General features: G+C 45.4%; 11 protein-coding genes across 23 annotated transcripts; 6 read left to right on the top strand and 5 right to left on the bottom strand.

Moving 5' to 3' along the window:
• The first annotated feature begins 17600 nt into the window (after positions 1-17600).
• Positions 17601-64106, top strand: CLINT1 (clathrin interactor 1). Its single transcript, XM_038149958.1, has 12 exons — positions 17601-17780; positions 43116-43220; positions 43881-43977; positions 45414-45522; positions 46381-46545; positions 49068-49242; positions 54120-54363; positions 54858-54939; positions 59113-59190; positions 61800-62095; positions 62734-62938; positions 63634-64106. The coding sequence occupies exons 1-12, from the start codon at positions 17740-17742 to the stop codon at positions 63972-63974; spliced, it is 1938 nt and encodes a 645-aa protein (XP_038005886.1). The 5' UTR covers positions 17601-17739; the 3' UTR covers positions 63975-64106.
• A 14360-nt stretch (positions 64107-78466) lies between these two features.
• Positions 78467-92574, bottom strand: LSM11 (LSM11, U7 small nuclear RNA associated). Its single transcript, XM_038150404.1, has 4 exons — positions 91829-92574; positions 87805-87944; positions 86970-87053; positions 78467-85422 (listed from the first exon to the last, which is right to left on the bottom strand). The coding sequence occupies exons 1-4, from the start codon at positions 92238-92240 to the stop codon at positions 85036-85038; spliced, it is 1023 nt and encodes a 340-aa protein (XP_038006332.1). The 5' UTR covers positions 92241-92574; the 3' UTR covers positions 78467-85035.
• A 456-nt stretch (positions 92575-93030) lies between these two features.
• On the bottom strand, positions 93031-99392 carry THG1L (tRNA-histidine guanylyltransferase 1 like). 3 transcript variants are annotated; one of them, XM_038150622.1, is made up of 6 exons: positions 99188-99392; positions 98206-98382; positions 97600-97769; positions 96810-96898; positions 96132-96239; positions 94783-95560 (listed from the first exon to the last, which is right to left on the bottom strand). In XM_038150622.1, exons 1-6 carry the CDS (start codon positions 99361-99363, stop codon positions 95399-95401), a joined length of 882 nt encoding a protein of 293 aa, XP_038006550.1. In that variant the 5' UTR covers positions 99364-99392; the 3' UTR covers positions 94783-95398. The 3 variants fall into 3 exon arrangements, with proteins under 3 accessions (XP_038006552.1, XP_038006550.1, XP_038006551.1); XM_038150624.1 differs by lacking the exon at positions 99188-99392 and having other exon boundaries at positions 93031-95560; positions 97600-97674; positions 98206-98272; XM_038150623.1 differs by lacking the exon at positions 99188-99392 and having other exon boundaries at positions 97600-97765; positions 98206-98344.
• A 78-nt stretch (positions 99393-99470) lies between these two features.
• On the top strand, positions 99471-108170 carry SOX30 (SRY-box transcription factor 30). Its single transcript, XM_038150634.1, has 5 exons — positions 99471-100363; positions 101535-101774; positions 103017-103190; positions 104313-104790; positions 106695-108170. Exons 1-5 carry the CDS (start codon positions 99757-99759, stop codon positions 107062-107064), a joined length of 1869 nt encoding a protein of 622 aa, XP_038006562.1. The 5' UTR covers positions 99471-99756; the 3' UTR covers positions 107065-108170.
• Positions 108171-111760: 3590 nt separating this feature from the next.
• Positions 111761-143520, top strand: ADAM19 (ADAM metallopeptidase domain 19). 2 transcript variants are annotated; one of them, XM_038150286.1, is made up of 23 exons: positions 111761-111928; positions 112204-112283; positions 115272-115342; positions 124652-124730; positions 125780-125856; positions 128023-128215; positions 128653-128718; positions 129999-130070; positions 130858-131024; positions 131926-132010; positions 132256-132395; positions 133501-133678; positions 134499-134588; positions 135777-135972; positions 136223-136331; positions 136816-137008; positions 137508-137588; positions 138092-138200; positions 138302-138437; positions 138663-138729; positions 139300-139506; positions 140846-140992; positions 141730-143520. In XM_038150286.1, exons 1-23 carry the CDS (start codon positions 111868-111870, stop codon positions 141802-141804), a joined length of 2679 nt encoding a protein of 892 aa, XP_038006214.1. In that variant the 5' UTR covers positions 111761-111867; the 3' UTR covers positions 141805-143520. The 2 variants fall into 2 exon arrangements, with proteins under 2 accessions (XP_038006214.1, XP_038006215.1); XM_038150287.1 differs by lacking the exon at positions 111761-111928 and adding an exon at positions 116492-116686 and having other exon boundaries at positions 112067-112283.
• A 278-nt stretch (positions 143521-143798) lies between these two features.
• NIPAL4 (NIPA like domain containing 4) lies at positions 143799-152821 on the bottom strand. Of its 5 annotated transcripts, none has more exons than XM_038150290.1 (8): positions 152602-152821; positions 150674-150922; positions 148707-148763; positions 147629-147719; positions 146346-146506; positions 145664-146247; positions 145196-145240; positions 143799-144265 (listed from the first exon to the last, which is right to left on the bottom strand). In XM_038150290.1, exons 1-7 carry the CDS (start codon positions 152804-152806, stop codon positions 145229-145231), a joined length of 1359 nt encoding a protein of 452 aa, XP_038006218.1. In that variant the 5' UTR covers positions 152807-152821; the 3' UTR covers positions 143799-144265; positions 145196-145228. The 5 variants fall into 5 exon arrangements, with proteins under 5 accessions (XP_038006218.1, XP_038006221.1, XP_038006217.1 ...); XM_038150293.1 differs by having other exon boundaries at positions 145703-146247; XM_038150289.1 differs by having other exon boundaries at positions 143799-145240.
• Positions 152822-157491: 4670 nt separating this feature from the next.
• On the bottom strand, positions 157492-207543 carry CYFIP2 (cytoplasmic FMR1 interacting protein 2). 6 transcript variants are annotated; one of them, XM_038149924.1, is made up of 31 exons: positions 207314-207542; positions 201075-201215; positions 198981-199070; positions 198824-198901; positions 197213-197314; positions 196342-196523; positions 195950-196046; positions 195181-195309; positions 194155-194259; positions 191303-191394; positions 188377-188494; positions 186787-186906; positions 186342-186467; positions 185286-185452; positions 184855-185002; positions 184368-184521; positions 183701-183857; positions 182876-182972; positions 182257-182333; positions 181287-181395; positions 180872-180991; positions 180044-180243; positions 179480-179567; positions 172453-172596; positions 171521-171611; positions 170735-170865; positions 167571-167643; positions 166960-167054; positions 162798-163036; positions 162234-162381; positions 157492-161672 (listed from the first exon to the last, which is right to left on the bottom strand). In XM_038149924.1, exons 2-31 carry the CDS (start codon positions 201189-201191, stop codon positions 161505-161507), a joined length of 3762 nt encoding a protein of 1253 aa, XP_038005852.1. In that variant the 5' UTR covers positions 201192-201215; positions 207314-207542; the 3' UTR covers positions 157492-161504. The 6 variants fall into 6 exon arrangements, with proteins under 6 accessions (XP_038005852.1, XP_038005853.1, XP_038005848.1 ...); XM_038149925.1 differs by having other exon boundaries at positions 161505-161672; positions 191303-191391; positions 207314-207543; XM_038149920.1 differs by having other exon boundaries at positions 161505-161672; positions 201075-201212; positions 207314-207543.
• FNDC9 (fibronectin type III domain containing 9) lies at positions 172610-179449 on the top strand. Its single transcript, XM_038149927.1, has one exon. The coding sequence runs from the start codon at positions 177990-177992 to the stop codon at positions 178650-178652; it is 663 nt and encodes a 220-aa protein (XP_038005855.1). The 5' UTR covers positions 172610-177989; the 3' UTR covers positions 178653-179449.
• Positions 207544-209033: 1490 nt separating the features above from the next.
• On the bottom strand, positions 209034-235980 carry ITK (IL2 inducible T cell kinase). Its single transcript, XM_038149926.1, has 17 exons — positions 235810-235980; positions 225038-225142; positions 223994-224075; positions 222665-222793; positions 221976-222016; positions 221474-221625; positions 220966-221031; positions 220736-220790; positions 218626-218705; positions 217842-217978; positions 217064-217138; positions 216200-216371; positions 215301-215517; positions 214495-214559; positions 214292-214410; positions 212917-213074; positions 209034-212401 (listed from the first exon to the last, which is right to left on the bottom strand). Exons 1-17 carry the CDS (start codon positions 235978-235980, stop codon positions 212330-212332), a joined length of 1896 nt encoding a protein of 631 aa, XP_038005854.1. The 3' UTR covers positions 209034-212329.
• Positions 235981-243814: 7834 nt separating this feature from the next.
• Positions 243815-245686, top strand: MED7 (mediator complex subunit 7). The gene is made up of 2 exons (XM_038150073.1): positions 243815-244207; positions 244724-245686. Exon 2 carries the CDS (start codon positions 244742-244744, stop codon positions 245432-245434), a length of 693 nt encoding a protein of 230 aa, XP_038006001.1. The 5' UTR covers positions 243815-244207; positions 244724-244741; the 3' UTR covers positions 245435-245686.
• Positions 245687-246922: 1236 nt separating this feature from the next.
• Positions 246923-268274, top strand: LOC119706680. Its single transcript, XM_038150605.1, is given in 17 exon segments — positions 246923-247290; positions 248686-249030; positions 249597-249647; positions 251592-251671; positions 251931-251987; positions 252417-252531; positions 252818-252857; positions 253225-253250; positions 257780-257852; positions 257854-257969; positions 260998-261342; positions 262547-262909; positions 263445-263525; positions 265649-265716; positions 266312-266384; positions 266848-266878; positions 267632-268274. Coding segments are annotated over 17 exon segments (1986 nt in total). The 5' UTR covers positions 246923-247241; the 3' UTR covers positions 267705-268274.
• The last annotated feature ends 13442 nt before the right edge of the window (positions 268275-281716 follow it).

Below are 281716 nucleotides of genomic sequence, written 5' to 3'. Positions count from 1 at the left end.
GCCCATGATGCTGGAAAGCCTAACACAGGAACAGTGGAGCAGCTCTGGATAGCAACAGCCCAGACCATGCCCAGCCTCAGTGGTGGCCCTGGAACTGGAGGCAGGAGCTGCAATTTCAAATCTGGAAGAAGACAAAATGAAGCCACAGCCTTCACTCCGCAGGGCTGGGAATGAGGAAAGAAAGGAGGAAGTAGCAATGTTGAAAGTGTGGAGTAAGAAAAGAGGAGGCAGGAGTTGCTAAATCCCAGGGTGAAGAGCAGATGACAGCAGGTATTTCTGTAGCAGCACTGTTTCAGGGTAACATTTAGATTGGTAGCTTCTTTCACCAACCCCACTGACCCTAAAAATGGGTAAAGCACAAAATAAACATCTCGGCCCCAGGTCTGATGGTCTGGGTTGAGTCTGCTACAGACAAGGGCATTAGTCAGACTTCCTGGGATTTCATGGAGATGATTGGTGCTCCACTCACGGTACAGAGCTCCAGACAGACACTGTTAATAGCTAAGCCCAAAGCATTTCATTTTGACTAATCGTCCAAAGTTCAGCGCTGATCCCAAAGTCCTTGGTCAGCAAAACTCACTAGAAATGTCATGTGGTTTGGGCTCCACCAGATTCCCAGAAGTCTTTGGGCTGGAAATGCCATGAGGATTAGGCAAAAGTGAAATCTTTCTCTTAGATTATCTAGATACTATTTGTCCCTGCTCAGCAGAGCAAATATGTTTGCTTTCCATATTTGCCCATCAGTTTAAAGCTTTTTTTGTTACTGCTGCCAATTTTGGGGTACTTCAAAGCCTGACAAATCCTTCCTCTCTTCTGTACCATGTTCTGTACCATTTGCTGGAAGAACTGATTAATCCCTTTCCACCGTCATTCTTTAACAGCAACCTTCACTGTGTGTTTAGGAGGAATGACTCCAAGGCTACAACAACCCAGATAGAACAACAGTTCAAAATAGAGCTGCCCACTAAAAATAATCAGTTTTCATTCTGGCTGATTTCCATGTCACTCTCTTTCATCAGACTCTGCCACTTTTCTCAAAAGATACAAATTTTTTCTGTCTCTAGGGTTTGTGCTTCTATTGTACTCTGCTGGGTGGAATGAGCACTAAACATTTTGTGTGCATAGACTGAGAGACCCTTCCACTAGTTCTGTTCTGTGACACAGCCAGAGGAGTGAGGAGGGTTTGTTATGACTTAAGCCAGGGAGAGATTTCCTCTTCCCTCTGTAGTTGTGCCACTGTGAGGCCAACTAGGTGACAATAACCTGCCTACCAGACCAACAGCACCTTTAACTCTTTAATTAGGCTGACAGACCAGGCTCATGTGGGTGAGCTGTAGTTTGCTTCCTGCAGAATCATTTGGATTAGTCTGTCCACCCATCCATCCATCCACCCATCCATCCATCCATCCATCCATCCATCCATCCATCCATCCATCCACCCATCCATCCATCCATCCATCCATCCATCCATCCATCCATCCATCCATCCACCCATCTATCAATCCATCCATCCATCCATCCATCCATCCATCCATCCATCCATCCATCCACCCATCCATCCATCCATCCATCCATCCATCCATCCATCCATCCATCCATCATCCATCCATCCATCCATCCATCCATCCATCCATCCATCCATCCATCCATTATCCATCCATCCATCCATCCATCCATCCATCCATCCATCCATCCATCCATCCACCCACCCTCGTGGTACTGCCTGAATTCAGGATCACCCATGGGGTATTTCACTGGCAGAAGGGCTGGGGCAGTAACCCCTGCCAAGGCAGATGATGATGATCTCCTGGGAACAGCAACATCTTCCACCAGCACAGCTGCATTTGTTCACAGCTGTGTAAATTTTGACCAGCTAAATCCAGCTAGTCGAAAATAGACTTCCAGATGAATCCCAGGCCCCTTGAGCTTGACTTGAGTGAAGTCCCCTCTATGTTACACAGCCCTTCAGCTGCTGGGAAGAGCTCCAGCAGTTAAAAACTACTGAACATCAGCCCTTGTAAAGATTCTTGGTGCTCCCTTCTCCAAGCAGAACTAAATTTTCTCTTAGATCAAGCTGAGTAAAAAGCATTAAAATCATTGCAACGTTTTAAGAGAGAAAACATGATCAAGAAATAGTGAGTAAAATTGATAATTACAGAAGGCCACACAGAGATCAAAGACAAAGCAGAACTCTCAATGTTATCAAACTGCCCCTCAACCTCTCCAGCAGTGGAGTTAAGACCTGTGGACAGCTACAGGTAAGCAAGTTTATAAAATAATTATTGTGTCAATGGAATGCCAGATTTTTCCCAAATATAGTAGCAAATGTTTCAGTTGCTGGCTCAAACTGCAGAGCCAAGGAAGAGAGATGTTTCATGGCTATCCTACTCTCTTCACATGCATGTCCACATTCTCACAAAGACACAGATCCTTCCCTGGGACTGGGTTGGCAAATAAGAACTTTTTCAAGGCTATGTTCCAAAAAAAAAGATGAAGAAAAATTCAGAACTGAGAAAGCACAGGGAAATAAAACTGTACACACAGGTTTCCCCAACTGTTAGCTATTTTTCTCTCACCAATTAAAGGAGGAAGTAGATTAAAAAATAATAAAATAATTTAGGAAATATCCCAAGTGTAGCATTTAAGACGTATATTCAGAGGGAGGTTCATAAACCTCTTGTGAGGCAGGAGAATTAGTTTTCTAGCTTGCCAGTCAATACTGGCAAAAGTCAGGCAGAGTGAAAATCGTTGCTGTGATCACTATCAGGAGGGAAAGAGGTGAGATGGAAGTAGAACCTGTATCTCCTCTGTGATGTGACTACAACTCAGTCTTGATGGAGCCACAGGATGATGTTGGTTCTTGTCAAGGGATGCTGAATCAGACTAACACTGAAAACAGAACATGCAGAGACTGGAATGAACATGAGCCACTCCAAGTAGAACTCATCTGGAGCACATACAGGGACAGCTGAAATTTCAGAGCCTTTTGTTGGAAAATGTCTACTGGAGGAGCAGGGGGCATTTAGTGAGAACTGGCTTTTTCATGACAATATTCACCCATTATTATGCCAAGGATGATTTCCTTTTATACAGAAAATGAAAAAGGATCTAAGAAAAATGTTAATGAAACAAAAAACTGTAATTGAAATATTTTCCCCTGGAAATAAGGAACTGAGCCATTTGCCTGCTGGCTGTCAGTGTTCTCACTCATCCCACTGGAACCAGCTCTCCACATCCCACCTGATGCCTCTTCCCTTTTGTGCAGACTGGCCTCCCAGAGCTGCAGAGCAGCTCAACCCCCTGCCTGAGATCACAGGCAGAACAACCCAGTCTTTCCAGTCTGCCCCAGCTCCCCAGGTATTTTGGCACAAGTTCACTGACAGAGGCCTTTTCGCTTGCAGAGGGTCAGAACTGGAAAAACTTGAGATATTTGAGGTCAGAACGAAACATGTCAGCAAAGCTGAGCTGAAAGGAATCTTGCACAATGTCTGTGTAGTCTGTGCCAGGAAGCAGTTAGTCCTAATGTGCCTCCAGTTCATTAGCATCAAATCGACTTACCAGAAAAAAAAAAAAAAGAAAAAGAAAAAAAAATTAAGCTGACAGTCCTCATTCCTGAATTGGCTTCTCAACACAGAAATCCCCTCTCCTCCCTGTAATGGAGTATCCCCCTTGCACCTCAATGCCAGTGCCTCGGGCAGAGGGTGTCTCCTTCACATGGGGGATTACACTGCCTCAGTGCCCTGAGCTACCGAATCCCAGTGTTCTGCTGGGCTGCACAGCTCCTTGAGCATTCATCCCAGCGCTCTCTCAAGTGCAGCTGGTGTGTTTCTCAAGAGCCAGTCGGGGCTGATCCCATTCTCTGGAAAAGGACACACATTGTTGCTCAGCAATGGGTGTGCTGGGAAGAAATTCTAGCTGTGGCAAGATTTCAGCAGGCTGTTGCTGTCTGCAGTAAAACTGAATTCAGCAGGCTACGGCCAAGGCTCGTGTGGGTTCCTGGTGCCGGTTCACTCCTGGTCCGAGTGCTGACTGCACCTGGGCACTGACCTATTTTCACAGGACATTCTTCCCTTGTCTTGAGCTCTGTCAGTGGGCATTACAGACACATTCAGTGTGTGACCCTTTCTGTCTGATTCAAAAAACCAAACTGAACCTCAAGTGAAACCATCCTGCAGCCAATTGACTGCTCAGCTCTGTGCATGTGCAGATGTTCCAGAACAGTAAGAACTCTTGCTAAGAGACAATCAAGAAATCAAGAATCAAGAAATTCTGCTAAGAATCACAGAAACCTTAAGGTTGGAAAAGACCTCCAAGATCATTGAGTCCAACCTGTGACCAATCCCCACCTTGTCAACCAGACCAGGGCCCCGAGTCCAGGCATTCCTTCTACACTTCAAGGGATGGTGGCTCCACTACTTTTCTGGACACTCTGTTCCAATGCTTGACAACCTTTCCCATGAAGAAATTCCTCTTGGTGTCCAACCCGAACCTCCCTTGGCACAGCTTGAGGTGATTTCCCCTTTTCCTGGTTTTCTAGAAAAGGCCAACCACCACCCCCCCCCCACCCAGGTACACCCTCCGGTCAGGGAGTTTTAGAGAGAAATAAGGCCCCCCCTAAACCTCCTTTTTGTCCAGGCTGAGCCCCAGCAGCTCCCTCAGGCTCTCCTCATCAGCCTTATTCTCCAGATCCTTCCCCAACTCCACTGCCCTTCTCTGGACCCACTCCAGCACCTCAATGTCCTTCCTGAATTGAGGGGCCCAGAACTGAGCACAAGACTTGAGGTGAGCCCAGTACAGAGGGACAATCCCCTCCCTAGCACTGCTGGCCACGCTATTTTTGGTACAGGCCAGGTGCCATTGGCCTTCTTGTCCCCATGGGCACACCTGCCTCTTTTTCAGCTGCTGCTCACCAGCACTCCGAGGTCCTTTCCCACTGGGACACTTTTCAGCTGCTCTGCCTCAAGCCTGGAGCACTTCAGGGGGCCAAAGTGCAGGACCCAGCATCTGGCCTTGTTGAACCTCACACCCTTGGCCTTGACCCATCCATGCAGCCTGTCCAGATCTCTCTGCAGAGCCTTCCTGCCCTCCAGCACATCAGCACTCCTCCCCAGCTTGGTGTCATCTGACTCCCAGCAAGGTCTCACCCAGCAACACATGTAACACTTTTTTATTAAAATTTTTTTGGTTGTTAAAGTTTTCAGTGTCAAATTATTCTTCTTGAACACAAACAGTATTTTCAAATTCCACCGAGCTCAAAGAGCATTTCAACCACCTCATTTTGTTCATACACATTTATTGAAGCCCTGTAAATAATTAGTAACTTTTTGCAGCTTCAGACTGTGTAGAAACCCATCCCAACATTTTCCTATCCCAACATGTCGTTCTGACTCTTTTGTATGCTGGCTCACTTGCACAACACAGCTCTAAGCATGTAAAGTTAAGTGGATAAACAATTACAAGAAGTTCAAGTCGGGTTTAATGAAAAGTACGCCATGTAGAAATCCAGGGAAATCAAGTTTTTCACATATTTTGTAAAGCTGTATGGATAAGGAAATTCTGGTTATTGTTTGAGTTCAAGCCTGACAAGAAAAAGGGAAAGGAATAGAGTGTTGTTTGGTTAAACTCTGCACTGCAGCCTGTGTCTGGGTTGCCTGAGCAAAAGAGGGTAACCAAGGAGTCCTTGTACTGCCCAAAGCTGTAAATTCTCTCCAGCACCAGATGGGACTTAATTCAGTCCATGGAGTGGTGAGAAGATTCCAATGCTGTTCCTTGCAGGAAAAATGAAACGCTTTCAACTGGCTGGTCACAGCCTCTGGGCACTTCTGATTTTGTTTTCTTTGTTACTTTGCTGTGAGTGAGCAGAATTTTCTTTCACCAAGTCACTTGCATTTTTTACATGACACACATTAAAGCCAAGCTGACCAATACACGACCCCTTGGGAGCTCTCTGGGCTGGTTGCAGAAGCAGTGGTGATATGAAGATGGTTTCAGCAGTTCGGTTATTCCTTCCTGACACTTCATATCCATGGCACACATCTACACTTGGGCTCAAGCACTTTTTCAGTGAGCCTTCATACCAAGATCAGAGTTTAAGGAAATGAAACCAAGTATAATAATAATTCTATTCATTAAGGCTAAGGCTTGTGATGGTACTTAGCCATGAAAAGATGCAGCCAGTGGGATTTTCAAATTGCCTAAGTAGATTATACATGTAATTCCCATTGACAGCCAATGGGAATTGGGTCCCAAACTCCCTTAGGCACTTTTATAAATCCTATTAGGTGTCTGTCTGCATCTTTGTCTGTCTGCATCTTTGTAAACCTGAGCAAGCTTGTGTTCCCATGCTCCTCCAGTTGTTTTCCAGGGTTTTAGAATAGAACAAAGTCAGATCTCCTAACTTATTTTGTAGAAGTCAAGATTTGGAGTATGAACTGCAAATCAGGTGATTTTTTGCTACCTTTGGAACCTCTGACGTTAGAGGACTCCTGCTGAGATGTGTTCAGAGGTTGCTCACTAGTGTTGAGTCATTGCTGCTAGAGCAACCCTTTTATCATCAGCTCCCAGTCCCTTCAGCACTGCCAGAACAGGTCAGGGAGCCCAGAGCAGAGCCAGAAAGCTCAAGCCCTGCAGAGCTGAACCTAAACACTCAAAAATGCTTCCTCTTTATTTTATGGTGCCATAAACAAAGATACAGATCACAATGACTTGAATTCACGTTCACTTGAATTTTGCCATGGCCACAGCTGGGTTGTGTGCTCCTGGCTGAGGGGCACGTGGAATATGTGCAGAGTGCAGACTAAGCTGATTCCCTGGAAGCACAATGGTGCAATTTTTAAAAGACCACAGCCATGGTTTTCCTAAGTTTTTGTGAATGCATCCTTTAGTGGAATGGCTCTGTCACAGTGTGGAACCAGGCAGACCAAAATGAAAGCAAACATTCCCCCCACTCTGAAAGGCTCCAGTGTGATCACAACAATACCAGTTGAACTCTACTCTAAGCTAGAGCAGTGCTGGTGACTATTTAGAAAATAATTAACTGAACTTTACATGACATTCAGATGTTTCTTGGCTCAAATACCAGTCTATTCCTCTGCTGAATTCTAGGGATTCTGCAAACAATGAGAAACATTTGCCTATTGGTAGACTTGCATACCATGCTCATGTGCTGAGTCACTGTATCAGCAAGGACAAATGCTGAAAAGAATGTTAGATAGAGAAAGCACTGCTGGATAGACTTTGAGTGTGATGAAGATTTGTCATAAATATCAAACAAACATGGGGTGTTTTTATGGGAACGTGTTACTGGGTTTAAAGGCAGGGGTTTTTTTTCAGTTCATGGAGATTCTTCAAAGAATGTGGATTTTTTGCTTGTTGAGATGAAACTGCTAATGTCATTGCTAGAAATGTTAAACAGTCTTTGGCTGAAACAAGAGTTAAATCCAGTACCCTGTTCATATCCACTCATGAATATGAAGAAAATTGTGCTAAACAGTTTTCTCTGAGGCTGGGATGATGCAAGACTTGATGGCTGATGCTCCTTCAACACTGGTGCTTGACATAATAATGCCTGATAACTCTGGAGAGTGGGCTCAAACTTATGTCAGGGTGACAGTGTAAACAGATGCGCTACATTTTTCCCTGAAAATATGAATAAGGAGAAGCTTGTTGCTTGGCAGCCCAGAGAATGTTCCAAGACCAAACTGCCAGCTTGTAAAGAGAAAGAGAAAGAGAAAGGCAGACAGATTATGAAATGGTTTGAACAATGGGAGTAAAAAATAAATGAAGACAAAAATCTGTGCAGCTTTGTCACCAGGACATTTTTCCTCTTATTGATGGGTGGAAGGGCAGATGTCTGTGTTCGTGTCACATATATGTGGGCACACAGTGCTGGTACCGGAATTTCACCTATCTGAGGGAAACTGCATTCTGAATTATCATGGAAAATTGGATATTCAATTTATTCTAGAGAACAACATCTTCTAAAAATCACCATGACAGATCTGTGAGAAGAGACAGACACAGCAGTGAACTAGATGGCTGGTAAAAGAGACAAAGGTTTCAAATCTGGCCATGGCAACTAAGTAAACTTATGAAACACTTGCACATAATATATGTGTTCTTAAAAGTGTCTGTTGTCAGCCACTGTTGCCTGTTTTGCCCAAACAACAGTTGCAGTGTTTCAGTTTCAGAAAGATGTTTTTGTTATGAAATAATATGTGTGCAGGTGCATCCTAAAACAAATGGCTTCGAGGCCACCAGTGGGGCTGGCTTTCATTTCTGAATCAGAAAATAAAAAATTACCCAAAATAGACTTCTTGCTAAGAGGGATTTACTCGTGATAATAACTGTGGACTCGCTGAAATCAAGAAGATGGCAAATAAAAAGTACACAGAATGTGCAAAGTATAATGTAATCTCAAAAGAAGAGAGATGGTACCTAGTAAATATTGGTATGGAAAGACAAACTCTGAGCAGCAGATGCACTCGAGACACTTCCTCACTCAAAATGGAAGACTGTCTTAATGACTGCAGCTTGCAAGCTCCTTAATGGAGCCTTGACTGGGTTAAACCATTTAACACAATCCTTCAGGCAATAAATAGCTTCTACTCACAGGATTGTAAAAATATCTCCAAACCAAAAGCATCCTTCATGTGCAGTAAATACAAGCTGCAAATTAAAAAGCTTTGATGTCAGACAACTCAGAAGGGTTAGAGAAATGATTTGGAGTGGCTCGTGCAGGATGTGTTTGTGCTGCAGAAGAGCTCCCAGTGGCTCAGCACTCCTCACCAGCCAGTGGAGGAGCCAAGCAGGTTTGCAGGGAAGCAGACGTCACTTAGAGCAGGGACTCAGTGGCAAAGAGCTAAATAGTTTTTGAAAGATCTGATTACTGAACAGTTCCCTTTTATTGGCCATGTGCTTTCTCCATGGATGGATTCATTGGATGTGCAACAATAATTGAGTTTCATCCCAGGGGTGAAGTCCATTTGGCGACTTAAGTGCAGTCACTTGTCAGGATGGATTTTTCCACAAATGTACATTTTTCAAGTTTGCATGTCTTTTGTCAATACCTTGGCTCTCCAAGGGACAGCATGTCAACTTCCTACACTCTTACATTTGACTGGTACTGAAAATCCGTCTGCTATGGTTCTCTGAAGTCTGTTTGATGGGGAAGGCTTTTTGACAACTCCTGCCTCTCTAGAGCTCTTACCTCTTTGTTTCTGTGGTAGGTTGGTAGGGTTTTTTTTTTCCTTTTCCCAATAACAGAACCTTTTATTCTGTCCAGCAGCATTTATGGTCTCTTTTTTTCTGTTCCTCTCTTCCAAAACAGCAAGGAGTCCCCAGACTGATGAAGTCTAATGAATAAGCACCTCAAAGCTTAAGGGCTGCCAGTATCTCCTCTCTCAACTCAGCCCTCAGCCTCCATCCAAAGGTAACCATTTAGTTCATGACACAGTGGGAGTCAGTAAATAAAGGTCACACCAATGGGAACCAGAGAATTGAAAATATTGGAAATCAAGAAAGAAGCACAAAATTAACCCAGCCACTGCATTCTGGTCTCGTGCAACATGTTTGTTTAACTGGTTGGTACTGCATGCAAGGCAAAATTTTTGATTTATCTGGCATTTATTCCAGGAGGAGGAGAAGGGGAAATGTGCATCACTTTGTTCCCAAAGCGATCCTCAACATCAGAGGAAGAGTAGATGGTGGCCTTCTCTTGCTTTGATGGGATCTAAGAACTGAAGGTCCACACAGAGTAAATTCAATACTGAATGAAGCTGAATGAATTGCCCAGAACCTCACAGAAGAACTTTGGAACTGGAGGTGATTGATATGTTCAATTTACTGTCTTTCACCTGATGGTGGCCAAATAATCCTAAGAAAGAAGCTGTAGTAAATAACTATGGATAAGGTTACTCAGGGCTGCAAAAAATGTCCACTTGAATCCCAGTGGAACAGATCTGGCTCTTTAAGACAAGAACTACATGCTGTTTATTTATGATATATTCTTCCATCTGACATTTCTCCCACCTTAACAATAAACCTTATCAATTTCACCTTTGAAACTGAGTTTGCTCTTTCAACTTTCCTTTTATTTCATTAAAACCTCAGTAGCTTTGCTGCTGGTGATGGTGTTTGCACTTTGCTTTTGTAAAACACTAATAGCCAACAGCAGCTTTTAAAGCCTTATTTTTGAATAAAAAGAAAAGTGAACCAAAACAACCACATTCCATGCAAGCAATGGAAACAGGGAAGAAGGAATTAGGGAAGCATGGAAGTCAAAATTGCTAAAACACCGTTTCTTCCCCCTAACAGAAGTTACTCAGGTGGGAACTCTTCATGACAGGACTTGCATTTGCACTGTTTTCCTGTTGATACATATAAATTATTATGTGAACTAATACAGAGAAAAGAAACTCATTAAACAGCACTTTCTTGATTATTATTTGAAGGTAGAAAAATCAGCAGCACTTTTTTCCATTCTTTTCTTTGAAACACGACCTAATTAAAAACTGTGGTGGGTGGGGAAAAAAAAAAAAGCAGCATTTTAAGGCATTGTCTCCCACTTTGAGATAGAAAGCCAGTTCCTCTGACTAAAACTGGCTGGATAATTCCAGCCTGGAGAGTCCCAGTCTGCCAGTCTGTGAAAATGTCTCCACCTACTGTGTTCTGATCCAGTTCCAGCTAAATATTCTGAAAAGGGGATTTTGAAGACCATCCTGTGTAGTGTTACCATGCCAGTTTTAATTTCCAGCCAAAATGAAAATGAGACTAATTTTTGTCTGTTCAAGCACAGCTTTCAGTTCTCCCTGGGTTTTTTGTTAGCTTGCATCCATGAAAATATGTACCATGACCTTTAAGAGAAAAAGCTGCAGTGATTTCTTTGACCATGTTTCTCTGCCTTTCCAAAGAGCAGCTGCCCTGGACCACAGCTTGAAGATGACTTTGAATTGCCATTTCTTTCAGCTGTTTTGGGGCCATTTAGATGCACCAGGAAGGAAGACTACAAATCTGTCCTGTCGCATTCACAGCTGACAGAAAGCCATAGTAGGGCTTTATCTGATTGGTTATGTAAGACATTTATGGCACCAGTTAATCGGTTGGGCAAAGTGAAATGAGGTCTTCAGACAGCAGTAAAGGAGACCTGTGTTCCTTTTTGTGTCTTGTGGTTGGATTCTCCTGTGTGTAAGACAAACTCCTTGAGGAACATGGGTAAGAATGCCCTCCAAGGGGATCCTCAGTATCCAACTAAACTCTTACTACAGCCTTTCCACTCCTACTACATCCTTTCAGAGCTCTCCTGTGGTATCTCTCTCCACACAGCTGTGCATTTTCACCAAACACAACTTCAAATCCTTAAAGCCAGCCACCCCTGTATCTCATCTGATTGAAACTGGTGCAACAGTAATTGCAAGGGGATTGAAAGACACAAATACAGAGACAGGGAGATCTCAGAAGATTTGTATCCTTAGGAAATCAGGCAAACAAGACCTTTCTGGCTCGAGGATCTGGCACAAAGCTGAGTGACTTGGACTGCAATCAAACTGACAATGTAATAAATGAGAACACTTACAGGCTGCAACCATCCCCAAGAATTCTGACCTCACTAGTCTGGCATGTGCTTCTGGTTCAGCCCTGTTCTGCTACCAGTTTTCTAACTCTGGCCACTGTCACAGGCATTTTGGAACTTGAAACCCAGCCGACTAACCAAGACAAATCTGTCAGCAGCTGACTGTTACAAAAAGCAGACAGTGACCTGTCCTTTTCTCCTCCTCCTGTATAGTTTCAACGCCAGAGAGGTGAATTGTTGTCAGTAGACAAAAGAACTTACTGAATCAGCAACAATCCAGGCTCTAGAGTCTTAGAATGTACCCAGGCTGGAACAGAAGACTGAGGAATATGGACATGAGTTTCCAGGAGAAGAATAAAGATCACGTGTGGTTCATATGAGAGAATTCTACTGAGGATCAGTTCTCAAACACAAACTCCTAAATTTATGGAAAGTACCATATCCACTTGAGGTGTCTAAGGGTGTGACAGAGACAGCTGTGGTGACATCAGGACATAATTCACACGGGGTTTCCCTGTATTTTAAACTTCTAACAGCAGTAACATTTTAGAACCTGTATCTCCAAAGCCTCCCCAAGAACAGTGTCAGATCACATCACATCATCAGCCTGAAGGAAAGCTCAGAACATCTAACATTACCCATTAACTGGCAATCCCCAAACCCCACGTTTCCATCCTAATTTGGAGACATGCATACACAGCCAGTTACTAATGCGGGAGAAAATGAGAAACCAAAAAAACCCCAAGTAGCTCTGCAAAAATTGGAACTAATGAAGATTGCTTCCCGGGGGACATTTGTCTCACAGTTGATTGGTTTGATAATTAAATGGTAATATTTTGGCAGGGGGAATTCACCCCTTTCTAGACATCAGGGAATCCACAACAAAAAAGCAACGTTGTGAATGTCCCAGGCACAGGAAAAGCCAGAATTTACTGCTTACTGGACAATGGAGAACCTGAGAACTCTGACCTTAAATGCTTTTCATTAGAGGCTGAGCACATCTTTTCAGGAGCAGTAATACTAAAGTCTCTCCTCTTCAGTCATTTATTTTGAGACAACTTGTAAGAATTCTGCATAAATTTGTAATTCACTTTGAGAGCAAACCACCTCTGCCTCATCTAAGTGAACTGGTTCAAGCATTTCAAAAGACTGTGAGGAGACAGAGTGAAAATTCACACTATGGAATCAACCTTCATTTCTTTAGGCTAGAAAAAAAAAAAGCAGCACTGGGTAGGATGCAGCATGATGTTAACATTCAGCACAGCCTCCCTGCAGGGACTTCTGCTGGCAGAAGAAGCTGTCTGAAGGGCAGGGTTGTCCTCCCAGTTCCTGAGATAAATCATCACCTCTGCCTGGCACTCCCAGTCTTCCACAAGCACAACACAGGCAGTTGTAGTCTTGGTTCTAAAGCTTAAAATAGAATCATCTTCACTTCTTAAAAAACTTTGAAGTTTGCTACCTACATTCCCTTACAGTGAGACAGGTCCTGGCCATGCAAAGGCTGTTAGCAAATGGGTGGATCTTCTCAGCAGGCCAGTGTGAGGAGGGGTAACATTGCAACATCACTCACAGCATTTTTTTCACTCCCCCCACATTTTCCACCATTCCCTGCCAATATTCCCTGTTACTGCCTGCTCCTGAAGATTCTCTCCTGAAATGAGTGTGGTGTGGGCTCAGGTAGTGGAAGCTTCACATGCAGTTCTACACCCATGGAAGGGACTGGAGGATTTTACCAGAGGCAAAATGGCAGAGCAGGAAGACAGGTTCTGAAACAGCCCACCTAGGGACTCTCTGGAATATGATGCTTGTGTGGCTGGGATGTGTTACAGAAAGACACATTTGGACTCAGAGAAGCTGCAATTTTTCAGAAAAGCCTGGATGGTAACCAGCCTACAAACGGGAAGCATTATCCCAGTGTCGCTTCTGCCCTGCTGACTAATTCTTAGAACAAACAAACTTTATGGAATTCAGATTTCAGCTGCGTGAGTGGGTAAAAAGTAGAGCTTTATGAAATCATGGAAACAAATACTGCTTTAAATGAAAAGTTTTTTTCAGTCTGTGCCATAGCCTCCCTACGCTGCCACAATGTGATTTTCCTTGACATTCCTCTTTTCCTCCCTTGAATTTTAATTGTAAATTAATCATTGACTTGGACATGTCTCTACTGTGCATTAATATGGTTGATATTAACAACAATATTGCTCTCCAGGCATTTGGAATGTGCAAGACTTTTTGTGCACCAAATGGCCCATATTAACTTCTGGAATAGCCAGGTGCAAACTCTATTGCAGTGCTCAAATTAGTTCAATTTCTCTAACTGCTTCTCCTGTAATTGATGGCTCAAATTATAATAAAGTACAGTTCCTCTACATGATATATGTTACAACTAGTACCTGTTATGCTGAATATTGCATTGCTTTGAAACTGCATTACCCTCTCCCTTCACCGATCAGATCTTTTTTTTTTTTAAGGAATTACTTATGAACCAGAAAGTGTCTTCACATCATTCAGAAATTATACATATGCTCATGCACTTTATCAGCAGCTGACAGAATGGGGATGGCAAAATTACTGTCACTCATGTTGCATTCAATGTCACATAAAGACCTGCTTTTTACTATACCTTAAAATTGACAATAAATGCCAGTCATCTCTCCTTGCCCCATTACTGCATCCAGACATAGCAAGCAATACTCAGAAGATACCTACATCTTTTAAATCCGTTCTTCAGCCTTTCTTTTTCTGCACATATTGTTATTCTCCTATGCCTGCACTTAAAATACTCTTTATCATTCTCTTTCTTCCCTGAAGTATGAGATTACAGTGGGCTGATTTTTTTTTTTTTTCACGTGGAAACAACAATTTCTATAGAACAAACAAATCAGCCAAATCTTGATGGCTTTTGACCCTTAACTGTTCCAATTCAAATGTTATCCCTGATGGGAAAATGGTGAGGAGTGGATTTGATTTTGGGGATATTTGCACTTTGAGGTGTGGCTGAGTCTGGACCCTGGAATCTGCCTCTGGCAGCCCCCCATGAGTTGGCAGCTCTGCCCCAGCACTCAGTACTCTGCAGCTGCTCAAGGAAACCAGCTCTAACAAGAACATCAATTTCACTGCACCACAGCAGAATCTGGGGAATTTGCAGTTCATCAGAACTGTATTTAGAAATCTGATCTTGATCCAATATGGACTGAAGCCACACTTAAAAATAACAACATTTCCAGCCAATCAGAAAAGGTGTGATTCTGCAAGCTCCAATTATTATACCTTCTGCTATTTCTTCAGTAAGCAGAGGTTAGAAACATCATCAGCTCCTGAAGACAAATGTCAGTGTACTTACCAAAAAAACCAAACCAAAAGGCTGCTATTAAACAGCAGGAGTCCTCCCCAGCTTGCTTTGCCAGGTGTTACAGTAGGAAATTTAGCAACTCCCTCCTACCAGTCCTTGATGGCCATGTGCCTCACATTTGTGGGGCAGCAAAAGTGGTGCTGAGTTCAGTTACACACCAGCCACAGCCACCACAGGTTAAACAATCACCTCAGGGTTCAGTAGCATTCAAAAATGAAAACTCTGTTAAGAACTCTTAGGAAGGGAACTGAGAAAAAAGTCACAAAACATCTCTAGGCTGGTCATAGCCTTCTGCAGAAATTAAGTACGTTGCAAGTCTTAGGCAGTAATAAACAGCGCAGTAAGAAATCAACAGATTTCTAAATTTGCAACTGATGAGGAAAAGAGTGCTAGGGAATTGTTATGTACTAATTCTTACACTACTTGAACTGGTAATGCTATGAAGCAGACAATTTAAAACACACAAAAGGAACCATTTTATCACGTGACAGAACACTGAATTCATTGCCACGAGGTGTAGTGCATGTTCATCTAAAAAGGCTCAAAAAGCAATCAGTTAAATCCATGAAACAAAAGTCCATCCAGTGCTCCTAAAGGGAAAGCTTCAGCATGAATACTTCAGAACTGAGTCCCAAAGCCAGAGAAAAATGAAAATTTGAAAGAGGTACCTGAGGACTGATCCATCCACATCCTTTACATTAATGAACTTCCAGTACTGCTGTTAGGAAGAGGATGCTGGATTTGATGATCTGTTCAGGAAATTCTTATATTCAAATAGATTTCATGGACATGTTTAGGAGACAGAAGTCATGAAAATATCTTTGTGAAAAGATACAGTGGGATGGCAGAAAAAGTGCAGGAGTTGAGCTGTTTAGCTTTCCTGACAAGTTTAGAGAACAAGTAACATTTAAAAGAAGTGACTTATTAGAGCAGCAAGTGCCATTGCAACTGTTCTTTCTTGTGCCTTGTTTTGCCAGCTCTGGCAGAATAACTAAAATTAAAATATTTTACATTTGTGTTTGGATAAAAATTTGCAGATGTATATTGTCTTTTGGCAAGAAATATTTATTTATGACACAAACAAAAAACATACATCAAGAATGAAACTGGGTCATTTAAAACTCATATTAAATACAATTGGTAAGAAAAGAAATGTATGTAATGAAACTGACAATCCTGATTGTAAACTCACTTTGATGACTTCAGCATTTTCATTGTAACTGATTCCTGCTCAGTGCCTGCATGGACAATACTTGAAGATGTTCTTGCCTGTTTGTCGGAACCCAGGACATCCCTCTGGGTGTCCTGGATGGCCAGAGCCGCTGGCAGGGGGCTCTGAGACCCTGGCATGCAGCCAAAGACACACGCGGGGTTTTGATCTTAGCCCGTGGAGCAAATTACCAACTCTGTATGAAGAATTACAAGCCACACACACGAGTTTAGGTATTGTAGTAGAAGTAGTCACGGAGTAAAAGGAAGGATTTTTGAGTGCTGTACAGGGGGATTTAAGCCTTGTACGCAGGGGTCCAAGTTTTGTACATGGGGGTCAGGGATTCTAAGATGGAGGGACTTGGGTGTGCCCTGTCCTCCTTCTTTCTCCTTCCTAGCCTCCATGTCTTTGGTGAAGTTGGCACTCACAGATTGGTTTAGAGTAGAAAGTCACCATTCAATATAGATAGCAGGCATTGGGGAAGAAGTATAAACATGTAACACGTAATGTGTGATATAAAAGATGGCACCAGGCCCCTAGGAGGGCAGTGTGCCTTTGTCTGAGCTGCTGAACAGGCCACAGCAGCTCAGGAGAAGAATCTTTTAGATAACCAACAATAAACAATCTTGAGACCGGACAACAGAAGACTACTGAGTCTTTCTTTGAAGGCACGGGTTGGAGGAGAGACTTTTCCATCTTTCGGGGTCACCCCAATCCGGGGGTGAGACCCCACACCTATTGACAAGTGTGTTGAAACAGCCAATATTCTCCTGAGGCAGCTTTTAGGTGGGTGATCGCTCCCTGGGTTTTGTCAATCAGCTTAATCTTTCTCCAGAAGTGCACACAAGGTTCCAGCCTGTGCAGTGCCTCGGTGCTGCACCCCCCCCCCCCCCCCCTCTGCTTTTCCAGCAGTTTCTTTCCAAAATCTGGGACTCGGGGATCTGGAAATTCCAGCGGCAATTCGCTCCAGACCGTACACCACGATCAGCAGATGGATGGCCAGAAGGGCAGAATGCTGCTCTGAAAGCCGAGCAGAAAACCACATTCTGGTCCGACATGGGTTTTACACCAATGTTTTGACTTTTACCGACTGTTCCACAGCCTTTTTCCATCCTGTGCCTCGCCGGGCTATGGATGCAGGCTGCATGCTGAAAGGTGTGAGGGAGGTGTGAGGGCGGGTTTGAGGCGGGCTTTCTGTGTCCCCCAGACGGGCACAACCGCTCGGTGTCCCCGCCATGTGAGAGCGGCCATGCAGCCCTCAGGGCGCGGCCGGGGGATCCTCATCCCAGCCGGTCACTTTCACCCTGGTCACTTCCACCCCGGTCACTTTCACCCCTCACGCCTGTTCCCGGCAGGCCCCGCGCGCGGAGGCGCGAACTACCACTCCCGGCAACCCTCGCAGCACCCAGCAGGCTCCGCGCCCGGCCCCTCCCTCCCGAAGACTCCATTTCCCAGCAGCCCGCGCGGCCGCCCGACCCTTCATTTCCGGGAGCGGCGCCGCGTCCCTTGCTCGGCGGAGGCGGCGGCGGCCGGAGCGCGGCGAGCGGGGCCTCCTGGGGCCGGCGGCGGAGGGAGCGAGGCCGGGCGGGTCTCCGGGAGGTCGGCTCCATGCTGAACATGTGGAAAGTGCGGGAGCTGGTGGACAAGGCGTGAGTACGGCGGGGCGCGCGCGGGGGGCCGGGGGCGGCTCGGCCGTGGCCCCTCAGCCGGGCCCGCGTTCCCCCCGCCCCCCCCAACATGGCCGCGGCCCCTCCCCTGCTGAGGTGGCGGCCTCACACCCCCTCTGTGCCCGGCTGACCCCGGCCCCGTTGTCTCTCCCTGCTCCCGTCCCTGTCCCCCGGTGACTGCCCGGGGTCGCCCCTGAGCGTCCTCCTGGCGTGGCCTTACGGTCCCTCCGAGGCTGCAGGCAGGCAGGGGTTGCTGTTCAGGTAGTCTGTGGCCTTTCCATTATGGCTGGCTACTTTCCCGCCCCTTTCGGGCGCATGTGGGCCCTTGCAGCTCTTGGCGATCAGCGCTTCAGCTTCGGGTGCCCCCTCCTGTGCCAGGGTCCCGGTCTGTGGGTGCCCGCTTTGGTGTGTGAGCCCTTGGAGTCTGTCTCTGCTGGGTTGGCTCCCAGCGTGGCCCTTAGGCCCCTGAGGGGGAGCAGAGAAGTCTCTCCAAGCAGGAGGGAGATAAAGAATCACCTGCAGGTTTTTCAGAGAGCTTCCCAAGTCACCACATGCTCTTCAAAGTGTTCCCTCCTTCCTAAGGACGGATTGGCCTGCCATTGCCATTGACTCACCGGGCCGATCAGAGTGGTGTTGGGCTGAGATGCCTGTTTGCGCCCCTTATGCATTTAAACAGCTCAGATATTTAAAAGTTTGTTTCCTTGAATAGAGCCTCCTCCCGCTGAATACCTGTCTATGGACTTGGTTAGCGTGATCATTGTGTTGCAGATGGAGAGCATGATGTTATTTCTTTGTGTGTCAGCCACTCCTTCATTTTTGGCATGAGAAAAATTTGGTACGGTGGAGAACTTAGCGAAGGTTGTTTTCCCTCCTCAAACAATAAGCCTGTGGGAGAAAGCTTGGAGCACTTCTCCATCACTCATTCCAGTGATGGGACAAGGGACAGTGGGCACAAACTGAAACACAGAAGTTCTGTGTGAATATGAGGAAAAGCTTCTTTACTCTCAGGGTGGCAGAGCACTGGAACAGCCTGTCCAGAGAGGTTGTGGAGTCTCCTTCTCTGGAGATATCCCAGACCTGGCTGGATGTGATCCTGTGCAGTCTGCTCCAGGTGTACCTGCTTTAGCAGGGGGTTGGATTGGATGGCCTCCAGAGCTCCCTTCCAACCCCAGTAATTCTGAGGGTTGAAGATGTCCCTGCTCGTGGCAGGGGGTTGGCCTAGATGCTCCGTAAAGTTACTTTCCAATCCAAACCATTCTGTGTTCTGTGAATTGTGGAATGCTAAGAGGAATAACTGGCTGAAGGTCTGTAGGTTGGGGTATACCAGATGATATTAATGACAAACAGTTGTACCTGCCCTTACAAGTCAGAAGTCTTTCAAAACTGAGGTTCTGTTTTAAACTTTTTTAAAAATTTCTGTTTCTCCAAACAGCTTTTAAAAGGGGCCTGTGTGATGTGTAGACTTAAAGATGGCAAACCAAAGTGTCTGCTTGTTCATGATAATCAACTGTTTTGCTCAAGGTGCTTTGTACTAGACTGAGACTTTTCCAGGCCAAGATTTGGATGACATTCAAAAACCACTGTGATTAAGTCTTGTCCTGAGGAAGTTATTTACTTTTTACAGCTTCTTGTATACAAAGTCAGCCCGGGGTAAAGTAGTTTTAACAATGTGATGGATGAGGTATTTAGGAGTACAGCCCTGACTTGAGTTCCAGGACCTTTCAGGGAAATAAAGTTTTTCCTAAGTTTTACTTGTGTACTTTTTTTGTCTGTAGGATTAATGATCACTGTGGCATCATAATACTGTCACTGGTTTTCAAATGTTTACTTCTAAGGATATAAGTAAGTCCAACACTACATCAAAATCTGAATTGGAAAAGATATTCTATTTCCAGAACAGGTGCAAGAAGTGAATGTTTCCAATAATAAAAGATGGGTTTTTTTAAATAAACTTCAGTTTTCTGGGAATAACATTATCCAAATAAAGCAGATTATTTATTTTAAAAAGGGGGGGAGGAGGGGCAGGAGGAAGGCGGAGCCTGCAGAGTAAATAGTATTTAGAGACATCAGGATCAATAGTCCCATTGTGCGTGGTGCAGATTTGTCATAATGTCTTCTGTCTTAGGGCCATGACTTACAAAATTCTCTGCAGAGGAAGCTAAATGATATAATCTGCCTCATAAATAACAGCTGATGCTGTGGCAGCAGCATACTGAACTTTAGCAAGAAACTGCTCTTCTTTCCTTAAAAAGGGAATATGATTATATGGGGATATTGAAAATGTGCAAATAGCTTGAAATTTTCCTTGATAGCTTTGATAGTGGTTTTGAGCTCTGCATCTTGGTTCCATATTCAGCTGATACTTATCTTAGAGTTTCAATTTACTCATCTGGGGTTTATTTTTTTTATCCTTATTTGTGCTTCAGTGGCTGAGAGCTTGGTTAGGTCAGCTATTTCAACATGAAGGACTTTTCTTACACAATTCTCAGGTTCTTTGGTGTGTGAAGGTTCTGTAAGTGAAGATAAACAGCTGTGGGTTACTTAAAATGCTAAACCCAAGTAAAAATGGTAACCTGTTAACTTTATTCAAAGTCTTAGAACCAAAAAGTAAGTTAGCAACTGCAAAATACATATGAGAAATTCAAATTTGTATTTCATAGTTTTGAAGTATTTGGTCTCTGTATTTGTTTGGTGATTGGAATTGGGCAATGAGGTTCATCAGGTAAATTCTGTTTTGTAATTCTCTTCACAATCGCCTCTTATTTTTGTGGTAGCATTTTCTAGTAACCCCAAAGTATGGATCTGCATCCTGTTGTGCATGAGACAGTTATTTAGCTACTGAGTGGTAGTCCTGTTGTATTTGAGGTTTAGGAGGAAGACTCTGTGGTAGAGTATTAGATTTACTGTTCCAGGATGTAGTGGAATCCTTTTGTTCTGTGTCTTGTTCTGCCCTTTGTTAACTTCACTGCTTTTCAATGCCAATGCAACTCCCTCCTTTAAATATTAAGTACCTTGATTAGGTTTGACTGAACAGTAATACCTTGTTTCTGGCTGGGCATTGTAAATAAGGTTGCAGTTTAAATCAAATAATTATAATAAAACCTGTATGTACCTAGTAAAATCTGCTTGTCATGAGGTTTATTCTTGCAATTTCAAAACAGCTGTTAAAATTCTTCCACCCTCTAATTTCTTAATGAATACTGCAGTGTGTTCAAGAGTTCAAGTATGTGAAATTATATTGAATTTCTGTTGACTTTCTGGTTAGTTTATATTTTAGAAGGTGCAGGTCTACATACTCTTATTTCTTCTGGAGTAAATTCTATTTCATATTATTATGTGAATAGATTAACTTAAGAAGGCAGCTTTTCACTTTTGTGTTCACTTGTATGGGTTCTTTTTCCCCAGTAATTCCAAACTGAATTTGGAAAGTAAACTAAACAGTTGGAAAATAAATGCAGCCCTCTGTGCTCAGCTCGTTGGCTCCAGGACAGTGAACGCTGTTTAAATGGCAGAGGTTTCTGATGGCTCAGGGCCAGGGTGGTGCTTGGTGCAAAGCTGGTGAGTCAGGTGGCAGTTCTGAGTCACTCCTGAGGCAATGGCAGAGATTTCTTGTTCGATTCTCTTTTGTCACAGGCTGCAGTGTGGCTGCGTTGCCTCAGCGTTCCAGGCAGGAGGTGGCCAGTTGCTGTGACAGAGCACAGAGGCACATGTCACACACTGGAGCCGCTGGTGGGAGTGTGAGCTGCAGGAACATTTGGCAGGTGGGAAGGAGTCTGGTCTGGTCTCGCTCCCTCCCACTGCTCTGCAGCAGCAGGGGATCCGCAGCTTTGTCTCTGGATGCTCTGCTGGGAGCAGTCCCAGGTATTGTGGCACCCATGGCACAGTTCAGGTTACCCCGTGCCTGCTCTGAAACAATCATGCAGTTGTGATGAAACTTGAGGCCAAGTGTTGCATTTACTGCTTGTGAGCTGTAGGAGACTGAGGATCTGCAGGCTGCCTGGTACTGTGTAGAAGCAGCTTACACAAAAAAAGTCATATTTTTATTGATATAGGTGTACAGCACTTTGATAATCCAGTCACCAAGAGCCTTAACCACGTGTCTTCTCACTGTATGATAACAGAACTAGCAAAAGCTGTTGTGGTCACTGAAAGTGAGTTCAGGAGTCCTGGCTGTGGAAATACAGAGTGTTATGCAATTTGGTAACTTCACTTTTAAGTCTTACTGGACAAGTACATGTTGTGCTTTGTGTTCCCTGTGAGATTTCTAGGAGAGGTCTCTAAAGAAAATCCCATGACTTAAAAAAAACAAAAACCAAAAACCCAAGGAATATTAAGAATTCCTGTTAAAACAGATTTTAACTTGTCAGAAACTTGGAGATATTGGCCTGGCCTAGTGGCCAAGTTCAAAAGCCAGGCAATCATCTTTTTAGTTCTGTTGAATTTCCTCTTCTTGAAGCAGAAACTGCTGATTCTTATTTTACTGGAAGGTTCCTGTATGTTGTTAATCTGCATGAGGGGTTCAGCTCAAAGCGGAACACAGTGTTTGTGTGTATATAGGTAGCAAGGCCAGCTGGGCTCCTCATTGCAATAACTTCTCTCTTAATATGTCACGTTAACATTTTTGCTGCCTGAATTCTGTCACAGACCTGTAGGACAGGCAGCAGGCAGGCTGGAAAACCTTTGGACCCCTTGAGATCAGATTGCTGCCTATGTAACAGTGTGGTGAGACCTTACAGCCACTTTCTTTAAAATTCCATTGCCATTCTTAGCTTTTGGGATCTTCTGCATGCATGACCTTAATGTGAGAGAGCTCCTTTTAAGCCCCTTTCCACATCAAAGGATAAGAAACAGTCTCATAAAAAAGGGATGAAGGTGACAGACCTGAATGTAGTTAGGACAGTATTATCCAGGTGTTCATTAGTTCAGGTCACTGAGGTAGTTGTCACTTACTTTTACTTAAAAATTAAAGGAGAGAGCCTGTGAATTTCTTGCTAGTAATAGGAATTAACAGGAATATGACAGATGCCATACTCCTGTTTGTTCCATGCTCCTTCCAGCTCATTTTTGTCCACCTGAGCCCTGCTTTGCTACTACTACTCTTAGCCACACCTTCCTAGTGGCCCAGCAGGAGTGTGTTTGCACTCCCCTGTGTTGCAGAGTCTGAGGTGAAGTGTTGCAGAGCTGTTTCATGCACTTCACAAGCTTGATGAATTGCCCAGTATATAATAGTTTAATTTCTTTTTAAATGGAGAGCAAATAGTCTTGTTTAGAATTGATTGTAATAAGGAAGCTTTATAACACCTTAAAGTGTATTTTGGATGTAGGCACTTGGGTCCTCTGTTATTTTGCCTGATGCTACATCTATGCAAAGAGAAAGGATTTTTATTGTTTGGGGAAAAGGGAGGATTTAAGGAACTGTTGTCATGAGCTCCAATACAACTAGGCAGGGGAGAAGTTCTAGTTGATAAACAGCATGTTTTCTTTAGTGCTTCTAATTGTACAGTCTGTAAAGAGGAGGGTAAATTATTGGTAAAATGGCATGAATTGCTGTTTCTATTGTTGTTTCAATTTCTTGCTGTTGTAACCTAAAGCATGTAATGAGACCCTGCACTTCACTCCCAGGTCACAGATGAGGGAAGCTAGTAAGATAATTCTGTCAAGTAAACCAAGTCACATTGTGCTGGTAACAGTTAAAGATCTGCATTTGTTGACTTCCAGCTTCATGTTGCTGTCTGCTACCTCATGCTATGTCTGCAGGATACTAATGTGATAAATGCACCCCAGTCATTTACCCCACAATTACAGACCTTACAGTTGACTTTTGATTGCTCTCTGCCTTTGGAATGCTCGTGTTTGCCCAGAAACAGGCAGGATCCCATGTACCCTGAGCTGGGGGGTTTCAATCCTCCAGCCTAACTGCTTTCTCTTTTTAAGTGCCTGCAATTGTTCTTATTTACAGGCGATTTTCTTGTGGTTCATGGATTTGTCCACCCAGACTACTGAGCTCTTTAATGAAATGCTGTGTGCTCATTCAGTAATAGCAGGTATTACTGTAAATGATCCATCATAAAATACATCCCGCAGAAGGGTAAATGGCTGTCTAACATTTGTCCATTGCTGTCTGAATCTCCTGTAAACTCCTTTGCTTCAGTCCCAGGATCATTTAGTTTTCTCTATATTTAAGATTTATTTTGGTTTGCATAAGCAAGATCTTCAGGGCAGTGAACACTTCCATAGTTTTATGTAAGGGACAGTTAGTTAACCCTCACTGCATGAGTTATTCTCCTATTGCTGCTAAAGAGGTGTCCTGCTGATAATTGCTTTAAGAACAGCATTTTGTATTATTATTACAAGCAAGATGATGATGATGATTATCTTCAGCCCTGGAAGGGTTTGTCCTCTGCCTGGTTACCAGAGAGCTGAGAGAGAGCAGAAAGTCTTGGCTATACAAAGGAGGACTGGATTTGAACGTAGCATTTGGCTCTGCAGCCAGGCATGGCTGTGTCTGCCAAGTACTTGTAACAGCAAGTTACTTCTTTAGGCTTTTCTCCTTCCCTTAGAAAACTTCCAGAAAATTATTGCTATTAATAAGGAAGAAAAAGGGTTCTAGTCTTTGGGCCATGTAATTGAGTATGGGAGATAAGCATCTGTGAAAGTATTATGCTCTGTTATCTCACATACATAGGTACAGTGTTCTCTTGTTTGAATATTCAGCTGCTGGAGTAATCCATCAAGCAGGCAAATATGACAGCAGGCTGATGGATTTATTAAGAGTTGGCATAAGGTAGTTGTGGCCAAGCACACAGTTTCATCAGCACACTCCAAGTGGTGCTTTTGTTAGTGCTCTTTCAAATGTGTTATTGCCATTTTACACCCTGTGGTAGCTGACAATAGTCTGTATTATGTTGTGTAAGGCTAGCTCAGGTGTTGGCTTTATGTTTTTTCAAGGAACCTAAGTGATGTATGTGTGACAACTTCTGTGCTCTTGAAATGGTCCCTAAAGCAGAGCTTTGTGTCTCCTTGCCAAGCAGGACCTTGCGTGATACTGGTCAAGGAAAAGAGCCTTACCTACATCACTGTGTGCAGCTGTGGTCAAAAGGATCAAGGTGCTTAACTCAGTTCTGTGCTAATTCCTCTTGGTTGTGTTGCCAGTTAGTGTATTGCAAAATATTAGCTGGTTTGCATAATTATTTCATATACAAGGTATAATTACTTCCAAAGCATTGGACACACTACTGCTTTCTCTCCTCAGGCTTTGCTATTTCAGTGTGCAACTGAAAGTGTTGCAGTTGTCCTAAAATACAGTCTTAAAATGCTGATCTGATTCTTTTATATTTGTCTCCATTCATTTCAAGTGTTAAATGAATTTCTGTATTTATATGAAAATCATGTTTATTTCTAAAAACAAAGATGAGCCGTTGGAGAATGAGTGAAGCATTGCTTCCCAGGATGAGGAACACAAAAATGTAATGATTGAGAGTTGTGTGCTTCATTCTGGAACTTTTGGAATATCTTTCATTGATTTATTCTGAAGTGTGAGTACAGCTCGTCCAAAGTCATAATACAAGAATTCCAATTTGAACTCATCCCCAACATGCAGAGTGTGATTGGCCTGTTGACCTGTTCCTTCAAGTACGTTTCAAATACTTTGCTGGCATGTGCTTGATGAGGAACTTCAGCTTCCAAATTACCACTGTGTGCTCTGAACTTAAACTGAGATGGTATTTAGAGAAGAGGGGCAGGAAATTGAAACTCCTTGAGAAGAGCTGTTCCCTTTAATAGTTTTTATTACTGATATAAAGATGTATAATAGCATAACATTTTGTTAAAAGTTGGTTGTTTCACAGACTTTGTTTAAATGCTTATTTCAATTTTTTGTATTTATAAGGCAAAACTAATGTAGGGCAAGAGAATGAAAAGCAGAATTCATAGCAAATGTACCAAGTGAATAGATTTGCAGTTGGTCTTTTTCCAGCTCCTTGGTAGTGATCTGGATCTTACTGACATAAGTCAAATGTGGACCCAGTTAGACACGAGGATTGACAGCTGCTGTCGTGTTTTGGTTTGGAGCAGGAGCTTTATTTACCTGTTCATTCGGAATGAGGAGTTGTTACACACCTAAAACTTGAACAATGCTTGGTAGCCTCTTTAGAAAGGGCAGTTGTGTAGAAGGGCAGAACTCTCCAGAACAAAATGGTCCTCCTATTCTGCCTCTCTGCAAAACAAGATCTGATTCTAACTGGGATGTACTTTTTTTTTTTTTTTTTTAAAGATATGCTAAGGTAAGGTCATTTGAAATTGGTACAAATTGGTACCTTACTTCTTTCCAGAAAGCTGTATAAGAGTACTCTTATGCTCTGAGTACTCTTGAGTATTTTTTCAGTACCAGTTAGAAAGAGTAGTCATTACTTATTCTTGCATTGTGTGCTGTGTAGTGATGGTGTTTGGGTTTCTGTGTGAGGAATTGGAAAGAGGAACAGACCCAACTGGAAGCTCTTCCTCTCCCAAAAGGACTTTTTAGATTATCTGAGTTTGAGTTAGAGTAGTTCCCTAAATTTATTTGCCATACAGTTGTGTTGCACACTTGAGGGAGCGGCGTTGAGATGGGAAAGGAGAGGAGAGGGACCCTAAAGTTCTCAAATAAGTGGAGGACATTGGACACGGGGTTAAATCTCCCCTTGTAGTTGTCCTGAAATCTCAAACACAGTCAGCACTTTCACCAGTAAGAGAACATAACCCAAGCCATGAAATCAGAGTTTGTAGTTTCACAGTCAGTGTAAGTGTAGGCTGATGGTGAAAGAGGTTTCACAGCCTCCCGTCTGCCACAGCCTGCACACTTCTCTCCCTTTTGCTGGCACTTGCAGACTTTGTGCTTGATGAGAAAATCTCTGACTAACCAGTTGTTTTTGCCAATTTAGTTCTCCACTGGATTGGTTCCCTGGTAAAGTTAACTCCATTGTCACACAAATATTTGTACTGGCATAAAGGAAGGAATGGTGTTTGGGCAAGAATAAGTGGCTGGGGGCAAAGTACGAGTTGAGAGCAGTACACCCTTAGCATGTGATTTCACAAGCAGGTTGAAGAGCTCTAAGATTATTTTTCTACTAATAGAGAGCTAACTCATTTTTATACCTGGCCATTCCCTGTCTCTGCCTTCCTTGTAGTGCTGGTGTGTGGTTCAGTATTTGCTTGTGCTCTCTTGCTGGTAACAGCTAAAAGAGCCCCCGTGGCTTAAGGGCTCATAACTGATTTGGCCACATGTTTTACAAACAGCTGCTCATGGCACCACAAACACTTGTGGTGATGGGGAAAGGACAGGAAGGTCGGCTGTGGAGCCTTTTTCCGTTATAAGACATTTCTACATGTTTTTGTTATTTAGAACTGTGGTGGTTTGGTAGGTGCAAGTTTTAATTTACGTAAAGTTGTTCTATCATATATCACAACTTGAAGGCCCCAAGCCACCCTTTCTGTTTGCATCATTGCTGTGATGGGGAGGGTAAGCATAAATATTCTGGTTCCACTCTTGGGTCACAAACTTCTGAGAAAGGATATCAACTGAAATACAGTTGTGTGACTTGTGTGGGGCTACTTTGAATGATTCAAGCTCAAATTGATCTCAGGATCCAACAGATCTTCACATGAGAAGCTTTCAATTCAATTTCTGCAGCTTATTGCAATAGAAATACTGGTGATATATATTTGGGTTATATCAGAGTGGAGGAGTGGGTATTCTGTGTAGACTGTTACTGTAAATAGATTAAATCTTTCTAGAGGTGTTTGGTTTGCCACTAAGAATGAAACTACCATGACACCAATGTTGTCAGGGTCTGTTTACGGGTTATAAGGAAACCACCTCAAAGTTGTTGAACTTTTTCCTCCTCTCATCCAAAGGGTGTGTCCTGTGCTGACCAGATCAATATTGACTGCATGCTTAATAGAAATTAACTGGTTCATTTGGGATACAATTAGAAATATTAGTGTATATTCGACTTATTTAATGAGACTAGCCTGCAGTTTTTTAAATCTGTTGTAATAATAATGAGATCTATTGGGAGTTAGTTAGGGAGGGGTTTTTTTTCTTTACTCCATTCTGAGTCAGAGCAATAAATATGTTTCTTGCTGGTTGCTCTCCCCATCCTGTCAAGCTGTTTAGGATCATCCTAATGTAGGTTGCAGACTGCGCTCAGTGTTTCCTCTCAAGACATTACTTTATACTTAGTAAACAAATACCTCTCTGTGTGATTTTTGGGAGGTGTGTGTTTTGTTTTGCATACTCCAAGACTACTCAGTTGAAAGGTTCTCTAAGACCATTTAGGATATGAAGAGAAGAAGGCTTTTGATAACCTTCAATAATTTTATTGGAGTTGCAGTAGGTGAATGCATCTTCTGAAAAATAAATTAGTCTTGGTAACTTACATCTACAAATATAGCTGATATCTTAAAGATTGCTGTCACTTTTAATTATTCCTTGTTTTGACAATTACTGAATTATTTAAACTGTTTCTCTATATGATCATGTGAAGTGTGTGGGGGGAAACTCTCTGTTGAGAGGTATTTATTGTCTAAATGAGTTAACTTCTATCACAGTGTTCTAGCTCTCCTTGCTACCAAACAGTTGATTGCATTTCTTGAGACAGCTTGAAAACATAGTGCTAATAGATTCCTAATTGGCAAGTGCAGTCTCAGCCTTCAGACTGCCAGTGTTGGTGTTTTGTTAATTACACAGTAACTGTAACTCCTGTAGCTGCAGACATTAGCTCAGAAAAATCCAGTGATCTTACCATTAGTGAGGAAATAAATAAATAGTGCCCGTGTTGAGCCATTGTGAAATTTGTTTGTTGCAAATACACAGTGTCATTTGAAATTACCATCTCTGTGTGGTCAGGAGCCAGAAACTGGGTCTCTGAGGCGAGTGGAACAGCTCCTGTTACCTTTTTAGGACATGAGTTACTTGATCTCCTGGAGGAACCAGTTTAACAAAGGGATACCTAGGAAAGGAGAGGAAACATCATTATCCTCCACAAATAAACATGGCTTGGAAATGTGAAAGTTAATTTATCTGTAATTGACCAGATTAATTGCACAAAAAAAGACTTGCTTTCAGTCAAAGTGCATGTTTGTGAACTTGTGGGGTTTTGTTTCCAAGCTTTTTAGTTAATGTGAGATACCAACCTAAAAATTTTAATGAAATAACATTAATATGACATTTCTGTTGCAATACTTACTCCAAATGGTGTGTTCTTACGGCTCATGCCCATTTTTAGATACTCAGCTCTGAATAGCTCTGGAATGGCACTGTCATTAACTATTAACCAAAATTTCATTGTCCAGCTGCTTAATACAGCAACAGAAGGATTGCAAGGTTGTAACCTACCTTCATGGAAAATAGAATGACTAAAGACAATTGGTATTAAGCAAGTTTAGTCTGTTTAGGATTATGGTGGCTACCTTTTATTCTTGGACAAACTTGTAGCAGAGAAGAAATGTAGTAATTCAGGTTTATTAACAGATGAAGAATCTCAAGTAGTAAAGTATTTGGGGCTTTTTGTTTGTTTTTTGTTTTGTTTTTTAAAACTTACTTTTGGAAAACTATATAATTGTGCTATTCCTAGAAACTGGCAGTTCAGGACTAAAGGCCTGAGGGCAGAGCAAGTTCAGGAAGAGGACTGTATTTTGTCTCTACCTGTAAAATCTTGGATGCTCCCAGCTTATTCTGCAGAATTATCACTGCATACTTGCCTTTAGTCTTTCCGCAACATAATGGGCATCTTTTGAAATGGTCAGATTATGGTGCTGAGAAGGTTTCCCCTTGCACAGCCCTGCTTATGCTAAAAGTGTACAAAGTACTTGCTGTAAGACTGCAAAGTCTTAATTGCAATTTAATTATAAAATGCTGAATTTCTTGTTCTTTCTTGTTAGCAAGATGGGATGCACGGAAAGGTTTAGTTCAAATAGCTTCCTTCTTGGGAAGAGGGAGAGGATAGTGTGAACAAACTGAAACAGAAGTTTGAAGGACCTTGATTGTGTGTTCTCCTCTGTCTGTGTGCAGTGGAGTCAAGAAATAAGTTTCTGGCATCCAGACATATTCCGTGTAATCTTACATAAAGACAGCATCTTCCCTATATTGTCTGACATGTAATGGTCTTCTGGATTGGATTTCAGTATTGGATATGAAAGGAAATTCTGCAGGTGCATTAGAGCTATTGAGTGTAGCAGCTATTGAGCTCTTCATGGAATAATGGAATAATTCTTGCTTTCAGCTTCAAATAGCAAACAAGCAGACTGAAAGGAACCGATTTTGAGAACAGAAGCTGATCAGCTTCTCTGTAGTGACATCGGTATTCATTTTTCTGGTTTTATTTTGATTATTTTCCAGAAATAAAAGGTCTGAAATCTCATGTTGAGATGGTGCATTTTGGGTCTTTTTGCAAACAATAGCAACGTAGAATTAATTCCTGTAAGCTTAGAAGTAAGCTTAGTAAATGATAATGCACTTCACTTTATAACAGCCAGGATAAAAAGGTAGTGATATCACTCTTCCTGAGTACCTCCTGCTTAGCAATTCCACTGCAGGCCATTTGCATAAATGAAGGAAAACAACTGCTTTATGAACCTGCAATTTGATTATTGTGTATAAACTGTTGTTTCCTCTTCCTTTCTCCTGCTCAGAAGTGCAGTTCAGCTTCTGCTCAGCCTTAGGACATTTTCCAGGGCACAAGGCCATATTAAAAGTGCAGTTGAAGGTTTTCTGGTTTAGTTGCTTCACCTGCTACTTGGACCATGCTTGTGTTGATGAGATACATGTCCCAGGCTTTCCTAGATAATGGGTTGTAATACTTTGCTACCACACAGGTGGAGTGGGGAGCTGTACAGAGTCGTGGCTGTGTAGTTAAAGGCAGGAGGAAGCTGCCAGCCCTTTACAGACAGTCTGGGTGTTGGGGATAGAGAGCAGCATGTGTTGTAGAAGGCTTGGTATGTTCAGTGTGTGTGATTTATGTGCAGTTGGGTTGCTGTTGTGTGACCCTGGAGCCTGAAGGGCCAGGGACAGGAGCTGGTAGGAGTTGGAGCTCTGGAGGTAACAAGGGTAGCACTTCTAGAATGGGACTCCAGACAGATCTGTTCATGTTACTGTACTTTGCCCCTGAATGTGATCAGAGAAGAGCTTATAACAGGTGCTTACTGTTGGCTTAGAGGAGTTACCTGTACTCAGGTTTATGCCTCAAAAATGATCACAGAAGGAAACTGATACTGCAAAGTACAGGGGTGCCTGGGATGTCACGGTGCCAAAGTGTTGATATGGCAGCAGAGAATAATCAGTCTGTGTGTTAAAAGCTTCAGTGCTTGCATTGTTTAAACTTTTTTCAGCCCTCCCTGGTGGAACAGCAAGCCTGTGTTTAGAGTAATGCTTAATTTGTAATAAATCTGAAATTAGAGCAATGTTTTAATGGTACTCAGCTTGCAATGAATGGATAGCCGAAACTACAAGGGTCATTAAGCATGGCCCATTAATGTTGGGGTGTTGGTTTTTGGCAATATTAAACTCCATATAACTGCATGTTCATTCTTCTGTCCTCACCAAAGGCTCTTTCAACTGACAAATAATTGAGACAGTTCTTTGAGTAGGAAAAGTTTGGATTATTTAGAATTCATTGTGATTCGTGTCCCTGAATGGATCTGTGCTGTTCACAGGTGCACTGTCTCTCCTGTGCAATGTTCCTGCTTTTCCAAGTAAAATCTCTTACCTGTAACTATTCAGCTAATACACTTCAAGCATGTATGGCATCAGGAGATTTCCTTGGCCAGTTGGTGCATTACTGTGAGCTTAGAACAAGCTCTTCATGGTGTCAGAAAACTGGTATGAAGTTTTTGGTGAACACATTTCACATTGGTAGTGAGTGAATGGTTACGAAGAGCACAGAACTGCAGGAGCTTTAGAGGGTGAGTGGGGCTTATCAAAGCAGTGGTACCTTTTGGGGATTATCTTAAATCACTAATGCTACATCTTCTAAAATTCTGAAAACTTGAGGTACTTCCTCAAATTTTCAGAGGTCGCTACAGAACATTTGGGAGGGTGTGGTGTGTCATATCTACATAATACTGTGTATTGTTTTTACTGTGAAGTTGGTAGTTTGGTTTCTTACTTTCTCCTCCCTTTCTTCTGCCTCCATTCAAAGTCACTCTCCAAATTTTTTGTGGTCAGCAATAGGAAGTCTGAGGTACATGAGTGAGTTGAAGTCGCACAGCTTCAAAGCTCACTGGTGCCTCATGCTGAGCGTAGCTGCAACTCCCTTGTCTTCTGAAAACATCTACCCCTTTTGTTTGTTGTTTTGAAAGAAGGATAGAACCTTATCCTTCTTGTAAATATTTTTATCTCAGCATCAAAATACTGTGCCCTAACCCTGAAAACTCAGTGACGGGGAGCACTTGTGAGTCTCTTTATCTGTTGAGCTGTGAGCTCAATGTGGTCTCTCAGTTCTGTGTGCATACAAGGAAGGAAGTAGCGCTTGATAGTAATTTGGAGGAGGACTTAGGCCACACCTTATGAACCAGCTTTATATCTAAAACCAGCTTTTTATCTTCAGGGAAAGTTACACTCAAAGTTACATGAATGCTGCAAAGCCCAAAGAAACAGTTGATTGGAGGGTGTAAGCTATGGGTAGAAGTGCCTCAGTCTCTCTTCCCCCAAAATAATGTATTTAAATTTTATGTTGTAATTATCTACCAGGGTTTATTGGGATTGACATTTTTGTGCTGGTATTTTATTCATATAAAAAGCATTCTACAGAAGTGGTTTTTCGATTAGATTTCACTTACACTCTGTACTACTTGATTAAACCTTTGTTTCCAGTAGGAGTCATATTACCTGACTGGATCACGAACAGGGAAAAATTAAAGATAAATCACGTGGTGGAAAATTTGTGATTGCATTTGCTGACTCTTGAAGGTTGAAGTGCAATCTGAATTCTATAATGAGAGGTACTTAAGTATAAGAAAAAAAGTTAAAATTGTTGCAGCTTGTTTGTTACAGAAGAAAAAACCTGAAGTGTAAAGGAACAGAGTGGGAAAATAAGTGTGAGGATTGAGCAATAGCAAATTGAGTCACAGCGTGCATCTGGAAGTCTCTTTAGTTCTGCAGTTACAAAAGGTTACACAAATTTCATATGTCCATTTCTTTTTTGACTATACGGCTGCTGTTGTGTGACCATAGAGTGTTGAACTTTGAAAGAGATTAAATCCACAGGAATAGGAGCTGCAAGGCAGTGACTCTAATCTGATGTGCCAGATGGAAGCTCACAAGAGGCAAGGAGACTGAAAACCTGCACAGGGCAGTAGCAGCATCGTTTTTATGTCTGGATCAAACCCAGACTTACTGTTCAGTGTGTCACTGTCCCACCAAAGTGTCAAGTATGGCCTCAATGGCAGATTTTTTTCCACTTGTTTGTGAAATTGGTTTTTATGCTCAAGTTTAATTGGATTTGTCCAAGACAAATGTCCAATGTCCAATGTCCAAAACAAGAATGCTTTGTGTGTAATTGTCCTCCAATTTCAACTAAAACTGTGACCTAAAAACTACTACTGAAATCCAGTGGAAATACTATTATGGTGCTCTTACTAGGTAAATGAAAAGAGAATATTTTTATTCATTCTACTTGCTGGAGTGTAGCATTTATTTTTGTAAGTTACCTTTTAAAGAATGTTTTTTGAAGTAAGTATAATAAAATGACAACACTATTAAGTCTTCAAAAATGGAACTGCAGAAATATGCATTTGAAGGGAAGATAGTCTATAATGGGTGAAGTTTAGGGCATGGCAACTGAAGAAGGTGAGGGTGGGTCCTTGGAATGAAAATTTCCCAATTAAAATGGGGAAATAAAGAAATGGGTCTGAACTTTAAATGAAGGTACACTTTGTATAGAGGTGATACAAGCCCACAATCAGTATTATCAACGTAGCAAAATTCTTGATGAGTTTGAGAAGTTATTTACTTCCGCATAATAAGATACATAAAGCAGCCATGTGTCTGTTGGTGAACCACAAGGGTTTGTTTTATGTAAGAGTATGAAAGTATTAACACTGACATACTGCAGGGAATCTGCAGTAGGAGAGGTGAAATCAGTCTTAAATCAAGTGGGGGAGGAAGTGTTTGTTCCTTGCACAAATACGCTTTAAAACTGCCATGTTCCCATGCTTCGTGTTCCCAACATCTGCAAAAAATAATTGAGCTGTAGCAAGGGATTACAAAACCTTTTAGGGTATAGCATTCTGCAGTTGGGCACTTCTGAGGGGGAAACTTTGAAAGGGAAGATTTTGTGTAAGGTGCAGTGTTGGTTTCTGTAAGTGAGAGATCTGAGTTCTCTAACAGGCTGCAATTTAATTGTTAAAGTCACTGTTCTTTTTGACAGTGTGTGTGGTGGATTTGGGGCTATTTTGTTTACTTGGTAGTCTTTTGTGATTAGAAGTTGTAAGGCACAGGAAATAGCTTTATAGTTCCTTCCTCCCACAAGTTGTAATTCATTTGTGGCCATCAGGATGTTTTTCTTGGCTTATCTCTTTCTGTGCAGTTTGCCTTGCACATCTGCCACATAAATTATGAAACTGAACTTGAAAAGCTGAAAATGTATTTCAAATCTTACTGTATGTAATGAAGATTGTATCATTGGCCAGGAGGAGTGTGACTGTTCCCTTGCATAGAAGGTCTGGAATAATACCTGGCATTCAGGGACTAAACTGAATGGTGTCGAATTTGTAATGGTTCTGAGGAGTGGCTGAAAAATAAAGAACTTCAAACGGTCAACAGCACTTATGTTGTGCTGTTACCTCTCTGTAACCTGAGGTATTTCACCAGACATTTTGGCAGATGGGTCCCCATCTGTTTCTTTGTTGAATGTGGACTGCTGGCTTCCTATTTGGTATCCATATGTTTTATCTGTAAGGCTCTAAATCTAAGCTGCATGTTTTATAACAAAAGTGACATTACTGACAGGAGCAAAATGAAAATGCATTAAGTTTGTTACATGTTTTTTAGTTAGTTTGTCTTCACCCAGCAAGGGGAGAGAGGCTGGCTGAGATGGAATACATGAGTTCACTGAAGGGAAGAGCAGCACCATCTTTATTTGGAAGGTGATTAGTGCCTTCTCTGAATAATTGTTAATAGCATTAGGTGCATAGATTGCTGAACATCCATTGTATTGTTTGGGACAACAGGTGGATAAATGATGTCCACTGTCTGTGAACCAGTCTGCACATTGAGCTCTCTAAGATAACAACTGACAGTGTCATAGGGTAGTGAAATCTTATCCTGAAATGCATTTTTCTGCATTTGACTTTGTGTTAAATCCTTTCAGTTTGTTGGAACACGTGTTTGGACCAGTAGTCATCTGGAATCTCTGAGAGGCTGAAGGAAGGGATGCTCACAGAAACAAGTGGAGTTGATAGATGCTGCCCCTGGTTATGGCTGCTGCTTGCTCCATGTCCTGGCCTCTGGTGGTTTGGGAGGTGGCACTGTGATGGTCGGGATTGGTTCTTTTTTAGCTCACCAATTCTGATGCTCTCTTTAAAGTATTTCATGCCCAGATGGATAAGTATTAAATGATTTTTTTAATTGGCAAAAGTGTTTCTGGAAAGTAATTAACAGTTTAATAAATGCCAAGATTCCTACACCTGGGAGTGAGGGAGATGTATCCTGTACTCAGACAAGTTGTGTTGCTTTTTTATTTACTGTGTGTTCTCAGTAGTTGAAACTAACTTGTGCACGCAATTTTAAAAAAGATCATTCAACATTAAAGCAGCTGCTTTGCATTCTCAGAAAGCTTTCCCTCTGCTTCCACTCCTCCTTTACAGAAACCTTTTAATCTAGATACTAAAAATAGTTTAGAGGCATGACTCACAGGAGTTAAATGGTGAGATGAGGTGGTGTTCACTCCTCTCTGAGGGCTTCATCTTAATTGCGTGTGTGTCTGTGGGTGGGGGTCTTCTAGATAACTGTATTGTGAAAATATTGCCAGGGCCTGCCTTGTCTCTTCTCCAGATGGTGAATGTTCACTTTATATAGTGAACAATATATATAGGCACATTATATAGTGCATTCAATCCTTCACTCTTTTAAAAAACAAATGCAGCCATAATCTCAAATGTCTAGAAGCAACTCTACATTGTTAGTGTCATTTTGCCTTAAGTTGTCAGCCCTTCTCCTGGTTTTTGGGAAATCTGAGCACAAATTGCTGCTGTTGCATTTGGATAATATTCCTAAAACATGCACCGTGGATCATGTGAGCAGTCACTTGTGGTCCCTTTCTTGTCTTAGTGGGTGACTGTTGGCCTCTCAGCCGAGAGGGAGCTGTTGGGAAAATCAGCTGCTGGGAGGCAAAAGTGGCACTCGAACTGCAGGGGCAGGGAGCTGGCTGAGCCTCCAGGTGTGAGTTACTGCAGGCTTTCTTCAGAGCTTTACCTGGAGCTACCTCCATGCTGGTAACACCCCATCCCTGAGAGAAAGCACTGCAGTTGTCACCTGGGTGCCTTTCCATAGAAATGGGATGTTCAGATGGAGATAGGAAAGGTGAATAAATGAACCGTGTGTGTGTTCTTCTCTGTTAATTTCAAGCAAAATTCCTTGTGCTGTAATTTCATGTTTTCTTAACTATTTTATGCCTTTTATGAACCTTTCTGGTTGAATAATGCAGTCCATTCAGTTTTAGATCCAGAAAGTGCCAGCACAGAGCTGTGGAATAGTCTCCTTACTGGGGTTGGTCCATGTGGTTTGTTACTGTGATGGTCTCCTTCGTGATGTCACCAATTGAGGTGATGAGATTTGATTCACAGTCAGTAACATCTGTTCTGTCATGACCAAATTTAAAGTGTGCTTTGCTTTATTCACTGTGAAAGTCACAGGAAACACAGAGAAGACTTTCTATAAATAAGGAAACTGCTAACAAAATTACTAAAAGAATGAGATTAAACTATTAGTGTGTGAGACTCACTGTTGAAGGGATAATGTTAAACATGTTATTCCAAAGATAAAATCATGTTGTGTCTTTTTTGGCACATTAAATAACAAAAGGTTAAAGTATTTATTTCTTGTAAGACTTTGGCACCACACTTCATAGTGCTGTACAGTAACAGAGCTTCTCTTGTCCTCTATTTATCCAGACCCTGCCTGCTCTGATGGACTAGTTTCTTAAAAGAAAAAAAATATTTAGTGTTGCTGTTTGTTTGAATAGCATTAATGTTCGTAGTGGATGTATGGTACATACACATGAGTAAAGCTTGAATTTTTATTCTTCTGTGCTTAGTCCTTAAGCAGATATTTGCAGAATGGTGTCTCATTGGAAACTGTTAATGGTGGTAAAATGTACAAAGTTTCTCATCTCAGCTTTTAGTATTTTAGTGTTCCCAGTTGTAAAATTAAAAAAAAGGAAAACAGAAGGTGCATAATCCAGTGGTGTCCTTGGAGTAATAGTTAAAGGCAGAATATTATGCACATAGGAGTCCCATGTATACATGATATTATAATTGGTTTGAAATATACATTGAAAAAAAATGTAAGTGTGTAGCCAGGTTTCTTGTTCCTGCGGCCGAGTCCCTCAGCACAGTGGGCAGCTTCCCAGAGGCTTGAGAAGTGTTTCTAATTAGGCTCACCCGGTCCAATCCAATACCCTTATCATCACTATAAAGAAACTGTGGTAATGTCCCCTCTCTGTGGCTTCTGGTTATTTTAGTTGTCATAAGATTAGACCTGGCATTTCACAAATCTTCTGTGGGTGTGATGCCCAGAGTTGTGCTTGTGCCCTGGGTGACGCCACCCACATCAATGGCAGCTCTGATCCTGACCGTGCCTTTAATGGAGTGCTCTGACTCTCGCCCCAGGGCATATTCAAGGCTTTTCTTACATTTGTGCACAAACATCGGCAAAGATCTGTTAGGCTTTCTGATTCCTTAATATGTTTTCAAGTAAGTTCCATTTTGAATGGATGGATAGATATTTATTATTCTTTCATTACCTTTAGTCTAGAAATACCTCCTTTTCTCATGGTGCCTGTTTTTTTGAGTGCAGGTTAGCTGTGCACATGCTGTTTAAAGGTTTCTGCATGTTTAAGAAACAGCTGGTATTTGAGCAGTCATACAAACTGCTGAGTTTATTTGGTATTTGAAGATCTGAAAATTTCATGTGTAACACTATTCCTTTCTTGATGAATGATTGTCTTAGGAATAGTTCTTCCAAAGAACATTGCTCCCAAAATCTGGCCATGAACTGCGAGCTTCCTTTGAGTTGTGATTTCAGGCACTTGAATGTATTGTCAGGGTGGTGAGGGAATAGAACACCACTGACCATGGAAAAAATGTGGAAGACAGAAGAGATGCTGGGAGGGAGCATGAAGTGGAAATATTTGTGTGATGTTCTTTAGGGAAGACCATGAGCAGTGGGGTATTTACTCCTTCTAGTGCTTTATGCTGTGTCCTGAGTTCTCACCAAAATGTTCAATCACATAAACAAAAATTGTTGCATCTTTTCCTTTAGCAGGCTTGCTGGCAGTGTATTGAAATAGTTGCTATGAAATGTTGTTTGAGGGTTAATTTTAGACTAGACATCAGCTGAGAAAATACTCTTTATGTTGTTGCCTGTATGCAGAGCCTTGTATCCCACATCCACGTTTCCAAAGAGTTTCTGATTCAAGGTGTGTGGTGTGGAGAGAATAAGGGTGGGATTGTTTTTCAGTGTGGAACCAGCAATGATTGATGTGGATAATTAGTACAGGCACAACAAAACTAATTGTAATGTTACCAATTGGAAGCTATTACTGGAAGCAGTACAGTTATAGTTGTGTATAAGTGATTGTAATCTCCTCACAGATAATTGACTTCAGTTAGAGCATATGAATCTGTAGAGAACACCTCGTAGTCCTGAGCAATGAAGAATCTTCACTCTGAAACAAACATTTCTATTCAGGATGTTGTGTTTATTTAATTTTTTATTAGCATCTTGGGTGGAAGTACAATGATTTTACTTTGCCGGCACAAAAGTCATTTAAAAAAAATTTTCTTAGTGTGGAATAGAAAAAAAATTCTTTTTCAGTAATTATTTTGTGGCTATTTTATAGGGGAAAAAAGAAAAACTAACGGTGATGAAGCACTAATACGTTACAGAGAGTAGAATATACCTCATGCCCATGAATATTGTCCTGAGCGTTACAGCTTGATTCATGTCTTGTGTGAAATCAGAAGTCTGAGCAGAGTAGGCAGATACATCTGTTGGAGTCTGTTGAAGTGAAACACAAATAGAAGTTTTCTGCAGATACATTTATCACTTTCTGGTGGTCATGTGTATTTATGTCCACGTTGTGGGTTACGTTCAGTACCTGCTGATAGAGAGGAGGAAGACAGGGCTGCTCTTGGTCTGCCTGGTTTGTGTGTCATCTGTGCAGGGTTCCTGCAGTCTGTAAGGTTTTATTTTCACACAGACCATCCACAAGCTGCCTTTCATTTCCCTATTTCAAAGAAAAGTGCTGAGGACAATCTCAGACCTGTAGGATTTTTATGGTCTTCATGCCTGAAAGTTCAAGTGCTCTTAGGCTATTGCAGCTGTAAAGGTTGAAGTGGCAGATGCTGATGGATGTTTTGTACCTTCACAGATTCTCTGATCTGAGTTTTAAATGAGGAGCTCTAGAACTTCTTGTCCCCTCTTGCTGCCTATTTTCCCTAATACCAGCCAAACATCATTCTTACCTCAAATTACACAATTGAGATATGTTCAATACTGCTCTCCCCTTTTACATCTCTCTCCTCTCCCCCTCTTGCTTATTTTTTGGGTTTTTTAGCACACTGTAAGGTCTGCCACGTGGACCCAGATGATATCTTTACCTCAAATATACAAATATCAAAATGTAACTTAGAACAAAATTTGAAGTTATCTACAATTGATTGAATTATTTGAAAAATGCTGACAGAATTGTGGACAAAGTAGGATTTCAGGGTACATGGTACAACAATTAATTTTCAATATATGTCATATGATAGTTAATAAAATGCATGTAAAACATTTAATGGGAAATTGGTTTTTTTTCTGCTGCAGTTAGAGATGGTCAGGTATTTACAGCTATTACCCACTGACTTTATTAGCAATGTCCATTTATTCACTTAAGAGGAATTTAGTCTCAGACTTGAGCTACCTGTTCAGTGTTGCTGTAAACTACAGATGCAAACATTTAAAGTTGCAAGAAGACTAAAAGCATTTTGCTCACTGTCACGTTGTTGCTTGTTCCATAGAGATGTGAGAGTGCCCTCTCTTGGCTTTTGAAAACAACTTTATTTTTTAAAAAAGAAGATTATACTGAAATCACTTGGGAGGGGTACAATAAAGAGTAAAAGGAATCTGTTGTCATTAACCTCTATTAAAAGACTTATATTTAAGACACAGAAGAATGTAACAGTTTGATGTTCATGTCAACCCCTTTATTGCTGTACCCTTTATTTGAATGTAACTTTCAAAATATACTGTCCTGCTTAGTATCTTTGTCCACGTGAGAAGTTTCTGTAAATGTTCTTGTCACAGATTCCAGTGGTGCAGGGTCTCAGTGAACCATTTGGGGTGGATCAGATGTAGTCTGGCAGATAAAGGGGGTTGTCAGCCCTGCCTGAGAAGTTCCCTTCAGTCAGCCCCGAGCGCTGCACGGCCGTTTGTTTGCAGAGCAGCCTGTCCATGCGATCCAGCACGATTCCCTGGAAGCTGCCCAGGATAAACTAATCAGAGAGCCCCCCCTGGTGTCGGAAAGTGTCCTCGGATATTAAATTTATATCAATCACAGGAAGTCTTGGCAATCAAGCTAGTCACTTTTTCCCTTCACATCTGGACATAAATTATTTTTTTGCTGCAAAGGTCACAGGAATCATGGGTAGGGCAGGGAATGAGGGCCATAGAAAACATGGGAAAGGAAGAATAAAACTGTATTTCCACCTTTTTAGAAATGGTTATTTTTAAGTGACCTGGAGTGATGCCAAACTATACAACAGTGAGGTCTTTTTTTTTTCTCCTTGAAGTTTACATTTGTTCCTGAATTAAATGTGGCTCTAAGATGCTTTGGTTTGGAATGGTTCATTCCATTAGATCTCAGCTTGGCATTTATAAAAGAGCTTTCTCCTGGTTGCTGAGAACAATAACTTTTCTGCAGAGGGGTTTAGAAGTCGAGCATGTTTCTGTACTTAGAGAGGCTTAGCTGCACCTTTTTTCTCTTGGCATTACTTAATTTCCCTTGTTTTCCTTCCGTTTCCCCCCTCCAGCCCTGCTGCTGCTTTAGCCACATGCCCTGAGCTCTTGCGTAGCCACTGCTGCCATTTGGTTTTGTACACTACGTTTGCATCTCTTCAAGCATTTTCTATTCTTAAATTCTTTGCTCTAAGAAATTAAGGAAATACTTCATTTTATGTTTCCCCCTCCCAAGTCTCCATTAAGTCTCTCAAACAAATGCTGAAGGAGGGGTTATAAAAACAAGCAGAACCTTTCCATTCAGTTCCCTGCCTTTCCCTGCTCTGGACAAGGGACCCAGTGTGCTAGAAGCTGCAAATCCTGGAGCTTTGGGCTTGTGTTTTTTCCACATATGTGGGAAATAAAGATGGGCTTGGTTTACATTTGTATGTACAGAAAAGAAAAAACAGAAACAGAAGCTTGAGGTGTATTCGGCATAAATGAATTTGTAAAACCTTAATTGCTGTTGTTCCAAACTGCTGCTGTGTTCTTACATGCTTGTTGTAATATAGATAGGTTCTGGGAGCTTGCTGATTATTTATTCAGTCATGTAGCTTATGCTCTCTTTAGACACAAAGTTGAATAAAATCATACATCAGGATCTGACAGCAGGAATTCTCATGCTGAGAATCCAAGATTAAGTCCAGAAATTTTATTCTGTTTTAACAATTACCTTCTGTGTCCCCTTTCAGGCTTAAGGGGATTTCATTCTTGTTTCTGCTGTTTATATCTCCCAGTTCCAAGATCTTTGCTATCCTTATGCCAAATAAAATTGAGCAGGAGTTGCTTGAATGCTGCTTTGTGCAAACTCCTGCATGGACAGAGGGATAACTGTTGGGATGACTATTGAGCATCTTGATTTTTTTTCTTCTCCTTTTAGGTCATTCAGGTTCAGAAGAGGCTCTTAAGCAGCAAATGCTTTCTCCACATTGCATTATAAATCATTAGATCTTTCCTACAGTTTAATTAATTTGTTGTTGTGGGTTGGTTTGTGTTGAAAGTACTCACAGGGAGTTTTGTTAGCTTCTGAAGCAGTTATGATGTATTTTTAAGTAAACTTTCAAACTTGTGACATGCAAGGTGTAAATGTGTTGAGTTCAGTCCAGGTAAGAGGGGAGAGCTGAGACCAGCAGGTCTCCTTTCACTGCTGATTTCATTGCTGGGGTGAGTCCTGGTGCTCCTGGAGCAGACAGCAGTTCTCAGATGTTCTCACTATGAGTGAGGTTTTAGGGCTGCTTGCTCATCTTAAAATATGAGGGAAACGATAGTGTTATCAAACAGATCTGGATGCTTTTAGGGGCACAGAGAAGGTTGCTGGGCTCATATGTTACCTGTTTTAAGGATTAATTAAGAAGAAATCACATATTTGCTATTTTAATACTAACATCACAGAAAAAAATCTTTTCCAAGTAAGGTTTTTCTGTGACTTCTCAAAGAGACAGCCTTAGCTCCTTGCAGTATTTGCATTGCTGTAATTGTAGCTGAGTGCTCTGCAGCTTCTCTTTTGCTGTTTTCCCTTAATTAATTAAATTCAAGCTAGGAAACTTCCTAATGAATCTCACCTCCCTTACTTTAGTATTCCATGTGATTTTTTTTATTCGTTAGTTTTTCACTAACACCTGTTTAGTACCAATGTTCTTGATTTTTCTCTAGTAACATCATTCCAAAAAAATTGCCTCTGATTGAGTTATAAAGCCTCTTACAAATAACTCTGTACCATTAGAAACCTGTAAGCAAACCATACCTAGCTGCAGAACCCATCAGCTTTGACTCTGGTGGTTTGGTTTGCCTTTTAATTTGACCCAAAGCCATTTTTACTGGACTGAATCCAGCTGTAATGTAATCCCCAGTTTCTCATCTGTATTCTTGAAGACTAATAGAATAGTAAAACCTTCTTAAAGATAACTTAAATGTGGTGTATAGTGTCCTCAGGGTAACTTGTGCACTAAAGCTGTTTTCTTTCCCACTCTGTAGAGGTATCTCATTAAGTGAGATCTGCACTAGTGTCATTATTAAGTTTTCATGTGTTTCTCAGTTTTGATGCTAATCTTCATGTGTGTGATTTTTTTTTTCCTTTGCAGCACCAATGTGGTTATGAATTATTCAGAAATAGAGTCTAAGGTTCGAGAAGCAACCAATGATGATCCGTGGGGACCTTCAGGGCAACTCATGGGAGAGATTGCCAAGTAAGTGATAATTTGACTCAGTGATGAAGAAAAGAAAGGTACATTTTATATAAGAATGTGAAATTTGATGCTAAATCAACTCTGTGGTATTCAGACTGATAATGCCCAAAAGTTGCTGTAAATAAAGTCTTAAGTTTTTTAATGCATAATCATAGGATGTATTGAAAACTGTCAAACAAAAAAGGAAGCCCAGGTATTTTTTAAATTCTTTTCTTAAATTGATTTTTTTCATGTATGTATCCTCAGAATTCTTTCAATATAGCTGATTTTTTTTAGAGTATTTATTCTCAAAGCGCTTTCTTGTAACTTCTCCAAAAAACAGCAAAACATGTTGAATTCTTCCTTGAGCTTTTTTTTTTTGGTGTTAAAATCAGTTTGGAAGTTCCATGTTAGGGTATTCATATTCAGCATTATTTTCATTACAAATTAGTGAAGGTTCTTTTACTACCTCAGATATTTAGAATTACTCTTTTCTTTTGTAGTCCTGGGCTGTAAATAACTGATTAGGAGTTAAAACAGGGACAGCTTTTTCCCTATAATGTCAGATGTGACTGGGCTTAGATCACTCCTGCCATCTACTGCCAGCCCCGAGTGTGAACAGGCTCTTGTGGCCAACCTGGGAAAACGACATTTCTGTGCTGCTTTTGTTCTGTTCCTTAGGGCTACGTTTATGTACGAGCAGTTCCCAGAGCTCATGAACATGCTGTGGACTCGGATGCTGAAAGACAACAAAAAGAACTGGAGGAGAGTTTATAAGGTGTGTAAGGATCAGGGCTTGGTGCTCATGCAGTGTCCTGATGGAGTTCTTGTTTAGATAATCTTACAGCACTTTCTCCCCTAGCAACATAGGATTTCTTCCCTAAATGTTTTATAATTCTGTTGGTAAAGTCAAAGGTGTTTTTCAAATGCTGTATATGAAAAAACCCACAGAGTTTCTGGTTTTAGAAGCACATTAAAATGTTACTTAAAGAACACAACAGAGCAATTCCATTTTGCTGCTATTCAGGTATTAGAGTAGTGCTCACAGTTTCAATTTACCCAAAGGAATTGCTATGAGCTCCATGAGAAGGAGATGTTAAGTTACTGTGCTATCAAGAAAACATTTTTGACAGAATTCAGGAATACCTGAAATAAAATGCAAACTGATTTTTATTTTCTGTCAATTTGTAATGCTTTAAAAGTTGTAGTTTACCTTTGAGTGGGCCAAATATGCTTCAGATCTTACATGACAATTTTATGTCCTAATTGTGTTTTGGAAAAGATCAGAGTCATTTGCATTTTTGTTGTCTTTGGAACAGAAACTTTTTGCTTGAGATTGTGTTGTGGCACACTTAAAGTGGTGTTCAGTGTTCACTGAATTATGCAAATATAACCTCCTTTTTTAGAATTGATGCGTTAGACTAGGTTATATTTTGTTTTTCTTGATGCCAGGATTGTAGCAAGGCACAATTAATTCTAAAGCATGGTTTATACTCTTCACAGGTGCTTGATGTTTTGTAGTCATAGTAATTGTTTTCCCTGAAGTACAATAGAAATTAATATTTAATGCTATCACACATAACTACTTAATGTTATAAAGACTTCTTGGAATTGCTTATCAGGTTTGGATTGGTTGAAATAAAATGATAGTTTTAGCTGATAAAGACACTACTTCAGAGAAAGAGCCTTATTTCTTTCCAGATATAAATCCTCAACATAGAGAACTGAATGAAAGTATTATTTAAACTTCATTTGTTTTCTCACTTGTCTAAAGTAGTCCTGAAATGCAGTTTTGTATATCCATTGAATCCTGCAGGAGGCTTCTTAAATTCTTGCACAAGTTACCTTTCAGTGAAAGCCATTGGAAAATTGTGAACAAAAGAGGCAAAAGAAAATGCCTCATTTCACAGGTTAACTTTTTCTCCTTAATTGCTACTGCTTTATCTTAAAACAAGCAGTAGCTGATAAAGGTGACTACTTGTGATTTAGTAGTAACAAGCTAAACTTTTAAGTATACAGTTTTGATAGTCTAAAGAGCAAAAGATTCATGCGAGGAAAAAAATCTTTCCATGAGACTCATATAATAAGCATGTATTTAAAAAGTGAAGGTGAGTATTTACTAATTTGGGGAGGAGGGGTAGGTTTGGGGTTTTTACAAAAAAAAAAGGTAGAGTTTTTGTTCATGCAATCATAAGGTGCTTTGTATTTTTATAGTCTTTGCTGCTCCTAGCTTACCTCATAAGGAATGGATCAGAGCGTGTTGTTACAAGTGCCAGAGAACACATTTATGATTTGCGATCCCTGGAAAATTACCACTTTGTAGGTGAGCAATAGAAAAATCTTATAAGCAAATTAAAACAGTAGTTGGAGTTGTCAGTCACCTGAACCAGCTTAGAAGCTTCCCCAGTCTAATTAAAATGTGACTGTTGCCAGTTGTGTGAAGAGTGCAGAATCCAAGACGTGGGGCCCTAGAGTATTAATTAGTGAAGACAAGAACTTGCAGAAAAGACTGGCTAATAACAACAGAACCAGCACAACATGAGTGTTGGGGTTTATATTAAAATATGCACTAGAGACTGGTCCCCTGTGGTGTCCGTAAAGGAATAGCTTTAATCATATGGGAAGAAAAGGTTAGAGCTCCAAAACACACACATCTGTTTGAAGCTGGGGTTTTTTCCTCCCACCAAATAATATTTACAGTGCAAAGGCAGCAAGGCCAGTGTGTGTTTTGAATGTGAAAAAGGCTGGAAAGGAGCACATTTAGCTTATAGTACTTTCCAACTGAAAGCAATTTTTCAAAAAATCAGTTCTGCCATGAGGCTGAGTTCTTGCATTGGAACTTGCAAAAACTGTGCTAAAAAGACTGAGGAAAAAGGGTGATGTTTTGAGGGGTTAAAATTGTTCAAGTGGAGAAAACTGTCTCAGTCTGGTTAATCTCTCCTATGTTTAAGTACACCATTCAGTGCAGACTCATTTATCTAAATTTTATGTTAATTAGTCCCTTTTAAAGAGATGCAGTGGACCTCATGCAGTAGTCACAAAATCTTTGACCGTTGTGTTTATGATTCAAAATTATGATTTTTGTATCAATTTGGTGTTCAGTATTGCTGCCTCTTACTTACTATTTTCCTTTTTTCCTCCCCTCTTGCATCCATCATCTCTGTCCTGCATTACCTGACAGATGAGAATGGCAAAGACCAGGGGATAAACATCCGCCAGAAGGTGAAAGAAATGGTTGAGTTTGCTCAAGACGACGATCGGCTTCGGGAGGAGAGGAAGAAGGCAAAGAAGAACAAAGACAAATACATTGGGGTGTCCTCGGACAGCGTCGGAGGGTTCAGATACAGTGAGTACTGGCTGCCTTGGCAAGGTTTGCCCATCCACTTTTTGCTTTCCCAAATAGTACTGTTTGGAGCCTTGAAATACATCTGTGGGTTTTGTGTGAGTTCCCTGGGGTCTGTCAGAGCTGACTTTGCAGGCTCCAAGTACATTACTCCTTGCTCCTGGTCCCTCTCATAATGTGTAGCAGGGGTCTGAGCTTTTGCTGGGGCTTCCATGTGATGTATCCCAGCATGCCATCCATGATCCAGCTGCCAGTCTGTTTTCTTTGGCCTGAGTGAATCCTTGGCTGCTTTTAATAAGGGATGAGTACCAAAGTCCCAATGGCACAAGGCTCTGGTTTGGTGGAACTGGTGATTTCTTTGAGAGAAGGGTTTGCTGTATGAGCTCAGTAGTAGCTGTGCAGGGCTTAAACTTCACCTGTTTGTCTGATGCTTTCTAGTTTTTTTTACTTTTCTTCTCTGTGAGCCTTCCACTTTGATTTGATCCCTCCTGGTTTTGACAGGTTGCTTCTCCATTCTCCCTTTTCCTCATATGCAGAGTAGTTAAAAATTTCCAGGGCAGGATATTTCTTGTTTTATTACATTCCTTTAGGCTTTTGCTACCTGCTTGGAATTGTGGTGATTCTCTTTTTAGGAAATACTTATGAGTCACTGTATTTGTACTTTTTGTACATGTCCCTTTGTTCTTTCACTGAATTTATCTTTTGACTTCTCTGTGCAGAGTCGTGATCTATCCTTGTAGACTGGGTAGAATCATTTCTGCATGTGTTCTTTAGGTATCATTCAGGTTTTTTAATTTAAAGGACTAGTTTCTGTCTTGTATTTAATTTTTGTGGTGAAGGATTTTGAATTATTCCTTCATTGTTGAGTAAAGACTTTTAAAAAGTCTTTCTAGCAGCACAAAGCAAGCCCTTTCCCAGGTGAGATTTCCAATCAGAAAGATCCTAGTTATTTAAACACAAAATGCTTGTATTAAGATTTTTTGATAGTTTACTTTATCCTGAAAATACTGAGCTTCTAGTTGGTGTCTATTTTAATTTTAAAATTTCTCTTGCACAGGACAACCCCTCTAAAGGAATCTGCATTAAAATGCTTGAGAGCCTGACATAAAATGAAATAAGGCCATTTTATTCTCCTGCAAAATTTAACAGCAGTACATTTCTGAGTAGTGTCTCCTTTTCCAATGATAAAGAATTCACTGAGTATCTTATGGATTTGTAGCAGGTTCTCCACTGGAAAAGTTTTATATATCTAAACAAATGTCATTGGAGATTTGCACCTATGTCTTTACTAAGAAAACACACACTATAAGATATGAGGTTATCAGACAGGTATAATTCAAATTTTGCACCTTGTAGTGCTGAAATCATAATTTTCTTTTTATTAAAATGGCTTAATTGAATACACCTTGAACATCACAAGAGCTGCAATATCATTAGTATGTAACTTGAAGTAGGAATTATATCCCTGTCCTTCCTTTCTGCTACTCAATTTTACTCTGCCTAAGTAAAAAAAAAAAAGTCACTATTTTTAAAAGATGCACAAAAATTGGCTTGTTTCATGTGTATGATAGCCCAGAGTATAAATGTTTGCCTACAAATGTTGTCTAGAAACTGAACTGGTTTGGTTTGCTTTATACACCTATATTTTGAGCAGAAGATCTGATACAAGATCACAGTGCAAGTTGAAGTGTGCAGTACTTCTGGTAGTCAAGTCTTGGTTGAAATGTTGTTTTTTTAATTTGAATTAAACTCCAGTTGGTTGTGTGTGTACAAACAAGACTTCAGTGTTTTAGACGTCCTTGGTGGGGTTGGACAACAAATGTGCTTATTTCAAGTAAAACTGGCAGCTGTCTGTAATCTAAAATGCCAGTATGGAGGTCTGGAATACAAAATGAGAAGAAAAAGTTTTTGATTTCTTGATAATAGTGCTCAGGAAAGATGCTCAGGGTATTCAGTGGCCCCTGAAAAGGTGAGTTGCTTTACTGCCTTTTCTTTTTTCATCTCTCTTTAAAAAATTGAAATTTTTTTTTTAATTTCCAAGTGTGGAAAATGAAAAGTTACTATGCACATTCTTTCAGTGTTTTGCTACTGTGGTTTTGTGTATTAATGTCAGTGTATCACCCAAGTGATCACTCAGCTCAGCCAGGAATGGCATGTCCTGCACTAAGGGGCTGTTCCAGAAGTGCCATGTGCCCTTTCTGCTCAGCTGCTTCTGCAGCCAGGGCTGCTCGTGCCTCTGGTGCTTCTCCAGCAGAGCCCAACAGGTCCTGACGTGCTGGGCATTGAGCTTGTGTCATTGCCATAAACAAAAGTCTTTGAGCCTTCATTCCTGCCATGTAATGATGGGCATTCCATGCTGTGCCTTGCTGTGATAGAGCTGATTCAGCTGAGGGAGCTCTGTTTGCTCTGTAAACTTGTACAGCTCGTGTGTGTAGGGCAGGGGGGCTTGAGAGGGATTCCAGAAAAGCCACAGGCTTTTTTTTTTTTTTGGTACCTTTTAATAGTTCTTATCTTTGTCTTACCAGGTGAAAGATATGATCCTGAGCCCAAGTCCAAATGGGATGAAGAATGGGATAAAAAGTCAACTTTTCCTTTCAGTGACAAGTTAGGGGAGCTCAGTGACAAGATCGGCAGCACCATCGACGACACCATCAGCAAGTTCCGAAGGAAAGACAGAGAAGACTCTCCAGAAAGGTGCAGGTACTGGAGTTGTTTTACCCTGAATTTCTCTGTGTGATTGCTCTTAGGAAGCAGTTTGACATTTCTGGATATAAGCAACAATCCTCTGCCATTCTTTTTGTCTGTAGGGGGAAGCATATTTGGGTTCAGTACCTGCTTCCTGGGCTTCTGCAGCTCCCCTTGGCCTTGGGGAACAGTGTGGCTCTGGCAGTAGTTAACTGCTCTTGGCTGCCTTCCATTACTGCCCCAGCTGCTGGCAAAGCAGGGAATTTGGCTGAAATATCCAAAGCTTTTCCTTGTCTCAGCAATTCAGTGCTCATGTGCCAGTGTACTGAAGGCTGCCACTTAATGCTGCACACACTCTGAATGCTAGAGTGCCAAGGAAGAAAATTGAAATTGCTTTGACACAGTGCTGCTTCCCTGAGCTGATCTCAGGAAGAACAGCCTGCAGGTGATTTCTTTTTTAAAAAAAGTCAATTTCAGTTGAGGCTTTTCAGGAAAATTCTTGTATTTTACATCTGGTCATTAAATTTCTTCAGTAAGGGAGAAAGTCTACCCTGCTTTGGCTACAGAAAGAACTTAACATCTGTCACACTTCAACAGGTGCATTGAATTTAATTATCTGAAGATCAGGTTTGTACTTAACAGAATCTGAAACTGCTGTAGAGAAAGTGCTCAAGAATATTGAAATAATTCCCTTTTGGGAAAGAACTGAAAAATCAAATTGGCACTGAGGTTTGATTAATATTTTTACAAGAATATCTTTAGATAGGCACACATGTATATGAACATAAACATACACTTGCACACATCTGTGTGATGCAAAACTGAAGCAATTTTGCAGGGAAATAAAAATTAATAATAATGGCAGCATTTCTGGGGGAAAGCCCATGTGGTCCTCTTGCTGGGGCATTAATAAATCATAAAACTGGTATTCTTTGCACACATCAGGGTTCCCTCTTAGAACCTAATATCAATGGACTACAAAGAGAAGGGATCAGAAGAAAAGTAAACAATTTCACATTAACAATGGTGCATTTCTGTGTGCGTTTCTGTACTTATCTTTCAAAAGCAACTTGTCCCATGATGTCTGCAGACCTCACCAGCCACGTTTCACATAGGGGATGTACAGTAAACATTTTTTTGTTTTTTAGTCTTACTTCCTTTGTTTTATTTAGGAATAAAAACTGTCTCTTAGTTGTGCTGGATAAAGTCTTGCATTTTTCAGTGGGTTAGTCCCTTCTGAAGTCTAATCTTTAGCAAAAGCAGTGTATTTTGATGACTTCTCCACTGCACATCTCTGCCCCAAGTAACACTGCTCTTTTTCTCTGGCTGATGTTACATTGTACATTTTTGCTTTGCTCTTGTAATCCTTGTCTCTTCTGTTTGATTTTTCTCCTATTTTTTTGGTCTATGTCAGGTTTTGTTTGTCTCAAATTTTATAAAAGTGATAAACTTGGGACTCGGAATAAAAGGAGGAATTTTTGGGACATACATGAGCAAAGGCAGTTTGGTGCTTGCAGGTTATTCTGCTGTAAGAAGGAATTCAGGCTGCAGCATTCCAGCTCCTCTAACATTGCTTCAAATCCCAGCCTGGAATTTCTTTTTCTCTTCTCTTGGCATGGGGATCAAATACCATGGGAGGGATTTTATCCAAGGGTTTGAGTGAAGAGGTTTGTTTCTACAGAAGCCATCAGAGGACCTAAGAAGGTTGAACAGATGGTTATAGAATGTCTGTATTTATCCTTAAGGATACTGTAAATACATGCCTTAGTGCATGCTCTATTAGCAAAATACTATATTTAAATATTAAAACTGAAGGTGGCATAACATTTTAATTATCATATAACTTAGGCTCAAAGTAACATTCTTTTGTAAATGCCTTGTGAAATCTCTGCATTTGTGTTTTCACACTTCAGCAATTTTTTTGTAGAAAAAAGTGCCAAAAATGTACTGACTAATTTGTAGCCTGCTGCCAAATAATAACAATTAAGTTGCCATTTCACTTGGAGAAGTGACTAAATGGTGATACTCACTCAGCTGGCAAACATGCTGTTATGTTCTATTGTTTCAGTCTTAATAACTTTATAAACCATTATTGCTTGAGTACTGTAAAGCCAATAAAAGCCTTGAAGCACAAAGAATAAATGTGTCTTACACATCTTACCTGTGGCCAATAAAACTTGGAAGCCACGGTCTTCACACACCAGAAGAACTTGGCCAAAGTTGTGGATTTCTGACTTTACTTGCAAAGCCAGTGGTTTGCATAGGTGGCAAAAAATGCTTGAAGGAAATAACTTTACCAGAGAGCTAAATGATACAACATGATGAGTGTACAGTGGATTTCAGTGCAACTGCTTTACACAGTGAGGTTTGGAGAAGCCAAGTCTGCCTTTTTTTTTTAATTTAGATGAAAAATTCTAACAGTGTTATAGGGGAAATGAATTCTTTTTTCCGGTAATATATCCCTGTGCAAGTAGTGAAAACCTCAAGCAATACCCCATGGGGTGGGAAAGCCTCTGGTTTTCTTTCTTAGTGCTTGTTAGTTCTTAGGTGAATAAACCAGCTGTCCTGAGTCCAGCACTGCACACTGAAAATCTTGGTTTTGAATTACCTGCAGACACACAGAGGTGCTTCTGAAACGCTGCATTTTTTTCTCTAAGAATTCTTTAAACTCTGTTAATCCTTGTTTCACCAGTACTCAGAAAGGTTGATGTAGGTAACAGAATAGAAAGGAAGCAAAGCTTCCTGTACTCCCCTGAAAGGAGGCAGCAGCCATGTTTAAAGGCAACTTGTATCTAAAGAATATCTTTTTTATTGGGATTTAATTTAGGTATACTTAAAATCTCAGTAAACTGCTTTTGTTTTCTTAAAAGTTGTTAAAAAAAACCCTCACTGCAAAAAACTTAAAGAAAAGAACTTGTGTCCATACTTTGATTTCTCAAAGTTGTAATTAAATACTTTCTTTGCAGAAGTTTTTTAATTATTTGGTACTTTGCTGTAATTTTAAGTTCTCTGTGCAATTCTCAGATGAAGCACTGCAATTTTACTGAGCACAGTAAACACACTTAGAGCAAACATTAATCTGCAAGGGTTTTTTTGTTAATGTGACCATTAAAGAAAAATAAAAAGTGGCTCTCCTGAGAGAGTTTGGAAGAAGTACAGGTTGTCATAGAAAATTGAATTTTGTAGTATTTATTCTCCTGTCTGGCATATATGTTTAATTTCTTTCCTCAGAGCCTTTAGTCATTTATTTTGCTGTATATCACCAAAGACTGACTTTTTTTCATTCTTGCATTAGTGAGATTGATCTGTAGCAGTTCTGTATCAATCAGACTTTGCTTGTCACTTGTTTCCTCAGCCCAGAGAACATTGTTGGATTGTAGTGTGGACAAGAAATGCATTGCAGGTATTAAATACAGTACATGGAGAGACTGAGCCTTAGTTGTGTTGTCTGGTCTTGGATGTTTCCAGCAGCATCCTCTCCCCTCCTCCAGGGCTCTTGGGATGGACGCCCTGTGTACACCATGATAATGTGCAGATCCCTCTGCTCTGGGGCTCCTGTTAAAATCCTGATGTCACAAGTGGAGGTGTGGCTGTGGTCCCCTCTGGGGTCCCCTCTGTGCACACAGATGGGGCAGCAGGGCTGGGCTCACAGTGCAAGGTTGAAGTGCTTTGCAAAAATAAAGTTAAATGATGCCATTTGAGCTCTTTTATCTGTGAAAGGCTAGCTCGAGCCAATGCCAGGAGCTGCTGGTTGGTCAGCAGCTGTGAAATTTATCTTTTTAACAGTAAAAGAATTGCAGAAGGGAGTGAGCATTTGTGGTGAGTGATGTTACTGAACTGAGCCATCCCCAGTGGTGAGCAGGTAACGTGCACAGAGGAAATGGTACATGCAGCGTGTTCCCAAAAAGCCACCATTGTTAGCAGAGAACAAAGGCTCCCCCCCAGAGTATATTGCAGTTACTGTCACATTCCCTCTGACAAAGGGACAGCCTTTCTTAAATTTTTCAGTTTTAGTATTCTAATGCATTATTAAAATATAAAACCCTTCCACTTTCAACTCTGTTGCTAAGGGAATTACAGTTTCAAAATACATTCCAATGTATTTTTAAGCTTTCTCTACAGCAATTCTCAGTGTTGTGTACAAATCCTGATGGTAACAGGCAACATGACTGGTGCTGGGGGCTAATTACTTTCTTTGTGAAAGACTTAAAATACGAAAGTAGAAGATTTAACAAATGAATCAAATAGTGTGCAACAGCACCTAAACCTTTTTTGCCTAAAAGGGTGATATTTTTATTCTTTTACATTTTGAGAACAATTGTGCGTGCTCTGATAACGGTAACATTGCATTGCATAATTCTGTAAGCAGTCTCTTCCCACAAACATCTTAAAGAATATGAAAGCCTGTTTCCCTGGAAAAGGAAATGAGCTGAAATACAAATGGAGTTGTACAAACCCGAAAGACAGTACAGAATGTGGTTCATTGCTTTCTGTCTCTGGTGTAAGTACTGAGCACACCTGCCAACTTAACTTTCTGTTGCTGAAGTGTTACATAATGTGTGGGGGAGTTCCTGTCAGAAGGTGATTCAATGTACTGGGTTTAAACACTGGTTTCCTATTATCCTCTGTCGTGGACTTGCAGTTCATGCTTTACAAAATAACCTGCTTTTCCCCACTGCTTCTGTACAACAGGTGCAATGCTGTGTGGTGTGATGTGTTATGTAAGGGTGGAACAGTTCCTTTCTCCAATGTAGGAAAAAACAGCATTTTTATCATGAACTGTTGTTACAAGAAACTGCAGTAACCAAAACTCTTGAAGCTGAAGCCAAATGTCCGCTCAAGGAACTGAGAAGTCCATCACAAATGCTGTGCTATCACTTTTGTTTTTCTAGTGACAGTGATGAGGAAAAATCTAGAAGAGGCAAATCTCCCAAAGCTGAATTTAAAGATGAAGAGGAGACTGTGACAACAAAACACATTCATATTGCACAAGCTACAGAAATTACCACCATCAGACAGAAACGCTCAGCAAATCCCTCAAAAACCATTGACTTGGGAGCAGCAGCTCATTACACAGGAGATAAAGCAAGTCCAGAGCAGAACTCTGCTGCTCATCCTGCACAGCCTACGACAAAGGTGAGACAGCAGGACAGCACATCATTTTGGAAGCTGTTTTCATCTATCCTCTAATTCAATTTCTGATTTAGGGTAGGTTTTGTGATGCAGCCTTCAAGGGAGCTGTTTTGTCAAAAATGTTTAGTTTATCACAGTCTGTGGAACAGTATAATTGGAATTATTTGTGATTGCTTTAAGGTGTAGAATTTTTTTAATATAGTCATTAGCATGTTTTGCTCTCTTCAGGACAGCAAAGTGAATTTTGGCATGAAGTGTTAAAGATTCTATGAAGCTGCACACTTGTGTAAAACTTACCAAATTCTTCAGTTACAAAAAACTGTGAGGTTTAGTTCTTCAGTATTTGATTTCACATTTTAACCACTTGGTTATTGGCTTTAAAGCCAAATCTTCAAAGCAAAAGCAAACAGAATCCTTCAAAACCCCAGAAAACTTCTAATGTCATTTGATTGATTAACAGCATCATGAGTTGAGATCTGGTGTCATTTCTTCTCCAGGCTGCTGTCCCCTCTGGCAGCAAGTCCTCTAATGACCTGGTGGACCTGCTGTTTGATGGAGCCAGCCAGCCAGCTTCCACAGGTAGGTTTGGGATCTCTTCCAGTTCTGATGAGAACTTGTTTGTTGCTAGAATAAAGTTAAAGTAGATAAATTGAGAAATTAATACTTGAAAAAATGTAAAACTGCCTAGAAAGAACCTTTTGTAGCAGGGTACTCTGTGTGCTGTTGCATGGAGCTAATAAATGTTAGCACAAAGATTAACTGCTAGATCAGTCTGTCAGAAACTGTGTATGTAATGCAGTTATTTATAATTAACTCTAAAAGCAAGTGCAATCCATTCGTATTCAAGCATTTCTCATAGTGCAGTTCAAAGGCTGGGCAGGTGGAGATGGATAATCCTCATGGAAGCTTTCATCTGAGGTGTATGGCAAACTTGTTTCTTTGTCTTATTTTCTCTTGGCACTCGGTTGATCCAAACCCTAGAACCAAAAAGAAATTGCTATCTAAAACTCATTTAAAACACATTTAAATGTGTTTACTCATTTAAAACACATCCTTCACTCTCTAAATGTGTAGCAAATCTATTAATCTTCACATGGACTTACCCTTATGCTCCCAAAATGCAGATTCTTTTTAAGAGTGTGTTAAATTTCAGTGCATTCCTATGGGATAGGAGTTCAGAGGATTGGTGCTTTGCTTTTCAAAACCTAAGACTTGAAATTTAGACCTGTTATTGTGGTTACAGGTTCCTGGTATCAATGGGTTTGTGGTGGCATGGAATAGAAAAAGAATTTCTGTGCACTTGTGGTCTGATGGCACAGCTGGGAGAAAGTGAACTGGAGCATGAGACCACTTTGAGTAGCAAATAAATAAGAGTATTTCCAAGAGAGAAAGCTCTCAGAGACCTTCCCATTGCAGATGAGGAGTGTCCCTGATGGACAGGCTGGTGCTGGCCCTGCAGAGGGGTGTGTGAATCTCACTGAGCCAAGGGGCTGCTGGGCCCTTCCTTAAAGACAAGGTGAAAGGACAGAGGCTGCACCAAGGAATGGCACTTCAGAGTGGCTGGAGGCCATGAGTGTGGCCCTGTGGCTGCAGTCAGGCATCTCTAAGGACTGGCCACGCACCGCTCCTGGGGGTGTTGTAGGATCACACCAGGGATTAGATTGTCCTGTGACCATTCTATGTGACTGTGATTCCTTTCATCAGTACCCTACCTCTGTAAGTGTTTCATACACTATAAAATATATCAAAACTCTACTGCAGGGGAGGAAAATTGTTGTGGTAATTTAGTATCAGACATCTGTCTTAATATTTTCTTTCTTATTCTGAGTAGATCTTTAAAACTTTGCTCCCTTTTATTTTTGGGAAAGTAGACAGTGTCTTATGTCTGTTCTGAAATCAGTTAATTCCTAGAGATTAAGAAATACAAGTAATTTCATGTGTCTGTTTTTATGCATAAATTCAAGGAACAACTTAATTTTGTTCAATTTTCTATGTTTTTAATTTCATGTACAAAGATTTTCATTGTACACTAGGGTTACCATAGTTCCATGAAAGTTTAAAATCCTTGATCAGAACCACTATCCCAAGTCAATACTGAAATTTTTTGCGCTTAATTTTTAGGGCAAAAAGGTTTGGAACCTTTTTTGTTTTATATACAATGTGTCTGGTTTTATTTTTATAAAAATAAGATTTCATTGAGAATAGATGTTTCCACTTCAAAATGAACCTGCCCATATTTCAAACAGAACTATGGCAGCTTCTGTATTACACTGTATTTAAATCTTTCATCAGTTTGGCTCATTGCTGTAGTCACCCTTTTTTCTTCTTTTTTTTTTTTTTTTAATCTTTTTTCTCCTTTTTCCAAAGCAGCATTTAGAAATGGTGCTGAGAAGAGGCACATTACCAGCTGTCCTGCTAAATAACCTCTGCTGACCTGAGCAGGCAGATGGAAAGGGTTCATGTGTAGTGACAGATCTCGTGTGGGAATCTTTGAGGCTTGCTCATGTTGAGAGGATTAGCGCTGTCCTTCACATGCAGGTCACTTGCTATGACCACTGCTCCTTGCAGCACAGGCTGTGGGAACATTCCCAGTGTCAGGCAAGGCAGAGGGAAAGGGTCAAATGCAGCCTTTGATGTGTCCTGTGAAGGAACTGGCAGGGAAGTGATGTCAATTCAGGGAACTTAGGGTTTGCTTATCTGTGTGTTTTCAGGTGCAGAGATGTGAAAGGGTTGATTGGGCTCAGTGTTACTCAACACAGTTTGCATGTGAGGGGGTGCTTGTTTGCCATAAAAGAGAAGATGTAAAATCCCTGGTTAGACCTGCTGGGGGGAGTTTTTGGTGTTACTGAGCTGAGGTTCTTTAACCTTTCTTTAGAGAATTGCTGCATCCAGCTTAATCTCTGTCACCTCTCTCTGAAGCTCAGTTTCACTCGAAAACAGGCAAGAGATGGGGGGAGGAACAGTTAAACTTGACTGAAGATGTTAAGGGGTTATTTTGGGTTTGAACCTAGTTCTGTTTTTAAAATTAAATTAATCCCTAGGCACTGTCAGGCAGCCCAAGGATAATGGGTGTAGCAGGGAGCATTGATTTTTATTTTTTCCTTCAAGCAAGTGGTCAGGAGTGTGTCATCTGTGTTTCTCATTCAGCACATAAACTCTCAAACCATTAACCTGTTCTGAACTCTGTAGGCACATACATGAGGAAAAAATGACTTGAAAATGTTCATTGCAGTAGACAGGGTAAACAGGATCAGATCGGGTTTTTAGTTTGATATTTCACGGTCCCTCTTTCATTCTCGGGTGTCAGTATAAAACGTGTATAAACACACTGGAGATGTTTATTAGATCACTTCAGAATTTGTTGAAGAAATTCCTTAACTTTGCGTGAAGTTGTTTCCCTCTTGAAAAGGTGTTGAAAGAGTTTCTGTAGTGCTGTGTCTGAAAATTCAGAGACCATCCTTGCATTCTCTGCTCGTGTTTTATATCTTGCACTACGCGCTCAGCAAGAAGACATTTCCCCTTGGAAGAACAGTCGCCTTCCTGGCAATGTCTACAGTAAAATAACATTAAAAAGAAATACAAGTACACATGTATTAGGAAGTGAATGGTTCCTTTTATTACTGCTGGCCATTTATTAAAAAGGAGATGGTTCTGGTTTAATTAACCCAGTTGAGAGTAGCAGATGGGACAGAATGTCTTGCAGCGATAAGACAATTCCGAAATGGCACCAGATGTTGGAAGCTGTCCCTGGTGGTGTTTGAGTGCAGCACAGATGTTCCAGTCCCACCTGGCTGCCTCCTAAGCACTGCAGGCTAAGCAGCTGTGATGTAACCTATATAATGTACGCAGAACACTAAAAGCAAAATAATTGAACTGCTGCAGCTTCTTCTGAGGGTGGGACTGCTTGGAGGTGAAATCTTTAAGGACAAACAAATAAGGTCAACTTCCTGGCTTCCTCTGGTCAGTAGAATCCCTGCTTAAAAGCAATACCAACCCAACCATAACCAGTGATTTTTATAACTTTTCTGAGTTTATTTTTAAAATCAGCTTCACAATATTGTTCTTAAATCTTCTGCTTTTATACCTTGGCCATATCTTTTTAGTGAAAAATTGTTACTATGCTGTATTCAGAAGTCAATAATTTATATGCTGTACACAAATGTCTAGTTGGAAACTTAATGTTCTTGCTGTGGAAAGGAAGCAAACTTATAAAAAAATGAACACACATGGAAGCTCTGTCCCTGAAATCCTAATTCAAGATCATTGCAGAATCATTCATGCTTTAAGTAACACAAAAACTAAATATAAGGTGACATGTAATTTTTCATAAGGAAGCATAATAAATTAACTTTTATACAATAGAAATGGTCTTTTTATATTATGCTACCAGATTTTTAATTTTACAAAGTGCCAAGCTGGTAGCATCGCTCCCCAGTTAAAAACTTGTTAATCTTTTTAATATATCTGAATTTATTTTTAGAGGTGACAAAAACTTGCATGTTTTGGTGCTTTCCATGGAAAACAAAATTGCAAGATCTGCAAGGCAGTTGGAAATAATCCAGTTTATTGTTGCTCAGGCTTGTATAAACATAGTGTGGGGATGAACAGGAAAACAGAGCTGACTTAGGAGCAGAATCAATAGATGCCTTGTGTCAAGTGCAGAACAGCTTTTCCTCACAAATCCCACACGCAGTTGTTGCAATGGATCTTCGCACAGTCCTGTGACAGCTTTTGCCTTCTCTCTGTTCCTAGGTGGATCAAGTGACCCGTTTGGAGGATTTGCTGATTTTAGTTCACCTGCTGCTTCAGCGAGTTTCCCGTCATCCCAAGGTAGGATTGATTTAGGGATTGCAGTGCTGCTGAAGGGTGGAAGGAGGGCAAGAGATGCCATGTGGCATTATTGAAAGTCCCTTCCCTTTCCAGGGTAAAGTGTGTGTGTAACTGGACCACAAGTGCTCTGGGAGGAAGGAAGATGCAGCCTGGCTCAGTGCATGTGCAGACTTTTTACCTGCAGACAGACAAGCTTATCAGGAGACATGGCCACCATCTGAAAAGGTTTCCCTTAAAATCCCCAATAAAATATGCTTGGAAACCTCCTAAAGTGATCCATTTTCCTTTGGTGGAATCTTTGTGGGACCTACAGGGATGCAAAAAACCCTGGAGTGGGGAGAGCTGGCTGGCTGTCCTTTGTGAAGTTAATTTGAGCAGGAGTGATGTTTGTGATGAGGGGTTCTCAGCCAGGGTGCAGGATCAGGTACAAAATGAGGAAAGAACAGCAAAGAGGCTGAGCAGCAAATCTACCTGGGAGGCAGCTTTTAGTCAGCATGTTTCCAGCTCCTCCTTTATTTTGCTGTGTTGGGAAGGCTCTGCTGGGACTGGGTTAGTTAATAGACCTTCAGTTTACTTGGTTGGAAAGAGCTGCTCTGTTTTTTTACGAGCTATTACAGTCAAACCCAAGTTGTTTTGCAAACACAAAGCTGCCCACTATGCAAATAACTCCTGTGTTAATACAATCTAAATTGATATAATCCTTTATCTGCATTAACGTGATTAATCTATTCCAATCACCATTATGCAAGGGACAAGGAGTCCTGTGAAATTATTAATCATTCCTGAACAGTGTAAGCCCCTCTAGAAATCTTTTCCTTCTTGATTAATCATCTTTGAAGTCCTACTGAAGGGGCAAAACCTCCTCCCTTTTACCCCCTCTTCCATTATTGCTGCTCAGTGCACAGGTCTGAACATAGAAGGAGCACACTCAGCATTTACTTATCTATCAGGAATATTTAAAGTAGGTTTTAATTTTTAATATGTAATACTAATTGAAACATTCTAATATAGTGCTTCTTTGTGAGGAAGATCAAAGCAAATGTTCTCGTAAGGCCCTGAGCTAATGAATATTAGCCCACTTCATGCACTGAAGTTGTTTGCAATACTTGGATTTTGTGAACAAATTTACTTTCTACTTTTCTTTAAATTGTAATGTGTTGGTAAAGAAACATGACTAAAGGTTGAAGGTGTATGTTGATAAATATTTACACAAAGTGTTAGAGTCTGCTGCAGTTTCCCATGAGTGGGTGGAATACATTTTGGAAGCAGCCATTGCATAGGGCAGGAAATAGAAACTGGCACTGGATTCATCTGCCCCAGCTCTACATGTTTGAGTCTTTGTTCAGTCAGCTAAAGAAATCCAAGAGATTATTTAAATGTTCACCAGCACTCCAAGTTCATTTCCTATGGCAGAGCTGTTGTTTGTGATGTAGCTGAAGTACCAAAAGTGAATCAGTGGGAAAATCAAAAAGCTGAGCTGGCCAGTGGCCCAAGCTCAGAGTGTGATTCACTGTGTAGCCTGTGAGCTGTTCAAATGGTGTTGCTTTATATTCAGCATCTTCTGCAAATGCTGTTTTAGGCTTTTCTTCCCCCATCAGTGCCGTGAATCAACAGTCTCCCTGTTAATGGGGAAACACGTGTTTTGAGGGAGGGAACATCTCCTCCTGTTTGACTCCAAGGTTTGACACGCTCTCAGTTCACTGGTTTGTGTCACAACATCTGTGATGCTGAAGAGGTGCCTTTGCAGGTGTCTACAAACAGCTCGTGCTGTTGGCTCTGCCCTCACAGAGAAATACAGAGAGAGAGTTCGGAGTTCTGTGTTCTGATGTAAACACTTGTCTCCAAAAACCTCAGCTATTGAAATGGAACAGTGTTTAAGTGATGAACTGCAAGAGTTCAGCAAAGCTGCTGCTGAGAGAAATGATTGATCCAAGATTGACTTTTTGCTTCAAATCAAGGCATTTAGTTCAGGAATCAAATTTCAAAAATCTAATGTGTTTTATATGAGCACTCCATGGATGGGAAGTGCTTATCCCTTATCACCTCAAGCTTGTCCTGGCAACCTGCTCTCAAAGTTCTGGGTTTTATTCCCCTCAGTGTAGTTTTATACAAAAAGCTACAGTTATATACAACCAAATTTGGATGTAGTTGTCTTTATTATGATGGAATTTGCTTTATCCAGTAGCTTGTTCCTGACAGCTGCTCTCTCTGCAAATACCAGAATGCCAAGATCAAAGGTTGATCAATATTATCCAGGTTCTCAGTGTTGTTCTGACTGTAGTCTCCAGTCTACCCCAAGTTATCTTCCAGTTGTACTTCAACTGAAGCAAACCTGTCCCTGCTTGCCTGGCATCCACAGGTGACATCTTATCAAACATCTACTTTCTGTGTACGGGTGTTTCATGTTTCCTTTCATACCTTTTTGAAATTGTTGGAATATTCATGAGAGGGAGTGATGTCCAGATGGAGGTTCTACCTGCAGATGTTAATCTGGACGGACACAGATCAGCTCTCATTTGTTTCAGTTCATGGGATATGGCATTTGCTCAGTGCCTTTCTCTAAGTCTTCTCTGTCATTCCTTCCTCCCACACTGTTGCCTTTTCTTCAGGTACAGCAACAAGTGGAAATGGAGACTTTGGTGACTGGAGTGCCTTCAACCAAGCTTCTCCTAGTGCCAGTGCTTCATCTGGAGAGCTCTTCAGCAGCACAGCACAGCAGCCAGCTCTAGAGCTCTTCAGTGGCTCACAGCCAGCTCCAGGCCAGCCTTCAGCTGCTTCCAATTCTATGGATCTGTTTGATTTGATGGGACCCTCTCAGACAACCATGACCTCCTCACAAAGCATGAATTTCTCCATGATGAGTTCCAGTTCCATGGGTGTCAGTTTACCCATGTCCAGGTCACAGGTATGCTGCTGTTGCTAGTTTGCTAATGACCTTCTTCTCCTTAATCACAGCCTTGAAAATGAGTGCATTCCTCTCCTGGAATGCATTAGACCTGGTCACTCAGATGTGATCAGCATTTTGTCAAAAATGTTTCAATTGCATCCTAAACAGAAAAGTCTGTTCTTGAAAATGGGCTTCATTCCTCTAGGAACTGTAGCTGCTTTTTTGGAGCAGTTGAGTTTGGTAGTGTAAGGCCATTCTCCACAGAATGGAGGTTACAGGTTTCCAGCCTCAAGTAGGTGGAGGTGAGGACTGGTCTGTTCTCCAAAATACAGAAGTGCCTGCTGCAGTGGAGAGTGGTTTGGAAACTGTAAGGGATCAATTTGCTATTAGGAGGAAAGAACCAGCATGTTTGAGTTCCAAACTTGGCTGCTGCTGGTCACTGTCACTCCACATGGATGTGGGACTTGAGCTCTGCTTACAAATACTCTTCTAATCTAACTGTGGAACAGCACCTGGCAGCCCTGCTTTGGGAGAGATTAAGTTCATGGCCTCATGGGTTTTATTATCTTCTGTGGAAAACTAAATACTTGTTGTTCAGTCCTATTTCCTACCAATAAATTGTTTCAAGTGAATCCCAACAAACTTTTCTTTTTTAGCCTCTGCAAAGCGTGAACCCGATGATGCCGAAGCCTAACTCACTTTATAATGCAAGGACAGAGATGGTCCAGAAAAATACAAGCAAAACTCTACCCTCAACTTGGTCAGATCCCAGTGTAAATATCAGTTTGGACAATTTAGTTCCTGGGATGCAGCCTTCCAAACCCCAACAGCCATCGCTCAATACCATGATGCAGCAACAGAGTAAGTGATCACTGCACTGGTGTGCACACTGAGTCCTGTCTGTGTTCCATGGGCTGTCCCTGAGATCCGAGTCTTCTGTCCATTACTGTTTTCCTTCCTTTAGTCACACTTGTTGCATGAACCACAGTGACATTGTGACCCAAGTGTTCTTTAAATGGAGATTGGTGTGTCAGGAGGCTGCGTCTGTACGGGTTCTGCTGTAGAGTTTGCACCATGGCTGTATCTTGACTTTGGGCTTCCTAATGTTTAGAACTTCTCTAGAATATTTATTGATATTCAGTGATATTCATACCTTCTGTAGAAGTTTTTAAAGTCTTCCTGCAGAAAATAGGGAAACAAGTGCAACAGAATCATAGAATCATTAAGGTTGGAAAAGACCTCGGGGATTGCTGAGTCCATCCTGTGACCCATCCCCACCTTGTCACCCAGCCCAGAGCCCTGAGTGCCAGGTCCAGTCCTTCCTTGGACACCTCCAGGGATGGGGACTCCGGACATCCCTGGGCAGCCCCTTCCAGTGCCTGACCACCGTTTCAGTGAAGAAATTCCTCCTGATCTCCAAATCAGGAAACAGCTGCAGGCCTGGCCGTGGTATCCATGTTCACAGCAGTGACCGCACAGTTCCTTAAAACACGTGAGCTCCTTCAGTGTGAGCAGGTTCCACTCAGTGACTTCTGTGCTCTTTCTCTTCCCTGCAGATATGCAACAACCGATGAATGTCATAACGCAGAACTTTGCAGCCGTGAACCTCAGCCCCCAGCCCAGCCTGCTGCCCGTGCGAGCGCAGGGCGGCGCGCTGCTGGGCGGGCCCGTGGGGCTGGCGGTGCCCGGGGTGATGTCGGGTACCATGGGCATGGCCTCCATGGCCCCCGCGCCCATGATGAACCAGGGAATGATGGGCATCAACATGGGAGTGCCGGCCACGGGAATGGGCACTATAGGAATGGGGGTACCCAGCATGGCTATGACCTCTCTGACTCCTGGGACTGTACAACCCAAGCAAGATGCCTTTGCAAATTTTGCCAATTTTAGCAAATAAAGATTGTAAATTAAAATAAATAAAATGAGATTAAAATAAAATAAATGGGCAGACCGAATGAAGGATTTTTAGCTGCACAAATATAGATGGGGAAGGGACAGGAAACACTGATCAATTTTTTTTTTCTTTATCAGTTAAAGTGTCTACATAAAGAACCAAAAGCTATTTTCTAAGTGTTGAAATAACTAGCGTTCAAATTCTGGAGAGGTCAGAGATTCTTCTAAGGAATGTGTTGGATGATTTTGCAAAATAATTTGTATTAAGACCATCAAAAAACCTTTCCTACGTAGAAGAACCAATTTTAACTTTGAGACTTGATGGAAGACTGGATTGGGGACTGGGTAAAAATGTTTGAATCTAATTTTATACTTTTCTTTTTTCTTGAAGAGCTTTGACTTTCTTTTCCCCCTCTCCCTGATCGCTTTGTCATAATTGGATCATTCCTTTTACTACCACTGAGTCCACAATTGTGAAGTCACTCGAGTACTATGATCAGTTTTTTATAAGAATATATATTTTTGTCCAAAAATGGCTTACATATGTGACTATGGCTAATTCAAAGGGACCTGGAATGTATATATACTTTTGCTAATGTTCCAGCCACACTGCTGTATTACCCAAATTTTTATTGTAAAAATTCTCTCTCAGCAATTTGGTGATCAACAGATTTTTGGGGTCTTAACGTGCTTCTAATGTTACAACTGATATCCCATGCAAGGCTGGGAGAAGCTTTATCCAAGACTGCTGGAAGGTTTCCTTTCAGAAAACTCCAGAAAATGCACTTTCTTGGAGTTCTTTTCCAGTGGCACTTGGCATCCTTTGTAGCACCAATGTCCCTAAGGAGCCGCTGGTTTAGGGCATCAGCAGCAGGTGAATCACACTTCAGTGATGTAAATCTAGAACCTAACTTAATCCAATGGCATTGGATCCTGACTTTTATACAACACTTGGTGATTCTTTTGTGTAAATATGGCATTAGCAGCTGTGGAATCCAATAGAGGAGTAAAAAAATATATATATTAATAAAGGAGACCTGTAGCAGTCAAAGATTTTACTGATTTACTGAAAGCAAAAGAGTGAATTAAGGTTTTGGGGGGGTTTGTTTTTCCTTCTGTAATTCTGCATTTAAGTTCACATGAATCAAGATTTTAGAATCTGGAACACAAAGACATTGTTATATTCACAAGCTGGGAATATTGTTAAGAATAAGCACTATACTATAGGTATGAAATTTATTGCCTCCCTTTTCTTATGTTGGATTTCTTTTTTATTATTAAATTGATAAAACTTTGTTTCCATTGTATTCATAATGTTCTGTTATACATAACATTAAAATGTTCATTAAAATCAATGTTGGGCTGCTTTTCCTTTCATTCCATTTGACGTTTATGAGAGCGTTTGGGAAAAAAAAATAATTATAATTTGGGCAAAGTAATTTTTATAAATAATTTAAAATTGTTTAATGACTTCTTATCTGAAGCCTTTCCTATCTGGCTCTACCGTTAGGAATTAAAAATGAAGCAGGCAAGATATCCTGACCCGCTCCAGCCTTGCTAATGCTCCATCTACAACATTTCTAATTAGGCAGAAATTCATGTACTTCAGCTAAGTGGTAATGAAAAGTGATTCATTTGCTGAATAAGAGATGAGAGTGAGTGTAATTAGCTGACTGCGGTTTTTAATCTTTCAACAATTCAATGTGTTTAAATTAGTTTCAAAGAATAGGAGCTTTCAAGTGTTGTTACATCAAAGTAATCAAGGCAGCCTTCAACGGCTGAGCAGGAGAGATGGCTCTGGTTCCTGTTCTGAAACCTTTACACTTACTTGGAATAATCATCTTCAAACCCTCTCGTTGGAACAGATGGGAAGGCTCAGACTGGTTCAGTGTATGCAGAATTGTGGTGGGAAGGAACGTCCTTCCAGGGCTGGGAGATGGGGCTGAGGAAAGCTAAGCCTGGAGTCGGTGTTGTTATCCTGTCGTGCTGGAGGGTGCAGTGCTTCTCAGTCCTCCTTGGAAGGTTTTGGCATGAGTAGGATGAGTCTGTTCCTCTTGCTGTCCTTCTGAGGTGGGTTTGGCCAGTGAAACAGCTCGGAAGGACCATGTCCCTGCTCAGGTTGTTCCCATCTCTTCAGAGGAACCCTTGCTTTTGCTTCTAATTAACATTGGTGATGACGGAGCAGAGTTGTCAGGGGTTGGAGTAACTCCAGTGGAAAACGTGGTCCCTTTGGGTGGGTCTTTGTGGTTGTGCCAATTCCACCTCGGCCAAGGGTGCCCTGGCTCAGGGAACAGCCGCAGGGGTGACCTGGTCTCTGTTCATCCCACGGCTCAGTATCCTCCTTAGGAAGCAGGGCGTGTGGAGTGTGAGAAGCACCTTTGTCAGCCAGCCAGGTCCTCTGCAGGTGGGTGAGAGCAAAGTCCTTCAAACCAAAACAAACATCAGAAAAGAAACCCTGGAAAGATTCCTTCGGAATGTGGGCCAGGTGCATCCCTGTGCATCTTTGCTGCAGTGATGAGAGCCTGCAAGTTTTCTCCCCAGCTCAAGCACATGGATCACAAAGCACAGGTAGCAGTGCTTGGCAGAATGTAGTTTACATCTTTACTTAAGACTGAATATAAAATGAATATTTGCTTAAAACAATATTGAACTTGTTTAAGATAAATACCATAAAATGTTTCCATCTCTGATATTTCAGGTATGAACAAAATAATAACTTTAAGCTAGAAATTACATTTCTGGGTGAAATACAAATGAGCTACTGTGTGAATGGGGACAGATCTACCAGTTATCAACTGCTGCATTATAGAATTCAAAATCATGCTGCTGTGTTAGTGCAACTCCTTTCTTCATTTTTGAAGCCAGGTCCAGCTGTACCTGTGATCTCTCCAGAAGAGTTTGGCTGGCTGGGTGTTGTGTGTCTGTATACAGAAAAATAGAATTCAATATATAGAATTACATGATTCTGTAAATTACTGTGTGTTTGGTCCTGAGAGTTAAACTTTTACCACTTCTGGATTCTGTAGCTTCTAAACTTAAAAAGAGTTCAATTAAAATGAGTGCAATCCTTTGTGAAGGTTGTCTCTACTTCAGAAGGGGAGAAAAGGGCAGCAGAACCCAACTCTGTGTTTGGATTTTTTATAGAATCATTAAAAAAATGCATCTTGATGTGTACAAAGGAGTAATAAATTCCAGCACAGGTGCAAGTTCAATGATAACTAGAGCATCCACCATGTTCTACAAAAGAAATTATATTCAAAACAGCTAAACAAGGGTATTTATAGCAGCATCTGTTTCAGCTCTATCTGTCAGCTAAGAACAGTCTGACACAGCTTAGGGGAGGTGGGGGAGGGATTTATCAATGAAGTGTTTACATAATGCAGGCAGGCATTGTATACTCAAGGTGATACCAGCTATAACAGGATAACAAATATCTAAAGACACTTTTATTCTCAGAGGCCTTTGCTCCAGGAGTCGCTCTACAAAATTGCCTCCGTGTTCCTCTGTGCTCGACTGTAAACACACTCCTAGCAGATGACATTTTATCCTGCCATCGCTGGCTTCTGATTAAGGCTTTTCATGCTGAGGGCATTTTTGGTTTTAATTTTTTTCCTTCCTCACAAGTTTTATTCCAAGGCGTCGCTGACTAAAATTTAGAATTTTTTCAGGTTTTCAATTGTTTCAGGGTTTCAACCTCTTCTTCCTCATCCAGTGATGGAAGTGCAGCTCCTTCTTGGGGCGGACCGGGGCTGTTGCTGTGTGCAGTTAGCCAGAAACCACAATCCCCAGGAACCTTTTTTGCCCTGATGCCATGGACTTGGAGCTGACTTTAATGTTTTAAACGTTTCCATGGGCAAAGGGCTTCCAGGGATGGTGGTGGCAGCCCTGCTTTTGGGAACTGCTTTTAGACTCTGAGCAAAGAAGTTACAAAGACATCTCGCCGAGCTGGGTTAATGTTGTGAGACTCAGAAGGATGGTCCCTGGAATTTGTAGGTCAATCTCTACAGCTGGTTCAATGATCTGGTCACAGTTTTATCTAGCTGGGATGCTCTGGAATTTTTCTTGTCCATGTAAAATGACCTTTAAAAACTGAGATGTGTCTCATTTTCATTTTTTATGTGTTTCTGCATCCACTATTCACCTAAGGAATGAAAAGAGGTAAGAGAAAATCTGCAGAATGGGGAAAATTAAGGTTCCTTTGCAGAACTCAGTGTACCCCTGGATTCTGCAGCTGGGGGTTCATTACATGGAGTAATCCAGTCTCTATTTCTATGTAAATCCTGCGTGTGTACAACACAGCTGAGCAAAGACTCAGCCCATCTCTGTTTTTAAAAATGTCTTCACTCCTCACAAATTTCCAGATTTTTTTTTTAAATCGTGCCATAAGGTACTGGCTCAGTAATTAGCTGGTTCTTTAATCGAGCTACAATTACTTTGTTTCATGAGAAGGGGGGAAAAAAAAGAATGTACACCGAGACAGATCTACTTTCGACATCTGGGAACCTCCTAACAGCTGGCTATCTAATGAATATGCATCTGCTTAAGAGGCTGTAGGCCATTAATAAACCAATAGATATAAAACAGAAACAATCTTTGTCAGCTTCAAATGAGATTGGATGCAATGTGCTGTGAAGTGTCACTGTCACATTGAATCGAGCGGGGGAGGTTAACGGGGCAGGGGCCGGGCTGGGCCCGCCGCGCTCTGCGGGTGGCTGCTGCCGCCTTTCGCCTCCTCATTTCTCCCGGTACCGGTTGGGTTTGAGGCACCGGGGCCTTTTGTCTGCCCCTGCAGCAGTTGTGTCGATGTGGGTCTGACACAGGAGGATGTGGGGTTTCCCACACAAATGATTGGAGCGACGCAGGAATCGCTCACGTGAATAAATGACTGGGGAGAAGTTACAGGAGTGTGATAAAAATGCACCTATTTGACTGAGACCTGGGGCTTTGTAAGGAGGCTCAGAACAGCCCCTGAGCCGTGTCTTACAACAGGATTGTTGTAGGGTGAAATAAATCCCCTCAAAACGGTGACAGTGACCTCATGTGACTGTACAGGTATCCCTGACCCCTCAAGAGTTGTAGCTGTGCTTGTTCCAAGGTGGGAAGCTCATGTGTTGTCCCAAGCTGTACCAGCATTTGGTACCTTACAGTTGTTCTGCGCCTTTGTTTCCTGTGGCAGCTCCTATAAAATGTGAATGGGATTTATTTTAGGGCTCTCCAGCCCTGCTGCACAGCCTGTGTTAGTCCAGTGTGTCCTTGCTGTCCAGGGATGGTCACCCCAGGCAGTGGCCTCTCACAGCAATTGAGGAATGGTACCCAGGTGGCATTTTCCTAAGAGGAAATCCATTGTTTCAGCTCAAGCCCCAGTACGGGAACAGAGCACTGTCAGCTGCAGTAGAGCTGGGCTGCAGGCAGCCCTGGGATGGGGGCAAGGGCAGCATTTATTTTTGGGTTTGGGGACCTGGAGTAACAGTGTGGTACCTCCCCTGGACTCTGCTTTAGAGCCAGACTTACGTCATGTATGATTCAGTTCCCAGGAAATTCTATAAACTGAGATTTGGAGTAGTTTTCTTTGCAGCTCAGTTGTAAAGAGCAGTCTTCAGTTTAGCAGAAATTGTAACACAAAGCTTCTTGCCCCCAGATTTACAGGTTTTGCTACAAGAAAATGGAAGCAAGAGAAGTTAAAATGGGAAGGTGAGTGCTCTGTAATTACTGCAGATCTTACTAACGGCTTCTCAAGAGAGAAAATTTGCACTTTGTATCATCACATTAATATCATTTAAACCAAAATCTGTTAATAAGATTGACTTAATTCCTAGAACAGTGTTTGTCTTACCCTCAGTTTTAAGACAGATTACTCGAAGCCTCTTTCAGAGCCGCAGCCGCCCTGGTGACAAGTTTAACTTCTCAGACTTGAAGTTTCAAGGCTCGGTGTAAAGGGGAGGAGTAAACCTCTGCACTACAGCCGGGCTGGAATTTTCTGTGCTCTCTTCGCTGCTGCACTGCCACAGCCCCTGGGCAGCAGCCAGGGCTGTGCACGGTGAGGGGAGCAGGTTGGGCAGTGAGAGCCACCCGCTGCCCTCCCCGGAGCTCTCCTTTCAGCCCAGCATCGGCAGCGCTCTCAGATTGCCATGGGTTTGTCTTTTCTGAGGCAGACAAAAGAGCACGAGGCAAAGGAGGGCTGTCCTTTTAAGTACTTTCACTTTTCAAGGTCATTTGTGGAGCTTTTATCAATCAGAAAGCTAAATCCATACAAAAAGCACCTATAATGAACCAAGCATATCTCAAACCTTATCCCTGCAGCAGAATACAAATTATCCAGGAAGGTGCTTCTGTGGCCACGTTCACCAAGTTCAGCATCTCTGAGAACATTTATAAAGTAAGCAGAAAAGTCACTACTATTGTGATTTGGCATCTATCAATTTCTTGTCTTTTTTTTTCTGTAATTGATTTATTAATTACAGCATCTTAATGATCTATTTAAAATAAATAAACCATTTACACCATTTCAAAGGTATTTTGTGATGTTCAGCTGATATTAAAATAGCACCAGCCTTATGTGCTTTTTCAGCAAGTGACCTAATTAGTTAATAAAGTAATTGAATATTAAAAAGGATGTTGCAAGTGATTAAAATTTAAGAGCCTTCAGAACATTATTAAAGCTATAAATCATACATCACTGTTTTAATTTGCATAGCTACAGAATTACTAATGGTCCCACATGCATAAGCTACTTGGCAATTAGTCTTTTAACAAACTGTTGGTGATACTATAAGGTTGCCAAAATCTTTCCCCATTTTTGATTTGGAAACAAAATCCAGGATTGGAGAGCACCGAGGGTTAAATTCCTAAAAGCCCGGAAATCTGGTTCTTTCAGTTTTCTCTCTACCTGCCTCTGTTTACCCTTTTTCCCTCCACCTTCCAGACAGAACACATCCTCCCAAGTTCCCCCAAGGTGTGTAAAGGAGTTGAGGAAGTGTCTGCTCCCACCTTGAGCTTCCTGACCGGGCCTCCAAAGTGGTTTTCCAGCCCAGTCTGATGTGCATAAATTTCCCTACCTGGTGCTGGGCCATTTTCCATCTTTCTCTCATTTGCACACAACAGCCACAGAGCCACTTCCCAGGAAAGTGGCACTGGGCAGACAAAGGGAGCTGCTGACTGCCGGCAGTCATACCTGAGCTTTGTCCCATGGACCTTGCCTTTGGGATGTGGGAGAACCACACCAGGTGCTCGTCACCTTCCATTCTCTGTGCTGGAGCTTGCAGTTTATAGGAAATCTCAAATACCTGCAAACAAAAGAGTTGGGAAAATGATGGGAGCTTCCTGCCCTGCGCCACGGGGCGGCCGTGGCAATGAGGGTCAGCTGCCCACGGCCCCTGGCCGAGGCCTCGGGCTGGCCGCAGGCAGGAGGAGAGACAGGATGACAGTTTTCAACTTAATTAGACACAAACTGCACCGGCCGGGTGAGCTGCCCCGCTCTCCGCTCTGCCCGGCACTCAGCATCTCCGCAGCGGCGGCTCCCGGCCGCTCCCGGGAATGACGGCCAGCAGAGCACGGTCCAGCGCACCGGCAGAGCGCGGGGCTGTCTCTGCCTTCAGCACTCGCAGCCTGACAAGAGGCAAACGCTGCTGGGGCAAAGGGAACGAGCTGGTGTGCGGCGGAGCACAGCCCGGCACCGCCGGGGCAGCGAGAGCTGCGGAGAGGGCGAGGCCGGAGCCCCGGCGCAGCCGCTGGGTCAGATCCACAGCCACAGGCAGATCGCACTGGCACCTCCTACCCGGGCTCCCCGGGCGGTTTCTGTGCTCCTGTTCCAGGGCCAGACTCACTGCAAATGTGGGTGCCTGAGCAGTTGCTGATTTCCCCATCATTTTCTTTGAGGCAGAGTCTTCACAGAATCGCAGAATCGTGGAATGGTTTGGGTTGGAAAGGACCTTAAATATCATCGAATTCCAACCCTCCTGCCAACCAACCGACTTTCCACTGGACCAGATTCTTCAGAGTGCCAACCAGCCTAGCCTTGAGGCCTTCCAGGGATGGGGCAGCCACAAATTCTCTGGGCAACCTGTGCCAAGGCTTCAACACCCTCACAGCCAAGAATTTCTCTCTAATTTCTAACCTCAACTTGCTCTTTCAGCATGGAGCCATTCCCCCCTTGTCCTGTCACTACATGCTCTTGTCCTCTCTCTCTCTCTTTGGGTGCTGAGATCTCAGCATCCCAGCCCATCACAGGGAGTGGTGCCTGTGTGGCTCTTGCTCCCCACTCCTGCCCTCACACCCTGCCCAGCTGGGTCACTGCCTGAGTAAGCTGTACCTTCATCTTGTAAGCCTCAAGTCTTTATTTTTTATTTTTTAATTTTTTTTTTATAAATGGAGCAAAAAAAAAAGGCTTAACAGAACAGCATTCACATCCAAAACAAAGACACTGTTTCACCCAGACAGCAGAAGCCTTGCTATAGTTATGGCTATTAAAGTGCTGCATTACCAGAAGAATTTCCTTTTTGGGCAGCAAAAACTTTTCAGGAGTTTCCTTTGAAGCCTTTATTGAGGTCAGGGGCTGCAGCCTTTTGTAATCTCTCCGTGTCAGCCTACAGCAGTTTTGGGAAGCCCTTACGCTGGATATTGTGACCACCAGCAGCTCTTTGCTCATTAGTTTACTCTTGCTAATGGATGTGAGGCCAGGGTGAAGGATGCTGTCGGCAGTGATGCACACTGCTGCACTAATGTTTGCCATGACTGCAATAGAGGGACACAGAACCACCCTCTTTTAAGGGTCTTTTTAATTAAAACACTAAGCTGAGGAGTGGGTGACTTCAGAGCATTTTGACCCAACAAGGAATGACAAGCACGTGGCTGCTTTTAAAATAAACTAATTAATAGCCACTATCTTCTCAGTATAAAACTGTCAGCACATGAGGAGGGTGGGCAAACCCAGATGCAAAGCATTTGTAAGTGAGGCTGTGCACGCACAAATGTTACTGCAGGACCAGCAACACGCTTTGACACACCCTGCTCCAAAGGCAAACAGGATGGGTCTGGAGCTGATCCAATTCACACCTCTGGGCTGATTTTAGGGAAAGTTACATCAACAATCTGTTTCAGTGCACCTAGACTCCATCACCGGTATCACTTCAATGTTGCAACATCGCCGGCCAGCCCTCAGGACCCAGGAAGGGAATCAGAGCCCACCCAGGGTGACACACCCGCCTTTGGACCAGCATACTCTGCCCAGATGAGACACTATTTAAACACCTGGTTCTCAAAACACTACAAACACTGGCAATTTCAGAAGCAACACAGCTGGTGCCCCTCTCCCAGACACCCTTTCCTGACACGCAGTGAGTAACTGTCCCACGTACACGAACTGCTCCTTATTCCATTTGGGATCCCTTCCCTGTGAGACACTCTTCCAAAAGAAGACAACTAAAAGCCATTTCCCTGCTCTCACATTTACGCTCTGGATGCAAGGACATCCAAGAGTATCCCCCACGCCTTTGTTCAGCTTCCCACTGCTCTCATTTCCAAGCCTCCAAGGCAACTGTAAGTTTTTGTCCAGTTGGTTTTTCCACCAATTTTGCGATGTTGCCTAACAGTTGCTCGCTTTTCCTCAAAAGAATCAGCAAGGAGCCCTTGTTCCCAGCAGAGGAGTGCACGATCAGGAACATTTGGCTTTCTGGTCCAGCTTATCCCAGCTCACAGAACAGACCCTGGCTGATTCCAGGCCTGCAGCCCCAGCATCACTGAGCTCTTTCCTCTGAGTGTGGTGAGTATCCTGTTTGCCATCCTTCCTGCTGCTCTCTGCCATTAGCACGATAGCATCAGGTTTTCCACTTAAGCTCCCACATCCTTTTCCTGATCAACACGTTGTACAATTGTTCCATTGACCATGCTCTGATGGAAGAAACGTACTGAGCTTGAGCCTCATCCCCCTGAGGCAGGACAGCAAGGGGCTGGTTTCCTTCTTCCAGCCTGCTCTGGTGCATTTACACATTACCACAGCACCCACATTCTCAAACAACAGTATTTTATAGGATTTACTGCACTGCATCATTGTGTATAAATGATTTGTGATTTCTGCCTGTAAATGTGTGACAAGGTAAGGATACCCACAGAGTCCTGTATAAATGATTTGTGATTTCTGCCTGTAAATGTGTGACAAGGTAAGGATACCCACAGAGTCCTGTTTTACAGCCTGGGCAGCAGTGCCAGCAGTTGCTGTTTCCCGATGTGTTCCAGCAGACCCAACACCAGCTCCTGCACTCCTCCCACAGGCAGTGTTTCCTCCAGCACGGCCTCATCCCTGCTGGACAGCTACAGGACTCTGCTCCTATGCACAAAGCACCCACAGGAGTTCCTTGGCAGAGCTGTGCTGTCACTCCTACCTGGCCTGGCCATGGTTTTGGTTTCCTCCATCAAATGCTGCCTCCCTGCAATGTCTTCAGATTCGTGTCTGCGCATTCTCTGTGACAAATCCGGATATATTTTGACTGTCATGGAGTTCCCTTTGTAGGTTCTGGTGCAAACCAGAAGTTAACTTGCAGAGATGCTCCTAAGCCAACCCACAGGGACCAAGTTTTGACCAATGCATGCCATCAGACCCTGTTGTCAGCCCTGACATGGGGGTGAGGGCTGCCCAGGGAGGTGTCACTGTCCCTGGAGGTGTTCAAGGAATGATGGATATGGCACTCCATTCTCTGGTCCAGCTGACAAGGCGGGAATCAGTCACAGGTAAGGCTCGATTATCCTGGAGGTCTTTTCCAACCTCAGTGATTGCGTGACGGCGTGAGGACTCTGTCCCAGTGACTCCAGGGCTGTTTTTAATGGGGAACTCCAGCCAGTGGCGAAGGGAGCGATGATGCCGTGCGAACACTGCTCACAGGCAGGGAGACACAGCCCTGCAGAGCCGGGGCCGGACCTGGGGCAAGGGGAGCAAGGGGAGCACAGAGGCACAGGGACACACTCGGGCACACAGGGACACACTCGGGCACACAGGGACACACTCAGGCACACCCAGGCACACTCAGGCACACTCAGGCACACCCGGGCACACTCAGGCACACACAGGCACACCTGGGCACACTCAGGCACACCCAGGCACACTTAGGCACACTCAGGCACACCCGGGCACACTCAGGCACACTCGGGCACACTCAGGCACACTCAGGCACACCCAGGCACACTCAGGCACACCCGGGCACACTCAGGCACACTCAGGCACACCCGGGCACACTCGGGCACACTCAGGCACACTCAGGCACACTCAGGCACACCCGGGCACACTCGGGCACACTCAGGCACACCCGGGCACACTCAGACACACTCAGGCACACTCAGGCACACCCGGGCACACTCAGGCACACCCAGGCACACTCCGGCACACTCAGGCACACTCAGGCACACTCAGGCACACTCCGGCACACCCAGGCACACTCAGGCACACTCAGGCACACCCGGGCACACTCAGACACACTCAGGCACACCCAGGCACACTCAGGCACACTCAGGCACACCCAGGCACACTCAGGCACACTCAGGCACACCCGGGCACACTCAGGCACACACAGGCACACCTGGGCACACTCAGGCACACCCAGGCACACTCGGGCACACTCAGGCACACCCAGGCACACTTAGGCACACTCAGGCACACCCGGGCACACTCAGGCACACTCGGGCACACTCAGGCACACTCAGGCACACCCAGGCACACTCAGGCACACCCGGGCACACTCAGGCACACTCAGGCACACCCGGGCACACTCGGGCACACTCAGGCACACTCAGGCACACTCAGGCACACCCGGGCACACTCGGGCACACTCAGGCACACCCGGGCACACTCAGACACACTCAGGCACACTCAGGCACACCCGGGCACACTCAGGCACACCCAGGCACACTCCGGCACACTCAGGCACACTCAGGCACACTCAGGCACACTCCGGCACACCCAGGCACACTCAGGCACACTCAGGCACACCCGGGCACACTCAGACACACTCAGGCACACCCAGGCACACTCAGGCACACTCCGGCACACCCAGGCACACTCAGGCACACCCGGGCACACTCAGGCACACTCAGGCACACTCAGACACACCCAGGCACACTCAGGCACACTCAGGCACACCCAGGCACACTCAGGCACACCCGGGCACACTCAGGCACACTCAGGCACACCCGGGCACACTCAGGCACACCCGGGCACACTCAGGCACACTCAGGCACACTCGGGCACACTCAGGCACACTCAGGCACACCCAGGCACACTCGGGCACACTCAGGCACACTCAGACACACTCAGGCACACTCAGGCACACCCGGGCACACTCAGGCACACCCAGGCACACTCAGGCACACTCAGGCACACTCAGGCACACCCGGGCACACTCAGGCACACCCAGGCACACTCAGGCACACTCAGGCACACCCGGGCACACTCAGGCACACCCAGGCACACCCAGGCACACTCAGGCACACTCGGGCACACCCAGGCACACCCAGGCACACTCAGGCACACCCAGGCACACTCAGGCACACCCAGGCACACCCGGGCACACTCAGGCACACCCAGGCACACTCGGGCACACTCAGGCACACTCAGGCACACCCGGGCACACCCGGGCACACTCAGGCACACTCGGGCACACTCAGGCACACCCAGGCACACTCAGGCACACTCAGGCACACCCGGGCACACTCGGGCACACTCAGGCACACCCGGGCACACTCAGACACACTCAGGCACACTCAGGCACACTCAGGCACACCCGGGCACACTCAGGCACACTCAGGCACACCCGGGCACACTCAGGCACACCTGGGCACACTCAGGCACACTCAGGCACACCCGGGCACACTCCGGCACACTCAGGCACACTCAGGCACACTCAGGCACACCCGGGCACACTCAGGCACACTCAGGCACACCCGGGCACACTCAGGCACACCCGGGCACACTGGGACACACTCGGGCACACTCAGGCACACCCGGGCACACTCAGGCACACTCGGGCACACCCGGGCACACTCCGGCACACTCAGGCACACTCGGGCCCACCCAGGCACACTCAGGCACACTCCGGCACACTCAGGCACACTCAGGCACACTCGGGCACACTCAGGCACACCCAGGCACACTCGGGCACACTCAGGCACACCCGGGCACACCCGGGCACACTCAGGCACACTCAGGCACACTCAGACACACTCAGGCACACTCAGGCACACCTGGGCACACTCAGGCACACCCGGGCACACTCGGGCACACCCGGGCACACTCGGTTTCCCCAGGAGCCGCTCCCCGGGCGGTGTTCGCGGTGCCTTGCCCCGAGCTCTCCCACTCCCCCCTCTCGGCCGCGGGGCTTTCCCTGCCCGCTGCTGCCCCCTGGCGGGGCGCGGGCCCGGCGGCGCCGCGGCGGCTCCAGGCCGGGAGCGGGAGCGGGAGCGGGAGAGTGACCGGGAAGGGCCCGGCCCGGCCCCGCAGCCTCACACCGCGCGGCTGGGGGTGCCTCCGGTGAGCCCGAATCTCCCGTTTGCCCCGGCGGGAGCATCAGCTCGGTGGAGCCCGCCTGGCGCTTCCATGGCTGCGCTGCCTAGGGAGAGGCTCTGGCTGAGATGCCCCAGTGGAATAAAGAGAAGCCTGAAGGCTGTAGCACACAGGGGAGTGTTTGGACAACCATTCTGGAGCATTTAGTGCCCACGGAAGGGAGAAATCCAAAGCCCTGAAAATGTCCCCTATTCTTTCCGAGAGAAAGGGCCCCTCCACAGTGGGAGCATCCCTCCAGCCTCTGCCTCCTGCCTGGGATGGGGCTCCTGGGAGCAGCTCCCTGCACAGAAAGGGAGCACCCGTTGATCCCGCAGTTCCCAGGTTGCAATGGGAATTACTCCTTCTAGCCAAGGGCAAGGACACCTTCCACATCCCAGGTTGGTCAAGCCCCATCCAGCCTGGCCTTGGACACTCCCAGGGAGTGTCAGCAGCCACAGCTTCTCTGGGAAACCTATGCCAGGGCTTCACCATCCTCACAAGGAAGAATTTCTGCCTAAAAGGACATTTCTGATGGAAATGTATCAGCTTGGAAATGTATTACCATGGGATTAGGAAGGTTCCTGGAAGTCACTGGCTATGCACAATCTGGTGGGATGCTGCCTCTGGACCTCCCCAGCTCCTCCAAAACCATCTCCTGCTGGCATTGTGGAAAACCACACACTAAGGTAACAGACCTTTGAGTGGTCAGGCCACTGGTGGCTACATTTATCCACATGAAGTTCACTTCCCTTCAGCATCTCTAAAAAACAAGTATCATGGTATTGTTACTCTGTAGATTAACACCCTTTTGAACACACAAATGACTGGCTTGTTCCCAGTTTTGTGATTTATTCACACCTGGGGGTCTCCACCTCCAGCATCTGTCCTAACCAGGCAGTCCCAGCTCCTTCACTGACACAATACACATCACTGTATTGGTAGAACACAAAAAAATCATGCTTTGAGGCAAACTGTTACATGGATATATTTATTGCATTGCAGTCTTAGCAATTTTAAATATAAACATTTATATCTGGAAAGCAGAATATTGCAAATTCAGTATTATCCAATATGTTCATAGCAGCATCAGCTTCCTAAGAAACAAAATGTTTAGGAAGACAGAGAAGGAATTACAAACAAGTTACACCCTCACTTATCACCACCTGACCCAAACATGGAACTGCAGCTGTGAAACAGATATTGAAGTCACCAAATGTGACCTTGAAGACGTCAGTGATTTCAAGACTGAAGAGTGTTTTTGTACCTGATTCCCCACACAGTTTTCGTGTGCCAAGGTGAGGTTAACTAACAGTCACGAGCCTGGAGAGGGCAGAGGGTTGATGTATCTGCATTACCTGACAGAGAGAGTTTTGATAACAACACTTGGCACTGCTATAGCATTTCCCACTTCCCCAGCTCCTTGCAGGACAGGCTAGGAGTGCTCTTGGATGTGCCACAGCTGCGGAGCGTTAGAGACACGGATGGAAGTGACTTGCCAAGGCCATTCAGTGAGCAAGAGGCAGTGAAGAGAGTGGAATTTGTCAGTCCCCGACTTCCAATTTCACATCAGTCTGGTGGCTCATGCTGCTCCTCTGCGGCTCCCTAAGGAAGTTTTACAGGTGACTCATTGGTTAACAAGTCCCAATCCATGCAACTACAGTGGGTGTGTGCACCATTGAAAAGAGGTCAAACCCGTCTGTTCCCCTTGTAATGCCCATTTCAGTTTTAGAGAAACCAAACATTTCTCTCATCTCGTCCTCTTAGAATCAGCTGAAGACACCTTGGCACAGCTGCACTTTGCTCTGAAGCAGTGGAAATCAGAAGCAATTGCTATAGGAGCAGTTTTCATTTCTTTCCTGAGGGAGAGCACTGAACTTTTGAGAGGAAAAAAGGATGGATATGTTTTCACACAAACTGATCAAACTGCTTTTCATTCTAAACGAATACAAGACTGACTGAAAGTCTCAGGTGTACTAATTTTTTTTCAACAAAGTCATCCAAGTGTACACCAGAAAGCTAGAAGCTAATAAGATAGTTATCCAGGAACATCAGGAGGCATTTTCCTCCCTTGACAAGCCTTCACTTCCACCAGCTAAGAGCAAGAGCACCTTCAGTGACACCTGAAAGGACTTGTAGACATCATGAGACAAACATCTCTGCTATTTCCCCATTAAAACAGTCCTTTCTCCTGCACCCCAGGAATCCAAGGAAAACCAAGCCTTCTCCATCCCCACCTCAAAAGGGCAAATTTGCTTAGTTCCTTCTTCTCCCACTGCGTTTCCTCTGCAAAATGTTAAGAGGCAGGATCAAACATGTCAGTCATTAGGGCTGGAGCCTAGCAGAGATTCCAGGGGCAGTTCAGGTGCTGTGAAAGGCTCACAGCATAAGGGAGGCTGCACTCAAGAGCTGCCTCAGCATCCTCCCCTTCATCTAGAGAGCTCAACTGCCCAAAGCTGGCAGGATTGTGCCCAAGGCACAGGCTAGAAAGCCCCTTCCCATGTCAAGGAGTTACCACCACCCGAGTAATTCCTCTCCCCTCCTTTGTCTTTGCCTAATATCCCATCTAACACTACTCTCTGTCAGTGTGAAGCCATTCCCCTTGTCCTGGCACTCCAGGCCCTTGTCAACAGTCTCCATCTTTTTTGTAAGCTCCCTTCAGGTACTCGAAGGCTGCAAGTAGGTCACCCCAAAGCTTCTCTTCTTCAGGCTGAACAATCCCAACTCTCTCAGACTTTCCTAGTTTGCAGTACTAATTACAATCAGAATTTCACAAATTCTGCAAAAACTTACTTTTCCAATATTATTTCTAGTCAGCAGCAGCCTTTCCTAACGTTCTAACAGACTGTCTTAGGATTGCAATTAGTACAAACTTGAATTTTTTAAGCCAATGTCTAGAAGCGAAAGCATGAACTGAAGTAGTTCTGGGCTGCAGATGCTGCAGACCTCAGCATTCATATTTTACACTTGGCAGTGCAGGCAGGAGAGAAAACATCCTCATATTAATTGGCAGTATTTGCAGCTATGCTCTGAGGCAGACACTGGCATATACCTGAGCAGCTTCTCAGGCAAGAGCTGTCCTGGCTGAGGGAATCACTGCATCACCTCTGAAAAGCTGCAGGACTCTGCCTTCCAGTTTCATCCAGTGGCAGAGCATGCAGGGTAAGTTGGTGCTTATAACTCTGATCTGTTTAATCAAAGACAGGAAGTTTACCTGGAGATAAACATCTTCATAAACTCAGAGTTTGCAGTCTGCTGTCCCTGCTCCATTTTCCTTCAAGATTCTGGATCGAATCATTTACACCTGTCTCACTTAGGTCAGTGCCAGTAAGAAACAGGAAGGCTGAGTGTGGGCAGAATGTTGGACAGAATGTCAAATTCAATAAAAATTAGACACCTTTTTACTCTGCCTCTTTTTATCCTGCATACCTCTTCACCCAGTGATTCACAGCTGCAAGTGGGTGACTGCAACAACAAACCAGGAAAACCTAGCACTCTGTGATGGAAAATAGGTTAAAAAAATTATTTTTTAAAAGTTTAAAAAAATCAGTTTACTCCAAAAAGTAATATTATCCAAGATAAATAATTCTTCCGACCAAATAATTCCAGAAATCTAAAGAGAACAGTATGAAAATGAAGAACAGCCAAAGGCTCTTTGAATTCAAAACTGGATGGGGTAACATTCCTTAGGGAAGGGTAGAAACCAGGGGGCACTCAGGCCTGCTCCTGCTGAGACACTGCCCTGCTGAGGGAATGCTGCAGAAGAAACAATGAATCCAAACACTGAAGGAGAAGAAGCAGATGGGAAACAGCACTCACTGATTAATTCAGTAATCACCTGCAGAGGACACGCTAAGTACTTCACTCCAGGTTAGAAAAAACCCTTCCAGGCAATTAACAAGCTGGACGAGTCAGCTGAGAGAAGGAACCAAACCCACACTATTTTATCAGCTTTTTTCCCCCTTTGGCCTTACCTCTTCTACAAGCACAGCCTAAGAAGTGTTTGATAAAAATGAAGCACCCGTGATTTGATAAAAATGAAGCACCCGTGCAAAAACATATCCTAAGAAATAATCCCAGGAATGAGAAATTATTTTAAAACTTCCTCAAATTATCCCAATGCTTCTTTGAAGTTATTGCAGAAAACTGCTCCCTGCAGTAACTGGGTACCTCACCCCAAACACACTCTAAAAACCACTGCTGAGCACCAGGCTGAGCAAAGTCCCAGAAATACAGGACAGGTGGCACCTGTGGATTCTTTCTAGGGAGGTTTTCATATCTGCCCAAAGCTTTTTCACCCTCATGTTGCTCTCTGTTTCTTACTCTTCATTCCTCAGCACAAAGACTTTGGTGTTTTCGTGCTCACAGCATCACTGCAGCAAGAGAGGAAGGGCTGGGAACAAAAAGCTTTTTGAACAAAAAATTTTGTGTTGAGTTTGGAAAAGGAAAACCATAGAAAGAAACAACCAGAAACAGTTTAAAAAACACTGAAATGCAAAGCTCATTTGGTTCCAAAGGTTGGTGTTTTTTTTTTTTTAACAGATTTAGGAGAATACTTCAGTGAGGTAGAAGAACCCATTTCTGAACATGCCATTCAATTTTATTTAAAGAGCAATGTTACCTGAAGTATTGAACAAGCAAGTGACAACACACCTACAGGATCACTTGCTTCATCACAATCACGATGCTTGAAAGAGGCAAAATCCGTAGGACAGCATTTTAATAATGCATTTTAAAAATACACAATGCCAGAAAAAAGTGGGAAAAGGAAGACATTTTGGAAGATCTGAAGCTGTAAAAGAGGAAGCAGCAGTATTTAGGAAGCAGCTTGGAAATAATGAGAAAGGTGGACAGGAAAGTAGGATACAAATGAAGAACCAACAAATAATTCATTAAATCTAAATTGGAAGAGAGCAGTTTAACCAGCTTCACAGATGAGAGGAGGAACATTTTAACAATGAGGTAGTGCAAAAAAAGTAGATAAACTATAATCCTTAACCAGGTTTGCTCACCAAGGTGATGATTCTGGAAGAACAGGTCAGGGATGATATAAAAATCAAGGCACAAACTGAAGTCTAAGCACCAGCATTTTTCATAAAATGTAAACAAAGAAACTCGTAGATGTGAAGCAACAAACATCTCTAAGGTTTTCAGGAAAAACCCATTATGAAAGGAAACACTGAGACTTCCAGCAGCAACAACTTGGGGAAGTGTCAATCAACAGGAAAGGCAGCACAGCCACAAAATCATTCATGGTAATTGTATCTTAGTTAATGCACAAGGCATAAACCAGGCAGACAAACAGACTTAAAAATATGAGGTGAAGAAAAGCAAGAATTCATTGAGCTGTCACTGTACAGCAGCCTGAGGGTGACCTGACACCCTTTGGTCAAATATGAAAGAAAGAGGAGAGGTCAGAACCAATGGCCTTTGGTACCAATAGAAAAGGCAGAGAGGAGTTATCCCAAGCAGCTGAAATAAGAACAAAGCTGCCAGAAAACAGAGAGGAAAATCCCCACAACCATAAGGAAGAAAATATTCACTTGCAATAAAAGCTGCTGGGAAGTCAGGAGCAGAGATAAGCACCTTGTTTCTAGCTTCACATGTTTCTAGTAATTTGTGAGGGTTCTGGTTAATACATAGAAAGCCAACCAGGAAAGGATGCAGAGAGCCAGGACAACAAGAACAGTCTTTGTAAACCAGAGTTTAGAATGTCCTGAGGAGACAAAGTACTGACAAGAGAAAGGGAAAAAAAAAGAAGAAAAGAAAGGGAAAAACTGCAGAGCACATGATCACAAACATGAACAGTAAAGAAGGGAGGCGAAACAAGAACCTCCATGAGAAGAATCTTTTCAATGCCTAGTCCCAGTTCACAGAAGGATGGGATTACAGAAGTAAAGCAATGTTTCAGAAGAAGCTGCAGAGAATATTTAATTTTTTTTCTTTTCTTTTTGTCCCTTGATGAAACTATTTTGCCTCAACAGTACTTTTTATTCTGTCCCGGGCTGAACTTGGCTTTGAGCTCAGTGGCTGAGCTCATCAAGCCCCATGTCATATGAAATGTTGACATAAGTTTCAAGCTCCCCCAGAGGCAAACAGCTGCTTTGTGTGTCCAGAATGCCTGCTAAATGATTTCTGTGATTCACCCAAACACCAGACATATCCCTAACGACCAAGCAAGCAGAATGCTGCATCTGCAGCAACAGAAATCCATGTCACCCACAGTACAGCCACTCAATTTGAGAACTCAGGGCATCTATATGCAATGTAAGTCCTGCTAAAAAGCAATTTCCCAACTTCAGCGTAAACACACAGAGCTGCTGCAAAGCACAAGGCAGTTGAGATGAATACAGAATAGCAGCATGAAATCTCCTTTGACAACAAAGGGAACAGGCTACATAATGGAACAGCTTCATTTACCCTCAAACTTCTGCAGGCAGCTTTTTTGGAAAGCAGTTTATACCTGCAGAACCCTGGTCTGACCTGCAATAACTCAACAGCCTTGTTAAAATGAAACACTGATGAGTTGAGTTTGACTTCTATACTTCAAAACCTTTTCAGGCACATCTCCAAAGCTCAGCTGGAATTAGATGATGCATCCCTCACATGGACAGGAAAGACCCATGAAGATTCCTGCTCCTGGTTTCAATAGAGGGAGCCTGAAAGGTGTTTAAATACAGGACAGGTGTGCTCAGCACAAACACACCTGAGAAAAACCCAATCTTTGCCAGCTTCACTCTTACACTAAGCAGCAAGTGGGTGAAATATAAAAGGATAGTTTTCCATCTTCACCCACAAACTCCAAACAGGGAGGTCTCTGAGTCAGCTACATCATCTTCTTGCTGGTGACACAGGGCCAAAGCACAGCATTACAAAGAGAGCCTAAGCTTTGATACTGGAAACAAGTTACAGTCCTTCCATCACCCACATCAAAAGCATACTTTACAATTAAGAGGTTTTTCTATCACACAGAGCATTACAGAGCTAACTATGGCAAAGAGGCCAGTAACCATCAGCTGGATATGACACCAATGTTTCATAAACTATTTCAAAATGACTGTCAGAATTATATCTAGAAAAGAGGACATCCATGTAACAGCAGCAGATAAACTGTTGGTTTCATTAGCAATTTCATCTTGATATTACTCAGAATGTGCAAAAGAGCATTTCTGATTTATTGCAGGTCCAGATCTTATCCTTAAATGTGTGCCACAAGTAGTTCCTGTAACAGAGTACACCAAAATTTTCTTACAACCCTCTCCATTTAGCTTCTTTTTAAGAAACAGTGGGATCCGTGCTCAACTCCCTCATATCACAGAAACAACTGTGTTGCTGACCTTCTCCTAAGACCCCCAACAGTGATCTAAGGAGGCTGCTTTGGCATCAAGCCCAGGATGCTCAAGTTACAATTTTTTCCCATGCCTTGAGGTGGCAATGGGAAACCAGCCACGGTACCATCCTACTCAATGACAACTCTAAATAGCAATGGGAGCTGCAGCAGCAAGTCATGCTATCAAATAAATACGCTGACAAAGGCTCAGCCAAGTCAATGTGCTAAATGGACAAGCAAGACATTCTCTCCTCGAATGAAGATCTGGTTTATGTGGCGTGTGAACACCTGCTGATAATCCACCTTGGGCCGCCTTCTCCTCCGGGGCTGGCTCCTCGCTCGGGCCCCACCAGAACTGGCCCCCTCTGTGTGGGCAGTCCTGCTGCCCACATCAGCTTCACTTCTGTCACCTGGGGTCTTCTTCTCTCCGGCTCTGCCCAAGTGTTTCTGCCTCTCACGCTCCTCTTCTGCTCTCCCTCGTCCACATCCAGCCTTCAAGCTCAGCATCTGAGAGTCATTTGTCAGGGCCAGCTCCTGTGAGACAGTCTTTGAGTCAGCTCCCTTCTTCCCCGAGGATTCCTGCAGCTTGAGTCTGTCAAACAGCTGCAAAAGAACAGTTGTATCTATGACCACACTCGTAAAACAAGAGAGGCCACTTGTTCCACACTTCTACACTGTATTTTCATGTACAATCCCAAAGCAGCTCAAGACACAGGGACAAATCTCCACCAGCAATGTTTGGTGACCATGTTTGCTTACCAAAGTCAAACAGGGACAGAAGGTGAATGAGTGTCTTGCATGGTCATGACTGTCTTAATGTGAGCACCAAGGAATTTAATTTCAGGAGCAACACTGCTGTGTGGTAGCCTTTAACTTTGGTCAGGAGAAACAGAGATACCAAGTCGCTCCCACAGCTCACTTTTCCCCATGTTCTTTTAATGCTGTCAGACAGTTTTAGAGAGATTTCCATCCTTGTATCATAAATCCCTAAGACAAGGGGCCTTCATTAGCAGAGTCTGTACACTGGAAAACTGAGGGATCTTTTGTGTTCCCCAAAACAAACTAAAAGATGACGTGTGGGTATTCTGGGAGGTGAGCAAACACAGAAAAATAATAAAAGCTATAGCAGCATACCCAAAGCACTGTATGAACTCATTAATCTAAGAACATATGGTGCTGAAACTGGAAAAGAAATTGCTTTTACTCTGGCAGCACACAAGCTTTTATGAAATAATGACAAATTAGATTTTTGGTTAGCCTCTCTCTTCCCAGCTACAGGATGGAAAGCCAATGGCTGTGAGAGTGAGCTAAAGGAACAATGACAACTTGATTATTTTTAACTAATCTTTAAAAGAAGGAAGGGTGGGATCTACCAGAAAACAGATTTAAATCGCAGGAATTTGAAAGCAAACTCCTCACAATGAAACATTTTAAATGTTTTTGTGATGCTTCTCTGATGTTCAAAAGGCCCAGAGCTGTTGCCATTCAACAGGCACTGCCCTGTCATATTATTTTTCCCTTCATTGTTCAGAAGTTCATCTATCATCTCTTCAGTTGTCAACATGGCAAACAACTCTATTTGCAGCTGGATCCTAGAGACTGGAGAGCTCTGGAGATCTTGGGCTTCACAGACTGGAAGCTCAAGTGACCAAAGAGCTGTGTTGTTTCTCTGGCTGCAGACATAGACTGCCATGAGAAACGTCAGTACCAGAGGGATGCTCTGCCACACTCCCTGGCAAGACAAACATGGATCTGATCAGTCCATGGTGCAAAAAACACACAGAACAAAAAAACCACACAGTCCATGGTGCAAAAACCACATCAAAACCCACAGAGTGAGCTTCTAGAAGTTCAGCTTCAGAAGTTCAACATTAAGCCATGGCAACAATTCTGATCTGATTCTTAAGTGGAGCTTTAGTAACTGAACTACTAAACTACTTAACTGAACTACTAAAATACTTTCAGAAAGATCAGAAAACATTTTGGGTATTTTTTTTTTTTTGCTCAGTTCAAGTTATTTTAGAGTCATCTGTAATAAAAGGAGGTAAAATATTTCAAATATAAACATGGGTTCCAAATCAATGTTCCCCTTTTATTACTTTGAAAAAGGAGATCCTAATAAGGAGCAGCAAACAGCAGATGTCACCTACTCGGGTCAGTGAGAGCTGAGGCTCTGCATAGAAGGCTTTGCCCATTACTGGTTTCCTGTAAGTCTCATCCACATCTGTCAGGGCCTAAAAAAGATAAAAGAAAGTGAAAGATTGAAATTAAAATAAAACATGAAGCAGCTTTGGACCAGCTTTGTGTCAAAGCATTACAAAATTATGTTCTGAGAGAAAATCCACCCCAAGGACAAGCTGTGCTTTGGAGCTGGTTTGTTAATCATCTAAATTGTACTGAAGTATAAAAGCAGCAGCAAAGTTCATTCTGCATTACTTGCAAAATCTCTGTGATCCTTGCCTGCAAAATCCTTCCCTCCTCCCCACTTCCAAACTTTTCACACCTCCAGGCTCACGAATATTTAATAGCTGCTTTTCCATCTACTGTCTTTAAGATCTTCACAAGCCAGAAAACAGGGAAAAGCTTTTGTCACCAGCAGCTCAGTGATGTTAGTGAGAGAAAACACAGAAGCACCCACCACTATAGAAAGATTGGGTTTTGCAGAGAAAGAAAGCTCTGGAAGCTTCTGATATTCCTCATATTCCACCTTCCTGTGTTCTCATACAAACTCTAAAGATGTCGGGAACCCTTCAAAGTTCCTCTCTCACCTAAAACCTCTCTAAGATGGCTGGGAACCTCCCAAATGTACCAGTCCAACACCAAGTACTGCTTGAGTCTGCAACCCAGCACTTGGTACCAGAGCAAATTAGTTTGTTTGTAAACAAAACCACATTAACCTTCCCCATATGTTATTGGCTTAAACCTGTCGCAAATTTCGAGTTTTCAATATAACAGCTAGAAATCAAGGGCTGGAACAGCAATTACCATATTCCAGAATTTGTCAAATGCAACCAAAAACCCTGTGCAGACTCCACGAAGGCCTTTGAAAGTGCGGATGTGGACATTAATTCTGACACCATCTCGGACACAGCGATGGAGCTCCCCCAGCGGGCTCCCTTCATGGACTAGAAGAGAAAGAGAACATCACCATTTTTCACCAAAATAGAGAGAATCATAGAACAGAACTGTAGAATGGCCTGAGTTGGAATGAATGATTAAGATAATCTTCTTTCAACTCCCTCCCACAGGCAGGGACAGCTTCCACTAGGCCAAGGTTGCTCAGAGCCCCATCCAGCCTGGCCTTGAACTCTTCCAGGGTTGGGGCAGCCACAGCTTCTCTGGGCACCCTGTGCTAGGGCCTCACCATTCTCACTGCCAAGAATTTCTCTAATATCTAATCTAAACCTACTTTTTTTTTTCAGTTTGAAGCCACTCTTGCTTTTCCTGTCACTATATATTGTTGTAAAAACTCTCTCTCCAGCATCTATCTATCTAAAAACCATGTAGAAATCCAGTCTATGAACAAATATGGCAGAGCCTGGCACAACACTTGTGTTCACAATAGCAATGAAGAAGCCCCAAGCACTGTAGCACATTTGTGGTTGCCATTACCAGACCACCAAAACTCTTCTTACAATGGGGAGAGCCAAGACCAGAAAATATGAAGGTTTTGCTTTCCACAGCCCACAGGCAAACCAGCCTCAGCTGAAAATCTTTTTGCTACATTTGAAAAACATGCCAAGTAATCCAAACTGTAAATAAAAGTGGTTGAGAGGGAACAGAAAGCTCACAGGGGCAGAGTTAGTTCCACAAAAAAAGACAAATGCCTGGTTTAGGCTACCTCAGATTAGTTATGAGCTGTGAATAAGGAACTGTAGCAGATTTGTTCCTTTTCTTTACAAGGGGATTTCTGAAACAATGAATGACCAAAATCCTTCAACTTACTAAACTGGACCAGTTTAAACTGATGAAAATGCATTGTTTCAGTTAAAATTTCAGCAGCCAGATGAACATCCTTCAAAGTCCTACAAGTCTCTGGCAAGGAAATAAAATTACTCTAAGGAGCAGCCAGCAATTAAACCATGCTAAAGCCCAGGACAATAATGCTTTAACCAGAGCAAAACTGAAGGAATTCAGTAAAGCATAAAGCTTGTCTGCACACCAGAAATCTTTGCAAGTGTAACTTATCTAGAGGGGAAGATATTATTTACAACTTCCACCCATGCCTGGGTACCCACTTGCTGTACAATTCCTATTAAGAGTCAGGAAAAAGACTTGGTCTAAAATCTCACATGGTTCTCCACGTTGGTAAAACACGTGAGCCAGAGATGACCTCTCACCTGGTGCTTTAGGGACTGGACATTCAAGGTTTGACTTGCACACCAGAAATTGCTTCCTGTGAGCGTGAAGTGACTGTGTAAAACAGCTGATCTGCAGGACTGGGCTGCAGGGTAATTCATGGCCACAGCAGGGAAATCTAAATCAGTTTCCTCTGAATTAACCTAATCACATTTATTTTTTGAGATCTGTTGTCTTCTTGCCAGCCCTCTCCAGCTGGAGGACTGCAGGGAATTGGTTCCACACAGAGTATAAGCTGTCACAGCACCTCCCAGCCTTGCTTAGGGGGTCATTCCATGAGCCTCTGTGTCTCCTTCAGCTGAACTGATCCATGAATCCATGTTTTGGATTGACAGATCCATCACAGGAACCACAGATGACACCATCACGGTATCAAATTAATGCTTCCAATTAGAAAACAGTATTTTTTCTAACCAACCCTGAGAACTTAGATAATAATTCAGAATCCAGACTTATTTTTAGTTTTTAAGTTCCCTTTTAAGTAGGAACTCTAGCTACAACTTTTAACAGAATTTTACATCTAACCCTTATTTTCAACTATGCCCTGTCTCTCAGCACCCAGGAAAACACTACATAGCTGTACCAAATCTACACTCTGCCCACTTTTGCTTGCTGTGTAAGGTTCTGGCTCCTCCATGGCAAACTTCCAGCTTCATCTGAGCAAAAGGGCAGAACACATCATCCAAAAACCCTTCAACAACCTGACATTCTCAGAAAAAATAAAACCGGCAACACAAAGCATTCATTTTTGGAACACACCTCCTCTGCAAGGGCTGTAATGAGCAGGCTCTGCACACAACTAAATCTGCTTGTGCCTTCTGCGTTGGTACAGACCAGCATGAACAATGTTTCAACAGACAGGGAAAAAAGTTACCCAGCTGCTTCTCAAAATGCAGCCCCAACCTGGATAAAAGAAGCATGTGCTTAATAGCAGGACTCTGGAAAATGACTCCGAAACTACCGTAAGCAGAGGGCAAGCTCCCCAAAAGGGTGAAAATAAAGATCTAAACTCTGGTTAAATTCAAGTCCTTGTCCTCAAGGCAGACTCTATTAAGAGGCAAGATTAGAAAAACCTCAAGAGAAAAGTTGAAATAAGTCAAAACACTGTCAAACACCTTCCCACCTGCCCTGAACATGAATTCTCTGCCCCTTGGTGAATGCAAAGTGATGATAAATAGCTCCTCCTGAACTGATCCACACAGTCCAAGTTCCCAACACCTGTGGTGCAGACATCCCCCAGTTAAAAGGGAAAGCACACAACTTTGGCTATAAATCACTCATGAAACAGTCCAGGCTGCTGAATAGCATTTTCTGTATCAGTTGTGCCAATCTCCTTTGAAGTCCAGACATGGCTGTGTGGATATTAATTATGTGTTATTAATTGTTCTTAATTTTTACAGTGGTTTTTTTCCTCAATTTTCATCACCAGTGCAAACTGAGATATTTTTTATTAAGATCTGAAATCAACATTTAAGGTCAGTTTTTCTGGAAATCCTGGGCCAACAGAACTCCTGCATTTGTGCAGAACACTAAGCGTGATGCTTAAGACCATACAGCATCTATAGCAATGAACACACTGTGTTTTAGTGTCTAAGCAAGAAAAAGGTTTTTTTGCCTTGGGCATTCAGAATAAAACATTTTGGGCTTTGCCTTCTTAGGAAAAAAAAAATTAAGGTGATGGTGCAAAGATAATTTGATTCCAAAATGAACCCAGTATTTTTAATTAAGTGCACTAAAGTTACATCTCATCTGACATTTGCTACATTTGATTCTTGGTGTGGAGGTACAAGTAGCATCTCTTCATGTTTAGGGGATGTTTACCTTGACCACACACAGAACATTTTTACAAGAAATACGTATCATCATCATCATCATCTCAGCTGCCTCTCGCCTCTATCCACTGCTCTGCCATCCTGTTATCAGAAATGCCAGTATTTCTGCCTGCAGGATGTTTGGTTAGCAACCAAGTAATAGCAGTGTGTTACAGACTTTCCCTGTGGCTATGGTTTGACAACACCCTGGACTGACACAAACATCAGTCATGGTTTAAAATAGTACTTTTGAGGATATAGCAGTGTCTCATCCTTTTTCTCCTTAAAACCAAGAGGATGTATGTAATTCACCAATTAACAGAGCAGAACATCACCACAACAAAGTCAGTGTTATCTCTGCGTGAGCAGCTCTGTGAAATGCTGTTCCTCATTCCTGCACACCATTTCAGAGAATCACGGAATGGTCTCGGTTGGGAAGAGCCTAAAAGCCCATCTAGTTCCAATCCCCCCACCACCTGCAGGGACATCTTCCACTATCCCAGGTTGCTCCAAGCCTCATCCAACCTGCCCTCGGACACTTCCAGGGATGGGGCAGCCACAGCTTCTCTGAGCAACCTGTGCCAGTGCCTCCGCACCCCAGGGTCATTTCCCATCAAACGAAATCGTTCCCCCCGCACCACCCACACCCCACTGTCACCCAGCCGCTTCCGCCAGCCATCGCTCTCTCCTCACCCCCAAACTCCACCGCAACTCCACGCCGGCCCGGCCGCAACCCTCGACCCAGCTGAGCATGACCCCGGCCCTCACACCCTCCGCCCCGCCTCAGCCCCGGCTCCCCGCGCCCGCCCAGCCCGGGGCCGCGCTGCCCGCGCCCTTACGGGGCATCCTGGTGAGGACATTGCGCGGTGCCCGCCGCCGCCGCGTCGCCGTTCCGCCTTCAGCCGCCTCCTGCTCGGGGCCCGCGTTGACCATGAGGCTGCGGAGGCGCTGGATGCGCTCGGGGTCGGCGGCGGGCGGGCCGCGGCGGGACGCGCGGGCGGCGGGGGCAGCGCGGCGGGCGGGGGCAGCGCGGCGGCCGTGCGGGCGGCGCAGGCCGCGCTGGAAGCTCTCGTACTCGGCGAGGTTGTTGAAGCAGGGCGCGGCGGGGAAGGGCAGCGGCGTGCGCGGCGAGTAGAGCGCCAGCAGCGGGTCGAAGCGGCTGGAGCTCACATCCAGGCGGCCAGGGCTGGGCGAGCGGCGGCGGGAGCCCCGCGGCTCCGCGCTCGCCGCGCCCGCCTCGTCCTCCTCCATGCCGGGCTGCGGCCGGCCGCGCCGCCCAGCGCCGCCGCCAGGGGCCGCTGCCGCTCAACGCCGTGGGCATGAGGGCGGAGCGGCCGCCATGGGCGGGAGGGACCCGGGAGGGACCCGTGAGGGGCGCGGGGGCCACGGTCACCTCCCTGCTGCATCCAGCACCGGAGAACGTCCAGCAAAGGCCGCAGTGATGGTGAAAAGTCTGGAGCATCTCTCTTATAAAAGAGACACTGCGATACCTAGGCCTGCTTAGCCGAAAAGACTCAAAGCGGGGGGGGTATCAAAAGGATGGTGCCAAACTCTTCGCGGTGGCAGGACGAGGAGCAGCGCACACAAACTAAAACACAAGAAATTTCACCTCAAAATGAGGAAAAACTTCTTTACGTTGAGGGTGGCAGCGCACTGGAATAGCTGCCTGAGCATGGAGTCTCCCTCTCTGGAGACATCCCGGACCCACCTGAACACGTTCCTGGATAACCTGCTCCAGGAGTCCCTGCCCTGGCCGGGCAGTTGGGCTGGATGATCTCCAGAAGTTCTTTCCAACCCTGACAAACCTGTGATTATTTGCAGTTACCCCCCACTGGTGCAACCCTCCCGCTACAGCCCAGTCTGGGGACCATCCCTGGATGGGGGACAAAACCTCCCTGCCCCAGGCCATGAAATCCACCTAGGCAACCAGTGATTGTAATTTGCACTTAATTGCATAAAAGGATACACAGGTCAGAGTAATTTCACTGAGGAACAGATTTTTAGTAGGTTTTACTATAATGATTTACCATCTCCATTAATGTTTCATAATGGGTTCCCGTACCTTTAATGCTTCTTGTTACAGCAATACATCCGCCACAGGTTGTCCACCAGCTTCAGAGGAAGCACCTCCTTCTTCACTGGATCACAGTACAGGACTCCTGCAGCTACAGAAATACCTGTGTGTTGTGTGTGCCACCAACACCAGGCTGCTGCTTGAGCCTTGGGAATAGTTATTTTCCCCTAAAGCTGCAGAGCCATACAAATGCACATCTTACACATGAGGATACCACAGGGAGTTTCTTTCTCTAGCATTTATCTTAATACAAATTTAAGGCCATGGTTGTACAGATAATCCTGATGTTGGTTCCAAAGTCTGCATCCATATGTGAACAGCTATGTTGACCTATTACATATTATTGTAAGAATGAGTTAATTAGAAAACACTATGACCTAATACAAGCCTGTTTTTTATATACACAATGTACATACATAAAGATACTGTAGGGTGTATGAGGCAGCCATAATATATATAAAAAACCCCCCTATATTCTACTTTCCAAACATAAATCATGGCTGCCAAATTATTTTTTTAATCTTTCATTTGTTACCAGGCTGAGTAAATCCAGCTGTTACCAGTTCTGGAACAGCTGCTTCATATGTAATGTCCAAAGTCAGGCACCAAGCAGTAAAATGGAATTTCAAAGTCAAGTAAATTGCATTTATTTTAGAAGATTAAAACCCAACTAAGTTATTACGAGTAAATAACTGGTGCAATGATTCATTCTGAATCATTATCTTACCATCAAGCCACATCCTCTTCCTAGGAATCATGCAGCCCATTTTACAAACTAAAAACAAAATACATTCTCTCATTGCATATTCTTAATTAGTACAGAGAAGTAGGGGGGAAGTCCTGTGCTATTATAAACTCACAGACTCATTCCCAATCTTAGGAAGAACTCACAAAGTTGAAGTTTACATCAGCACCTGGTCAGGGTTCTTTTTGAAAAAAAAAAAAACACCAAAACCACATTGCCTTAATGTGTAAGTTCTGCGGGAAGGGGAAACAGAGTGGGAATCAGAATCTCTCTGATAAGAGAATCCACAGGACTCTAACTCAGTACTGCAACCAGTACACACTTGATCCTTTCTTTCTATTTTTTTATGGCCAGTCCCAGCTGCTGACCATGTCTTTGCTAGCAATAACTGGCCCAGTTACTGTTCTGGACGTTTTTGCAACCAGCTTGGTTAGAAGCAGTAATAGCCATGTAAACACCTATCATTATAGCTGTATTTCTACACTAAAATAGGTTATTTCCCTCAAATTCCAGTTGCACTGGGACAAACCCCTACCCTTAGCTGAAGTATTTCTGCTCTGAGAGGTCAATTTTGACAAAGGTTAAACCAGAACAGAACTGTGCATGGAGCAGGCAACACACACTCCTCCTTTCCCTCTAACAAACGTGGATTGGCAGCACTGCTCTGTCTGTGTCATTCCCAGGGAGATCAGAAAGCAGCAGCACAAATTGTTGTTGGCTCCCTTTGCAGGCACCTGAAATGTTCTGCTATATATTTTTTTAATAATAAAATTTAAAAAAATATGCTGTGTTGTGCACAAGAGGAGACAGGTGAATTCCCAGGCCATGGAATAAGAGGAAAGATATCTATCCATGTCCTAACAGAATTCCAGCCTGTGAAATATCTTTATTATTAACTTCACTGCTTGGAACTGTCACCACTTACTAGTTCAAGTCCCAGGAATGAGAAAGGCCACATAATAAAACACAGCAGGGAAGGTACTATTATTTATATTTTTTTTAAGTATAAAAATCCTGTACATTTGACAAATACTTTTAAAATCAAGCATAGAAAACTGCTGGGCTACTCCATTGCATTTCAGTAAGAATCAGACATCAGGCAGGTGAACTGTTTGTCACTCATCTGACTAAACACACCAGCCTTGAAATTTAATACTAAATCCCAAATGAAGTATTCTGGTCCATCTCAGTGGAAAACAGAAATCAAACGAATAATTTTCTGTTCAAATATTCAAGCTTTTTTATAGTTCAGCAGTACAATAAAATACCTGATCATTTAAATGCTATCGAAATACAGGAAATTTCTACACAGTTTTTTTACAAATACACATGTACAAGGCAGGAACAGTCTTAATTCATGATGAGTTCTTAACATTGAAAATATAGTATGATTTTAGCATTCCATATGGGCTTTTCCTTGTGTGTCAGACAGCACCAGTGTCTTCTTTTTAGGCAGCAACAGTGCTAAACCCAATGTAGTTGCTGAAAAGGGCTCCAGGTCAAACTCTGCCAGCCACCATTCATATTCCTCACTTGCCAACAACCCAAGCAGAGCAGAATGTAATCCACCAGTTATGCTCATCAGAGATATCAACTATCCTCAGCCAGAATCTCAGGATATTCCTCCCAGAACTGGTCCCCGATGATGTCACAGTGCAGGGGAACAACTTTAGTCTTAGTCCGGGTCACTTCCACTTCTTTTTCTTCTTCTTCCTTTGGCAGTTTTATTTTCTTAGTGGTGACTTCATTAATCTGAAAATACAGTTGGCACATTAGCAGATATAAAAGGCTCCACAGTGGATTCAAAAATTCTAATAAAAAAGAATTTAATAAAAAAACCACAGGACAGGAATTTCTCCCACTAAATCAATGATGCAATTGTAGAATAATAAGCATTCCCAAGTTACCTAAAGCAGAAAAGCACGAAGCCAACTAAGAGCTGAGCCACCTTATTGAACAGAAGTTTGTAATTCCTTTGCCATGGATATACTTGGGACCTAATCCTGGGAAGGGCCTGCCCCGATGATACACACATTGCCATCTGCTGATACATGTTTCATCTCAATGGTCATAATTTGTATCTAAGCCAGACTGCAGAGACTGGTTTTTATATTATGCTCATAGAAACAGCTCTCAAAAACATCTCCAAAACAATGAGTCATCTTACACACAATTACATGGCAAATATAGTTAATTTTAGGATATATTTATTCCTAGACATACACTGGAGATCCATGTGGTGCTCTTACAGTGCAGTCTGGCTGCCACAATGTAACTATTCAAAATATCAGCCCAAAGCAAGTGGCAATAGGGTTTCTTTTACCTTCTGCCATATTAGCACGGTTCCTTTTCTATACATCAAAGGTTCATTGTTGTAGTTGATGTTGAATTCAGAAAATAAGATTTCATTTTTATCTCCAGCCAAAGTTCCCTGAGAGAAAAGAAAAATACTCTTAGAGAAAACAAATTGTATCTCTAGGATAGAGGAGGGGTGAATACTAGAAGCAAGACAGACATTTGTAAAGGTTTTTCACCTTTAAGTCACAAAGTTTAATTACTTCTCTCAACAGAGGAATTAATTCGAAGAGAGTTTTTATTTGATTTTCAAGACAAATGGAAGACAGTTAAGAGATTCCAGGAGAAAACAGGAATAATCTGCTAAAGTCTGCACAAGAAGACAAACACAACAGAAGGGACTGGCAATGAACAGAACCTGAAATCTGCTACTGTTCCTCATGTGTTTGGATACTGAAGATTTTATGACATTCCTAAGATTTCTGAAATTGTTAACTAAGAACGTAAACCCTGCTAATAATTGACCAAAATTACATTATTTGCTAGTGGTATTAATATCTGCACAACTGAAGAAGTTGTTGACTACACCCACAAAAATATTACAGTAAGAACAGACAAGCCAGGGTTGCTGGGCAGGCAAGACACTTTGCAAATCTTATGATTTAATTTTTAGCTGTAAAAAAACATGACTTCAGCAGACTCTTACCCGGAGCCTCTCCTGTGCTTGCACTGGTGTCAAACCACCTCGCTGCACAAGCATCCAGAACACTGTATTATAAAGGTTATTAATATGGCCTAGAGAAAACAGAGAAATGAGTGTGAGGATGGATATTGACCAAATCTGAGTAACTATTCAGGAAAAAGCAGCTTTATTTCCAGAGCTGTAGGCAAGAAACAGCCATGAGTAATGGGGAGTTAATATAATCAGTTTCTAAAGAAGATACAATGTTTATAATACATTTTTAGGTACTGCCTATCATGACTAGAAGACAGATTTCGTAAGTGAAAAGGGCACAACAGAGGCTGAAGGGTGTTCATGAATAATGTAAATTATTTTCATTTGACAATAGGGACTAGGTATTGACAAAGGTCTAGAGACAAATCCAGTGGTCTGTTCTAACATGGAATATTCAATGCTTTTGATTACTACCTGCTGTGAACTTGAATATTCACATCTCTTCATTAAAGATTACCTTGGCTTAGGCAACTCTGAACATCAAAATGAATTTATTAATTCTATTAGCAGTTCTAATATTTCTTAGAAAAGTGCTGAATTCACTCTCAGGATGCAATAAATTTAGTTGTAGTCTGAACACTCCAAATTTCAGCCAGTACCTATACAAACCCCAGAACAAGAGTAATATTATTGAAAACTACCACCCTACCTGCTGTTCTTTCACTGACAGCTGCATATACAGATACACTGGAAGAAAAGACATTTCCGTTCAGAGAAATGAACTCAACTGCACAAACCTCTCTTTTCTAGGAACACTTACAATCTGCTTGCCTCCAGCTGAGGTAGTCCTTCAAATTCTGGTTGCTGGGATACAACACAATCCGTCCATCAAATCCTGGTGGGTACAGAAGCTGCTGGTCCTTAAAGTAATCCTTCCAATAGAACACGTAACTTGAGGAAAACTGGGAGACCACATGAGTCATGAACTTACTTGCAAACACAGAACAAGAGAAAAAAAGAAAGAAATACATGGGTGTGATTATATATCTGTGCTTATCTGAGGTAGTGATAACTAGTGGAATGTAGCATTTCTTAAATAATGGCCAAACACATGAGGAATGGCATAAAGACTTTTGAACAACAGAAGTATGGAGAATTATAACATTTTCTTAAAAGAATGGCTGTTTATAATGTTTTGATTGTTTATATAATAAGTTGTTTATATAACTTTTTTACAAGCTCTGTATTATTGAACATATTTTCCTGAAAGATCACATGTAAAGAATCCACATTAAAAACTTGAACTAACTGCAGTGTAAGCATCAGCCCTCCTCCTAACCTCTGTGAGTAGGTAAAGGCAAATCTGAAGAAGAATTATAAAGAGATATGAAAAACAAGTTCACTTCAGTATCAAAGCAGCTGTTACCTTGCTCTTCTTTTAAACCACCTGCTCTTCTTTTTGAAAACAAAACTATATTCATCACTCTGTCCATAAGCAATAGCAATATCTTCCAGTTCTTGCATCACTGTCTGGGCACACTTGGTCATCAGGTGCAGAGCACGGTCATCATTTGGCTTTTTGAATTCATGCTGCTCAGAAAACCTTCAAAGCAAAAATGGTTGCATAAGAGTCCCTTAAAAATGTACTAAAAATGATAACCCGTTCATTTCCCTCATATTTGCTTTATAGGAATATTGATTTCCAGTATCCTGTCAATACTGACAAAAGAATTCTCTCCAGGTCTGAAAAGCAGGGACAAAAATCCTCGTTATTCACTCTGGATAAGCCATTCTCATTCCCACCAGTATCTGACTCTAACCAGTCTTTTAAAGCAGCTGGTTTATGTATTTTAACTGGAAATTGATAACAAATACTAATTTCTGTAAACTCCCTTCCTCATGAGGTGTCTTTAATGCTCAGTCCAATAAAGGGCAACATTATCAATAAACTTGTCAAAACTCAAGAGCTTTACCAAAACCAGATATAATATCCCAGCAAAGACCTGTGTTATCTACCAGCCGAGGGAACTGTGCCCCGTTTATGCCGAGGGAAGGCAAATGCCACACGGACACTGACTCCAAACACCAGTACACATCCCTGGATAGCAGCTGCTGTCCCTCCCCAGCACACCCAAGGCACTGAAACCATTTCCCTACTCGGCCCATCCCCTACCACCCGGCTCTGCAGCCGCCCGTGAAAACAAAATCCCGGTGGAATTCCGCGCCCTGGAGAGGCCGAGCGGGGGACACGAGGATCTCTAACCCCGCACCTGCAGCACTCACGCAGGCCGGACAGGATCAGCCCAGCGCAGCCCGGGCACCACGCAGGAGCCTGCCCGCGGCACAGCGCTCCCAGCCCGCACCCGCGGGGTCCCCGCAGCGCCCGCCCGGCCCTGCCCTGCCCGCACCTGTGGAAGTTGCGGCCGTCCAGCCGCACCACGATCCAGCAGTTGGGCAGGACCGTGTCGTCGGCCTCGAAGTCCCGCACGTACTCGAACTTGCTCTTGGCCATGGCGAGGCCGCGCGGGGAGCCCGGAGCGCGGCCGGCAGCGATGGCCGCGGCCGCCCGGCAGCAGCGCAGCATGAGCGCCGCGGAAGCGGAAAGAGCGGCGCCCGGCCCTTCTGGGCGGCGCGGAGCAGCGCTCGCTGGTGCCGGCGGAGGGCGGGCGGAGCCGGCGGGCGGAGCGCGGGGCGGCTCCGGCAACGGCGCCCATGGCGGCTGCGGGGCGCGGAGCCGGGCCCGGGGGCCCGTGCGTCCCGGTCCGAGCGCGCCGAGCAACGAGCGCGGGATGCGCGGTCGGGCCGGCCCCACCGGTGGGCGCGGGACGGGGGGACAGCGCGACCGAGCCGGCGGGGCCGGGGCTCGGTGCGCGACCCGCGGTTGGTGCGGGATGCGGGGTCGGTGCGCGCCGGCGGCGCGGGGCCGCGGGGAGCGTTGGCGCAACGGTGGCGGCGGCCGAGGAGCGGCAGCGGAGCGATGGAGCGCAGGGTCAGGCACTGCCGCTTCCGCGCCCGGGCGAGCCCCGCCTCGCCCCCCAGGCACAGGGAGGTCATGGGACCCCTCGGAGGGCTGCGCGTCCAAGTGCAGGAGCACCCGAGCCGGCCCGGGCACAGCGAAGGAGCGGCGAAGAAGAGCAAGTGCATCTCGGCTCCGGCGGCGGTTGAGAAAGAGGCCCGGAGCGCTATCAGGAGAGAAAGGGACCAGGAAAGGGGCAGCGGTGACCGCCAGAATGAGGAGAAGGTCCTGGAGCAAACTGGGAATAAGCCCTGGAGAAGAGCTGCCGTCCAAACGGAGCGACCCAGCGTGACCTATGAGGCCCGCTCTGTGATGGTGGAGAAAAGCGATGCTCCGGCTGGATCCCTGTGCGAGCTTGGGAACCCTGCTCAAGATCAGAATATCCCGGTCTTGTTTCAGCCCTTAGCTCCCAGGTCCCACGTACAGCTCCAAGGCCCTCTCTCCTCGCAGGTGATGCATGTGACTCCAGTGCCGGTAAAACAAGTGCAAGTTCAATTGCAGCCTCTACTGCAGCAGCCAAAGATTGAAACAAAAAATGTTCCCCTCACAGTCCTGCCCTCGGATTCAGGTATTATGGTCAGAGAGCTTGCCAGGGTGACTGCTTATCAAGCAGGAGAGCACAAGTGGAAAGGTCATGTTAGAAAACCATCCCTTTGCATTAGGCTGGGTTTAGCACAACTCTTGCACAGCGTAAGACACAAAAGCACGGGCACACAGAGTTCTGTCGTGGTTTGTTATAATCAAGGCAGTTTTATCACGTTCCTCCCTGTTTGCATGAAGCCCCTTAGGACAGTGTTCAGAATTACACTGAGTTGGATTGCAGTTTTAAGGTCAGGAATCTGCTTGATTTTTAGAGCTATAAAGTAGTCATATATCTCTCTGAAAAAACTCTGGACCTGTTAAATGAAGAGCATTTTGAAACATCTGTATTAGAAGCTTTTTTTATTTTTTAATATCTAGACATTCAAAATTAATTACTTAAGTAAGGTCTTAAAGACTTTTTCCCTTTATCAATGATGCGAAAGAGTGTCCCTTTCCAGGAGGAAATTGCTTGCTCAGGGATCAGTTTTAAGGGGCCTGTGGATTCATCATGTTGCCAGCTCAATTTAAATGCAGCCTGTGTTTACAAAGAGCCAAAGCCAGGGATCATGTAACAATCATTTGGGAACACATGTTCGTCCAACAAAATGAGTGTCCAAATCCAAAAAAAAAGGAAAAAGATGTATTTATATCTCAAAAAAACCCAACTCAACAAAACCAAGCAGAAACCCAAAACAGCAACAGCCAAGGTTGAGAAGGCAGGGACTGCACAGGTGTGGGACTAAGCAGCCTCCCCATCCTTAGTCCTAGTCCCTGCATCCTTAGGGTTTTGGTTTCATAGTTCTGGTGGTGATAATAAATTTGTGGTGGTGTGATCTGTGGTATACAACAATTAGTTTATAAATTCATAAGAAAACAAGCCAGCTGAAATCCAAACTAGTGCGTTAGCAGTCCCTGTTTATTTCCTTTTATTTTTTTCTTTAATTGTATGTAACAAAAGCCAGGTAACTGATTCCTTGTGCAGTGACTCAGCAAAGGGCAGTGGAGGATTTTGTAGGAACTGCTCTCCAAATGTGCACTGAGTTTCATCTGTTCCACAGCTGTGGTGATGCTGTTACCGAATGCTCTGTGGGTGTGATACTGAGTGAGACCTGCTGTATCCCTGGAAGGTGATGCTCTTTCCTTGCCTTGCTGCACAGGGATGCCAGACACTCCCTTCAGCAAGACCAAGAGCGGCCGCGTGAAGCGTCCCATGAACGCATTCATGGTGTGGGCCCGGATCCACAGGGCTGCTGTGGCCAAAGCCAACCCAGGGGCCAACAACGCAGAGATCAGCGTTCAGCTCGGCCTGGAGTGGAGCAAACTCACTGAAGAGCAGAAGCAGCCCTACTACGAGGAAGCTAACAAAATAAAACTGAGGCACAGGGAGGAATTTCCTGGTAAACATCTTAGTTATTTACCTGGGTGCTTTAGAAGTGCAGGGCTTTTTGGAAAATCGATCTCTTGCATTATGGCAATCATCAGAGATAGAAAAAAAAATACAGATATTTCAAGTACATAATCCTTCTGTGTGCTTGAAACTATTAATTTTTAAAGCATCCAAAATGCTGGTGCTTAGAACACTGCAGCTACAGCAGCTTTGTTGAATGCTTTAATAGTCTAATGGCCAGAGAGTGAGTTTTTGTGGCCTGCTGCATCAGTTTCCTTCTCCAGAAACAGCTGCCCAGGAGGCCTGTGGTGACACAGGTGTCCATTTCTTAAAAGCAGGAAAGGGAAATGTCACAGGAAGCACAAATAGCATTGTATTCTGTGGGATTCAACATGTAGACTTGAGGTTCTCACATAATGGTGTGGAAAATGTTTCACAGCCTTTTGTCAGATGTTAAAATTTGTACCCTTAACAATTTCATTTATCCAGAAGATAACAGAATGTAAAACACTTTTAAAAACCTGCTGACATACCAAGTGTTGTGATCCTTTCTCTCTCTGTTGTCGTAATGCTGCTTGTTCATGATCTTGCCTAATCTGTCATAAACAAAGAAAAGAGCATCACTCTCCCTCTCTCCTTGCATCTTTAAAAAAAAAAAGGTGTTTCTTTAAAGTTGCATTAAGAGTTAACCTGTGTAAGAAACCAAACAGCTCAGTGTAAGTTCATAATATGTTCTTATGTCTGTTAGTGTTTGGTTAATGTTGTCAGGCAAAGGCAAACCTGCTCTTCGACAATCTATCCAGGGTTCCCAGTGGATCATACTTTCTGTTATGTCTTGTAACCTGCAGAAATACGTGAGACTTAAGGGTTTAAGGAAGCTGTGAGGAAAGACCACATTTTGAGTAGCCGTGGTTTGCCTCCACACTGAATGCCCACAGTGCAATGAGTGTCATGTTCTCCTTAATGTGGTTTCCTCAGCTGGGCCACATCACTCCCCAGTGTTCGGTAGTTTTTTGTCTCACAAGCAGCTACTACTTTTAAGCAATACCCAAATACTTATATTTCATTTCCATCTCCAGTAAAATTCCCCATTTCCAGCTCACCAAAACAAGTGGGGCGTTGCCATTGCCTAAAGGAGCAGGTTTTGGACTTGTCTTATCAGATCCTTCAGAATTACAGATAACATAGCTTTAGATAAATAATTAAACCATCCAAAATATTTGATGTCTGCATCTTTTTTCATCTCTGACAGGTTGGGTATATCAGCCAAACAAAAAGAAGTGTTCTCCACCACCTGGCTCTGCTGCATTTTCTGGCACTTCCCAGAGTACCATCACTACAAATCCAGCTGGCACACTTCCCTTCTCATCACCAACTTACTCTTTTGTCAACTCCAGTGTTAAGAACAGTATTGGACGTCCAGTCTGTGAGTTTTCAGTAGTGAATTGTTTTAAAAATTCAGAATTTACCTGTTCCAGTAGTGACAGGGCAAGGGGGAATGGCTTCAAACTGAAAGAGTAGGTTTAGATTAGATATTGGGAAGAAACTTTGCTGTGAGCGTGGTGAGGGCCTGGCACAGATTGCTCAGAGAAGGTGTGATTATTTACCAACACTTCCTTTCTACTTAAGATGTTAAGCTACAGCTGCTGCTTTCCCTCATTTGGTTTCCACCTCACAGATACCCTGGAATGATCCTTCTTTTTTACAAAAAGTCCACACTTGCAGTGAAATAGTGAGAGCTCCCAGACCAGTGTAAGAGCTGATCTGCATATTCCTTAGAGAAAGAGCTCTGGCTTCTGTCAGTGCATGGATAGTGGATTTCAACAGCAAATAGCTCAGATCCAGGCAATGGCATTCTCCTCTTTAAGCATCCTGGAAAGGGCTGCTTTCTTTGCAATGAGACAAGAAAATGAAATGCCTGATTATGCTGTGTGGTAATACTTGGGGATATTAAAACAAGAGTCAGCTTTGTTCCGAGGAAGTTCTGAGTTAGTCATGTCTGAAAATTGCTATGAAACGTGTTTTGAAATCTTTCCTTATAAAGGCAGCCCTGTTGATGAGGTGTGATTTGAGAGTGTACATTGAAGTTTGTGCTCTGCAAAACATTTCAAAGTAAAATTGTCTAGTGGGTAAATTCATTGATGAAATAAGGAAACATATTGGGGATTAGGGTGTTTTAGGCTCCTCAGCACACAGATTTGTTATAATCTTGGCTTACTTCACATCAGTAGACTTATGAGGTCTTCTGAGCTGAAGGCAAACTCCAACCCATTGTGGGGCCTTACTAGGACAAGACAGAGCCTCGCCAGAGCAATGGACCCACATCAGCCACTTCCTTCCATCTGTGGGTTTCTGTGCAACGAAGCTTCAACGTGTGGGCTCCAAACCCATCTCTCAGAATGGTGTCACATTAGGCGTATGACATGAGTTGCTGGGAAATTTGAGGGGTAATTATTCAGTCTGTACCCAGAAATGCTGTCATTTGCTGTGATGTGTTGATGAGAACTCTCTGTTCCTGTCTGACAAGTAACTGTTTTGTTTCCTGAAGGTGAGTCTCCCGCCATCCGTCTGCCGGCTTCTTCCATCCAGCACGCTGTGCCCATGACCCTTTTCCAGAACACGGCTGCAAGCACCACATCAGTGGCTGTTGCAGTTCCAACCCTGCCCCTGCGCCCTGTGGTTTCACCACAGCACTTTGCTGAACCTGCTCAGACAGAAGCTTTTGTATCACCTGGGCTCAATTTCTCCCTGAAGAGGCCTGCACCCATTTTCACTGAGAGCTTCAGCAACAGAAACCCAAGTAACATCAGCAGCACCAGTGGCAGGTTTTCTGTCTCTAACAGTGAGATCCCAGGGATTTCTGTTTTTCCTAGAGGCATAGCTCTTCCCCAGGCTACCCCTTTTATTCCCTCACCTGCCTATGTGTCTGCTCCCATTGGACAACCAGCCAGTTTGTTTGGAGGAACTCCTCAGTTTCCATTTTGCCACCCTTCCTTCATACCTGGACCTCGCTGTTTCCCCTCAAGGTAATGAAACCATTTCAATACCAAAAAGAAAAAAATGCTGAAAGGCAGAAAATCTTTTGACTTGCAGACAGCAGGTGGAGCATTCAGAGGGAAAGGAGCTCTTACCTTCCTGTAGCTGCTGTGTGCTGGGACCCCCAGGCCTCAGCCTGCTCGTAATACGTGCCCAGTTATTGAAGGCTCCATAGAAATGTTGCAGTAATTGGCACTCCCAAGGCCATGGAAAGCAGAAGTATCTTCTTTCCACTTTATGGGTCTAAGTGCAGTTGATTTCAGCAGAAGAGTATTAGGTAGAGATAATGTAAATATACTTTGAAAATGGTCAGATAGAATTGGAGTGGGTGTGTCCTGGAGGTGTCTCCTGGGTACACTGTGATTGCCATAAGTGCTAATATTTCTGAAACCCAGCCTGGTGGGAAGTGTCTGCAGAATTCCTGTGTAAGTAGTAATTCCTAGTTCTTCCTTTTCAGTCAATCAGAGGCCCCCTAATCAAAGAATTTCCAAGCTAACACACGGAGTGTCCCGTGGGTGTTTGTGGGCTCAGCATGCACAGGAAGCAGCAGTGCCCTGGTGCAGGTGGGCAGCTCAAACACCAGGCATCTGATGCTTATTCTTTACAGGGCATCATTTTGCTTTCATGACTGTGCAGTGGCAAACCTCACAAATTATTACGATTATTAGACTTAGATTTTGCCTGTTTATGCACTGTTCCTCTCACTAGTAGCAGCAACCAATATGTTCCTGTAGCAATGAGACCACCTGATCTTTAATTAGGGCTAATGATCACCCATCAAAGTCAGAAGAACTTCGTGAGCTGACAAGTGCAATACAGGACATTTCTATTTTTGAGATCCTTTAAGGAAACACAGAATGCATATTCCCAAAATTGCTAAAAATGATCTTTGCTCAGTCTTTGGTGTCTGAAATGAGATGGTTTTGTGAGGCCTCTGAGAGAGAAGAGTTCTTGTAGCATAAAAGACTGTTCTGATTTCACACATTAATGGATTTCTGAAGTCCATTAATGCCAGCTGAATGCCAGCTTTACTAATGCCAGGGTCTTCCTAATACAGTGATTTATAAGTTCTTTGTCGTATAAATTAATTTCTTGCATACAAGAGTCATGATTTCTGGATTGAAAGTGCAGATGTATGCACTAAAAATTTAAATATTAGATTGGAATGATAATTAGTCCCCTTGAAATCTCAATAGATATTGTATCAATGTCTTTACAATGCCTGCACTGTGGAGCTCTGTTACTTCTTGACATATTTTTGTTTTCTTCACAATGTAGTGAATTTCTCTAAAACACTGTAAATTACAATCCCTGTGTCTTTCTGCGTCAGAATAAAAATGCAGGCATCTGCCACTGGAGGAATACAGTTCCATTTGACATAATAACTTCCTGCAATTCACTGTGTGGTTACTTTTTAAAAATTCATTACTGTGCATTCTTTAAATACTAACATTGACAACCACATATTGGGCACGAGGACTCCCTGTCCTGTTTGATAACAGTGTAACAGATGTAAGGTCTCACTAAAAATTACAAACAAGAGTGTTTTACCCCAGGTCTGTCACAAATTTTGGCATACAGAAATTACACAAACTGACTTTTGATGCTTTTTTCAATTAATCTGAGTATGCTGGTTAACTCACTGCATGCTGGTTTGTCTATGGTATTACTTGATTGATAAACACAGAGGGGTGTATGTTTGTTCTCAGAGCAACCTCACGTGTGCTGAACTACTGAACTAGTCTTGATTTTCTTAATTTCCTAGTGCTGAAATTAGGCATGGTTTTAAATTTGTATGTTTTAAAAAGCAGGATAAGCTGAGTAGCACAGAACATCAGGGTCATTGTGCAGCCCTGCATTTCTGAAAGCCAACCTTGAATCTCTTCCCTTGCAGCACATTCCCACTCAGAGCTCCGTTTGGCTACGGGAATTTCTCCAGCTCAGTGCCTCAGTGCTTTGGCTTTTATGAGGAGAGGAACCAGAGGCAGGAGGTGATATTTTCCACTCTGGATGAAGACTATAGTTTCAGAGCATACTCAGAAGAGAGGCTTTGTGAGAACCAGCGTGTCTGCGGGAGCCCTGAAGTCGTGTCCTGTCAGAGCGCCTGCGGCGAGGAGCGAGTTCTGAGCCCCCTGCCACAGCTGGACGTGGAAGTGGTAGAGGAGGTTCTGCCATCCCCCCCATCTACTCCCTCCAGCACTTACATTGTCAATGTAACTGACAGTGATGAGGAAGACGAAGTAAAGTTTTTTCAAGTATTGTAATTTTTGAAACTTATTATAATCCAGAGAGATATTCTAGAATGGGAAATAAATGTTTTCCTCAACGTCATCTTTTCAGTCAGTGTGTTCAATGGGAGGCCCAGGTGGCTTTAGTAAGTTGCACAGGTCATTTTGAAGAGTCTGATGAGCTGTTTGGATAAGAGGAAAGTCTTATAAATAGCAGAAAATGCCTGTTCATGTCTAAATTCTCACTGAAAGCTGATCTGGCCTGCAGGAATGCATGTGGCCAAATGTACAAATTCCTCCTCAAATATGTTTCAGGGTATAAAACAGCTGTTTGTGAGATTATTCTCTAGATCTAACTTCCCTCTTCTCCCGTCTTTCTTTTTATACCCTGTGGAGTGGGATATCAGACATATTTCAATGCACCAGAATCTAGAATGGTGCACAACTGTTGTGATTTATTCTACCAAGCCCAGAGAAAGGGAAGACTGGTTTAACATATCCTGGATATACTAATGAAAAACTACGTGTGAAAGTGATCCCTTCTTCCCTCCCAGCTAGAGCTGATGTCCTGGAGTGGTTGTTAGGGATCTGTGTCTGCAGGTCTGTGTCACTGCAGCCAGCTCTCAGCTGAGCTCTCTTGAAGGCTCTCCTGTCTTGTCTGCAAAAGAAGTGAAAGTTACACAAACACCCCACTCAAACCTGACTTCCTCTGCATCATCCCTCAGCCTGTCTGGCAGCCCTGCAGCCGGGAAAATGTGATAGAAGAGGTTTTTAGTTCCCATTTCTAGGTGATTTTCAGCTCACCCACAAAGTTTCCCATAATGCAGATTCCTGAAGTGCCAAGTGTCTGAGCCAAGTGCTGTTTCTTCTCCTCCTGAAATGTGGGAAGTGGCCAGTGTTGGCAGGACCAGTGTCTTGGTAGCTGTGTGCCCTCCTCCAAGACTTCATGGCAGTGCAGAGGGTAATTGGGACATAAGAGGGACATGTTCTACTCTCTTATAATTATTTTCTTCCTTATTGTTTACCTTAATCTAAACAAAAAAACCACCTTGTGTTCTTGAAAAAGAGATGACGATTTTCTGTACAAAGTTTGTTTTCCTCTTGCTACTGTAAAAGTCTAAAGACACTTGATGCTTCCCAGTGCATCACTCCTATCCATTTACAGAGACAACTTTCTTCTCCAAAATTACTGGACAGTTTTATGGAGTGGATGTTATTAAAAGCCCTCGTGCTGTTATGCCTGTTTCCTTTTTCTTACTAGAATTAACTATTTCAGTATAATCACTGTTGTGTTGGAGAAGGTTGCAGGCAGCACAGAAAGGATTATAAGTGTTTCACATGTGGAAATGGAGTTAAAAGATGTGTCTGCAAATATAATCATCTTCAAGTTCACTTGCCTATAGGAATGAAGCAAAAGTCATAGCAGAAAGTGGTAGCAGTGACCCACCCTTTAAAAGAAGCACAGGGAGTGCTTTGATACCCTTTTGCTATCAGCACATCAGGACAAGCCCTTGTCTAGCTCCTGATCATCTTACAGCACTTCTCCCTCTTTGGCAGGACAGCTGCTCCAAGGCCCTTCCAAATATTCCTGCTGTCCTACATGGGTGGTGGAAAAGCAGAGCTGAACAGAATATTCTGGGTCAGCTGAAGCCACTCTCGACTGTCAAGACACTGGATAAAGGAGTTAATTCTTGAATCTCTAGTTTCCTTCACGGATTCACAGCCTCCTTCCTTTGATCATTTCAAATGATCTGAACCAGAATGAATGTTCTGTAAAATGGGAGATTTCACATTCCACTCGAGGCAGCCGAAGCTGTAACATTTCTCTCATCAGTGAGAGTGTCTGCAATGCAGAGGTTAGGCAGGACAGACCTCTCCCTTCTCCCTTCTCCTTCTAAGACTTTGATTCTGGGTAAAGTTTCCTTCAGTGTCAGCAGGAATCTTCCCAGAGCACTTTGTTCCACAGCCTTTCCTAAGAGAGAGTTCACATGAAATGTTACTGAGCTGTGGTGCAGGTCTCAGTCATTCTCTGCTCAGGTCTGGTTCCTGAATGGGCATTTTCCTCTCCCTGGGTCCATTTCTTTCTAGGTGCCTAATTCCTGATTTACTATGAACATAAAGGGAGAATCTCATCTTTTGCGCTCCAGCTAGCAACAATAGCATTAAATCATCTTGAAAATTGTCAAGCAAGTGCAGAAGCCCCTCTGCAAAAGCTCTGTCATCAGCTTTGTCCTGGGGAGGCTGGAACACCTCACCCTTGCTCCGGGTGCTGCACAGGGGCTGCTGCTCCGTGCCTTGGCCACAGGGGTGTAACAGATGAGAGAACAAAGCAGATTTGAAATTCCCAGCTGATGCTCTTTATCAGACTCTTTGGATCCTGGAGGAAATGAGTCTGAGCCTGTGTAATTCTTAGATAACCAGAAGTCTGACCTTGTTCTGTGAAATCCAGCAAATGGCCCACTGACTTTGGGGAAGAGATTCTAAAGAGGTGGGCACAGGCAGGATCTGACTCACCCCGTGCCAGAAACAGCATTACAGCACCTGAACACTGTTATTAAGGCCAAAATACCCTGAATTTTTCCATGCAACAATGTCTCAGTAATGTAAATGATATATTTTATTTATATATATCTATATATATATATAACCTATATATAACTACTGCACAGGCTGTTGTTATATTTTTATACAGGGAGTTTCTGGTGGTTTTAAATTGAGATATCTATTCTCATATTACCAAGGTCCAAAGGTAAAAATATCACTATAGAACAAATGCAAATATTACACATACTTTATTTTTATGATACTTGAATGCTGTAAACAATCACAAGCAGATAGTTGTTGGCCTAAATATTTTAAAATCTTAACATAAGGCTCATTTTATTCCATTTTGTGCTTCTTTGAGCTGATCTTCTGTTAAAGAAATATATGGAGCAGTCCCTGTGAAGATTTATTGTACTGAGAAGATTTGTGACAATCTTTTAGTAAAAGCATACATGTTCCTCATCAAAGTGTTTTTTTTCCTTTGGGTAGGCAGAAATTTTATGCAGAGATGAAAGCAGGGTAGCTAAATTTGTGTCTAAATTTGGCTTGCATTTTTACTTATTTATAATATAGACATGCACAATAGTGCCATTGTTTTCTTCTATATTACAGGCAGCTATAAATAAAGTAGGGGAATTCGCAGGGAAAAAAAAATTAAGATTTCCCTTCAGGATATTCCATATGATTAGAAAAGAGCTGAAATTTTGCCCCTTTTTGAGTATTTTTTGCTCTTTGGAACACGGATTTAGTTGTGCCATGAAAATTCATGACCTCTCTATGGGTCAGCTAAAATGTCACTAATAGCCCTCTCACTCTGATTATTCCCTCTAGGTGTCCCTACAGTGCCTGACTTTCCTCTGCCAGGGTAACACCAGGAATAAACTGACCTTCACAAGATCAGAGAGATTCAGTTTGGGAAGTGCTGGGGGACAAAGGGGACATCTGTGAGATATAAACCAAAATGGTACAGCAAAAGGGAACAGTCGCCTTTCCTTGGGCAGCCCTGGCAGGAGCCTACAAAAACCCTCAGTATAAAAGATAGTAGAGTTTTCAATAGCATAAATAATCCTCTGGACAAGAGACAAAATTGTTACAGTTATCTGGCAAACCTTGATTTTGAAGGGAGTATTCACTTCCTACCGGCCTGATTTACTTATACACTCTACCCTTATACCCTCTCCACATGCAAATTGTCCCCATTTCTCATTTCCCTGGTGGTTCACCTACACAGACACTTGAATCATAGAGATGAATGGAAAGGGTTGAATGGAAAACGCAGATCAATGTCTGTCTGAAGAGTGTGGCTAAGAGGTAATGGCTCTTCCTGCCACTCGGAGCTGACCCCATAAAAATCCGTGTCAGCCAACCCTGGCAGCCTTGAGTGGGGCTGCAGCTGAGCTGGGAGTCCCACACTGACACAGGGAAGGCAGGTGCTGTCTGTGTGCAAGGAGCTCCCACAGCACCGTGGAGTCCCCCAGTGTTGGCAGCTGGTAACCTCAGCGCGGCCCCACTAACCTGGCCTCTCCTGTCCTGGTGTGACCCCGACCCCACGGGATAATTCAGCAGTCGTGCAGGTTCTCAGCTCCCTGAAGGGCCGAGGTCCAGCAAATAGATGATGTGTGGACTTCAAGCCTTGGCTCAGCCCTGAAGGATGCAGGAGAAGACAGGGATGTCCTTTGGGAGCCTCATGGCAGTGGCTGCTGAACTGCAGCACCAGGAATACGAGCTCTGGATGTTCCCAAGTCCTTCCTCAAGCCTGGCCCTCCCATCAACCATAAGGGGAGAGAGGCAGAGAACATCCTTTTGCTTCTGCCCTTTTATACAAGCACATAAAACCCTATCCTGTATCCCTTCAACTGTCCAGGAGTAATGTATTTCCCAGGAATGGAGAAATTTAGGATGTCTCTGGAACCATGGGATCAGATATGATAAGATTGCACATAAATACAGCAAACAAATAAATAAACAGCTCTTGAACTCCTTCCTTCCCCCAGCTCTCCCCTTTTTCCTAGCTTTGGAGGCACAATGGATTTCCGTGCTGGCGAGGCGCGGGAGGGGAGCTTTTGCAGAGGGAGCCCCAGGGAGGTGCTCGGGTTTCCCCCGGCCCCGGAGCGGGGACAGAGCCCAGCGCAGCCGCTGGACCACCGGGAGTATCCCGGGCTGTGCGGAGGGAGAGCAAGAGAGGAGGGGGCTGCGGGGCGGACTCGGAGCCCTGGGGCGGTGGGAGGGGACAAGCGGCGCCGGGCGGATTTATAGGGCGGTGGCGGCGGCGGAGAGCGGTCCCTGCCCGGAGCCATGCGGGGCCGGGGGCTGCTCTGCGGCATCGCCCTCTCGCTGCTGCTGCGGCCGCCGCCCCGTGAGTGCGGGGTGCCCGATCTAAATGCGGGGTGCCCGGTCCGAGCGCAGGATGCCCGGCCCGGAGCTTTGCGGCAGCCCCGCGCCAGAGCTCCGGCTGCGGGAGCGCCCGGGGAGGGAGGGAGGATGGATGGGTGGGTGAGTGGGTTGGGGGATCCTCCAGCTTTTCCTACAACCAGCGCAGAGCTCCCTCTCCTCTCAAGCCCCGGCTTCGTGCTGCCTGGCCCCGCGGTGCCGAGGGGCCGGGATGCTGAGCCGCTCCTCTTGTCTCCGCAGCCGCGGCCGCTGAGGTGCGGCCCCAGGCCGAGGTGGTGGTGCCGCGCTGGGCAGCCCCGGGTGGCCCCGGCAGCCCCAAGGTAGGTCGCGCCCAGCGCTTGGTCTCTGTTGTGTTCGCAGCCCTGCCTTTGCGGGGACAGGGGGGTGTCGCGCACCTGCGATGCGCGTTTTGGGGTTGCTAAGCTGTGGGGATGGGCAAGGAGCTGCCGTAGCTCCTGCAGATCGCAGGAAAGGCTGTGTGAGCTGGCTGCTGCATCTGGGAACTGCGTTCACCCTGCCCTCTGCCATGCCTTAAGGGCTCGGTCTGTGTCTGTGAACGGGGAGCGGGGCCATACCATCGGTGGCGTTTAGGGAACGGCTGGATAGAAGAATAAGTGACTAGCAGGTCAAGGGAGAGGGTTCTGACCTTGTACTCCGGTGAGACCCCACCTGCAGTGCTGTGTCTGGGATCCCCAGCACAGGAATTATATCGACCTGTTGGAGCCAGGCCAGGGCTGGGCAGTGAAGATGCTCCAAGGGCTGTATCACCTCTCCTATGAAGACAGACTGAGAGAGCTGGCGTTGTTCATCCTGGAGAACTCTCTGGAAAGACCTTGTAGCATCTTTCAGTACTAAAAAGAGCTACAAGAGTGTTGGAGAGGGACTTTGTACAAGGGTGTGGATTGACAGAACAAGAGAGAACGGCTTTAAGCTAAAAAAGGGCGGGCTTAGATTAGATATTTGGCAGAAATTTTTGACTGTGAGGTGACGAGGCACTGGGAGAGGTTGCCCAGAAAAGCTGTGGATGCACCATCCTTGGATGTGTGCAAGGCCAGGCTGGATGGGGCTTGGAGCCATCTTTCCTAGTGGAAGGAGTTCCAACCCAATGGCACGAGGATGGAACAAAATTATGTTTAAGATCCCTTCCAGCCCAAACCACTCTCTGGTTCTGTGAATCCCAGCTGTGAGGGTGCTTCACTAGGTAAGAAAAGCCAAACAGCAGCTCGGGTAGGTTTGGCTGTGTCTCAGACATTGTGTGTTAACACAGATCTCACCCCTGCTGCTGTTCCATGGGTGCATGAAGGGGTGTCTCAACAGCCTCCAGACTCTGACAATCAGTTTTCTGAGGACCAGAAAGCTTCAAACACAAAACACAGTTCCCCTTCCCAGGCTTGGTGTTGTTGCAATCAAGAAGTAATTGCAATTGTGAGATTGAGAGAAAGAGGAAAGTCCACAGGGTGTTTTTTACATGGTGAACCAGAAAAAAAGGGAAGCTCAGCATTATGGGGACATGTTATTTTTCATGAATATAGTGGTGTTATTTGGGAATTTATTAATGGGTCTTTTCCACAATATGAGTCTTTCTAAAACTTATTGTGTCCTATTGCACACAAAAAACCCCTACAATGACTCTCTCGTGTTCTTAGTTCTTTTTAAAATGCCCTTGTGACGCTGCCTGCAGGTTTTGGTTCTGTTATTGATAGTGATGCAAATACATCTGGAGAGCATTTCCCCTCAATAAATTTGCTGGGTCTCAGGGGTCGCACTTGGTTTGTTTCAGGCAAGTTCCCATTGGCTCTGAAATGAGTGTTAGCAACGCTTATATACAGCTGGGATATTTCATTTGCACAGCAGTGGATGGACTGAAGCAGTGGGATTGCTGAAGGAGGAGGGAGGGTGGTATTAGTAATAATGATGTTAGCACAACCTTTGTGAAGAGATTTTATGGTGATGGAGACCCTCAGCTCTGAGCAAGGCAGCCTTACAGTGCTTTCATGTTAGTGAAGCACAAACCCTCAGATGAATTGTGCACCTGTGATTTAGTAAAAGAAGCTCTGCCTGTTGCAATCATCCCTTATTGTATATCCTAAATGTATTAACTTGCTTTGCATCATCTGCGTGGGCCTGATGCCACATCCTGGAAACTGAAGGAAGGATGAGCAAAACCCAGAATATGAGCAGAGAGCTGATGAAAAGAGATATTTGTATTTGCTGAGCAAGTGAGGGTATCTCGGGGCGGACAAAACATCCCATGCAGTCAACCTTGCTTTCTTTCACTTCCAATGTTCTGTTCCTCAAAGTCTGCTCCAACACTGATTTAGAAAATACTCTGGGTTAATAATTTCACCAACCCTCATGATTTCTCTTCCAGCTGAATAAAGTGCATTGTTACATTCATATGAGCTATTTCTCTTCTGGGGAATTTGTTCATCCATTTTCTCTGTGAGAAAGCTTTCAGACTTGGAAAACTCAAGCTGTCATTACGTAGTGGTTTTGCTTTGAGGGAGGTAAAACTGCAGACCTCAGAGCTTCTTCTAGTTGCTCTTCTAAAATCTCATTCTATGCTTTAAGTCTCTGGAATGATTCTTTTTTTTGGGTTAGTGTATGCATTTGCCATTGCACTAAGAAATTGGGGTGCATTCTGTTCAAACCAGCAGGCCCTGGGGAGGCCTGAAGTTCTGTCTGTGCAATGGCTGGAGTCTGGAGGCAGCCAAGGGTCCTGTTCCCTGCCTTTCACTGGCACTTTCTGCGGGTAAAGGAACCAAGTGAGAATCTCTGGAAGAGGCATGATGCCTCTCATCCTGAAATAGGCTCCTAAAGATGCCTTTCTGCTGTGACAACATACAAAGGAAGCTTTGGTTAACTAGCTCAGATATTTGACTCCTCAATCTCTGGGGCAAGCTGGGATGTCCCGTGATGTTGTGCTGAGCACAATCTACAACAGAAGGAGGTGCAGGGAGCTCTTCCCATCCAACTGCCCCTCCAAGCACTCCAGCACCAGGATGTGTTGCCTTGCCTGAGCACTTTACTCCTCCTGAGACACCAGGTGGTGTCTCTAGCTCAGGTACAGCATCCCAGCAGATGCCTGCACTGCTTCCTGCCTCTGCATGGCTGTGCTGTGGGATGCAGCAGCGTGCCTGGAGCTGGGAGCCACCTTGGTGCATCCCTTCTCTTCCCCGTCACTCCAGGTCTGAGGCAGGAGGAAGGCGAGGGGTGGTTTAAGGCCAGCTGCCATTTCCAGTTTGTATTTGTGGATGTGTTCATAAGGATGATGTATGAGTAACAGGCCCTCTCTCCCCTGCACGCAGCATCCACTCCGAGCTGAAGTTACACTGGAGGCAGAAGGCCAGGAGCTCATCTTGGAACTGGAGAAAAATAGGTGAGTGTGCTTGTGCCCTGCATTGTGATCTCACTTAAATAAAGAATAAGGATTACAGTGAGGTCAACAGGAAAACCTCCACTGACTTCAGCAGGATTTTGATAAAGACAGGATGGGGAAGTCCTTCACTGGATTTCAAGGTTATCCCAAGTCCCCTCAGATGTTAATCAGCCAAGGAGCACATTATAGCAGAGCTTTGTCAGCAAAAAACCAGATGGTGACCTGGCCCTCAGTGTGTAAACTTATTTTTGCATCATAATTCTTCCTACATTAACTGGAAAATGTTGTTGATATGAAGCTCCCTATTTACCAAATGGCTCAGTGCTTTAGAGTCAGTGTGACTCTAATGAGGGTTTCATTTGCTGTGATCCAAAGAGGTCCTTCTCTGCTTCCTAGGAGAAATGATCTGACAGTTTCAATTCCATTAGTGCCCTTCATGCTAAAGCAGACTGAAAAATTGGTTTTGCATTAACTGAAATGCAGCCTCCTCTCAGGCATGTGAGAGCAATGCTGTGTGCTGCCATAGGGTGTGATATTGAATTCAGCTGAAGCTGCAGGAGATTAAGGCAGGGAGAAGGATTCTGCTCTGGAGGCCACCCCAGAGCCCCTCTGCCCTGTGAGTACATTAGTTTCCAGCAGTGGAATAGCAGCTGGGAATTCAGCTGCAAGAAGCTTGTCTTTGCTCAGCAGCCCACTTGCACTGTTGGTGTTTTATTTATTTTCAAATGGGTTTGAAGATTTATCTATGGAAATACAACCAAACGTTTGTCTGCTAGACAACAATAACCTCAGAATAATGACCCTGTTTATGTTTTAAATGTATTTTATGGGCATCCCAACCACAGAGATTGAGGGCTCAGCTTTCCTCCTAAAAGAGTGAAGTGTCAGAAGATCTTACTAATTCTGATGGCAGTACCTGAACCTAAATGATATTCAGGGAGTTTTGGAGGAAAACCAGGGTTTTTTGTCACTTTCTGCAGTAAAGCCTGAAATGTGAGGGCTGATGGAAGATGAGTATGAGGTGTTTTCTGTAAAAAGTCACAAAACCTACTGAGAGTTCCAGTGCTGCAAAAACCAGATGCTTTTCATAGGCAGCCATGCACCTGTGTAGAACTAAACAGAAACAGCTATAAATTCTGTATTTTTTAGCATGTTTCAGCTGAGAAAATAAGACCAGGCACCATGAGCACTGCTAAGCCAGTGCTGTCTGGAGGAATTGCTGCTGATGACAGTGGCACCGTGCCAGGTCTGAACTGAGCCTGGAAGCAGCACAACCTCTGATGCTGCTGGGGGTCTCCTTCCAGGACTGCCAGGCCTTGCTGATTCTGCAGTTGCTATGCAAAGGTGAGTATTTCTGGCACAGCAGAAGTTGGCCAGAGAAAGGATCCTTGCTGAGTTGATCTGTTTGAGCTCCAAGCTCAGTGATGTAAGCTCCAGGTGCTGGCGGGAGCGGTGCCGTGCTATTTCCAGCACAGAAAAACCCTTTGCTGGTGTTAGTAAACAGAGTTATAATAATAGAAGGTTCCTATTGTGTTTATTTCCTGAAGTGCATTTTCATTCATTGAGATGTATACACACAGGCTTGGAAGTGTGTGCACACACTTCCACTGCAGGATGGATCTCCTTTACAAGTGCTGATAAATAGCACTTGCTTGAAAACCAACTGGTTTGGAGCTTTTAATTTTTATTTTCAGTGGAAAATGCAGGTGATTCATGGACAGCAGTGCTTCATGTGGGAGTCTTGCTAGGCCTCAAGTCCCTGCTCAAGAAAGGTGGCAGTACAATCACAAAATGCTGAGAAGTGGAAAGGCTCTACTTCTCAGAGACTTGTGAAAGTGCTGAAGTAGTTTAGAGACTTAAAAGAGGAATGATGAAGCCCTGTGTATTTATCAGCATCCATAGAGCACTTTTAAGTGGAGACAAATCTCTTCTTGTGGAAGAGTGTGGCAAGGCAGAGCCCAACCTGGCCCCTCACATTCCCAGCCTGGGTTGCTCCACAGCACCCAGGAGCTCATCACTGCTTGTGCCTGTCTCACAGGGGAAGCTGAGGTTTTGGATGAGGTTTGGAGTGCTCGGTAGCTGCAGCATCCAGGACTTCTTCTGGGAAGAGTTTGTTGCCCAGGCAGCAGGAGATAAAGTGAAATCCTCCAAGTGGGAAGTGTCCCTTCAAAGCTGTACAAAACCTGTAAGCTCCAGGCTGCAAATTCACATGAAAATGAGCATAAGAGAACTGCAACTTCAAGGAAGGTACTTGAGGCTTTATAAACTAAAATAAGCCTCAGAGAACTGGGCCATTTAATTGCTCCAGTTTAGAGGAGCCTTTGGAAACCAGCTTTGCTGCTGAGGTTGGTGCTGTGCTCCCCCTCTGTCCCTGGCTCATTCAGGTGATGTTCTTGGTGGAATAGGCAGCCTTATTGTACATTCCCCACTCTCCTGCTGGAGAGACAACTGATAAAATTGCTTTGAAAAGTGAGGGAAGTATCATAATCTGTACTTTGGTAGGGATGCCAGCTTTGGAAGAAACATTCTAGTTTCAATATGTGGAAGAAATGTTCACACCATCCAATTCCATATTCCGTATGAAAAGGACATCATGTTCATCCACAGAGGTGAAACACAGAAATTATTGCATATCTTGCTTCAGAGCTGTGCCCAACCCAGTGTTTTGTAATAAGCTCATCACACATCTGCATTTGGGCTTCATATATCTGTGAATACAATTATTGCATTAGCAGTTAACATAATATTGCATTATTTCCTGTCCAGGAATTTGATAAGAAGTCAGAAACACACTGGAGTTTCAAGCAGAGTTCATGACACGCTAACATTTCAGGATAATGACAAAATATATCACTCAAATGACTCTGGCTTGTTTTAAATGACTCAAATCCATGTCCTGCAGCTGTGGGATTGGAAAGCTCAAAGCTGCACAAACAACAAATATATGGAGAGTTGCCTATAAAGCAGCTTTAAATTTGGCTGGGGCTTAGGAGCGGAAGAATCTGAGTTGCAAACTTTGGATGAAAAGTGACTTTTTAAAAAAGGCATTTGCATTTGTTAATAAAAAGCAGCTTTGAGCCAAGCAGGGACAGGCTGAGAGCCTCTCAATGTGTGTGGCAGCACTGCCTGGGGTAAGGCTTTTCTTAGTGAAGAGGAGAGCTCCTACTAGCACAGCAGAAACCTGCATGGGATTTAGCTTCTCACCTCAGTGAAGGAAAGGGAGCAAAAAGACCTCTCTTCTCTCTCTTCTCTCTCTTCTCTCTCTTCTCTCTCTTCTCTCTCTTCTCTCTCTTCTCTCTCTTCTCTCTCTTCTCTCTCTTCTCTCTCTTCTCTCTCTTCTCTCTCTTCTCTCTCTTCTCTCTCTTCTCTCTCGGGAAGAACAGACTTGGGAAAGGCCCTCTCAGCTGCCAAGGGTATTGGAGGCTTCTCCAGGGGGTGTCCCTGCCTGTGGATGAATCCCTGGGAGAGCCTGGGGCTGTTTGTTTCAGCTCCTTATTCCACCACTGCACTGGGTGGCAAAACCCCAGTGGAGATGTGCAGGAGCTGCCTGAGGACGCAGCAAAGGAGGTCCAGAGCTCACCTGGTCTGACCTCAGGAGCCAACAGAAAGTTGTTTTTAGGCCACTCTGATAGGGAGCAGCATAATTTCCAAGCTCTGCTGGGCCCACCTGGGTAGGTGACAAGTGCTCCCACCCAGCTTGATGGTCTCAGTGGTGCAGTAAAAGATCTGTCACTTGTATTCCAGTGTTTCCTGCTTTTGCACGTTTCCAGGGCCTCTCCTACCAACTGGGTGAGGAAGTTGCTGCCCATTTCTGAGCAGGAAGGATATATGAGATTATTCCACTGATGGGCTACACATCGTCAGTGTCTAATGGGCTTCCTTCATGGGCAGGGGTTAAGGGTTATGCAAAGGGGAAATTGAGTTTATCCTGCTCTACTGTCTCTTGGAATCATCAGAAAAAACAGGGGTGGGATCTGGAAAGCCACAGCTGCTTTTCAGCTTCCTGATTCCCTCAGGATATTCAGCGATTCCTCTGTGTGGGGCAGAGAGGAAGAGACCTGGAAATGAAGCCTTTTAAATCTTTTGTGCACTGACTCATTATCAGCCAGTTTTCCATTTATTTCATTTCCTTTTTCCTCTCTGGGTAACCTTTATAGTTCCTATTGGTAAGTGAAGGGTTTATGTGATAAATCTTTCTTGGGTCCTGTAACACAATTTATACAGTGAATGTCACAGATGATGTGGGTGGGAGAAGGGGATGGAGAGTCTTTAGTCTGTGATGCTTTCCCAGGCCTTAAAAATGGCTTGTTTAGTTCCACCTCAATAGTTGGAAAGCCACTTTTTCCTTTCAAACTGCTGTGTTTACACAATAAATATGTTCTTAGCAAAAGCTCTAGAGGAAGGGAGCTTAAGAGCTCCAGGATTCATCTGGATGGAACTCACCAAGAAAAAAAAAAAAAATTGGATTTCATTGGTTCTGTGAAGTGCCAGGTTTTGACTGCAATATTCCAGAGGCTTGAAATCTCCCATTTCCCACTAGTGGTGGATATGGAAAGCAGGCCTGCCTGCTTGTATTGTCATGAGTCATGTGTTGGTGGTGTTCAAGATGGGGCCACTTCAGGTTTTGATAATAAATTCTGGCTTTAGGGAACATTTAAGTGACTGAGAGGCAAGAGTTCACATTCCCCTTCTTACCCTACTTGGATCCTGTTGAGAGGCAATGGAGTGGGACCACAAATTGTAGTTGGAAATCTCATGTCTAAAGTTTCTTGGGAAAATCAATTCCCTCCACCCCCAGATGCTGTCAGCCTGGCTGGACAGATTTATTGTGATTTGAGGAAAGGGACAGGGAAAGAGATGTAAGAGACTGCAGGCTCCACTTTTCTTGGTCCCATGACTGAAAAATCAATGTCAATGTTTCTCATGAGAGCCTCATGGACCATTTGGCTTTTGTTTTTTGGGAGGAAATAAAAACCATATCCATCTCCTAGATACTGCTGGGTGTTTCTAAGCTGGCAGCTGTCCATGCAGACTAGCCCCTCTGTAAAATGAACCCAAACAAGGTTGCTGATGGGACCAAATTATTTAAAGTCCTTCTTGCTCTAATTAGTAGCAAAATCAGAGTGCTGCTGGGTGCCTGTGGGTGATCTCAGGCTGGTGCAACTGAGTTCATGGCAGCCCTGAGCTCCTCTTAGGCTTGTGCTGACAAGTGATGTTTTATAGGCAAAACTGCTCCCATTTATCAGGAAAATAGGGGTGAGGTTCTCTAGAGCAGCTGGGAAGTGTGCACTCCCTCAAGAGGATGTGGCCCTGCAAGCAGGGTTCCAGCTTTCCTTCTGCTGTTTTTGGGAGTGTTTGGGTGTGCCGTGCAGCCCCTCTTCCTGCAGCTGCTCCTCTGCTCCTCAGCAGCAGCCAGATGAGCTGAAAGCCACGTCCTCTCCCTGTCCCCAAGTGCCACAGGGGCAGCTGCCTGCCAAGAGAGCTGCCCTCAGCCCACCTCTCCTGCTGAGAAGCATCTCAGTTCATGAGCGGAGTATGTGACCCCCAGTCCCAGCAGAGCCAGGCTGCCCTGTGCTGCCAGCTCTGCAGGCAGGGAGCAGCTCCGGGAGGAGGGCTGTGTGTCAAACAATGATATCATTGAGAGGCTGGAGCGGGACCAGGACGGCTCCAGGACAGCCATCAGCAGGAACCGCTCGGGCCATCTGTACATGATGGCACCGAGCCACTCTCCCTGCACTTGGCTTCCTCACTTGCATTCAACCTGGCTCCCAGGGCTTCCCGGTGAACAAACCCTGCCAAGAGCAGGCCATTCCACCCTGAGCTTGGAGGCTGAGCTGGATGCTGGGGATTGACTGATCCTGCCGAAAGCTGGTCCCTGTTGGAAAGGGGTGAGGCTCCTCTAGAACATCCCAAGCTCTCGTGTGCAGCTTCCCCTGGCTCCAAACCAGCTGCAGCTGCTGTCAGCTTTAGCAAAGGAGAGTGCTCCCATCCCAAAGCAGCTTTTTCTCTGACTTCATCAATTCTTCATGCTGATAACTCCTCTAATGAGAGACTCAGTGCTGCCTTTTAGGAAGATGATGTGTGCTAGTGATCTGCCAGCTGCCTGACTGGATCTCAGAAGTCTTTAAGTGATGTTATTCTGCATCCAGGCTTTTGCAGCTTCAGCGTGAGCTGCTAGAGAAGTGGTCACTACAGAGGCATGTAATGTAACTGGAAAGAAAGAACCAAATTGTGCTATTTTTTCCAGACTTTCTTTCTCCAGCAAGGAGGTGAACTCTGTGTTTTTCTGAAACTTCCATCAGTGCCTTGCAGGGCTAAGCTCCCCTGGAATTAGCTGCTCAGCCTGGCAGGGATGTTGTCTTTCTCTTGTCAGAGAAGGTTTTGTGGTATGGGTGTTTCTCTGCTGTTTATCAAGCAACTGGTACACGTGGAAAAGAGAGTCCAGACTGGCTGATAGCTCTGCTGCGCTCTTGGTGACAGGAAGGTTTGTTTGCTGTTTATTTACAGTTTGGTGGAAAGCTTGGTGCTGGCTAAAGAGGCAAGTTGGGCTGGGAATGAAATTTTACAGGCTCAAAATAAGACACCAAGGGTGTTGCAAGATGTTCTGTTGTTTTTCCTCTTTCCTCACTGCCCTCCCCACCACACCTTGTGCAATCCCCTGTGATAGCTCTTTCTGGCAATGCTGCAAGAGCCACGGGGTCCCCCTGCATTAAGGCTGGGAACTGTCCTCAAAATAGGACTGTTTCAAGCTCAGAATAAGAAACTGGACTTTTCTTAGGGACGCTGTGGTGTGGAGTAGCAGTCAACTGGTGCAGAGAGGCTTGCAAGCTGCACCACGGAGATGACACAGGCTCTCAGCTGAGCAGCTGCCTAAGTGTCCCTAAAAATTCAGGCAAAGCTCCTTAATCCTCTCGAGGAGGGGCTGGAGCCTGAGCGGGAAGGGATGTGCACACCCCTTGTGCTGAGTGGCCTCATCCTGTGCCCTCCCTGGGCAGGAGTCACAGCTCTGAGGAGCCTCCCGGGGATGCTGAAGGGGAGATCAAGTGGCTATTCATGGCTAATGCTTTCCAAGAATAAAGGAGCAGGAGGAAAACACAAGAGTGCTTGTTTGGGAACGAAGCAAGCAGGCTGTGCAAAGCCTCAGCTACTGGAAATCCACGGGCTGGTGTCTGGCTTTAATAGCACAGGGCAGATCACACTGCTTTACTGTCTGCCCCTGACACAGACCAGATACCTGCCAGAGCATTGCTCAAGGCAATTTCCTGCGAGTTAATGCAATCTGTTGATCAAATATTTGTTTCTTGCACCCTTGCTGAGCAAGCTGCTGCAGCCAGGGAGATGAAGGGAGTTATGTTCTGTGGGATGTTGCTTATCTTGGGTTTAGAGACCTGGGACTGCTGAACGCAGCAACCTTGCCTTCTGATCACTGACAGCATCTGGTGATAAGAATTAACACATCAGAAAGACACAAAATGAGCTTTTCTGGGCCGTGCTGAACTTTCAAAGTTCAGATAAAAGCTGCTGTTTTCCTGACATCAGATGCTATCAGACACGGCAGTGGCACAGTTGCTTGTTGTTAAGCTGTGGGTACTTGTTCAGCTGTCTGAGCCTTTGGATGCCAGGTGGGTGAAGCACTTTCAAACACTGATAAAAGGTTTTGTTTCCTGTTGTTCTGGTGTAATTTAATTAGATATCACAGGCAGCCAGTCCTGTTTTTAAACAGAGATGCTTTCAAGGTTGATAGGATCCGACTGACAGGTACCAAAAGCCAAGATGGAAAAATCTTTGTGATAACAGCTTTCTTCATCCAGCTTAAAGAAATCAGGCAAAGAAAAGAAGAAAACTTTTTTTGCTACTTTGTAGCAGTTTAGCTCTAAAATCTGGTGCATGACATGCTCTAAACAGGGATGTAAAAGGATTGAGCTGCAGCTGCATCTGACAATACATTGCCCAGGGTGCGTGTGGCATCCTCATGGGTGGCAAATGTGGCACTTTGGTGGCCTGACAGCACCATGGGGCTGCTGCAGGAGTGTTTCATCAATAGGGCATGTCCTGTGATCCTTCTCCAGATTTTTGCAAGACAAACTATTGTTTTTAAAAACGGCTTTAAATCTACATTTTATGGCTGCTGAGATGGACACAGGATATGACCTTCTTGGTTTGGCCCAGATTTTGACTTGCTGTACTTTTTACATCACTGTTTAGCAAATGCAGATGTTTGAAAAGAAGGAGAAGGCTGTTTCCTCTGGAACAAAATCAAAATGCTTTCTTTCTAAAGCAGCACAGGAGCTCTTTTTATAGACTTTTTGTCTGATCCTGGGTTGAAGACAGGGAGAATATTGTGTACATGGAGATGACATGAACAAATTCAAATTGGGGAATCAGCATTTTCCTATAACAAAGATGTGAACCAGCTTCTGGGCAGCAGTTAAAATGCAGATAGAGATTGATTTATGATTGTACTCAGATTTGGGCAGTGGAGACAGTCTGGGTTTGAGCTGAGGACTCACACCAGCACCCAGATGTGGCCTGTGTTGTGTTTGCTATGCAGAACTTGGTGCTTTGAATTTAATCCCAGTGTATCTGGGGCAAAATTTGGCAATAGAAGGAAAACTCTGTGCAGAGAATGATCCCATTAGGGTCAGTGATTTACTTGGGATTCTGGGTCTATAAAAGTCCTCATGTAAAAATTGAAGTGTTTACTGTTGGAATTGGATCTTGGTGCCTAATTTAACTCAGGGGCAGGCTCTCTGTTAGTGTTTTAATTTAATAAATGGCTTGAAAGAGCACTTAGATGGCTTGTGGGGCCCTTCCAGGAGCGGATGTGCTCCGTGAGAGGTGCTCAGCTCCTGCCAGGGCAGTGGAGAGATGACAGTGGCCAGGTCAGCTGTGCTCCCACCTTCTGACCCTCTGCCATCACACCGTGCTCTGCACAGCTCCCACAGCTCATGGTGATGGTCCTGCCATGGATCCCACGGCTCCTGGGCCACCAGGAGCTGCTCCCTGAACAAGTGCTGGCAGGAGGGACATGCTGAGAGCAGAGCACAGCTGGTGTCCTGTGAATCCCTGTCTCTCACCTGCCCTCTCAGGGTGCTGCAGGTGATTTCACACCACGGGTAGAAAACAGTGACTGCCTCAAATCCACAGCAGTGGTTCACAGCAGCAGGAATATTTACCTTGCTTCAGAAAGAGCTGGATCTAGCTGATTTTCCAGCACCCCTAAGAAGCAGAAATCCAGGTCAAAAGAAAGGTCTCACCATCTTGATTTTTAAATTTGCCTTTCTTTCACCCCCTCCACTGTGTCTGCAGAAACCTCTTTGCACCAGGCTACACTGAGACCCACTACAGCCACAGTGGCCGAGCCCAGAGCACCCCCCTGAGCCACACGGTGAGTGCAGAGATCCCTCCCTCCCGTGCCTGCACGGGACACCAGGCTGGGGCTTGGAGAGGCAGGTGAAACTCTTCCTCCTGAGCCTTTTTTTTTAAAGGGCACAGATCCCCACAGCTTAAAGCTGAAGGGGAGGGCAGTCCAGCTTTCTGATCCGGGAGGTTCCAGTGGGAAAGCTGCTCCATCCCCCAAAAATGGTAAAAACATCTTTCTGTTTTGCCTGAGCTCTGTTATGAGAGCCAAGGTCAGCAGCCAGCATTGCTCCCCTCTCTCTGGGCGCTGGGGAATTGTTTATTCCTCACACTGCTCACCCTCTTGCTTTTAGTTTTGCTACCAAGTTCCCCACCCTGGGGACCTTCCCAGCCTTTGGGGAAAACAGCCCCGTTCAATAAAAACCCCATAAATTACTGATCTCACCCAGGCTTGGCTGCCTCTGCTGCAGCAGCACAAAGATGTGCATTGGTCACAAAGCAAAAACAAGAGATAAAATCCCCATGAGATCATCTTCCCTACTGCTGCCCCGGGGTGAGGGGAAGGGATATCATGAATATGTCAGCGTTTCTGCCCCAAAGCCTCCTTGTCCCTGCCAGAGGCTGCCTTTGTCCCACCAGCAGCCCCGGGCCGGGGGCTGCCCCACTGCCCACGGTGTCACCCTGCCTGGGGCTGCAGCCACATCCCCTGGGACGTGACCCGGGGCCAGCTGCCATCGATGGGCAGCTCCTGTTACGGGCAGAAAGCTTTGGGTGCTGCAGCCATCCCAGTCCTTCCCTGGGGGGTTGAAAGCTCTCAGTTTTTGCTGGCAACAAGGAGCTGTTTGATGCCGTTCGATGCTCCGGCACGGGCGGCGCTTGGCAGCCGAAAGGCCGAATTTCGCAGCGGAGTCACGGAGATTGAGCGCTGATAATCGGCTGCCAAACGCGGCGGAAAGGGAACAACGACCGGAGTGTCGCCAGCGCTCGCACGGGACTCGGCGACGCCTAAATTTAGGCCATGTGCCCTGTCCGTCCCGTTCGGGCAGCGCCAAGCCTGCCTCCTCCTCTCCCTTGCAGGAGCACTGCTTCTACCACGGCGCCGTGCGCGGCTGGGAGCGCTCCAGCGTCACCCTCAGCACCTGCCGGGGGCTGCGGTGAGTCCTGCAGGCGCTGGAATCTGGGAATGGACCCGGGACTGCCCTCAGGAATAGCCCCCGGGAATGCCCTTGGGAATGCCCCTGGGAATGCCCCCGGGAATGCCCCCAGGAATGCCTCTGGAATGCCCCCGGGAATGCCCTTGGAAATGCCCTCTGGAATGCCCCCGGGAATGCCTCTGGGATGCCCTCAGGAATGCCTCTGGAATACCCCCAGGAATGCCCCCGGGAATGCCTCTGGAATGCCCTCAGGAACAGCCCCTAGGAATGCCCTTGGAAGTGCCCCCAGGAATGCCCCCAGGAATGCCTCTGGAATGCCCCCGGGAATGCCCTTGGAAATGCCCTCTGGAATGCCCCCGGGAATGCCCTTGGAAATGTCCCCAGGAATGGCCCTGGGAATGCCCCTGGAAATGCCCCCGGGAATGCCTCGGGAATGCCCCCGGGAATGACCCCAGGGAGTGCCCCCAGGAATGCCTCTGGAATGCCCTCAGGAATAGCTCCTAGGAATGCCCTTGGAAGTGCCCCCAGGAATGCCCTTGGAAATGCCCCCAGGAATGCCCTTGGAAATGCCCCCAGGAATGCCCCTGGGAATGCCCTCAGGAATGGCCCCGGAAATGCCCCCAGGAATGCCTCTGGAATGCCCCTGGGAATGCCCCCGGGAATGCCCCCAGGAATGGGGTGTTGCCGCCTGAGCTCTCCTCCCAGCAGCCTGATTCTCTCTGAGTGGATGGAGAGCTCCCAAAGGCCACCCAGCCTGGGTATAAAAAGGGGCATCTTGGGGAAAATGCAGAATTTGGGGTGTCATTAGTAGCCATGGCCTCCTAAGCAGCTTCAGAACCCTTCCCCCGTGTGCTGCCAGTGTGGAGTGGTGCTGTGACTGAGTTTGAGTCCACTGCAGCAAAAGAGTCTTGTTGGTGGCTCAGGGCTGCATCTGTCACAGGCAGGGACAGGACTCGCCATGTCCCAGCCCAGTGCTCTACACTTGTGCAAAAACCTTCTCCCACTGTCTCACAGCTGGCAATTTTCTGTGTGTTTTGGGGCAAAGTCTTCAAGTCTGATCTCCCTCCTGGGTTGTGAGCCCTGCTTTCTGCTTTTTCCCCAAGTGGTGCCAGGGCTATGTGTGTGTGAAACCTCTATTTTGGGAGTAACGGAGACTTTGGCTGGAAAAGGGGGTCTGTATCCTCAGCCAGGAGTAAATGAAGCAGTTTGTTGTGACCAAGGAGCTGCATTCATTTACACCAGCTCAGAGTTTGTTTCCAAAACATCACACGGGCTTTATTGACATTAGTGGTCATCTGCTCTGGAGCCCTGCTGGAAGCTGTGCTGGTGGGACTGGCTCCAGCCAGGAAACAGCCCCTGCCAAAGCAAACCTGAGACATCTCAGTGAGTGTAGCACAGGCCAAAGGGCCCAGTGAGATAACCAGGGCAGTGCAGCCACCTGTGGCTTGCAATAAACACTCCAAAAGCAAAAGCAGTCGCAGGTGTGCCACACTTCTGTCAGCTCTGCTTTCCAGAGGGACAGAGATGTTCAGTGTGGGGGCTTCCTGCACCCCTGAGCTGTCAGTGTCTGCTGGCAGCTCCTTGATATCTTTTTCTAACTGCTGGGGAGGCACAGGAGCTGAGCACACGTGGCTGTTCTCACTCTGAGCCTGCATGGTGTGGGTGGTGCCCATAAAGCCTCCCATTTTCTAGAGGGCATCACACACAGATTGCCAACTCTCCTGGCTGTAAGATGCTCATTGAGAAATCTAGAACCATCTGGGTATGTGCATGACCCAGAGAGAACTCTGCTTTTCCTGTTGACAAACAAAGTCTTCACATTTTTAACGTCAGATCTGTTAAAGGCAAATTTCTTCTGTTGGTAGAAAAGCTTCCACTGCCCCTAAAGAAAAAGCTGTAAGTTAAACTTCTCAGGTTGCAGCACATGCTCCAACAGCCTCTCAATGTCTGAGGCCCACTGAATGGATTTTAACATATGGAAGGTCAGGGATTTCCCCCTCTGAACTCAAAACATTCCCACCCTTTTTATTAATGAACTGCCTGGCCTGGTAAGGATAGGTGCCTTGCCAGAGTCAGATGGGAGCTCAGCAGCAGCAGCAGCAGGATTTGTCTCCAGTTGCTGTGATAGTAATCAGCTTTCCCTTTTATTGCTTCCCGTTTCAACAGAGGACTCATCGTGTTGAGCAGCAATTCCAGCTATATCTTGGAGCCAGCTCCTGACAGCCCAAACCAGCACTTGATTTACAGGGTGGACAACCTGAGGCTGCAGGGAGGAGTTTGTGGCCACCAGGGCACTGTGGATGCAGCTGAAGATTGGCTCAGGAACTTCACAGCTGGGATGAAATCACCAGGCCAGAGGGTGAGCAGGGCTCAGCCTGAGTCCACGCACGATGCTCCAAACATCCCACCTGTTCCCAGCCCTGCTGTTCCCTAGGAGCATAGCTGAGAAAATGAAATGAAGAGCATTTAGGAGGGTTTTCAGCAAGCTGGTTATGAAATAGTGGCTCCAGCAGGGAAGTAAATGAGTGTTGGGGACTGTGGCGGGCTGTAGCTGTTCCTACATCCCATACAGGAACAAAAGGTGTCCTGAGGACTGGCTTGTGGGCATTTGCTGTAGCTATACTGACCTTGGCTGCCCTAAATCAATCACATTTGGGGGTCCCTGTGTGTGATGGGTGGGATGAACAGCCAATGAGAAACAAACCGGGAAAAATGACCTCTACATATATTTTTTGAAGAGTTTCTTGGGGAATATTGGGGGAGTAACCCAATAACCCAGTGTTGCTGCTGCTGCAGGTGAAACGGGACACTCTGCAGGCTACAAAGTATGTGGAGCTCCTTCTCGTGGCTGATTATGCAGAGGTAAGAAATGGGATTTTATACCCAAGGAGCACTGGGCAGAGAGCATCCCCTGGGGCAGGGAGGGCTGCTGAGGCTCAGCAGGTTTTCTCTCGCAACCCCAGTGGTTCTCAGTGGACAGGCAGGGCTGTGTCTTGTTACTTTTGTGCTGGCAGGCACCATCGGCCCAGGGAGAGATGCAAATTTGGATGAGGGCTGAGGGTGAGTTCTGGTCTCCCAGGGTAGCAGTGGTCAGTCCTAGTTGTGGCTGGGAGAGTCTGCCTTCAGAACAGAGAAATTTGGGGGTTTCCAGGAGTGATGTGCTTCTAACTGCAGTACACTTAATCTCTAGAGAAGATAACCATGATCATGCTCTGCTCTGAGCTGCTAGCAGATATATAAATAGGCATTTTTAAGGCTCCAGATCACAGAATAGGTCTGGGAGAAGCAGAGTGATGTCAGCAATCCCTCCCCCATCCCCAGCCTGGACAGGCCAGAGACACTGACAGTGCAAACCACACAGTGTTTTACTGATTGTTTAATCTCCAGCACAGACGGGAGCCAGGCTGGTCCTATCCATAATTTACAACTTGAAACTCCAGTAGGGAAAACCACACAGTGCTCTGGGCTATAATTTATTCTGAACAAAGCTAAAGAGGCAGAACCTATTTTGGTTTCTCTGTTAGGCAGCAGGACACCAGGGAAACTGAGAAAACACATAATACCCTGGAACTGCCATATGTTGTTCACCATTTGATCCGAGGAACTGGGACAGAGGCTCATGGTGTTGTTGTTAAATGCCCTTTCTTTGCTGTGTCACTCCCAAAAAGAAAAGTTGGGTTTTGTCATCTGTTAAACAAAAATCTCAACATTTTTCCACTTTAACACTTTGAGCCAAACAGTTTGCTAAAATTAACTCATTCATTGCCAGGTGGTTTAAACAGGCAAATTGGTTGGATGAGTGAGATGTGATGAGAGGTCCAGCAGCCTCCACCTCAGGCATGAAGTCCTGTTATCACACATTTTACCTGGTACATTTGCCAGTTCTTTGTCAGCCCCCAGCTCTGGGGGCACTGATAAATTTGGGTTGCTCCTGTGCCACCACTTCAGTAGCATCACTTCCATGGTGTGCCAGGGATAAATTCTGAATATACCTGTACAGGTGGGCTTAAAGTCAGATGTGCAGCGCAGGGAGACTTCACTTCGTGGTTACCTTCTCATTTCCAGAATAATGTGGCTCATTTTAACACATTTCAGCTCTTTGTAGTTGCCTTTGTGCTGCCTGACACGTTCATTTTGTTCAGTTTCAGAAACATCACTTCAGCATCGAAGCAACAAGGCAGAAATTAGTGGAGGCTGCTAATTATGTAGATAAGGTGAGACTGCGTGTGTGAAAGGAGGAAAGCAAGGCCCAGATCATAAAATATGGGAATTAATTGGGCCGGGGAAGGCTGGCTTTTTGGAGAGAGAAAAATGTTTTGGCAGTTCTCCCCAGTAGCTTGGGGAGAGTGTCTGCCGAACAATTGTGTTGTTGCAAATCCAGAACAGGGTGGGGGGATCTCCATTCCTTGGAGCCAGCATGAGCACCTTGTGTTTTACTGCATATCTGTAAAAACTGTTACCTAAGTAATACTTTTTGAAAAAAAGCCATTCACTTGAAATGGTAGAAAACCTGGGAAGTAGAGCTGGAAGGAGCTTTCAGAAGTTATCCCTGCAGTGGTATCTAGTGCTGCTGAAGTAAAACTTCCTTACTCCCCTCCTGCTCCCCTTAAACCCCTTCCACCACTCCCTTCACCCCACTACTCATGAATGCTTCTTCTGTTTGCACTTGACATGGCAGACTATTTCCTTAGTCTTTTCAGGAATTTTGACTATTGGAATATGAAACATGATGTCAATCTTCAGTCTTTGTTTCTTCAGATTATGTCTTTGCCAATCATTCAAAAATGAAAGCTCAATGTCTCTGTTTCAGTTTGAGTTTGGGTGGTTGCACATTTCTGTTGCAGAGCTCAGCTCTAAGCTGAAATGCATTTCCAGAGCAAGCATCTCCTCTGGGCATGTGAATCTCTAGTAGCAATTAGCAGTATATATTTGAGATTTAAAACACAGTAAAATAACTTTGTGGTTCTCATTTTGTCATCTCTTTTCTTTTCTGTATCTTAGTTTTACAGGGCCTTGAATATCCGGATTGCCTTGGTGGGGCTGGAGATCTGGAATTATGGGGATAAATGTGATGTAACAGAGAATCCCTACTCCACCCTCAAGTCCTTTCTGGCCTGGAGTAGCAAAGAGAGGCTGCACAGAAAACATGATAATGCCCAACTAATCACGTGAGCTCATTCCTCCTGGTTCTGACAAGTGGGTTGGGTGGGTGGGAAATCAGTGTGTACCCTGATATCCTTCCAGGATTCAAAGTGGCTTTGTGGAAAGCATTAATTCCACACCCACCCTACTGACACACAGAGTCCTGGTGCTGGGAGCCAGCTGATGATGGCCTGTGACTGATGAGCCACTGATCCAGCAGGGCCAGTAGCCTGGCCAGCAATGCAGATGGCATTGGAAGAAAAATTTGCAGCAGCTCTCAGATCTCCTTTACCTCTTCCATGGAAATTCATTCTCCAGGATGAGTCAGAGGACCTGTAGGGTTGGAATGCAGAGATAGAATGCCTTTTTCCTTGTTTTCTTTGGTTGTTTTTTTTTTTTTTTCCCTTTAACATTACTGTATTTCCTCTCCATCTGGTCATGTCCTGAGCACAATTTCCAGGGCTCCCATTTCAAAGATGCTGTCAGGGTGGTGCAGAATTCCAGCTCAGAGGCAGGAGTGAGCGTGACTGCACCTCAGAGGTGTTACCTGCTACTCCCTCAAGTCCCCAAATCCCAGGCTGGCAAATATCAGGCTTATGGTAAATTATTCACAAACAGTACTCAGCTAAGGATCCAGAACTAGTCTTTTCTGTGCTTGTTGCAAAGCTCAGCAGGAGCACTTTTTGGAACCAAACCATTATTAAAAAATAGGATTGTCTGGCTGGCCCATAAAACAGAGTAGCAGTCCAAGATAAACAGACCTAAAGGCTTTGTAGCTCTGCTATGATGTCCTGCTCTGGAAGACACTAAAAAGACAATGTGTCCCCCTGGCACTGTGTAGGGAGCTGTGCACTGCAGGGAGCATTTCTCTGCCTGCCTCCTCGAGTGCCTCTCTGCCATTTCATGCTCTTTCTGGGTTGATTTTAGGGGTGTGCCCTTCAAAGGTACCACAGTAGGCTTGGCTCCCGTGATGGCCATGTGCTCTGATTTCCAGTCAGGAGGAGTAAACATGGTAAGTAGTTGCCAATCCCCAAATAAAGCTTCTCACCATCATTTAATACACAGGAGAGATGCCTCCTAAAGCCCAGGGAGAAAATATTTCCTGGGAAGTTCTCCACTCACCTGCTTATAGGCAGGAATACCTCCAGTTGATATTTTCTACATGTACAAATGAGAAGTTCCCCTCGCCCCATCGACCCAGAGGTGCACAGGACAGGCACAGGTAAAATGCTGATGTGCCTCTTTGACCTTGCACAGGACCACTCTGATAATGCCATTGGTGTTGCTGCTACCCTTGCCCACGAGATGGGACACAATTTTGGCATGAACCACGATTCTGCTGGCTGCTGCACCACCCCTGCAGCAGATGGGGGCTGCATCATGGCTTCTGCGACTGGGTGAGTTCATCCTCATGGGCTCAGGGAGGAATGCAAAGGGCTTTGTTACAAGGGTCTTGGTGGAGTAAGAGCTAGAAATGTAGAGTGGAAATGGGTTTGTGGCTGCCTGCTGGAGTCAGTGTTTATAGATAAAAAATTGCTGGACATAGCCTGGGGCATGGAGCAGTAGCAGTTTGCTGATTCCCAAGGAACTGATTCCTGCCTGAGGCTGGCCTTAGGTAATGGCAGCATTTGAAAGTGGAGCTCTGAACTGTTGGGCAAAAGGAAAATTTTCCTGTTCCCTTTTCTTAAGAATACCCCTTGGTTTCTGAGAGCCTGTGTTTAGCAGGAAAGAAGTCTTTGAGAGAAAGGGGAAGCAAGACTGGCTCTAGAAGCCCATAGGAATTCAACATTTAATTGTGGATGAGGAAACATAAAAATTTCTACAGTTCAGTCACGAAACATGCCAGATGAACCCATACACTTGAAGCCACATTCACCATTTTCTCAAACCTCCCTCTGTTTGAACAGAGTTGTTTTTTTTCCATAGGCATCTTCTTTTATGTGCATTATTTCCTCCAAAACCATTTGGGTGAGAAGTGAAAGCACAGTGGCATGCAAGTAGAGCACACAACATCCACACACATGCACAGCCACACATGGAGTGCACAGGCATGGTAGCGACAGAAATTAATAATTCATGTCACAAACAATATTCATGTTCTTCAGATAGGAAAAATTAAATATTACTTTTAGCAGTTAGGCTCACAGGCTGAGTGCTGGATTCTCAGGCTTGCTCAAGCAGTTGGGACTAAACCACAGCTCCAGTATTGAGGAGGAGAGGACAGCCATGCTTGTCAGCAAGCACAGTCAAGTGTAACTCAACATATTTTGGTTCTACAAAGTTATTTTGTAAGGCCATCATATTATTAAACAGTCTTGAAGTACAGTCTCACTTGTGTAGTGCAGGTACAGGAAATCACAACCTGCTTTAGCTCAAGTCCAAGAATTTCAGGGAGAGACCTGTGTCCTTCAGCACTTGTCAGGATTTGCATGTGCTCCTTTTTGCCTCTCTAAACCATTGCCCAGACCTGTCTTCATGTTTTTCTACCCTGTCTCTCTTCAGGCACCCATTCCCCAAGGTGTTCAACCAGTGCAACAGACAAGAGCTGGAGAAGTATCTGCAGTCTGGTGGAGGGATGTGTCTCTCCAACATGCCAGACACCAAAAGAATGTATGGTGGAGGGAAATGTGGAAATGGCTACTTGGAAGAGGGGGAGGAGTGTGACTGTGGAGAGGTGGAGGTAAGATCCAGGTCCAACCATTTGGGGTTTAGTGGGACAAATTTTTTAATTATGTATTTTGCAAATACAGGTTTGTGATCTGTAATCAGCTTTTCTTTGTGCAGGAGACAAAAATATCTTCCCTGTATGTAAATGTAAATCAAGGCTCTAAAATATTACATCTGACTTCACAGTGTGTGGTACAATCCACCCAGAACTCAGGGATGGTGTGGTCCAGGGCTGAAGACAGGAGATTAAAACTTCATTTAAAAAGGAAATGAAAAAGTGATTTTAGGTCACAGATTCACAGATTCATTTAGGTTGGAAAAGACTTCCAAGATCATCAAGTCCGACCTGTGACCCATCACCCCCTTGCCAACAGAACCACAGGACTGAGTGCCACATCCAGTCCTTTCTTGGACACCTCCAGGGACAGTGACCCCACCACCTCCCTGGGCAGCCCATCCCAATGCTTAACAACCCTTTCAGTGAAAAAATTCTTCCAGATGTTGCAATTTCATATATAAATTCACTTTACCTCCACTCCTCTTAAGGATGGGGCTTCTCTCAGCACTGAATCTCACTTCTGCAAATCCATCCTTTGCCTCATAAGAGATCAGGGAGCTGGAACCAGCAGCCCAGACTCTCCAGATGTCATAAGCACAAGCAGTTGTATCCCATCAGAGGGAGGTTGTGCAGTGCTGGCACTCAGCTCGTGCTGGGTACCCTGAGATACCCTGGAAGGGAGGGTTTTGCTTTGTGTGTGATCCACTGAGTGAGAACATATCAGTGCCAGCTCAGATCTGCCCTGTGAACTCTGCTGCACCTCACTGTCTTCCAGGACTGCAGGAACCCCTGCTGTGACCCCAGGACCTGTTCCCTGAGACCTGGTGCTGAATGTGCCCATGGCAGCTGCTGCCATCAGTGCAAGGTGGGGTCTCTGGGTTTTCCTGAGAGCAAAGGGAACAACAGGGGGGCAAGTGTGAGGCTGGAAACTGGAGGGGGAAAGGGATAAAACACAGCCAAATATGGTGTTTCACTCCTCACCTGGTTTGATTTTTCTTTGGGTGCAACAGCCATGAGTGTAATCAAACTAGTGAGGTCCTCTCTTCTGGCTGATTAAATTGACTCCTATGATATCTCAAGATGAGCTGTGAATGCAGCTGCAGTGAAGTCACACTGCCCCTCTTAAACACTGAGGGATAAATCAGAGCTGATATTTCTCTCCATTGCCTCTAGAAGAAACGTAGACAGAGCACTTGGAGCAAGCACTTCCTCCAGGGATTAGGCTGGATTCTGTGTTTGCTCTGAGCATGCTTTTCTGGGGTGAATCAGCTGAATCCCTTTAGCTCTGGTGTTTGCTGAAGAACTGCTGGCAAAAAGTATCATTTTAAATCTCAGCTTTCCTTATAGTGACTGTTAAAAATGTGTTTCTGGTTTTGGAGCCAAAGATCTCAAATTTGACAACAAATTAACTCAAAAACTATCATGGGCAAACATTTCTCTTAAGTTCATCTTTGTTTGCACATTGACTGCATGCTATTACTGACCTATCCTGAGCAAAATGGGGAAAACAATTTCCAGAAATCCACCTGGACTCACTTGGAACAACTCCCAGATGTAACTTTGAGTGCCCTTTGTTCTCCATGTGTGTGGTGGACAAGAGAAGAATGAACTGAGTAAGCTCATAAGCAAGGGAGACTTAAGTTATGCATCAGGCAAATGTCTCCAGCAGAAATGACAGGCAAACACAGAAACAAACTTCCCAACCAGGGAGGGTTTTGAGAACAGATTACACAATCATCTGTCAGAAATGGTTCAGGTGAATTGGATCCTACCCTAGGGTACAGTGAGATGGATCAGTGTCCCCATGGGGTCTGGCAGCCTTACATTCCGTGCATGATCTCATCACTACCTGGGGAAGGAACCCAGTCACTAATTGTATTCTACACAGTTCACCCAGCTAATGAAGTTCCAGAGGCACAAGTCACTGCTGACCTCAAAAACCCTTGGACAAGGAGGACAAAGTGACACACGCAAGGTTCTGCCTTATCTACAGACATGAAACCGCAGAGGAGCCAAGCAATAATCCTGGGTTTTCCCCACTGTCTCTTTTTAGCTGATGTCCCCAGGAACTCCCTGCAGGAAGAGGTCAGGACTCTGTGACCTCCCAGAATATTGCACTGGCAAGTCCCCATTCTGCCCCCTCAACTCCTACCAGATGGATGGGGCTCCCTGTGATGGAGGAAGGGCTTACTGCTACAGTGGCATGTGCCTCACCTACAGGGACCAGTGTGTGCAGCTCTGGGGGCCTGGTAAGGACACTCAACCCGCTGTCCTTTGAATCAGCAAATGCTCTATTCCCGCTGTTCCTCACCCTGAGCAAGGCAGGAGCACCTTCCATGCCTGCTGTCAGCAGCAGAGTCTGAGGAGCCTTTTCTCCTGCCTTACTCACGTGGAGGAGGCAGCAAAAAATCTCCTGTGCTCCAACCATTCCAGAAAAAGGACAAGTGAGTGGCTGGCATGGGGTGAGATGAAGCAGCCACTTGGGTCTCTTCCATGCAGGAGCACAGCCAGCACCTGATGCCTGCTTTGAGAAGGTCAATGCTGCTGGAGATATCTACGGGAACTGTGGGAAGGACATCTATGGGAATTACAGGAAGTGTGACATGAGGTACAAAGCAGAGTGGCAGCCCAGGGTTGCTCACTGGAGAAGATGTTTTTATATGTTACAAAATTATGGGCCAGGAGATAAAACTGATCCATGCATTGGTTCACTCCCTCCCTCTGGCTCCTGGGAAACCAGCTGCATCCTTGTGGGACTTGGAGCCTTCACAGCTGAAGCTTTCAGCTCACCATTTTCAAACATCTAGCTGATATTCTTCCAAAGCAACAGAAGAGGAGGGATTTTTTAATCCATAAGATAAATGTAGTTTTCTAACTGAGTCAAAATTTCTTAGTCTAAATTCTGGTTTTGTTGAGGGGACATCCCCCATCCATGGGCACTGTGGGGTGGTACCATCAGTACCCATCAGATAATTCTTGGGGAGGTGCCTGCTCGTTTAACAATGACTCAGCACTGCTTTCATTTAGAGCTCATGTCTGCAAAACATTCAGCAAGCCAGGAATAATCACTTTAGCCTTTCCTTTGAAACCAGAGATGCTAAATGCGGGAAGATCCAGTGCCAGAGCTCAGCTTTCAAACCCCTGCAGCCCAATGCAGTGCCCATAGACACCACTGTGAACACCCAGCGCTGCCGGGGCACCCACGTGTACAGATCTGACAGCGAGGAGAAGGAGATGCTGGACCCGGGCTTGGTGTTGACAGGAACAAAGTGTGGGAGCCACCATGTAGGTACAGTTCTGCCTGGAGTGGCTTGGGGGAGGTTCAGAGTATCACTTTTCCACCCAGAATGTGCTTTGTGGTCGTCAAGCTATTAATTTTTAATGTCCAATGCTTTTCTGGGAGATTTCTGTATTTGTTAGAAAAATAATTCCGTAGAGGTTTCAAGACCAGTGCAAAATCTGGGATTTGCTAGTTGGTTGAAGTTGTCTTGTTTAAAGATGAGACACAGTTGGAACCAAAGACATGTGAGAGCTCCTTCAGGGATTTGCCACATGGGCATGGCCAGGCTGTGGCCAGCTGAGCTCCCACTTCTCTCTGATTCCCATGGACTGGGATTTGGGGCAGTGATCAACTGTTTGCTTGGGAACCAGGTTAATTCATTTCCTGTTACTCTGCCCAGGGAGTTAATTAGCTGTATTTCCAAGTCACAAAATAGCACAAGGCAGTGACATGGTAGATAACCTCAGAGGGTTAACACTGAGTTTTTGGATGCTTTCTGTGCAGGTTTGCTTTGAGGGGCGCTGCCAGAACATGTCCATCATCTTTGATTCTGAGAGCTGTAGCAAGAAGTGCCATGGCCATGGGGTAAGTGTCTTCTTTTTCATCTCCATTACAGGCTGAAGCAGGGTGGACTTCCATTCTTCTGTGGCTGCTTGTTCAGCTCAGTTCTGATACCTTCCTTAGGTTTGCTCTGGACTTTGGCTTCTTGGCTATCAATTTGAATGTTTCTTTCCCGTTTGATGCATTTTCTGGTCCATGAATGTTCCTTTGACATAGGATTTAAGGAGGTCTGATGGAGGGATATGAATTGCAATAAATGAAAAACAAGGAGTAATCTTAAAGAAAAATTTCCTGGGCCCAGTTTAGATTGAATAAAAAGTATCAGACATACTAAAGAAAAAAACATAGCAAAAAGTAACATTTAGGACAGTTTATCCAAAACTGTTTCCTCGAAGAAAAGAGTTTCCAGGCACTCTGCTTCCACTGGAGTGTCTCCTGTAGTGTTTAATTCAGCAAGGGCTTAGTTTGTTTTCACTTGCAGATTTCTTAGTATCTTCCACTTGAATCTCTGAATCTTCCCACTCCAGGTGTGCAACAACAACAAGAACTGCCACTGTGACCAGGGCTGGGCCCCCCCGTTCTGCAACAAGGAGGGGACAGGAGGCAGCTTGGACAGTGGGCCCCCTCTGCCTGAAGGTGAGAGGGACCAGCTCTGCTATAGGGACGCTTCAGAAGGGCTTGAGTTGGTTGGGAGCAGAGAGTTTTCCTTTTAACAAACTCCACTTTCTTGCCCTCAGGCTCTTCAGCGGTTGTGGTAGCTCTGGCAATCCTGGCTCCCATTCTCCTTCTCACAGGAATCTTGTTTTTATTCTATTATCTGAAATGCTGGAGTAAATTTAACATCTGTTCTCTAAAGAAGACACCTCAGTTCAGGTAAGCTGTCAGTGCTGTTCCTTGTCTCCTTGTCCCCACTCCTGCCAGGACAGAAGAGACATTGCAAATGCTGTGAGGAATGTCACTAAATTGATTTGTTGGTATAGTCATTACTGGCTTCTCATTTTTTCACTCCAGTGAAGATAAAACAGTAAATACAGGAAAATAAAGGAGAGAACATGTCAGGACATTAACGCTCTTTTTTTTTCTTTCTCTCGTTGTCAGTGACACCTCTGGAACTGGGCATGCAAACCCTGCCTTCAAGCTGAGAACCCCCCAGCAGCAGAGGAAGGTAGGGGCAGGGTCCTTCCACCTGCAGGGCAGAGATGCAGCTGCCCCAGGGTGTGGGATGGGGTGCCCCCTCACACTGGAGTTAGGGAATGGTCTTATCAAAGGATGGGAAAAGGAGACAGACATCACCCCTGGCTGAAAGTCAGTGGTAGCTGAGCGTAGCACCTGTTCCTGGTGATTTCCTCAAAGGCAGGAGCTGGCATTTGACCAGGCTTGTGTGGCTGCTTGTCTCTCCTGCTGAATCCTCTGTTGTCACATCCCCCATCTCAAAACTGGAGAAATGGCAAACCCTGGGTTTATTTGCAAGTGTCACACTGATGCCTGGATTACTCTGTTCTCTTGATTTCCATTTCTGTCTCATGATCCCAAGTTGTCCCAGTCCATCTAACCAACACCTACCAGACACACAGAGCACACACTGGTGTTACACACACAACACACACTGGTGTTGCAGACAATATTTTCTGCTCTGTGGCTCAGAGACCTCACGTGCATCCTCAGAAGTGTCGCAGTGAGTATAAAGGGTGGTCTGAAGTGGAAATACATGAGGATTTGTGGTTTTTCTGCACAGGTGATTGGCTTCCCTGAAATCCCACCCAAGCCTCCTTCTCAGCAAGCTCCAGGGCTCCAGATGAGCAGGCAGCAGCCCCTCATCTTCCCTGGCAGCCACAGCTGCAGCGGGGGACAGCCCGTGGGACCGGCGCTTCCCAAGGACATTCCCCGGAGGACACCCCCCAGCAGGCCAGCACCTCCTGCTCCCAAACCTCCAGCCTCTCAGGTATGGAGTCATGCTGCTGTCCTGTAGATGCTGTTTGATGGCATCTTTTTTCTGGTGAGGCCTCTCCCCCTGGGGGAGCTGTTAGTCTTGACCCAAACTGACCCCATCTTACTTGAGCTTCCTCTCCACGGGGTTATTTTGAAGGTTAAAAGGAAAGATTTATTTCTTTTGCTGGCAGCTCTGTTCTAAATTTACTATGGACCCCACATTCTTGTTGGAAAGATGGTAAATCACTCAGACCAACTTCAACCCATTTTGCAAAATAATATTATTTTTCTGGGGCCCTCAAAGAAGCAAAGGGCCCAGTTACAGCAGGTAGCAGGAGGCTGGTTCCCAGGCAGTCTCTCTCTGAAGGACATAGAGAAAAACAAACCCTGTGGAGCAAAATCTTAGTAAATGGGGTTTGTTTCTAACTCCATTGTTCCTGTGAACAGCCAGCACTTCAGCAGGAAAGAAAACTCAAACAAAAGCAGGAAGCTGAGTGCTGTCAGTAAGGAATAGGTATCTTTCCCAGCTGCTTGTTGACAAGTTCCCCATGATCTCCTTTGCATTCCCTCCCCAACACGTCCAGTCTCTTTATCTCAGTCAGCCTTATGAGATGGAACACTTTTCATCAGATTTTCACAAGAAACCTTGCTGTTTCAATAGCCATGAGTTGGGGAAGGCACAGGGGAAATAATTAATGTCACTTTTTGCTAGTTGCATTGGCCTTCCTGGATGTTTGCAGCATCTGCCAGATTTGCTCTCTTGCTATTCCTATAGGAGCTCTTCAGACCTGGCAGTCAGTGGAATCCAGTCTGCCTTGTCCTTCCTGGAGTCACAGGGCAAGATCCTTGGAGAGCAATAGATCCCCAAGCCATCAAGCATTGCATTTATGCATAGTCTGAGGAGACTGCAGGGGTTTTGGGTGCCCTCCAAGTTGTGAGTGCAGCTGTGTTTGTTAAATCAACACCTGTAAGGCAGCAGCTTAGCACAGAGCCTGAGCAACAACAGGCAATTGGCTCTTGTGGGGGCAACTTCTCCCCCTGGGACATGCTTTCCACTGAAACTCATTAGATGAATGGAAAATATAATGCTCTGAGCATCCTATTAGGGACAGCTGTGTGCACAAACAAATAATAACTGCTTGTGGGTCTGTGTGTGTTTGTATGGGCACAAGAACACGCTCATATAAAGTGTTTACAGGAATTGTATGGGCAAACAGTGAGTGTATGTGTGTGGAACTTGCTTCCAGCCATGAAGTGCATCAGTTAATGTGGCTAATTAACCTGGAACACAGGTTTCCTGTTACTTCCAAAACATAAGGCTTCAATTCAAAACTATTTTTTTTCTTCTGTAGGATATCTCAAGGCCCCGGCCACCGCAGAGAGCTCTGCCAGCAAATCCCATCCCATCCAGGTCCAGAGGCTGGCAGGGGGGCAGCCCTGCTGTCCCACTGCCCCCTGGGCACAGCAGAGCCCCTGGGCACCTCCAGCCTGTGGCAGAGGTAGGCACTGAGAGGGGAGGTGGGAAGCACCACTCAACCCTGGGGAATAAAAACACTCTGAAGGGAATATCAGCCTGCAGAACACCGTAGTGCACAGCCCAGGTGGGTGGACACAGAGAGGCTGTGGGTCTGTTTTCAGAGAGGCTGTCTCTGTTTTCACCTGTTTAATATTAAGAATTTAGGGAGTTGAGCAAAACAGTGACTTCAGTCTTCCACAGCCCTGAACACTTCCTCAGGCAAGGCATTTGTGTGAGTGGGGCAGAGCAATGGGGGTCAAGGGCTGTGGGACCCAGAAGTGGTAGTGAAGAGCAGCAAAACATGAAGATTCACACAAGACTTGAAGATCCCAGTAAAGAACAAAAGTTCTTTCCAGCCTCTCTAGCTGTGGCTAAGGAGATGCTTTCTCTGCAGGGAGTGTTTCACAAAAATCACCCTGAGTACAGGACTGAATAGGGAATTCTAGGCACTGAGATCAGTGCTCTGCAAACTGGGCCCTTTAACACAAAACCCCTCCACTCCACACAGCACAGTTATGTGTCTCCAGCCTGCAATGTACTGGAGGCCAGCTGTGGAAAATGGAGAAAACTGCAGGAACCTCCTTGTGGGAGAATTCTGTGTGATGCTCTGGGTTGTGAATGCAGACAGGCTAACAGCAGCTCCAGGAGAGGGCGAGGATGGGGCTTGTTCTTCCATCAGTGCTCACTCCTCTTCTGTTCCCCTTTTTCTGTCTCACCCAGGGTGCTGGTGCCTGGAGAGCTGGAGCAGTGAGCAACTTGAACGTGGGACAGCCAGGCTCCCGCGGGCATTCCTGAGGCAGCCTGTTCCTGCCTGGCTCTGGCCTTCACCAGGCACTGGATGGCCAAAAACCCTCTCAGACCTTCGCTGCCACGGACAGTTCCTCAGTTCCCTTCCTCCTGCCCCAGCCCTGCTCCCTCTGTGACTCACCAGGCTGCAGTCAGGCATGGCAGGGGTGTCCCAGGTACACATCAGGCTCAGCTGGACCCTCTCTGCCTTTTCCACGTTGTTTGTACGGTATTTAAATATTGTTGTGCAATATCCAGTGCAGGGATGGGGTGATGGGGGTTTCCACGTGTTTTTAATCAGTTATTTAAGTATTACCAGGGAGAACAAGCTGTGAGTGCAGGTGCTGGCCTTGATGGGCTTTCATGTGAGCCCTGTTGGCTTCCTCAGCCCCCCCACAGCTGCAGGAGCATATTGGTGCTATACAGAACCCACTGCCTCTGGGGAGAGCAGCTGGTGCTGAGCATTCTTCAGTTTATTCTCTGTTTACAGGGGGTGGCAAGTGGGGCCCCAACAGGGAGCCAACCGTGGAACTATAATTTGTGGGGCCACTGTGGATTTTGGTTAGCTTCAGCAGAAGGGATTATTTTTTATTTCATTATTTTCCCCATATAACCCTCTTCAGCAGGAGCATTACAACCCTTCTGCCCCCCCTTTTTCTTTCTTACCTTGGTGCTGTAAATCCCAAAAGCAGCCCCAGCATGGCCCAAGAGCTCCAATGCAGGTCATCAGGACACACTCAAGGTACGACAGGGCAGCTCTGGCCCAGATGCAGAGCAGAAGGGCAGCAGGAAGCTCAGCAGCAGGCAGTGCTGAGACCCCTCTGCAGCGTGCGGTACCGTCAGCAGGAGATGTTTCTGCATGTGTCTGTGCTGAGCTGCAGCTCAGCATGGGCTGTCTGCTCCCCAAACCACTGAGAAACCTACCTGGAGAATGCCCGGGTGGTGGAACAGCTGAACTATCAACACAACACATGGTGCTTTTGTAGGGCAGCTCTCTTACTCCAGGTTTTTTCTCCAGGCCATGGATGGAGAGAGCTGTCTGTGTGCACTTTAAGCAGCTGATGGGTCTGACCCTGAGGACCCTCCCTTATGAATTTAATTTTTTTTTTCTCCTAATAGTTTGGCTTTTGTATGTGGTTGTTTTTTTTTTTTTTTTTTCCCTCTTCAGGATTTTAAAATAAGACCTTCTGTTATGCCAGATTTTTTTTTCCTTGAAATTATTTCCTAGGAGAACACAGGGAAATCTGGAACTGCAGTTACAACAGTCCTCTTGTGTCTGATTCTTATGGACAAACCCTCAAAGAGCATGACTGCTGCTCCACATGTGAGGAACTATTATTGGCATAAAGAAAATGAGTCTTGTTTGCTGGTTCTCTTTCCTTAAGATCTACTCATTAAAGAAATCCCAGATAAACCCTAAGAACTCATTAAATTTGTAGTTATATGTAGTAGTGTATCTGTAGGATGACTTAAGTCACATTAGTTTTCACAACTTTACTACCTCTTTCTCCACAAGGAAACAGTTCACATGGTCTTGAAATTCAGATTATTCCTCATTTTACTAATTTTAGACCTGTTCTTACCTTCTATGTGCCTGGAAAACAAACTAATCTCAAAAAATTCTTTCTGAAATAAGGGAGGGCAAGTAAAAGACAACAGCTTTCTAATCTTTGTCTTTTTCCATATTTGGGGTATATTACATACAAAAATGTGTATTCAAAGAACCCCCAAACTTGTTTCTTGGTATGTAATGGCAGGTTTGGCTGCTGACAGTGCAGCAGTCTACAAACACTGTAATTGTTGATTCAACCACAAGAACTTGATCTCATAGCTGAGCCCTCACTGAGGGCAGCAGCACTTCTGCTCCAACCCCTGATCTTCAGCAAACGGCCACTAAAAGTCACTAAAATTATCTTCACTGCTTTTCATGTGAGCATGGGCTCAAGGTTTCAAAAAATGGCCCCAGAGATGTTCACAATGCTCAGAGAACCACTGGACGTGCCCAAACTCTAATAGAAAACTTTATTGCTGGAATATCACAAATATCTCCAAAAGGTAGTTGTAGGTAAGTCCTTTTAAATTTTCACATGTGCAAGTTGAATGAATGACACCAGGGGAACTGCAGGAGGAGTAAAAGATGTTAAACCTGATTCCTTGAAAGATAATATTACTTGGGAGAACGTATAACAAATACATCTCACTTTCTCCTATGTCCACATGTTAATGGTTTACAACAATGCTCTCTATGCATCTATGCAAATACTTGAAGAATGCAATTCATTGTGCCTTTTGCCTAGTTTTAATAAAATTTGTTGGTTGTCATAAACAAATACTCTTTCACTGTCTATTATTTCATTACCTCAGTTCAAATCTTCATTTTCTACATGGCATTTCTCCAGGGCTGGCAGGATTGCTTTAATGAAATGCACTTCTTGAGTGAAGAAAGATGAGTCCCATTCACAGCCATTTTCTACAATAAAATGCACCAAGCATCAAACTGATTAGGATGCCAAAGCCAAAGCTGGAGTGAGTGACTTGGATTATTTCCTGCCACCAAAGGAGGTCGCTGCAGTTTTACTCTGCTCCAGATGCTCTTTCTGTTGTTCTCAGCTGTCCCTCAGCCTCTTTATCTTTTAAGGCTACACTTGCAAGATGAAATAATGAAAAATTTCCAGCTCCACCTGCAACTTTTTTTTTTTTTTAATTTTGAAAAAAACCACTTTATTTCCCTTTCCACATTTCAAAAAGATAGCACTGAAATGTTATTAAAACAGGAGATTGCATTTTCCTCTCTCCCAAAGCCCCACAATATATTTCCTCAGTGATGCTCACACCAGATATAATCAGGTGAGCATCTCAGAGGACAGCAGGACACCTCATGGGGCTCAAAGAATTTGGGGGGGTTTTCCAAGGTCATTTCCTGAGGAAAAAAATACTTTATATTTACAGCCACCTGGTCTTTCAGACTGAAAAAAATTGTCTCAAGAAGTCTTGGAGACAGCGGTGGAGTTTCTCTGGACATGGGGTTTACCCTGCCAGAGCTCCCCAGCCTGAGCAGGGATTGCCCTTCCTCAGGTGGGGTCTGGGTCAGTCCCAGCAACTTCACCAAGGTCTGAGCATCAGAGCGGCTCTGGGAAAAAAACCCCAAACAAACAAAACTCCTATAAAAATAATTAACACTGCTTCAGGGAAACTCCTGCACCTCACAAAAAAACAAAAGCTGAAACAGATGAAAACACTTCATGGCTTGAGTCCTGCCCCTGAGCCTGAGCGAGCAGCTTTTGCAAAATTCACCGTTTTGCCCATATTCACCAATATTCCTGTCCCCTTATTTGCAGAGGAAGTGATTGAACATGGATGAGCAGAGTCTGAATAGCACCGTTCAGTCCTTGTCTCTCACCTCCTCTTGAGACGCTGGTGTGGATTTTAGAGCTCATGCAAGTGTCTAGAAAGGAAACAAAAAAAGACAAAAACCACTAATCAATGATCCATCAAGGCCTGGAAACAAAGACATCAATGGCCACCCGGGGGAAGGAGTGAAGGGTAAACATCAGCCGTGCCAAGAATAAGAGAAGGAAGGGGCCTCAGAGAGCAGCTTTGTTCCAGCACTATCATATTTCTAGAGGATTTTTGTTTCCAGTGGCTGCATGTATTAAGGGCCAAAAAGGATTAAACACCCCTTGGTCCCACACCATGACAGAGATCCCGTCCAAAAGCCTGGAGAGAGATTTGACTTTGGAAAAGACACTGTTTGTTTTATTTTCTGCTTTTCCTTTTCAAAATTTTCCCCTGGCACTTGGAATATTGACATCACCCACCCAACCTCCAGTCCCCTGCACGTAACACCCTAAGTGCAGAGCATGAATACTTTGGGTTTATCCTCTGGGGCAATGCTGGAGTTGTCCACCTCTATCAGGATGTTCTTGTCATCTCTGGTGACCGGCGCTGGCTGTTCGTTCTGAAGGACTTGGGGTAGATTCCCTAAACTGACGTCCATGTCTTTGAAAGCATGGAGTAAAAACACCCCCAAAATGATGGTGAGGAAGCCACAGACTGTCCCAATGATGTCAACCACAGTCATGGTGACCCACTCCTTAAAGAGGATGATGGAAGTGGTGATGACGATGGTGGTGAACAGCACGTAGTAGATGGGGAACACCAGAGAGGTGTTGAAAATGTCCAGAGACTTGTTGAGGTAGTTGATCTGTGTGGTGATGGATGCCACCAGCGTGATGACCAGGATCCAGGTCAGTGGGTTCTGCAGCACAGGCTGGCCAGCAAAGAAGCCCTTGATGGCAATTCCCAAGCCCTTGACTGAGGACACGGAGAAGGCGCCGATAACGGAGCAGATGGCGAGGTAGATGAGGATGTTGCTCTGGCCGTAACGGGGACCAAGGCAGAAGATCAGGAGGAAGCAGAGAGCCAGGAGGATTGCAGCATAAGCCAGGAAACCTGCAGCAGGGAAAGAAGAACTCAAAACTCCAGCAGTGGGCACGGGGAGAGCTTTGCACTGCCCGGCCCCGAGAGGGAAAGCACGGCTGGCTGCGTACCCGGCTCCTTCAGCTTGGAAGTCATTTCCTCCAGAGTGGTGACCTCCTCGTCCTCTGGGGCGTGTATGACCATCACAGTGCTGCCCACCAGGCTCAGCAGGCAGCCCAGCTTTCCCAGCAGGTTGAGCCGTTCTCCCAGCAAATACGAAGACAGAATGGCACTGCATGGGACAGAAAAGCATCAGCTGGTGCTTTGCACTCCTTTAAAGAAGGAGCAGCAGCTCTGGGAAAGTTAAGAATGCTTCCATGTGATACAAGGACACAATTTTGGTGTAAATGAGTTGGATTCCAGTGGGTTAATACACAATCACAGCTGAACCTGCAGGGCTGCAGGTGTGACCTGTAGATCACAGCTCTTGTGTCAGCAAAGTGCAAAAATGCTGAATGTTTTAGCACATCCTCAAAAATAGTTTTTTAGGGTTGGCAGAATCATTCAGGAGCTGCTGAGCATTATGAAGCTTTTAGTGCTCAAGAAAATTACTTCAAGAGCCAGTGTAACAGAAAAAAAACCTGAAGCTAACAACAAAAAAGCTATGTTAATTTTAACTAAATCATAAGAACCATTAGAAAGAGAAACTCTAAAAGTACTGGAGCTACAGATATATTTGCAAAAATATCTAGTTGTTGTCCAAAAAAAATCTGGGGCAAGACACCAGAGCAGTCCTAACTCTCAGTTTGCTTATGCATTTCATAATACAGTCTTTCTATAAGAACTTAAGTAGCTTAATGTATTTTGGTAGGAATCTCTTATTTAAAAATAAAGAAATGAAATAGGGTTTCAGCCCTTTTAGGAACAGCCAGAAATATAAAACTCTACAACATGAGAGGACCCTAAAAGCTTATAAAATAAAAGGCAGGTGAAAGGCACTTTGAAAACAAGCCTGGTATTTTTGACCCTTTTAAATTTTTAGTACTCTTGATTAGAAAACCAAAACTAAACAAAACAAACAAACATTAAAACCCCACCAATCCTGAATGGTTAAAGAGCTGGAATAAGGAATGAAGTAATCCAGATATTTGCAATAATTTAACCTGCAGTGTATGTGGTTGCTCTACACATCCAGCATTTCCAGAAGGGCAAGCTGCTTAATTCAATGGTTCCCAAGTGATCCCTCAAAAAGGACAACAACAGTTCAAATGATTTTTAGAAAACACTGAGACTTTTTTTACTTTGGGCAGAATAAATCATATTAGTATCCCTTCAAGTCTATTTTTACAAGTCAAGCAGGCAAACAAGAAAAAAAAAAAAGAGGCAAATTTCAATTTATAGACACAAAAATCACCTTATGAGCACGCTCAGAGCCCCCAGAGGCGTGACAATAGTTGCAGGAGCAAAGGCATAGGCAGCAAAGTTGGCAGCTTCCCCTCCACCCACTAAACAAACACAAGAAAAATAAATACCAGTGAGTTACAGAGCACTTTCTGCATTTTCTCTTGGCAGTTTGCAAACCAGAAAGATGTCACTTGGAGAGTGGGGTTTATGCTGGGGGTTTCATCCTGCTGCTAAACAGGGGGGAAAATCTATAAATCTATTTCAAATTAAATGAGGCACCCCAGGAGAAGGGAAGCCCTCCATGGGAAGGGCTGGGGGTGCCAGGGCTTGGCCAGGTCAGGGCTCAGGAACCCCCCAGCCCAGCCAGGCTGTGTGGGGTAACGAGGGAGGGGATGGCTGTGGGAGCCCCAGTGCTGGGAGGCTGCTTGTCCCCTTCACACATGTCCTTGGGGCTGTGGTGTCCCCCCCTGGCTGGGCTGTCCCTGTCCCTGAGCAGAGAGGGCAGAGCCAGGCGGGGGCACCTTGAGCTGCAGCTGCCACGGTGAGAGCCAGAAAAGAGGGCTCTGAAACAGCCTGTTGTAAAATCTGCTTCTCTCTGTGCAGCTTTGAGTCCAATTTTAGGAGACACTGAAAAGCTTTGAGTCCAATTTTAGGAGACACAAGCAGGAAATAAAGGTTTTAAGTCTTGTTTTAAGGGAAAGCAAGTTTTTTCAAGGAAGGAGGTGCTACCAACACCTCTTTGTTATCTCCCTGTGCTGCAGCAGGAAATATTCCTGGAGCCCCCAGGCACTCAGGGGAGGCTGTTTGCCTTGTGCCTGGTACACAGGCAGACCTGCCAGCTGCCCTATTAAAACCTGGCTTTTCATGCTTTTGATCAGGTAAAACTGAGCTAGCAGGTCCTGCCAGTCCTGCAGGAGGATGGATCCCGTGTGGATCACTGCCTCTCCTCTCCCTGAGGAACCTCTGCTGAGGATGGGGGAACTCGGCAGAAAACAGGCTTTAAGCAGCACACTCAGTTTGTTCCACACCTCATTCACAGGGACAGACCCTGGAAAAGCTGCAAGCCCAGGGAAGCAGCTCCTACTTACTGGTTAACAAGCCAGCCCACCAGAGCCAGTCCTTTAGGTAGCCATGGCCTCCATCTCCTGGGGAAGAAAAGCACATGCAGGAGTCAACAGCCATATTCTTCAGAGCAAGAGATGAGAATGTCCCTTTGGAGAGGGATAAACTGCAAGGGGAAGAGTGTGACAAAGAACAGGGAAGAATGGACTGCAGTTGATTGGAGCTAATCCAATTCTGGTCCTAACCCACAGGCTGTTGGACAGAAGGAGTTTGAGCCTGCTGACACGGTGACCCCTGATTTTGCTGGGTCAGGGAGAGCCCATGTTTTTGATAAATCTGACCCAACTGGAGCTGTCAGTGTTTGACTTGCCTTGGAGGAAAGTGATGTGCTCACACAGCAGGGGTGACACGCTGGGACTGAGAGATTACAGGGCAAGATAGGACAAAGGGCAATGAAGAGTTGATCAGGGAGACTTCAGGACACAGGGAAAAATCTTTTGCTAGAGTTCAGCCTGTTCTGGTTCCTCAACAACTCCATGAATGCTGAAGTTCAAATGTTATGCTCTGGTATTCCTCAGAAATTGCTGGTTTATTTGTTTTAGGGTCTTTTTTGCTTGGTCGGGGTTTTTCCCAAGAACTCTTTCTGTCAGCTGTAACTTTCTGTCATTAATCTCTAATTCCTTTCAGAATGTTAAACATTCTGAAAAACAGGGAGGGGTTTGCTCTTGTTTTACTCGCTTAGCTCTGCTGTGGGAAGAGTTCATGGAGGGAAGGAGGAGAGAGACACCTACAGTTGAAGCAATACTGATATTTCATTGTGCGAGCATAATGTCAAAAAGCAAACTCATCTGTGCTCAGCAGCTGCATGTGGCCAGCCCAGTGACAGAGGATGGAGATGGAGCCAAGGCTGCTCAGTGGCTCAGCTGCTGTTGGTAGCTTTGCTGGCTGTCTCTGGACAGTCACTTCATCATTCCATGCCTCTGTGTCCCCATATGGGCACAGAGTACAATGGGGATGGTGATATTTACTTCCTCTGAAAGATTATTTAAGAACTGTTCCTAGGCCAGAACTGGGAAGCAGCAGTAATTTAATTATCATTGCTCTGTTTTGCAGTTATGCAAGTAGGTCAGCTGCCAGGTAGGACTTACCCTGCTGCTGGAGCATGTTTGCAATGCTGATGGGATGTGTCCAATTCCACAGTGCAATTCTGCTCTAGGCAGTGCTGCTCCACCACTGCCCATCCATATATATGTGTGTGTGTGTGTACACATAAACACACGCCTCGCCCTGAGAGGCTGGTGCTAGAGGAAAGTTATCTGCAGGTTGTTGTGCAACAGAGCCCCAAAGGATCCCTTCTGAAAGCACAGAGTTCCCACAGAGCCTGTCTGTCCTGCGTTCACACTCTTGCTAGCGCAATCCAAGCACGCGGAGCTGCGTCCTCGTCTCGGTGACCTGGTGGCAAAGCTGCCTGGTGCTTCACTTAGAGCAAGAGGGGGGTCAGGGCTGTGCTGCTCTGCTCACAGCTGTGGGCTGTGGCTTTGTGCAAAGGGACCCTTTTCAAAGAGCTTTTAGCACTCTGCTTGCTCCTGGCCTCACGCTCAGGGCGATGGGCACGCACTGCTCTGCTGTGGGGACACGTCTGACCTCACAGGACCATCCCTTCCTATTTGTGATGCCAGGCAGGGGGAACACTGCTTTTAGCTGAGCTCCTCCAGTGCAGGGCTCTGTAAATTAGCTCCTTTCCAATACAGAGACTGTAAAATAACTCCTTTCAATGCCAGGCCTGTAAATTAGCTCCTCAGCTCCCACATAGCACTGCTGTCTGGTTCTCACACACAAAGATGCATCCACAAAAGCTCCTCTTTACATTGCTGATGGAAGACTGACTGTACCCAGAGGGGTCCCCTTGCCTCAGGAGTGCTGAAATTTGGATTGTGTGTGTAGTCCTAGGAACAGGTGGTCCCTCCCCCTCCTGCCCCCATGGAAGCCTTACCTGCCCTGGTGCCTCCCTTCTCCACCAGCCTCAGCAGTCCCTTTTTCTTGAGGATGACGCTGCTCCCAATGAGGAAGCTGGAGAAGACAGCCAAGCCCAGGCCAATGTAGAATCCATAATTGTTTTCCAGCCGAGTTATCCAGGAGCTATCTGAAGTCCCATTATCCAGGATAGACTCAGCTGGGACAGCACTGCTGATCACTTGGCACACGACCCGGTGGGAAAGGCATGAAAGGGTGATCAGAGACCCTTGGAGACAAAACAGAAATTACTGGCATGACTATCAACAGTGTCCCTACTCCCCTAGGCTCATTCAGGTGTCCCTCTGCACAGCGACCCATGCTGTCACCCTAACAGCACCCAAATCTCAGGACACCTCTTTACTCACATGTGGAAATGGCAGGGTGCTGTCTGACAGATTTATGGCCTGCAGTTCAAGCATCTCTTTGACATTGAATGAGTCTACATACCAAGCTGGCAGGCCACAAGGACCTCTAAAAATAATTTGAATTTCCAAATATACAAGCCAGAGTCTCTCCACCGAATTCCAATGTTATAGAGTTGAACTAGGCCTTATCAACACTTAACCTTGTTGATCCAAAGGCTTTGGTGCTTTCCAGCCAACTAATCCTCACACCTGCCAGCTCATCTGCAGTTGTAACTTTGGGTTTAATGTGGAGTGATGCCAACACTGTAACTGAGCATCTGTTCCTACTCTGTGTGCTGAGCTGTGTCATAAGACAACATCAGATTCATCTTGGACAATTCATTTCCTCTACAGTTCAATGGTTTTATTCTACCTATTTGCAGGATGCCTGAGAGCTCCTGAAGTAAACCCAGTCCTGCCAGTGTGGAAGGACTGAGAGCAGGCAGTGTTCTGCTGTTAACACCAAAAGCACTGCAGCCCTGTGGCTTTGGCCAAGGCGTGTTGGTGTGTGGGGGTGGGAAATTGCTGAGTTTCTTCCTCCCCTGACACTCCTACCACACCCAGCACATCTTTCTATTGCAATCTTTACTCCAAGTGTAGTAAAGATGGTGTGAGCGTGACCATGAGGAACAGAGCAGCCAGGTGGAGTACAAAAGTCTCTTTGTAGTAAAAGACTTCAATTTTTTCCCCCTCCCTGAACTCACATAGGAATTACAGAGCAAGTATTTGTGTCTCTGCAGGCAGGAGTGTGGAACGGCTAAACTGCTCCCAGCAGTGGCAGGAGCCTGGGCATGGGCCCCACATTTTTCCTGAACCAGGAGCCTGGCTTACATCTTAAGTAGCTGCAATCCCTGGCCCCAGCACACACAGCTGAGGTTTTGGATCTGAACTGGCTATAAACGTTTTTCTAAAGGAAAAAATAGCAGGGACTTTCTAGATGAGTTTCCAAGGGTTCCCTAATAATACTTTTTTTCCTACTGGGAAAAACATTTTTGATCGTGGAAATATTTCCTGGGGAATAAGGGGGGAACGTGCCTCCTCGGCTGGGTGAAAATCTCCCCAAGGTACTACCGGGCACAAGCATAAGGCAGCGGGATGAGGTGATTACCGACTGGATTAAGCAATCCTTCAAGGAAAAGAAACCCAACTCCTGCCTTCTCTGTGCACTCTAGAGCTGGCAGAGCGTGGTGCCGGCTGCTCGAGTTTCCCCGTCCCTATACAGACCTCAAAAAAAAAAAAAACAAAAAAAAACCAAAAAAAAAAAAAAAAAGGAAAAGAATCCCCGAAATGCCAGGAAAAACCCCAAAGCAGAGCAGTGACAGAGGACAGCCCCAAAGCCGGGGGGGTGAGGCCGAGGGGTGCGGCGGGCTCGGAGCCGGAGCGGCCGCGCCGTCCCGGACCCGGACCCGGACCCGGACCCAGCCCGGTCCCGTCCTGTCCCAGTCCCGGCGCTCCTCGGGGCCGAGCCGGGCCGCTCCCGCTGCCCCGGGGCTGCACCCACCGTTGCTGCAGCTGCTGTTGGTCTCCAGCGGCTCCATTGCCTTCGTTCCCCGGCCGCTCAGCGCATCCCGGGCCGACGGCAGGGCCGGGCACACCTGAGCCCGCCCCGCTCCTCCCCCGGCCCGGCCCGGCCCGGCCCCTCGCGGGCTGGGAGCGCTCGCAATGCCCCGGGGAGCCTTGCGCGGTGCCCTGGGCCAGCCCCGCATCCCCAGTCCTCGCCCCCATCCTCCCAGCCCTCGTCCCCATACCCGTCCCCATCCTCCCAGCCCTTGCCCCCATCCCCGTCCCCGCCTGCCCGGTCGGTGCGGTGACATCTCCGGGGGATTCTGTTCCTTCGCACGGAGCCGGGAGGAGGCTCCTGCCGCTGGGTTTCTCCTCTGGAAGGAGTTTTCCTCGTTGCAGGGGCTGGAGAAGGCGCTGGGGCAGCAGGAGGTGGCTCCGAGGTGCGTGAGCCCAGGTGCGGGGTTGTGCGCTCAGGGCTTGTGCAAAGCCGGGGGCTGAACACAGGTGAGGTGGAAAGAGAAATTAAAGGTAATCGAGAGAAATGGTAGCGGCAATGTCAGGTTAATGGTTGGACTCGAGCTCAGAGGTATTTTTCAGCCTTTTGGGCTGAACAATATATGAAGGTATTAAAGTTGTTAGGGAGCATCCAAAGGAGGGCCACGAAGATTGTGAAGGGTCTGGGGGAGAAGCCATGTGAAGAGCAACTGAGGTCACTTGGTTTGTTCAGACTGGAGAAGAGGAATCTCCATCAACTCCCCCTCCCAGGGCAGCTGAAGCCTCCTTTGCTGATTGTGGTGTGTGAATGTTTCAGAGTGTGTGGAACACCAGTTTTGCCTTCATCCCCATCCTCCTCTGCCGACCTCCCTTCCTGCATTGTGCTCAGTGGCTGTGTGTACACAGAAACCTGTTGCTGATAGAAAAGTCCTTTCGTTGCCAGGTTCTGCTGTAGGTCAACAGAGAGAAGTAAAACCAGTAGTGAAACAAGAGCTTTGCTTCAGCAAGCCCACATTTATAGGTAGAAAGGGTCCCTGTCATTAGGCAATACAAAGATACAAGATTTGCAGCAATTGAACATGTATAAAATAAATTGCTCTTACTACAGGAATTGCCCTTAGACCATCAGGCTGCAGCATTGCTAACACCTCATGACGCCTTCATTCAGTGCCTGATCCTATCTCTGAGCCAACTATTTTCTCCAGCAAATGTAATGCTCAAGTGCTTTATGAGTCATTTGATTTTAATCAAGTCTGTTCATCCATCACAGTCCTGTGGGTCACTGGCTGGGAGAGACTGTGCCAGCCAAATCCCACGTCCTCCCCTTTATGACAGGGCACTTGATAATCAATCCATATCACATGGCAGCAGGTTTTGAAGTAGGAAATGAAAGTTGTGGTAATTTATCAGTGTTCCTGGAGCAACTTCTGCTGCTGTTATTTATTATGCAACCAAAAGGGACAAGACCCTGGGCAAGACAATGATGGTGGGATTTGGCCTCTGTTGTGTAAATTTACTGGCTGATGCTGGTTAGGAGCTATTCATGCAATGTGTGAATGCTAGGCTGGGTAGAAAACCAGCTGTGATGGTGAAGTGGGACAATTATTTGCAGTGCTGACTGCCTGTGCTGGCTGGGGGAATTCCTGTCCCCTGTCCCCTCACAGGCTGTTCTGCCTGTTCACTCTGGTGCTTAGGACTCTCCCCTTTGCTGGACCTTTTCCAACACCCTGAGGTCCTGCTCATAGCCAGGGAGGCCTAATTGTGGCGTGGTAATTGGCAGTTAAACTGTGTCCAAAATAATTTCCAAGCTTTTTCAGACGAGTGTTGTTGACATCTGTGCTCACTGGGCACAAAGAGGTGTGAAGGAGGCAGCAAATTTTTATGGAAGGGATCTGGGGTTAAAATAATCCTTTTGGTCATGGTGCAGCTTCATGCATTACTGCCACAGCATGGTGCAGGCAAAAGAAAAAGGCACTTAGGGCCACATCTTAACCTCGCCCTGTCAGCTTGATTTCCTAAAGGGAAAGGCTGATGCGACCACATACACGTGTGTGTATCCTTTTCATTGCCAAAGATAAATTTGAGTTTGTGGGCCACTTCTGCCAGATTTCACAAGGGGTGGGACCTCCAAGAGAAGCCATTCTAAGTCCTGGGAAGAGAGACAGGATGAGCAAAATGTTCCCAAAAGGAGGCGACACTGCAGTGTGAGCTGGCTCTATCAGACACTGGGGAGGGAGTGTGCCACCACTGAGGAAGAAGCTTCAGTAAGATTTTGAAATCAACCATGGATCCAAGTGTGTCACGTATTTCCTTCTTCCTGGCACAGGGACTGCGGGGGGTGCAGTCTATAAAATCACGAAGTCACAGGAGTTGCATTTGAAGGATTTAGCAAGGCTGTGTGCAGCAATATGGGAGTAAAGAGCCAGGTAGGGTTGGCATGGAGCCTTCTGTGCTTAGTCAAGGGCAAGTTGAGACTGATAACAATAAAGGAGGGATGCAGCCAATGCCTCTTTTATTGCTTCATATCCTAATTTTAATGGGAAAGCTGTAATTAAGGGAATTTAGCTCCAAGCTATGACCTCACGGGTTGATACATCAGATGCTGCCTTAAAAATAACTCATCAGAAATCAGGGAGTCTTCCATAGCCGCTCATCTTTTAGCAATGCAGTTCCTCCTGATATACTGGTTTCCAGGCCAAAACCTTGACTGGAATCCAGGGGGCAGAACAAGGCAGCTTTGCATGCAAATAACCTCTCCAGCAACATCAAAAGGCTGTTCTTTCCTCTGCTCTTGTCTGCTCATCTCTTCTGTTCTGGAAAAAGTGATGGAAAACTACTGAGTACCAACTGTCCTCTGTTAAAAATAATGGTGGAAGTATCCTGCTAACAGGTGATGGAAACTTTTGCCCTTGGATGTCTGCTAGGCATGGTTTCTGTGGAAAGTTTCTGAACAGCTTTGTAATCTTCTGGTCTGGCTTTGTATCATTTTAGAGCTCCAAGGAGCTGTTTGCTGCTTCAAAGAGAGGGTGAAGCCTTTTTCTGGCAATGATTTGATAAGGTAGGGGTTAAGGGAATTGCCTGGTGGTGGATGATTGCAGCACTACATGAAAGGATGCCCAAAGTTTGAAAGATTGAACTTTGATGAGCAGACAGCTTTTAATTCTGCCTGTCTCAAGGTAACCACGTCTGCAGTGGCTGAGGCTGTCATTTGGTGCCACCAGAGTTTAGGCAGCACCCACAGAGACAGTTCCCACGCCTGCCACCTTCATGGTGGGCTCCAACCCTTGCAGTTCTGCCCTCCCCATGCCAGTGCACGCACCTGTGGGTCTGAGCTGAGCTGCTGAGTGATCCAGGGTCATGGGGCCATAAAATACATCCCAGTCCTTTCCCCCAGGGTTGCTAAATCCTTTATCCAGGTCACTGTGGCCCCACAAAGCCACATGTCAGCAGAGCAGGAGTAGTGGGCTGGTGATGGGCAGCGGTGGGTGAAGTGACACGTAATCAGCAGATCGTTTGTTTGCAGACTTCTTATCTGGAGGCGTTTGCATCAGAACTCTAAATCAAGCAAAGCTCCATGTGAAAGGCACTCCTGACTTGCAGAGGGGGTCACAGAAAGGGTAATTTTGTTACGCTATTGAAAGAATAAAACAATCATTAATGAGCTGTTCTTTGCATTGGTGAAGCGACTTTTATCTGGAGACGTAAACATATTTAGGAGCATTAGGAAGAAGAAAGATCTTTGATATTGCTCCCTTAGGGTTGGTCGTTCAAAATTCAGAGCTTTGGACCCTGACACTAAAAGCAGGAATTGCTTCTGGCTCCAGTGAGACCATGTGAGCTCTCAGCACTTCATAGGGCTGGTGTGAGAACTGGGGTGTCCATGACGCAGCAGCTAAAATTAGTTAAAAAATAAAAAAAAAAAAGGAGAAAAAAGAAAAGAAGAGAAATCTTGATGGGAGAAAGTATCAAACCCAAACAACCTGCCCAATATCAGTGGCCGATGCAGGAGTAAAGTCCTGCTCTCCTCTCTGCTATTCCCTGTAGCAGAACCGTGTTGAAATCAGTAAATATTGGGCAACTTTGAACACTCAAACAATCCTGCCCAGCAGGGTATCACCCAGAGAGCTGCAGCACAGCCTCTGAGCACATTGCAAAGATCAACAGAGCTGCCTGGTTATGGTATAAAGTTCAATTCCACGTGAAGAATCATTGCATTTGTGTTCCTGTCAAGCTAGGAGGCTGTTCCCAGGAGGAAACTTTGGGAAGAAGCTGTGAAAGGGAACACCAGTTAGTGTTTGGGCTGGAGCTGATGAGCACAGGACTCCAACTCCCATAGACCCATGTCACTTGTTTCTCCCTCATTCCTCAGCTCCCAGATCTTTTCCCCTTGGTTCCCACTTCTCTTCTGCAGTCAACAACCATGGCTGCTCCTTGGGTGCTTTCAACACAAAACTAAGAATGGCTTCAAATGGTTTCAAGTGGAAATTTGGGAAAATAATAGCAAGGAGACTCTCCTGGAATAAAAAAAAGGCCCCTGTAGAGTTGACAAGGCTGCAGTAATGAAAGGAAATTAGCTCCTCAGTTTAGCTTTGGGTAGAGCCTGTCAAAATCTGTTAAAAAAATGATTATATGATTTTCCCTTCCCTGACCCTCTAACACTAGAACAAGTTTTAAAATGAAAAATGTGTTGTGCAAGGAAGTTCTTCTCAAAAATCATTAATTTTTTTTTATAAGAAAATAAATCCATTTTGGTGTTGGCCACAAAGCCTAATATTTTTTCCTTTGGTTTTTACAAAAGCTTGACATTTTTATCAAATTGGCTTTTCTTTTGTGCAAGGTACAACTGAAAGCTCTCCCCAGGTAACAGTTATCACAATGATGATAACACCACAAGGTAAATCTGCCCATTTCATGAATGAGCCCAATTTTTATTTCTCTTCATCACAAAAGTCATCCCACATTTGTTGTACACATTGTTGGTTGCTGTGTTACGGGACATATCACCAGGTATCAGATGCTTTACTCTTGCAGAAGCACTTCTAATGGAGATGGAAGCTTCTGTTGGCTGAATTTTAGAACAACAGCAAAAAATAATAATAATACGAAACAAAAATATCATCTTCAGCTGCATAGCAAATATGGATCAAAAATTTAACACTGTATCAGATCACAAGCGTAAATATACCTCACCATAAATAAAATTCATTGTACAAAATAACTCAAGCAGCTTTTCATACAAATATGGTACATTTGACAACAGTTTTTGAGAATATTTTCTTGGTTTTTTACACCTTCGATTCTTTTCTCTTTTGTTCTCCAATACACATGAACCTACTGGACTGGAGTAATGCAGGAGGAAAAGGACTAATGTTGTTCAGTGCTACTAAGTGCTGTCAGAATTTAAAAGGAAAACCACTGAAGTGCTGAATTTGATCTAGTTTGCTTCCCCTTTCTATTGCAACGTTGCAAGTCAAGTGTAGCATCATCCCAGAAAAGCATGTGCACTGCCAACAGTCACATTTTATAAAGGCAAAGCCAGAGGGAATATTAAAATAACCCAGTCTGACTTCATTCATGACACAGGCCATCCTTTCTCCTCCCTGTAATTCCTCTATGGATCCAACAACCTGTCTTTGGAGTAGACGTTCCAAGTGGTGGCTGGTGAGTGCTGGGCAGTTTGCAGACTACTTTAGCATAAGCAGGAAAATAGAGGTAAAAAAGTCCATTCCCATCAAGTCCATTGTCAGTGGACTTGGGAGGATTCAGACAGGGCTCAATTTCCCTAAGAAAACAACATTAGAAGTCTGCAGATTATAAAAGACTGAAAAATACAGGACTGAAGCACAACTGCAAGGAAGACTCCCAAACTTGGCAGAAAGTCTGCAAGTGTGGGGAATATCCCTGACCCCCTGGCAACCTGTTACTATTTAGCCCTACTCTTACAAATTTTTTCCCTATTTCCATTAACAATTATGATATTTAAAAAAGCACGTGAGGAAAAAAAAATCTATTTTCATTGAGTTGTTTAAAGACCTAAGCCTGGACCTTTCTCATAGACAGACAAAGAGGGTGAGAAAACTGAAGCTAAGGAATACCTTAATCCTTGAGATAATCAAAGGACAGTAACATCAAATCTCAGAAATTAAGACTGTGATTATTACTAGCTGATATCTCATACCACTTGAGCAACAAGGCAAAAGATCTGCATACACTCTACAGTCAAAACACTTTACATTTTGTTCATGCACTTTGATATTTTGCTCAAAACATTTAATCCCTTGGAATCCGGAGGGATTTTACATTTTTGCTAGCAAATGTGAGGGCAACAAATAGATTTCAACTACCTGTTCTTTCAAGTACAGCCTGTACAAGTATAACAACTTTCCAGTGCAACTGTGTTTTGCAGGGTTGCAGGGAATTGTGGCAAAACTACAGGAAAATGTAAACAGATTTACAGATTATTAGGTGAAATATCTAATGGCTCACTCCAGACCTAAACTGATGAAAAGAGGGATTTAAATTCACCTTACTATATCCCATTTTGTCTAGGTAGCTGAGACTGGGCCACTTGGTCCAGTCCATCCTTTTGTAGCAACTTCTTGTTCATGCTGGTTTCCAAGAAGACTCCAGCATTCCACAGCTTGTCAGATGTAATAGGACACTTAATTTGTGCTGTGCCTACAGGTGGCTCTGAAAGCCAGACAGGGATTTGTGCCAACTTTTCAGCAAGACTTTCATACCAAAATAACAAGCACTTGCTATTTAGGTCAGGAAAAACAGGATCTTGGTTGGATCTATCTTCCTTGCGTCTTGTTTTCCACAAAAAAATAAAGTGCTTGATTCTTCTCTTCCTTTTAAAAATATATAACTCTAGATACCCTCACTCCAGTACTGTAGAAGTGTTGGATCATGATGGAATGTCAGAACTGACATCCTTAGTGGAAGAGTAAGTAGAGAGCAAGCCCCAGATGCTCTTCTGCTGCTCTTCCTCTTGACATGGAGGAAAGAACTCGCCGTGCTGGGCTGGGTCCTTCCCTGCCATTCCAAGATTTCAGCCAGACTTCCTGAGATTTCATTTTACTCTCAGATTACTGTGCTGCACAATCTCCTCCCTGCAGCTGAAAAGGTCTGTCTCAGTAATAAAAGGAAATTCAAGATGTGAAAATGCCCAGCACTTGTCAGGTGTGGGGTATTGATTATTGATTATCAAGGGAGTAGGTGATGAGACTCTGGGAGCACAAACTCATGCCACACACCAAGATCTCCTCTTGCCAGCACTAGTTTGCTGGCTGTTGTTTCTGAAGACAAAAACTCCAGCTCAGATAGTTCTACTAATTAATTATAGGCTCCCTCTGAGAGAATGAATGCCCAGGCTGTGCCTTTTTAACATCTGTAACAGCATGCAGTTTACAAGGCATGATGAAGTGCATGGAATAAATATATATATTACCGCATCTGAATACAGCAATTTTTGCTGTGGCCAGGCTAGAGCTGAGGAAACACTGCCAGTGGTGAGGCTGGCATAATTTTCTCTTGGAGCACATGGTTTGATCTCCTTTCACATCAAGCACAAGATTTTGTATCACTCCAATGACACTGCTGAGGGTTAGAAGCAGGTTAGACCAGGAGTTATGAAATCCTCCTTGAAGTTCCACCTGAATTTGTTTTCAATATCAGGATCTTAGATTAGCTGAGTGGGAAAAGGCAACAGACTCCAGTGTTGTCTCTGAACATCTCCGAACTTGGAAAATTCTGGGTATTTTTTAAAGCTTATCCTATATTTTATCTTTTCTAGACAATCACATAATTTCTGAGTGATGGGAAGTTTCCTAAGCCCTGCTGGTAGTCACCATTCTCTGGAGAAAGGTATTTGTTTGCTGTGCCACTAGGAATTTGTCTAAACCAAGGGAAAACAGCGTCCCAGAACACACACAGATTACACACCCTGGCTCTCACCCTTGGCTGAAGAACAAAGATCCCACATGTTCAAGGTAACTACACCTACATCCTGTCAGCACCAGTGATTATTTCCACCCAAATCAATATGTTTCAGAGCACATTCACATGAATGCAGCCTCTTCTGTAGTCCACAGGAAATCTGGTTTATTGGAAGATAAACCAGACACATGGAAGATGTGTCTTCAGGGGAGAACCTCTGCATTAAAATAAGTGGATGTCCCATAGCATGGAAAAAGCCAGGCTGTTTTCTGTTTCCCCAGCTCTCTGAAGTTCTGAGGAGTTATCTGGTGACTGCATCATTGCTATCTTCAAGCCCACATGCCAAAGCTCATGAAAACAACTGCTGGAAAGGCCAAGGACACAGCAGAGAGCACAAAGCTGGGTGAGGTATCCATCCACGACCAGCCTGGCAGGGCTCCTCTGCACCCAGCACTTGATCCTCAGGGCACTGCCATGGGTGACATCCTGCCTTCACCCCTTCTTCCCTCAAAGAGCGGATCAGGGACTTGTCTTCAGCCCCTCCAGCTCCTTGGCTGGTGGCACATGTCACGGGGGTGTTGATTTGTCCCGCTGCTTCTGCGGTGGGAGCGGGTTCCCGGTGCCGTGGGAGCGTGGAGCTCTCCCACCTGAGGCTGCAGTATGGCTTCAGAGAGATGTGTGGACTGGGTGAATCACAGGGAAAACGGGAGCACTTCATGGAAGAAAAGCACATTTTGCCCACCCCCCCCCACCCCCCCTCAAGTCCGAAAGCTATGAGTAAAACCGATCACAGGGATGGCACAGAGGAACATGCACTCAAACGGGGCGAGGGGAAGCTGTGTCCTCGTGTGGAGAGGCAGACCCAGCCTCACTCCCTTGTCAGGCCTCACACCATCAAGTTTACCCCTTCCAGCTGGTTTGGGTTCAGTCCCTGCTCCCTTCCCAACCCACGCAGGGTCCGTGTCCACACTAGCAGGTGGTGGCCAGCGACTGGTGGATGGGGGGCTGGAAGCAGCGCACGTGCTCCACCGTGGAACTGTCTGTTTCCACCGACTTCATGTACTTGTTCAGGATGGCAAAGATCTCGTTGTTCAGGATCTGATACTTCCTGATCCTGTCGGCCATCTTCTTCAAGGGCTGGAGGGGTGGTGAGGGAGAGAAACAGCACATGAAGGGTCTTATGTCATCTGAGCAGCTAGGAAGTACCAGCACCTGTGCCCTGCTGCTGGAAAGCTCTGCTGAGGCAAAGCAGCTCTAACACATGTTCCTGTTCCACTTAGCACCTCGCAGGGACCGGTGACTCGCTTCATTACTGGGTTTGATGACTCAAGACAGAGCATTAACAGGATCACTGAGTGGTCCTAAGTTAACCACTCCAAAGTCTAGGCTCCCAGCTGCTTATTGATAAAGCCAGCGAGATCACAGGATGGTTGCTGGAAATACTAGCTCCTCAGGTCCAGCTTCCCAACCCCAGGAAGAAGGGAAAAGCTTTGGGAGAAAAAAGATTTGATTTTCAAGCTAATTAAAACCTTGGCCTCTCTGCTGAGACTGCAGATGGAAACCTTACAGCAAGGGCAGCCAGTAGGAATAAGATTAACACCAGGCTTTGTTGTAATTGATGAGTTTGGACAAAGCAAGATAGAAAACAGAAAGAAGTGTGCTGGTTTGGGGCCTTTGGGACCTTACCCTTCAACTTACCACGTTTTTTATGATTTCATCTTTCCCATCCTGCCTCTGCACCTTCAGCAGGTGGTAGCAGAAGTCGAAGAGGTCAAAGCGCCGTTGCTGTCCAAGGAGAACAATGATAGAGCAACCTGCCCAGTTCAGACCATCTCCAAAGCACTGCCTGGAGGGAGGAGCAGGGTGATGGGTGGGGAGACATGACAGGAGAGAGTTAGGCAACAGAAGTACCATGGCACCAGGAACTTTCTTGGGTGAATTCCTAGGGAAATCAGATTCAGTCTTGCTCCTAGAAAGTGAGTATACACCTAGAGAAAATGAACCCAGAGGGAGATAATACAGAATTTCACCCAGGCCAGGCTGTGTAGGATGAACCACAGGGTAAGATGGGTGAGGACACAGTACTGGGTTGTTGGCCCTGTCACCTCGGGCACATCCCTTTACCTTGCTCTTTCCTCCAGCTGTTCCGATACAAAGCTGAGCACAACCAAGTCCTTCCACCAAGGACCCGCACTCCCCCTGTACCTCCAGAGGCTCTCTCTGCAGCTGAGGGCACCCCAGGGGCTGGCTGGGGACACTCACTCTGCCGTGAACTCGTTGGTGCCCACGGGGATGCAGTACACGAACTGCATGGCGCTCCAGAGCCGGTGGAACTCCACGCACTCGTCCACGTGCATGACGCCGTTGGTGGGCGGCGGCCCGCGCCAGATGGGGTCCTGCAGGTAGCTGCGGATGCGCGTCAGGATCACCTCGAACATGGAGAGCCCGCAGCACAGCCGCTCCTTGGTCAGCAGGTCCCCCTCCCGGGCGATGGCTATTTGCTGAGGACAGGGACAGCCAGAGGGACGCAAGTGAGGATGTGACCCACGCCCACCGGGTTTAACGCTGCCTGGTCGCTCCCCAGGCACCTCGTGGGAGGTCCAACCTTACCTCCGATGGAACTTCCCAACAGGGAATGCTCATCCCTCAAACAGGAGGATTAATGCGGTGCTCTGCTCTATTCACCCACCTCAGAATCTTGTGGAGGAACTATGTACGTCAGAACGCCAGAGCTGAAGGCAAAGCTCTGACCAGAAATACTGATCCTTAATTCTGCTAGCACGCTGCTCTGCCCTGTTAATGCTACTCAGAGTTTTGTATCAAGATTTTCATTTCATGATTCATTTAATGGGTTTTGTCTCATGATTTCTGCAGATTATGAAGATAAAACAGGAGAGAACAGGGACATTTCGCTTCCCAGGACATTGCCATCATCTCTTCAAAATGCAGATAGCCTATGGCCCTCTTGATTTCTTTTGTAGTTAGGGTCAAAAAGCTCTGAGGAAGATGAGAAGCCACTGCAAACTTGATACTGAAAAACTTCTGGTTTATAAGAAAGCCAAATAATTTTTTCCCAGATGTGGAAGCTTTACACACGTGGATAATTTCTGTGACATCCCTGCACAGATTTAGATATACAAATCTGGAATAGCTCCACTGGATAAAGTTATTTTGGCTTTTACACTAGAGGCAAATTAAAGAGACCAAACCTTCATTTTGGTCCCACTGCTCCCCAGGAGGACAAAAAAAAAAAAAAAAAAGAGGAGGGATTTAAAACAGGCAAGCAGGGCCTTCCCCCAAGCTCACTGAGTGGTGCAAGTATGGAGGTCTTTCTCTGCCCTGGTATCCTCTCAGCTGCCCCATTTCCTGCTCTTCCAGGGGCAGGACTGACTTCCCTCTGCAGCGCTGCCAAAATAACTCATGAAATGGAGCTGGGTGCTGTTGGAGCCATGCCTGTGGCTGTGGGAGGCTCTGGCTCTGCCCTGCTCACCTCGGCAGAGGAGCGGCTGCACAGGCAGAGCCCTTCACCCTCCCACCCCTCTGGAACAGGCACACAGAACAAGCGTGACATTGACTGAGACCCTGCCTATCCCAGAGGACTTCCTGGAGCTTTAAGCAGTTTTAAAGCATTTGCTCCATTTCCAGCTGTCCCTGCAATGCCTATAAAAATGTTATCCCAATCAGTCATGATGGGGACTCGCAGCAGCTGGGACAAGGGGCAGGCACATGTCCTAGCCAGACATGAAGAACATGAATTATGCTTGGTTTACTTGGGTCATCTTCATTTCACTCTGAAAAATGCATGAATGTGCCTGCACATCCCCATTCCTGATTATCAATTTATGCTGGCAGTAACCTCAAGCATTTTTAGTTTGGTTGCTCTTGAAATAAGAAGCGTTTCAATTCTTGCTTGTGCCACAATTTCAAGGATGTTCTGGGGACCTCAGCTTAATTAGTGTTCAACCAATAGCAAATATCAAGGGAAAGCTGTCATCACGTGCAGAGGCCACATTTGGTCTGGGATCCCTTGATCTGTTAAAAGCAAGAACAGTATCACTGGTTCCATGGCACACACCTGCCTGTGTTTGCTTGGCAAGTAAAGCAAAGATTTATTTCATCCAGCTTTTTAGCTAAAGGCTGTACACTGCCCCTGTCCTCACCTGCCCCAAGCTCTTCTGGGCACAGATCTGCACACACTGATCTATCATGGCAAAATGAGGGCACAGTAGAAACAGAGCCATTTCAAATATAAATTAAGTGTTAGCATTACTGTTTGCTAAAACAGTGATAAAAGGGACACTTTTGAGAACAAACTTCTCCAGTGATCTTAGTACACGATTTCTGAAGAGATCTTAATTTAGAAAGGGATGCATCTGGCTTTCAGTGTAGCTAGTGCCACTCAGTTACACACATTCACAGACAGAATTTGGTTCTAAGATTCATCACAGTAAAACCAGTCTTTGATGCAGGACTACCATCCTAGGGTAGATACCTTAAGACAGGCAAAGCAGCTGGAGAGCTGTTGGTCCTGTGTTCAGAGCTGCCTCACAGTCGGGGTCCCACTGATTTCTAAAACCAGGAGAGGAAGGATGCTCTCAAGGTAAATTGCTACAGGATGCCACTGTGCTGACTCACTGACTCCTTCTGTCTTCAGAAGCAAATGCTCTGATTATTTCCAGGAAGAAACCAGACTGACCAAGCACTTTTGAAAACCTCTCACTAAATACCTTTATGGTCAGCATTAAAAGGGAGAGCATTCCTTTAATGAACCATTTTGCCCCCCCCCCATGTTCTTTACAAATGGTTCATCAAACAGCTGCTTCTGGATTTCCACTGCAAGGTAATTATTTACAACAATCATTGGCAGTTTTCCTGCCATTGCACAAATCCAGTTTTGATTTTCCAGTTTTTGAACCCCCTTTACAGCCTGTTTACTGGTGAACTTGCCAGAACCCTACCCAAAACCTGCAAAAACCCATAGATCCCACTATAACATGCATGAGGCCACCTTTTGGGAGAGGCTTCGGGCAGGCAACTTCAGCTTAGATTCTGGACAATTGTGACAAGACATTTATGCATTCTGTAGGAAAAAATCCTGTATGGCCTGTGTCCAAAACTGCATTTCCAAAATGCATGTCCAAAACTGCATAAAAGGAGCAAGCTTAGAAGCTATGGAGGCACCTATAGAAAGCAATTCTTGTGTTCATTTACATTTGAGCTCAAAAAAAAAAAATCTGGTACCCAACTGTACCTGTGTGATGAATATGGGAACAGTTTACAGGAAAATAACTTTTTAGTGGGACATGAAATATCTTTTGTTTTCATCACCATTATAACTACAGCAGAGATAAGCAACGAGTGGACTCTAATAGCAGAATTCAATGATGATTTTGCATGGAAAGAAGGAGAGAGAGAAAGACCAACACAAAGACACGAAAACACAGAGGTGAATTGTTTTTCTCGAGCGTTTCCTTTAAAAGGAAGTGTCTACAGAGTAAGATAAAGTCCTCAGTTACCCAGCCAATTTCTCTGTTTCAGATGATTTCCAATGATGCAAAGTTCAAAATGTCCTTGATCCATGAGAAAAAAATACAGGAAAAAATAACAACCACTTTCTGCCTGCCATAGATCTGTCACCTCCTACACCAGCTGAGTGTTCGTTCCATTCCTTCATCAGTACATTACAGGAAAAGGGTGTTGATTCATTTGATACTTGAAAGATTTTTATCCCATCAACCCCAAGTAAATGGGCACTTGAAGTTTGATTATTACTATCAATGGAGCTCAAATTTTGCCCATTACACTGATCAGTCTAGGGAGATATTTCAAACAGTACTGAGTTTCTGCACAAGAGATCCTTCCCAAGCTGAGACCCACCTCAAGAAGATACTTAAATGGAGCCGTAATTTAAAGCATGTGCTGAAGCTCTAAGCATGTGCTAGGAGGGAAACCATTCTCAGATGTATTCCTTGACAGGGATGAGCTTAAATGGACCCCACTGCAGTCCTAAAACGGGATCCCCAAAAGTGATGGCAATAGATTGTTAGGACAGCCCTGCAAAGATTCTCCTCAAACCACTCCAGCAATTCTCCATCTTTTTAAAGTGGAGATGAAGAGGTTTTTGGAGCTGTTCTGATTCAGAACTGGCTTCTAGCACACTTGCCTTACAGCTCCCTGCCAACTCTCCTGACTGGAGGCAGCAACACACAAATTGTGTGCGGTCCCCAGACCAGCTCACAAATTTCCCTTCAGAATGTTTGCTCGGGCAAGGATTCGGATTTGCTCGTCCATTTGATGTTTTGTGGGAAAAATCAATCAATCAATCAAAAAAAAAAAAAAAAGGATCACTTTTCCCAAGGCCAAGCAGGCCATGTGGGGACTGCTACGAGTTTCCAACAGCCATCCCTTCCAATGCAATCCTTACCTGCGGAGTGCCCAGCCTCTCTATTAGGGGAACCAGGTGAAGTGGGGCATACTTGGCTTCGAGACGCTTCATGCGCACCTCCAAGCGTTCTCCTTCTGTCAAGCGAGCAGCAAACAGTGAAATGAGAGGAGGAAGTGGAGACCCGCAACTTTCCGCCGAGTTTGCTCAGAGCTGCCCCCCAGCAACCATCCGAGGAGACCGTGGCATCAATCAGGGAGCCAAACCACAGCAATGAGGGGCCAGTGATGCGGAGAAGGGAGGGATGGGCGAGTGCAGTCTCAGCAGCAGCTTTATCACACACGTCCAAAGCACGTCCCTGCTGCCGAGCACTCCTGCTGAGATGGGCATTTCATGCTGCCATTCTCCAAAGAGGCTGTGAAATGGCTTCCAAACCTTCAGGGAACCCCCGAACTGACTGAGGTTTCAGGTTGTAACTATGCTACAGGTAATGCACCCCTGGCTTTTGTTTGCACCTGACGTTTGGCTGTATCCACTGAGCTGTTTGGAGGGGGAAGCAGGGTCAGAGCTAATCCTCAGCAGAGATGGGAGAGAAAACAGCCTCTGGGCAGAGACCTCTGAGTCTGCCCACTGCTTCCCTCTCAGCTTCTTACCTTTGATGTAGACCCTGGGCAAAATATTTTGGAAGGGAGCAGCATGCAGCAAATCACAAACTTCTTCCTGGGACTGAGGCAGGAAGAAAGAAAGATAAAGTAAGTTAAAAAATACCTATGGGGGAGAGTGAATGGCTCAGGGGCCTGGGCAACACTACAACAATTCACACCTACAGCACCTATTCAGATCCAACCCAGCTCAGTAGTAATTCCAGTGTTTGAACTGAAATGATCTAAAACTGGAAGTAACACTTCAGCTTCAGTCAGGAAGTTTCCCTAACTCAAATAAGTTACTTCCTGCCTGTATAAGGCCAGACCTTTATGCTGATTTTCTGTCCTGCTTACTAGCCCTGAAAGTAAGAGGGGGATAGAGAATATGGAGGCTTCCATTTCATCTTACCCTGAATGAATTCCTGCAGCCTGTTCTTTAAGAGAGTGCCCAGGTGGAAATTACCCTTTGGCTTAGTTGTTTTAGGAAGTGTACATGAAAAATACACTGACATGTGGCTCTTATGCAAATAGGCACATCATAACTGCTCTGAAATTATTTGGTTGGTGGTGTGGTGTTCTCAGCCAGGGCTACCAGAATCCCAGTGGTGCGGGCACCAGGAAGAATAAAACAGAAGTCCAGAGAGGAATAACACCATGAGATGCCACCTTGGGGGATGCATGCCAATGCACTTGAGGAAAAAATAATCCCAAACACAGATGCACAAGGAGGAGAAACCTAGAAAGAGGCAGGTGGAGACTGAGGAGCGATGGCCGACAGTACATTGTACACGAGTCTGCAATGGAAAACAGCAGCGAGGAAACCAAAGCTGTTCAACACAGAGGCATCGTGTCACAACAAGGCTGCTCCTGCCAAAGCCTACTCCCAGGACATGCTTTCAGTTCTGAGCTCACTGGAGAGATGTAGACACACTGGGAAGCAGATCATGACAGCGCAGCAGGAGGAACCCGGGGCCCGGATGGAATGACTGGGCTGGGCCTGTTTGGGATGCAGGGGTGGACACCACCCTTCCAGCCAGCAGGACAGTGGAGCATGGAGCTGCAGGAGGCTGCACTGGCGCATGGATGCTGGGATGAGAGCAAGTTTGTGGGAGTGCAGTTTGTGACACAGTGCTGGAGGGACAGGAACAGTCTGGGGCCCCTCCACGGGCACAGAGGTGCTGATGCTAACAGAGTGGGCCTGCCACCTTGCTCATTTTGTTTGCAAAACACTGTTCATTCCTAGGTGAATGTTCTTCCACTGCTGTTTTCCTCTAACAAAGTGAGCATTTTCAGCCATTTGCAGCCTGCATTCACCTCATACCTGTCCCAAAATCAGTCATGTTATTAACAGACCTCTTCCCCAAGGCCCATTAACCGAGAGCACAAACTCTGCTGAGAAATTTCATCCCAAGCAACCCCTCATTCCTCAAACTTGAACAATAAAAAGGGGGTAAAATGCAGCAGACTGGATATCTGCATCAGAGCCATGTTTGCCAGCAAATACCACCAGCCTTAGATCACTCAGCTCTAAGGTAACTGCAGTATAAAAGCAACTCCTCCTGCTGCACAAGAGCTCCATTAGAGGGAAAATCTTGTTCTGTGATGGCTCTGTGCATCTGACATCCTACAGCAAGTGGGAACCAGTGCCCACTGCATGCAAAAGGGCTTTGCATTCCGAGCCTATTACTGCAAGGAAAAACAGAGGATCCAAGAGGGAGAGACTTTGTCTGGCACAGAAAGTAGGCAGATGTGGACTTTGATGGGCAGCCTTCCTTAAAGGATCCCCAAAACCTTAAAGGACTCCCATCATCTTTATTTTCTGCTATTCTAAAATGCCAGCACACTGCTGATGTACAGTTCCTGGGACTGAAGGAACATTTCTGCATTGAAATGAAAGATTTCTAAAGAAACCACCATGTCCCTTGAGTGTCCCATTAAAGATGTGATAGGAAAGGCAAATGCAGTACATCCAGCAGAAAACCCAGCACTGGGAACAGCAGGAAGCACTGACAAAGCCACAAAAAGAACAGAAACTGCCAGAATAAAGTTGGCAACTCTGGTCATTCTATAAAATTCTGTAACAGCCAAGCTGCTGGGTGATACACATCTCTTGTCTTCATCTTATGCAACCACTGCTCACTGAATGTGTTTGATACACTATACCAAGAATTAAAAGTCTCTAGATCTGGAGTTAAAATGCAAAGGCAAGGGCAGAAAAATCCATTTTGAGGACATGCAGAAACTTTTAGTTTTCTCTGTGCTCTATCTGTGCCAGATAAAACTTGGAATCTTTGAACTTTCTTATGGCTTTGCTCTGAACAAAACCCTTGGTTTTGCTTGGAAATTCTGCCTTAGGCTAGGGAAGTGATTTTGAAATATTTCTGGAAAAACCAAAACAACCCTGCTCAAATCATTATGACACAGTATGCCCATTTAATGTACAGCTGTGTTCTTGAGCACTCCTCAGCTGGCTCTGGGCTAAATTATGAGATAAATTCATTGCTTGGTAAATTTGTTATATGAAAAACTAGAAGCTGAGAAGGTAAGTGGCACTCAGCCACAGCCTTTGCCCCACACTAGTAAGGGTATCACATGAGCTGAGAGACTTGTTCATGTGTAAAACTCCTGTGCAGGGGGCAATACCAAGCTGTTACTCCAGCCAAATTTTCAGTGAAGATGTCCTAGGACATATATCATCAGCTGATTTCCTTCCTGTTGGATTGCTTTATCCATTCCACCATTACAATCAACCAGGTTGTTTCCATTGCACTGGCACCCCAAAAGAGCAGAGGGATCAAATCTACTTCTCACTGTACAAATATGTATATATAAAAGTGTTGATCCCTGCCCCAGAGAGCTTACAATCTAGAAATTAACTCCAGTTGGTTTTATTTCTAAGCAGGACAAACAAGGGGAAGCTTTAGGTCCAGGAATGAAATCTGGATCTTGCAGTATTCAGATTCAGCCATCCCAGAGGCCTGACCCAGTGCCAACACACACCATCCCCATGCACATGCCCAAAGACTCCAATAACACAGCCCCAGAGAGACCCTGAGAACACAAGAAGCTGGAAAGTAACACTTCCCAAACTCTTCTGCTGGAGAACCCCCTTGCACTTCTACTCTTGAGCTGGAAATTTCGGGTACGATGTTGGTGTGGGGGTTTTGCCTTACCAAAGCCTGCTCGATAAGGAGGCAGAAGAGAATGGCATTGCCCACTTCTCTGAGGCTCTGGAACACGTCAGTCTTCAGCTCTGCATACTCAATGATGTCCTTCAGCTGGTGGTGGAAGAACTCCAGGATTCCTTAACAGAGAAGGAAGGACGGTCAGAAAGAGACTGGAATCACTTCCTGGTAATTTGGATGAAAAGATGATCAGTGTCAGGTATTTCCTTAAGCACAAATTTCAGCTGCTAAATGGATACACAGAGACTGGCATTGGAAAGAACTAATAGGCAGTGCCTTATCCCGATTTCAGTAAGCCTTGGGAAATAGGGAATAAGTCATTTAAACTCCCTGGATTTCTTCATCAGAGGAAAGAGGTTCCAGACTGTGATGGATGACTTGGTGCTGGCTCATGTACAGCAGCCACAGCTTCTGACTGCAGCCATGCTGCAAAAAATCACTTCACCAGATAAACAGAGCATTTAAAAAATACCAGTAAACTCACAAAAGCTTACAGAATCCTGAAAACATAAGAGAGGCTACCAGAAGACATTCCCTTATCAACCATCTGTATGTTCAAAAGGAAATTTCCAGCAGGAGATTTCCTGGAAAGGTTTCCTATACATGTTCCAGTGTTAAGAGCAGAGCAGCTGAAAGTGTCCCAGCAAACCTGGCTGCAAGTGGCACTGGCAGGACAGGTGCCCAGCCTGGATTAACTATGAGTGTGGGCCTGAGTAAATGCTGCAGCAACACGTGGCTCAGCTCCTGCTCAAGGATCCTCCCAGCAGCACCCACCTGGAGAGCCATATTCATGTCTTGGCAAGCGGCAGATCTTGGGCATTACTTCAATCAGAGTCTTCACATACTGCAGGATGGTGCCTTGCAGCTGTTGGAGACAAAGGGAGGTTAAACTGGAATTCCAGGTCTCCTGGCACTGGTTTTGAAAGAGGCTGGTTGTGGACGGGTCCACATCTGACAGCACAGGATGAAACATTAGCTGCAGTCTGAGAAGAACTTGCTTAATTTGGATTTCACTCAAATATGAAATTCAGCCCAACTGTATGGAGTCAAGAGTGCTTTTACAGCTTCCTCCCAAAGAAAAAATCCCAGCTGCATGGATTTTCGACTTCAAAATACAGCTTGCTCTGTTTGCATTGTTTGCAGCTGAAAACCAAAACAAGGCTCAGAGTAAGATGCAGCTGGACTTGTGCTTCTAACCCAAAAAGCATTTCACCAGAGCTGCCAAAGGACTCACTCCCTAGCACAGGAAATGCTCCTTCCACCTGAGGAATGATCACTGGATACTCAAGAGTTTAATAATGAATTTACATTCATGTAGAGCAAGTTTCTGCAGATCAGATGGTTTGGACATACATGGATTAGAGCAGAGCACACTGCTTAGCTGAAAGCCCTTGCTGTCATCCGGAGTTACACACCTGCACCCTGTGAATACATTACATGAGATAATGCACTGGATTCCATTTAGCCAACCATAAAATCTTTGTGCTGAATGCTGTCTGATCCTGCTGAGACACTCCACCATCCCCCAGGAATCACTGGGATTCCTCATCAGTGAAAATCAGCCCATGGCTCCGAGTGTTCCAGCGTGGATCGAGAGACACGACGGTGCCCTGATGCCAACACCCCGATCCCAACGCCCACCCTGCCGGCCTGCCCCCATCCAGGCTTTGGGGTTTCTCCATCACCAGGGCCAGGCTCAGAATTACCAGGCTCTTGACGATCTTCAGCAGCTCCTCCATGACCACGGCGATGCCCTGGTAGCCCAGGAGCCGACAGATGGTCTTGAAGTGAGGCGGCCCCACGAAGTTGCGGTAGGAGCTGTAGATGTGGCTGTAGGCGATGTTGAGGGGCTGGAAATTGGAAGCACAGTGACAGTTTCAGGACCTCTAATTCCTGACCAGACCCGTAATTCTCTTATCACAGTATTATGTTCCATCACTACAAATTTTGAGGAGGAGGAGAAATAATAATACTACTACTAATAATAATGGCCATTCCCATTCTGCTTCTTGTAGGAGAAAAGATTGCTTTTCTTCCTATGTGCCCAGATATACTCTAACCTCAACACTGTCATGTCACAAGGTTTTATTATCCTCCTATACAGCAACACCACTTTCATTTCCAAGGTAATTTACTCTCCCATACACTCCCAATCAAATATTTCAGTTCAGTGGCGCTTTGCCTCTTCAAAATCAAATTGTTCTCCACTAAAATGAAAAGTTTTACATACATTCAAGCAGACATTTTTTTTTCCACTATGAGCACTTGCTTTAAATGAGGCTTATTAAGAAAAGCAGGAACTGAAGCAACTGAGTTGAAGGGCAGATGGAAAAGATACAGAAAAGATCATTTTTGTATCCTGCAAAGCTTTACATTAGCCTCTACTTAACAGACATCCCATGGATCTGTGACAAGGATAAGAATCTGACACTGGTTTGGGAAGAATGGTGCCCAGGACATTGCCCCCAAAAATTCTTAGCAGCAGAGAACAGAAAGTGATTTCCAGGAATGTACTCTATCAGTGTCATCTTAGAAACATGGAAATTGCTGCAACATTTCATTACTGGAGTATTTACAGGATCCATTTGGTGTGAGGCAAAGAGAAGTAGGGGAAATGAATTCACTTGTGTGCTCTGCAGGGAAGTACTGAGAATCAGATTTAGCTGAGACACCACATGCTCAGAGGGCTCTGCAATGGAAGTGTTGGCATCACAACTCAGCCCAGCAGAGGGGCTGCACTCTCCCCCATGACATCTCCACTTCAGCCTCAGGGAACAGCAAAAAAGCCATCCTAGAAAAGATCCTGGCACATAGTGTCCCTTCCAACAAAGCACAGATTAACCCTGGGTTACTGCTTACCTACAGGTAAAACAAAGATAAGGAAACAAATTAGACTGAATCCCAAATGCCTCCCTGTGGATAGTGCAGATATACAGGGATCCCCTTTCCTGCCAGTAATGGAGCCAAGGGAGCAGAGGGATGAAGGCACTGAGGAGGTTTGGGTGAAAGGGAGCAAGGGCTGGAGTAGCAGAACAGGGCAAAAAGTTGTCTTTGCTCCACCACTGCTGCAATACCCCCAGCTGGAGGCTCCTGTCTTCCTCCACTCCTGACTCACTCCACAAAGTTTACCTTTAACATTTCATCTGAGCTGCTAATGGGTCACAAAGTCATTGGCTAAAAATTGGAAGAGTATTTTCTTTTGCTCTCAGCTATAGAATTTCACCAGTGTACTGACCACGCTTTCACAGACTTGTCAGTTACTTTAATCAATTAATTCTCCCTCATTTTGTCACAGCCCTACAGATCTGGTCCAGCAGGTTGTTACCTGCTGTAATTCCTAAGTGCTCTTTGAACCAGCAGAAATAAGGCACAGCTAAAAAGTCCCCTATTTTCTGTGAAATGTAATTTCACCTCTTGTTCCTGGTAGGTGCAAATAGCCCTGAAACACAATATTAAGTGCAGAAAGACTGCCTTGGAGACTCATTCACAGTAAGCAAGACTTTTCTCTCCCATTAAAACTTAAAAAAAAAAAAAAAAGAAAAAAAAGGCCCTGAGTATGTGAGTATGTGTCAGAGTTAAGAATTATTTAGGCAGACAGAAGCCTACTTTCAAAGTCCTTGGATACCAGCTCTTAAGAGAACTGAGCACCCTGCTTACCCTTCTGTCTGCATCCTCAGATAACCAAGTCTTTTAAAATCTGGTAGAGACAGACCCAAAGCCACTGGTTATGCACCCTGATACATTTGAAAAACTGCAATGTGTTTTTTTGAAAAGTGTTTCTGTTTAAACACCAGGTAATGCCCAACTTGGAACATTTGCCAAATGGCCAACATGACCATCCCAGAGGGAAGTCAGTGCTCCAGGGCCCCAGCCCAGCCATACTCCCACAGCTTTTGTTGCTTTAACTTCTGCAAGGCACTGTCCCAGCCCCGGGTGTCCCCAGAAAGCAAGTGCTGCAGGGGTGAGCCAAGTGGCCCAGAGAGGCTCCTTGCATCTTCCTTCCACACCTCCCTGTAGGCTCCCTTACCCTGTTATTTCCCCAGACTCAGCACACTAGCCCATCCTAGCTTAGGGGAATAAAAAAAAATCCTTATTTCAGTGGGCTCGTGAAGCCACATTCATTTCTGGAGGCCTCTCTGCTATTCCATGGCCAGGGCACTTCTGTCTGTGCATGTGCCTTGTTCCCCTGGGATGGGCTACCACCACTGGTACCAGCTGTGGTGCAACTGGTCAGGTTTTTCCCACAGCAGGGCTGATATTTGGCTGTACAGGCAGCCAGCAGCTGGTGCTGCTGCACAGCCCCCACCTGGCAGCACTCCCTCACTCCTCAGTGGGACAAAGGGGCTGGAGAGCAGCTCCCAGCCAGCTTCTCCCTTGAGTGGGGGTCTCAGCAATTAGCCTGATTGGGAGAAGAGACATTTTAGGATGTGCACTGGCTGCAGATGAGCAGGATGATTCACGCCTGCCTGTCTGCAGGATGAGGTGGGCTCCTGGAGCTCTCTGCAGAGCCATACACTGCTCTAACAGCAGGCTTGTGTCTAATAATAATGCTCTGCCAGCAATTAAAAATATAACTCCATTTAAGGGTGAGATACACAGCTTGGGGTAGAGACTGTAGGATGTAAAAAATGACACCAGTGGGTATTTTAAGACAAAGCAGCTGAAGGCACAAGCTGGCTGCACAGCACAGCGCAGCTCACTCCCCCGTGCTCGGTGGCCACTTCTGACCCCTCAGAGGACCAAAGCAAAAGCCTGACCCTGACACTTCCTGCAAGCAGCAGCTGCTGGAGACACTGGGGAGGTTTGCCCCATCCTTGGTTTGGGGCCATAGGGGCAGGTTTTGGGGATGGGATGCTGGGATTTGCAGCATGGGGCAGAGCTCCCAGTGTCCCACAGAGCCCACCCTGCACCCAGGTCTCAGGGACAGCCATCTGAAATTGAGACCATGTGGGCAAGGCAGGCCCTAGCATTGCTTTAGGAGCTCAGGAGGTTACCAGCAATGCTCTGGAGAAGCTTTAGCAACAAATGAAGCAAATCAAACCTCAGTTCTATTTCCACGTCTTTGACCTTGCTGTTGGCCATCACTCAGACCTGTCTGAGCTCACCTGAGGAAAGGCAGGAAGAGTTTTATCTGATAAAATTGAACACAGAGAGAGATAATAGATAGTACTGATTGATATAGAATTCCCTTGGAAAAATGAAGAGCTAATGGAAGAGAAATATACTCAGAGACAAAAAAAGAACTTGCACACAGCCCAAGACAAGTCAGGGCTCCCAGCCAACCTAATTCCAGTGCAACAGCTGAGAGTGTCTTAGAAAGTGGAATGAGTAACTCCAGACTCAGCATCAACTTTTCTGGGAAAGTTCCTCTGGAGCACATTTTGGCTTTAGAGAGGAGCAAGTCACTTGTTCAGAGCCTCTCCCTACCAGGCCCATCTGTCCCCTCCTGGCCCCAGGCTCGGGCTGCTCCCCTGAACAGCACAGGCACTGGCTTTGCCTCTCCCTCCTGCCCTCTCACCAGACCGACAGGGGACATCCCCAAGCTGTCTGCAAATCAGAGGCATTCAAAGAAGAGCAGGTCTTAATCCCATGCAGTTCAGCAGGAGGTCAAAGTCTTTGCAAACCCAATTCCTACTCCCATCACACAGTTTAGAAAATATTCAAAGTCTACTGGAAATTGCAGCACCATCAGGGATCAAAATGTACTCTTTATGGCTCTAACTTAAATCAGTAGTTTAAGTGTGCAAGAAATCACAGAATTAAAGACAAAGTCTCTGAGTCAATGGGAACCACAGGTCAGGATCCCAGATTTCACACCATGTGCCAACATGTCTGTAACCCCAGAGCCTGCTGGGCTCAGTGATGGTCTTGCTGGGGGTCTGTGGATACAGGGGAAAATTAAGACCCAAATAAGCCAGAAAAAAAACCTACCTGGCTTGTTTTTTTCCTGCCTTGGAGACACACACTTCTCTCAGGCAGAAGCTTTTAGGGATAACATTCCCAAATCACTCAAAGATGCCTGCCCATCCTTTTCTATTGGTTGCCATGGTGAGAGATGACGGAGCCCGAGCTGGGTATAAACGAGGGAGTTCAGGGAAGGGATTTAGCAGAGACAGGAGGGAGGTGAGTGCTGGCAAGGCACTGCTGAGGGCATTCTGTCACCAGACCTGTCACCTCTGTCACCACTGAGGACGTGGCTGGAGGTAAGTGCTGGCTCTGGGAGGGCTCAGCATGGGCATGTGCAGCCTCATGTAGGGACAAATTAGCAGTCATTAGAATGAGCTTTTTCTTGAGTAAATGAAAGGAAAGTTAGTTATTGTTAGAGAGAGGAAAAAGGAAAGACTAAACCAGCTCAATTGAATGGAGGTGCTGCTCTGAGCACTCTCTGGCTAGGAGAGAGAACCCTGCAGCGAGGTTCAGAGAGCACTTTGGGGATCTAAAGGAGTGATGTTCTCAAGTAATTTGTGGCTGTTGCTAAACAGCCACACAGCTCAGAGAGTAGCAAAAAACTACAGGACATTGTACCATCAGGGATCATCATCTACTACTCACTGGCTCTGGCTCAAATCAGTTTAAATGTTTAAATTTGTTAGTGTCTTTTTTCTGTCTTTGTTCTTACTATTCATATATTTGTGTTTCCCTAAAGGCACTGCTTTTATATTTTACCAACCTACAGATTTCACATTTAAGATGCTGATATTGCAGTGTGAGATGCTGCAGAAACAGAAAGAGTTTATACTTTATTAAGCAAGGAAGGTACAGAAAATGCAGTGACAACTTAAAACAGTGAATTAACCATTATGGAGCTTTCTAAATGGCATTTAGGTGTAAAATCAAAATATCTGTTGATTGGCAGCTTCACAAGGCAAGCTGAAGCGAGTTTAATCATCACTTTATGCTAATCACACTTGCATTATCATTTTTATTTTGTGGGAAACAAAAAGCTAAAATAATTTCTGATACAGACAAGCAGTCAGAGATTTTTAAAAAAGTATAACTGGAGCAAGAATTATACCCTGTGCTCCAACTGGATGTTTTTGTTATGAAGCAGAGTGATACAGTAGTCTGGGCAACAGCAGGATTTGTCTTTTGTCATTTTAGCATGTAACCTAAGTGAGCCAGGATAGTTTTGAGTCCAATCTAAGGGAAAGTAAGGAAAGACTTCATTGATGTCAGCGTCCTTTTGAGCTTTGACACAAATCAGAAACCTGAGCCTCTCCCCGCATCTGGTTTCAGGGGCACGATGAACATCGAGGTGCACAACATCACTTACACCAGTGCCACCGTGTCCTGGGCCATGAGCAGCCCCTGCCCAGAGAACTACTACCACGTCATGTACCGCCCCAACTGGAACAGCGTCTTTGCCGGCTACCTGCGGCAGAGCTTCCACCGCGAGGAGCGCGTGCCGCACCCGCTCAGCTCCCTGGTGCTGCACCGCCTCACGCCCTCCACCATCTACGTCCTCTGCATCACCTGCAAGAACTCCTACCCCTCCAGCAACCACTGCACCACCTTCCACACGCTGGACAAAATCCCCCTGGTTTTCGGTGGCTCCAAGCACGAGCCCACCGCGTCCATGTGGATGGTGAGCAGCCTCCTGCTCCTCTGCTTCCTCGCCCTGCTGGCCTACGGCTGCCTGCAGTTCTGGTCTGCGCGGTGCCGCTGGGCTGCCAGGCTGAAGCACCCCGACAGCAGCCCCGAAGAAGCGGGGGAAGGAAGTGTCTCACCCGAGGAGCCACTGAGTGATGGACTGAGAGAGGAGCTCCTGGAAGTGCCCATGACCACTGTGCTAATGAGGAGCTCCAGTTTCGTGAAGGAGAGCCCGTATAACTCCCCTCACTGCTTTTTCTCCTATAAAAACAGCGATGATAAAAGGGCCATCCTGCCACAGCATGGCCTTCAATGAAAGCAAAAGAAAACAAAATCTTGCTTAGAGGTTTGGTTTGTCCTGCTCTTCTCCAACTCTTGCCAAGAGGACTGTCTGTGTGTCCATGGCAGCTGTCTGTCCCAGGGTAGAACATGAGGCAGAGACACTGGTCACAGGGAGAAAGATTTTTGTCAAGTGACAAAAACACTCTCATTTGCTGAACATTTTTAAGAAGAAACCAAGTCAGCTCTCTGGGAACAGCCAGGCTTGGCAGACTGTAGTGTCATTAGCTCATGTGCATCAGTGCTGTAGGTTCACTTCAGAGTCATCAATCAATGTGCATAAGAAATAAACTCCACTCAAGTAGTTTCACACTTGACTGCCCCTCCACTAGCATCACAGCCCATGCCTTTGTAGTGCCTGCATAAACAGCCTTGCAGCCTGAGAAAAAAGCTTTTTGTCAGTATTAAGTAGTGCACACACAAGTATTTTAGTAATTCCCATTTTGAACAGAAAATGGGATTCCTGAAGTGGTACCTTCCTTGGAGAGCATCACTGCATCAGAGCACCAACTTGCTCACTTCCCTGTGCATTTAGATGGATTTGACTGAGTCTCAGTGTCAACACCAAGCAAGAGCAGTGCTGACACACCTTAACATGGGCATTTTATGGAGAAGAATACGAAAAATCAATAGCAACAGCACATGAATCTGCTTCTTGCATGTCCGTTTGGTTGCACACAGCAATGTGACCCTGCTCATTCACACCCACCACTCTGTAAATGAACCACTCCTTGCATTTCTTTCTCTTCCTAAATAAATATTTCCAACACCCATCCCTCTGGCTGTTGTGGCTCATTTACTGACCTTGGACCCGTAGAGGTAATAGGGCTGGACGTTGGCTGGCTTGTCCCGCTGGGGCTCCTGTGTGAAGGGGATGGCTGTCCTCACAAACCTGCAGCAGGCACGGGAGATGGGCAGGGAAGTGGTCAGAGCCTGGTTAACTCACACACACAGGGCATGGTCTGGGATGACCTGCAGTTGCAGGCTAGTTAGAATTCATCACTTGAGCTACACCAACAGGAATGCAAAATCCTGCCACAATCTGATGGTAGTGTAAAACTTACCAAAACAGACATTTCTTCTCATTTTTGGCAGGCAGGTAAACAATATCTGAGCAGCTACCAGAGCTCTCCTGCTGAGCAAACCAACCCTCAGCCACTGCAATTACTGTCTAACTGCTGCTTGAATTTGTTACTAACGTTTTCAAGACCAAAAGAAGATGGTGGGTTTCAAATTCATTTTAAGAGTAACTGTTGCATCCCACAGGGAGCACAAACCTCTCCACAATACATGTCAATTTTACATGGCAGGTTTGACGCTGCGGAAAGAAAAGCAGGGTCTCCAGGAGGCCTTGCTTTCCCTCCTCACCTGTTGGTGGATCCGTTGTAGCAGTAGTTGGGCAGGAAGTCGAAGTTGAGCTCCCAGAAGACGTGCAGGGTGATGCGCCCATAGGGCGCGGACACGTTGTGGTTGGCCTCGCGGAACATGGCATCGAAGCTGTCCAGAGTCATGTGCTTGCACAGCAGCCTGTGAGTCAGGCGATTGATCTCCAAGAGCCACTCCAGCTCCTGCAGCACATAAAGCAGCAGAAAATGCAACAGAAACAGCTGATTTAATTGCCAGGGGAATGGTTTTTTATCCACATGCACGCAGAACTAAAGACATCAATTTAACTCAGCGGCCAAGGCCAATTGCACTTCCACTCAAGGGGGTCCTGGTCCAGTATTTTGTGAACCTGCAGGAAGTAAAATTAATTTGTTCCCCACTAAGCACCGGCTGGCTTTCACCTCAGAATCCTCCAAAGGTGGAAACTGGTAATTTTACACTGCTTGACTCTGATGCTCCTGTAACATATCAAAGACAGCAAATCCTGTACACACGAACAATGTCACAGCCACCATCATCCAACTGGGAATTAAAGCAAGATTTCCTTCTCCCAGTTTACAGGACTCTCTTATATGAGCTCTGCAAAGTCTAACTGCTGCCACCTTATGATTTACACAGATACTTAATGGTCTGATAATAATGCAATTAAAGCTGCATAAACAGAAACAGTAAAGACTCAGCAGCACAAAGGAAGATACATGACTGGTTGAAACCTACTGCAGGGGAACTCAAAACAGCAGACAGTTACACTGCCTCCACAGCAGTGTATTAGTCTCCCTGCTCATACTCAGAGTCAATACAAGTTCTTACCACGATGGATGTCAGGTCCTCGCTCTCGAAGCGGCTGATGGCCTGGTCCAATGATTTGTACATGGCTGCAGAGATGCGCTGGGTAATGAGCCTGTTCAGGTCAATTGATCTGCCCAGCAACTGGCAAAAGAAAAGATTTGCATGCTATATACTGATGAGGAAAAGGCATTCTATTTTTTACTCAACACACAAATTAAAACCAAACCTTGAAATCTGCTTAAACGTGAAAGTGGTGGCGCAAGTGCCTCAGTTGAGTCTAGATTATTTAAGAAGGAACGGGGGAAATGTGAATCATAACTAATTTTTGTGTCACAAACAGATTCATCCCTTCTCAGCCCAGCTAGGATGCCCTCCACCACCAAAAGGAAAAGAGACCAGGAGTGATGAGTACTGGAGTCTGCTGCTTGCACCGTACCTGGACGTGCCTCTGCTTGAGCAGCGTTTCGTAGCGGTTGGATGGGGGGTATGGAATGATCACCCCGTAATTCTTGCACTCAGCCCGGAAGCGTTTGTCCAGTAAAACACTGAAAAAGGGAAGCAGTCTCAGAAAAATAGAAACTACACTATAAGCTTCTCTATGAGTCTTTCCAGAGTTGTTTTAGCCCCTCTTTTAATCTTGGCTCTGAATTCCAAGAAATCTCTGCACACTAAATCACAGAGCAGTAGTTGTTATCTGGGGACTGCCCTGCTTGTCTTTTGTGGCTAAAACATCCAAAAATACATAAAAAAGTGCTGAAAGATATCAGTGCCAGGTACTGGGTGGTTTTCCTGGTGTGTTCCCTCCTTGAAGATCTGCTGTGGGAACATTTGGCTGGTGATGGTGATTGTCCTCCTTCTCTAAGGCCAAATGTGACCTAGAGACAGAACTTGCAGTCACATGGAAGACGTGGTTCACCTTTGGGGCCACGAGAAGAAGACTGTCACTAGATTTCATCCATACCCTTTAAAATGGTAAGGAGGATATGCCACAAAGGTTCTATCTCTCTAAAGGAAGAACAAGTCCTGCTGCTTTACTAGGGTGAGGACAAGTGCATATTACTGTTTTGTAGAGATGGGAGGCTTCCAGTCCTCTGCCTGGTACAGAAACAGAAGTCAAGCAAGGACATGCCTGTAAAAAGCTCAGTCTGCTTTTCTGCAGCTCTCACAAACTGTACTCTGACTGCTACTCCGGATGCCAATTATTATTTTTTTTCACTTTTATCTGTGTCTTCTTAATTAATTTTCCCCATCTACATCGGTCTGACGTGGACAGCCAGCTCTGGGGGACAGGAATGATCTATGCTTTGTCTTCTTGCAGTGGCTGCTCCCTGAGGGAAATCTTTTGGTTAACAGCAATTTGGATGCAGCGATATCATCAGTCACCATCAGCAGTCAGGCTCTCCTACCTGCCAGCCATCGCTTTGTAATAGGCAAAGATCTGATCTGCCAGCTTGTACACAAATTGATCAAAGCACAGATTCACCTGGGGGAGGAAAAACAAGACTTGGTGAGGGTGTCACCAGCACAGAACAGCTCCTTCCTACGCACGCAAGATCAATACGACCCAACACAGATCCTTCATTTAATGCAAACATTCATTAAAGGTCACACCATCTTAAAACCACACTGCACTTCTCACAGTGCTGAAGGTAAGCAGAAAATTGCAGTTACATTTCTCTCTTAATAGTTTCTGCATGTTCTTACAGGTCCTGGTCCCCCACCCTCTATCACCCTTCCCTCTCAAGGAATTTCTCTGATGTCTCAAACCCTCTGCTCATCAGCCTCTGCCATGTCCCCAGTGTTTGACAGCTTTTGGCTTCCAAGGTTCCCTACAGGTACAGCTGAGCTGAAGCCCTAATCAAGAGAGTCTATAGGGTCTCTAGAAATGCTGATCTTCTTTAAAACTTCTCAGTCTGATGGAATATTTCTTTCATGAGAAAGGTGCCTATAATGAACTGCTAGGTCAAACAGGGCAGTGTGACCCCTGTGAGCTTTTTCGATACAATAAAAATGAAGAGAACTTACTTCAGCTTCAATTTCATCATACAGGAACTGCTTTTTGAACTTGGTCAAAGCGTAGTATGCACTGTCATTGTAGAGGTCCAGGGGGTACAGCACATACCTGAGGGCAAGAACACAGACCACATCTAAAATTAACTTTGGAGCTTATCAGCATAAACTGCAGCCAGTGCATGTCATGCCCTGCCTGATGTAAAAAAAAGGCTTTTCTCTGACTTCATGCCTATCACTGCCACTCCCTGCAGCCCCTCAAATAATCCTTCTTTATCCCTGGGTTCTGCAGGAAGCAGCTACAACCGACCTGGAAGTGAGCTAATTATGAGTTGTTCAATCAACACTTGCTTCTTCTCTGCCCTTAAAAGAGCCTTCACCCTGCCCTCACTCCAGAGAGTGCTCTGACAATGCCCATACAACCAAGTTTTCCTAACAAGAAGAACATTATGAAGGTGATTACACTTGCAGAACAGCAATTCCTCTCATAATTTATCCCACATACAAAAAGAAGTTGAGGTGGCTTAGCCTGGGCCCACCCCCTTTGGTGACACATCTGTTTCACTGCTGTGTGCAGGTGACAGTGCCACCGTGTCCTGCCCACATCCCAACAGTTGCCAGCTGCTGTTTATGACACATGAAGAAGTGCCAGTGCCAGGAAGTCGCCCCTGTGTCTGCTAACGAGGTGTTCACACAGCACCATTCATGTGACAGCAGAACAAGGAACATCTTTTTACCTCCCACACCAAAAAGACTGCTCATCACCAGCCTACCCTTCTTCCTGAACAAAACCCCAAACCCAGCACGTGCACGGTGCCAGCAGAGCCCATCAGCTCTTACTCCATCATGGAGGGTTCTTTGGTTTCCAAAATATGGTCTGTGAGGATCCAGGGCATGGACATCTCGATGGGGAACTGGATGCGGCGGCCCATGGTCAGCTCCAAGAAGAACTCCCGGAACCAGAGCTGGGACAGGTCACAGCACTGCTGCAGAGCTTCTGGAATGCACAGAGGATCCATGTTACTCCCCTGGGGATGGCAGTGAGGGCATGACACAGGAGGCAGCTGCTGCGGCCTTGCTTCTGGGTACAGAACATTTTTCTAGGATGTCTCTGGTTTTAAACCCAGACCACGTCCATGCTGCCTTGGTAACACAAGAAAAAGGAAGGGATCACCCATTTTGCTCTAGAGGGCCAGTGAGAGCACTGGAATGGCTCAGAGTTATTCTGGAAGACTTCTTCTGTGTCCAGTGGCTCAGCCTGTCTGAGACAGAAGGAAAGCCCAGTCCTAGAAAATAAACTCCCACCTGCAGCTATTTGCTCTTGCTGACAGCCCTGTTCACACAATGACTACTACACAGAAGCATGCCCAAACCAGGCAGAAGTAGGACACTTGGGAAAAATCAAGGAAAATCTTCTTCATAGGTCAATGAGGAGCAAAGCTGATCTGCTTTTGCCTTTCTGAGCATGCAAGGGCTGGGTTCAAGCCTCGCCCTGCCATAATCTCACCGCTGATGTTGAGAAGGTGGGTGAAGAAGAAGGACTGCTTGTGGAACTCCTCAATGGCCAAGACTATTGGCCCATCCAAGCTGCTCCTCAGAGTCTTCTTCGAGCCACTCTTGTCCGCTATGAGGGACTCCAGCATGGTCCGCACCATGTAAAGCTTTGGAAAAAAGGTGACATGCAGTTACCACTCTCCAGACACCATCACACACGGCCTTGGTGTTCTGGGAACAAAAAAGTAACACTTCTCCAAAGTGGTGACCACCCTCTGCACACATAGGCCACTATCCTTCAGAGTTAGAGATAATTAAACCCCTGAAAGAAGAGGCTTTGGGAATTATAAAACAAATTAGGCACCAAAGCAACATTTAACACACAACATGAAGATATTGTGGAACAGAGCACAGAAACAGCTGCTAACCCACAGGGTGGGAGACTCCTACACAGCTCTAAGACCATTAATTCCCCACACAGGACACAGACATTCACATACCTGTGTGCTTGATGGTCCTACTGCTCGTCGTGGGACTTTAATATCAAATCCACCTTTGGGATCCTTCTCACCTCTCAGGCAAGGATCGTTTGGAGGCTCTCGACCTCCCTCCCAGTCACAGATCGTCTTCCGAATTGCCTGAAGGACACTGGAGTGGGGGGAGAGGGAGAGCAGTGCTTAAGCTTGATTTTACTTCCAGATGAAAATACCTATGGCTGGGCACATGTGAGAGGAAAGGTACCTGAGGTGGGATCATACACAGCTGCTATTGCTGGGATGATGCCCAAAGTCACCTCTGGAGGAGTTGCTGGCCAAGGACTGTTGGCCGCTTGTGTACTGGAGCACACACAGGCCCACGTGCTTGTGTATTACAAAGTGTAACAACACTAATTAATATATGGATTTTGCCCTGCATTCTGGGACAGACTGACCTGATCAGAACATTCTTCTTCTTCCTGACAGCCTGTCGCAGAGGCTCCCTCAGGGTCACCTGGGCGAAGTCCTGCAGCGCCGCGTAGATGGTGTTGCGGATGGCCTGGTTGAAGACACTCTCCATCCGCCCCATCAGCACTTGCAGGCCTTTGATCATGGCAATCACCTGAAGAAAAAGTTAAACCCAGGTGTATCTGCTGTTTTTCCATTTTGTGAAGAGGGCTGCAAATCCTCTTCACTGAGAGAATTCGGGACTGAATTAATTCTACTCAAGTAACATAGGCCTGGTGATCAGACAGCTGATTTTTGGGTGTTAGCTGCTTTACAGGTCACAAGAAGCTGAGGAAAGCATTTATACCATCAGCTTCTTACAAATAGCCCTTGTTCCTTGTTTGTACTCCTGATCTCTTGGTATCTTTAATACTACACAATCCCAGGAAACTGCACATGCTCCACGTGTGGGTGCAGCTTGCACAGAGCTGCATCTGCACAGGGCACAGCCTGCCCTGCCCAACAGCACAGTGGAGGAAGCCATAAGGCAACATCCAAACCACCCTGGACTGTGTGTAAGGCAGGAGGAAGGTGAGGGCCTCCCAGAGCCTGGCTTAGAGGATTGTTCTCACTGTTTACAGACAACCAGGCTGAGAGCTGATGTGTCCTGGGGACTGGCTGAGCATCTCTTGTGTTTGCACAGCTCCTGAATGCAGCTGCAGCTCTTGCTCCAGATCACACTGCTCAGCAAGCCCCCTGTTCTGGCTCTGTGTGGCAACATCTTGGGAGTAGGAGGTTACAGGGGTGACTTCTGTGAGAAGCTGCTGGAAGCAGCAGCTCATATTCCCCTCACGTCTGATAGAGCCAACATCAGCTGGCTCCATGACAGACCCAGCGCTGGCCAGGGGCAATTTAAAAACCAGATTAAGGGATGTGGGGGCCCTTAATCCCTTAACATGGGTCACATGGCAGAGCATGCCCTTCCATTCTCTTTCCCTGGCCTGAGGAACATGGACAGGAAACCAGCCTGGAGTGGCTCTGACTCTTGTGCAAGTGGCACCTACTTCCACAAAGGCAAACTTCTCCTCACTGGTGTAGTTGTACCGGGTGGCTCTCTCATACTCTTCAGCTGTTCCTGGGCAATCCTTGTTACAGAATTTATCTGTGGGATGAACCAGCTTCCAAGAGTACTAGAAGAAGGAAAGAGACCATGTCACCATTGCAATGAGGAAGAAGATAGGCTAGAAAGACTGAATCAGGCTGTATGTCAAAAAAACATTCTCTAGACATCACTACAGTTTGACATTCTTGGCTTTATTATCACTTAGTGAATTGGTTTTCTTTATCTGGGAGGCTGCCAGTCATACCAGGCATTTGACATCCATGGACTTGTGTTAAGATGTGGTCAAAACTTTGCAAATTAAGAATTTCCATCACTGCTTGAATTACAGTTTTAGTTGCTCCCAGGCTCATCCCAAACTGCTTTCAGTGATGCAGGGATGCACTCACCACTTCCATGACGTGGGCACTCCACTTGGACAGCAGCTGCAGCCCCCGTAAAGCCAGGTCAAAGAGCTCCCTGTACTCCTCATCCGACTTCTGGCTGTCCAGGCCTGAGCCAGTGACCACCTGGAAGATATCACATTGTGCTACAATCAGCAATTTGCTGCAGGGGCTTCACACAGTCAACAGATTTCTCTCCCAAATCCCACCTGAAATGAATTCCTGACCTTATGACCAAGCTAGAATTGAGTCAAGCATATTCTATCCCTCAGGAAAAAGGACCTTGGCAAGACTCTTTTTACAGACAGTCAAATTATTCCCTACAAAAAAAATTAGTCTGACCTGTCATCTCAGAGCAAATAACTGACTGTTTTTATTCCACTTTCCCATTCCTTTTTAATGGTCTAATACTACTGAAATCCTTGAGAATCCTTTACTGATTAAAGCTCAAATAAGCTCTTACAAATGCCAAAAAAGAAGTGCCTGAGAATGCTACGATTTGTTAAACTGACACTGATGAATGAGGATCACACGTGCAAAAAACAGTCCCAATAGCATCAGAGAGGGCACTGGCATCCAGTAATGAAAAGAACAGGGATGCCCTCGTGAACTTTCCTCAAAGCCCTGACTGACAGGCCTGTGTAATTGAAAAGCCCAATTTGCAAGCCACTGGTGTTCTGACTTTTGCCTGATTATAAACATTTAGTTGCCAGGTTTTTTTTTTCTGCTGATTTTCACAAAGCTGTGGTCAAGGAGCAGAAGATGTTGCTATAGATCTCCTGGTGCACATGATTTTGGACCTACAGGAGCCTTTCATAAATTGCTTTTTTATTGCTGCATCAAGAGGGGTTTGTTCCACCCATGTCCTTCATCCCTCCTCACTGTACATCTGTGACAGACCATGGTCCTGCCACACTGCTCTGTACCAGGCTAGTCCACTAATGGATTCTTTGGTTCTTTTTGCCAAGGTTGGGAGTAAATGCATGGCATGGTATTTCTTGTTAGGACTCAGATGTTTATTAGCTCTTATATATGTTACAGTCTCACAAACTGCAAGTTCTATAGCACCTCACTCTAACAAGTTAAAAATGGAGACATATCTCTCTACAAGGCCTTTTAAGGATAAGCTGTCCAATTAAGAAATGACACCTAAATTATTTTTACTTTTAACCCAATAGCCAACCACGCATGCCCCAGAATGTGGACTTTTTTATCCAATTACACAAAACCATCCAATCCCATGAAGAAGAAGGTGAAGAAGAAGGTGAAGAAGAAGGTGAAGAAGAAGGTGAAGAAGAAAGATCAGCCTCCACCCCAAACCTCCATCTTGCTTTATATATTACTATATTCTAGAACCTTCAACTCTAAGTTTTCCACTTAGTTATCCATTTGACATCACACACTTCCATTCAAACTACACACCCACAATCCCAGTTCTATCGTTCCATTTTGGAAGCCTTCTCCATGGCCTCAGGTCAAATGCAGTGTTCTCTTGGGGGTCAGTGCCTGTCAGCACAGAAAGTCTGACATCCTCCAGAGCCAGGGTTCCAGCAGTCCCCTCGCCAGCCTGGCTGCAGGGGGTGCAGCTGTACCCACCTCGCTGTTGCTGTAGCGCGCGAGCTCCGAGATGAAGCGGATGTGGTCGTCTCGGATCTGCACCATCTGCTCACAGATGTTGTACTGGGGGCTGATGCTGCTCTGAGTGCACGTCCACCTGGGCAAAAGAGCAATGGTGTCAAGGACAGGACACAGCTTCCACTCGGACAGCCCAGGGACAGCTGCTCTCTCCACCTCAACGTGCTCCAGGCGACTCAGCCCGTGTGGTCCCTCTGGTGCGTGGGGTCGTCCAGAGGTGGTCTCACACAGCAGGATGGGGACACTTGCCTCTCAGCCTGAATGTGTCCACTCCATCCACCCTGAAGGCTGCTCTCCATGTGGGCTCACCTACTCCAAGGGCAGAGATGACAATCTCCCAGGCCACCGTGGGACAAGCTTTCAGGGAAGGATGAACTTCAAAGGCTTGTTTGAATCCTTTCTGCTAAAGCTAAGAATAACCATTCCCTTAGAGGTCCTCCCTCCAGGTCTGGGTTGTACTGCCTTCTCCTGCAAAGAAAAACTCTGCAAAGAACTAGCCCTCCCCCTGTTTTTGGTTCTGGTTCATGCTACCAGCTCAGTGAACAACCCTGAGTACAAACAATGAGCAGAATATGATTACCTGAAGTAGATTTTCATTTGCACTGAGCCATATGTACCATGCAACAGTGCAATGTCATCCTAAAAAAGGGCAGCACTCCCCTTCCAAAGGCACAGTTGTTTGAAGGAATGGGACAAACCAGCTCTATTTAATTTAATATCACCTTCCTCCTTGTAATGAGTAAGCCCCAGATACAGAATCAGAATGGCTCCACCAAAATGTTTTGTGCAACCAATTGTCTACCAGTGAGATTCGCATGTCCTACTCTGTCATCACAATGTAGGAGCTCAGATATACTTTTTTTCCCCCCTAAATCATTGTCCATCTTATGATAGTCCTGTTCTCCAATTTAGACTGCCCATACAAAAGGAAGGTGAGAAACCTGCCCCTGATGTGGACATCTACACTCAACTGCACTTGTTGCCAGTATTTGTGGTGGTGGTAGAAGGTCCTGGAAAGGCTGGGTCACGTCATCCCTTGTGAAATCCATCCTCCCCCAGTTCCCAGTTTGGCTCTTACCCGTTTCCACGTGCTGCCCACTGGACAATGGGCAGGTTAGCAGGACTGGCCAGGGCTGGCCCAGCCCTCCCTGCCACACACAACCTATTCCACAGTGCAGAAACAAAGCGCCATGCGGGAAAAACACCAATTAATTCCACTTGCACGGAGACAAGGAGGGAGAGAAAGTGACAAAAACAATATTAGTAAGAAATGGGGATTACATGGAAGCACCTTGGCAGAGTTAGAGTTGGGAGTTCCATGCAGTTTGCTGGGAAGGCAAGTGAGTGAGGAAGAAACATTGGTTAGTACGGCACGGCACACAGACCTGGTGAGACAGATTTCAAAGACAGACATTAAAATTGTGCACAGGTAAAACAGCCCATGAGCTACCTCGGTTTTGGGATGAGAAAATGAGGAATGCTGCTGACACGTGTTTCGTTGAAATGTGCTTTCTGAATGATTTGGGATTAAAAGGAGCAAATCTTCAGACAATTTTTCTCCTTTTTAAAAAGAGTTTTCAAAAATATTCTTTAAATTCACATTGCACAGAATCATATTTTTTTTCTCTTCTTCCCCCCCCCCCCCCCCCCATTTTAATTGAAAACTTTTTGCTCAGGAGTTTTGCCACATTGTTTTCAAACCTCTCCTGAACAATTAATGGGCACTTTTCAACCAGTTTTTGGGAGGGCAGGGGAGGAGGGCTGCTCCTGGCAGGCAGAGAAGCCAGACCCTCTGGAGTGGAAGGGGACGAGCAAACAGAAGCCATGACACTGCAGGTTAGTTCCTGTGCTGCTGAAGAGACAGCCCAGACTGGCTGCTCCTCAGAGACACCAGAGAAAGCAGATTTCCACCCAAGACAGTCCCACAGGTGGAAGGCCACTGCCTGCTGAAAGCCTGGCTGCCACCCACCACTACAGCCAGGCACAGCTCAGACAGGCTGCGCTCACGTGGGTTGCAAACCTTATTCCAAGGATATCCAAACCTAACAACGATTCTCCTGGCAATCACTGAGCGTGATGCAGAGCTACAAACACAAGTGGGGCCTCTCACGTGCCTGCTGTGACTGAAACAACATCTGTGGATTCATCTGATGGAGCAGCAAACTGCCCGTGAGCCCAGGCTGCTCCTGAGCTCTCCACTCCTGCTCTTCTCCCACAGTATTCAGAATCATAGAATCATTAAGGTTGGAAAATATCATCAAGATCATCAAGTCCAACCTTTGACTGATCACCACCCTGTCAACTAAACCAGAGCACTGAGTGCCACATCCAGTCGTTAGAGCCACATTCAGTCTTTTCCAGTTCATTAATTTCCAGAGCGTCTGAGCCTCTGATTCAATCCTTATGGCTGCCATCCTTCTTCATGAGCCCTGCCTGAGCTAGAGGAGACACCCTGGCTACTGCAGAGATCCACTGCTGTGTTCATGCTCTGGAGGATTTTGTCCTGGGGGTGCAAACTGTGGATTAAAATCTCCCCAGAGCAGGGACACCTCTCACACTCACACAGCTCGCACGCGCTCGGCGCTGCCCCGCTCCATGCACCAGCCACCCTTCCTTCCTCCTGCCTCTCTGCCAGCCCCTCCCAGCCCTGCCTGCTCCCAGGGATGGTTACACAGAGCTGGGGAGCTGGCTGCACCCCCAGGGCCGCTGAGGACATCTCCCCATGCAGGGACAGGGAGGGACACGCGGGCACACAGAGCTGGCACGCCGGACTCACACCTCACGGGGACACACACACGGGCACAGGCCTTGCACACCTGCAGGGCTGCAGCCCCCACGGCCCTCAGGACACACACAGAAGCCAAGAGACATTATGGCAGGCACTCACTTGGATTTGTTCTCCTCATAGTGAGCACTGGTCTTAATGTATCTGGCCAGTTCTATCTGCATATCGCCGAATAAAGGAACCACCTGCAGCTGCTGGAAAAGAAAACAAAAGATGGTTGAAACATGGCAGAGAGAGAAAGAGAGAGCGAGAGAGAGAGAGAGAGAGAGCCTGGCCCCAGCACAACACAAGGGACTCCAAAAAGGCATGCTGCACCTCTGAAGCTTTGCAAAGTGTCACGATGTTTGAAGCAAAGTGCAAACCTGGACCCAGGGTCATTTCACACCTAGGAAATGACTGAAAATGATCACAAGGCTTTCTGTGGGAGGAAATCACTCCCTGTGCGTGCTCTGGAGCCCTGGGCTCACTGCTACCAGGCTGGTTATGGCCAGAATGGTTCAGCGCTGTAACCAGCCAGAGGAAAGGCTCTTTTTACAACAAAAAGAGAGAAATATGGTCCTGAGCAGGCCTTATTGTCTCCCAGCCTAATCCTCCAAGAGAACAGAGGGATGAAAAGCCAGCATGTTGCTACTTTGGACACCCAGGATGGTGTCAGCTTCCCCCAGGGACTCAGCACTGTGGTTGCTTGTGATGTGTCTTAAAACTTCTCCATGAAGAGAAAGACACAGGCAATGTAACATGGCTCTGCTTGCCCTTCACATCTCAGAAGGTTTTGGATGCAAAATAAATTCCAAGTGCTCTGAAGATACCTCAAGCTCAGACAGGTCCCTCCTTCACTAAACTTCCACCTGCAAACAAAATCCAACCAAGGGCTACTGACAGCTCATCAATAAAATATGAAGCTTCAACTTCATCCAGCTACAAAAAGCCTTGCCCCAAAATTCAGGGAAGATGGGGGCAAATTCCCTGTCCTATTATCACACACTTCTCAGGCTGAGTTGTACAGAGGATATGTAATGCTGTCATCAAGGATTCCCACTGGCACTTCCATAAAAGGTTTAAATGAAGGGGTAGTTCATTTTCACTACTCAAATTCCTGGGCAATCCACTAGAAATTTAATCAGAAGGCAATAAGCAGATGTAGTGAAGGAGCAGTTGTTCTTTCCTTATTGAGATCTGATAGTTTGGAGTGGTACTTTTCTGGTTAGGTGAGACCACGGTAGATGCTGGAGAAGTGCAAATGGAAACCAAGCTGGAAAGGAGAAAGTTACTCCATGCAATGGAAGGTTTTTTACCTCATTCTCTGATGGCCCACAGCAATGAACAGCAAACCTGCCTGAATGCACCAAGATGACCAAACTCTGCAGATTACACTGAAGGCTTGATTTAGAGATTTAGCTGAATTAGCAAAGCTGAATCAGGGAAAACCCAGAAGACGTTAAAGAATGATGTGATAAATCACCTTTGCAGAGCAGTCTCCCCAGTGACGGGAGGTTTTTTAAACACCTCATCATTGCCCTGTCCATAAGGTTATGGTGTCCCTGGCCCATGGCTCTCGGGGCTGTCCCCAGGAAATGGTGCAAATTGGGGTAAACAGGTCCCCACTCACTCAGGGGAGGATGCACACCAACCTTCCATCAAGCCTGGGCTCACCTCTTCCCTCCCCTGCACACACCCAGCACATCACCCACAAACTGAACCGTGGGGCAATAAGCAGGGAGACATCCTCTATCCAACACCACCACCAATCTCTTCATCCAGGCTCCTCACCCCACCTCTGGGGGAAGAACCAGGGAGAATCCACTGTGCTGGAAGAGTGAGGGGAAGGAGCCCTCTGTGCCCTCCCACAAATCATCATCTTCTCATTTTCCCTGATCTGGAGCAAGTGCTGGTAACAGGAACTGATCTTTCCATCTCAGGGGATTAATAAAGGACCCAGGAAGGACTCCATCTGCTCCATCTAGGAAATTCTTCTGCTGTCCTCCTGCTCTTTGCCACCAACTCATTTGTCTTTTGCTAGATCCCACCATGCCTCCTACAGTTGACCTGCTCCAAACCCAAAATGCCTCCCAGTCCCAGCCTGTGCCCAGAAGCAATGGAAAGGAGGCACCACCTTCCCTGAGGCGCTGTGTGGGTTCTCAGCCCTCCTCTCCACCAACAGGGTTATCCCAAACTCCTCCTGTGCTGAGTGGTCCCAGGGCAGTGCAGCCTGGCCTCCAGGTGTGGAGCAGACCATGGCCAGATGTGCTTCAGCAGAGAGAGGTTGTGTGGCTGCTTCCCACCCTGCCACTGGGAACACCCAGGTTTCATGGCCTTTCCCCAAGATCCACATCTCAGACCAGACAAAAACAGTTCATCAAACCACAGAGTGACCCTTTGAAGATCTCACTGTGCGCCTCCGAGTCCCCAGTTGACACAAACTCCCCCAAAAGCTCTTCCTGTGATACAGGGAGCACAGTTTATACATGAAATAAAACTGCCAGCTGTGTCCTCTGTCCCTCAGCCCAGCAGCTTGCAGAGGGAAAGAGAAGCAGAACCATCATTCACACAGACCTCAGCCAGGTTTGCTGGTGGCCTGAAACCACAGAGACTGCAAACCTGCCTCAGGAATGTGCAAGGAGACAGAAGCCATGTCAGCTGGGAACATCCTTCCCTCACCCATGAAGAGCCTCTCCATCCTCTGGCCCCTGGCAGGAAGCAGCCAGAGCTGCAGCTCCCACTGCAGAGCCAGCCCAGCACTGCTCTGCAGCCACAGCCCTGCAGCACTGAGGGTCAGCACTGCTCCCCTCACCCCTGCTGCAGCTCTGTGCCTGGCCCTGCTCACAGCCCTAGGGTTTTTTGGACCTGTAAATGATTCCTGTGGTTTGTATTTTGCTAGCAGCACGTGCAGTGGTACAGGCTGTTAATCCACTGGTCTGCAATAAACACCAGCCTCACACAGACAGCTCACTGACCTTGAAGAATTTGTCTATTTTGCTAAGGTTGATTCTCTTCTTGGCATCCAACTTGTAAATGTTGCTGACATTCCCATCCATGAGATACAGGCCAAACCCCATCACCTGGAGAAGATGGAAAGGCAAGGTTTCATCAGCATGAAGTCAGCAGCACAAGTCAAAGACACTTCTCCATCACTCAGCATGAGGAAAGACCACTTCAGGTTCCTCCTACCACCTGACCCTCATGAGGAAATGTTTAAAATGTGCCTGTATCTGCCAGGAGACACATGGCAGGCAAGGACACACGATGGATTGCCTCTGTTGTCTGTGCAAAACCACAAGATGCTTCCCTTGGTTATTTGTTCCTCCTCTCCCCACATAACAACAACCCAAAAGTTTTCTCCACCCAAAGGAAAAAGTTTACTTCTAGAGAAGAATTTAAAATATTTTCCTGGATTGATTTCCTCCCCCTTATTAATTCAGTACAAATCATTACAGAGAGTCTAACTCTCCACACTTCAGAGAACCTGAGCTGACTCACACCATTGTAACGAAGTTTTTATGGTAATAGTGACTGCAATCATTGCCAGTAATTGACTGACAGCAAGGGTAAATACACCAAATAAATGGTTATTTTGGCATGTTTATCTTGAGGACTTCACAACCAGAAAAACAAACTTGGGAGCATCTGCCTTCTGCAGGAAATATTGCTGGGAATGGGCATCAAGAAGAAAATTCTGGGTTACAAAGTTGGTGGTGATTTTACAATGCCCTCTGCAGTTGCACAGGTCAAGCCCGTGATCCTGCACTTCCATGCACAACAGAAAAACCCCTCCCAGCCTTGCAGGTGTAGGGCACCCACCAGTGCTCTCACCCACCATGTGCTGGGCACTGTCTCTACAGAAAAGGGATGCATGTCAGCCCAAAGGAGCAAAAAACCCAAGAAATTGAAGAGAGATGTTGTCCTAGGAGTGGATTTCATTTTACTAAAACAACAGTGAAACTATGCAAGGACCCAGCCCCACAAGCACAGCCCAACCTCACCTTTAAGAGCATGTGCTTCTCACTGGGGGTGAGATACATCTTGTTCTCATAGTAATCCACACAGATATTGACAATATCAGCCAGCAACTCTTCATATCCAGGGATAACCTCAAGTTGCTGGTGCAGACACTGAAAAACAACAGAAGCCACATTATCCACATGGGCAGAGGAACAGCAGAAACCAGGCAGGAAACATTTTAAGGATTAAGAGTGGAAAAATAAGAGGTTCCTTCAAACTCATTTGTGTGCTTTTCTTAAGTTTACTAGCAAAAGACTGAGCTTATGGTACCACCAGGAGAAAAACAACCTTCCTCTGCAGGACAACTCTTCTTCAGACTGATCACAACACCCAAACATCAGACAATGAGATGCAAAGGAGGGTGACTCTGAGCAAACTGTCTGACTCCTGTCTCTGTGATACTTTAGCTTGTGAGCAGAACCAGTGGAGCCTGTGAAGTGTGGAGGGCCATGGGGACTGAGCTGCAGTCCCCATGCAGCTGCAGGGGATGGAGTTCTGGCAGAACCTTCACCTCCCAGAGCTCTTCTTACCTCTTTTAGACCTTGATCTTTGTCTTAACATAGAGATCTTCAAAGCCACCCAGAATGACACATGAAGAGACACTGCAAGAATTCCAAATGACCACCAGAGCCAGTGGCAAAGACCCAACAGCTGCTGCCACAGCTGGCTCTGAGGTGCTGTCAGCCTCAGCAAGGTCACTGCTCCTCTCTACCCGTGAAAGGTTCAGTGGCTCAGAGAAAAGGGACCTGCCTGAGTGATGCGGTTGTGGTTTGCCAGGAACATGGAGAGGTTCTGGGACTCCTGGATGGACTGGGGGTCTGCCATCTTCCTCAGGAACTGGGCAGCTCTGGAAGCGACAAATCCAACATCACCAAGGGTCACTCAGCCAATGTGAGACCGTCACCACCCACCTTCCCTGTCTGACCTGCAGCAACGCTGCAGCCTCAGACCCCCCCTGCATCACAGCTCTATTCACCAAGAGGGAACTGAAACACAGCAGGGCTCCGAGATTTGCCTAAATTCACAAAGAGAGCCTGGGACAGCACAGAAACCCCATCTCCAGCCCTGATGTCCTCCTGCCCTCACTGCTGGTCAGACCAGGCACAGTCCCGTCCCCATTCTGCCGTTTTGTCCCCTCTCACCTTTTGTAAGCAGAATGATCATTTTTCACGCTGCACTTCATGTTCTTCAGCTCATCCAGGACAGCAAACATGTTGATGAACTTGCCCAGAGTGAGGAGATAGGCCTCAGACACAAAGTCCTTCCTCCTCTCAGCGTGGCACAGGCGCTTCACCTCGCTGCAGAAGCGCTCGATGGCTTTGCGCTGCGGGGCAGGGGCACAGGGTCAGGCACCACCAGGGGAACCCCCTCCACCCCACCAGCTCCTTGAAAAAAAGCATTTTTTGGCTGGGAATGGAGGGTCTGAGGCTCCTCTCTGCTGTTCCCATGCAATGAAGCATTGTTACAAATCACTGCTGACAAACACGCTCAGTGCTTGACGGGAGAAAGGGGCTCAAACTCTCCAACTGCCCCAAGTGTGGGGTGTTCTGCAAAATCAGGCTGCATTTTTTAGGTGGGACATAAAGGCCTTACAGGATACAAAACCTAAAAATGATTGTGAAACTCAGCTGCAGCTGGTTATAATACAGGTGGTGATGGGGAGCCCACAGCAGCTGTGACTGTCACATGGCAATGGACAATCAGCTCTTCACAACAGCCAACATCCCCAACAAACAGGAGCCTGTGACACCCTTGGCTCCAAACAGTGGGGACTCTGGGTCTCCATGAACTTGAAGGGCTCAGGCGTGCTCTTTTCCAACCTGTATAAAAGATTTTGGGGCTGAGCAAGGGACACACAGATTTCCCTTCACACAGGTCTCAGGTTTCTGCTCAGGTGGCTGCAAGGGAAAGACTACTGGGGGCTGTCCTGGCAGGCAAGGATAGCACAGCCCTGCTTAGGATGTTAACACCCGAGTAAATAGATTATTTTTGCCTCTTTCCTTGACCACTTACCTGAAAATACATGAACTTCATAAGCTTGGTGACTTCTGGCTCCAGGACTTCTACTGTTTTCTCATAAATCTCCACTCGGTTTGGCTGTTCATTACATTTCACCTGCATTGCAAAGAAAACCATGTGGGTCAGCATCAGCTTCGAAGCCAGCTGAGGGTCACTGTGGCACCACCTTCTCCTTGCTTCACCTGGAGTCCTGTCCCCACCCAAAGACAGCAGAGGGACCTGAGAAGGAGTTGGTTCTCAATACAACAAAAGGGGATAAAGCAAAGGTGAAAAGGTGAAAGCAAAAGGGGATATTTCAGATCTGAAATTCTCTCTGTGCGTTCTAAAAAGGCACAATCCTGACTCTGGGGGATGAAAGTCTCCTAATGCATTTGTCTGGCATGGAACACAAGCATGGAATCTGGACCTGCTGTACAATGTGGGAATATTGTAGCATGAAGTTATCTGAGATTTGTGTTGCAAGGCACACAAGGCACCAGGTTACAGCTCTGCCAGAGCCTCGCTGAGATTACTCTGGGTCTGTTGAGGATCCATTAAAAATCACCGGGCTTGTCTGGCTGACAGCAATGAACTGAGTCACTGTCACTGGGCTCCTGGGAAGCTAAATTTAAGAACTTACTCAGTTGTCATCCATCTCACTTCCAAAACAGTTACTTGGAATCATTATCAAACATCCAGGGAAAACAGCAGCTGCCCAGGGCATCCTGCTGCCCTCCTCTGGCTTGGTTTGCAGCTGTTGCTCCCAGAAGGCTGTGATGGGGCTGACAGCTCTGGTGCCCTTTCAGTAACACAACAGCTGATTCTCAGGGCATGGGGGGACACGTCAGCCAGCCTGGCATGGGGGATGGTGCCAAAGGAGCCTTGCCCTCCCTGCAGTGGGCAATCTAATGTCCCTGCCCTGCTGTTCCACACTGCAGTTAGGCAGTACCACAGAATCACAGAATATTCTGGAAGGGACTCACACAGATCACCAAAGCCAATTCCTGGCCTTGCCCAGGACAGCCCTGAGAATCCCACCATGCATCAATGGCTGTGAGGATGCAGTGGGGGTGGGAGGAGTGGTGCACACTCAGGTGCAGGCTCTGTTCTTCACCTGTGAAGCCACAGTCTCTGATGCAGCAGGGAGCTGCACCTGACCCAGCAGGGAGATTGGCTCCTGGCCACATCCACGTGCCCCATGGCAAAGCACAGGGGTCACTGCAAGATCAAACCCGGTCAAGGTGTAACTGAACCCTCTGCCGTGGCATGCTCTGCTCCTCCATCACACACAGCACTGACAGCAGCTTGAGGGGAGCACAGGGGGAAGGGGCAGGGACCCACAAGCTGCTCAGAGAGGCACAGATGTCACAGGGAGGACACTAAACCAGAGGATTTGTAGCTCTGTCTTGCCATCAGCTTAGCCACAGCCTTCTGCTGGAATAGCCAGGGGAGGCAACAGCAGCACAACCAAAGTACCAAATCAACAGCAGGAATCTCCTCATGGCTGATCTCAGCATCATCTGCTTTAGTTTGCTTTGCTTTTCCTCTTCTCCTGCCTCCACTCCAAACTAACCCACACCCAGGAAGTGCTCTGGGAGCACCCCTGCCTGGGAAGGGCTTGACTACCTGAGGGATGGCTCTCGAGCAGCTCCTCCACGTGTAGAGCATCACGGCGTACTCATGGCCTTCTTCCAGCATCTCATTCTGAAAGACAGAGGGGTGTTGGTGGGACAGGGCCGGCACTGGGGGCTCAGCAGCCCGGGGACAGTGCTGGGGGACTCACCATGCTGGAGTGCACCGTGGCCTGCTCGATGTACCTGGCAATGCCTGTCACAAAGGCGTTCCTGTCTTCAAAGTTTGTGTCAAAATTGGCCTGAGGGCAAAAATGGAGAGATGGGGATTAAACACAGCTGGCTGTTTGCTCACCTGGTACAGCCCAACATGGGATGTGCTGGCAAAAAGCAGAATTGGTAGGGCTCCTGGGGCATGGGAGGAGCGTGTGATCTATTTGAGGTGCTGCACCTCTTGGTGTGAAGTAGTTTCATACATACACACACCCTGAGGTGCTTTGGAATCACACAGGGTTGTCCTGCAGGGAGTGTGTGTGGAAATATGTCAGTCAAGACTGACACTTACAATCCTTGTAGAATTAAGCCCAACTTTACTGCAGCCACACCAGAGAGAAAAGCTAGAGCAATTATTCTAGGGATTTTAGCTTGGTAACTCAAAGACAGATGCAGCCTTATTAATTTCTGTTTGTGCCCTGGCTGCTAGGGGAAGACCACATCCTGTCAGCAGGAAGGCCAAGGGATAAACACAGAGAAAAGGGCAGGGAATGAGCTGTCTGGAAAACATAAATATGAAAGTCAGCCCTCATCCAGGTGCTATTATCAGCGCTACTGTTTCTCTTGCAAGCACAAACAGTTGTTGGGACAAGCATTTGTTCTGGAAGCTGTGATACAGTTTTGGGTTAGGACAGGGGAGCAGAAACCAGGCAGGTTGGGATGGAAAATCAGCTCCCCTGGCTCTCTGGAGTGCCCTTCACATGCCCTGTGCTCCATGATTTCCTCTGCCAAGGCCAGCTGATGGTACCTGCTGCAGGGCAGGGCAAACAGAGGCCCCAGGCACCCAGAGCTGCTCCTTGTGATGACAGCAGCACTGCAGCAACCACACTCACTCACCTCAATAACTGATTTCCTGAGTAGGAAAGCTGGGAGCACAGAGCTGTGGCCACAGGGCTACTCTTCTTAGCGCCTCCAGGACATCACATGTGACCAATGTGACAACAAAAGCTGAGATTGCATGAGCATTTCTGGCTAGCAGGGGGAAGGGCTACACACAAACTGAGTAGGATGAGGAAACAGGCTTGGCCAACATCTCCAGATCCAGCTTAGAGGAGGATTTTAGGCCCAGCTGTGTGCACAAACTCATGGCCCTGAAAGGAGGCTGTGCCATAAGGCTGGACCCTGAGCCCCTCATGAGACACAAGCCAGCAAAGGCTAAAATGTATTGAAAGAAGAAACAAGCAAATAATTACATCAAGATTTTTCAGGGAGAGCTGAAATTTGAACAGCCCAGAATGACCTTTGGGTCTGATAACCCACAGAGACACCAAAGCTGTGGAATGAGCCTGGGGTCTGAGCTGCTGTAATTCCAGAGCCCTGCACACAAGGCACAACAATCACAGTGCTGGTGTATCTGTACACTGCCACGGGTGAGCCAGCAGCTCAGGAGCGGCAGGATGGAGAAAGGAACCCCCTATTATATTTAACCCTGGGTGTGTGCTGTAGGGCAGGGTGTGGTGGCCCAGCAGCAGAGGCATCCCACTGTGGGAGCAAAAGCAGGAGCCGAGCCGTGCCCTGGGCCCCTGCCAAGCTTTGCTTGGTGAGTGCAGCTGCAGCTAAATCTGAGTTGTTCAGGGCAGAGAAGTGGTTCTAGCAGCTGCCCTCCCTTGCATGCCAGCAGCTCCAGCTGTGCTAGAGGCACAGGCCAGCCAAAGTCAGGCAGGACTTTGAGCCTGCCCCTCTCGGTTCGATGCACGCACGATCGTGGAAAGGAAGCACAGAAATATGCGCACAAATAAACACTGCTGAGAACTTTCTGCTGTTATCACAAATCTTATCTCCTGCTTCCCACCCATTCATGCACTCTGGTCCTCATTTTCACTTGGCCTTAAAAGTTCCTTTCACCAAACTCTGGTGCTTTCCTTTTAAAGTCCTTGGGAACAGATTTGTGGCTAGATATGTTCTGAACGCTTCCCTCAACACGCTGAGCCCCGGATGTGTTCAGCTGGTTCTCACAGCACCGTGTGGCCCCGTGCTTTGCATCAGCCACTGGAACAACCCTCCCTCCCCTGTGCCTCGGGGAGCTGAAGTACCTGGTACATGATGGAGGAGGGAGGAGGCTCGATGCATGGCTGCTGGTCTGGCAGGGGCAGCTCCTCCAGCAAGTCCACATTGGACAAGGCATCCTCGAGCGTGACGTGAGTCGTCATGGCTGCGGATGTTCAGCTCCCCTGCTAAATCCAAAGTGAAAGAAAGGGTGATAGTCAGACAAGAAAAACCAGCCAGCAGGCAGGACACAGAGTGGGAAAGGACAAAACCAGAGCCACGACTGGCTGGCATTGCAGGGGACAAAAATCCCAATTTATGTTTTCCCTTTTCTTGTGCATTACACCACATCTCTGTGTCATCTCTCTCCTGCAATTCAACAGCAGAGCAGGAATGCAGAATAAGAGAAACACAACTACCCACCCAGGCACTTCTCTCTTAACTCTTTGCAAAACTCTCTCTGCAGCACAGCTGGGTGCTTCAGGGCAGCTTTAGCAGCCCCGGGTGAAAGCGTGTGCCCCAAAATGCAAAGCGGCGCTATCAAGAATATCTCCTGAAGCAGCTTGATTAGAGAAGTATGACGGATGCTGACACTCACATGCTTTCCTCACACACATGAACAGCCCTGGAAACTGTAAACAACCAACTGCATTAAATCCCAGAGGTGAACTGGAAAGGCTCGAGTGCTGTGCAGGCAAAGCTGTGGCACTGCAAGCAGCAAAAAAAGAAGCTGCTGTTAAATTTCCCTACTTTTACCACTGACGTGGCATCCCCTGCCCAGTCCCAGCCTGCCCTGGAGCTGCCAAGAGCTCCAGTTGCAAAAATGAAAATAAATACACAAAATAAAATCAAAGGGAAACATTTCTGAAAGTTCCCTGGTGCTCACCTCAGGCAGGTACCCAGTGGGAAGCACAGAACAAACCTGTGTGTCCCCATCTCCCCTGCCACTCACCTTGGCTGTGAATGCTCAGGCACGGGGGGATGGTGCTGTCACCCAGGCTGAGCCCTTGTGTAATCACAGCCACAGGGCTTCCCCAGTTAATGCCTAATCCTGTGCAATAGCTGTGCCTGACCTAGAGCCTGTGTCTCCCAGAAAAACACCCTGCTGCACTTAGACATTTGGAGAGAGAGAATTCTTTAAATATTGACACCTGATTCCATTAGAAAATCACACCCCCTCCAGTGCTTCTTGTCTCACTCAGAGCCTGTCTAGTTTGAAATGTGAGCCTTTGAGTTTCGTTGCTCTGATCTGCAGGACAGTAGAGCTCCCTAAATCAAAGTTCCCAACGAGATACTCACACATTTCAATATAACACCCTGCAAGCCAGCTAAGCTCTTTGCCTGCCTCATTACAGAGCACGTTTTCAAATCCTTTAATCATCTCTTTGGCTTTTCTCTAAGCTTTTGCAACTTTTTTTGCCAGACACGGTAGCAGGCAGGACACAAGGCTCTGGCAGTGTCTGCACAAGCACCAAAAACAGCAGCAGCAGAACCACAGCAGCTCCTTTGGTCACAACAGCATCTCCTGCTGCTTCCAAGAAAATAAGTTTGCTTTTTATTTCCAGCTCTGGGAGCACGAAGGCTAATGGCTTTGGCACATCCATGGATAGGCACCCAGCAAGGGCCACAGCTAAGGGGGAGGCACAGGGTGCACTCCTGGGGGGGCTTCTCCTTGGGTCATCTGAAAGAAGGAGTCTGCAGAAACACCTATGAGCCTGGCAAAACTCATTCCTGCTCCACAAATGCCTCCCCAAGGCACCAGGCAGCTGAGAAACAGGTTTGGTTGTACCTGCAGCTGAAGCAGCATTAAATGAGTGCCTGGAAAATACCCAAAGTCTCAAGCAGCTTTTCCCCTCCACACTCAAATTTCTGTTTCCTTCTTCACCCCTGTCTGGTAAAATGGTTTCCTGTTACAAATTGTAGCAACTGTCAAAGCCAGACATGACATTTCTGCAGCTTCCTCCCTGCCTGCCTGTGGGCTCCCTGGGCTGCCCTGCATGGGGGGAGGCTCAGCTTGCCCAGCCCCAGATGGACACAGAACTGCCCACCAGGCTCCCCCACCATCCTCCCGCACCTCAGGACTCACCCCTGGGATCCCAGAACAGCACTCCTGGCTACTCACTCATGCTTCATTACACACTTCAGGCTTGAGAAGGCAAAACTTTCCATTTCATAGCTTTGAGGGCTTTGTGGCTGTTTATTTGGGCTCATTCCCCATTTTTCTCTAAGTCCAATTCTGAAGTAATTTGTGCGAGGTGTTGTCCATTTGCTGTAACCAAAGGCACTCCCACAACAACCCTGTGACACCCAAAGAGCTCAGCAACTCAAGGGACAAAATTATTGCTGCCACCCCAGGAGAAAGAGCACCAAATCCAGCATTAGGGTCCTGCTGTGCTAGGCAGTGCACACACCTGGGAGGTTAAGCCTAAAAATCTTGCACTCAAACAGGCAGAGAGGAAGGGTGCAGAAATAAATGAACAGAAAAGAATGCATCAAGTCATTGCAAGTGAGGTACAATCAGCCACAGCCACCCCATGCTTTGCCATGGCTGAGCAGTGCAAGGATCCAGATGCAGCTGGAAAAACTACAGACTTTGAGGGTTTAATACATGAGCTTTTATGGGGACTTCCAGCTTCCAATCCACCCTTTCTTAAGACCAACCAGGAACCCAACAGCAGCTACAGAGAACAGTGTGGTCAGCCAGGACTTCCCCTGGGCCAGGAGTCCCTAGCACATTGCCACAGACAGCAGCCTCACAGACAGTGTGTGACAGAGGGGCCACTGGTCCAGGGCCAGCAGACCTGGGTCATCACCCCAGATGATCCAGAGAGGATGGCAGCTGTAGCCCCACTCCCCCAGACCTGTGCTGCCCTCCCTCACTCTCCTGCAAAGAAAGTTCTGACCCAGACATGCTGGGGCTGTCCTGTAAATCCAGCTCCATCCCTCTGTCCAGAGACAAGGGGGCAGCTGGGAGGTCATCTGGCAGCAGCTCCAGCTCAGGGAGCTCAGGGATCCCTGGGGACACTCATCAGAAACCCTTAACTGCCATCCACCACCTGGGCTTTGGGGTGGCTGTGCTGGGAAGAGGACACTCAGCCCGTGGTGGGGGTCTGGTGACAGCGTTTGGGCACACATGGCCAGGGGGCTGGGCTCCACCCAAGCAGGGAGCAGCACAGCAGCGTGCCAGGAACGGGGCTTTTCTCTGTCCTAGCCCAGGCACAGTGGGGTGAGGCCCTCCCTTGCACACCTGAAGCACATCCTGCCTCTCTGGCCTCACAGGCTGCCAGGAGCCACCTCCAGATCCCAGCTCTGGTCAGAAAAACCAAAGTTCCTCCAGTCCTACGTGTTTTGGCAAAACTGAAGGTGAGCCTGGCAGAAACCAGCCCCACCCCAGTGAAACCCGAGGCAGGGATGCTGCACTGGGCCGTTTCCCTTCTGCTCAAGAGCAGCGGTGCTAATGGGTGCAGTGCTGCCCACACTTTGCTCATTTGCTGCAGAAACTTCCCATCCCCTTCCCACAGCTCAGCTGCAAAGCCTCTGGCCATCTCACACACCTTCTAAGGCCAAATGATCTCACAGAGGACCTGGGGGAGCTGCAGGGAGCCAGCCAGGCAGGGATGGAAAGGAGGAGTTGTGACACAGGGGCTCTTGTGGCAGAGCCTGGGGACCAGATTCAACAGTCAGCACAGGAAAGCTCTGAGGAGAGAGGATGGAGAGCCCAGATGACTGAACTTGCAGGGCATGTCCTGCCTTCCCCACCAAAATGCTTGCCCAGAAGTATTGGTGCAGTATCACCCTCTTTGCAGGGAGAAGCACAAAGGTGACTTTACTGTTTGAGCAGCTTGGGGAAGCAAAGACTTTGAAAAGCAGGGCCATAATGAATATGCTGCATGCACATGAGCTCAGCTCCCAAGCTGCACAGCTCAGGGCTCTGGGGAAATGGCATGGGATGTTTAGGATTTTCAGCTTGCCTGCTCCTACAGCTCAAACTGATGCTGTTGTAGGCACCAAGAGCAGGAAAGGAGGCAACAAAAAACCAGGAATTGCCCAGACAGAGTCCAAGCCCTGTGAGCCTGGGATGGGGCAAGCAGCAAAAAGACTTTTGCTGGGGAGGTGGCAATGGAGAGAAGGAGGACAAACCTGGTCAACCTCTGAGGATCTGAGAATCCAGCTCTGATTCCCAGCCCCTGGGTAACCTGGGAAAGTCACTGAATTTAGTTTTGCCCTGTGCAAATGCTTCCCTCTCTTTCTCCAAATATAGCACCAAAGCAGTGGGCAGGCACTATCCCGGCCCAACAAACACCCAGAAGAACCAAGTGTCAGTTGCATAAAACCCAAGTTTCTGGTACCCACTGTCTGACAGCAACAGGAGGATAAAGGATCCTGGCCACAAACATATATTTAGTAAAAAAATAACTTCACAGTGTAAAACTGTAGTTTGACTCCTGCCTAAAATGCACAGGACTTGTCATTGCAACCACCACCACCACAGTCAGGAGGAGAGTGAGTGAGGCTGGCAGAGCTGGGCCTCTCCTCTACACAGACACAGATGTTAATAACCATAAAATTACCTTCCCATCAAAAAAAGGGAAGCCAAACTGCATGACTCCTGAAGCTGTTTATCTCCACTCTACATTTTCTGCCATCCCATTAGGGCTCAGTTCCAAGCATTTGCACCATCCTTTTCTCTCAGCAACACAATTATCCTGGAATTTATTTCTTTTAGAATAACTAAATAGTATTTTTTTCTGGTGCCAAAGAAAGCGGGTCAAGAAAGGAGACAGGTATATGAAACTACATTTCCTATAGAGTTGAGAAATTTAGAGCAAGTTTATAAGCAGCTCAGGGCTGACAGTTAAAGCACTTCTTGGGAAACCAAATCACACAGGCCAGCATTGTTAATAGTTGACCAACTATTGATCTTCCAAAACCAAGCTTCCCATTTCTCATGCAAAGATGATAACTGTTCGTTAACAAAACTGAATTCAGTGAAAATGAATTCAGCATATTCTGCTTTACTCCAGAGATCTTAGTCAGAAAATGGAAGATTTTCCCCTATTCCTTAGGCTTAATTAATAACAATCAATTGTACAGAGAAAAGGAAAAAAGAGTTTTCCTTTGCAGGGAATTAGCACAGAATTATATGGCTGTGACACCAGAACACTGGGCCAGTCCCCCATCTCTGTGACTAAACCCAGACTACCATCATCACACAAGACACGAAGGGGATTCTTCTTTCTGTATCTCAGGGCAGGAGGGTGCAGAGGCTTCAGCGACTCAGCCTAATTCTTTGAGACCTTTGTGATCCAAAGCTCCCAGGCAGGAACCCCCCATGGGAAGCGGCAGATGGCAAAGGGGGCCACGCTCTGCTGCTGGCAGCGTCCCCTGACAGCACACAAACCCTGCACCCTGCCCCCTTCTCCAACAGCAGGGAGCGTTGACTGTGTGCTTCTTCTTCTTCTCCTCCTCCTCGTTCTCTCCCGGTCCTTCCAACCCACGGAAATTTCCTGCGGAATCCATCCACTCGCTCCCTCCCCCTGGGCCCGCTGGGATGCGCCTGGCAGCGGCATTTCCAGCGGCATCGGGGGCAAAGTTGAGCACAAAGGAGCGCTGCCCGGCCCCGCGCACGGGCACCGGCGGGCCGGGAGCGGTTCCGCGACCCACGGCACAGCCCTTCCATCCCCGCGGCCGCCGCTCCAGCCCTTCGTTCCCAGCAAATGCTGCCTCTGCCGCCGGCGCTGCCTCCATCCCCCTCATCCCCCTGGAACACCATATTTCCACGCCACGGGTGCTCCGGGAGCCGGCCGGGGCCGCCCTTCTATCAGCAGCATCCTCTCCGCGCCCCGTTCTCCAGCACCGCCGCCACCCCGGGCTTGCGCTGCCGCGGCGGGGCCTGCAGCGCCCGCGGGCCCGGGGCTCGGCCCCTTCCCCGGCGCTGGGGATGCGGGCGGGGGGAGGACAAGGGGGATTTGCGCTATTTTTTCCCCGGCGCCGTGCGGCGGCTGCGGGCAGGCTGAGCGCCGCAGGTAGCTCGGGGCATTGTGGGATACATCCCGTACATCCCGCACATCCCGGCCCGCACATCCCGGCCCGTACATCCCGCACATCCCGGCCCGTTCATCCCGCACCTGCCCCGCTCCGCCCGCCCGGGGCTCCGCGGAGATGGGGCTCAGCCCCGGGGGCGGCGGGCACAGCCCCGGGGAAGGAGGGAGGGAAGGAGGGAGGGAAGGAGGGGATGGAGCCGCGCAGCCCCCGCGCAGCCCCGCGCCCACCGCCGCCCGCTCACCTGCGCTCCGCGGGTGCGCTGCCCGGCGCCGCGGGATGCTCCGCGGGGGATGCTCCGCGCCGCCCGCACAAAGAGCAGGAAATGGCTGCAGCAAGTGCACTTCCGCGGCTCTCTCTCTCTCTCTCTCTCTCCGCCGGCCCCTCCGCGCGGCGCGGCGGCGGGGGGAGCCCCGGCCCCGCCGCGGGAAGGGGCTGGAGCGGCGCGGGCGGCTCCTCCCCCAGCGGCGCGGGGGATGCGCGGCGGGGCCGCGGCTCTGCCCCCGCTCCCGGCCGGGGGCCGCGTTCCCCCCGCGGCGCGGAGCTCCGGGCTGGCGGCAGCGCGGCGCCGGCGGCTCCCGGCGGGGAGGGGAAGGCCGCCAGCACCCCCGGGGCACGGAGGGGACACAGCAGGGGGCGGCTGCAGCAGCCCCTCGGAGGGTTGATGCTGGCACAGGGGGTTTGGGTCCCTGAGAAAGCAGGACCAGGCTGGGATTCTCCATCTCGCTGCTGCTGGGCTCGCTGGGTCGCGGGTGTTCAGCCCCTCTGCTCGTCGGAGGACCATTGATAGGCGTCACCTACCATCTTAAACGCCCTGGTGGCAGAATACATACACATCTAGAAAACATACAGAGCCTCGGATGCCTGAGCATGTTGGGGATCAAAACCTGAAGGCAGCGCCTTCGCTCAGAGCTCCAATCCTCTTCTGAGTCAGCACCGCATCTGAAAGGTCTTCCTTTTGGCATTTTTGGAATCTGGCTTTTTTTCGGGGACAAGTTTACAGTCCTGCTTTTACTTCTGTTTAAAGCTCTAATACAGCACTTCAGATGTACTGTGAAATCCAAACTCACAGCTTTCAGAGGGACACTCCCTCATGGTGACTGATACAAACCCTGTATGGAGCTGTCTTGATTGTTGAAAGACAGTGGTGGATACCTAAGGATTGATGAAAGTCTAGATACAGGTCTACATATATTTCTGTGGTGGCCCTGGCAGTGTCCCTTTCCTGAGCATGAACTATGCCAGAATCAGATTGCTACCTGGCCTTTCCTGGATTTTAGAGACCCCTCCAGTTCCTCAGAAGCTGCTGCTGTTGTCCATGAAAGTGTGGGGCTGAGCTTGCTTCCTGTGGGTGTCTGTTGGCTCTGTGGGGAAGCCTGGACACCAGGTTTACACTGCAGATCTGCTGCTGTAATTTGAATGGGTGCCACAGGCTGAAGGCACTGGGCTCTGCAAACTAGAATAGCAGCAGAACAGTCTCAGGAACTAGTTTTGTTTTAAAGGACAGGACCACACCTGAAAAAATGTATCAATAAATCTCTGGGTATAGAACCTTTCTCTGAATAGCATTTCTTCTTTGGGGTTTGAACTAGGTGACCTTTAAAGGTCGCTTCCAACCCAAACTATTCCATGATTCTGTGATATCTACAACTCTATCTCACCCTTGACTAGAACACATTGTAGCCATCATTCCTCTTTTTACTATTTAATACTTGTCAGAAAAATTCAGTAAGTGAGCGTTGTTACTGCAGACACAAAAGACTTAACAGCAAATATCATTCTGAGGCCGTGGGTGAAGGTTAGTTCAAGAAATCTGTCAGAAAAGACTGCTGTGGACTTTTTTGTACAGTTTAATCTGGTCCCGTTATCAGCCAGGCTCAGTGTGATGGGAATTCCATGAATGCTATGATACTATTTTAAATTTCTGCTCCATGTTGTCTTAGCTGGTAGAAGGATAGAATGAGCTTCGCTGCATTTGTCCTGCAGATCTCCCTGCAGGCTGGGGACAATGACAGCGAGGGGCAGCCCCGTGCAGCTACAGCAGCAGTGTGTGCACCAGTGTGTGGAGAGCACAGAGAACACTGGTGGGGTGAGCAGAACACAGGAACACACATGAATTTGTGGTGGCTGCCAAGTGATCTTTAGCAGAGCCATTCACCTGAATCCTGCTGTGCTGACAGGCGTTCAGAGAGGGACAACGCCAAACATCACATAAAAACATGTTCATGAAAAAAATACTTCAGGTAATTCTAGATTTTTTTTCAGGCCTGATTTTAAGGTAACTGTTCACTGGAACAACACCCACATCCCCAGGGGGACTGACCCATGCCCAGAAAAGAGCTTTTCATGGCTAATGCTGCCACGCTGCAGTCCCTGGTCCCCACCGAGAAGCATCAGCTGCTCTTTCTAGGTGAGGTTACTGCTTGACTGCCTTTGCTAGCAGGGGCTCCAGCCTGGCTGTGCCTGTGCCTGGCCATCTCAGCAGCAGCTTGGGGACACGCTGGGACATGGCTCCGGGGCTGGCTCCAGCCAAGGATGCAGAGCCCTGCAACCACCTGGGATAGCCAGCAGGGCAAAGGAGGGACAGGCACAACCTCCTACCCTGGTGAGACACTGCCAGGCAAAGGGGCAGCAGCCTAAACGTTCAGCACGTGTGAAATGCTTTCGAGGGAGGCAGGGAAGGGTGTTCAGAGAAAGGTGACTCACTTTGCAGTGGGAGACTGATATTCTCACCTCTGCTTTGTGGGGAACGGATCTGGTCAAGCCACGTGAAGGGCGCCCAGCTAAACTTGCCTTAGACCCTGCTGAGGTGAGGAAAGACTGTGTTACACTGCACTGGTATCATGCAGTTATCCCACTCTGGCACTGCCCTTTTGAGATTCCTGAAGTGCCCTGTAAATTATGGGGAAACATCAGATATTAGCGCCTCCATTTTATGAAAATTCAGAGAATTTAAAGCCACCATAATGGATATTTAGACCTAAAAATCTGGCATCTATGTAATAAATGACCATATTTGCAGAGATTCTGGATGCTTCCTACCCCCATAAACCCAGAACATTGTGTAACCCCAGAACACAACCATAGTTCTGGGGAACAGAGGTATTTCAGAAAGCCAGAAGATGCCTGTTTTCATCTTGGTGGAGGGTATTTGATTACAGGTGCATGGTTTTTGCATTTTTGCTCACATATAGTGAAAGTCACAGTTGGGACTCAGCAATTTTATTGTTTGTAAAAGTCCACATTGCATGCGTAGAAAGACTGCAAAATAAAACTGAGCATAAACCATCACAATAATATTTTGTGCAACCCACTCTAGCTAATAAATATTACACTTATCCAAATATAAATATAACCTCAGAAATGTCAATGAGCAGAGCAATGTTGCTGCTCCTTAATAGCAATGCCCTCATGCTCAGCAGACCCCTGGGTCCTTCAAGGATTGTGGGGGCAGTGAGCTGAACGTTGTGAGCCTTTAGACACCCCTGTCACAGTGTGAGGGGATGAGTAAGGCAGGAACTGATGCCTTGCCCATTTCCACATGCCTGAAAAGATATTCTGGCTCCTAAAAGCCACCCTAGAACAAGGAGCTTGAAAAATACCAAAAATTAAGCCTCCTTCTATGAAGAAATAGTTTGACACAGGATATGTGATATCATGGGATTACATTATTTCCTTGTTCCATTTTTGTTGGCAAACATATTTGAACCTGACTTATGTAAAGACAGAAAATTGCTGCTGGAAGTTTGCATTTCAGAGATTTGTAAGCTGCTGTCGTGTAAGGTTTCCTCGTGTTCTCACCTGCCCAAACAGAGAAGCATCAAAAACACATATTGCATGTCTGCACATATCATCTGTGAGCCCTCTTGACTTCCCTAGTGATTGTTAATGCTTAGCAAAAAGTCCTGATCTTATTTACAAATTCTGCAGGACACCAACACCCACACTTTGGGTTTGAAATCAGTTATGTCAAAACAGTGTCTCTGTCTTGCAGTGAAACCACAGATTTTAATGGAAATACCAGGAGATGGACTTTGTTTATACTTTCTGCTGTCACCCCATAATGTGGAACTCCTTGAGGAGGAAGAACCCAGGCATGCCATTCACCCTGGACTTTTTTTTTTTTTTTTTGTCAGTGCCTTTGTTCACAGAAGAGATGGAGAAGTCTTTACTTGTGATGATTCTGTTAGTTTTTAAAGTTCTCATGATCACTGGTTCCCTGAGCACATACTCTGCATGCTTTCTCCTCCTGGCTCCCTCCTGAGCCCTCTGGCTCCTTTTCCCAGTACACCAGTTCAGGGATAGATTCCTGTACCTTTCACAGGTAATCAGATCCTGGGACTCTGTCTTGTCCTGGACTGTGAACACATAAGACTCTGCACTGCTCACTCCTCCATATTTTGTTCAAAGAAACTGTGAGGAGGTCACATACTAATCTTCTGATGTAGAAAGACTGAAGAAAAAAAATCAATATAAACATTCAGCTTTGAGTTCTCCCCTCTAAGAACATCTTCATTTGCATCAGAGTCCCATTTTCCCACTCACTGTACAATGCAATTTGAGAGAATTTCAAGACTCTTTAGCACATACATTCCTTGTTCTCTTCCTCCCTCACAAACTCATGTGCACACACAGACACCACTTCAGCTTACCAGGTATCCAAATCCTGTTCCTGTTATGCCACAGTTGCAGGGAAAATCATGCAAAGGGAAAACAAAACCACCTTGAAATACCAGCATCAGAAATGCAGTCACTAAATCCAGCCTGCTTCTGTGTCTCCCAGGCTTATTCCTGTTCAGAGCTTTCAGGTCCAGCCCACTCTGAATTAGAGAGCCAGGGAAATGTCTAAACATTCCTCCTCAGTTAAAGAAAGCTTTTTTTAATCTCCCTCCAGGGAAGACCTTCATTTGTGAGTTCACAGAAATAGAACAGCAATGTCAGATCTCTAAATTTTGAGGCTGTCTCTTCAGGAGAAACACCCTTGCTGGACTGTGTGGTTCAGGACTCCATGCTCAATAGTCACTTCTGGTTTTAAGATGCAAACCACTCTTGGCCAAACCAAAGCCTGTGTCTGTCTAGGCTCTGGAAGGCCTGGGGATATCTTGTGTATCTGGAAGTACCAGCCTCTGCCCTCTCCTTCTCCCCAGGCATATGGCAAATGTTTATGGTGAGAGGATTCCTGTTAATGCTTTGTTGGGGAAAATCCAGCCTTCTCTCTTCTCAGGACTCTTTTGGCTGTGCTGAGCATGCAGTGCCATGATTACACATCAAATTCAGAGATTTCACTCAGCTGAAACAGCAGAAGAGAAAAGGATGGCCGCTCGTCTTTCCCCTGAGCAAGGGAGAGAAGAGAGAGGAAGAACATTAACGTCAGCTGGAGAGGAATGGCAAGGTTAGCAAGGAAAACCTTGGGAAGAAACTGAGTATTAACAAAAATACAATCTACCCCTATAGAAAAAATGCCACTGGAAGAACCAACTTCCTTCTCTGCAATGTTTCTTTTCTATTACCAGTGAATTTGGCTTGGTGGACACTAAGTACCTTGTAATGGCTTAGCTGTCATTTTTACCACCCTTAGAACTCAGCCCCACAGATCCACAGCTTTCTTAGCAAGGAGAATGTGGAATTAACTTGAGTTAGGTGCACTACATGGGCTTCTCAGTGAAGTCAAATAAAAGACAGAGAGTCCAGAGTTTGCTTGCTAGTGCAGATGAAAGCTACAGTGCTTCACTTCCAGGATTTTATCTTCTGTTAGCATGTGGAGTGCACAAGTCTCTCTCTTCCTTAAAGCCACAGGGAAGGGAGTTATTTTCTTTGGGAAATAGGGCTCTCCAGTACAATACTCACCATCCTCCAACAGTGGTTCATCACCTCATAAATTGCCTTGGAGGCCAGCTTGGGTTTGTAGAGCCGAAATCCTGCATTGATTTCTTCCACCACTTCTGCATTGGTGCGATTCTCATAGGGGATTTTACCTTCACTGAAGACCTCCCACATCAGCACTCCTAAAGCAACCAAACAGGAAAAAATCACAAAGAGGCAAATAAAATCCTCACCAGGCCCAGGGCCACTTTCCACCTGCTCTTCTCTGCAGCTCAGCATTGGTGTCAGTTACTTGGAAAAGCATTTTCCCTTGGATTCTCAGTAGACAGCTGAAAAACCAGGCTCTAACACAGCTGTAGAGTTTGAGGATGCCAGCCAGGATCTCTGGTGCTCTCTGAAGCATCTCCCTGCTGAGTCTGTGAAGGGTCTGAGCACCCAGCTCCCACTGTGCTGCTCACAGCCCACCCCAGGAGTGCACAGCTCCAGCCACAGCTTCAGCCAGCAAAGGGCAAGGGAAGCACAGAATTCACAGGCACAGACTGGCAAAGGTTATAATCCTGCATTATTTACTGCTGGCCCCAGGGCTGAGTGGCACCCCATTGACTGTGAGCTGTGCACAGCACACTGCCCCATTCACTGTGTGGGCTGGAGAAGGGCCAGGCCCATGAGTGTGCCAGATCCACAGCCCAGGGGACAGCCTTTGTTATGGCTTTGGGCAAAAACACACAGCGGTGCCCTTATCTGTGAGGGTCCAGAAGGGAGACCAAAGAACGGACACAAATCGTCAAACAATGCATTGTGGAGCAGGAAATGAGGTGAGAAGTGTGAGCAGTGAAATAACATTTTCAGATCAGCATAAAGCAAATAGAGTCAGTAGAGCAAATTTGGAAGGGCCGGGGGTTTGAGTGAGGCATTAGTGCCCCTGGACTGATGTGCAGAGAGATGGAGTGCCTAAATGTCTCTCCTCTCCTCTCCTCTCCTCTCCTCTCCTCTCCTCTCCTCTCCTCTCCTCTCCTCTCCTCTCCTCTCCTCTCCTCTCCTCTCCTCTCCTCTCCTCTCCTCTCCTCTCCTCTCCTCTCCCAGTGACTCTCTTTTTCTTGGACACTCCTGCTATGTCAGCATGAAATAGAGTTCATTATTTGGTATCATACAGAGTTGCACATGTATAATACATTAAATTGGCAATATTTGAAGACTCCTGAAGTATCTTGGTAGTTCGATTTTCTTTCCTTTCTTTCACTTGAATGAGTTAGGCTTGCTTTTCTAAGGCATTATTCAGGCCGTACACCCTTGTAGTCCAGAGGAGGCAGTGTTGAGGAGATTCTACTTGAGGACTGAGCCCCCTGTTTTTCCCAGCTGGGGCTGTTGAATTTTCCCCATTTTGACAAGAGCTCCTTACCGAATGACCAAACGTCAGATTTGGTGCTATAGTTGCTGTAGGAGAAAACCTCTGGAGCAGACCACTTGACTGGAAACTTGGTGCCAGTGGAGCTGGTGTACTGATCATCCAGGACAATCCTGGAAGAGAATAAGAAGGGGGGATGCTGAGTTCCCCATCCTGTGACAGCCCCAAGGGACCGTGCACAGCCCCAGTGCCTTTACCTCGACATCCCGAAGTCGGACACTTTGACCACGTGGGATTCCCCCACCAGGCAGTTCCTGGCAGCCTGCAAGAAAACAAGGTGCAAAGGCATCAGGTCAGAGCTAAAACGCTGTCACAGCCACTCAGGGGCTTTCATCCTGGAAGAGCAGATAATGCTGAAAAAAGGAGCATCAAAGTGACATTGTGCCATACAAGGAGGACAAACCCCTGAGCTTCTCATGCTTTCTGTACATTTTGCAGCATGCTCCTGTTGCCAGAAAAGCTGTTCTCTGCATCACTGACAGGCCCTTGTTGCCCAGAAAGGGTGGAGCAAGACCCTAAAATAGCCACAGCTACTCACAGTCATTGCACGCCTAATGAAACTGCAGCAGTGACTGATGGAGATTGACTGAAAACCCCTTAATTAAAACTGTTTTACCATCAATGCATGTTTATACATGACTTATGCTAGAACAGGTCTTTTTGTCATCTTCACTGATTTTAGACATGAAGAGTGGTCAGTACTGTGGCTCTTGGGGAGCCAAAGAGCCCACTCAGGAAAAAAAGACAAATGTTATGGCTTGTTTCTTCTCTCCCAAAACCAGTCAAGGGAATAGATTGATCAGTGATCAGTCCTTCAGGGCTTGTTTGTGTTTTTTTGGTTTTTTTTTCCCTGAAGCATTTGTTGCTGCTTTTGCAGTGAGGGCAGATACAGGATCTCCTATAAACAGACAGGCAGCAGGAGTGTGGAAGCTGAAATTAAGGAAGAAAGCAGAGGAAAAAGCCCCTCTGGAGCAAAGAAAATGTCCACATGGGAGCAACATACCAGATCTCTGTGGATGACAGAGTTTTGTTCCAGATAAGCCATTCCTTCACACACATCCAGGCACATGCCCAGCAGGGTTTCCTTGGAGAAGCTGCCCCTCTGGCTCCTCAGGTAGTCGGACAAGCAGCCGTTCTCCATGAACTCGAACACCAGGCAGATGGGAGCATCCTCAAAGCACACACCATACAGCTGGACTAGCTTGGGGTGAGACAGCTTCCTGTGGGGTAGGGAGGGAAGGTGGGGGAGAAGCTGAAATAGGCTCAGTGCCTGCTATCCTCACAGCAAGTGTGTTATATACAGCAATTTATGTCACAGTGCTGCTCCCAGCTCACTGCAAAGGCCAGCTTTGCAGATGTGCAGACCAAGGACTAATTATCATCCCATTTTAATGGTAGTGGTCACCAAAAGAGTCTTCTGTGTGGAAAACAATCCAATCAAACAAAAATAAAATCAATTTCTGTCTGTCTTGTGGGTAGGGAAAGGCAAAAAAAAAAAAAAAAAAGCAAGCAAAAACGTCAGTAAAACCAAAGACAAATGTATTCAATTGTGCAAAGCAAAACATTTTACAGGTAAGGCTTTTCAATGAAATTGCCCTTAAGTTTTAAGAGATCTTTTCTGAGAAAAACCACTTTGCTCTCCAAAATGCACCATCAATTATCCTTGCCTTCCTGAATAGCAGAGATCTGGAAGACCACCCAGGATATTGATAGACTTGGAAGCACAGCAATTCACCTACACTTTGAATTGCCTTCCTTCGTAGCCACCAGAGCTCACCAGTCTATTTACTGTTAAATACATAGCAGATAATCCAAGTTTCAATTCCCTACTCATATTCTTGACCTTTGTTCAGTGTTATGAATCCCACAGGGTGTGATTGTCATGGTGAATCTACCACTTACATCAAGACTTTGGCTTCCTCGATGAAATCCTCCTCAGACATTGCTCCTTCACGGATGGTCTTTATGGCTACTTTGGTCTTGTCCAGCAAGTAGCCAAGGTAGACCACCCCAAACTGACCACTGCCAATCTCCTGCACACGGGTGAGCTCAGAGGCATTAATGACCAATTTTCCTGTTGGTTGCAAGGGAGAAAGAGTAAGGACTGAGCAGTAGAATGCCAAACAAAAAGCTTTTGTGGGTTAAACACTGAGGCAGGACTCCAAGTGAGACTTTTTGGCTCTCCCTCAAATTGCCTGTCTGACTTCTGATAGTTCATTTGACTAGTCCATGCTGCAGGTCATGTTCAAGGGTAGGAACAACAACATCCCCTTTCTCTCTCCTTTGCCTTGCCTATCCAGTTCTTCCGGGAGGATTGTTTTTACCATGCTTATGTGCAGTACCCAGCACAACATGGGGCTTGAGTTTCTTTGAAGTCTCCAAGAATTACAATAAAGATGATACCGGCAAAATTCTATTGACAACAATATTCAAATGAAGGCATCTTTCAGGAGGGACTCAGCTTTCATCAAATTACTCTATGCTCCCATTTCCATCCCCTGTGTTCAGCATTCATTTTGGCATTTAATGTTGACTTCACTGAGACCCTGGGGTTCCCATCACCTCCCTCAAGGCACTGCACAATCAGTTCAAAGGTGACATGACAAAGATGACAAGCTGGTGAACAGTGCAGTGCAAAGACCTGAAAAAAGCCATTTATTGCGGCTGCAACCACACAAACATTCTTCAATATCCCTGGGGATGTGCAGGATCACCCAGCCAACCAGCCAAGAGTGTGATTCCCATGGAGTGGTGGCAGAACCTTACCGTAGCTGAGCCCTGCGGTGATGGGGGCCTGTTTCCTCCAGGAGGAGACCGCGTATCGCAGCCGCGTCACGAGACCTGGGGACAGGGGACACGTTCCTGTTACTGCACAGCCATGGCAGCCTGGCTGACACCACCCCAGAGGGCAGCTTGGATTCTGGAAGCAGATTTATTGCACTGAGTTCTCAGCTCCACTTGAGGGCAGCTGAACCTCTGTGCAGGCTCTGGTTTCCTGCCTGAGAGAAGGAAGCCAGTTCTGAGTGCTTTCAGCTTATTTCCTATTTTCACATCCAGAGCTTTGAGTCTCTGTAAACTCTGATGAATTTCCAAATGATACTTGGTATTTATAGGGCATTTTTGAAGCCCAGTGCTTCCCTTGGTACTCTTGGACTATAGGGATGGGAGTCACCATGTCTGGTTATGGATACTGGACATGTCCTTGACTTTGTGTCAAATCAAGGCCCAGGGATGGATCACCTCAAGAAGGCCCTGCATTGTAATTCCAACAGATAGCTTGGCCTGGCAGTGATAATACCCCTAGGGCTGTCTATAATATGTCATTATGACATCTGTGTTGGCCATGGTGAGCCTTAGAAGGACAACCAGAATGAGGATGTAATTCTGGAAGCTGGCCTGAAATGCCCATTTCAGAATAAGTGGGACAAAAGGTGAAGCCATTTAACACTTCATTGTAAGGACAGAGGGCTTGGGAGCCCTCCTTCATTCAAAACAGTCACCTGGCAAACCAGCAACATCTCTGCTCAGCATCAGCTTCACTCACCTGCTGCATTGTGCTGGTGGTAGTTGATGAGGTCAGGGATGGAGTCAAACACGTGCTTTTCTGCCACGTAGTATCGCTTGGGAAAGTCAGTTGTCTCATTGATGTGATAATGCTTTATAACAGGATTGTTGTCCGTGCTGAAAAAGAGGAGGTTTTCTTTGAGAGAAAATAGCTTGCAGCAAAAAGACAGGGATTTGGGGTGTAAGCAGAAACAAGTGAGGAAAGGGGAGAACCTTCCCTCAGAAAGAATGGGGGAGGAGCAAGGAGGGACCTGCAGTTGCTAATGAACTCTGGGTACTTGTATGTTCTCCCTCTTACTAGCAGAAGGTCTCATCTCGAGAGGAAGGCTGAGGTTTCCTGATAAGAAAAGGTTGTGTACTAAGTTTCTCTGACTCTTCTTAGTGAAACACAACTTTCTGGCCCATCAGTGAAACCCCTTCACTTGCCTTGCACTGCCCGTCTCTGGTGAGTCCAGCACACAGCCCATGTTGATCCCACTGACACTTCAGTTCAGGGGACAATGCCATCAGAATGACAACCCCAGTGATGTCCAAAGGACTATTTATGGGCATATATTTAGTTTCAGGGAGAAGTGGAGCCTTTAATACACTTTGGGACTGGCAGCTGACTCTTCTGCCTTTTTTGGAAGTGTTTTCCCTCTATCATTTTCACGAGCCTTCTGCTCACTCGTTATAATGCCAAAACAACTATTCAGAGATTACACATTCATAGAAGCCATTTCATTGATGTAATTGATGTGAAGAGCTGCTGAGCTCAGCTGTACCTTAATGCTTTGGTGAAAACAGAGACTGTGTACATGCCAGGCTGCCTTGAATCTCTCACCATGAAGGCCCCTTCTCTACCCTGGAACAGGAGCAAAGGAAAGAAAACTGGTTAGAGACATAATGGAAAAAAAAAAAAAAAAAAAAAAAGGAAGTAGGCTGGGGGCAAAGCTGTGCTTATTTCAGCCCTGTCATGAAGATGTGCTAAACATATAGGAAAATCAAGAGCCATCACCCCACTGACAGAGCTTGGTGTGTTCCATGCACAGCTCCGGTGGCTGCCCAAGGCCTGCCTGTCTCTCTTGGGTGTTAGGTGCTTTTACCTCAGCTTCCTCTCAGAGGAAATGAGACTTAGGCACTTGTGCTGAGTACATGTGGGTGTGCCTCTTTGTCCCTCCAAATCTCTCCTCTGGAAATTCTGAATCCATTGACTGCCCTCAGCCCTATCTGACAGAACACATGTTCAATGAAATGTGTGGCCGAGTGGAAAGGCAAACCCCTGTGAGTGCTCCCCGTGGACTGAGCAGCCACAGAACAAATCACAGTTTATCCAGCACCAGAGAATCCATATGGGAGCGTAGGAATGATAATTTACCAATGTACCCCAAATTGGAAAACCTTGGACATGATCCTGCCACCCATCTGAATGCTAAAATGTCTCATAGGGCATGATCCCACCGACCCAGATGGATCAGATGGCAAAGGAGATTTAACATCACAGTTTGGCTGGAATGTGCTGTACTGACCTATATATTGGTAATAAACTCACATTTTTCTTCTGTTTCCAGATAAAAAAAGATTTTCATCTGGCATCCCAAGTGCCTGATTTTTTTTCATTCTCTCCTCCTTTGCTTTACGTGGTAGGTTTCCTCCATTTTATGTCTTCTACCCACCCACAACCCTTGATGCAGAGCAAATCCACCAAGTGCACCCTGCCTGGGCCTCCTTCCCTAGAGCTTTGATCAGCTCCAGCTGAACACAGAGGCTGAGCTGCTCCTGCATGCCCCTGTATGAGCTGCTGGCTGTGCAGCTCAGCCCAGGTGGGATCAGCCTGCTGAGCTGTGAACTTCCAGGGTTGGCCCTTCAGTGTCTGCACAACATCTGCTGCATCTGCACCACACAATAGCTGGCACAGGAAAGCTCTGAAAAAGGTCTCTCTGCTGCTCTAGAAGCATTTAATCATGCACAGTGAGGGCTTCAGGACTGGAGGTGGGCAGGTTTTGGAGGCAGCATCCTGCCCAAGCTACTCTGAGCTCTATTCTTGCCCTTCTGTTTTCAGCTGACACCAAGCCTGGCCAAAGGTCACTCACAAACTTGGCCACATTTTTGGGGGAAGCTGTGAGGCTTGCAGGGCTTTGAACCAAAAGTCTGCAGCCACATGGGGGTAGTTACCACAGAAAGGTTGTACTGGTAGGACTGAAAGAAAAAATAAGACCACTAAACCATGGGTGGACTTTTCCTCTAGTACTTGTACAAGAATTTTTAAAACAGCACAAAATTGCTGCTATTTCCATGAAATACTACTGTTCCAGGAAGGAACACTTGTGTTTATTAACAGGGCCACCTGTTAATGTAAGAACTGATTTAAAAATTAAGGTTGTGTTTGTGTGGAAAATTTGAACAAGAAGCTTATTCTTTGTATTTTCAGTACAGTCTTCACTGGAAAACTCTGGCTCAACTGAAAAATTAAAGATGTGTGCTTACACGCACACATACAATTAAAAAACAAAATCCCCAGCCACACTTTTGGCTTTCACCCAAAATACTTCAGCACAAGATTGGTTAGATTTTCAGAGAACTACTGGCATCCACAGACCTCCTGCAGAGGCAGAAAAGATGAGCTAAAATCACAGTTTTCAGCAGGCACATGCTCTGAAGCAGTGTTTTCCCCCAGTCCCAGTTACTGGGTGTGTTTGGATGGCACAGCTCCATCCATGCTCAGTCAATGTGGGGATAAGGGGGGTGTGCTGGTGGTCCTTTATCTCACATCACACACTTAGGACACAGAGGAACCCAGGGTTCATCTCTCTTACACACAGCAGCCCTTGCAGGCTTCATTTGTCATTAATTAATTATTATTTCCCATCCACCCCATACATAACATTGATTTACCTCATCCCTGAGCAGTGCTTCTGCCTTGCTTCTGCTGATGTTCTTGTTGTACCACCTGAAAACATCAAAAGGCTCCCAGTCAGTGTTTCTAGGCCAGGAAAGTTTCTCTCGAGAAGCTTCTGAATGGAGCATCCCCAGGCTGGAATGTGAGGTGGGCTAGGGGCATTTGAGGCTTGTAGCTTCAAATCCAGGGCACTCAGAGGTACAAGAAAAACACAGGCACAACTTACTCATAAACTTGCAGATTCTCAGGTGATTTTTCCACCAGGTAGCTGCTTGGCACATAGCCTTCATGCCTGTTGAGAGGCAAGACAAGTGTGAGTGTGCTGACAGACAGGATTTTCTCTGCATCTGTAGGAGTCAGCCTTGAAAGCTTTGCCTGCTCATTGCATGATAAAAGTGCTGGTGGGGATGTATTGAGTGGGGTTACTGGAGAAGAAAACAACTGATTGGGCCTCTAAACTTGGAGAGTTTCACAATTTTCCCCCCTGTGTATCACTGCAAATATCAGTCTGAATTGTTTATTGCTGTAAAATTAACTTTCAGATCCTTTTCTTCAGCTGCCTGAAGCAACAGCAAATGGAAGAAGGTTACCATAAAAACCTTCCATCACTTTTTCCCTGTAAATAAGAGGATGCTTTGCAAAAGCTGAACAAGAGGGAATAAACATGTATGTTAATGGAAGAACAAACTGGAATTAGAGAGGATTTGCACATTGGCTGTTGAAAAGGGACTTACCCATTCTTATCTTGAATCAGCCACCAATGTTCCTCAGAGCTGTCAATCACATAATATTCCTCATTATATTGTAACGTCAGCTCCTGTGGGTTCTGGGCTTCATAGTCATATATGGCTATGACCACTGCTTCCCTTGGGTCCAGCAACAATTTCTGCACAAATTAGGCAAAAGGCTCATCACATTAACATTCATATTGAGAGTAATAGTCACAAAAAGCAGTGGCATGCTCTCTAAAGTGGTATTTTACTGGCAGCCCTGGTGTCCCCTGTGCTTAAAAGCCTCAAAGCACCCCAGACCATTTAGTGGCAGCAAGAGAATCTTTGGCACTTTCAAACAATGAATTCCATATAAAAATTTCAATTGCACAAAAAATACCCAGGGAATGTTATCACAGGTGAAATTCTAGGTCACTGCACTGTGGTGAACATTAATAAGGACATATTCCCCGCTGGTAGTTAATCACTCAGGGCAGGACACTAAGAACAGCATCACTGCACTCACCCAGTTATCTTCAGGAGTGGGAGGAAGAGGCTTCTTTGAGGCTGAAAAGAAATAAAGAAAGACAATTTGAAGTAGGTGGGGACAAAACCAAGGGATAAACCACCAGTGCAATGAATTGATGCAGGTGATACAAACCCCTGAACAGTGAGCTTTGGACTTTGAGAACAAGACCTGCCAACTACACAGCGAGTCTCAGCAGGGCTTGGAAACTGGGGTACAGATTACTTAAGGCATCAAGGTAAACAATACAAGGTAAATGTTTCTTTGGTGAAGAATGATTGACCACTTGTTCTCATTTTCAGGAGACAAAGTAAAGATTATGCTTGGCCATTGAAACCACAGAGGAAATATGGCTTCGTTTGGGTTTGGTTAAAATGCACTGTTGAATGCATTTATCTCAAGAAAGTTGTTATGGCTTACTGACTGACCACAGCTGATCACGTTCTTAGTTCTCCATCTCATTCCAAAACCAGCTCCAAGCATCACACAGAGGAAAATGTGAATTCAAAAAAAGAGAATTCCACATACAGTAAAAGATAAGCCAGAACATCCCAAGAAGCCAGGAACATGTCTCTTTATGGAAATCTAACATAATATATTTTGATGTTCTGTACAAAAGAGATTCAATCCTCTAGTATTGCTAGGAATAAATATTTTCCATGTTAGGATGGTGTTAACAAGTCCCTTACCATTTTTGGTGGGGTCATATACCACACAGCCAGCTGCCATCTTCTCTGTCTGAGCACAGCATCTCCACTTGCCATCCAACCAAAAGTCTGGATGACACTTTGAAGCCAAACTGTTGTTGTATCTGATTTCTGAAAAACATTAGGGGAAGAAAAAGAAGGGAGGAAATGAATTTATTTGCATCCACGTTCCTTCTAGAAGTCATGTAGAGCTAAATGGAAATAATCTGCTCTTTAAAGAAGCTTCTGCAGGCTTGTTTCAAGAGACTGTTCAGATTGCCCAAAGGAATGGATAGTCTACAAATGTTGAGTGAGAAGAGGTGATAAAGTAGAAGCTTGGAGTAGGGGAATTACTGATTGCAAGAGTCAATGCATGAACTTCACAATGTCTCCATCAGGCACAATGTTTTCAGAGGGAACAATACAGCAGCAGTGCTGTAAAACAGAAAAAAGCTGTGACAGAAGCCTGGTGCAGTTTTTATGTAACTAATTGACACCTTCCTCACATCAAGCACTCAGCTTTTCTCTGCCCCCAGTGTTGGTTACTGCAGCACCATGCGAGTGAACCACAGCACAATTCAGGAGGTGAACAGGAAATGAAAGCTACCCACAAAAATGTTCCTTAATAATCATGATTCTCTAACAAGGTTGTCATCTGACCAAAAAAAAATCTATTAATAAGAGCTGAAAAATTTTCTGTGTAGAAAAGGTTATTTTAAAAAGTTAGCCATAGGAAAATCCTCGTCTCTTCCTGAAGAAGAAACCTCGAATTACAATAATTTATTAAGAGTTTATTCTACAAAGACACAAATCACAGAATCCCAGAATGGGTCAACCTGGAAGGGACCACAGTGGGAAATCTGGTCCAGCCCCCCTGCTCAAGCAGGGTCATCCCATGTGGCACAGATGGTTCTGGAATATGCCCAGGTAGGGAGACCTCACACCCCCTCTGGGCAACCAATGTCCAGTCACTCCACAGGGAAGTTCTTCCTCATGTTCAGGTGGAACTTTCTGGGCATCATTTCTGCCCATTGCCTCTTGTCCCATTGCTTGGCACCACAAACAGCTGGTCCATCCTCTGACACCTCCCTGCAGACACTGACAGACATTAAGGTCCCCAATAAACCATCCCACATCCAAAATTCCCATGTCTTCTGAAAACACACCCACCAGATTTACAACCATTTTGATTTTATAACCCACTGCCTGGGTTATAAACACTTTGACTGCTGGGATTGGAGACATTGACTCCTCCTGCCCATTTTCTCTGCATTATTTGTGACAAAGCTGGTCAGACGTAAGCCACAGCTGGGTGAGCAGAGGGGTTTTTACCTTCCTTCAGCGTGAGGACCCATCGCTGCCGGCTCTCGCGGTTGGGGGCAAACACGTAGAGGATGTAGCTGTCATGGACAATCTGGAGAGGGGGTAGAGAAAGGAGCCAGCCGTGAGAAGCAATCCCAGGTGCACTGGTCACAAGGGAGTCACCCAAGGAAAGAGGCAGCCCTGTTACCAACAAGCTGCATGCCAAAGGATGATGTGGGGAAGTGGAGTAGCAGGGGCTGCTCAGACGCAGCTCTTAGCCTCTGTCTTAGGTTGGAAATGGGGGGGTGTGTTCTATTCCTATCTGATGGGGCAGTTATCCTCTGTTAACTGGGCAGTTTTCTTTATCTCTTCCACAACCCATCCTCCCTCCAGGAGATATCTTCTGTTCATGGGCCAGTGAGTTTCACTGCATGACTGATAAAATTCCAGCATTCCATGGGGAGATGCTCCACCCAGAGGGAGGAGCCAAGCATTCCTACCTGGATAGAATCTGAGGTTTGGAACACCACAGCAGCCTTTCCCACTGCATTCCAAGGAAGAGCAGGCCCATCTACAGCACCCCTGGACCTTCAAAGGAAAACTCCACCCTTCTACAGGCTCCCTGATCCAACAGAACCACAGCTGGCACTGCAGGAGGGCTGCAGCCACCATGGAATGAGACTGTGCCACCACCCTGAGCCACAGAGTGTCCGGTCCTATTCTGACTCCGACAGTATTTGGTATTACTGCATTTTTAAATTTTTTTTCCCTAATAAAGAACTTTTATTCCTGCTCCAATACTTTTGCCTGAGAGGCCCCTTAATTTCAAAATTATAACAATTCAGAGGGAGGGTTTCACATTTTCCATTTCAGGGAAGGCTCCTGCCTTCCTTAGCAGACACCTGTCTTTTCAAACCAAGACAACCTCACTGACTTTTGATTATTTAAATTGGAGGAGAGGTTCTGATCAAGAACCCAGTGTTGGGTTCATTAGTGACTGCACTGTGAAGGAAATGCTACTGAAATACAAAATGAAGTGATGTCTCTCTCAGTATGGTCAACAGACAGACTCACCTGGAAAGGGTATTTGTACTGACAGGGAATGATGACATCACTTCTCACAATTTCCACACATTTAATCCTGGAAAGTTCCACAGAACCCTTCAAAGTCCTTTTTTTCTAAAAGACAAAAGAAAGCACTTGGTTGATGCTAATGATTGTGGATTAAGTAGATAATTAGACCAGACTGTTGTGTCCGTGGGAGATTTAGTTTTAATGGAGCAGAAGCTAATTAACTGATTATGTAAGACATTAAAAATTTTAAAGAATAATTCTTATATTGGGCATGTCTATATGTATTCCCATACATATATGCACATACATATATTTCAACTCAGCACATGGATTTTAGAGAGCCAGTCAAAACCTCTGTTTGAAATTCAGCTTTTACTTTTTTATTCCAGCAAAATTAAATCCCTTTTTAACAAAAAAAGAATTATTTGCATTAAATTTCCAGTTTACTAACACCCCTGTTTCATACTGAAAAGATATAAACCAAGAAATACTTTATTAAAAATGTTTGGGTACTGACAATTTCATAACTGTTTATTTCGTCCAAAATGTACATTTTTACTGTATCTGTCTTCCAAAAAACTACAACATTTCACTATTTTTGTTTCGTCTGGCTTTTCAGCTAAGAAAAAAAACAACAGGGAATTTTGAAATAAATATTATCCTCAAAAACTTGCCAACAAAGCTGTTTTTCTGGCATCCTCTGCTGTGCTTCCATTCACCAGGTGTTTGGGTGTATCAGGCACCCAAGTAACAGTATGGGCAGTGGGGAGGAGTAAAAAGAGTAGGCATTCATGGATCCCAGCTGCCTTGGTGTACCCTGTTCCCTGTGGAATCCTCACCCCATGGCCAGTGGCACTCAGCCTTTGCAAGAGAGGGATGAGGGCAGCTGGTGGAAGTGGAGCTGGGGCTCAGCCTCTGGTGCTTCTGCAGGATCCACTACATGAGGTTGCTCTTCAGAGTGAGCTGGTTTCCTGTTTTGATTCATTTTCAGTAGGGATTCAGCACTAGCTGTCCCCCCCTCCCCAGCTTTGGGACAGCGTGACGGAAATCAGTGAGGTTTAAGAGCACCAAAACACTGCAAAGCTTCTGTTTTCCAAACACTGCCAGCAGGACAGAGCCTGAACTTCAGCTGCTGCCTTGTACCTGCCACAGGTTATCACTCACTCAGCAAGACTTTGGCATCCTTCTGACCCTCCCTTGGGCCCTGACACTTTGTGTCTTACACCCTCCAGCTCCCTCCTGTCCCTTTTTCCCTGTGTCACCACTGCCCTGCAGCTCTGCCCTCTGCCAGCAGCCATCCCCACCACTGTGCCAGCCCCACTGCTGCTCCTCTGCCACTTTCAGAGTTCAATTCAGCCTAAACGTGGGCAGCAGCTCATGCCTCTGGAGATGGGGGGAGGTTTGCCATAGAGCATTGTCAAACAGCCTCAAAACAGAGGGGCCCTGAGGCTCCCCAAGCCTCATTTCTTGAACGACTGGCTGGGTATTTTGCCTCTGTATAACTGGACTTGAGGCAAAAGAGGCAAATTATTACAGTGTGGTCTCATGTTGCTCTTGCTGGCCTTGGCTGGTGCATTTGTGGTTTGTATTTGTATTTGCTTGCAGTTTAACCAGTGTCTCTGGATTTACTGCCAGGACTGTCTCCTGTAGACATCTGCCTGTGTAGCTCTCTGGGGTGTGGGATTCTTCTAAATCAATAAACCCAAGGCTTTAAAGCACCCCTAAATGTAAATGCAAATTAACTCTCAAGAGTGCTGGCAAGCCTTAGAAGGCCTTACTGCACCCCATTTTCACCATTTATTTCCTTTCATTCTTATCTACTCGCTTCTTTCAGACTTGGCTTCCTCTGTCTCTTCTTCAAAACCTCCTCTATCATTTGTTCTACCCGAGGGACTTCTACCCTTTTGATGAGGCACAAAGCCATTTATATCCCATAAAAACCTTCAATTTTGTTAGTGCTGAAGCCTCCTTCATCTCATCCCTTTGAAGTCCCGGGGTTTACCCACATGCATTCCTCCCCTGAGGCTTCAGCAAGCGATGCTGTGCCAGGCACTGGCTCTGCTCTTTCCCTGCACATTGGTTTTTGTTGATGCTTTTCTGGACTCTGCCGAAAGACAGGGTCCAGCCTTCTCAAGGAGCTTCGTGCAGTTGCCCTGCAGCTCTCAGGACCCACTGTGTTCCTTTTAATTACACAATTCAGTGATGGAAGCACCTCATAATCTCATGTTGCAGCACATTGGTGTGTGTCTCACAGCCAGAGCATTGCCCAGCAGATCCTCAGCTGATTGTACCCTGCTGATAGAAAGCAATTACAGTCCTCTAGCTGGACAAACAACTGGAATTACCACTCACAAACCAGGCATTACCCAGAAACTGGGCTGGAAACTAAACATATCCCTGCTTTTGTGATGTTTGACCACACTTTAATCCAACAAAACCAACAGGGCCATTTGGAAGGAAGGGGAGAGAAAAAGCCTCTTAAAAATGGCCTCTGAAAAACCTCAGAGACTTGTTCCTAAAAGGGTGAGACAAAACATGCTGACAGATCTCCATTTGTTGTTTCCAGTCTGCCCAGAGTATAATTGGGTAGATGTTTTAGCTGGCTGGTCAGTAAAAGCATCAGTGGTCTTGTTGTGAGCCATGTGGAAAGAGCCAGGGCAGGCTGCTGTGCCATGAGGAGAAGCACACGTGCTGCAGATCAGCCCATCCTGCTGTCTTTCTTTTGTTCCATGATTTGCAATATATCCATTCTGGGAACAGCTCTGAAAGGAGCCAGGTGCATCACAAGCCCAGTGCATTGATATCTTTACCTTTGGTACTCCCCCTCCTCCTGCCACACAGCTCCAGCAGCTCTTTCATTGATCAATCCTTTGGTTTGTCTCTGCTGCATAAACTAGATGATTCTGGTGGTCCTGATTGCTTTAGATGCTGGGAGAATTGACCATGGGACAATGGACACAGCCCTACCCCGCAACACAAGGAGGCATCTCCCTGTCCTGCCTGAGGAATGAGCTGCCTGGCATCTCTCATGTGCTAAAACCAACCACCAGCACTGCTGCTCACCCAAAAAAATGAATCACTTCTCTCCAGCTCAGGGCAGGGGCAGGGATGTGGAGCTCATGGGGAGAGGGCAGGGCTGCTGCAGTCAGTGGCTGCTGCAGGTGACACAGGTCTGCTTGTGATCACACTTCCTGACCACGGCCCTGCACCCTCAGGCTTCACAAAGCTCTGAGATCTTGTAAGATATGGGGCTGAAAGGCTCTGCAGTGAGTGTTTGGGCTCCAGGTTCCTCGGTGGGTGCTTACAGGTTTTGCTGAGCCCCACTGTGTTTATCAAGGGGCCCTGGAAAAGGTGTAGCCACCAGGGCTGGGAGCAGAGGGAAGGGAGAGGAGAGGCAGGGCAGGGCAGAGCCTCATCTCAAGGAGCAGAGGAGAAGACCAAAGGCAGCATTTCTTGGCAGGAAGGCAGCACCCTGTGCTTCATAAAGCTGGCTTGGTTCAAAAGTTGCGTAACAACTTGTGTCTTCTTTCTTTTGTTCTGGTGAGGGGAAAACCGAGCCATCAAAGGTTCCTGTGGCCCCAGTCTCCTCAGCAGCAGTCCCTGCTGAGGGCTGTCCATGCTGCAGCTTGGCTTTCCTTTCCCAGTGGCGTTTGTGTTCACCTTCTGCCTCCCCTTCTCCTGTGCACCCCCTCCTGAGCAAGGCTGGCAGGGCCTCCTTGGCAGGAGGGTAGGGGAAAACTGATTTATACCTGGGGTGGAGCAAGGTAGGAAATTCCAGTCCTCAGTAGGCTCAACCACAAAAACATTTCCATCAATGAAAGCATTTCATGACCTTCTCTGTACCATCAGGGTTCGGGGTTTTTTTGTAAGAATCTGAGCCAAACTTCTTTCCCTGTTTTCACTCACCGTCTTGACTAAAAAGAGCGATACTTAATTGGTGATTACATAGATGAAGGATCTTTGCTTTGACCCTGTGTCAGCTGTTCCCAGTCTCTCTGCTCTAGCTGGGCTCAGTGTTCAGCCTGAACAGAGGCAGCAGCTGATTTTGAGGGTTGTGCAAGGTGGAACTGCCCATGGCAGAGAGCTCAGCTGCCTCGGTCAGCTTCAGCCTTTTAAATGAGTGACGTGTTCCTGCCTTTCAGAGTTTTCTTCAGGACATGCTGAGCTTCTGAAAGAATTTGGAAAGAAATTTCTTGGTGTAGAAATAGTAACCAGAAGCTTATGGGATATCACTGGAAAAAGATGGAATTCTTTTTAATGGTAGCCCTCCTGCTAAAGTATTTTTCCACTGACCAAAATACCTGAGCTTGAACTTGAACCTCCTTGAACACTGTGTTGATACAGTTACTTTCTATCTCTTATCATATTCCCTGTCTGTGGAATGTGCTGTATTTCTCATTAATAGTTAGGATATTAAGAACTGTTGAAAACTGGATTCATAACAACTTTGCCTGGCCACTATCTTCATTTGGTATTTTGTGAGTTTTCTCACAGAAATGTGAGTTTTCTCACATTAGGAACACTGATAGTTTTGGGGCTTATAGGAAATAAAACAATATAAGGAATTTTAATTTGAATCTGAAAACTAAATTGAAGAAATTGATTTTTGAAAGAAAGTTGTAAGGGACTTTGCATTTTCTGTCACGCTAACCATTCTGAAGGAAAATTGGAGAGGGGTGATAATTGATAACACTGGGATTTTCTGTAGAACCCTGGCTGTTTTGTTATATTTTAATACCTCCAATGTATTTTGCTATATTTGATAATTAAATACCTTAATGTGTCTGCTTGTCTTACCTGTTCATCATGACTATTTTGTCCTTCAGCCTGAACTGAAAGAATTAATAATTTTTTTTTACTGCTGTTTTGACATCTAAAGAACATGAAGGTGTTTTAGGGGTGGACACACCCGGGATGCAGAGTACACAGAATTGTGTTAAATAACAAAACCGTCTGCAACTGGTGCTTGAGATGCCTCCATTCAACTATTTACTATCCTTACCCAATCCCATAGACCTGATCCAGCCTTATATTTCCCACCAAATCCATTTCCAAAATGGATTTCACTTTGGCCTAAGTCAAATGTCCAAGACGGTTATCAGGGTGCCCATCTCTACAACTGTACAAGTGGTTGGACAAGAAAATCAATGCAATCATCAAGAAACAGAAGGAAAAAAAAAAAGGAAGATTCTTGGCTTTCAAATGAGCTTTCTAATATGATGGAAATAAGCCTTTTATGTTACATAAAAGCACATGGAACAACTCCTGAATACCATATTAGTTTCTTCAAAGCTGTTCTTGACTCCAGCAAAGACTGGGAGCAGTGGATTGCAGTGAATGAAGGATTCAGTGGAAGAAAAGAAGCTAAACTAAATCAACCATATGACATCACTTTTTAATGGAAAAAAAAAATAAATCTAAGCTTTAAGGCCAAAATTAAAAATCAGCCAGAAAGGATGAAAGAGTATAGAGGAACGGGCAGGCATTGCAATAAAATAAGTTACAATGTTGATTACAATAGAAAGCAAAGTCAAAGGCACTGGGAGCAAAAAATGACCACAATAGAGAAGCCTAATAAAAGGTAACTATTAGGAAACTCATATTTATTGTTACACATTCAAATTATGAGGTTTTCCTTCCTTCTTGAAGATATAAAAGAAAACATGGGTCGAAGATTTTGCTACGTCCTCAATGTTCTCTGACAGAAGAAAGATTTGAGCTTTGTAATTTAAACAAAATGGAAGTATCTGACATTTGCTGCAAAAACATTGCTCAGAAGGAATTAAAAAATATTTATTCAAAAACTAAAGACGAATAAATACACAGAAAAGGACCTAGTAGGCATAGAACTGGGCAGGAACAGAAAGGGCAAGTATAAAATTGTTATAATCATATTCTGGAAGGTAAAATTAGCTATTTCAGCAAAAAAAGGAGCTATTTTTATTACCAGACTTTACCACATGTTTGTGCAGTTAGAAAGGCCACAGACACCAGACACAGAGAACCTGCGTTTCGCTCAAGGCAATCCTGTCTAGACAATATCACCACCCTGAATCAGAATGCTGCTGCAGGAGTCGTGATTGAGAACAGCAACAGACAGGAGCTTTGCAAATATCCAGAAAAATAGTGGGTAAGATGGACTGGAATAGGTTGATGAAAGATGTGGAATCTCTATCCTTGGCTTTGAAGCAGTGGCCAGTCAATGTTACAGCCAATCTGTCCTGGTGTTGGTGACAGTCCTGCTCTGAGTGTTGATTTTATCCTGGCAAAAAGTCTGACTAACTGAATTTAAGAAGTGCTCTCCAACCAGCATTACCATGACTCTGTGATTTCACAATAGAAATGAGGCTCATTGTGACAAACAATATCAACTTCCATCTCCAGCAACTCCAATAATGTAATTTGGATTATTCAAAATTCCTGTTAAGTTTTCAGAGATGTACTAGACATTAAGGCACAGATTTGTACTTCATCTTATTTAGGGTGATTTTTTTACATAAAAATTGATTGAAAAGGGTGATGCATGCAGATGCCAAGCCTGACTTCTTTGTGGGTGATATGTGTGTTATTAATAAATTAGTTGGATATATGCATCAGAAAACAAGTGGTATTGCAAATTCTGGCAAGCAAACAGTACTAGTTAATAAATATATGGCAGGTTATGAAGAATGACATATCTAGTCAGATGTATTTATTTGGAAGGTTGTCTTTAAAACCATAATTAAATTCCCTTTAGGTGAGGACTGCAGCTTCATGACTGCTAAGGGGAAATATCCCTGTAGCCTTTTGGTGTCTAAGTTGTTCAGAATACAGAAAGCAATGAGAAATGGTTTGAATGGACACTCTAACTAATGAGAAGACCAGAAGAGAGATCTCCAGAAGAAAATTTTTAGTCTGTTTATATTAGAGTCTTGGGGAAAAAAACCAAGTTGGATTCTGTGTAGAATAATCAAGGTGAAAGGGACTGGAGTGAGGAGCAATGCACTGCTTTTTGTCCCATGGAAGCTGCACTGCTCCAAGCAGCCCCACGTGTAGATAATGCTACAGAGCAGCTGCAGCATTTCTGGGATGCTGATAAAAGTCTTTTTGGCCAAGTTTATTCATTTGTTCTCATGTAACAAGAGACTGAAAGCAGATTTCAAGGCCCACTGAAGTGCCATCTTTGCCATCTTTATATGTGAGTATCAAAGATGTGAATGAAAGAGCCCAGGACAAGGCTGACTCATTCTGTGTGACCTCCTGAGCATCTGACCAGTGTAGGAAGAATTGTGCTGATGGAAATGAAAAAAGAACTTGGCTTTTTCTGGGTGAGCCTTTCATTGCTGCCTTTATCAGTTGGATTAATAATAGCCCCCAAGTGCATGAAGATATAAAATTTCAAAATATTTATGTGCCTCGAGGATTTGCCAAGTACCATAAGGTGTTGGGTGAAGGGGGTATAGATAATTCACCAGTTCAAGTGCTTTTGCTGCATCTAAGTAAGAATATTTGAAACCCTGTCCCAGACACCTCCCCAGAGGGATTCACTTCTCTGCTGCTTTTGCAGACCAGCAAGTGGACCAGCATCCTAAGAGTTTCACAGTGTCTGAATGATCCATTATTGTAGTGAGGATCAAACTCATTGAAACAGTTAAAATTATTGCTCCCATGTGCTTGTTTACTCACATGTACAGTAGCTACAAAATCAGACCCTGAAACAAACAATTTTTGCCTTTGGAATTGATTTGCATGTTATAATAAAGGCACTTCTGATGTCTTTTAGCAGAGATGGGGGCTGAATACATGTGCCTGCTATCAGGGCTTTGCTTTCTGTTAAGACAGCCCTGCATTGTGCACTGCATAATGAATTCCAGAAAACACAGCTTCTTATTGTTGTCAGTTATTGGGGGCTCATTCTCCTAATGAGACATGTAAATATCTTTCATTAACATTAAGGGCCACTGTGTGCTTGGCCCTGAGGAGAACAGTGCTCTCTGTCAGCTGTGGCAGAAAGATGAAAATTGTCATTACAGTTGAAATGAAATGAAAATGTCATTACAGTTACTGCAAAAAACCCCTGCCTTAATGATGTCAGTTGTCTTGACAGCTTTGGGTACCATTTGCAGAAATATCCCTGTAGCCTTTTAGCCTGCTTATTTCCTTGTTTTGGACTGATACAAAAAATTCTTTAATGTCATTTTATACCTTTGATTTAAAAATGCAGAGAAAGGGTGTTAAACCCTGTTAAATACAGGCAGATTGTATAAACCAGGGCTTAATGCATAAGTGTGTGCTTTGAGTCATCCAACTGAAATCAGTGGGACTTCTCAAACTTTTAAGGAGTTCAGTAGTTGTTTAACCTGACTTTGTGCACAGGCTGTTGTTACTGACTGAACAGGGACTGGAGAGATGGGAACTATACTGTACAAAACTCTGAGTACAGGAATCCACCAGACAGGTTGGTAAGGGGTTCTTAAAGAAACCCGTTGAAAACCCATGAAAAAAACATCCCCAGAGATCACCCTTGAAAAATCCATGTTTTAAAGCTCAGATATGTGCTGGGCCCATGCATATGTCAGTCCATAGCACCTGAGGATGCTCCCCATCACTACAGCCAGCTGTCAGCAGTGTCCCTAAACCTCCAGAGCAGGGCCACATGCAAACTGCCCCCTGGAAACAGTGACAGCCTGCTCTGACCTCTGCCAGCCTCAGAAATTATCTGAGAGGTCTCTGTGGAGCAGAGCAAAGCAGTGCCAGGGACTGCACCAAACAATGAGCACCAGATCATTGAGTTCAACACCTGCACATGGTCCTGGTGCACTCCTGGGAATGGCACAGCCCATGTGCTGGGCAGGGATCATTGGAATCCTCCCTCCACTGGCTACGACTTCAAATGCTGTGGGTTCTCTCCACTCTGAGCACAAAACAAGATGGTTCTTGGTTGGGCTGCCCTCAGCTTTCCTCTCCAGAGCAGCGAGGGCCTGACCAAGCAGAGGTCTCACCAGCATGCTCTAATTTTGATTACTGAAGAGGCTAATGATCAGTTCTGGGAGTGTTTCACAGGACAAATTCTTCTCTCTCTACTTTGTGACAAATTCTTTTCATGTAACAACCTGCTTTTGAGAGAGAAGAACCTGTTTGTGTGAGAAGAAATATCAGCATTTCATGGAACATCAGCCCTGAGACTACAAATATACCACCACACCTCAAATGTGCACAAGGCTCTAAAGTTGCATGCGTGTTTACCTACACATGTCTACACATATATAATATGTGCATTTTAAAATATGTAATATATAAGAAGTGGATAATACATCAAGCGCTCATCTCACCTAAATGACCTTTTGGAAGACTCAGAGGGAAAATTTCCACGAACACAGAGTGTGTGAAGTCTATGCCCCACTGAAAGTCCCCAAGTCAGATTTTCCAAACTATTTCAGTCCCTAAAGATGCTGACAAGACACCTACTGCAAAAGTATCTAGTCATAGTTACATTCAATTCATGTCAAGACCACCAAGACTCAGAAAGCATCAAAGAAAACCAGTAGTGAACATTTCTCTAAACACCTACACCTACAGCAAAATCATTTAGATGCTTCTCAAAATTTAGCCCCGAATAATTAAGTGGAATAGTTATAATGGAATTTTACATCTTACGAAAATGACATTTGAAAAACAGTTTGGAGACCAGACAAAGATAGTCTCAAACCATAAACAGTCATAGTATGCAGCAATGAACAGCGTCCTGTTTAAAATGGAGCTGAGAAAAACATGGACTATAAAGTAAAAACAAGAAAAACATTTCATTGGGCACATTTGTGAGAAATGACATGGAGGTGAAAAATGACTGTTAACCTTTAAACCTCCTAACTTTTAAAGCTGGTTTGTAACCCCAATTAGGTTGTGATAAAATATGAGGGCACATAGTGCTTTTCTTTTATTGTTGGGTTCTGTTTCTACTTAATTTTCTGCAACTGAGCAAGATCAGATGGTCTGAAGTTGCCAGTGCTGGATCCAAGGCAGCACAGTTCTTCTCTGCCTACAGGAACAGTGCCTAAACATAATGGATTAACAGCACGTTCAGGGACTGTTGGGAAGCAAGCAAGATTATTTACAACCGTAACGAGGCTCCACAAACATCCAGCTAAATAGAAGGAAATAATTCTCACTTCACTAGAGCATTAAACACAATGGGGTGCACAGATTGACTTCTAATTTTCTTCATATTTAGCAAATCAGCAAAATGCAAACTTGGGGAAACAAAGCCTGGATCTCATCATCACAGCCTATCTGAAGCTAGCTCCGAAGACCACACATTACATGTGGCAGCTGAATTTATTTTCAAATGCTAGATGGATCTCCTACCAGCCATCAGCCTGATGCCACAAAGAAAAGAAGGAGAGTGAACATCTGTGGATTATTTTTTCACAGATACAATCAGGGTACACTTGTGACCTTCACAATACGCCTCTCCAGGTCACCCTGTCCCCATGTGAGGTGCCAGGCACAGGCTCACGCAGCTCTTACACACAGCCTGTGCCAAATTCCTACAATAAAACTAGATCCTTCCTATAAATTTGTAGTCTTCTTCCTCCATTCACACCAAATGCCTGCTGATCAGAAGCTCTAAATGACCCATTTGACCAATTTTCAGTGCATGGTGCTGTAGCAAGGACCAGAAAAGTTAACAAAATTTAACAAAGATCATCCTTCCCTCCATTAGCATCCTTCCCTCCATTAAACAAATTTCATCCTTGCTCCCATTGCTGGGAGACAGAAAAGGACTGACGTACCCCGTGGCGATGTTCGTAGTAAGCCAGCTTGGATTGGGTCAGGACAAAGAAGCGCACTTTAAAGTTGGAGGGTGAAGTCCTTCTCTTCTGCTGGGATTTCTTGATCAGCAGCTCCTCCAGGAGCACACAGTTATTCATGGCTGAGCCAAGAATGTTTGTCTCCCAGGACATGGGAACTCTGTGCTGTGTGCCCCGTCAAAGAAAGAAACACCAGAAAGAAGACAGTTGATTTAAAAAAAAAAGAAGTGCTCAAGAGGCAGCGTAGGTGCTTTTGAGATTTATCTTCCCATCTACAGCAAAGCTTCCTTTCTGTCAGACCATAACCACATCCTCTCTGAAGCCATAAGGTAACAGCACATGTTGAAATATATGCTAAGGTAAATGTTGTGGAAAAAAATAACACTTGAGGGACACGCAGTAGATGTGAATCAATGATTAAGGATAAATTAAAGGGGTGTGGCATGATTAAGCATCTGTCTCCTACTGGCTCATCTGGTAAATACAGTTATAAATGCATGCACCCTACATGGATGTACAGGATGAATGTCCTGTTCAATGCTAATTAAGAATGTGCATTTTGCATAAAAATAAAATTTAAATATAGCACCTAATGTACAGATTTGTGGAGACTTTGCTGAAGACAATGCAATACCATAGGACAGAAACAAGGACAAACTGAAGCTGCTGCCAGCTGATGCATATATATATATATATATATATATATATATATATATATATGTGTGTGTGTGTGTGTGTGTGTGTGTGTGTGTGTGTGTGTGTGTGTGTATAAATATATATATATGTGTGTATGTATCTATATAAGTAAATTAAAAATAAATATGGTGGCCTTGCTGAAGACAAGCTGCAGCAGATATTGTAACATTTGTCATGCTGAAGTCCAGTAAATCTGTACTTTGTTTCTCATCAGAGTGACTGAGTACCAAGAAACTCTTGTGGTCAGATGACACAAGTGTGTGATCTCCTAAAAAAGCATCACTGCTGTCAAGGGGGATTTCACACCTATTCATAGGTTAGGATAAATGCTCAGGCCAAATTTCCCAATTCTTCTACAAGCCGGTGTGCCTCATGCAGCACACGTGTACAAAATATGCAGAGTTTGATGTGAGTTTTCTGGAACTGAGCTTTGTGTAAGCAGCAGCTATTTGGATAAATTCCAGACCTTGCACCTCCAAAATATAGGACCACTTGTGTGTGCTCATAAATTTCCTTATGCTTGAGAATTTGCTGGTTTAAATTATGCTCTGAGATCTTTTCTTGTAATCAATGAGCAAAAAAACGTGCAGTAGAATGCTCTGACAAACTTAAAGATTTCACTGTGCCTGCAACAGTGAATTACCCCCAAAAAGACTTGGATCTTGATCAACAAATATTTCACTCAAGTTGAGTCAGTGCAGTTGAGTTTATAATGATAATTTTCAACAGCATTGCATTTTTAGCTAGTAACACTTGTTTAGTACTACGACTCTAGTCTCCCCTTCACACTAACTGTGGGGTATTAAGGACTTGGTGAAAAATCTTTGCAGCTTGGGCCAAAGTGGTTGGCAGTCTGCTGGCAGAGATGTACACGTTGTCTTATCAGAAAATTGAATATAAATAGAAATACAAGGGTTGTGACCTTGCAGCTGTACAGAAGAAGGAGTGAAGGACAGCAGAGTTGAGAAGCCAGCACGGAAACCCCTGAGAGGAGAGGTGTTGCTGGAGATGGAGGATGTGGGGGAAGAGAAGATTAACCAAGGTGGTGAGTAGTGGGGGGAGAGCTAAGAAATTCTTTGAACACAGTGACTGGCAGCTTGATTTGTTCATGAGATAAGAGATGAGCTCTCAGAGGGGCACAGAGAAGGAGCAATTTGATCAAATACACAGATAAGGGGATTCACAACTGCACTGCATTTGGTGCAAACATGGCATGATGTGACACCATGGCTGGCAGGAAAGGGCTGTGAGGGACCAGGTAAAACAGGGAAGAGAGAAACAAGGAGAAATTGAGAATAAAGATTGATACAACACATGCAGAAAGACGCACAAAAAATACAAATATAACTGCAAGAAAATAATGACAGATTTTGGCCCGGAGTATAAGAGCTAGCAGGATTGAGCAGGAGAGATCAGCCACTCTCAGAATTCCATGGCTTTTAGTGAAGGTGGGCTAGCTAAGAGAGTAAACAGGGAAAATATGAATGACCCTAAACAAGGAAACAAGTCAACATGGTCAGATTTGGTTAAACATGGGATTTGATACAAACGTGGATTTCATATAAACATGGGTGTTGGTTTCAGTGAGAGCTCACTAGCTCTCTTTCAGTGAGAGCTGCTAACTAGTTCTGTTTTGCAATAGCTTTATCAACTGATAACTCTGCTGAACTGGGGAAGAAAGCAGTGGCTGATGTATCTTTGTATCACTCTTGCCTGAGATGCACCCCTTCATTTTTCTTTTTTCACTGTAATTCCAACCCCTTTCATAGCAAGCTCATAGATGCTTGAGTAGCAAGCCAAAACCAGAAAGGAATGCCAAGTCTAAAGAATGTATAGCCAGGTTGACACATATGAACAAAAAACATATGGTTTAAGAATTGTATTTATATTTAACTGTAAATTTAGAAGAGAATTTCAAAGATCATTATTTCCTGACCATTTTTGACTAACATTCTTTGTTCCTTTCAAGACATAAATCATTTGTCATTATCCATCTGAGTGAATAAGGGTTATAACCCTTTTAAAGAAAGCCTCAAGCATTGAAGTGCTTCAGGACCCTTCTACAGTTGAGAAGGATATATAAATATATATAGATATATATAGGTAGAAATGCACCACTTGCCTAGGACCAAGTTGGCTGCAGAGCTGGAATATGTGAGGCTCTCTGCAGAGCTCTACACACAAACTACTGAAAGGGCACCTCAGGAGGGCTGGAATACCCCACTGACACGAGTCCCTCATTACCTCATTTCTGGAACCTGACCTTGTAGCATGGTGCACTTTTACAATGAACACTCCTTTCAAGGATTTTGGCAGCACTTGATATTTCAAAGTAGAGAAATTCTGTATCCTTTGTAGAACAGAATTAAACATAACTGTCCTGAATATCTTAAAACCACTGTAAGACTAAACTTCATGATGAGGGGTGATGAATTTTTTAGGTATTCTACATCTCCTCTGCTTCAGTGCTTTTATAAAGCTTGCTACCATGTATCCTTCAACATGTTTCTGTCCATATGCAGGAAAATCTGAAATATTTTAAATGATTCAGATTGAAGTTTGAGCTGCTGTGCTGGGCAAGTTGAGGTTGTAGATAAAGTTCTTATCAACTGTAACCTCAGTGCACTTCTTTATTTTTGTCAATCACCTTTTTTCTTTCCTTGCTACCTCCTGCAAACTGCTTTATTTCTGACTTAAAAAAAAATATGTTATTTTATGGATTGGATTTTTTTCATGGGGGTTTTACCCAGATTATGTAGCTCTCACTTTGATTACTGCAGACTGAAAATCTCCCCACCCGCACATCCTGCTCTGATACCAAGGTTTATGCCCTGAAGGCGGCAGAGAAATTCATGAAGTTAAATATAGGTAATTTTTGTTTCTGTAAAAAAAACAGTCCGGAAGGCTGCAGCTCTCTCTTCACTCCCATAAATTGACCTATATCCTTCTATCATGTGCAATATTTGGGTCAGGTTTGCTGCCTGGATGCCAGCTCTTCCTTTACACCAGCTGCTTAATATGATGATTATTACTCAACTTCTAAACTTCCATAATTTGAACCATTTTGTTACTTAGCTTAGAGTGTGAGAAACTCTTATTTAGGTTACTCAGCTGTTCTGCTTCTTTAGCAGTTCATTATCACCCAAATAAAAATGGCTCCAGTGGACTCAAAGCACAAGACAGAAAGCTGCAGAAAAAGGGAAGAATTAGCCTGGTCTTTATGAGCCAGCTGCATCCAGCTTTCCTCGAGATCTTACAAGTGCACCTTTGAATCCCCTCACACTGCCCCAGTGACCCAGGGAGTTGTAGAAGCAGAGCAAGATCCTCCTATGAACTGTTCGGGAGCCCTGGGAAAGGGGATGCCTTGTTCTGAGCATCTGCTGGGAGGATGTAGTGAATTATCCATCATTTGTGAAGTAACTCCCAGGACTGGCAGTAACATAGAGAACATGTTTTATACTGGAGAACGTGCACAGGGTGAGGACAGGCTCTCCTGTGATGAAGGGACAATTAATCCTTTCCTCAGCTGTTTTCTCTTAGGCAAAAATGCAGAAAGGAAAGCCCTGTTTCATGGGGGTCATACCCAAACTGGGATTTTGTTCCAGCTCCTTTTATCAGGGCCTGGCTATCGTGGGTCCTGTCTGCTTCTGTCTCCCTCTGAAGCAAAAGGTGGAACTTGCACTGCTGACAGAATGTGCTGCAGATCCCAGGGCTGACCCTGGCAATACGGCACGTTTGCCATGCCCAGGTCACTGGTTCTGGACAGGAATTAATTCCTCATGCAGATGCATTTTTTTCAGACATGTTCATTTACATGTTTGAATAAGCAGTTACAATGGGCAAGTGAGCAAGAAAACACCCAGCATTAATGTCTGGCTTAGAAATCAGGCTGGGGGGCTGCTTCCAGAGACAATACTATGACTGTGAACATAGGAAGGAGTGCTGGGTGATTCCATCAAATCATGCCTGGATTTTGAGCCCTATCAGTTTCCTAATAGTACTGAGATGCCTGTTTTATTGCTAAATAACTATGAAAGCTCTGTTTGGAGCTTTGAATCTGTTTGATTCCATCAAAACATGCCTGGATTTTGAGCCCTATCAGTTTCCTAATAGTACTGAGATACCTGTTTTATTGCTAAATAACTATGAAAGCTCTGTTTGGAGCTTTGAATCTGTTTGATAACAGGCTGCAGAGCAAGAAACAGTTCAGCTGTCATGCGCTGCACTGTGTTGTGCCCCAGTTTTCACATGATGGGGACATTAAACTCCTTTCCTACATTAGCAGGTGTGCCAGTAGGCTGCAGCTGATATTTTAGTCTGAGGAGTCATGAAGAAAAGGTTGCACAGCACTGCCCTGCAAATTCATTCACTCCCAAAGCCACAGCGGGAGACAGGGAGATGGGAATTAACCACAGCAGATGGAGACATAAAGCTTGGTTAAGTCTCCTTCACCCCCAACAGGCTCCTTTTCTCTCGCCCTCCTCCCTGGTATATCCTCCAAGAAAGCCTGTAACAATCACCAAAAAAGGAAATTCCTGAGCTCATTGCTTAACCAGGCTATAAGATACAACCCTAACCAACGCCCAACAAGAGACTGGAACGGAGTTTGACTTTGTGGTTGTTTTTCAGACAACATGAGAAAAACACATATTTATTTATTTATTTATTTATTATTTAGAGTGCAATAGCAGCAAGAAATGAAAGAAATCTGTCGTAGCGCAGAAGAGAGCAGCACTGTTCTAAGAGCATGCTTAAAAATGGGGTTTATATTTACTGTGCTTGTACAATGTTTGGATTCCAGTTCTGCTAAAATAACGGCATACTGCAATGGCACACGCTGTACACACTGCTGCTGAATGAACAGAACTGGAGTGCTTCCTACTGAAACATGCCAATTTGCATAAAATTAGTTATGAAGGAAATGAAAATAAACTTAACCAAAGCTGTAAATTAAGATGTTGAGTCTTTGAGGCAGAGAATATCATGGTACTGCTTCACCATCTGCTGAAGGAGTGTCCAAGTTCATTCCCACAAGTTGGAGATGATGTAGGAATTGTGCCTCATTACCAGTGGTGGCCTTGTCCTGGATAGTGCCCTCATTTCAGAAAAGAGCTGGAATGGAGCAGGAAGCACACTGTAGAGTGCTCCACTTGACATTCCCCGTCATCCTTAACTTCTCATTTAGAAGCACTGTGAGGAGCAGCATCAGCAGCTCCCCGTGGGCTGGAAAGGGTCATCCATGGGTCTTCTGAGAAGCAGCCCTGCCACCAAGAACAAGATGGATGTTATATCCCCTCTGTCTTGGCCACCGTCATAGAGAAAATGAGTCAAGCACATCACAGAGATTGAGGTAAAACAAGAGCTTGGCTATCTCTGCCTGCTCCTGTTTGAAATCACAGCATTTTACATCCTTGCTGCATGGTCCACTGAGTGCAAGGCACCAGAGAATCAAGCTCAGCTCCCGTAAAAAGAATGTGAAATCAAAGTCTGGAAAGTCCAATAAAACCAAAGGTGTGCTGGTACCTCCTACTACACGTGTTATCTCACACATCTCTGGAGGCAATGATTTTTATTCCTTCCCTGCCTTTCCGAGTATGATGTAACAAGAAGACTTGAGACAAGATAAGAGCTTTCTGTCACAGAAATGGAGAGGACAATTCCCCACCCCATGTTCCCAACTTTCTGCTTTCCTTCTGCCTATGCACGCTCCTCTCTCGAAAGCTCTCCCTGATGCTCACAGAACACACAGAACAGCATGTAAACTCATTAGAAAAGCTGAAAACTTAACAAAAAAACCCTGCAGTGATGTTTTTATGGGGTTTGGGGCGGCATCAGTTTGCTTTGCAATCCAGTGCCCGATGGTGGTGGCACTAGCAGTGAAAAGAAAAGGCTGCACAGCCAGTGAGGGGCTGGGGGAGCAAGGAGGGAAGAAAGGAGAGAGGGATGAAGAAGCAGGAATAGGGGTGAAGGAATTGAGATCACCTTCTCCAAAGCAAAAATGTTTTAGTTGCAGCATGTACCTGCATCCTTGTCTGAATTCAGGAAATTGCTTACAAATAAAAACAAATCAGCCTATTTTGCAGCCAGGCTTGTACTCACTGTAAATTGTAAAGTGTCGTTCAGTTTGGAATATTTAAATATTCAACTCATTGTAAATTGTAAAGTGTAGCTTAGTTTGGAATATATAAATATTCAGATATTCTGTGCATCACTTCAGGCTTTCTCATCAAATAAATCTAACGATTCTGGATCTTCTTGCATGTTGTTAGAAATAATTAACAGGATCCAAAGTAATTATCATTCGATTGATTTTTTTTTAGTAAATGATCGATCTGGAAGAGTGAATCTGTAAATGACACTGCGTGTGCGGCGATGGGTCCCTGTCACCAAGGCCATTGCTGCCATCTGCTGAGAGAGAACGGCACAGAATCGGCCAAGTATCGAGAAATCCCTCCTTGTTCAGAGAGAAAATCCTGCAGAAGCGATGCCAGCAAGGCCAGCTCCACCTGACCCGGTGAAAAACTTTCATCCTCCATGGTAACTCCAACTCCCCCTGGAAGAAAACGGAAAGAAAAGCAACGGAGCCCAACTGTTTGTCAGAGTTATGGACAGATTTAGCGTATTCTGCTGCCGGAAGGCTGCAAACACTTCCCAGGGGGACCTCAGAGGTCTTTTCCAACCTAACTGATTTTGTGATTTCTGTGCTTTCTGTGATTCCTGGGATGCTGCGCCTCCCTGACGAGCGCTGTCCCCGCTGTCCCAGCACCCCGAGAGACGCCGGGCTAGGACCCGCCTCACAGCGGCTGGTGGCGAGGGAGCCTCGCACCCTGAGGGGCCACGGAGCCCTGAGGGGACACACACCACTGAGGGGGGTCTCAGAACACTGAGGGGCCACAGCACACTGAGGGGCCATAGAACCTTGAGGGGTCACACAACCCTGAGGGAACACACACCACTGAGGGGTCACACACCACTGAGGGGTCTCAGAACACTGAGGGACCAAGGAACCCTGAGGGGCTACGGAATCCTGAGGGGCCACACACCACTGAGGGGTCACACACCACTGAGGAGCCCCCAAACCATCAGGACGGAGCAGCCCCGCCCCGCCCCGCCATAACGGCAGCCACCCCCCGGCTGGCCCCGCCCCCGAGCGAGCTGAGTGGAGGAGTGCCTGACTGCTCTGCGCGACAGCCAATCAGAGCGCGGCACAGCGAGGCCGCCAACCAATAGGAGGCGAGAGCAGAGGGCGGCCGGGCGGAAGCGGCTGCGGCGGCGCTGAGGAAGCGCGGCGGGCGGAGCGCGCAGGTGAGGGCGGGAGGGCCGGCGGGGCCTCAGAGGGGTCCGTGCTCTCCGCGCTCTCCGCCGGGATGTGGTTTCGGCTCTTGTTTCTTCACCACTGACTCGGCGAGTCCCGCCGCGGAGTTTGGGCCTCCCCAGAGCCCGGCTCGGCGCAGGGCGGCGGGTGTGGGCCCTGCCTGGTTTCTCTCGAGCGCGCGGGTGAAGAGGGGAGGCCGCAGGAGGAGCGGCTGAGGGCACTTGGCCTGGTCAGCCTGGAGAAGGGCAGACTGAGGGGAATCTCACCGCGGGCTGCAGTTTCCCCTCGAGGAGCAGCGCCCATCTCTGCCCTCTGTGACCAGTGACAGGGCCCGAGGGAACGGCTGGAGCTGTGCCAGGAGAGGGTTAGGTGAATATTAGGAAAAAGTTCTTTCTCCAGGAGGTAGTTGGGCACTGAACAGGTTCCCCAGGCTCTTCTTGGTGACAGCCTCAAGCCTGAAAGAGTTCAAGAAGCCTTTGGGACATGCTGTCAGGCACGGTGGGGGGATTATTGGGGTGTCCTGTGCAGATCCTTGTGTCTTCCTTCCAGCTTGGGATATTCTGTGATTCTGGGGGGTTTGCCTGCCAGGCCTCATCTAGGGAAGGGGATCACCCCTGTCCCTTTGGCTGCCCAGTTTACAGACTGGTCTTTCATAATTGGGGACATAAGTGTTCTATGTGCTTCTAGTACAGGTGATCTTGCTATAAGTAAACCTTAGTGAAAAGGTAACATGGATTTGCCAGGAGTTTCCTGTATTCTGCACATGGATTTGTCTCCTCTGGCTCATTTTCTCCCTGCCACCTCCCATATTTTGTCTTTGTTTACATTTCCATTATAACCTTGTGACACAAATTGTTAACATTTGCTTCTTGGGTCATTCCCTAGGAATTTCATCCGTCAAAAATGGGTGAACCTCAGCAAGTGAGTGCCCTTCCTCCACCTCCAATGCAATATATCAAAGAATACACTGATGAAAATATCCGTAAAGGGCTGGCTCCAAAGCCACCTCCGCCTGTGAAGGACAGCTACATGATGTTTGGGAACCAGTTCCAGTGTGATGATCTGATCATTCGGCCCCTGGAGAGCCAGGGTATTGAGCGGCTGCATCCTATGCAGTTTGATCACAAGAAGGAGTTAAGGAAACTCAACATGTCTATCCTGGTCAACTTCCTGGACCTCTTGGACATCTTGATAAGGAGTCCAGGGAGTATAAAGCGAGAGGAGAAACTGGAAGACTTGAAACTGCTTTTTGTCCACGTGCATCACCTTATAAACGAGTACCGGCCTCACCAGGCCAGGGAGACGCTGCGGGTCATGATGGAGGTGCAGAAACGGCAGCGCCTGGAGACGGCCGAGCGCTTCCAGAAGCACCTGGAGAGAGTGGTGGAGATGATCCAGAACTGCCTGGCTTCCCTGCCCGATGATCTGCCTCACACAGAGGGGGGACTGAGGGTCAGCGTGGAGCCCGTGGATGCTGATGATGGCAGCGGCTGCGCTGGGCAGAGCGAAAAGCAGAGGGAGCGTTCTGGTGGCAAGAGAGATCAGGTTTTGGACAAGGATGCGGCAATGTGCAGCATTATTGATGAAATGACATGAAGCAAACAGCTGGTTTTGTTAATGCAGCACAGTGAGAGACAGAAGGGGTTCTGAGGATGCATGTTGTATTTTGTTTTGCTGTTGTACAAGCAGACAAAGTGTTTGTTGTGCACCTGTTGGAGGTTGTGAGTGACTGGGCAGATGAAAATGTTCAAAGTTTTGTGGTTTTTTGGTAAAAAGGAAAAAGTCTAATTTTTGGTAAATGTGTTGTGTGAGATGGTAGGCACGGATTAAAGTTGGCTTTTCCTGTTGTACTTTCATTTGTCACTTGCTGCTTGTTTTGGGTATGCCATTCTATAATTCTATATGGTGAGTCAAGAAGAAATTCCTACAGAAGTGGTGTTTATTTCTTGCACAAACAACATGCAGGAACTTGGAAAACAGGCAGACAGAAACTCAGATTACATCAAGGCATTCCTTAGGTCTGTGTTTGAGGTGAAATCTCAAGCAAGTGGGTTAAAGCAGCTGTTGTCCTGTAGCTCCATCCTTTTATTGTGTGACCAGAATGGCTTTCCTGGGATCCTGGCAGAGCCAGCCTGCCCTGCCTTTCCTATTTTTGCAGAGCAGTTTCAGGATCCTGCTGGTAATTATCAGAATTGTTCCTCTAGCAGTTTCCTCAGAAACCACAGGAACTTAAGAGGAAGCCTTTTCTTAAGGAGTTCTCCTTCCAGCTGCTGCATGCAAAATCACCCTTCGTCCCTCTTTCTATCACTTCTTTCCTACAAGTGTGTTGCCAGTTTGTCTCTCAGCTACAAATCCCTTGGTTTTCCTGATTTTCACTTAAAACACCAGTCGGTTTGGTGCCTCTGTTCTCCTATAAGGTAGTGATGCAAGGCAAGGTTCCAATTTTAGCATCTTCCACTTACTCATAAGTAACTCCCTAGTACTTAAATTCACCTGCATAGAACACTGTGAAGTAGTTCAGCTGCTTCAGCAAAGAGCATTTCTTGGCCCTTGATCACAGGTGCAGTTCCAGCCCAAACAACATAAAAAGACAAGATATCCTTGAGGAGAGGGTGGGGATCCAGGCACAGGGAGAGTGGCCAGAGGACAGCATTTCTCAAAAGCTGTATTTCTGCCTTTTGTCAGAGCGAGCCTTGAGTCACAGTTTCCACACTACTTTTGCAAGTCTCCTCTCTATTCTGGATGTTTATGCAGATGCACATTGCATTATTAAATATGAAAAAATACTGGTACTCCATTAGGCTCAACTGTTGTCACCGTTTTCCAAAACCACCAAATTATTGCTGCCAAAGAAAATTTGCCAGAAGGTGCTCTGAGTTGCTTCTAAGTATTAGAACCAGAAACTTATGACGAAAAGCTTGAATAGTTCATCCTACAAATCTGTTACTTAGCCAAGCCCTTTCCGCTTCTCACAGTCTGCCATGTGTCATGTAATCTTTTATCCCAACCCTGTCTGCTGTGGCAAAAGCAGGTGTGGGAAGCAGTCTGGAGCAGTGGATTGCTGAGAGTCGTGTCAGCTCAGTGCTGCTGTCAAGTTTCACTTACAGTCATCAAACAGATTGGAAAAAAACAAGAAGCAGATTTGTGTGGTGCTGTGAAGTGTTGCCACCTCTCAGTCAAAGCCCCGCCAGCAGGAGCTCAGTGCACTTGTGCCCTGTCCCGGCAGCTGTGCTGCAGCACAACAGCCCAACCTCGGGCAAAACAGCCCAGAGTGGAGAGAGAGGCACCCACAGCTCTGTCTGGAGATGATGTGCTTAGAAGGAAACACGGAAGTTCACTAAGAAGATCATTTTTCTTGAATGAGAAGAGCGAACAGGGGCGTCGTTTGTTCCCTTCAGCCAGAATGTTGTCTCGCATCTGCCTGAGCTGGGTTCTCTTGGTGCTGCTCACAGGTAACCAAGGAGGCAGAAACAACTGGAGGGAGGTGGGTGGAGGTGATACACATCAGGGATTCTGGGGGTGGCAAAGAGAAATTTTATCTTGCAGAAGGAAGAGTGGAACATCACAGAGGCTGCAGTTCTCTGTGTTAAAATGGAACTTCTTCACAGTGGCTCAGTGAAGTTCTAATGGCTTTATCTCCTTTGTGAGACAGAAACATGCTGAGGGTATGGTGGTTTTAAAGATGCTGCTACTTGGCCTGGCTGCTCATCTTACCAGTGGGCTTTTTTAGACGACAATGATTTCAGCAGAGAGCTTTGAATTGTTTTAGAGAAGATGTAAAACAAGGACATTTCACTTTGGCAGGCTTTGTGAAGATGAATGCTTATGTAGAAAAGGAAAAGATCAACAGCGGCTTCTGGTGCTTTTTTGCCATATGAAATATTATTTGGACAAATTAATAATTTTTCCTATTTTTGTTTTTAAATCCTGAGGGAGCATTTCTAGATTGTTAAGTGCAACAGCAATAAAAACAACAGGTTGCAAAGTGGTAATAATAAAGACAGACAGACATCGAAACTTGGTGGTAAGATAAATTCAGTAGAAAGAAAAGGGATATTACAGATATTTCTTGTAGTTCTTTATAAAGCCTTTTATGATGAGTTATATTTTGAGCCTCCTTTTCATATTAAAGAAGGTAAGTTGGTTTCAGAGACTTATTTCTAGTGTATTTTTTAGCTGTCATGAATGGTCTACTGGGTGTTAGGGCTCACTGCCTTGACCTGAGTAGTGTGACACAGCCTTCTGGAAACGTGTCAAATTTATGGGGAAGCAAACAAGTTAGAAATTATGTAAGACTTAGAAGAGAGAATAAGGTAGTGGAACAAAAAAAGAGTTTATCTAATATTCCTCAGAAAAGCCCTTAAAAATTTCTTCTAATAAGAATGGGCAAAACCTGCCTTGAGACAAGAGAAAAGGAAATTCATTCAGCAGTGATCATTCAGATGAAACCTGCAGTTCAGTTCATCGAAAGGAGGGAAGAGTTTCCCACAGTGGTTTTGAGAAAAGTCAATGTCTTACTGTTCCCTTGTGTGTGTGGCTTGGGTTAAATGCACACAAAGGAAAAAGAGCCAAGAGACTGCACCTGGCTCAAGAGAAGCCACAGAGTCTCTTCACCTGATTGCCTGTGTGCAGAGGCTGCAGAAAAGGTTATTTCTCTGAACATGTCCCTGGCCTGATCATTATCCCTCACTGCACCAGTCCTGCCAGGACACAAATATCTATTTGTGCAAAATCTGATCCAGCAAAGCCTGGTGTTCTTTGAGAGATGGGTGGTTTCAGACATGCAGGCTGCACAAGAAGCTTCCACTTGCCCCGTGCACTGTAACTGTTTGTCTTTTTGTCCACAGGCTCCACAGTATCAGAATTAATTGTGATAGGAGAGGTGGGGCAGAACATCACAGTGCCCTGCCACTACAGTGTCCGGAGCACAAACAGCATCACATCCATGTGCTGGGGTCGGGACAGGTGCCCCAGTTCAAAGTGTTCCAAGCCCATTATCTGGACAAATGGCTGGAGGGTGACAGAGCAACACAGCAGCAGGTACCAGCTGAAAGGGGACCTGCACAGGGGGGACGTGTCCCTGACCATCCTGGACGCCAGGGAAGCAGACTCTGGGACCTACTGCTGCCGTGTGGAGATCCCAGGGTGGTTCAATGATCAGCTGATTAATCGCAAGGTTGTGGTGAAGAAAGGTGAGTGCAGAGGAGTGCTCTTGTGAGTACCATTGTGGTGGACCTGCTCCTGGGTCTGGACTTCAAAGCTTGTGGTGGAAATGATTTCTGCAGGCATCCATAAGACTGATCTGGAGGACCTTGCACATCTGCTGTTAGTTCTACCTAAATTAAGCTGCCTTTGGCAATGTTGTTATCCCACTGCAGTCACTGCAGTTAAAAAAGGACATGATGCTTTCATGGAGCATTCTTAGAGACACCAAAGAATTTAAAAGGAAGGGCAGCATAAAGGATTCATCCAAAGCTTCATTGCTGCAGCATTGTCATTGAAAGCTGTGTTTGATTTTCCTTGCTTCATTCTAGACTAAAGCCCAGAGATGCAAAATTGGTATAGAGAAGCTTTTTATCCATTCTTCCTTTGATTTTTATTTATCCCTTGCTTGTGATACTGTATAGAACAAGTGGCTGACAAATGTACTTGTGCTTTGCTAGCAAATTTTTATTATTAAACCACTGTCTCTTTCTCAATACATAAATGCCCAATAAGGTTAATTATGTGTTGATTTTGTTTTATATTTTAACATCAGCAAGGATCTCTACTGCAAGTCCTCACATTTACACCTCTGAACAGACCTCAGGTAATTTTTATCCAAGAGTTAATAGCATATACAAGCCATATTGCAAATGGGGAATCTTAGGAAGGAAAAAAAAATATGATAGATGATAGAAATGTTTGGCTTAAATTTATTAAACATTACCAAAGATCAGAACTTGGATTTAAATTCTGCTTGATATTATACAGAGTCTAACAGAAGGAACATGTATATTTGGGAGGAAGCTGCTGCTTCCAGGTGTGATGCTTAAGTAGATGTTTTAGTGGTGCTGCAAGGTTTGCTTTTATTTGACTGTTGTTTTGGTTTGTTGGGGTTTTTTGTGGTATAAAATCTCACCTTATCTTCTAGAAATGCATCCCGTGAATGGTAAAACACAACTTGTAGGAGCTGGGTGTACTCACTATTTAATCAGAACTGTTTTATTGGACTAGCTCAAAAGAACACCAAATTGAGGCTCCTGCCTCCTGTAGCAGCAGATGATTAAGGAGGATGGTAGAAAAGTGACATTATTTCGTGACACAGTGGCAAATTATTGTTCCACCCTGCTGTAAGGTGTGTCCCTGAGGCTGCCCACAGCCTCTGTGCGCATTTAATAATGTGAGGTTCCTCATTGCAGGGGAAGAGAGAGTGCTCAGCTATTCCTCACTTGTTTTCTCCATTCCCTTCACAAAAGGATAAACTTCTATCATGAACCCATTCAGCTGCATCTTTCCAGTCTGAAAAAGACAACTTTAATTTCCACTACACAAGAGAAACCTCGTGGTGGCAAAGGCTTATTCTCTGGATTCTGAGAATAAAAGAATCAGGGATGCCCTTTGTGTTTCTCCCTCTATCTTGGATGTTTTGAGCTAAGCAACTCCAAATTAGTGTTACAACAGTTGCATTTCCTTTTTGGAAGAAGAAGTGAAAACTTTCTCAGACAGTTTCTATTCTAGTTGCAAATAACATTGATTCCAATCTTAGAACTCAGGGATTTTCTTATCCCTGTGACCTCTTCCTTAGCTGGTGGTGGAACAGTGTTTGAAGTTTTCAGAATGCAAGGTAGTGTGTGCAAGTTCACACTGAGGGAGATGGGAAAAGGCAGGTGGCCACATGCCTCTGATTTAGAAATACTCTAGCATCTCCAGTGGAAGCTGATCCTGTCCTCTTCAAAATACAGCTTCTGGGATAAGGGCAACAGTTTAAAACATAAAACCAACCAGCTGGGGTTGGCACAGAGTGAACAGGAGATTTTGTGTTCAGGAGGTTTTTATGTCATCTGACAACGCAGGGAGAGACTGAGACTGGTGATAGATAAGACAGAAATTTGTAGCTCTTAATTTTAAATGTGGTGAACAGCTGTGCTCTGGGAAATTACCTCAAAATGTGCTGCAGGTCCTTATGCAAATCTATCACATTTTGTTCAGTCTGTTTACTGTATGGCTGCCTGGGGCTTTAAAAGTATCACCTGCTTTCTGTGACTCTGCATCATGTGCTGCTTCAAGGCCCTGAGCTAATCTTCCTCAGTTTTCAGCTGATAACTTAAGTTTGCTTTATGCATCATTTTTTGCTTCAAGGCCAGGTTGGATGGGGCATTGAGAAACCTGGTCTAGTGGAAGGTGTCCCTGCCCATGGCAGGGGATTGCAATGATATGGACTTTAAATCCCTTTTAACCCTATCTGTTTTATGATCCTATGGCCACTGTTTCTTGGCTCCAGCACTGACTGGTAACTCCTTCCCAGTGTTGAGATGACAGCAAGAGCCAAGTATTTCTAAGAAGGAGTTCAAAGCTCTGAAAAGGACAGCAGAAACTTCAATATTCAGAGTTTCGTGCTGCCCTCTGAAGGCAGCAACCTCTTATGATATGCGGAGCCCAGACTGCTGATACACACAGAAGTTCAGGGTCCCAAGTCAGCCGTACAAATTCTTCTCTGTCAAGGCAGAACAGTTCTCTGTGCAAGTGATGTGTTTGTCTTGCCTTTGCTCAGGTCCTGGCAGCACCAGTGAATCCTCCTTCACTGTCACAAGGACCTGGCCATCGGTTTCTGCTTCAGAAGCTCCTCAGACTGTAAGCATGAACCTTGCTGCAGCACACCTAGACAGAGTGGATGACTTGAGAGGTTACTGGGTCATCCCTACAGGTCACTTCTGCTGATTTTATCTGATTGCAACAGAATATTGTTTGGTAGTCTGCATGTTTAGTGGTTACAAAGAGTGCTTATGTGCTCATTATTAGAGAGGTGGGGGAAAAAAGCCCTGCTTAGCATGCATAAAGTACTTCCTTCTAGAGGGGGTAGAGCTTTAGCAACATCTGTATTTCCTTTCAGGCCTCTACTCCCTGCTCAGGCCCCTCAGACTGCCTGGATGTGACTGTGAACCTGCAGGTATGGCAGGACGTGGGCAGGAGTAGGGCTCGGGCCACCCGAGAGCACAGGGCTGCCCTGCACTCCCCGTGCAGTGGGGTCAAACAGGCAGCTCTGTGTGTCCTGCTGAGCCCTGCCACACAGGCGGGAGGGTGTGACATCATGAGACGCCTTACTCATTAAAAAAATTCACCAAATATTATGAAACTTGAATAAATGAGATTTGTCATAACTTCAGGTCTTCTGAAAATCTCAAAGCCTGTGTTTAACAGCACAGTTCATACAATTGTTGCAGAGATTCTGCTTGAAACTGGGCCTGTTTCTCAAATTAGGCTTCTGGACTCAGGTGTGCTTTTCCTGCAGAGTTGCAAAACACACAGAAGGCCTTTGCGTGTTGCAAACTGACATTGCTGTCAGTTCCTCTAATGCTCCTTGGCTTGTGTTTGACAGAACACGTCTGTATCACTTCCCAGTCAGCAGCACCCAGAACATGGGCTCTACATTGGGATTGGCTTGTGTGCAGCACTTCTGCTCATCCTGATTTTGGCTCTGCTCCTCACTAAACGTGAGTACTTTTCACAAGCAGTTACTCGAGGATTATTCAGGTTTGTCCAGCCACAGCTGTGGCTGATGCCACATCTCCCACTTCAGGGCAAGGAGCTGAGGCCCCTGTGCTGTGGCAGCTCTCAATGGGAATTTCCTATCCTGAAAACATTTTTGAAGTTCCTTTATTTAGTTTCTTACACCTGGTTTTATCTTTGAACCTACTACTTTACTTGCTTCTAATGGTTTAAAGAAAATTAATTATTTTTGTTCTTTCTTTCTTTCTTTTCATTTTGAATGGTCCTTAGAATATTTTTACAACACGAAGAAGATGGGTGGTTCTGCAGGGTAAGTTTTCTGTTCCTGCTTTTGCTAATAGGACAAATGAGGTTGCAGAAAAAAAAAAGTCACTGTGCTGACCGTTCCATCACATACTTTGGCTTTCTTTTTTAACCTCTAGTTAATAGAAAATATTATAAAAAGAAAGTAATAAATCTTGCTAGTTTTTGCTACTTAAAAAGCAAAAATAAGTGTCACTGTCAGTTCATAGCATTAGGGACCTTGCTAACCTCAGGTGTCAATTTTCTAAGTGGAAAGATGATTCATTATCAGTCATGATCACATGTTTAGGTATATTTTACATGTTCTAGTGAGCTCGTTGATCTGTTCCTCTGTGGTTTTATTGTGTTTTTGGTTTTTTTACTCTTTTGTGCAGCTTTGTTGCATTTCGAAGGCCACAAGGTGTGGGGAGACATAGTGCCCTGGAAGAGGAGAATAATGCAGAGGAAAATGTTTATATCATGGACTGAGGACTGGATGCATGGCTGCCTTTGTCATTGCTGGGACATTAAACAGTTTGCAAAATGTTGGCTGCTCCCTCTGCTCAGCAGCTGAGCGTGACTGCACTACTGAAGCATTATTCACATCCTAATAATAAAACAAATAAAAGCTACACTTTAAATTAAAATCTTTATCAGCCTTTTCCAGAGACAGAAACCAAAACTGGTGTTGGTGGAACTTTCCATTTCCTAAAGAAAGTTATGATTACATTTATTATCTGCTTCAAATTCTCGCTTCCTTGTTGGGAAAAAAAAAAGAGGAAGTGCCATAAGGGCACAATTGTGTTCACTGTGGATTCTATCTGCTACCTTCCACAGAGTCTGTGCCATCAGAGGGCAGAAGCAATCTCAGAGCTGTGTGACAAAGAGGTCACATGGCCAATCTCGGTAGTATTAGTAATTTAATACACATTTAGTTGTATTTTCGTTGCAATCAGGTATGGCCTGCTCTGGTAACAGCTCAGTAATGCAATATATTAATGTCTGTCCACCTGGAATTAAATCTGGAGGAGCTATGGCTGCTCACCCCCGAGGGGATATCCTTGAAGCCTACATCATCAGTACCTCAATGGACAGAACATTCACAGCTTGTGTGCTGTGAGAGAATTATGACTGTGAGGTTTTTTTGGCAAAATATATCACTGTTTTTTTCTGTGGCTTTCTCCTCAGGCACATCTTCGCCCTGAGAAGCTCTTGGGGTGGAAAGTCTCACTTCTAAATCTCTAAAAATCTGAACAACCTTCCCCCCTGCCTTTGTAAAGTTAATGAAATAATTTTCTTAGCTTGCAAAGAAATCATGGACATTGCACAAAATATTGGCTCTAAGTTGGCCTTGCCTTCACACATCTCTAGATATCAAACAACTCTTAATTCCTAAGAATGTTGAATGTGTTTGATGGATTTTCCCTCATAAATGGGAAATATATGTGGCCAAGTGCCTTTCCTCTATTGCTCCTCAGTTAGTGATGTGCCTCTATTTTTATTGTCTAAAAACTAAACTTTGGTTTACTTTAAATACATAAATAAATGGAGTCAGTCCTGTGGGTATGAGTTGCTGAGCAAGAGACACAACACACCCAAATCATCTTTAGGTAGAAGAATAATTGTCCCCAATTGTTTTTAAGAGTACATTTTAAACAGAGGTTGGGAAAAGAGCAGAAAAGCAGCACAGGCAGGAGAGACACCAACTCTTACCAAATATTGGTCAAATCATTTTGTCCTGAAGCTCATCCTGGGCAGCAGTGTGGAATTACCCAACACAGACACTGCTGCCACAGGAAAAACTCACACATGCACCACAAACCTTTCTACCAGTGAGTTAATTTTAAACTCCACAATGATTTCAACAATGCAATGAGGCATCAAATCAGTAAGAATTCATGTTAACAGCTGAGACACTTGAGGCAATGATCTGGTTGTGCTTTAGGGGGAGCTGGGGTCAGTGGAGAAGTGACCCCTCCTTGTCCCAGCTGGTGGAGATGGGAAGGCTGGGGAGGGCAGTGGTTTCCCCAGGGTCACAGAGGGTCTGGCTCAGGTGGGGTCTTGCAGGTGAGGGGTTTTGCACAGACTAACATAGCAGGAAAAGGCTCATCCTGCTGAGGAAGGAAGAAATGGAAAGAAATTGGGACAGGTGGCCCTGGGATGCTTTGGATTTTCACTCGTGATCCCTGTTCTCCTGGGCTCTCTGTTGTAGCAGGCTGAAAAGGTGAATGTGAATTCATGGCTGACTGAAGAGTGGGAGCACAGATATTGGGTGATCACTGATCCCAGGGCCAGGGAAACCGATGGACAAAACCCAGCTCTGCCATTTTCTGTCTTCACACCTATATAGTTTTGTGTAAGAAGGTGCTGAATCCAGAAATGACCTACTGGTGTCAGACTGTATTTTTGCATGTGACTATTAATAACAATTACTGACCCCAGATCTCTGCCCCTGCTGCAGACAGTGCTTTCCTTCTGCCTGGCTGAGCATGTTGCTGCTGCAGGCTCCAGCCCATGACAGGAGCTGGAGGAAGTCTGATCTGGTCTCTGAACTGGCTCTCAGGAAACTTCTTCAGCAATTTCTGCTTTCTGCAGTTTTATGTAATCAGTCTCTACTGGGGTCAGAGGTAGACATGTGGGATCTCCAAGATCATCTGATTTCAACTCTCCTTGCTCTTAAGGAGTTTGTGGGACACACTTAAGACTCCTAATCATAAAAGATGCTTGTCCGTGAGGATTTTAAAATTAGTATAACAGACTAATTCAGACTAATTCTTGCATCAGCAAGTTTTTCATGCAAAATAAAGTTCTAGAGTAACTGATAACCAAAATCTTGAATCAAGCAAAATCTTTCTGCTCTGCAACTGCTTGGTAAATAGACTTTGCAAAGGTAGTGTGGAGCAAGAACTTTGCCTTGGGTATGCAGTGTAATACACATCCACAAAGGCAGAAGCTCCCTGGGCTTTTCACTACCTGCACTTGTGTCAGTAGATCTTGGAACAGGCATTTCAAAATGAGCCTTAGACACAAGCAGGGGGCACTTGGAAGCCATTCAGCCATCAGCAGATTGTCTGGCAGCACAGTGAGCTGATGAGGCTGATGAGCTGAAAACTCTCTTTTGAGACACCTCTGCCTTTTCTGCCTGCAAGAAGCCACTAGATAGCAGTACAAAAGCAGAGAGTGCCCCATGTGTTTGTGGTTCTTCTCAGCACACTTGGATTTTGGTTAGCCTTTTTAATGCACTCTGCTGTTGGCCCAGCCTTGCTATAAAAACAAAGCTGATAGGATGCTGTGTTCATCCTGTGCCTTTCCTGGTTGCCTGTGACAAACTGTCCAGTTCTGTCTGGAAAAGCTTCATGGGAATTTGTAGCTGAATTCTGACCCAAGTTTGTGCCCCAGGTGAGATTCAGCTGCTCCCTGCACTGGTATCAGCTGAACATCAACTCACAGCCACTGCTGGGTGGTCAGTAATGGGAGAAACTGTGGTCATTGCAGGGGAAAAACCTCCAGAATATTGGATACCTCAGCTTTCATTAGTTCTGTTCACAGAGCAGCTGGGGCTGGGCCATCGTATGAACTGTACCTGGTAGAATATAGCAAAGTAGGAATTTTACTCATTGCCTTTACTGCTAACATTTTATTTGCTTTTTTTTCAGTGCTAGCAAGCAGAAGGGTGATATTTTCATGGGCTTGACTATCATGATAAGCCCAAAATCTCATTTCTAAAAGTGTAATGCCTGGTTAACAGCCCATCACTTTATCATTTGAACTTGGAATTGCACTCGTTTGCACTGTGCTACATTTATTTGCACAGAATTTTGTCTATCTGCAATTCTTCATTCCTAACCTTACTGCCCTGAATTACTTTTGCTTTATTACTCTGCTCTTCCAGAGAACTTATTTGTCAATTGGTCAGAAAGAAATAGAACAGTCAGAAGGAGTGAAATGTGTTTCTTGAAGATGATGTTGCATTTCTTTGGGAAGGATGTGGTTTTGGCAACAAAACCTTTGCAACAACTTCCTCCAAGGCTGCCTTTGCAAACAGAAAATGAAGCTGGGGAAAAAGAGGGGTCTTCAGGCAGAAGGCAGAAGCATGGGAAGTGAGGCATAAGCAAATGTAGGTGAAGACAAAGCCTGAGGGAAGACTAAGCCAAATGTTTAGGGATGTAAAAGCACAGACTTTGTTCTTACCACTCAGGACCCTGGAACAGAACTGGGCTTTAAGAGTTCCAGGGAATGGCAAAGCAAAAAGAATATTGAAATTTCTGGTGATAGTACCATGCTGAGTATCTTGGAAGAGGAAAGGTGAAAAGGACAGTCTGTTCCAGGATTTACTGCCCTCTCACTAAATACGTCCCAATGTCCTGTGTAAACCCCCCTGGCGAGCTTGGAATCATCCCTGTCAGTGGCTACCAGGGAGGAGAGATTAGCATTTCCCTGTCCATGTCCCCTCCTCAGGAAACTGCAGAGAGCTCTGAGCTCCTCTCAGCCCCCTTTTCTCCAGTCCTGGAGTCCTCGGCTGCTCCTCACAGGACGTTCATTCCAGCCCCTGCCACCGGCTCAGTTGGCCTTGTCTGAGGACATTCACAGAATCAAAGAATCACTAGGTTGGAAGAGACCTTAAAGATCATAGAGTCCAACCCAGCTTCAACACTTCCACTAAACCCTGGCACCCAGTGCCACATCCAGTCTTTTTGTAAACACATCCAGGGATGATGACTCCACCACATCCCCAGGCAGACCATTCCAGAACTTTATCACTCTTTACATAAAAAAACTTTTTCCTAATATCCAACCTATATTTCCCTTGATGCAGCTTGAGACTGTGTCCCCTGGTTCTGTCACTGCAGTACCTGAATGTCCTTAAATTGTGGGGTCCAGAACTGCCCGCAGTGCCCCGAGTGGGGCTGCACAGCCCTGGGCACAGCAGGAGATCCCCTCTTTGGCCAGTTCCTATCCGGAAACACTCGCAGCAAGTCAAATCTGGAAATGGAGAAATGAGACTTCAGTGGGACGCACTCGGACTCAGGAAAGGATAAGATCTGGTTTCCTCTTCTCCCACTCACTGCCCTGGTGTCTCCATCAGCCAGAATGTCCCATCTTGTGCTGTTTCACTGGATGGTGATACAGATCTTTATAGGTGAGTCTTCACCTGCTTTTTGTGTGTTTGCTCAGGAGACTAGCATTGTTTTCAAATGAAAACCAGCAACACTTGTTTTGTGAAAATGAAACAGTGAAAGAGATCATAACTGTATATAGAACTTCAAAAATTTTCTTATTTACGAGTTAATACTGCTTGAGGTTTATGGTTTTTTTCACTTTTAAAAATGTGTGCAGTTTCCTCTGTGTTAGTTCCCTTGTTCTTTTCCCTTGCAGAGCTCCTAAAGGATGAGAATGGCTTTTTGTTATCTGCTCTTTAACTCAGCTCCATGCTGAGAATGTGTTGTCTTGAGGTTCAATAGCCAGTTAAATGCTTCTTTTCTGTTTATCAGTCATACTCTCTGCAATCTCATCCGTAAAGAAGCTTCAGTAAGGAAAAAAAATAAAAAGGATCGATAAGGAAAAGATCCCAAATATCTTCTGCAAAACAGGAAATTTATTCCAGGAATAGGTCAAGGGGAAAAAAAATCTTATCAAGCATCTGTCCTGGCTGGAGGATGAATGTTTTTGTCCATTCAATGGATGGACAGTTTGTGGGAGAGAAGACAACTACAAGAGTGACTATGGGAATTACTGCTTAGTGCCAGCTGCCCCTGAGGGTGGGTTTGAGAGACACTGAACACAAATATCAGTATACCTGTATGATCTGACCAATTATGAATACCCCTTTCTATTTTGGATGGGATATTAAACACCTGGAGTCCATTTCTCTCTCATTAATGAAGGACCTAAGAGTGGCAAACCTCACAGACTTCAGTGGAAACAGCCAGGCAGAGCCGTGGGTCACACCTGGATGCCTGGAAGGTCGGGGCCATGGAGAGGGGCAGGATTCCCCTCACAGGAAGAGCAGGGTCTCAGGAAGCTCCTAATTTCAAAGATATGTTCATTCCCTCCTATTTACCGTTTCCTTTGGAAAATGAGTCTGTAGAAGAGGCTGCACCTGAGAAGTAAGTTATTTAATCCTTCTTAAATAAGGATTCATGTGGTTGAATCCAGGCTGCTGCAGCATTGAAGCTCTCCTCAGCAGCCTGCAGTGCAGGCAGATGTTGGAAACATTAGCTTCACAGAAATTGAAAGAGGATTTGAAACTGCTAAAACCTGTAACTTTCTAACAGGAATACTGGAGGGAAACTGCACTGAAGACACTCTGATGCCTCGTGTCTTTCCTCTTCTTCTTTCAAATTATTTACTTATTTATTTACTAAGTTCAGCTCTGCTTCTTTCAAAGAGCAGATTTTCATTTGTTAAAGGATTGCTTAATGAGGCTGCTTTTGTGCTGTGCAGAAATGGGCTGAAATAGCACAAGATGAGCCCATTTCTCCTCAAGAAGCAGTGACCTGATTTCTAACAATTTTAGCTGGTTTTGCACACATCTTTGAGGGACCTCCTTGAAAATATGTGTTAATCTGCTCATGAGTAACCCCTTGCTCTCACAGAAATATATTCAAGGTCAACTTCATGTCTGGTTCTGTCTCCATAGAGAGAAGCAGTTTTCTCTGTTTTGCTGTTTCAAGGCAAATGAACCTTCCCTGTCCAGGGGCCAAAGCCACCATCTTGCAAAGCCTTATCCTGTATTCAAGAATTCAGTTTCTGGCATATCCTGCCTTCATTTCTATGCAGAAGCTCCTGCCCTTCAGGCCATATTGCCTATTGTTTTGTCTGCCTCTATTCTTTCAGCATTTGGAGCTGTGGAAACCTGAATGAGTTTGCTTCTCTTGCCAGTGGGACAAGCAATAATGGATCTGAAATGTCACCCCAATAATAAGGCATGAGGCAGCCTGCCACAGACTAAAGCCTCTCCTAGGGAATAGTCCATTAAAGAGAAAACAAAAGAGACATGGACACAGTTGGAAGCATCTGTTTGCTACCTGGGAGTTGTGCCAAAAAGGAAAGGCATTCAAACAGCTGGCAAAATAGAAATGTTTGGCAAACCAGGGCCGAAGCTGGTGATAGTAGCAGCAGCAGCAGCAAGTCCTCTTTGGGGTGAGCACGCTGGCCATAAGACATCAGATCTGCAGGGTTGGGGGACAGGTCTGGTTGCTCCCCCAGGTCCCTCAGTTCCTGCTCCACAGTGTGTAAATGATAACATGGGGGCAAAAGAAAGGTAGGAGGACTGACACAGACCAGGTGAATGTGCACCAGGAAAGATTTGTTCCTGTCTGGTAACTTTTTTGTGCAGTGCTTTTTGTGAGGAAGAAATCTCTTTTAAGGCAATCTAGAACATCACAAACAGTTAAAAGGGAATAATATATTGCAAATATTCAGACCAGATGCCAAGGTGGGCATTGGCTGTAAACACCAACCTGAGCTGGTCACTAAGAGTAAGTGGACAAGGAAAGTGTGCATGTGCTCTTTTTAAAATCAGCATAACACCAACAATTAAAGTTTCTCTGTAGACAGAGTTCCACAAGGTAAGTGGGATTAGTTGGCAGGGCTTGCACTTTGAGAACAGGTTCCTACAGACAGATCCCACTGCTGTGCCAGTTTAATTAGGCCCTAATTTCACACATGAATAGGTATTTTGGACCCTGCTTTTGAGACTGTCAGTGAGAGGCAACTGCGACAGCATTTCCTTTTTGAAGGAGGTGATGGGGGACTGAGAAAACCAGATGTCTTTCACAACAGGGTTCTGAACAACTTTCAAACAGCCTCCTAGGAGAGGAGATGGGATGGGAGCAGAGTTCTCAAGTTCCATTTGCAGAGGTCCAGTTGTGCTTGGGCTGCCAGTGACAGACCCCAGCTTTGCTCACCACATATCTGATGTATTTTATGAGCCTCTCTCCAGCAGCCAGGACCAGAGCACGGAGCAAAGCAAAGCAAAGCCTGAGAGCTCCTGGCTGTTGCCTGTAGTGCCTCGGGGCATGAGCTGCAGGAGAAGTCTTGGGGATCAGCAGCTGTGGCCTGCCTGCCGGCAGGAGTGTTTGTTGACACGCTGTTCACTCACTGTGTTGTGTAGGCAGAGTCAGCACCAGAGACTGACAGCTTTCCCCTCTCCTCCTCCCTGACAGCACACGCGGTGTCTGACATCGTTGTTAGAGGGACAGAGGGACAGCCTGTGACCCTGCCCTGCTCCTACCGCGTGACACGGCGCAAGGACATCTCCGACATGTGCTGGGGCAGAGGCCGCTGCCCCAATTCAAAGTGCACCAACAAAATCTTGCACACCAGTGGCAGCCGGGTGACGTTCAGAGAGTCTCAGAGGTACAGCCTGCGCGGGTACGTTTTCGCTGGAGATGTGTCCCTGACCATTGGGGCGGCCCAGGCGGGGGACGCGGGCGTGTACTGCTGCCGCGTGGAGATCCCTGGCCTCTTCAACGACATCAAACGGAACATTCGGCTGGAGGTGGACAGAGGTGGGTCTGGGGACCTTAGGGACACGGCCAGCAGGGACAATCCACTCCCTGGGTACTGAAAATTGGGGTCTATCTGCGCTTTTTTGGTTTGTTCTGGCCAAAGGTGTTTTTCCCAAATTATATATTTTTCAAGGGAGATCACAGAATCACAAGGTTTGAAGACACCTTCAAGATCATCCAGTCCAACCCGTTCCCTGACACCTCAACTAAACCATGCCACTGAGTGCCACATCCAGTCTTTTTTCTGAGTCACAGTCAATGTGCAGTTTAAATTAAAACAACCCCCTAAATTTTACCCTTTTTTTTTTTTTTTTGCCTTTCAAAGGAATATTTCATTTCTCGTTCTGTAGCTCGGCTTGACTTTTTAAAAGATGATCGAATTAAAAAGGGATTTATAATGTCAAGAGCCCTTGGAATGAAATTCAGTTTTTCATTTGAGGTTTACCCCAACACTGAAGACTTTTGTTTCATTCATGTTGCATGGAAACACATTAGGATGACCCACCCTTAAGGGTGCTTCCTTCCCCTTAAGGGTGGGTCCTCAATATCCACATGTTTGGAAATTTCGTCTCAGAGTCTTGAAGGGCTTCTTCCCCTTCCTATTATTTTTCTGGGTGGCAGGATAAAGCAAAGTCTTGCACAGAAAAAAAAAGAGACAATACCCACCCTCCACAAAGCAAAAAGCCAATTTTTTCCTGGCTTTTACAGAGTGCAATTGGTGTTCACAGCACATTTGTTTGTCTTTTTTAAACAATACAACAGGAGAGAGGATGAAAATGCTGCAATTGGTTGTCTGGCCCTGAGGCTGAGGGCAACAGGCCATGAAAAAAGAACCAGTTGCAAAAATTAGCAAGATTGTAGCTGAAAAACTGAGCTTTTTTATTTATTGTATTTTTATGAGGACATTGAAAAGCAAAAGTTTTCAAGCTTTGGGGTTTTACCACATGAGATTCTGGCCCTCCCATTTCTACAAGATGGTCAGGGAGGGGGTGTTTGAGACTGGTAAAGGAAAAGCAAATCTATAAATCTGTGAATTTCTTGGACTGGTTGTGCTTTCAGCTAATTAAAATAGTAACTCTCCCACCTTCATTTTCAGTCTTTTAGCAGCCAGATAATTTTTATTCATTTCTCCATTGGCTTCCCTCAGGGTTGGTTGTGAATGCTCTGACTTGGCTTTTTCCTTGGCTGTGTTTTTTCCATGCAGCCCCTCCAGTGACCACCACCACCATCACCACCACCACCATGACAGAAGCTCCTGTTTTCTCCCAACATTTTATAGAAACAACTTCTGCTCCTCAAGCAACCTCTGATTTCCAGCCAACACCAGAGACTACAGTCCTGCTGACAACCAGCACCCTTCCACCAGCAACCACAGCCCCTGAGTCTCCAGCAGTAACTACAGGGGAGACCTCTGCTCCCCCAACAATTGCTGGGACAGAAAATGATCTTTCTCCTGTGACTATGGTGGAAACGAGTGCTCCCCCAGATTTTCCAACCACTTCCCAAGCAGCTGATGTGACAACTGAAGATGACATGTTCTGCTCCACGCTGCCTGGAAGCACAGAGGGTAACCAGCACCAATCCTTCCCCTTTTCTGTGTAGCAGAGATGGTCTGTGTTAGCCTGGCTGGCATCATAGAGACTGCAATACTTATATTTGTATCTGGGAAGTTCTCTCTGAGATGCCTATGGGTGTGTTTCAGAGGGTTTAGGCAAATACAGGTCAGATGTTGTAGATGATGCAAAATTGGGGTGAATTGGAGTAAGAGAGATTCACTGAACTGTGCACTAATTTTTTTTTCTTGATTTGGGAAAGACAATTGAAATTGCCTGGTGAAAAGTTTAGTTTAGAGTATGTCCTGCTTGAGAAATGGTGACAATTCAGAACATGTTTAAAATTGAGTATTTACATTCTCATCTCATATGAAGGCTGCTGCTGTTACTGGTGATCAGAGTGACTGTTATCAAACCATTGGTAGGTTGCTACTTCATCCACATTACTGACTTCATTTCCACAGATTGATGTCTGCACAAATCTGAATGCCATGTGGAGACCCTTCTAATTAGTGATCTTTATAAGCATTACTTTTTACTTTGTTTCAGTGACTACTGAATTCCCAGGTACACTTCCAAGTGAAGAGGAAACCACCACCTCTGTCCTGATGGAAGAGTTGTCACTCAGGGGTGAGTAGAATAACATTACAAGGTCAGAAGTTGCTTGTTCAGAGAAATTAAAAAGTTGGCATCAACATAACTGTTGAGTATTCTTAAGAGTGCACCAAATACATACTGATGATTATTCATTGCAGCTGGCAGTATCCGGGGTCCACACAAAAAATTACTTGAAATCACAATGTAACAACAGCTCAGAAAAACACAGTTTTATACCTCCAAAGGAAGTTGGTTTTGAATAACTCATGACTGTCAGATATCTCGGGTCTGAGAGAAGTCAAAACCCAAACTTTTCAACATGGCTGAATTCTCTGCTATCTGATTTGTCATCACCATGAGTTCATTGAGATTTCCATTTTAAATCTTTCCCAAGTGTTGTGCCCCCAACAGAGAACTTAAAGCTAAAATTCAAGGATGGCATGTTGTAATTGGACTCTTAGTTCCAGTAAGAGCCATAAATCTCTTAATTTTTAAACACACAGTATTTTCATTTTTGCAGGTCTTGTTTTGATAGACCTAAAGACTTACAGCAGAAAGAGTGTTCCTTTATGCCCCTGGAGAGGGCTCACAGAAGAGACTAAACTGGTCTCTTGAACATTTTTGAGGGTTTCTCACTCCAGTCTCACTTGTCACCTGTATTTTGTCATTGTAAATATCAAGTTTTAAAAAGGGTCTGAGCTCCAGGATTCTTGGGGCATCTTGAGTTGTGACAGTGAGCTTGAAAGAGCCACCACCACAACAGCAGTATCAGCAGAAGATGTACCCTGTTGATGTGAGTCACTCCCACCCGTGCAAGACCTTGTGTTGAACTGTCACAAGGTGTGAAAATGCTGCAGCACAATTTGCTGGTGTCTGGTGAGAGCCACAAGCCAAGCCCAGTTCTTGGCTCTGTCTCATTCGCTCTGTGAAATAATGCACTAAGTGCACCCAGCTCAGGCTTGCTGTGAGGCAAGGGAAGGCTGATTTGTTGCTGAACATTGTATTGATGTTAGAACAGCAGGAGAGAAACCCAGGGTTAAGAGCCCTCCATCTCCAAGAGCAATTTTTGGCAGGTAAGCTGGGTTGCCTGGGGTGGATGGCTCCTCAAGCAACCTCTGATCTAATGGCTCTGATTTAATGTCTCTTCTCTCTTCACTTTCCCCCAGCTACAACCCAGCCAGCACCAGCCATACTTCAGACCCCCAAAATATCCCTGCTCTTTCAAGTATCAAAGTGAGCAGCAATGGTTGGTCCCATCAGCCAGGCTGCACATGGTGCCATAAAATTTAACTTTGACTTGTTGGACCTGCATTGCCACTGTTACATCTGCATTTCTTGTGAATTTGGGGTAGTTCTGAAGTACAGATCTCTGAGAGAGTGGAGTGTCACCAAACAGGCATACGACAAAATGCAGTGTTCACACATCCCCAGGGTTTTTTAGTATTTCTTGGGGTTTTATCACCTGTATTTGTTTCGCTGGAGTTCTTATTAGTCAAAATCTCTTTTCTACTCCTGTGCAAATTTCTACTTACACTGGCATGAGCTACCCATGCCCTGTCCATGTCTTTGATAAAATACAAGCACATCTGGAGACACATCAACACAGCTCTCACAGGAGGCTGGTCAGAACTGAGATATTTGGGGCACATTAGGTTATTAATGGGATAACATAATCTGAAAAGTTAAAAAAAAATAGCAGTGGGATTATATATTGGAGAGACACTATTTACAAGAATATGTAGTGACAGGAGAAGGGGGAATGGCTTCAAACTGACTGAGGGTAGGTTTAGATTGGATATTAGGAAAAATTCTTCCCTGTGAGGATGGTGAGGCCCTGGCACAGGTTGCCCAGAGAAGATGTGGCTGCCCCATCCCTGGAGGTGTCCAAGGCCAGGCTGGATGGGACTTGGAGCAACCTGAGACAGTGAAGGTGTCTCTGGGTTTTCCTCTTTCTTGATGAAGGCTGAGGTTTCCCATGGCTTCCTTGGCCACCATTTGTGGTGGAAACTGATCCTTCTCTTTTGGTTGCAAGGTGCTTTTGCCCTTCTCAAACCCTGAGAGTTCATTACTCCTCGACTGAAGCAGTGACAGCCACTGCAGCCCTCACTCCTTCAGGTGACTGCGCCAGTAATGATTTCAATCTCTTTCATTTTCAGAGGTTTCAGCAAATTCAGATGGCAATACTGGGAAATATGAAGATAGAGGAGATAAGGTAAAACTTCCTGTAAGTTTCAAGAGTGTTTGAGTAGAAATCAGGACAGCAGGACATAAAACTGATTTTCAGTGTACTCCTAGTACAGAGAGAGCTTTTGCAAACAGTGGTAGAACTTTTATTTAGAAGCTCAGGAACCACCTGTTCCTCTTTTCAGTGGATAAAGCCAAAGCCTGAGCATTCCATCTGACTCGGACACCTCAGAAAAAACTGATCCCCTGGCATCCCTGTAAGAGAGGGGAGGTAACATCCTCCAGGTAAAAGGCAAATTAGGAGGGTGTTACACCTCCCCTGTCTCTAAGAGAAGGATGGGGGTGACTGAGCTCTTACTTCTACTTGGGGCACCTTATTGAGAACTCCATGCTAAATGGGCTGAATCTGGTTTCAGTATTTCAGAATAAGGTTTATTAAATACTGAAAGGGTAATTAGTGTTGTTTATCATGTTCAACTCAATGTGTCTTCTCAGCACTTTGCACAGGGAAGCTCAGAACAGCATTGCAAACTGCAGCCCAGTGCTCTGAGCACCAGTGCAGCCCCTCCTGTGAAAATAGCTCTGAAGGAAGTGTGCTCCCAAAGCCTTTTCAGTCTCTCTCTTCTCCCTTCCAGTTTCTCATCTCTGCCATTCTCATTGCCTGTGCCATAGCAGGGTCCATCCTTTTGGTCTTGTTGGTTTGGAAACGTGAGTATCCTGAAGCTACATGATTCCAATGCTGGCCTGATGCACATGTCCTCCTGAGTCCTTGGTTGTTCTGGGAACTCTGCCATGGTCCTGGAGCCAGTGCTGTGTTCATTTTGTGGGAGTTTCTGTCCTTACTCCAGGGTTTTTGCACCAGGGAGCCAGGGAGGATGAGTTGGTAGGGATGCAGCAGGAGGCAGCCTGTGCAAAGAACCTGTTCCCTCACTTCTTGCAGGGCTGGCTGATCCTGTTGGCCCTCTCTTTATACTTAGGTGGCTCCATAATTTCCTGGAAATGCTCCCAAAAGACACTGGTGTAACTGAAATCAGGATGGGATCCTTTCTTTCCTGCTTAGCCCACAGAAATTTTGCAACTTGCTGTCATTGCTTCTGAGCTCATTTGACAGATACATTGCAATTATAGATTTCTTTTTGCCATTATAACATTAATATCATTTTGCTTCCAGGTAAACAGACAAAGAAGTTTATAGTAAAAAGGTAATCCATTCTGTAATTTCCTGTTAAAAGTTCCAGTGTAATTTTTCTTAGAGACAGGAAGGTTTATTGGCCACTGACTGTAACGGGTGCAGTATTGGCTTGTGGTGCTGATTACCAAAGTTGAATTAGGAGGAAACTTAAGGTAACTTCACTCCAGAAATTCAGTAGTGGTTGCTGGATGCTGCTTCTGTGTAGGAATGAGCAGAAACCCAAAGCAATGGAGAGATTAAGCAGCTGTTACTGCAGTGTAGTGACTATAGCTTAAGGAAGTGCTTCATCTGCTTTTCTTTTTGATTGAGTACTAGGACATGATACCTTGTGCAAATGTAATTGATAAGTTCATCTCTTCTGGCTTATCTTGAAAAAAAAATAACTCTGTTGGCAAACCACAGGGGGGTCCAGCGAAGCATCAGCCCTTTTCCAAAGACCAATAATTTTTCAGTGGTAGCTGGTCCTTCACTGCTTGCTCGACCTGGGAGACAGGGACTGGGGAGAGACTCTTTCCTGAATCCCATGGTGGTTACCCTACAGCTGCCATTACAGGGTTCAAACAGCCCTTCCCTATCCATGAGAAGGATGCAAGCCAGGCAAATACCTCCCTGCTGTAGGAGTTACTTCATTGCAGTCTTTGGCCTCAGTAGCTTCAGGCTTCCATTTCCATGGGAATTTGCTGATGTTACAAGTAAAAAAGAATGCTCTGGAGCAGCAATGTCCTTTTGCCCCATCCATAGTGATCTGTGCTTCTCACTGCAGTGTTGGACCACCAGAAGAGACTGGCAAAGTTTTCAGTGGTGCTGAAGGAGAAAACAACATTTTTTCCCTGTGAAGAGCTCCTACATCATCTGCAGATGCCGTGGGAAATAAAAAGGGCCTGTTCCATGCTGCACTGAGAGATAATTGTGAGCCCTCAAAATATCAGTGGGTATAAAACAAAGGCCAAAGCTTCAACTATGAAAATTTAAAATCTTTGTGCAAATTTTCCCATATCACCCTTAAAACTCACTGCATAAAAAAGCTTATTTGAGAAGGGGCTTTATGCATTATTCATGGATGCTTCTGGCATCTGCCTTCTTACTAGCACCATGTTGCACAATTGAATTTGTTTGTCTCCTTTTTTACTAATGCTCTTCCTTGAATACAACTTGTACTCTGAGGAACAGAAGAGATCACGTGGAAGGCTGCCTATCTTCAAATTGCCATAAAGAAAGAAAAGGAATCATAAAATACAGATTTTAATACTTTTATGTAATCAACAGAAAAATTAAGCAACAAGAATGCTGTGAGTTTAAATCAAAAATGCAGATTACTTCAGGGGTATCACTACTGCCTGTGATTCAGCATGTTTGAATAACCCTTGGAGAATATGTTAATAAACTCTGTATTTTTTTGCTGGCAATTGGACTTTTTATGCCACATCCTAAGGCATTTCAACAGGAGTTAGGTATTTCCCAGGTGTGGAAATGACTGGCGTGCTGTCTCAGCTCTCCAAAGAAACACTGCAGCATTTGCAGAGGTGGGAGAATGCCCAGAAGACCAACCTAGAGGGAAATTTCTCTGCTTTGCCCCCACAAATCCACGTACCACTCATTTCTAAATCTGTTAAGGAAGAGGGATTGTCCATGGGGGCTGGGGAATCATTTTTGGATACACTGCAGAGCTGCTGAGTAATTCCCTGGGCTCCTCACCCATTCTGCTGCAGTGACTTTGGGACAGGTCCCAGTCCATGAAGGGTTTGTTCTCTCCACTGCCTGGAGCTCACCAGTGCCAGCCTTGGCACCTCTGGGCAACGAGAGCCTGAAGTCAGAGCACGTTATGGGAACAGCAATGGATCAGAAGCCATCAGGCTCTGGCAGCTCTGGATTTCCCCTCTGGCTGTGCTCAGGGCTGTGGTGAGACTCTTGAACTCTCCAGCAGCCTCTCCCAGCGAGCTGGGCAGGCAGGGGAGGTTCCTCTTTGGGCTCCCTCTTGGTGTCTCCCGGGTTCAGAGCCCTCACCCCGCTCTGGTGGTGCTGTGGGAGGCACAGGAGAGTCCCCAGACAGGGAATGTGGCCTGCGGGCTCCCAGGCTGGGTTTGCTCAGCTGAGACTCTGGCTGTCCCACACCAGTGACTGTGTTTGTCACCGCCCCAGCACAGAGCACAGGGACCTGGCATCTCTCACTTCTAGGCATGAATCCCACACAAACCTGTGAGAAATAAAAGGAAACAAGCAAAAAAGAAAATTCTAAACAGTTTTGATGTAGTCCTTTGAAAAACACAAACTTTTCTTTTTGCCTTTTTTTCCCCCAGCCAATTAAACCTGCTAATTAAGTCAACAATATCTCCATTGCAGCTTCCAATTGGCAGAGTTGGGCCAATCCTTTTGCTCTTACTAATTAGCTCCTCACTAATGACTTCATTACAGCAGAGCTGGCTCTCACTTGGGAAGGTTCTAGCGCATTTGCTGTGGTGCTGGCTGGACTTAAAAGCTCTGGTTTTGGGGAGGTGCATAAGGGGAGAAGAGATGGGAGCCAACAAAGTGAGTTTGATCTGATCAGCCATGTGGAAATACAGCCCTGAGAAGCTGCAGGGAAGCTGTAAGTGTAACTTATACCACTGAGCATTCTTATTTATCTTTTTATTCAGCCCAGTTATTGAGGCAGAACCTTGGGTTTAGAATGCCAATTGGAGGCAAGGATTTGGGGAGGGTAATATTTAAATGAAAATTCACTGAAGTTATTTGTGAGGACTGGGGCTGTCAGTATGTTCAGGGAAAGGTTAAAGTGAGCCTTTTAAATGTAGCTGGAGGAAATGCTGCTTTCCAAAACAATAGAAGCTCCAGAATGCAGTCTCTGGGTCTAGTGGAGAAAAAAATGGATGAAAGCAGTGAATTTTTAGGAAGAAAAGGCTTTGGGAGAGGATGTCATTGGCATCTGGAAATGTTGGCCTTTATTTTTAAGACTTTTGCCTTGGAAGGCATAAAAAAAATACACTTGAGTTAAGATAAAGCACTGTAGCAAAAAAAAAAAAAAACCCTGGTAACAGATTAAAGCAATACACAGGGCAGAGGAGCAAAGCCATTTGCTTTCAAACCACCCTGCATTTCCCCTGGCTTCCCACCACCTCTCAAACTGCCAAGCACCACGAGCTGAAATTACCCAGGTGTGAGTCCTCTCCCCAGCACTTGGAGCTGCTGGAGTTATCTCAGCATTTATGGACTTTCACAGGGAGCCTGGGGCAGAGCAAAGCAGATTTTAATTTGTTTAGAGTCCATGTCAAGTCTAAATGTTGTTATATCTGGAGAGTCTGCCTTGGCTCTGTGGAGCAAGGTGGTTAATTAATGAAGGATTTAGCTTTTGGTCCAAGTAATAATTTTTACTGGTCCCCAGTACTTTGTGGACAATTGTCTGTATCAAAATGCCCGATTAAAGAGGGTAAAGGAGGTCTGACATGAGGAGATAATGACTGAACTGCCAGATTAGTACAGAGGAGGTACAGCAAAGCAATTAAAAAGAGAGATTTGAATATTTTGGGATATGGGATTGACTAATGAGGAAACAGGAGGAAATAAAAGAGGAAAGGCAAGTGCTGAGTTAGGAATACAAACCCTTTAAAGAGAAACCAGAGGAATGAATTAAATATCATTTTGAGATTAATAAGAGACCTCTCTTAATAGACTTTATTGGAGCTGACTGTTCTCATGGTCCCTTTCCATCTCAGCAGCACATTTCATTATGTTTCCAGGTTTGTTTCTTAGCCTTAATGTGCTTTTCCAGGCATTTTTTGAGGTTAATATAAATAAATCTCTTGGTTTCAAAGGTGAAATGTAATTGGGGCTTAAGAAAGAGCAAGCAGAAGGGAAGAATGTGGCTGAGTACATAGGAAATTAGAAATAAGAATAAATAGCATCATGGGACTTGGGGAAAGAACAGAGATAACCATACAGTGTGAGATGAATGCATGAAAAAGTGGAAAATTTTAGCCTGGTAGAAAGAGGAAATGGGACGTGCTGCCACAGACATGACAGCAGATGGCAAAATTGAGCTGCAAAGACTGAGCAGAGAAACATCTGGAGAGGTGAGAGGAGGCTGTAAAGGTGATGCAGGTTTGCTGATGCCAAGCAGAATCAATGCACCTCCTCCAGTGATGATGGAGATCCCAGCCAGGAGTTCGTGGGCTGAGCTCATGGCTCCAGGGAATGCTTTCAGCACACTGGGCTGTGGCTCATGTGGCCTCTAGCAACACACTTTCCTGCCACTCTCAGTAACCCCCTGGTTTTCTTGTGCTCCTGAGGCTGGGGTGACCATGCAATTCTTGGTTTCCTCTTCCTGCTGCCGTCTAACCCCAGCTGGCAGCAGTGTGGTTTTGGTTTCCCTTGCTAATTTAAAACACAAACCCCGAGACTCAGCAGCTCCTGCAGTCACTGTGGAAGCAGTGACCTGGGAAAGGAAATGTCAGCCCTGAACAAACCCACAGCTCATCTCAGCCTCTGCTCCCTCCTGCCATCCAGCAGGACACGGGTTTTGGCAAAGAGCCCTCCAAGGAATCACTTTGGAGAGTGTTTAGGAGCTAAGAGGAACACTGAGATTGGAGTGGGGCTCCCCACAGAGAACCCTCATCTCCTCACCCCATAGTGCAAAGTCACAGAATCAATGAGGTCAGAAAAGACTTCCAAGGTCATAGAGTCCAACCTTGACTGATCCCCACCTTGTCACCCACACCAGAGCACTGGGGGACAGTTCCTCAACACCTCCAGGGATGGGGACTCCACCACCTCCCTGGGCAGCCCTTCCAACGCCCAACAGTGCTTTCAGTGAAGAAATTCTTCCTGATGTCCAACCTGAACCTTCCCTGATGCAGCTTGGGACCATTTCTTGTCCGGTTGGTGGTTTCCTGGGAGCAGAGCCTGATCCCCACCTGGCCACAGCCTCCTTTCAGGGAGCTGCTGAGAGCAAGAAGGTTCCTCCTGAGCACCCCCAGCTCCTCAGCCTCTCCTCACAGGACCTCTTTTCTAACCTCAGCTAAAGAGCTCCAAGTAGTTTGAAACTGAGACAGGAAGGATCATGAGGACACTGGGAAGAGAGAGGCAAATTGAACTGTGCAGATACCAATGGAAGGACTGGGGAGGAAAGTGCTGGGAAATTATCTCTGGTAAAAGTTCATTGCCTTTCTTTAGTCTTTCAAGCACTGACTCTTCTCCAAGGGGAAGGGAAAGCTAACCACTTCCCAAAATATCTTTTTTCATTATTTAGAAGAAAAGAAGCAGAATATTCTCTGACTATTTCAAAATGCAGTTTCTTTTTTTAAGTATATAGAAAAAAAAATAGTGAGGGTGTGTTTTGGCTTTTTTTTTTTGGGGGGGGAGGGGGTTGGTATTTTTTAATACCTAGGAGAAGAGGTGTATGGTAGGTAATCCAAACTAGGAAATAATTCCTGTCTATATTTATCTTTTCTAAAACAAAGTATACTAAGGCTTGACTCTCTTATCTCATACACATATGCTGTAGTTCTACTGATGGAAGTGAACACTGCATCCTGGAAGGTAACCCCTTTTCATGCTTAAATGCACATCTAATGAAGATTCATGGCTTCAAAGGTGCTCTCAAACACCAGAGCTGGTGTCATCCTTAACTAAGCCATCCAGTAGTTAATAAACATCACACAATCATCTACATATTTAATGCAGGGCAGAGAAATTTATGGAGAAATCTCTAGCTTTTAATCCAGCAATGAATCATTTATGGGATTTTGGGTTATTCACTTTGTGCTGAATTTAGTTGTCTCTTTTCACCAAGCGAGCCCCCGACGTGGGCAGTGTCACTGGCCAGGCTGCATGGTGATGGATGGTGCTGGGATAAATTATTTATTGCCCATTTCAGATCACTTGCCCAGCAGTGAACTCAGCCAGTTAATTTTAAATCTGTTCCTCTCCGTTCCTAAGTGTACAAAAAGGTTTCCATGTACATGAAATTCATCTCCCTTCCTTCCTCCCCCTCCTTCCAGTGCACTGGTGAATCACTTGTGTGGTTTGGGTTGGGTGGGTTTGGGAAGCAAACTGTCCCTTAGGGGGTGTGGTGACAGTGTCCTGGCATGGGGGACTGTTTGTCCAAGCTGGTTCTGCTTCTTCAGCTCTCACTTGTGTCCTGCTTTAAAAGCTGTGGAACGGAGATGGTTGTGATTCCTTAGCTTGTCACACGTGTGGAACAATCCTCTTTAGCTCACAGGGGCTGTGCAGAGAATGCACTCAGGGTGGGGAGCTGAGCCTCCCAGAGGCTGTAATGATCAAACACTGATTTTTCTTTTTTTAAATGATTTTAAATTTTATTTCTACCTGCAAGCCTCAGCCAATGCTGGGGCAGAGCCCTTTCCCAGGGCTTTCCTTTGAGCTCTGCTTCAAGGACAAGGGACATTCAGGCTCTCAGTGGAGCAGAGTCAATGCTGCTTTTGAATTCTGCTTGGTGTTTTATGCCCTTGGTCCATTATCTAATGGGGAATATGATGAGGTAATTATGGAAATACACAAATTGCAACCTCATGAATACCAAAGAAAGTCGTGATGATCCATGCTAAAAGAATGCATAAAAATGCAAATCATTTGTAAATGGGGAGCAGTAAATCTTGTTAGTATTAATAACTTGGAGCATTTAATTGCATCAGGTCTTGATGAATTCTAACCAAAGCTGTCTGAAGAGGGGTTTTAGGACTCTCACCCTGTGAACTGTGTACCATGAGGTCAAGGGGAGCTGTAACTTGGATCCTCTTGGTGGATCCACCCTGGGCTCTCTCTGTAAGCACTGCTTGGCTGGTCCTTTGTGGGCTAATGAAAGGATTGGGGTTTATCTTCAGGCTGCTCTCTGTTTTTTGTCATATCACACTGTATCTTGTCTTGGTTTGTGGGAGGTGCTCCTGATGCGTTTTGGGGCTACCTAAAAACAGAGGCCAGACAAAGTTAAGGGAGTAAAAAGCAGGTATATTTATTGAAGGGTCTTCAGGTACATTAAGAGCAGATGAAGCCCCTCAGGGGCTACACCCAAAAATGGTCACAGGTTTTCACACTGGTATAAGTTTGGTCTATTTGCATATTTGGGATTATTCTTCCAATTCCAGATTCAGGTAACAAAGTCCTTTACCCCAAGTTTGCTCCCTCCAGCTCACTTTTGTTTTACATTTCTTGGGGCCTGAGACAGTGAGCTGTCCCTGATCCCTAGGCCTGGAGAGGAATTGTTGTGTCTGTCCAAAATGGGAAAGCAGCGGCTAACAGAGCTATACGTTAAACAATTATTACAAATATATGAAAACTATACAAGCTAAAGTCCTAAGGCATCACTTCCAGCAGCGTCCTGGGGAGGAAAGGGAGAAGAAATCCCATCTTTGTTCAGATTGTTGCCATTTTTGTGCTGCTGTTTTGGTACCTCTGGCCAGGTGTGAGGGGCTTTTGTAAGGAGTCTGCTGGGTGAAGATTCCACCAGTGGAAACACACTCACTGAAGCTTTCCCAAGTCATTAACAAAATCTTCCTTAAACTTTGCCAGGCTTGCCAGTGTTTGGTGGAGTTCCTATTTATCAGCTCTTCCTTTCCCTTTATTTCATTCATCCCCTGTCTATAGCTGAGTTATTCTGCTCTAATCAAGATACTGGATGGCACCTCCACACATGAACCCTGCAGCTTCATAAAGCCTGATGAAGGAGAGAGGAATATTCCAAGAGAAAACGAGAAAAGGCCATGATTTATTGCTAATAAACAACTCCCTGGATCTTATTATCTTTGCTGTGTAGAAGCCTGGAGATCTAGATTGGGCTTTATAATTCACATTGAAATTCAATGTATCACATGTCTCCTGTAAAGCCACATTTTTGAATGATACTCAAACCCTATTAAACAGGTACTCATTAAACCACAACACCCTTGTCGTGGTTTGAGAGGAAATGAGTTTTTGGGAGGTGGTAATGGTCAAACCAATAAGTGCCCAGATGTGGATATTGGCACCTGGTTTGACCATTGAGGATATGGATCCGCCTCTGAGAACACAGGGGGTTAAAAGCGAGAGCTCCCAACGGGAACGTTCTCTTGGTTCCGGTGGATGGAAGAGTTCAGACCTCCCCTGCCCAGCTTCGGGCTGGGTGGGGGAGGGGAAGGCCACGCGGCCGGGGGAGGTAGGCCGGAGCCATGGGCCGGAGACGGGAGGCGATGGCTTGGATAAGAGTGAGTTCCCCACAGAGACAGAGGGGTGGAGGAACTCAGAGAAGCAGCGGGCAGCCCCCCCCTCCTCGAGAGAGAGAGAGTGAGAGAGAGGTGCCAGTGCTATCTTGGACGTGATAGCACCGGCCGGGCCGAGGCAATGGGAACCGTGCCCAGTGAAGAGTGCGGAACTGGTGTGGGAGTTCGTAATGAGCAGAGACTGTGATTTTAACCCTTCTGCGGAAGGTGGAAACCTTGCAAATGTTGATCCTCCGGGAGCTGAGAGAGAGGAGAGAGACGGATAAGAAGGAATGCGCAAGTGTGATGCAGAGGGGTGCAAGTGAAGAAAGACTGGGAGAAGCTGAGAGAATCCTAGGTGGAGGAGATGATGGAGTGGCTTTTGGCTGGACTTTTCTTGTATTAGCCATGGATAGAACCTCTCCTGTAATACAGAGACTGCATTTTAGGGGGAGGCTGCGCCAAAGGAGTGATGTGTGCGGAGACGACAGGTGATGAAGAGATGGTGAGACCCCTCGGCCCCAGGGGGTGAAATATTGGGGGGGACTGGTGTCCCAAAATGAGGTGAGAGAGACTGTCGTTCTCTTCTGGAACTGGGCAAGGCGTCCTTGAAAGGGGAAACCCTAAGAGCAGCTCTGGTCCATGTGCAGTGGTGAGAGCACTGAACATGGAAGGAAGAAGTCACGACGTGTAGTTGCTGAGTGACGGGGATTTACCTGTGGTGGCACAAGGAGGGCTCCTTCTCTCCTTAATGAAATGAGAAGTGATTATCTGAAGGGTGGAGATGGACTGAGTTGATTATCTGAAGGGTGATGGACTGGATTAAGATCTAAGGTTCTGTAATATTCTGTAAGAATTGAGTGGGGGGAGGAGAAATGTTTTAAAAGGTTTTCCATTCTGCTCTGTGTGTTAATTTTATTGTAATTGTGTAATAATAAAGTTTTTTTCTTTTGTTGCAAGTGGAGGCCTGCTTTGCTCTGTCTCTGATCACATCTCACAGCAGACACTAGGGAAGATGGGTTTTCATGGGGGCACTGGCATTGGGCCAGCGTCAAACCATGACAACCCTATAAATTCTTCCTGAGTTTTGTTGACAGTACACATCAAACACGAACCTTTAAGTGCTTTTCATTTTCCTGGTAGTGGGCTATCATAATGCATCACATGACAAAATAATGTGTTTACATGACAGATTTAATGCTTGATCTGCTGCATGAAATGCTTCAGAGCACCAGAAGACAAAAATGTAACATTATACTTCCAAGTGTCTATTAATTCTTAACTAATAATAAATTACAGTGAGATGCTGATAGAAATGGATGAGAGAGGCACATGCACACGGGAGGAATTCATGAGGATCAGTGACGTGGCAATGAATACTAAATGCAGACACCAGAGCTAGAGGGAAAAAACACCACACCTGGGTTGGCAAGAGGCTGCTCCACAGGTCTGGGTTTCTTCTTTTGGGTCCTGACAGCCCTCACAGGCTTGTAGTGAAGGTCATGTTGGATTTACTTTCACTTTTCCCTCCTGAATGGTGCCAGCAAGGAGTCCCAGCTGGTCCTGTCCTGTCCTGACCAGGCATGTGAGCAGGACTGGAAAGGAGCCCCAGCTCTGGGGACATGAGGGTGCCCTACCAGCCCTCTGTGTCACCCACTTGTCCCTCCTAACCCCCGGGAGCAGCCTGGCTTTGCCTAGCCCATTGTATTTCTTTGTGAATTGTCATCCTGTGCCTGGCCTGATGGCTGAGGAGACATCAGGGGATGGCCCTGGGACCTTACAGACCCACAGCAAACCTCTGCATGGACATCTTGTAGGGATGAGGGGTTCACTGAGGGCCAAGGGCAATCACCAAGCCTCCTGGGGTTGGAGAGACAGACAGAAATCAGCCCTTGCTTACAAACTGTCTCCCACCAGCAAAAGAAAGTAACCAAGTTTCAGTTTTTTCCAGCCAAAAGACCCTTCTCTCCTTTGCTCTTCTGCTCCATCTCTGGAGCTCTTGTGCTGACCCGTGTAACCTGCCCATGGCACCTGGCTCCCACCCTCACCCTGAACATCCCAGCACCTCCAAATCAGACCCCAAGATGTGCTTTTCTCCCACATGAATCCACTGTTTTGTTTAGAGCAATGATTTCATGCTTGGTTTTGAGCATCCCTTCCTCCTCACCCTCAAAGCAGAGCACAGACAAGTCTCGAGTCGTTCCGTGCAAAATATTTTATTTTCCTCTTGTAAACCTCCATGTAAACCATTTTTACTTTTGTTGTTCATTGTTTTCATCAAAAAGGGTTGTTAATTCTGGAGTTTCTTTACGAGGAGCTGTCCCTCAACAGGCCTCATTTCTCCACAGTGCCACCTCCTTCCCTCCACACAACTCTTCTGTAATTCACAGCATTGTTGACTTCCAGCCTTGGCAGAAAACTGCCAGAATTTGGAATTTCAAGAGTGATATCCAGCCACTCCACAAGTTTAGAGTATGAGGGCAGCTGTGTCCATTAATCTTTTAAAAGAACCCAAATCTCTGGTTTTTATTGCAAGTGGGAGCTAGGAAGGAATTGGTATGTGGGAAAACAATGCTGTAATGATGACATACAATCAAAGGGAGGGTAATAAACCTGCTATTCCTCCCTGCTTACTGGGGGAGTTGGCTGGGGAGCAGGAGCTGAGGCTTGTTTTAACTACAGACAGCTCTCTCTTTTCAGTTTTTATAGCTTTCTCAATCACTTTGCTCATCTGCTGCTGGAGGCTTTTATTTGCTGATAAGGGCTGTTAAGCAGTTGGAAAGCCAGACCAATGAAGTTATATAAAATGCAGCAAAGGGTTTGTGCCAGCTTAGAGCCAAGATGATGGAGGGGGGAGGGAGATGGGAGGGCTTCTGCTCTTCCTCTTGGCAAGGGAAATGTCCTGAGAACAGGGACCAGATACAGTAAAACAGTGAGAGATGCAGTTTACTGCAGTTTGTCACTCCTTCAGGAGGGGGCATATATACAAATTCAGGTGTAGATATACTCCTACTTGTATTTGTCCCTGCTCCTTGTGCTGATGGGACAATGGGTTCCTCTTCCTTAGTATTTTCCCTCTTTTTATGAGAAATTTCTGAAGCCTCCTTTAACAAGAAAATGAATAAATGAATAATAAATGTTGATATGCAATGGGAGTGGTGCTGAGGTTGCCTTGCCCCAGACCAGTGGTCTGAAGCAGCACCTTTTAGAGAGGAAATGACCAGTTAAACCCTTGGAAGTCTTAGAGACACATTAAAGCTGCTCCTCAAGTGACTTTGTTGTACATTTCCTTATCTGGAAGCAATCAATGATGGAAAAATGACCAGATTTCAACACTGGAATTTTTCTTTGAGCGTTCTTCAGGGCTGTGTTTCTGCAAGCCTGAATGCAGGGAATAATGTTGGGCTGCTATCCATGGTGAACATGGCTTTTTTGGTTTGGGTTTAAAAATTTATTCTATATAGGGTTGATTTTATAGTTGTTTTGACTTCTTTTTGGGTTTGTTTTGTTTTGTTTTGTTTTTTCAGAGGGAACAGTGATTCTGGGACTGCTTTGTTCTGCTTTCTCAGCCATTATTTCTTCATTCCAATTTCCCCCTTTATGAAAGAATTAAAAATTAATCTGGAATGTCAGGTCTGGAAGGACATGTACACTCTATATACAAAGAAACTCAATTTTAAACAATTTTAGAACTTAAAAAACCCAACCAACCAAACTCAAAACAAAAAACCTGTTCCCCATATCCAGCTAACATCTATCAGCTCCCTCCTGCAAATTCCTAACATAGGTTGGTTGACTTGTGGTTACTTTAAACAGTTTATCAAATATTCTGATTCTTAAAAGGCTCCTAATTTGCTTACTTCATGTCCCCAGAGTGGAGGATTCTCTTTAAATCCTGTATTTCTCACCAGCTTGTTTGCAGCATCAGTTATTGCAGTGTACGACACGTAGTTTTCAAACAAATTCCTGGAAAAGCAGGCATCCTTTTCAAATGTCACCTCCATTTTGGTCCTGACCTGAAAAACGAGGAGCGTCAGGTTTTACTAAAGCATTTCAGTTCTCTTTTGCTCTTTCCTTTTGCTCTGAAGCAAATTGGAAACATTCTGTAGTCCCTTCTTGTCTCACCTCTCGCAGATTGTGTATGATAGGTAGGTAGGTAGGTGCCTTTCTGCCTCCTACTTTTATTATTGAGAAATTTCCATCTAACCCCAAGGAAATATGAAGTCAAAACTGATGGCTCTGCCTGGAAAAAGTCCACTGAGATGTGACAGCTCCTCTTCCCCGGAGCAGAGCAGCAGCACGAGCACCTTGGGAGAAATGCTGCTGACTGCAACAAACCATTCACTTCATTTTCCTTTCCCTCCTTGGAAGCAGTTTGTTCAAAGCCCTCTGCAGTCAGGAGCCTGAGAAAATAGTTTAAAAAGCTCTAGGAAAGGATTTACTCTTTGCATGAGTTGACAGTCTGCAATCTTCGGTGCAGAGCAGTTAATTGAAAACCGGGGAGGGAAAGGCTGTTAAAAGGTATCATGTGAATCTTGGCTCAAGGCAGTAAAGCCCAGCTTTCAAGTTAGTTTTTATCCCTGTTTTTCTTCTTGAAAGATGTGCAAGTTCAAGGAACAGAGATCTCAGAGAGTTTGGATGGCCATAAAGCTGCTTGGTAGTGATGGACCATCTGCTGCTGCAGAGCAGAGCCCGTGCAGGGCGCTCACTGTGGAAGCCTGCTGGGGCTTTGACCAAATGCCTGTTGGAGGAACTGCATTCCTCTATTTCTACCAGTGTATGTGCTCCCACATTGCTGCTGCATCTCTCTTCCCTAGAAGCCTGGATTTTGTGTCCAGCTCACGGGGGTGTGGTCTCAGCAGGGCAGGTTGGTGTCCTCACCCCCTGTTCTGGCCACCTCACCCACGATGGTTGCTGCAGCCACTCTTGCCAGATTTACCCATCTACTTCATAATTTGGAAAATCACTTTCCAAGCTGTGGTCTGGTAACTGTGTGTAGTGTTGGCACTGGATATGGTCTGAATGTCACTTCAGGAAAGGTGGTTTGAATCCTTTAAGTAAAAGTGCAGCCAGTGAGTCTGCCCACACACCCGCTGGCATGAGCAGCGTGTTCCCTTTCCTACCCTCTGCAGGAAGGATTTGAGATCTCCTTGGCTGATGTTACATTTTCTGATGCAGATGCATTAAAAATGGATTAATTTTCTTTCTTTCTTTTTTTTCTTTCTTTTTTTTTTTTTTTTTTTAATCAGGCTCCAATACTTTCCTGCTGGGGCTATTTATGTAGAACTAGATTTAAACGTCTCCTATTTCATCATAAATTGTATTGACCTGGTAAAATCCATGCAGTTTTCAGCAAAGTCTGTTCCATTTGGAAACCAGATATAAATCTCCTGACTTCAGAAAGTTTCTTTAAAGAACTCTCATTTGAGGCACAACTGGGGTCAAGGCAAGGTAAAAATTGAGATCCAAACTTTATTATGCTTTCTCCTCAGAACCAGAATCTACCTCGTCAAATCCACCCAGCCCCCAGAAAGTTTTACTTCTTGCCACTTGTAGTTGTGGGTTATAAAATCCACACTCTTGACAGAGTGTCAGCTGCCATCCTCCTGCTGCACCACCTCTGAGCCCCCAGAGACCCAGAAATGAGGACACAGCTGGCCCTCACCTGCAAGGGGCTTAGCCAGGCTTCCCAGGGTGATGTCATGCCTCAGGACAGAGCTTCCCACAAAATGTAATTGCTGCAGCTCTCTTTTAAGACATTGCCAGAAGGAGAAGAGGTGCTGAGGGCAAAATCTCTTCTTCATAATGAGTTACAGTGTGTGCTCATGCATTGGAAACCAGGAATTCATTTCTAACCTTCTGAGAGAGTCTAAAGCCACTTTTCCCAACAGAGGGGCTGAGCTGGTGGCTGCTCTGGAGTAGGAATGCTTTCCTGGGTTCTACTAATGGCAGAGAGGGAAATTACTGCCAGAATAGAGTGGGGTCCTGTGAAAGAGAGGCCTGGGCTCCAGACTTGTCCCCCCATTGCTTTGCATTTTCCTTTCAACCAAATTCACAAGGTTTTGGACCAGGAACAAAATCCCTTTCCTTTTCTGTGACTGTCTCAGCAAGCAGCGTGTACATCCTCTGCCCCTTTTGCCTGTCAGGAGTCTTGCAGGGGGATCATTTCTGTGGATGGTCCAGCTTTGGCTGGCTCATTTCCAAGGCAGGTACTAATCCCTGTGCAGTGCCCCTCTTCCAGGCCCTTCTCTCCAGGATCTGGATGCACTCCAGCAGCCAAGCACCTCTGCTCAGCCCCAGAAACTGCCATGCCTGAATTTCAGATGCAGAAGGTACTTTTATCTAGCCCTGAATGTATGCACAGAGGAATAACTGAGCTACTTGATGAACTGATTAAAGATTTATAGTTCTTAGAGCACATAGCTGTCTTTTGGGGGAAATCCTGGATCAGAAATCCATCTCTGTCCTCACTAATCCACGTATTATTCTCTCTCATTACTTTCTATTGATTCATTTTCATTTCATGTTGCAGCACTGGGTCACCAGTGGGTTTCTGATATTACAATACATTATTTAGCTGTCTCCTGACTCTGGTATTTGGTGGCATCTGTTAGCATGGTTGACTCTTCCCTGTCTATTCATTTAGTGATAGTGCCTTAATTTTT

The sequence above is a fragment of the Motacilla alba genome, chromosome 13 (assembly GCF_015832195.1).
Source record: "Motacilla alba alba isolate MOTALB_02 chromosome 13, Motacilla_alba_V1.0_pri, whole genome shotgun sequence".
NCBI lineage: Eukaryota > Metazoa > Chordata > Aves > Passeriformes > Motacillidae > Motacilla > Motacilla alba.
This window is presented reverse-complemented; position numbering and strand designations above follow the sequence as displayed.

Excerpts from the sequence above, each read along its gene's own strand:
- CLINT1 (XM_038149958.1), top strand. The coding sequence starts at position 17,740 with ATGCTGAACATGTGGAAAGTGCGGGAGCTGGTGGACAAGGC. Across the intron at positions 46,546-49,067 it reads CGTCGGAGGGTTCAGATACA|GTGAAAGATATGATCCTGAG; the intron begins GTGAGTACTGGC and ends TTGTCTTACCAG. Across the intron at positions 54,364-54,857 it reads CTGCACAGCCTACGACAAAG|GCTGCTGTCCCCTCTGGCAG; the intron begins GTGAGACAGCAG and ends TTTCTTCTCCAG.
- LSM11 (XM_038150404.1), bottom strand. The coding sequence starts at position 92,240 with ATGGAGGAGGACGAGGCGGGCGCGGCGAGCGCGGAGCCGCGGGGCTCC. Across the intron at positions 87,054-87,804 it reads TTGACAAATTCTGGAATATG|GCCCTGACAGATGTGGATGA; the intron begins GTAATTGCTGTT and ends TATCTTTTTTAG. Across the intron at positions 85,423-86,969 it reads CTCAGCTCTCACTGACCCGA|CTGTTTGACAGACTCAAGCT; the intron begins GTAGGTGACATC and ends GTTCTTTTGCAG.
- THG1L (XM_038150622.1), bottom strand. The coding sequence starts at position 99,363 with ATGCTGCGCTGCTGCCGGGCGGCCGCGGCCATCGCTGCCGGCCGCGCT. Across the intron at positions 97,770-98,205 it reads TGGTTTAAAAGAAGAGCAAG|TAAGTTCATGACTCATGTGG; the intron begins GTAACAGCTGCT and ends TGTGTTTGCAAG. Across the intron at positions 95,561-96,131 it reads CCGTGCTAATATGGCAGAAG|ATTAATGAAGTCACCACTAA; the intron begins GTAAAAGAAACC and ends CTGTATTTTCAG.
- SOX30 (XM_038150634.1), top strand. The coding sequence starts at position 99,757 with ATGGAGCGCAGGGTCAGGCACTGCCGCTTCCGCGCCCGGGCGAGCCCC. Across the intron at positions 101,775-103,016 it reads GCACAGGGAGGAATTTCCTG|GTTGGGTATATCAGCCAAAC; the intron begins GTAAACATCTTA and ends CATCTCTGACAG. Across the intron at positions 104,791-106,694 it reads CCTCGCTGTTTCCCCTCAAG|CACATTCCCACTCAGAGCTC; the intron begins GTAATGAAACCA and ends CTTCCCTTGCAG.
- ADAM19 (XM_038150286.1), top strand. The coding sequence starts at position 111,868 with ATGCGGGGCCGGGGGCTGCTCTGCGGCATCGCCCTCTCGCTGCTGCTG. Across the intron at positions 137,589-138,091 it reads AGAAGTGCCATGGCCATGGG|GTGTGCAACAACAACAAGAA; the intron begins GTAAGTGTCTTC and ends TTCCCACTCCAG. Across the intron at positions 138,730-139,299 it reads CCCCCCAGCAGCAGAGGAAG|GTGATTGGCTTCCCTGAAAT; the intron begins GTAGGGGCAGGG and ends TTTTCTGCACAG.
- NIPAL4 (XM_038150288.1), bottom strand. The coding sequence starts at position 152,806 with ATGCGGGGCTGGCCCAGGGCACCGCGCAAGGCTCCCCGGGGCATTGCG. Across the intron at positions 146,507-147,628 it reads GCTCTGAGCGTGCTCATAAG|TGCCATTCTGTCTTCGTATT; the intron begins GTGATTTTTGTG and ends TGTCCCATGCAG. Across the intron at positions 146,248-146,345 it reads TTCCAAGCTGAAGGAGCCGG|GTTTCCTGGCTTATGCTGCA; the intron begins GTACGCAGCCAG and ends TCCCTGCTGCAG.
- FNDC9 (XM_038149927.1), top strand. The coding sequence starts at position 177,990 with ATGAACATCGAGGTGCACAACATCACTTACACCAGTGCCACCGTGTCC.
- CYFIP2 (XM_038149920.1), bottom strand. The coding sequence starts at position 201,191 with ATGACGACTCACGTCACGCTCGAGGATGCCTTGTCCAATGTGGACTTG. Across the intron at positions 195,310-195,949 it reads ACCACAACCGCATCACTCAG|TGTCTGCACCAGCAACTTGA; the intron begins GCAGGTCCCTTT and ends GTTGTTTTTCAG. Across the intron at positions 188,495-191,302 it reads TATGAGGAGAACAAATCCAA|GTGGACGTGCACTCAGAGCA; the intron begins GTGAGTGCCTGC and ends TCTTTTGCCCAG.
- ITK (XM_038149926.1), bottom strand. The coding sequence starts at position 235,980 with ATGTCCTGGGAGACAAACATTCTTGGCTCAGCCATGAATAACTGTGTG. Across the intron at positions 222,794-223,993 it reads GGTCCTCACGCTGAAGGAAG|AAATCAGATACAACAACAGT; the intron begins GTAAAAACCCCT and ends AATGTTTTTCAG. Across the intron at positions 212,402-212,916 it reads TGAACCACTGTTGGAGGATG|GGGAAAGACGAGCGGCCATC; the intron begins GTGAGTATTGTA and ends TCCCTTGCTCAG.
- MED7 (XM_038150073.1), top strand. The coding sequence starts at position 244,742 with ATGGGTGAACCTCAGCAAGTGAGTGCCCTTCCTCCACCTCCAATGCAA.